Raw genomic sequence first — 288,358 nt, forward strand, 5'->3', positions numbered from 1 at the left:
TGCCCAGCCATGTAGTATATTGCCCAGTGACGTAGTATATTGCCCAGTGACGTAGTATATTACCCAGTGACGTAGTATATTGGCCAGCCATGTAGTATATTGCCCAGCTACGTAGTATATTGCCCAGTGACGTAGTATATTGCACAGCGACGTAGTATACAGCACAGAGCCACATAGTATATTGCCCAGCCACGTAGTATATTGCCCAGTCACATAGTATATTGCCCAGTGACATAGTATATTGCCCAGTCACGTAGTATATTGCCCAGTGATGCAGTATATTGCACAGTGACGTAGTATACAGCACAGAGCCACGTAGTATATTGCCCAGCCATGTAGTATATTGCCCAGTGACGTAGTATATTGCCCAGTGACGTAGTATATTACCCAGTGACGTAGTATATTGCCCAGCCACGTAGTATATTGCCCAGCTACATCGTATTATTTTGCCCAGCTACATAGTATACAGCACAGAGCCACGTAGTATATTGCACAGCGACGTAGTATATTGCACTGCGACGTAGTATATAGCACAGAGCCACGTAGTATATTGCACAGTGACGTAGTATATTGCCCAGTCACGTAGTATTTTGCCCAGTCATGTAGTTTATTGCCCAGCCACGTATGTCACAGGTTAAAAGATAAAAATACTCACCTTCGGATCCGAGGGCCCCTTGTAGTTGTAACACACTCACCTTCGGATCTGGCGCAGGCGATGAGCGCGCGGCTGCCGCCATCTTCCGTTCCCAGGATGCATTGTGAAATTACCCAGATGACTTAGCGGTCTCGCAATGAATCGCCGGGAACTGAAGATGGCGGCCGGCACGAGCAGCTCGGCGGACAACGGAGGGTGAGTATAGCAGGTTTTTTTTTTAACTATTATTTTTAACATTAGATTTTTTACTATTGATGCCGCATAGGCAGAATCAATAGTAAAGAGTTGAGGACACACAGTGTTAATAGCGGTGGTAACGGAGTGCGTTACCCGCGGCATAACGTGGTCTGTTACCGCCGGCATTAACCCTTTTTTAGCGGTTGCTGGAGGGGAGTATGTGGGCGCCGGGCAGTGACTGCGGGGAGTAAGGAACGGCCATTTTCTTTCAAACTGTGCCCGTCGCTGATTGGTCGTGGCTTTTTTTCCGCGACCAATCAGCGACTTGGATTTCCTTGACAGACAGAGGCCGCGATCAATGAATATCCGTGACAGACAGACAGAAGGACAGAAAGATGGAAGTGACTCTTAGACAATTATATAGTAGATATATGCAAGCTGATTTGCTGTAATTTATGTACTAGACCAATTCAAACTCTATGTTAAAACAAATTTTATTATTAATAATGTTAAAAAACACCCCCAAAAAATCTTGCGCAGTAAAATTCTAGACTATATGTTCTGGTACGTCTACTGCTAGTATACAGTGGCATGTAAAATATGGGCACCCCTGATGAAAATTACTGTTATTGTGAACAGTTAAGCAAGTTGAAGATGAAATGATCTCTAAAAGGTCTAAAGTTAAAGATGACACATTTCCTATGTGTTTTAGGCAAAATAAATATATATATACGTAGTCATTTTTTTACATATATAGAGAAAATGGGTACTAGATAGTGTAGACCTATCCACAATATGTATATGCAATTCTAGAGATCTAATAGACCCAGAAGTGATGTACATAAGTCAAATAGATATTCGATTATGCTGATACAGTCATGGAAATGAAGTATATACGGTATATATCCCAGGCAACCGCAAAAAGTTGTGAATCCCTAGACAAACACATCAGGCTGGTACTGACTAGCCGAGAAGGTTGGCACCCTAGATATATTAGATATGGCGCCCCTGTTGAACTGTAGCTCTCCCTGTTTCTCCCTGATAGTCCCTGTTCATACCTTGTGATGTAACATAGATCAAATTAGATACATGGTAATCATAGCATAAGTATACAACATGTATGTTAGTGCTTGGGAGCCCACCATGATATATATTAGAAAAAAGATGACTTATCACTCAATGCTTGTGCTTATTGTTAGTGCCTCAATGAGTTTCCCTATCTTGTAGGTTCATCAGAAGATTTGAGGTCTCAGCAGTGCAGAGATGGAAGTCACTGGCTCATAATATCCATCCCAACATAATGCTCACCGAGCTTTTTTCCCCCATACTTTTGGCATATTTTCTTGCACATACTGTATATCAAATCCATAGACCCCAGGCACCTGACAGAAGCCAAGGGAGTGTCTAGTTGCTCTTTTCTATAAGGCCACGTGCACATATTCAGTATTTGGTCAGTATTTTACCTCAGCATTTGTAAGCCAAAACCAGGAGTGGAACAGTCAGAGGAAAGTATAAGGCTATGTGCACACGTTGCGGATTTCCTGCGGATCCGCAGCGTTTTTTACCGTAAAAAAATGCTGCAGATCCACAAGTGATTTACAGTACAATGTAAATCAATGAAAAAAAAACGCATCAAATCCGCACCTGCGGTTTCTGCCAAGAGATGCAGAATCCGCACAAAAAATTCCAGAGGCTAATCCGCAATGTGTGCACATAGCCTAATAGAAACACGTCACCACTTCTGTATTTATCACCCACTTCTGGTTTTGACTTACAAATACTGAGGTAAAAAAAAAAAATTCAAATTATCAATATGTGCACGTGGCCTAAAGTGGAGACCACAAAAAATGTGTTTTTTAATACTGGGCCATTGGGTGACATACACATGGCTTTAAAGTGTCAGGCTGCCGTCACACTAGCAGTATTTGGTCAGTATTTTACATCAGTATTTGTAAGCCAAAACCAGGAGTGGAACAAATAGAGGAAAAGCAGAGACGTAGCTAGGGTTTCAACTTAGGGGGTGGCGAAACATCTGAGTGGGCCCCTAACCAGCTAACCCTGATTACAGCTACGGTTCTGCACTCTAATTGTGAATATAGTGGAACCTCAGAATATGACCGCGCTGTTATTGAAAATAAATCTATATACAAAAACGAACATTGATTTTACCGCCATATTGTGACGATATGCAACTTTTATGGTCGCAATACTCTGAGTGCCCCTATAACAATACAGTAATGCTTAAGTGCCCACTTTACATTTAATAATGTCCCCTAAGTTCCCTCATGTACTGCTCCATTATACACAGTATGGTGAGCTCAAAGCTTCCATATACACAGTATAAGGCCCCCACAGCTCCCCTATACACAGTATGATGATTCTATAACTCCCCGATACACCGTATGATGTTCTCCCTGCCCACCTTTACACAGTATAATGCTGACAGAGCTCCACTATAGAAAATATAACGCCCCCCATGAGCTCCCCTATATACAGTGTAATGGGCCAACAGCTCCCATAGGCTGTCACAGTTCCCTATACACAGTATGGTGGGTCCACAGCTCCTTATAAACAGTATGATGGGCCTGCAGCTTCCGTCAAACAGTATGATGTTCCTCACAGTTCTCCTGTACACAGTATGATGGGGCCACAGCTTCTTTATACACTGTATGATGGGCCCACAGCTTCTTTATACACAGTATGATAGGCCTGCAGCTCTCTTATACACAGTATGATGGGGCCACAGCTTCCTTATACACAGTATGATTGGGCCACAGCTTCTTTATACACAGTATGATGGTCCCACAGCTTCTTTATACACAGTATGATGGGCCTGCAGCTCCCTTATACACAGTATGATGGGGCCACAGCTTCCTTATATACAGTATGATGGGCCACAGCTTCTTTATACACAGTATGATGAGCCTGCAGCTCCCTTATACACAGTATGATGGGCCCGCAGCTCCCTTATACACAGTATGATGGGTCCGCAGCTCCCTTATACACAGTATGATGGGGGCCACAGCTTCCTTATACACAGTATGATGGTGGCCACTGCTTCCTTATACACAGTATGATGGGGGCCACAGCTTCCTTATACACAGTATGATGGGTGTTACGCCGCCTTTTCATACTTACCTGTCCGCCTGGCGCGCTCCCGATGCTCCTTCCTCGTCTCTGTCTTCCTGCTTTTTCCGGCGCTCTTCCCTCCTGTGCTTCGCGCATGCGCAGACGCGCTTCTCGCGGCGCTGGGGCTTCTGGGAGGTCGTGACCCGGCGGCTCCGCCTCCAATATGGCGGCGCCCGTCGGGTACTTCTTCCCAGTGCCTGCCCTGCTTAGACGCCTTTGCGTCTATTGCGTTTGCTGGTTAACCGCCAGCATCCCCTTGGGTTCCTTGGCTCTGATCCGTGTTATCTCCGCAGTGTCCCTTGCTTCCTCTGTTGGCGTGTCCTGCCAGTCCTGTGTTCCTGCCGTATCCAGCCAGTCCTGTGTTCCTGCCATATCCTGCCAGTCCCGTGTTCCTGCCGTATCCAGCCAGTCCCGTGTTCCTGCCGTATCCTGCCAGTCCTGTGTTCCTGCCGTGTCCTGCCAGTTCCGTGTTCCTGCCGCATCTTGCCTGCCCCGTGCTTGTTGTGCCAGTCCTGCATTCCTGCCGTGACCAGCCAGCTCTGCGTTCCTGTCATATCTTGCCAGTCCTGTGTTCCTGCTGTTCCCAGCCAGTCCAAAGGCTCCGTTGTCTCCATCTCTCGAGTGCCAGCATCTTACCGGTTAGTACCTCGTCTTTGCTGCCTCCGCCATTTTAATCACTTCTCTAGTCCTGTCTCCCCGCTGCCTGTCGTGCTCTCTGTGCTCTAACTTCAGTCGTCCCTTTGGCGGCTTCACCCTCCTTGGGCCTGTCCCTAACTCTCCCTGTACAGGGGGTGGCACCACCTGGTCCACTCGTCCTCGGGGGCTTTGAAGCCGTGACCCAGAGGGTCCACTTCCTTAGACCTAATAGTACGCAAAGGCCATGGATCCCGCTGGAGCTTCTTTTTCTGCGGGAGAACCAATCTCGCATGATGTCTTTCATGAAGTCTATGGACTCCCGTCTCTCTGCCCTCCAGATCTCTGACCCGGGGAATGCCTCTCAGCTGGCTGGTTTACAACAAGAACTGGCACAGCAGCGCGACGCTCAGTCCCAAATTCTGGGGTATATGGCTTCAGTAGATAGTCGTCTGCTTTCTCTCCAGTCTGCTACGTCCGTTTCTTCTCCTGCTCTTGCTCCTCATCCCACTCCCCATTTGGCCAAACCTCCTCGCTATAATGGAGATCCCAAACAATGTCGGGGATTTCTCAATCAGTGCCGTCTTCATTTTGAGCTCCTTCCCATGCAGTATCCTATGGATCGGGCCAAGGTGGCTTTCATTGTTTCCCATTTAGAGGGAGATGCTTTAGCATGGGTTAATCCTCTTTGGGAGCAGGATGATCCAGTGGTTCTTCAGCTCACTACATTCTTGGAGACCTTTCATCAGGTTTTTGATGAACCGGGTCGCTTGGCCTCAACTACTGAGGCTTTGTTTAATTTAATGCAGGGCTCTTTAACGGTGGGGCAATACGCTATTCAGTTTCGGACTTTGTCTTCAGACTTGGGCTGGAATAATGAGGCATTAGTAGGGGCATTTTGGCGGGGACTTTCTAGCCGTATTAAAGATGAATTGGCAGGCCGTGATACTCCCAACTAATTTGGAGGTATTAATTGCCTTGGCTACCCGCATTGACCTCCGCTTTCAGGAGCGAGCTCGGGAGAAAAGATTCCCTCGCTCTTCCATGCCCTCTCGTAGACCTCCCAGTCCATGGCCCAGAGCCTCTGCTTCGGTTTCTGCTCCTGAACCAATGCAAGTGGATCGCATTAAACTCTCTGAACAACGTCGGAAGGAGAGACGCGCCCAGGGTCTCTGTTTTTACTGTGGGAGCTCCTCTCATCTTCTCTGAGCCTGCTCCGTAAAACTCCTCCACCTAGGTCAGGTAAGAGAGGCCTCCCTAGGTGCATATGAAACCTCTCTACCCCTCACTTTGCCTGTTTTGTTGCATGCTCATGATAAGCGCATTTCTCTTGAGGCCTATGTGGACTCCGGTGCTGCTGGAAATTTTATTAGATTAGAGGAGGTTATTAAGTTTTCTGTCCCCGTTAAGTTTTTAGAGAATCCTCTTTTCCTAGCTTCCGTAGACGGAAGACCTCTGCAAGAGACTGTCACTCAAGTCACTCAGGTAGTTGAGCTTCAAGTAGGGGCTCTTCATAGGGAGCGAATCTCGTTTTTTGTTTTAGCCAACATCTCTCATCCCATTCTTCTCGGTCTTCCGTGGCTACGGGTCCACAAACCTTTTTTAGATTGGCATAGGGGCAATATTCTTTGCTGGGGGGATTCTTGTCAGACTCGTTGTCTGTTGCCAGTGCGTCCTGTAGGTGTTCCCTGTCCCATTCCCATTCCCTCCATGTTGCCCTCAGTTTATGCCTCCTTTGCGGATGTTTTTGACAAAAAGGAGGCAGATACTCTTCCACATCGTCCCTACGATTGTCCCATAGATCTTGTACCTGGTACCACTCCTCCTAGAGGAAGAATTTATCCTCTCTTGCCGGCAGAGACTCAAGCTATGTCGGAGTATATTCAAGAGAACCTTTCCAAAGGTTTAATTCGCAAATATTCATCTCCAGCAGGGGCGGGTTTCTTTTTTGTGAAAAAGAAGGATGGTACCCTTCTTCCGTGTATAGACTACAGAGGGTTAAATGACATCACTGTGAAGAATAAATACCCTTTGCCTCTTATTTCTGAACTCTTTGACCGCCTGAGGGGTGCACGAATTTTTACCAAGCTGGACCTTTGAGGAGCCTACAATTTGATCCGTATCCGTGCGCTGGACGAGTGGAAAACCGCATTCAACACTTGGGACGGTCACTACGAGTATTTGGTAATGCCTTTTGGACTTTGCAATGCTCCTGCGGTATTCCAAGAGTTCGTCAACGATATCTTTCTTGATTGCCTCTATACCAGTGTCGTGGTCTACTTGGATGACATCCTCATCTTCTCCCCAGATTTATCCACTCATCGGCGTGATGTTCGTCAAGTTCTACTATGGCTAAGACAGAATCATCTCTTCGCGAAGATAGAGAAATGTGTCTTCGAACAGTCCTCGGTACCCTTCCTGGGTTATATTGTCTCATTTTTTCTTTTTCCATTGGTCCTATTTACCTCCTAGCAGGCGCGCATGTCTGCTGTTTCTGCATTCTTGATGCATCCCTGCGGGCCTCCTTAGTGTCAGGCGGGCGTTATGACGTCATGGGGATTTCACCTCGCCCGTCCTGTCATGTGTGCGGCCTGCGGCGATGTGTCTTGTGGGATGCGGTGTTTAGCACACATGCGCCACATAGATGCCTGGATATCCGGATCATAGGGGCAGCTGCTTGGTAGGCTGTTGCCTAGATATGGTACTTAGCACTGGCGTGCATATGCGCATGCGCAGCGGGCATTTTTAGATCATAACAATATATATGACGTATATATGCGCATGCTCGGTGGCCATCTTTGGACCAGTGATAGTCACTAGGTTTTAGTGCGCAAGCGCCGGTCAACGTTAATGAATAACATCTTACAGCTGACTCAGGGATATAAAAACATGCAGGAATGACACACACACACAGCCCCCGGAAGAAGCCCACGCGAAACACGCGTTGGGGCTGCTGTGGAGCGCACACTGACAGACATTACAATGGGTGAGTTGTAGCATCAAGTTAAGGGTTCCATTCAATACTTCTTCCTCACCTCCATAGAGGACTTGCGTTTAGCTTAGTACATTTGCATATGGGGGTTAGGATATGTTCACAAGTGCCCAGTCCTATTTGTGAGGATTGTACTATTTGTAAGGGGCATTGTTGAATGTGGATGACATTCTCGTTTGGTATGCTCATCTACCTTGTCTGTTATTTCAGCTGTGCTGCTCTTTCCCCTCATGATTTGTTGTTTTTACCTTTCACGTCTGTTATACATATTCTGTTGATTGTGGATGTATTCATAAAAATAAATATTTATATCTGACTAATTTTGGTAGGACATTTACTCCTGTCTCTGGTCGTGTGTAGAATTTATAGCAATTTGGAGTGTCCTGAGATACTTTATTTGTAGTCTATCTATGTGGCATTTTGCCTTTTGGATATATTTCGGTAGATTTCAGTGGGTTTTTTTATCTATCAGATGGTCTGAAGATGGATCCTGAGAAAGTGTCGGCCATTCTAAATTTGCCACGTCCTTCAGGAGAGAGGGCTATTCAGCGATTCCTAGGCTTCGCCAACTACTATAGACGGTTTATCCCTCATTTTTCTTCTTTGACCAAACCAATTTCTGCTCTGATCCGCAAGGGGGCAAACTCTAATCTCTGGTCTTCTGAGGCCGAAGCTGCTTTCCAAACTCTAAAGCAAGAGTTTGCTTCTGCATCAGTACTCCATCGACCTGATTCCAACAAACCGTTTATCCTTGAAGTTGATGCATCCTCTATTGGAGCTGGAGCGGTCTTACTTCAGAGGTCTAACTCGGGTCGTTTAGTCACCTGTGGGTTTTTCTCCAAAGCTTTCTCTCCTCCGGAGCGAAACTATTTCATAGGTGACAAAGAATTACTGGCCATAAAATTGGCTCTAGAGGAGTGTCGGTACCTCCTGGAAGGGGCTGTACATCCTTTTGTTATTTTTACGGATCACAAGAATCTGTCCTATGTCCAGTCCGCCCAGAGGCTTAATCCCCGACAAGCCAGATGGTCTTTGTTTTTTGTACTTTTCGACTTTGAGTTGCATTTCCGACCCGGGAATAAGTACATTAAAGCTGACGCTCTGTCTAGGTCTTTTCAATCTCAGGATGAAGAGGAGAGACCAGCTCATATTCTTGATCCTGCTAAGACTGTCTCGTTGGCTCCTCTGAAGGTGATCACTACACCCCCGGGAAAGACCTTCGTATCCAATCGTGACAAACTGAAAGTTTTACGTTGGGGTCATTCTTCCCGATTCGCTGGTCATGTTGGGGGCAAGAAGACTCTCACCCTGATTTCTCGCCATTACTGGTGGCCTTCCCTTCGGCAAGATGTCCTGGATTTTGTTGCCTCTTGTTCTTCATGTGCTAGAAAAAAGTTCCTCGACAGCTTCCTTCTGGACCTCTGCATCCACTTCCTGTGCCCTCGGTTCCCTGGACTCACATTGCAATGGATTTCATCACCGATTTGCCGAAATCTTCTAATTGTACTGTAATTTTGGTGGTGGTAGATAGATTTTCCAAAATGGCTTACTTCATCTCTCTACCTGGTTTACCTTCTGCTCCTTAGTTAGAAACAGGTCTTTCTTCATCAAATTTTTTGGCTTCATGGATTCCCTCAGCATATCGTGTCCGACAGTGCAGTTCAGTTTACTTCCCGTTTCTGGAGAGCTCTTTGTGGACTTATGAAGGTATCGCTAAATTTTTCTTCTGCATACCATCCCCAGTCTAACGGACAAGTGGAGCGGGTGAATCAAATTCTTACATCTTATCTTCGCCATTTTACTAATGCTCATCATGATGACTGGGTGTCTCTTCTTCCGTGGGCTGAATTCGCTTATAGTAACCATACTAGCGAATCTCCGTCTAAGTCTCCTTTTTTCATTGTTTTTGGGCAACATCCCGGCATTCCTCTGCCTGTTTCCCCCACCTCAGGTGTACCGGCGGCGGATTCCTTGTCTGTGGAATTCTCCAAAATTTGGCAGGAGGCTAAGGAGGCGCTTCAGAGAGCAAGTTGCAGAATGAAAAAGTATGCAGACAAAAAAGCGTCTAGATGTTCCTCCGTATCGTCCAGGTGACAAAGTCTGGTTATCCTCTCGTTACATCAGACTCAAGATTCCCTCTCAAAAATTTGGCCCACGTCACATTGGTCCCTTTGAGGTTTCTAGCCAAATTAATGATGTAGCTTATAAATTGAAGTTGCCCTCCTCGTTACGTATTCCTAACTCTTTTCATGTTTCACTTCTCAAACCCGCAATTTTTAATCATTCTGCTCCGTCGCATTCTCATTTTCCTATTTCTTCCGATGCTGCTTTTGAGGTTAAGAATATTCTTGCTAGGAAATTTGTTAAGGGTAAGGCTTAAGGCCCCTTCACATTTAGCGACGCTGCAGCGATACCGACAACGATCCGGATCGCTGCAGCGTCGCTGTTTGGTCGCTGGAGAGCTGTCACACAGACAGCTCTCCAGCGACCAACGATGCTGGTAACCAGGGTAAACATCGGGTAACTAAGCGCAGGGCCGCGCTTAGTAACCCGATGTTTACCCTGGTTACCATGCTAAAAGTAAAAAAAAACAAACACTACATACTTACCTACAGCCGTCTGTCCTCCAGCGCTGCGCTCTGCTTCTCTGCTCTCCTCCTGTACTGTCTGGGAGCCGGAAAGCAGAGCGGTGACGTCACCGCTCTGCTTTCCGGCTCACAGACAGTACAGGAGGAGAGCAGAGCACAGCGCTGGAGGACAGACAGCGGTAGGTAAGTATGTAGTGTTTGTTTTTTTTACTTTTAGCATGGTAACCAGGGTAAACATCGGGTTACTAAGCGCGGCCCTGCGCTTAGTTACCCGATGTTTACCCTGGTTACCAGTGAAGACATCGCTGGATCGGTGTCACACACGCCGATCCAGCGATGTCAGCAGGAGTCCAGCGACGAAATAAAGTTCTGGACTTTATTCAGCGACCAACGATCTCCCAGCAGGGGCCTGATCGTTGGTCGCTGTCACACATAACGATTTCATTAACGATATCGTTGCTACGTCACAAATAGCAACGATATCGTTAACGATATCGTTATGTGTGAAGGTACCTTTACAATTTAATCGATTGGAAGGGCTTTGGTCCCGAGGAGAGATCCTGGGAACCCCTGTAGAACATCAATGCTCCTGTGATCTTGAAAAGATTCCTTTCCAGTTTTAAAGAGTACTGTTACACCGCCTTTTCATACTTACCTGTCCGGCCGGTGCGCTCCCGATGCTCCTTCCTCGTCTCTGTCTTCCTGCTTTTCCGGCGCTCGTCCCTCCTGTGTTTCGCGCATGCGCAGACGCGCTCCTTGCGGCACTGGGGCTTCTGGGAGGTCGTGACCCGGTGGCTCCGCCTCCAATATGGCGGCGCCCGTCGGGTACTTCTTCCCAGTGCCTGCCTGGCTTAGACACCTTTGCGTCTATTGCGTTTGCTGGTTAACCGCCAACATCCCCTTAGGTTCCTTGGCTCTGATCCGTGTTATCTCCGCAGTGTCCCTTGCTTCCTCTGTTGCTGTGTCCTGCTAGTCCTGTGTTCCTGTCGTGTCCTGCCAGTCCTATGTTCCTGCCGTATCCTGCCAGTCCAATGTTGCCGCCGTATCCAGCCAGTCCCGTGTTCCTGCCGTATCCTGCCAGTCCTGTGTTCCTGCCGTGTCCTGCCAGTTCCGTGTTCCTGCTGTATCCTGCCAGTCCTGTGTTCCTGCTGTTCCCAGCCAGTCCAAAGGCTCCGTTGTCTCCATCTCTCGAGTGCCAGCATCTTACCGGTTAGTACCTCGTCTTTGCTGCCTCCGCCATTTTAGTCACTTCTCTAGTCCTGTCTCCCCGCTGCCTGTCGTGCTCTCTGTGCTCTAACTTCAGTCATCCCTTTGGCTCCGGCAGTTGCGGCTTCACCCTCCTTGGGCTTGTCCCTAACTCTCCCTGTACAGGGGGTGGCATCACCTGGTCCACTCATCCTCGGGGGTTCTGAAGCCGTGACCCAGAGGGTCCACTTCCTTAGACCTAATAATGGGGCCACAGCTTCCTTATACACAGTATGATGGGGCCACAGCTTCCTTATACACAGTATGATGGGGGCCACAGCTTACTTATACACAGTATGATGGAGCCACAGCATCCATATACACAGTATGATGGGGGCCACAGCTTCCTTATACACAGTATGATGGGGGCACAGCTTCCTTATACAGTATGATGGGGCCATAGCTCCCTTATACACAGTATGATGGGGGCCACAGCTTCCTTATACACAGTATGATGGGCCCGCAGCTCCCCTATACACAGTATGATGAGCCCGCAGCTCCCTTATACACAGTATGATGAGGCCACAGTTTCCTTATACACAGTATGATGGGCCTGCACCTCCCTTATACACAGTATGATGGGCCCGCAGCTCCCTTATACACAGTATGATGGGCCCGGAGCTCTATACACAGTATGATGGGCCCGCAGCTCCCTGTCATGATTTGGCAGTCTGCAGTCACATAAAGTGACTGCAGACATTTATTCCAAGCCTGTATCAACTTTATAGTAATAAATTGCTTATTATTAAGTTATTAAAGCACCACTCTAGCAGGGTTTTTTTTCCACCGCTGGAGTGGTGTTTTAAGTGCAAGTCCCCGGTCATTTGCTCATCCTCCGGCGTATTCACTATTTTGTGGCACTGCTGCAGTGCTGCGGCTCAAACTTGTGAGCACAGCTTCTGACTGGCCAGAAGTTAGAAGCTATGTCACAAGCGCTCAATGTAAGACTATGAGGCTATGTGCACACGTTGCGGATTTTTCCGCACCGTTTTTGCAAAATCTACAGGTAAAACGTGCTGCATTTTACCTGTGGATTTACCACAGATTTCCTGCGTTTTTTGTGAGGATTTCGCCTGCATTTTTACACCTGTGTGTTCCTATACAGGAGCAGGTGTAAAACGCTGCAGAATCCGCACAAAGAATTGACATGCTGCGGAAAATTAAACTCAGTGTTTCCGCGCGGTATTTTCCGCAGCATCTGCACTGCGGATTTTTTGTTTTCCATAGGTTTACATGGTACTGTACACCGCATGGAAAACTGCTGCGGATCCGCAGCTAAATCCGCAACATGTGCACATACCCTGAGAGTGAGAAAGAGGCCAGAACGAGGCTCCCATAGACTCACATTGATTAGTGACCTCTGTGCTGCTCCATAAAACACTGGAGCCGCGGACAGGTCACTAACTGCAGGAGACAGAGCCGAGCAGAGACAAACAGATGAAAACGCCAGAAGGTGAGTATCAGACAGAGGGCAGGGGACTTTGATTTTCAGCACCGCTCCAGCAGTGAAATAAAAAAAATGCCGGAGTGGTGCTGTAAATGTGATGCAGCTCTTGGTTACTATATGGGGGCTTCGTATACTAAGGCCGCCGTCACACATGCGAGTTTTACGGACGTAAGAGCGCAGAATCTACGTCCGTAAAACTCGCAAAAAATACGGCACAATTATTCTCTATGCCCCTGCTCCTATTTGCCGTATTTTACTGATCAGTATTATACGGCTTTCTACGGCCGTACAAAATCGCAGCATGCTGCGTTTGTCACCGTACTGCGCAAGAAATACGCCAATGAAAGTCTATGGAAGCGTGAAAAAAAACGGATTACACACGGACAAGCAGTGTGACTTGCGAGAAATACGCAGCGCTGTTAGAGAGAAAAGCCGGTAATTCAGTGCGGTGTACAGTAAAATCACACTGACAGCTTGCAGTAGAATAGGTAGAATAAATGTGTACACATAGAATAGGTATATATATATATATATATGTCAGTGAGACACATATATGTATATATATTAATATTTATTCCAGCGCTAGACAGCTTGAAAGCCGGTAATTCAATTACCGGCTTTTTCCTTCTCCTTCCTAAAACCCGACATGATTTGAGACATGGTTTACATACAGTAAACCATGTCTTCTCTCCATTTTTTTTGCAGATTCCACACTACTAATGTCAGTAGTGTGTATCTGCAAAATTTGGCCGTTCTAGCTCTTAAAATAAAGGGTTAAATGGCGGAAAAAATTGGCGTGGGCTCCCGCGCAATTTTCTCCGCCAGAGTAGTAAAGCCAGTGACTGAGGGCAGATATTAATAGCCTGGAGAGGGTCCACGGTTATTGGCCCCCCCCTGGCTAAAAATATCTGCCCCCAGCCACCCCAGAAAAGGCACATCTGGAAGATGCGCCTATTCTGGCACTTGGCCACTCTCTTCCCATTCCCGTGTAGCGGTGGGATATGGGGTAATGAAGGGTTAATGCCACCTTGCTATTGTAAGGTGACATTAAGCCTAATTAATAATGGAGAGGCGTCAATTATGACACCTATCCATTATTAATCCAATACTAGTAAAGGGTTAAATAAAACACAAACACATTTTTTAAAATTATTTTAATGAAAAAAAAACAATGGTTGTTGCAGTATTTTATTCAACGCCCAATCCAGTCACTGAAGACCCTCGTTCTGTGAGTAAAAAAACATAATAAACCAACAATATACTTACCCTCCGCAGATCTGTAACGTCCAACGATGTAAATCCTTCTGAAGGGGTTAAAACATTTTGCAGCAAGGAGCTGTGCTAATGCACGCTGCTCCTCGCTGCAAAACCCCAGGGAATGAGGCTAAAAATAGATCAATGATCTATATTTAGCTACATTTGCGGTGAGGCGCCCTCTGCTGGCTGTTCATAGATCGTGGGAAATTACCTAGAAAGCTCCCTGGCTGCAAAATGTTTTAACCCCTTCAGAAGGATTTACATCGTTGGACGTTACAGATCTGCGGAGGGTAAGTATATTGTTGGTTTATTATGTTTTTTTACTCACAGAACGAGGGTCTTCAGTGACTGGATTGGGCGTTGAATAAAATACTGCAACAACCATTGTTTTTATTTCATTAAAATAATTTTAAAAAATGTGTTCGTGTTTTATTTAACCCTTTACTAGTATTGGATTAATAATGGATAGGTGTCATAATTGACGCCTCTCCATTATTAATTAGGCTTAATGTCACCTTACAATAGCAAGGTGGCATTAACCCTTCATTACCCCATATCCCACCGCTACACGGGAATGGGAAGAGAGTGGCCAAGTGCCAGAATAGGCGCATCTTCCAGATGTGCCTTTTCTGGGGTGGCTGGGGGCAGAAATTTTTAGCCGGGGGGGGGGCAATAACCGTGGACCCTCTCCAGGCTATTAATATCTGCCCTCAGTCACTGGCTTTACTACTCTGGCGGAGAAAATTGCGCGGGAGCTCACGCCAATTTTTTCCGCCATTTAACCCTTTATTTTAAGAGCTAGAACGGCCAAATTTTGCAGATACACACTACTGACATTAGTAGTGTGGAATCTGCAAAAAAAATGGAGAGAAGACATGGTTTACTGTATGTAAACCATGTCTCAAATCATGTCGGGTTTTAGGAAGGAGAAGGAAAAAGCCGGTAATTGAATTACCGGCTTTCAAGCTGTCTAGCGCTGGAATAAATATTAATATATATACATATATGTGTCTCACTGACATATATATATATATATACCTATTCTATGTGTACACATTTATTCTACCTATTCTACTGTAAGCTGTCAGTGTGATTTTACTGTACACCGCACTGAATTACCGGCTTTTCTCTCTAATATATGTGTCTACTGACACATATATATATATATATATATATAGACAGTATATATATATATTTTCTTTTCTTTTTGGGACACATGGATCACTTCTATAGCGGTATGTTGGTTTTGCTAGCCTGCGAGAAAACCACGCAGTACGGATGCCATACGGATTACATACGGAGGATGCCATGCGCAAAAAACGCTGACACACCCTGCCTACGGAGGAGCTACGGACCACTTTTTTCGGGACTTTTCAGCGTATTACGGCCGTAATATACGGACCGTATTGTTTTACGCTGTGTGTGACGCCGGCCTAATACTCATAAAAGACCCAGGTGGTACGTATCAAAAGTCCCCTACCCTCCCATCTCGCACATATAATATCTTAACGAAACGTTATAATATTCGGCCCCCAGTGCGCTGTCCCCCCTCCCCCACTTCAGCCCCAATGCCCCAATCAACTCACATCCACCCCTCAGTGCCCTGTCCCACCTCACCCACCTTCAGCCCCCACAACACCCCCATGGTCTCACATTCACCCCCCAGTGCCCTGTCTCCCCTCCTCCACAATACCCCCATGGCCTCACATTTACCCCCCCAGTGCCCTGTCTCCCCTCCCCCACATCAGTACCCAACACCCTCATGGTCTCACATCCACCCCCTCAGTACCGTCCCCCTTCACCCACTTTCAGTGCCCACAATACCCCAGTGGTCTCACATTCACATCACAGTGACATACCTGAATTTAATAAACCTAAAATGTTCCATCCCCACTTACTGATGAAATTTGCAGGCAGGACCAGGAAATGTCAGTGAAATGCAAGATGTGGGCACTAGGACCCAGCATGCCTGAGCAAATCCCAGAGAGTGAAGAAAACTGCAGCCAGGGAAAAGCTTCATGATCAGGTCAGACAGGCAAAACCATTCACTGCAGGAGGGAGGCTGCAGCCGGCCACTGTGCTAGCAGCGTGCAGAGTCTCCGTCAGACGGGAGCAGACATTATACTGCTCAGCTCCTATGCTGTGTTCTGCCTCGTCACAGAAGTGGCCCTGGCTCCCGGTGGGCCCCTTCATGTGACAGGGCCCGGGGCGATGGCTACCTCTGCCCCCCCAGTAGCTACATTACTGAGGAAAATAGAATTATTCTTACCGTTAATTCGGTTTCTAGGAACCTTCCACGACGGCATACGGAGGTTGCCTCTTTGCCCTAATGGGGAACAGGAAATACGGAGATCCAGTTGGCAATAGTACTTTTTGCTACTTTCTTCCCTTTAGTTTGTCCTGAGGGATGGACAAATAGATTTTGATCAAGTCTGTAAGAGCCGGTTTGCTCTAGGTAAAATAATACAATGCGTCTGACGTCCAGCGTATGAAATCTTTCTTCTTTTGGGTTTGTTGGATTTTGGCAAAAAGAAGGTAGAACAATTTCCTGGGAGCGGTGGAATTCTGATACAACTTTTGGAAGAAAAGAAGGGTCGAGGCGCAGTATTAGGCTGGTTTCATACTTGCGTTTTCATCTGCAGCGTTTTTACTGCAAAAAAACGCATGCGTTTTCCCCCTATCTTTAACATTAAAAACGCATGCGTTTTTTTGTATACGCGTTTGGTCGCGTTTATGAACGCATGCGTTTTTTTTCTGCATGTGTTCATTTGCAGAAATGCAACATGTAGTAATTTTTGCTGCGTTTTTTTGCCGCAAAAAAAGCATGCGTTTTTTCGCGGCAAAAAAACTTATTAATGTCTATGTAAACGCATGCGTTTTTAAGCACATGCGTTTGTTTGCGTTAAAAACGCATGCGTTTTTATTTAAAAAAAAACAGAAAACACACTGATATGCCACCCCCCACCATAAAGGTGATAAAGGGATCCTAACCCTAACCCTAAAGGGATCCTAACCCTAACCCTAAAGTGATCCTAACCCTATCCCTAACCCTACCCCTAAAGGGATCCTAACCCTAACCCTACCCCTAAAGGGATCCTAACCCTACCCCTAATCCCTTTAGGGTTAGGGTTAGGATCCCTTTAGGCTTAAAGTTAGGGGTAGGGGTAGGATCCCTTTAGGGTTAGGGTTATGATCCCTACCCCTAACCCTAACTATTACTGTTTATAGTGGGTTTTTTACTTTATTTTGATGATTGGCAGCTGTCACACATTTCTCAGCATGCGTTTAAAAAACGCAAACGTATGAAAAAACGCATGTAAACGCGTCAAAAAGCCACGTTTTTTTCACCACATGCAAAAACGCATGCGTCAAAAAAACGCAGCGTTTGCACGCGTTTACATGCGTTTTTTCACCATGCGGTTTTTTTTTAAAACGCATGCGTTTTGAAACGCAAGTGTGAAACCAGCCTTATAGAGTCATCTCTAATGGACAAATATGGTTCTCTCATTGAGAGGGCCTGTAGCTCTCCCACCCTCCTTGCTGAGGTAATGGCCACTAGAAAAATTGTTTTATAGATAAGATTGTACTGAGAACAGGAGGATAATGGTTCAAAGGGTGGACCTGTAAGCCCTTGTAATACCAGATTAAGGTTCCATAATGGTACTGTAATCCATTTTTTAGGGTTCATCCTAGAAGCTGATATCATGAACCTCTTAATCCAGCGATGATTTGCCAGATCTTGGTCAAATACTGAACTGAGGGCAGAAACTTGGACTTTTAGGGTGCTAGGCCTGAGGCCTATTTCTAAGCCTTTTTGCAGAAAGTCTAGAATTTGTGATAAATTCGGATTGAAGGGATCTGGTATTTCAGGAAGACAAAATGATGAGAATTTCTTCCAGACTTTATTGTATATAGCATTGGTTACTGGTTTCCTTGATTTTTGAAGTGTGGAAACCACTGGTTCTGATAGTCCTTTGGCTCTCAACACCTGGGCCTCAGTAGCCATGCCGCCAGATTCCATTTGTGAGCATCTAGGAGATGGATTGGTCCTTGTGAAAGAAGGTCTTCTTCCATTGGAAACTGGATCGGGCCATCCACCTGTAAATCCATTATCAGGTTGTACCAGCTCCTTTTTGGCCACAACGGGGCTACCAATATAGTTGGTGTCTGTTCTTTCCGAACTTTCTGCAAGACTTTTGCCAATATTGGAATTGGTGGAGACGCATAGGCCAGCTGAAAATTCCATTTCTGGACCAGTGCATCCACTCCTATGGAGCCGTCCCTGGGGTTTAGGGAGAAGAATGCTTCGACTTTCGCGTTTTGGAGGGATGCAAAGAGGTCGATTTCTGGAAGACCCCATTTGTTCACAAGCATCTCGAAATTTCGGTTGCTCAAACACCATTCCCACGGATGTATGTCCTGGCGACTCAGATAGTCTGCTTGAGTGTTAGATGAGCCTTTCAGGTGAACTGCTGTCAGGGATAGTAGATGTCTTTCTGCCCAGGAACATAATTGGCTAGATATGTTCTTTAGGTTGTTGTTCTTTGAACTGCCCTGATGTCTGATGTGAGCCACCGCAGTCATATTGTCCAAATATACTCGAACGTGATGTCCCTTGATAAGATGACCCCCTACTAGCAGAGCTTCCTCTACGGCCTTTAGTTCTCTGTAGTTGGATGACTTCCTGCTTGTTGCCTGGTCCCAGAGACCTTGGAAAGGGGTGTGATTTATCATGGCCCCCCAGCCTCTTTTGCTGGCATCTGTTGTAACTGTAGTCAATGGGACTTGTGTCCAATTGACTCCTTTTTGTAAGTTTTTTGGGGTTACCCACCATGCCAGGGAGGCCTTGATACGACCCGGTGTGTACAACCTCTTGTTCAAAGAACTGGGATGACCGTTCCAATTCTGCAGGATATGTGCCTGAAGAATTCTGGAATGGGCTTGGGCCAATGGTACCGATTGGATGCAGGCTGTCATGGATCCTAGAAGTGACATGCCTTCTCTGATTGTAGGGGATCTGGTATCTCTGAACTTCTTGACCTTCGATAGTAGAGTTAGACGATGGTCCAATGGAAGGACATTTGTCTTGCAGAGTCCAGAAGAACTCCCAGGAATTTCCTGGATTTGGAGGGTCGTAGGTGTGATTTTTCCAGATTCGGGACCCATCCAAGAGAAGTCAGGATATTGAGAGTCTTTGACACATGAGACTCCAAGATTTGTTTGGTGGGAGCCACTATCAAAAGGTCATCTAAATAAGGAACTATACAGACGCCTTGCCTCCGGATAAAGGAGATTACTTCCCCCATTATTTTGGAAAATACTCTTGGTGCAGAGGAGATCCCAAACGGAAGGACGTTGAACTGATAGTGCTCTATCAGACGTCCCCTCTGTACTGCAAATTTGAGATACTGTCGATGTCTCGGGTGAATTGGGATGTGAAAGTATGCATCTTTCAGATCGATAGTAGCCATGAAGGAGTGAGGGCTTATCAAGGGAATGGCATTTTTTACTGATTCCATCTTGAATCTTTGGTATTTCACATGCCGGTTGAGGCCTTTCAGATTTATAATAATACGGGACTCGCCCGAAGGTTTGGGTACCAGAAAAAGACGGGAGTAATGCCCCCGATCTCTCTCTGATTCTGGAACCTGAGATATCACATTTGACATCTTTAGGGCCCTGAGACCCGCCTCCAAAATAGATTGGTCTTTTAAGGAGGGAAGGGAGGTAATCTTTAGACCCCGTGGGGGGGAGGAAATGAATTCTATTAGAAGACCCTCTTTGATGATGTTGAGGACCCGGGGGCAATTGGTGATGTTTTGCCACTGAAGTACAAAATTTGAGAGTCTCCCCCCCCACCGGGTCGAAGTCACCGCTTCTCCTGCTGAGACTGTTGCTGCTGTTGTTGAGGGATAAGGATATTTCTCCCCCCTCCCTTCGGGTAACTCCATTTTTCAGACTTGCCTTTTCCTCTCTGAGCGGTTTGGGGCTGAAAGGGACGAAAAAACTTCTTTTTGGGAGTTTTTTGTTCTGGGAGGGCATTCTTCTTATCGGTTGCCTTTTCCAACATGTCATCTAGGGAAGGCCCGAAGACATAATTACCCTTAAACGGTATGGCGCACAATTTGGCCTTGGAGGTGATATCACCAGACCACATTTTTAGCCAAAGCGCCCTTCTAGCTGAATTAGTCTGCACTAATGATCTAGCAGCAACTCTGAGAGTTTCCATAGAGGCATCCGCCAAGAAACCAGTAGCTCTAAGAAGACTGGGTAGAGAGTCTAACAATGCAGCTCTAGAAGTGCCCTGGGATATGTGGAATTCCAGTTCTCCCAACCAGCGGAAAAGTGCTCTAGCCACACAAGTTGATGCAATATTGGCTTTGAGGGCTACTGTGGAAGTCTCCCACGATTTTTTCAACAGACTTTCTATTTTTCTGTCCATTGGATCTTTTAATTGTGAAGAGTCTTCGAACGGAAGAGCCGTTCTCTTAGCCACTTGTGAATCGACTTTGGGGACATCCCATTTGGCCGTATCCCCTTCTAAGGGGAATCTATGCTTCATCTCGGATGGGATACTGAGACGTTTTTCAGGTAGTTCCCACTCTTGATCAATCATATCAGATATATTAGAGTGGACCGGGAATCCCACCCGTTTACCCTTAGTTATACCATCAAACATCTGGTCCTGTATGGCAGGGGTGTCAAACTGCATTCCTCGAGGGCCACAAACCATGCATGTTTTCAAGATTTCCTTAGCATTGCACAAGGTGCTGGAATCATTATGTGAGTAGGTGATTAAATTATCACCTGTGCAACACAAGGAAATCCTGAAAACATGACCTGTTTGCAGCCCTTGAGGAATGCAGTTTGACACCTCTGCTGTATGGACTGTGATTCTGACTCCTCCTCCTCCAGCCCCATAGTACTGCGTACGGCAGATACTAAATCCTCAATCCATTCTGAAGAAAAAAGGTATTTTCTAGCTTCAGAGGTTATAGGGGACGTAGGTTCTTCCCGTCAACCCGAGGATGAGGCATAGGAGAGGTCTGATTCAGATTCAGAATCCTCATCCTGAATTTTTCTTTTCTTAGCTGAGAAAGTGGCGGTGGGGGTGGAGGGGTAAAGGCCGCTAGGGAAGATTGCACCTCTTGTTTGACTAGGGAGCGGATTTCTTCCAATAGAGAAGGTTGCTCTGCTCTGACGATCTTGTCAGTACAGGATCTGCAGAGTTTTTTCTCCCATAATGGGGGCAGCTTAATGTTACAGATGGCACATTTCTTTTTAGTAGTAGTTTTAGGGGTGGAATTTTCTCCCTGCAACGAGAGGGGAGAGAGAGTCAGAACTAATAATATCCCCCTAAATCACTAGCTAAGGACCCCTGTCCCTGCAGCACTTACTGTGGCAGGGGCAGCGCTGGGCTCTGCAGGCGCAGGGCAGGTACTGCTCTCCATGACAGGACAGTCTTACCTGCGACGTTTTCCGGCAGGTTTTATGCTATGCAGCATGTCCCTGCCCCCAGCGGTTAACAGAATCCTCCTCCCCTCCATGGTCCTGGGTGGAGGAACGGTGTTCTGCACGAGGCGTCGCCGGCGGAAGTGCCCCAAGGGAGCGCAGAAAAGACCGGAAGTGACGCGTGTGATCACTTCCGGGTCGCCTTGCAGCGTGCAGAGGAGAGGAGACCGGAGAGCTCAGGGAGGACTCCGGTCTGGATCACTGGCCTGCTTTGCCCTCACGGGGGCGCAGGAAGGCCGGGAAATGGTCCCGAGGACACCGCAGCACGGCGCGATGGGAGCAGCATAAGGGGGGAGGTAAGATACGACCCCATGCTGCCCGGTTTCTAATAGACAGAGCCTTAGTAGGTGCAGTAGTTAACGGCCACCACAGCACAGTGAAAAAACCTCTCTCTGTCCCATGGGGAACAGGAAAGACACTGGTGAGGGGGGAGGTGGGAGGAACTTTTAACCTCTCCATATTTCCTGTTCCCCATTAGGGCAAAGAGGCAACCTCCGTATGCAGTCGTGGAAGGTGACTAGAGAAAAGTATGATAGAAACATATGCACCACTTCTGCATTTATCACCCACTCCTGGTTTTGGCTTACAAATACTGAGGTAAAATACTGACCAAATACTGATAGTGTGACGGCAGCCTCATGGTTTGGGGAAATTATCCAAAGACTAAGCCACAATCACACATTCATTAGTTGGTCAGTATTTTACCTCAGTATTTGTAAGCCAAAATCAGGAGTGGTTGAAAAATTCAGAAGTGGTGACGTGTTTCTATTTTACTGACCTGCGATGGGGGTTGACAACCATCCAGAAATTCCAGGATAATCTGTTAAAAAATGGCAGTTTTTTCCCCAGTCCATAAAAAAATTGATGCGTGTTTTTTTCTTTTGCAGCTGAAGAGACTGGTGCAGATTTTTATGACTATTTATCATCTCTTTACCGTTTACAGTGAATGCAGCTGATGTCGTCATTTAGGATTTATGGGCTATAGACATGTATCACTTACAATTAGTCACGAGCGAATATACTCATTGCTCGAGATTTCCCGAGCACGCTCGGGTGTCCTCCGAGTATTTTTTAGTGCTCGGAGATTTAGTTTTCATCGCCGCAGCTGAATGATTTACATCTGTTAGCCAGCATAAGTACATGTGGGGGTTGCCTGGTTGCTAGGGAAGCCCCACATGTGCTTATGCTGGCTAACAGATGTAAATCATTCAGCTGCGGCGATGAGGACACCCGAGCGTGCTCGGGAAATCTCGAGTAAGGGTATGTGTCCATGTTCAGGATTGCATCAGGATTTGGTCAGTATTTTACTCAGGTAAAATCCTGACCAAATCTGCACCTGAGGTCACTGGCAGGTCACCTGCGTTGTCCTTGCGTTGTTTCAGCATTGTAAGGACATGCTGCTTTCTTAAAAGACGCGCCGCATGTCCGGTTCCGCGGGTATGCCGCATGCGTCTTTTAATGCATAGTGGAGACAGGATTTCCTGAAATCCCCTCCACTATGCTGTAACATCTGGACGCTGCGTGTTTGACGCTGCGGCTCTACGCAGCGTCAAGCACGCAGCGTTTCCTGAACGTGGAAACATTCCCTAACGAGTCTATTCGCTCATCACTACTTACAATCTTAAAGGGAACCTGTCGCTAGCAAAACTGCTTTTAACCTGCAGATATGGGGTGAATCTGCAGTTTAATAGCGTTCTGAACCTGCCCAGCTCCCGCACTTAGAGTCCTGCTGCCGAGAGGAAACTTTATTCCTCCCAGCAGTGTTCGGATTCAATCACGGGTGGTGCCGATGCAAGTTAAATCACCACTCTGTAAATAGAGAGCGGTGGCTGTAACTGCATCTGCATCAGCACTGAGAGGTTTCAGAATGCTCTTAACCTGCAGAGTGACCTATATCTGCAGGTCCATAGCATTTTTTCAAGTACCGTAATAATTTATTATGGTTTAACAATGTGTCTGTAAAAAAAATTAGCTTTTCGTCATTTTTTTTTTTTAGAGACTATCAAGAGAAAGTAAAAAGTCAAATTGGCAACGCTGTCAAAATTAAAATAAAAAAATGGAAACATATCCTATACTAGTCTGTTTTGTAGACAAAACTCACCCAGTATCATCTCTATGTCGACGACACCCTTATTGACACCTCTCCATCACCTCGCTGATCTTATTGACACCTCTCAATTACTAAGCCAGCTAAATTTCACCTTACAATAGGAAGGTGACATTAGCCCCTCATTACCCCACTTGCCACTGCTACAAGGTAAGTGGGAAGAAACGGGCAAAGCTCCAGAATTGGCGCAGCTGGGCAGCTGCGTGCTGCTGTTTTTAGGCTGGGGGGGGGGCATATCCATATTCCCTTACCAGCCTGAGAATAGGAGCCCGCACCTTTGAGTTTTGCCGGGTTGGTTTTAAAATATAGGGGGACTCCACGTCAGTTTTTGTTTCATCCCTTCTCCCCTGCTCGCCGGTCGAGCAGGGGAGAAGGGATGACACCCGGCTTCAGCACCACACGCAGGGGAACAGTTCTTAATGTAACGCTTCTTCCCCTGCGGCCGTCCATGTGGTACTGATGCGGCACACAGGCGGCACACGGTTGTCACACGTGTGCCGCATGTAGGACACACATGAACACGGATATCTCCAGTACCATGTTTACTGGTACCGGAAATATCAGGACTTGTGAAACCAGCCTAACAGCATGTCCTCCCTCTATCTGAAACTGAATCTCTCCAAAACTGAACTTCTTGTGTATCCTCCCTCTACTGAACAAACTCTACCTGACAATGAAATTACCTTGGAGGGTTCAACCATAACTCGCAAGCAGCAAGCCTGCTGCCTTGAGGTTATATTTCACACAGAATTTTCCATTATTCCCTATATCCAATCACTCACTCAGGATAAGTTCACATTAGCATTCGGGGGCTTTGCGGAGGGCTGCGTACTTCCTCCGTTAAGCTCCGCCTACTTCTACATGCACTTGCATCTTGCGTACCTATCTTTAACATTGGGTACGAAGGACATGCGGATGTATGCGGATGCATTGTTTTGACGCACCCACCAACCGCACGGGAACGCAACATAGTCAAACATGTTGTAGCATGGCCACTGTGTACTCACGAGTCTCATAGAGGGCATCGTGACTCGGTGACTTTGATGAGCGGTATAGTTACTGAAGTCGCTGTTCAGAGCTGCCGAATCTCTCAGGAGTCAGAAATTTTGATCATGTGAAGGTACAGATGAATGACCTCGGGGAGACCAAAACATCCAACACCGCGGAGAAACCATCACGTGTTTCTCAACGCAGTGATCGAGAACACTGCCCCCATCCCTTATGGGAAATATGCAAATGCATGTAAAGTAAGCTGCGGAGACACCATCACGTGTTTCTCAACGCAAGCCAGGCCTTTCCCCGGGAAGGAACAACCACGGGAAGGGCAGCATCCAATAAAGGAAAACATCCAATAAAGGAAAACCACCTATGCCAAGCATGGTATCCATCCACAGACAGCTGTTTCGGGGTTTTTGCCCCTCATCAGTGTGGAGTAGGAAACTGGCTATTAGGAGCAGTGCCTAGTAAAAGGCTGTGAAGGTACAGATGAATGACCTCGGGGAGACCAAAACATCCAACACCGCAGAGAAACTTTGATCAGTCGTGACGTCAGTATCTGGCGCCTGTGAATGGCATTATCGTTCCTGCTATTCACAATCGCCGGCATCAGATTCAATGAACCCTAGGCTGCCTCGGACTAAATTGGTGAATAAAGGAGAGTGTATTGTTAATTTTTCTCTCTTTTTATGTCTTTCAGGTATCTATTTGTGGACTACAGCAGATTAGGTGGACTACAGAGGACCTGCATGACTTTTCTTATTTTTTTAAATAAATTGGTGAACCAGGGAATGTGTTTGGGACTTTTTTCCTGTGTGTGTGTCTTATTACTTTTAAATAGTGAGTTAGTGATGGGGCGACTGATAGACACCTCTCCATTCCTAATGCAGGGCTTGATGCCAGATGTGAATTTTGACAAATCACAGCTGACATCAACTACCATTACCCCAATTGCCACCACTCCAGGACAATTGGGAAGAGCAATGCAAAGTGACAGAATTGGTGCATCTAATGTGATGTGCCACTTCTGGGGTGGCTGTGCGCTGGTATTTTTAGGCTGGGAAGGGCCCAATATCCATGGACCTTTCCAGGCAGATAATATCAGCCCGCAGCTGCCTGCTTTATCTTTGCTGGTTTTCAAAAATAGTGTATTTTTTTAAATTAATTATTTATTTAATATGTTAAATAAGGCTAAACACCCTTTAGTGGCACATGACAGGTACTAAAGGCTGCAAGTTTATTAAATTGTAGGGAGCTTGTGAAATTATATGTCTACAGGGTATCTAAATATCTATTCTATTCTGTATATAAGATTGCTTTATTACTTAGAAAACTAGCTTTAAATTACGGTACATAGAGAATTACATTATGTAAAAAGCAATGTTAAAAACACATTGCATACGGGTTGCATACACATCTCATATGGATGTCATACAGATGCTAGGTGAGAAAAATAGTTTTGTACTCGCATGACACTCGTCCAACTTTTCAAGATCAACATCGGAGCAATTTTTATATCCATCGTGTGACTCCAGCATACCTTGGCTACACATTTGCTAATATTAAAACTCTGTTTCACAGTTTTTTTCCACTAAACGCAATTTAATAATCCTTTGCGCTATATCAAACTATACTCTATAAATTATAAGTCAAAAGTCTAATGATGCTTGTCAGAACTGCTATTAAAGCAACATTGCCAGAGTGGCTATTTAAGCACTAAGAGAGTCAAGATTTATATTGCCCAAACATTGATGGTTTCTCTAAATTGCACAGTAAAAATTGGCATAGGACATGGGATTGTTATCAAATTGTTTATCTCAACTGGATAGCCATTTTTTTAAAAGCAATCAGCCCGGATCAGCTGATATTACCCTAGGAAGCATATTGGCTGCTGCAGGGCAAATCTGGAATTACATTATGGCCACTTAAATGAGTATATGACTATGTAATTAAAGGCAACATGTCACTGCCAGACACCACTGTCAGTGGCTTGTTTCCTCAGAGAAAAAATGGTTTGGACATTTGAAGAATGATAGATAGATTGCGGTGTGACAGTGGGGAGGCTCATCACACACATCAGAAGGTTAGCTGGCCCTGCCAAATTTAGCTGGCTTGGATGACTGTATTGTAATGGGTATGGTGATCTTACACATACTTTTGATCACATTGAAATTGCCGGGATCTTGTGTGTATGGCCAGTTTAAGAGGAACCTGTGATGTGCAAAAACGCTATCAACATGCAGATATGGGGATAATCTGCAGGTAAATATCGCTAAATGCCTGGCTGTTGGGAGGAAATCAATGTATATCCTCCCAGGAGCTGCTGTCTTACAGTCGTAGGGGCAGTGTAGTTACAGTCACTTTACTGTGAGCAGTGGCTGTAATCACTCCCCGCATTTTGAATGACAGCATCCTCTACAGATTCTCGCTGTAGAGCAAGCTGTCAATTAATGTGCAGGGAGTGATTACAGTCGCCGGTGACTGTAGCTGCTCCGTGCACGCCCCTCTGACTGAAAGCAAGTGACTCCTAGAAAGATATAACTTAATTTCCTTCTGGTAGCCTTGCTTTCAGTAAGACGTGCAGGCAGAAATGTAATGCTATTTAATTTGTTAATTGTTTCAGCATTTTTGTAGTGTTTTTCCCCCATACTAATGAATGGGAAAAAACACATAAAAATGTGTTTTTCGTGCAGCTTTGTTTCTGCCAAGAGACATTTCTTGATGCAGGAAAGTTTACAGCAAATACTAAAGGTGTGCACATACCCTAATATTGACTATTAGTAATGAGCGAACGTGCTCGGATAAGGCATTATCCAAATATGCTTGGGTGCTAACCGAGTGAGTTTGGCGTGCTTGAAAAATATATTCGAGTCCCCGCAGCTGCATGTATCGCGGCTGTTCTACAGCTGCAACACATGCAGGGATTGCCTGTTTGTTAGGCAATCCCTGCATATGGTGTGGCTGTCGAACAGCTGTGAGACATGCAGTACCAGGGAATCAACTATATTATTTGAGCATGCCGAAGTCAGTCGGTTAGCACCCGAGCATGTTCGGATAATGCCTTATCCGAGCACGTTCGCTCAGCACTATTAACTATTCCTAAAAATAATGTAGGTGAAAACCACCTTATATATTGTGACTCAGTAAATGGGGAACTTGGCATTAAAAAGGGTATTTACCTGTTGCCTTAGTGCTGATCTGCAGGTAAATAATGTTTTAAACATGTGCATTTGCCTAGATGATTAGCAGCAGTGAGAAAATGAATGAAGTTATATTCTCCCTGCAGCTGTTCGGTTCCAGTCAAATGGGAGGAGATGGTAGAAGCAGCAGTCCCTATACACACTGAAAGCACTGTAACTTATTATTTTCTCTCTGCAGTCAAACATCCCTGCGAATTAGTAATATGGCTGGAGGTAAACGCAAGTTGTTTATTTTGACGAGTTTCCTTTAATACTATCCTGGGGTGCAATGTTCTCTGTCCTCAATTTCAAATGAAAAATGATGTTGCAGTAATGCTGCCCACACTCACCCTATTCAGTCTCAATGGTGCAATTAACACATTAGAAAAAGATAACGCAAGCTTCAATGGATGAAGTTTCTTTATAACTTTTAAAGATTCTAGCATATGCATGTTGGCTATAATAACTGATAAGGTGTAAATTAAAAACTAGTTCCCCAGTGATAAAAAAAAAAATAGGATGGGGATTCGTGATTTTGAGTCACTTAGAATTCTTATCAGATGATTTATAACTCCAGAACACACATCTTCTACGTTTAAATTTAGACTATTTTTAATATATTAGTTTAGTCAAAAAAATAATTATGGAGTTTTTTTATTTAAAATAATATTTGTTAGATTTGGCATCAGCATGGCTCAGATTTGCTACAGTCTAACATTCATAGTGCTAATAACTTATACTCTATTGCCATCTAGAGGAAAAATACCTTAACACAATATCTACTTGCTGCAAGTCTGTATTAAGTTAGGCTACTTTCACACATCAGGTTTTCAGTGTCAGGCTAAATCCGGCTAATTTTAAAAAAAACAGATCAGGAGAATGTTGCCGCCGGATCATGTTTTTTTTTTTCATAGACTTGTATTAGTGCCGGATTGCACCGGATGACATTGCGTTTCATCCGATTTTCGCCGGATCCGGCAAATCTGCCGCTTCCGGTTTCTTGAAAAAAAACGTCCATAGCAACGTTTTTTGTCTGGGTAATTTCGCAATGCATCCTGGGAACGGAAGATGGCGGCCGCATCACACAGCTTCACTGGATCCCAGGGGTGAGTATATAACTATTTTTTATTTTAATTATTTTTTTTTTAACAGGGATATGGTGCACACACTGCTAAATACTGCATGGGCAGTGTTATATACCTACGTGGTTGGGCAATATACTACGTCGCTGGGCAATATACTACGTCGCTGGGCAATATACTACGTGACTGGGCAATATATAACGTGACTGGGCAATATACTACGTGGCTCTGTGATGAATACTACGTCGCTGGGCAATATACTACGTGACTGGGCAATATACTACATGGCTCTGTGCTGAATACTATGTCGCTGGGCAATATACTACATGACTGGGCAATATACTACGTGGCTGGGGAATATACTACGTAACTGGGGAATATACTACGTGGCTGGGCAATATACTACGTAACTGGGCAATATACTACGTGACTGGGCAATATACTACATGACTGGGCAATATACTATGTGACTGGGCAATATACTACGTGGCTGGGTAATATACTACGTGGCTGGGCAATATACTACGTGACTGGGCAATATACTACGTGACTGGGCAATATACTATGTGGTTGGGCAATATACTACATCACTGGGCAATATACTACGTCACTGGGCAATATACTACGTGACTGGGCAATATACTACATGACTGGGCAATATACTACGTAGCTGTGCAACATACTACGTGACTGGCCAATGTACTATGTGGCTGGGCAATATACTACGTGACTGGGCAATATACTACGTGACTGGGCAATATACTACGTGGCTGGGCAATATACTACGTGACTGGGCAATATACGTGACAGGGCAATATACTACGTGGCTGGGCAACATACTACATGGCTGGGCAATATAGTACGTGACTGGGCAATATAGTACGTGACTGGGCAATATACTACGTGACTGGGCAATATACTACATGACTGGGCAATATACTACGTGGCTGGGCAATATACTACGTGACTGGGCAATATACTACGTGACTGGGCAATATACTACGTGGCTGGGGAATATACTACGTGACTGGGCAATATACTACGTGGCTGGGCAATATACTACGTGACTGGGCAATATACTACGTGACTGGGCAATATACTATGTGGCTGTGCAATATACCACATGGCTGGGCAATATACTACGTGACTGGGCAATATACTACGTGGGCTGGGCAATATACTACGTGGGCTGTGCAATATACCACGTGACTGGGCAATATACTACGGGGGCTGTGCAATATACTACGTGACTGGGCAATATACTACATGACTGGGCAATATACTACGTGGCTGGGCAATATACTACGAGGTTGGGCAATATACTAAGTGACTGGGCAATATACTACGTGGCTGGGGAATATACTACGTGGACTGTGCAATATACTACGTGGACATGCATATTCTAGAATATACAATATACTACGTGTGCAGGGCAATATACTACGTGGCTGGGCAATATACTACATAACTGGGCAATATACTACGTGACTGGGCAATATACTACGTGACTGGGCAATATACTAAGTGACTGGGCAATATACTACGTGGCTGGGGAATATACTACGTGGCTGGGAAATATACTACGTGACTGGGCAATATACTACGTGACTGGGCAATATACTACGTGGCTGGGCAATATATTACATGGCTGGGCAATATACTACATCACTGGGCAATATACTACGTCACTGGGCAATATACTACGTGACTGGGCAATATACTACGTGACTGGGCAATATACTATGTAGCTGTGCAACATACTACGTGACTGGCCAATATACTACGTGGCTGGGCAATATACTACGTCGCTGGGCAATATACTACGTGACTGGGCAATATACTACGAGACTGGGCAATATACTACGTGGCTGGGCAATATACTACGTGACTGGGCAATATACTACGTGGCTGGGCAATATACTACGTGGCTGGGCAATATACTACGTGGCTGGGCAATATACTACGTGACTGGGCAATATACTACGAGACTGGGCAATATACTACGTGGCTGGGCAATATACTACGTGGCTGGGCAATATACTACGTCGCTGGGCAATATACTACGAGACTGGGCAATATACTACGAGACTGGGCAATATACTACGTGGCTGGGCAATATACTACGTGACTGGGCAATATACGTGACTGGGCAATATACTACGTGGCTGGGCAATATACTACGTGGCTGGGCAATATACTACGTGGCTGGGCAATATACTACGTGACTGGGCAATATACTACGTGACTGGGCAATATACTACATGGCTGGGCAATATACTACGTGACTGGGCAATATACTACGTGACTGGGCAATATACTACGTGGCTGGGGAATATACTACGTGACTGGGCAATATACTACGTGGCTGGGCAATATACTACGTGACTGGGCAATATACTACATGGCTGGGCAATATACTATGTGACTGGGCAATATACTACGTGACTGGGCAATATACTACGTGGCTGGGCAATATACTACGTGTCTGGGCAATATACTACATCACAGGGCAATATACTACGTGACTGGCCAATATACTACGTGGCTGGGCAATATACTAGGTCACTGGGCAATATACTACGTGACTGGGCAATATACTACGTCGCTGTGCAACATACTATGTGACTGGCCAATATACTACGTGGCTGGGCAATATACTACGTCGCTGGGCAATATACTATGTGACTGGGCAATATACTACGTGGCTGGGGAATATACTACGTGGCTGGGCAATATGCTACATGACTGGGCAATATACTACGTGGCTGGGCAATATACTACATCACTGGGCAATATATTACGTCACTGGGCAATATACTACGTGACTGGGCAATATACTACGTAGCTGTGCAACATACTACGTGACTGGCCAATATACTACGTGGCTGGGCAATATACAACGTGGCTGGGCAATATACTACGTGACTGGGCAATATACTACGTGACTGGGCAATATACTACGTGGCTGGGCAATATACGTGGCTGGGCAATATACAACGTGACTGGGCAATATACTACGTGGCTGGGCAATATACTACGTGGCTGGGTAATATACTACGTGGCTGGGCAATATACTATGTGACTGGGCAATATACTATGTGACTGGGCAATATACTACGTGACTGGGCAACATACTACATGGCTGGCCAATATACGACGTGACTGGGCAATATACTACATGACTGGGCAATATACTACGTGGCTGGGTAATATACTACATGACTGGGCAATATACTACGTGGCTGGGCAATATACTACGTGACTGGGCAATATACTACATGACTGGGCAATATACTACGTGGCTGTGCAATATACGGGGCTGGGCAATATACTACATGACTGGGCAATATACTACGTGGCTGGGCAATATACTACGAGGTTGGGCAATATACTACGTGGGCTGGGCAATATACTACGTGGGCTGGGCAATATACTACGTGACTGGGCAATATACTACGTGGGCTGTGCAATATACTACATGACTGGGCAATATACTACATGACTGGGCAATATACTACGTGGCTGGGCAATATACTACGAGGTTGGGCAATATACTATGTTGGCAGGGCAATATACTACGTGGACTGTGCAATATACTACGTGGACTGTTGTGAATTCTGTGATCAAGCTCCCTCCTGTGGTCACGAGTGGTACTGCGGCTTCTGAGTTTCCTTCCTCAGGTGATGAGGCTAAGTCGTTAGGTGCTGCTCTATTTAACTCCACCTAGTGCTTTGATCCTTTACTTGAATAAAGTCATTGGTATCCAGCAGGAAGGAACGTGTGGTTTTAACTAGTGGTGTTAGGATTTTTTCCAGGGTCATCGATAGTGGTGATAAGACCGAATCGGTCAGAGATACGATTGGTCGGCCTGGTGGTTAAACTAGTCTTTTATGTATTTTAGGTAAAACATAAAATATAGGAGTGATGGGGTCCCTTTTAATGAGGAAGTCCCTCATCTTACTATCGATAGTACCAGCTTGGAAATGGAAATCTATGACTGGCGCAATTTTTTGGACTAGTTGATGCAAGGGGTTATGTGGTATAACCTTGTATACCGTGGTGTTCCCCAACTGTCTGAAGACTTCTTCCAGATAGTCAGATCTGTCCATAACCACCGTCGCCCCACCCTTATCAGCTGGTTTAATAATTAAAGACTTATCCGACGATAGTTGCTCCAGTGAAAGTCTCTCTGGTTGTGAGAGATTAGTGTGGAACTGGAATTTCCCCCGGTCCATATCCCGAGTCAGTATGTGAATGTCTCTCTCAACAAGGGAAACAAAAGTTTCCACCGGTGGGTTGGACCGTGGTGGCATGTAGGTGCTATGGGTCCGTAGCCCCAGATTGTGGAGTTCAAGCAGAGTCTTGTCCTGTCTTGATGAATTCAGAGCAGGGGGTTGCTCTGAGAAATGGACACGTAGTCTGAGGTTACGATAGAACCTCTGTAGATCCATGTTGAGTTCAAAGGAGTTGAACTTGTACATAGGGCAGAACGATAGGCCCTTTTGAAGTACCGACAGTTGATGTGTGTCCAAGTTTTTCGAGGAGATGTTGACTACCAGTGGTAGGTCCTTACCTGTGAGCGAGTTGCCATCTGGTTTCTGGGTTCCACGGCGACATTGGCCCCCCCGCCTCGTTTTCCCTTTTGGCGGCCGCGGCTGTTCCCTAAAAAAGAAGAATGGGAGGTGGAAGAGTTTGAGGTTCCGGGCCTGCCATCGATGGACCCAGAAGAGCTTAGAGAGCTGTGTCGCCTGGTGGAATGCCGAGTATCCCGCCACTGGTAGACTCGGTTCTGTAGATAGTCCTCGGTGTCTCGCAAAAACTTTGATCTTTTTCTCTTTTCTAATTCTGCTCTGTGTGTCCGTAATGATTCTTGGTTCTTCGTTTTGAGTTCCTGGAACTCCTCCAGGGGCATAGTGCTGGTCAGTTGACTTTCGATGGCGTTTATTTGTGCATTTACCGTTTCCAGGTTCTTTTGGAGATAAGAGAGGGTCAAGGTCATCAAATCTGCTGAACATTTGTTTAGAATGTGCTCAAACTTTGTACAGTACTCTTTGTCCTCCCTGAAGAAGGTGGGTTGTAAAGGGACTCGTAGGCCCCGTGGGATCCTCTGGACTCGAAGATACTCAGCTATAGTGATGATGTGAAGTTCTAGGTTAACTGCTCTTCTGGACTCACGTTCCAAGTCGCGATTCTTGAGCTCTTTAGTAGGAATTTGAAGGAAATCGCTGGGTGCGGTTACTTTGGAAAGAATTTCCGCTGCTTCTGCTGCATTGAAGGAGAAGGTCTCATTCGACATCATCCGAGGTGCTCGTGTAAGGATAAGGTAGGTAGCACTAGAACACACGGCACTCAGGGCTTCTTGGCGGTGCTCAAGTTGGGTATCCAACCCGTCAAGTATAAATAACAAAATACTTGGCACTCAGGAGATTGTGTTGCAAGATAAGAGATTAGTTTATTCAGTGCATCCAGTTCCAACTGTCCAACTTAAACGTTTTCGGTCTTTAACAACAGACCTTCATCAGAAGTAGTATTTTTTGGAACACTGTAATACATGTATACAAAACACAGGAGAATACTTTTAGAGGATACATATGATGCACAAAGTAACTACAGATGTAATACATTTTGCTTGAAGAAAAACAACTAAATACATCACTGGTTGTATAGATAATCACAGCAGTGGCGGTCTAAAAGATCCGGACTGGTGTTCCGTGAGTCACTTTCAGGAGATGCAATAGACTGTGAATGTGTATAGGAAACAAGTGAAAGTAACAAGTCCATCTCGGGTGACTGAGCGAGTAGGTAGCATGATGACCACCCCCAAAGGATACAGAGAGTGCGGTGACCCCCCAAGGCACGGGGTCACTAGGCTGAGGTGCAAGGTAAGGTGCCTAGAAATATAAAAAACACGTACATATGAGTACACACACTAATGCCAATGTATAAGTCTCGTCTAGCGATACTGAGCAGCAAGGTACATAAGGTTAATAAACCAATCCTCATGTGTGACCACCTAGAGCCCAGGTCCGGTAGTACCGGGGATATCTATCTTAATATACGTAGTGCCAAAAAGTGTGTGCCCCGAGTAGTATGAGTCCACATGCCCCAATGTAATACCTGGAAGACGAAAAACAATATACGGAGGCAATCAGCGGGGCCAGCGTCAAATAGGTACCGGGACCAGAAAGCGCCTAGAACAAAATAGTAGGAAGGAGGACTATGACATGTAGTCTAATATGAGCGTACTAGTGTGAAGCAGGGACGCACTCCTATTACCGCCATTACCTAAGAGCCTGGAGAATAAGAGACAGCGCTGTACGGGGCGAAATACTCGCAAGGGCAGTAGCGCTGTGGACGAAAAGGAACAAGGCATAAATGACAGGGCCCAGGAGGGGGCGGGAGAGCTGAGCGCTGCTACAGGTGGATAAGACTAATACCTGGGAGCTCAGAGGACATCGGCGCTGATCCGCAACGGTCGCAGGGTGCCCGGGACTGATGGCAGGCAGCGGCACTTCCGGGTTTTAAGTGCGCGCTGCCCGATGGTCACCTGACCCACCGCGCTAGTATTTAAAAACCTGATCATCTGTATATAACCTGTGTGAACAGGGTTCAGAGAGGAAAAATCCATGTGTGCATACAGGGTAGAACAGCTTTTGTTCTAGTATTGGTCTTGCTTCCTCCTGGATCGTTCCTGTGGCCTGTCTGCTCAGCATAAGCTAAGTTCTGCTTGTGTTACTTTTGTTGCTATATTTTCTGTCCAGTTTGCTTTTTTGGTTTTGCTTGCTTGCTGGAAGCTCTGAGACGCAGAGGGAGCACCTCTGTACCGTTAGTCGGTGCGGAGGGTCTTTTTGCCCCTCTGCGTGGTTGTTTGTAGGTTTTTGTGTTGACCGCAAAGCTATCTTTCCTATCCTCGGTCTATTCAGTAAGTCGGGCCTCACTTTGCTAAATCTATTTCATCTCTGTGTTTGTATTTTCATCTTACTCACAGTCATTATATGTGGGGGGCTGCCTTTTCCTTTGGGGAATTTCTCTGAGGCAAGGTAGCCTTATTTTTCTATCTTCAGGCTAGCTAGTTTCTCAGGCTGTGCCGAGTTGCATAGGGAGCGTTAGGCGCAATCCACGGCTACCTCTAGTGTGGTTTGATAGGTTTAGGGATTGCGGTCAGCAGAGTTCCCACGTCTCAGAGCTCGTCCTATGTTTTGTGGTTTTTCTCAGGTCACTTGTGTGCTCTGAACTTCAAGGTCCATTTTGGTTCTGAATGACCTATTCATAACAGTGGACATGCATATTATAGAATAACCGATGCGTTAGCATCGGGCCACCAACTAGTGTCCTATAATTAGAGAAAATACAAATACTATCATGTCCATGTACAAATTTCTATCTAAGCAATATGCATACTTATCCACCAAGGATGTCGGCAGAAAGAGAGATATAACTGATCCTTACATACAGTATACAGTATATATACAAAACCAATATACATCCACACCCACATACAAGCCACGACTCCACCCTTGCTCCGGTATCCTTTGTAGGAGAGTGTCCAATCATCTTCTGAAAAATATTTAGAATTGAGAGTCCTCAGTGGTAGATACCTTTTAATGGCTAACTGAAAAGATGGTAACAAATTGCAAGCTTTCGAGACTACACAGGTCTCTTCATCAGGCAAAGACTAAAACAAATTCTGAAGAATCACATATTTATGCACAACATAGCATAGAAAAAAAAGGGGGAAAAACCATGGATAACACAGGTGACATGAAGCAGAATTACCATGAGTGATAAACAGTTATGTCCATAAATATTGGGCCGGTTCTTAGATAAGGATTGTTTTATTGGGGTCTGGTTCTGTTGTGATGACCCCTCATAGTCTGAGGGGCAAGTTCCTTAGTTGATGAAAAAAGACATAAATCCGTGCGACACATTCATTCCTGCAGTGAGAGTGTCAGAAAAACCAGAAAAAATTTAAAACCTGTCCATTTATAATGACCACGGAAAAGATAAAGATCCCCAATTCACATCAGGACTACAAGATCCCAGGTACTTTCAGCTGCGTCACTTCTAATGTGGTGTACCTAATTATTTGCACTAAATGTCCAACTGGGGGTCTGTATGTGGGGGAGACAGGGCAAAAGCTTAGAGCAAGAATAAATTCTCACCGCCACACAATAAGAGAAAAAAGAATGGATCTACCTGTGGCAATACATTTTTGTCTCCCACATCATAACATTATGGACATGAAATTACTTGTGTTAAAAGGTAGCTTCAAATCTCAGAGAGATAGAAGAGTCTGGTAATATAAACTGATGACGACCTTTGACACTCTCACTGCAGGAATGAACGTGTCGCACAGATTTATGTCTTTTTACATCAACTAAGGAACTTGCCCCTCAGACTATGAGGGGTCATCACAACAGAACCAGACCCCAATAAAACAATCCTTATCTAAGAACTGGCCCAATATTTATGGACATAACTGTTTATCACTCATGGTAATTCTGCTTCATGTCACCTGTCTTATCCATGGTTTTTCCCCCTTTTTTTTTCTATGCTATGTTGTGCATAAATATGTGATTCTTCAGAATTTGTTTTAGTCTTTGCCTGATGAAGAGACCTGTGTAGTCTCGAAAGCTTGCAATTTGTTACCATCTTTTCAGTTAGCCATTAAAAGGTATCAACCACTGAGGACTCTCAATTCTAAATATTTTTCTATCTACTGGCTAACACGGTACCAAGATATATTTCTTTCCTGTATCAATCATCTTCTGGTAATATGAGAAATTATGATTGTAGTGGTCATCATCTTCCCTTACATGGCATCCTTGAATTCAGGATTAAAGGTACCGTCACACTAAGCGACGCTGCAGCGATACCGACAACGATGTCGATCGCTGCAGCGTCGCTGTTTGGTCGCTGGAGAGCTGTCACACAGACAGCTCTCCAGCGACCAATGATCCCGAAGTCCCCGGGTAACCAGGGTAAACATCGGGTTACTAAGCGCAGGGCCGCGCTTAGTAACCCGATGTTTACCCTGGTTACCATTGGAAATGTTAAAAAAAAACACTACATACTTACATTCCCGGTGTCTGGTCATGTCCCTCGCCTTCAGCTTCCCGCACTGACTGAGCGCCGGCCGTAAAGTACAGCGGTGACGTCACCGCTGTGCTGTGCTTTACGGCTGGCCGGCGCTCACCAGTCAGTGCGGGAAGCTGACGGCGGGGGACATGACCAGACACCGGGAATGTAAGTATGTAGTGTTTTTTTTTTTACATTTACAACGGTAACCAGGGTAAACATCGGGTTACTAAGCGCGGCCCTGCGCTTAGTAACCCGATGTTTACCCTGGTTACCCGAGGACTTCGGGATCGTTGGTCGCTGGAGAGCTGTCTGTGTGACAGCTCTCCAGCGACCAAACAGCGACGCTGCAGCGATCGACATCGTTGTCGGTATCGCTGCAGCGTCGCTAAGTGTGAAGGTACCTTAGATGTCCATCTGAAGAACAATGGCTTCTAATTGGCTTGTAACAATGGCTTGTAATTCACCTCCACATGGAATGTGAGTCAAAGATAAAATGTTTAATTCAGGAGCAATAGCTTATACTCCCAACACTAGAGGTGTTATGTATCCTCCAAGAGATTGGAGACACAATGTCCGTCTACAAAGTAGATTCTCTTTATTCTATTAAAAAAAAAAAACTTCACAAACCAGGACATAATTGCCTTACTGTGCAATCACATCTTATGGTCAGTCTGTTTGATGCAGGTTTTAGCTGTTATGAAGAGTTCAAGGAATGTTCATTGCCCTTATAATATATAAACTGTCTGTGTTAGTTCGAACAATGCCCTTAACTCCTTAAGCCCCATGGGTGGTTTGCACGTTAATGACCGGGCAAATTTTTACATTTTTACAATTCTAGCCACTGTCCCTTTATGAGGTTATAACTCTGGAACGCTTCAACGGATCCTGATGATTTTGACACTGTTTTCTCAAGACGTATTGTACTTCATGATAGTGGTAAAATTTATTTGATACTACCTGCGTTTATTTGTGAAAAAAATGGAAATTCGGCGAAAATTTTGCAATTTTCCAACTTTGAATTTTTATGCCCTTAAATCACAGAGATATGTCTCACAAAACTGTACTTAATAAGTAACATTTGCCACATGTCTACTTTACATCAGCACAATTTTGGAACCAACATTTTTTTTGTTAGGGAGTTATAAGGGTTAAGAGTTGACCAGCAATTTCTCATTTTTACAACACCACATCACATTTGAAGTCACTTTGAGGGGTCTATATGATAGAAAATAACCAAGTGTGACACCATTCTAAAAACTGCACCCCTCAAGGTGCTCAAAACCACATTCAAGAAGTTTATTAACCCTTCAGGTGTTTCACAGGAATTTTTGGAATGTTTAAAAAAAATGAACATTTAACTTTTTTTTCACAAAAAATTTACTTCAGCTCCAATGTTTTATTTTACCAAGGGTAACAGGAGAAATTGCACCCCTAAAGTTGTTGAACAATTTGTCCTGAGTACGCCGATACCCCATATGTGGGGGTAAACCACTGTTTGGAGAGCCCCTGATGTGCCTAAACATTGAAACCCCCCACAATTGACACCATTTTGGAAAGTAGACCTCCTAAGGAACTTATCTAGATGTGTGGTGAGTAGGGTTGAGCGAAACGGATCGTTCATTTTCATAAGTCGCCGACTTTTGGCAAAGTCGGGTTTCATGAAACCCGACCCAATCCCTGTGTGGGGTCGACCATGCGGTACGCGACTTTCACGCCAAAGTCGCGTTTCAATGACGCGAAAAGCGCCATTTCTCAGCCAATGAAGGTGGACGCAGAGTGTCGGCAGCGTGATGACACAGGTCTCAGTCCCCACCATCTTAGAGAAGGGCATTGCAGTGATTGGCTTGCTGTCTGCGGCGTCACAAGGGCTATAAAGGGGCGTTCCCGCCGACCGCCATCTTACTGCTGCTGATCTGAGCATAGGAAAAGGTTGCTGCCGCTTCGTCAGAAGCAGGAATAGCGTTAGGCAGGCTACATTAACCCCAAAACCGCTTGTGCTGTAGCGATTTCCACTGTCCAACACCACCTTTTGTTTGCAGGGACAGTGGAAGCAACATTTTTTTTCCCTCAGCGCTGTAGCTCATTGGGCTGCCCTAGAAGTCTCCCTGATAGCTGCATTGCTGTGTGTACGCCGCTGTGCAAACCAACTGCTTTTTTCAAAGCACAAATCCTGTTGTTCCTTCCTTTCTGCACAGCTATCTTGTTTGTTTGTCCACACTGTTGATTTAATTTGTGCAGCAGTCCACTCCTTGTTATTGCTGCCTGCCATACCTTGCTGAGATTACTGCAGGGAGATAGTAATTGTAGGACAGTCCCCCTTTTTTTTTTTTTTTTTTTCGTTACATCTCTTCAAGCCACTTTCTGCTACAGAAAATATACTCTAATACAGTGGCCCACATTTATTCACTAGTCTCCCTGAATAAAAAAAAGGGTGCAGATTAAAATTGGCAAATCTGCATCAGTGGCAGTCTTGTGTGTGGCATCTGTGTCTCATTTTCTGGCACAATAAAAACATACAGTCTAACAGTGGGCCTGATTTCTTGCCAATTCTCCCAGAAATAAAAAAAAAATAGTGGGAGATTAAGATTGGCATTTCTGCTTGAGTGCCAGTCCTGTGTGTGCCATCTCTCTCAAATTTTGGTGCACAGAAAGCCTAGTGTCTAATACTGTTTTTTTTTTGTTTTTTTTAAATTCTCCCTGAAAAAAAAAATAGTGGGAGATTAATATTGGCATTTGTGCTTGAGTGCCAGTCGTGTGTGCCATCTCTCTCAAATTGTGGGGCACAGAAAGCCTAGTGTCTATAATACTGTTTTTTTTTGTTTGTTTTTTAATTCTCCCTTAAAAAAAAAATAGTGGGAGATTAATATTGGCATTTGTGCTTGAGTGCCAGTCGTGTGTGCCATCTCTCTCAAATTTGGGGGCACAGAAAGCCTAGTGTCTAATACTGTTTTTTTTTTTTTTTAAATTCTCCCTGAAAAAAAATAAATAGTGGGAGATTAATATTGGCATTTGTGCTTGAGTGCCAGTCGTGTGTGCCATCTCTCTCAAATTTTGGGGCACAGAAAGCCTAGTGTCTAATACTGTTTTATTTTTATAAATTCTCCCTGAAAAAAAATAAATAGTGGGAGATTAATATTGGCATTTGTGCTTGAGTGCCAGTCGTGTGTGCCATCTCTCTCAAATTGTGGGGCACAGAAAGCCTAGTATCTATAATACTGTTTTTTTTTTTTTTTTTTTTATTCTCCCTTAAAAAAAAATAGTGGGAGATGAATATTGGCATTTGTGCTTGAGTGCCAGTCGTGTGTGCCATCTCTCTCAAATTGTGGGGCACAGAAAGACTAGTGTCTATAATACTGTTTTTTTTTTGTTTTTTAATTCTCCCTTAAAAAAAAAATAGTGGGAGATTAATATTGGCATTTGTGCTTGAGTGCCAGTCGTGTGTGCCATCTCTCTCAAATTGTGGGGCACAGAAAGCCTAGTGTCTATAATACTGTTTTTTTTTTTTTTGTTTTTTAATTCTCCCTTAAAAAAAAATAGTGGGAGATGAATATTGGCATTTGTGCTTGAGTGCCAGTCGTGTGTGCCATCTCTCTCAAATTGTGGGGCACAGAAAGCCTAGTGTCTATAATACTTTTTTTTTTTCTTTTTTAATTCTCCCTTAAAAAAAATAGTGGGAGATTAATATTGGCATTTGTGCTTGAGTGCCAGTCGTGTGTGCCATCTCTCTCAAATTTTGGGGCACAGAAAGCCTAGTGTCTAATACTGTTTTTTTTTTGTTTTTTTTTAAATTCTCCCTGAAAAAAAAAAAATAGTGGGAGATTAATAATGGCATTTGTGCTTGAGTGCCAGTCGTGTGTGCCATCTCTCTCAAATTGTGGGGCACAGAAAGCCTAGTGTCTATAATACTGTTTTATTTTTTTTTTTTTTAATTCTCCCTTAAAAAAAATAGTGGGAGATTAATATTGGCATTTGTGCTTGAGTGCCAGTCGTGTGTGCCATCTCTCTCAAATTGTGGGGCACAGAAAGCCTAGTGTCTATAATACTGTTTTTTTGTTTTGTTTTTTAATTCTCCCTTAAAAAAAATAGTGGGAGATTAATATTGGCATTTGTGCTTGAGTGCCACTCGTGTGTGTGCCATCTCTCTCAAATTGTGGGGCACAGAAAGCCTAGTGTCTATAATACTGTTTTTTTTTTGTTTGTTTTTTAATTGTCCCTTAAAAAAAAATAGTGGGAGATTAATATTGGCATTTGTGCTTGAGTGCAAGTCGTGTGTGCCATCTCTCTCAAATTTTGGGGCACAGAAAGCCTAGTGTCTAATACTGTTTTTTTTTTTTTTTTTTAAATTCTCCCTGAAAAAAAATAAATAGTGGGAGATTAATATTGGCATTTGTGCTTGAGTGCCAGTCGTGTGTGCCATCTCTCTCAAATTGTGGGGCACAGAAAGCCTAGTGTCTATAACATTGTTTTATTTTTATTTTTTTAATTCTCCCTGAAAAAAAAAAATTAGTGGGAGATTAATATTGGCATTTGTGCTTGAGTGACAGTCCTGCGTGTGTGGCATCTCTCTCATTTTGTGCCACAGAAAACCTAGTGTGTAACATTGTGCCTGATTTTCCTTGCAGTCTCACCCACCTATAAAGGGATATCTAAATCCTACAGAAGTTAGAGTTCACCTTGTAAGTTGTTTTACAGTAACAAATATCGTTACTTTGGTTACGTTTTGCAAACAATGAGGAAGTCTGGTGGAAGAGGTCGTGGCCGTGGGCAGTCATTGCCAGCTGGTAATGATGGTAGTGGTGGTGGAGCATCAGGTGGTCGTGGGAAAAGCAATATAGCACCTAAGTCTTGAGTTGTGGAGCCAGGTTCGTCGTCTGGCTGCACAAGGCCTCGAACGCTCCCTTTTCTGGGAGTAGGAAAACCGCTTTTAAAGCCGGAGCAGCAAGAGCAAGTTTTGGCTTTCCTTGCTGACTCAGCCTCTAGCTCTTTTGCCTCCTCTTCTGAAACTGGTAAATGTAAAAGCAGCACGTCGTTAGTGGATGTTCACGGTCAGGGACAAGTCGCTTCCTTGTCCTCTTCAGCAAAAACAACAACAGAAAAGGATGTGTCAGGCGACACAACGGGTTACTCCATGGAGCTCTTTACACATACCGTTCCTGGGTTAGAAAGTGAAACAGTTAACAGGCTATGCCCATTACAAGTTGAATCGGACATGGAGTGCACAGATGCACAGCCACAGCCAGATTGCTATGCTGTTCCTTTGACTCAGACCACAACATTGCCCTCGCAGTGTACTGATCCAGAATCAGACCCTGATGAGACTATGGTGCCCCGTCACGAACGCTATACCACCGGCTTACACGGTGACACACGAGATAGAAGAGGAGGTCATAGATGACCCAAGTTGTTGACCCCGATTGGCAGCCATTGGGGGAACAGGGTGCAGGCGGCAGTAGTTCTGAAGCGGAGGAGGAGGGGCCGCAGCAGGCATCAACATCACAACAGGTTCCATCTGCCGGGCCCGTATCTGGCCCAAAACGCATGGCAAAGCCAAAACCAGTTGGAGGACAGCATGGCCATCCGGTTAAAGAAGCTCAGTCTGCAATGCCTGAAAAGGTATCCGATGGTGGAAAGAGTGCAGTCTGGCATTTTTTTAAACAACATCCAAATGATCAGCGCAAAGTCATCTGTCAAAAATGTTCAACTACCTTAAGCAGAGGTCAGAATCTGAAAAGTCTAAATACAAGTTGCATGCATAGACATTTAACCACCATGCATTTGCAAGCCTGGACTAACTACCGAATGTCCCTTAAGGTTGTAGCACCCTCGGCCAATGAAGCTAGTCAGCAACGCTACATCCCTTCCATCACTGTAAGGCCACCATTTCCGGCAACACCTGCATTATCTGTCCAGGTTTCGTTGCCAGGCCAAAGCAGTCAGGGTCAGGGAATCACCAGTTTCGTAGTAGGAAATACTGCATGTAGGGCACCGGCAAGAATACCGTCTCCAACCGTCTCTCAGTCTGCCATGTCCACCGGCACCCCCGCTAGTTCCACGATCTCCAGCTCTCCAGTCCAGCTCACCCTACATGAGACTCTCGATAGAAAAAGGAAGTACTCATCCTCGCATCCGCGTACACAGGGTTTGAACGCCCACATTGCTAGACTAATCTCGTTAGAGATGATGCCCTACCGGTTAGTTGAAAGCGAAGCTTTCAAAGCCCTGATGGACTACGCTGTACCACGCTACGAGCTACCCAGTCGACACTTCTTTTCGAGAAAAGCCATCCCAGCCCTCCACCAGCATGTTAAAGAGCACATCGTCCATGCACTCAGGCAATCTGTGAGTACAAAGGTGCACCTGACAACAGATGCATGGACCAGTAGGCATGGCCAGGGACGTTACATGTTCATCACGGCACACTGGGTGAATGTGGTGGATGCAGGGTCCACAGGGGACAGCAATATTGGGACAGTTCTGCCTAACCCACGGTCTACGAAACAGTTGGCTGTAGCCGTTCGCCCCCCCCTACCTCCTCCTCCTCGTCCTCCTGCAGAAGCGAGAGCTCGTCCACAGACCGCAGTCGCACAACCACTCCATCCGCAGCTGCCACTGTTGCACACCAGGTGTCCCATTATGGGGCAGCTACTGGCAAGCGTCAGTAGGCTGTATTGGCAATGAAGTGTTTGGGCGACAACAGACACACCGCGGAAGTTCTGTCCGAGTTCTTGCAGAAAGAAACGCAGTCATGGCTGGGCACTGTACATCTTGAGGCAGGCAAGGTAGTGAGTGATAACGGAAGGAATTTCATGGCTGCCATAGCCCTTTCCCAACTGAAACACATTCCTTGCCTGGCTCACACCTTAAACCTGGTGGTGCAGTGCTTCCTGAAAAGTTATCCGGGGTTATCCGACCTGCTCCTCAAAGTGCGCAGACTTTGCTCGCATATCCGCCGTTCGCCCGTACACTCCAGCCATATGCAGAACTATCAGCGGTCTTTGAACCTTCCCCAGCATCGCCTAATCATCGACGTTGCAACAAGGTGGAACTCAACACTGCACATGCTTCAGAGACTGTGCGAACAGAGGCGTGCTGTTATGTATTTGTGGGAGGATACACATACACGGGCAGGCAGTTGGATGGCAGACATGGAGTTGTCAGGTGTGCAGTGGTTGAAGGTACAAGACATGTGTCAAGTCCTTCAGTGTTTTGAGGAATGCACACGGCTGGTTAGTGCAGACAACGCCATAAAAAGCATGAGCATCCCCCTAGTGCGTCTGCTGATGCAAAGTTTGACGCACATAAAGGAGCAGGCATCTGCAGCAGAGGAAGAGGAAAGCCTTGATGACAGTCAGTCATTCTCTGGTCAGGGCAGTATACAGGACGAGGTAGTGGGTGTGAACAGGAGGAGGAGGACGAGGAGGATGATGGGGATGAGTATTTTTTTAATGAGGAAGCTTCTCCGGGGCCAATGGAAATTGGTGGCGTGGCAAGGCCGGGTTCTGGTTTTTTGAGGGACACAAGTGACGTAGATTTGCCTGTAACTGCCCCTCAACCCAGCACAACCGCAGATTTGACAACTGGAACTTTGGCCCACATGGCGGATTATGCCTTACGTATCCTCAAAAGGGACCCACGCATTATTAAAATGATGACCTATGACGATTACTGGTTGGCCTGCCTCCTTGATCCTCGCTATAAAGGCAAATTGCAAAATATTATGCCACATGAGAACCTGGAACAAATATTATTAACCAAACAATCAACTCTTGTTGACCGTTTGATTCAGGCATTCCCAGCACACAGCGCCGGTGATGGTTCTCACACGAGCTGCAGGGGGCAGCAGACCAGAGGTGTTAGAGGTGCACAAATCAGAAGTGGCGTTGGACAGAGGGGTTTTCTGACCAGGTTGTGGAGTGATTTTGCTATGACCGCAGACAGGACAGGTACTGCAGCATCAATTCAAAGTGACAGGAGACAACATTTGTCCAGTATGGTTACTAACTATTTTTCATCCCTTATCGATGTTCTCCCTCAACCGTCATTCCCATTTGATTACTGGGCATCCAAATTAGACACCTGGCCAGAATTGGCAGAATATGCATTGCAGGAGCTTGCTTGCCCAGCAGCTAGTGTGCTATCAGAAAGAGTATTCAGTGCTGCTGCTTCAATATTAACCGAAAAAAGGACTCGTCTGGCTACCCAAAATGTTGATGATCTAACCTTCATTAAAATGGACCACTCCTGGATTTTGAATTATTTTGCCCCACCTTGCCCGGCTGACACCTAGCTTTCCTATGAAAAGGTCTTGCTTGTGGACTGGTCTGACTGAGTTTTCCAATCTCGTAATTTGCAGCAGCTGTTTGTCCAGCATACGACATGTTTACACCTCCCTAAATGGGCAAACTCCCCCCACGGGGCCGTGGTCTCGCCACTTGGCGCAAGCACCTGTGAGAGTGCCGTTTGTCTGAAGAGGTGGGTGTGCACGCTATTGGTCGATGGCACTGCCACTGGGTCCCTCATAGTACAATAAAGTGTCTCTGGCGGTGGTGGCGCGCAACCAACGTCAGACACACCGTTGTAACATAAGGGGCCCTGGGCCTGTACCGCCGGCTACAAGACAGTTCCCCCCCCCCCAGCTCAAACAGTGCTCTACGATTTGCAAAATTATCTCTCACAGCTCCACCAATGTTTAGTCTATGCGCTGACATCCTTCAATGCCTGGCACTGACAATACCAATGTGTTGACATGTATGATGCTACTTAAAATAGTCAGGGGCAGTGTCCTATATTTACACCAGTAAATACTTAGCGCCAAATTACTAGGTCTGAAACTCAGCAGAGGAGCCCACCTCTGTACCTAAGTATGCCACGCTTTTGTTTTTTGGTTTTGTTGTATTGCGAGACATTAACATCTATTTATTTTTTGGGAGTACTAACTGTCAGACACTCCTTACAATCGGCCTCCGCTGACAACACCAATGCTGCCTGTGTACCCCTGCAAGATAATTCCAAGTGCCTACAGCCTACTTTTCTTATGTTAGGCCTACTAAGCCTGTCTGCGGTCCCTCCTTCCAATAGTCCTCCACTGACCAGACTGTTATGATCTGGTAATTCAGTACCACAATGGACATAGAAGTCAGAGCACATACAGTGACCTGACAATAACCCAAAAACATAGAACGAGCTCTGAGACGTGGGAACTCTGCTGACCGCAATCCCTAATCCTCTCCAACCACACTAGAGGCAGCCGTGGATTGCGCCTAACGCTCCCTATGCAACTCGGCACAGCCTGAGAAACTAGCTAGCCTGAAGATAGAAAATAAGCCTACCTTGCCTCAGAGAAATACCCCAAAGGAAAAGGCAGCCCCCACATATAATGACTGTGAGTTAAGATGAAAGACAAACGTAGAGATGAAATAGATTTAGCAAAGTGAGGCCCGACTTTCTGAACAGAGCGAGGATAGGAAAGGTAACTTTGCGGTCAACACAAAACCCTACAAACAACCACGCAAAGGGGGCAAAAAGACCCTCCGTACCGAACTAACGGCACGGAGGTACACCCTCTGCGTCCCAGAGCTTCCAGCAAGCAAGAAAAAAACAAATAAGCAAGCTGGACAGAAAAATCAGCAAACAAATAGCAAAAGCGGAACTTAGCTATGCAGAGCAGCAGGCCACAGGAACGATCCAGGAGGAAACAGGTCCAATACTAGAACATTGACTGGAGGCCAGGATCAAAGCACTAGGTGGAGTTAAATAGAGCAGCACCTAACGACTTCACCACATCACCAGAGGAAGGAAACTCAGAAGCCGCAGTACCACTCTCCTCCACCAACGGAAGCTCACAGAGAGAATCAGCCGATGTACCACTTGTGACCACAGGAGGGAGCTCTGCCACAGAATTCACAACAGTACCCCCCCTTGAGGAGGGGTCACCGAACCCTCACCAGAGCCCCCAGGATGACCAGGATGAGCCATATGAAAGGCACGAACAAGATCGGGAGCATGGACATCAGAGGCAAAGACCCAGGAATTATCTTCCTGAGCATAACCCTTCCACTTAACCAGATACTGGAGTTTCCGTCTTGAAACACGAGAATCCAAAATCTTCTCCACAAAATACTCCAACTCCCCCTCCACCAAAACCGGGGCAGGAGGATCAACAGATGGAACCATAGGTGCCACGTATCTCCGCAACAATGACCTATGGAATACGTTATGAATAGAAAAAGAATCTGGAAGGGTCAGACGAAAAGACACAGGATTAAGAACCTCAGAAATCCTATACGGACCAATGAAACGAGGTTTAAACTTAGGAGAGGAAACCTTCATAGGAATATGACGAGAAGATAACCAAACCAAATCCCCAACACGAAGTCGGGGACCCACACAGCGTCTGCGATTAGCGAAACGTTCAGCCTTCTCCTGGGACAAGGTCAAATTGTCCACTACATGAGTCCAAATCTGCTGCAACCTGTCCACCACAGTATCCACACCAGGACAGTCCGAAGACTCAACCTGCCCTGAAGAGAAACGAGGATGGAACCCAGAGTTGCAGAAAAACGGTGAAACCAAGGTAGCCGAGCTGGCCAGATTATTAAGGGCGAACTCAGCCAAAGGCAAAAAGGACACCCAGTCATCCTGATCAGCAGAAACAAAGCATCTCAGATATGTTTCCAAGGTCTGATTGGTTCGTTCGGTCTGGCCATTAGTCTGAAGATGGAAAGCCGAGGAAAAAGACAAGTCAATGCCCATCCTAGCACAAAAGGCTCGCCAAAACCTCGAAACAAACTGGGAACCTCTGTCAGAAACGATATTCTCTGGAATGCCATGTAAACGAACCACATGCTGGAAGAACAACGGCACACAATCAGAGGAGGAAGGCAATTTAGACAAGGGTACCAAATGGACCATCTTAGAGAAGCGATCACAAACCACCCAAATGACTGACATCTTTTGAGAGACGGGAAGATCTGAAATAAAATCCATAGAGATATGTGTCCAAGGCCTCTTCGGGACCGGCAAGGGCAAAAGCAACCCACTGGCACGAGAACAGCAGGGCTTAGCCCGAGCACAAATCCCACAGGACTGCACAAAAGAACGCACATCCCGCGACAGAGATGGCCACCAAAAGGATCTAGCCACTAACTCTCTGGTACCAAAGATTCCAGGATGACCAGCCAACACCGAACAATGAACCTCAGAGATAACTTTATTCGTCCACCTATCAGGGACAAACAGTTTCTCCGCTGGGCAACGATCAGGTTTATTAGCCTGAAATTTTTGCAGCACCCGCCGCAAATCAGGGGAGATGGCAGACACAATTACTCCCTCTTTGAGAATACCCGCTGGCTCAGATAAACCCGGAGAGTCGGGCACAAAACTCATAGACAGAGCATCCGCCTTCACATTTTTAGAGCCCGGAAGGTACGAAATCACAAAGTCAAAACGGGCAAAAAACAGCGACCAACGAGCCTGTCTGGGATTCAACTGCTTGGCAGACTCGAGATAAGTCAAATTCTTATGATCAGTCAAGACCACCACGCGATGCTTAGCTCCTTCAAGCCAATGACGCCACTCCTCGAATGCCCACTTCATGGCCAGCAACTCTCGATTGCCAACATCATAATTTCGCTCAGCAGGCGAAAACTTGCTGGAAAAGAAGTCGCATGGTTTCATCACCGAGCAATCAGAACTTCTCTGCGACAAAACAGCCCCTGCTCCAATCTCAGAAGCATCAACCTCGACCTGGAATGGAAGCGAAACATCTGGTTGACACAACACAGGGGCAGAAGAAAAACGACGCTTCAGCTCTTGAAAAGCTTCCACAGCAGCAGAAGACCAATTGACCACATCAGCACCCTTGTTGGTCAAATCGGTCAATGGTTTAGCAATACTAGAAAAATTGCAGATGAAGCGACGATAAAAATTAGCAAAGCCCAGGAACTTTTGCAGACTTTTCAGAGATGTCGGCTGAGTCCAATCATGGATGGCTTGGACCTTAACAGGGTCCATCTCGATAGTAGAAGGGGAAAAGATGAACCCCAAAAATGAAACCTTCTGAACACCAAAGAGACACTTTGATCCCTTCACAAACAAAGAATTAGCACGCAGGACCTGAAACACCGTTCTGACCTGCTTCACATGAGACTCCCAATCATCCGAGAAGATCAAAATGTCATCCAAGTACACAATCAGGAATTTATCCAGGTACTCTCGGAAGATGTCATGCATAAAGGACTGAAACACTGATGGAGCATTGGCAAGTCCGAATGGCATTACTAGATACTCAAAATGGCCCTCGGGCGTATTAAATGCAGTTTTCCATTCATCGCCTCGCTTAATACGCACAAGATTATACGCACCACGAAGATCTATCTTGGTGAACCAACTAGCCCCCTTAATCCGAGCAAACAAATCAGATAACAATGGCAAGGGGTACTGAAATTTAACAGTGATCTTATTTAGAAGGCGGTAATCTATACAAGGTCTCAGCGAACCATCCTTCTTGGCCACAAAAAAGAACCCTGCTCCTAATGGCGACGATGACGGGCGAATATGCCCCTTCTCCAAGGACTCCTTCACGTAACTCCGCATAGCGGCGTGCTCAGGCACAGATAAATTAAACAGTCGACCCTTTGGGAATTTACTACCAGGAATCAAATCGATAGCACAATCACAATCCCTATGCGGAGGTAGGGTATCGGACTTGGGCTCATCAAATACATCCCGGTAATCAGACAAGAACTCTGGAACCTCAGAAGGGGTGGATGACGAAATAGACAGAAATGGGACATCACCATGTACCCCCTGACAACCCCAGCTGGACACAGACATGGATTTCCAATCTAATACTGGATTATGGACTTGTAGCCATGGCAACCCCAACACGACCACATCATGCAGATTATGCAACACCAGAAAGCGAATAACCTCCTGATGTGCAGGAGCCATGCACATGGTCAGCTGGGTCCAATACTGAGGCTTATTCTTGGCCAAAGGCGTAGCATCAATTCCTCTCAATGGAATAGGACACTGCAAGGGCTCCAAAAAAAACCCACAACGCCTAGCATACTCCAAGTCCATCAAATTCAGGGCAGCGCCTGAATCCACAAATGCTATGACAGAATAAGATGACAAAGAGCAGATCAAGGTAACGGACAAAAGAAATTTTGACTGTACCGTACCAATGGTGGCAGACCTAGCGAACCGCTTAGTGCGCTTAGGACAATCAGAGATAGCATGAGTGGAATCACCACAGTAGAAACACAGCCCATTCAGACGTCTGTGTTCTTGCCGTTCAACTCTGGTCAAAGTCCTATCGCACTGCAAAGGCTCAGGTTTATGCTCAGATAATACTGCCAAATGGTGCACAGATTTACGCTCACGCAAGCGTCGACCGATCTGAATGGCCAAAGACATAGACTCATTCAGACCAGCAGGCATGGGAAATCCCACCATGACATCCTTAAGGGCTTCAGAGAGACCCTTTCTGAAAATAGCTGCGAGCGCACCTTCATTCCATTGAGTGAGTATGGACCACTTTCTAAATTTCTGACAATATACCTCTATCTCATCCTGACCCTGACACAGAGCCAGCAAATTTTTCTCTGCCTGATCCACTGAACTAGGTTCATCGTACAGCAATCCGAGCGCCAGGAAAAACGCATCAATATTACTTAATGCAGGATCTCCTGACGCAAGAGAAAATGCCCAGTCCTGAGGGTCGCCACGTAAAAAAGAAATAATGATCCTAACTTGTTGAACTGGGTCACCAGAGGAGCGAGGTTTCAAAGCCAGAAATAGTTTACAATTATTTTTGAAACTCAGAAATTTAGTTCTATCTCCAAAAAACAAATCAGGAATAGGAATTCTTGGTTCTAACATAGAATTCTGAACCACTAAGTCTTGAATATTTTGTACTCTTGCCGTGAGCTGATCCACACATGAAGACAGACCTTTAATGTCCATCGCTACACCTGTGTCCTGAACCACCCAAATGTCTAGGGGAAAAAAAAGGCAAAACACAGTGCAGAGAAAAAAAAATGGTCTCAGAACTTCTTTTTTCCCTCTATTGAGAATCATTAGTACTTTGGGCCTCCAGTACTGTTATGATCTGGTAATTCAGTACCACAATGGACATAGAAGTCAGATCACATACAGTGACCTGACAATAACCCAAAAACATAGAACGAGCTCTGAGACGTGGGAACTCTGCTGACCGCAATCCCTAATCCTCTCCAACCACACTAGAGGCAGCCGTGGATTGCGCCTAACGCTCCCTATGCAACTCGGCACAGCCTGAGAAACTAGCTAGCCTGAAGATAGAAAATAAGCCTACCTTGCCTCAGAGAAATACCCCAAAGGAAAAGGCAGCCCCCACATATAATGACTGTGAGTTAAGATGAAAAGACAAACGTAGAGATGAAATAGATTTAGCAAAGTGAGGCCCGACTTTCTGAACAGAGCGAGGATAGGAAAGGTAACTTTGCGGTCAACACAAAACCCTACAAACAACCACGCAAAGGGGGCAAAAAGACCCTCCATACCGAACTAACGGCACGGAGGTACACCCTCTGCGTCCCAGAGCTTCCAGCAAGCAAGAAAAAAACAAATAAGCAAGCTGGACAAAAAAACAGCAAACAAATAGCAAAAGCGGAACTTAGCTATGCAGAGCAGCAGGCCACAGGAACGATCCAGGAGGAAACAGGTCCAATACTAGAACATTGACTGGAGGCCAGGATCAAAGCACTAGGTGGAGTTAAATAGAGCAGCACCTAACGACTTCACCACTCACCTGAGGAAGGAAACTCAGAAGCCGCAGTACCACTCTCCTCCACCAACGGAAACTCACAGAGAGAATCAGCCGAAGTACCACTTGTGACCACAGGAGGGAGCTCTGCCACAGAATTCACAACACCAGACCAATGCTGGCCGTGTACCCCTGGAACCTATTTTAAATTGCATAGAGCATCCTTTTTTTAATTGTAGGTGTACTAAGTCTGTCTGCGGTCCATAATTGAAATTGTCCTCCACTGACCAGACCAATGCTGGCCGTGTACCCCTGGAACCTAGTTGAAAGTGCATAGAGCCTACTTTTTTTCTTTATTTTATATTTATAAAGGCCAGATGAACTACGCTGTACCACGGTACGAGCTACCCAGTCCACACTTCTTTTGCGAGAAAAGCCATCCCAGCCCTCCACCAGCATGTAAAAGTCCGCATTGTCCATGCACTCAGGCAATCTAAGAGTAGAAAGGTGCACCTGACAACAGACGCATGGACCAGTAGGCATGTCCACGGAAGGTTACGTATCCATTACAGCGCACTGGGTTAATGTGGTGGATGCATAGGGGACAGCCTACTAAGTCTGTCTGCAGTCCCTAATTCAAATTGTCCTCCGCTGACCACACAAATGCTGCCTGTGTACCCCTGTAACCTTTTTTAAACTGCATTGAGCCAAATTTTTTGTTTAAGGCATACTACCTGTGTCTGCCTGCGCCACTCAATACAGCTGTCCTCCTCTGAAAAAAGCTGAGCGTCAATTATCTGGTTTTCAGCCTATAGGAATTTGAAAACGGCATTGGGGCTACTACTTGGGTAGGGCCTACTAACGGCGTCTGCCGCTCCAAGGTGTTCTCCTGGTTGCATTTCCTGAGCTTCAATTTTCAGGCTCTCGTTGAAGAGTTTTTTAATTTAAAAACTGCAGTGGGCCTACTTGTTTGGTTGGGTTCTAGAAATGGTGTCTGCCGCTCCAAGGTGTTCTCCAGGTTGCCTTTCCTTAGCTTCAATTTTGAGGCTCTCGTTAAATTTTGTAATATAACAATGCATTTGGCCTACTTGTTTTGTTGGCCCTACTAACGGTGTCTGCCGATCCTTGCTGTTCTCCACTGAACAAACCAGTGCCGCCTGTTTACTTCTGTTTCCAATTTTGAACTGCATTTAGCCTACTTACTGATTTGGGCCTACTCACTGTGTCAGCCTCTCATTACAGTTGTCCTCCACTGAACAAAGTAATGCCCCCTGGTTAGTCCTGTTACCAATTTTGAACTGCATTTAGCCCACTTTATTCTTTGGGCCTTGTAAGATTACGCTACCTGAGTGTGTTGGGGAACACTCGCTTGGCAGCAGAATAAACACTTCAGGCACGATATCTCACACATATCAGTCTTATTTGGTTTATTGCACATCATAAACCAGATAACGTAGAGTCCATTGTGTTACACAGTTCATAGAACATCACAAGCACCAACAGTCTGTATAGTACCTGATGGGAGCTCCTGCTCCACCTGCTGACTCCTTGTCAGTCCACTCCTCCGGGTAAGCTGCCTCACAGGGATCACCAACTTGCCTGGCCGGCACACATTAGTCAGTCCAGACCCACCGAAGGACTGTAGCTTCCCCACACAGTAGCTGTCACTGGCTCTGCAGATCCCGGTCCTCACCTCGTGCTATTCAGGCATCCGGTCCTACTCCCAGGACCTCCCAACACCCAGGTTACATAGGATCACACAGGTGGCCAGTCCGGGTACTATTCAGGACGTCCATCCCCAGCTGGGACCGTCCAATACCCAGGCCACCAGTAGCAAAGTCCCACCATGTACTATTCAGGATTCCTCCTCCCAGGAAATCCAACACATACTTTAGGACCTTCCGACCACACATGTGACCCACACCCTGGTCACATTATATACCCTGAAACCACACCCCTGGGTGGGAGTGTGGATGTGTGGCTAGTTTGTCCCGCCCATCTCACACAACTAGCCTAGTAAGTCACCCTTGTCTATTATACAACACTACACCAACTGTTGAGGGACTACAGGTCCCAGAATAACCACATTACATCAGACTTACCACGCAGACTCCCTCTGCGACACATACCGTCCACCAATCACATGACCAGTCGTTGTTTCAATACAATTATGTCTCCAAGTGCATCTTGAAGTGCAGATACAGCGCCCCCTGGATGTAACATTAGTCACTGCACCACAGGCCTATATCTGTGTTTCCTCCTCATCCTGCCCATTTCCCAGCCAGTGATAGATGAGTCTGCTGGTACATTGCCCCAGACCACTACATTCCCCTTGCATGCTACACAGCCAGAATCTGACCCTGCTGAAATTCAGGTTCCCCTTCCCACATACTATAGCACCTTACAAGGGGACAAAGAGGAAGGTGAAGATGAAAGTGCAAGTTCCATCATCAGGTGGGGGGGGCATACTCGTTGGCGACGTCACTGGCACAGGGCCCCTCATAGTACGCAAAAGTGTCGCTGCCGGTGGGAGGCGCCCCCGCCGTGCAAACACACCGCCGTACTTTGAGGGGCCCTGTGCCAATGCCAACGAGTGGGCCCTCCCTGCTTGCTCAGGATCACAGCACTTGCAAAGTTTAAATACTTACCTCACCCTGCTCCACTGCCGTGATGTGGTCCAGATTTCCTGGGCCCAAAAAATACTTGAACCAGCCCTACCCCCAACAACTTTAGCCAAATGACCCCCAATTTCCAATGCCTAACTATTATTGTAAGGGAAATTAAGATTGACAAGCTTCATTAAGAAGAATGGATATTTTTGCCATTAAAATGGGCACTCTAGGTGTTTTCCTGGCCCCCACTCACTGCCGACTATGCTGCCCCATTGACTTGCATTGGGTTTCGTGTTTCGGTCGATCCCGACTTTACGACATAATCAGCCGATTTCACTCAACCCGACTTTTGAGATAGTCGGGTTTTGCGAAACCCGACTCGACTCTAAAAAAGTCAAGGTCGCTCAACCTTAGTGGTGAGCACTTTGACCCACCAAGTGCCTCACAGAAGTTTGTAATGCAGAGCCATAAAAAAAAACATTTTTCACAAAAATGATCTTTTCAACCCCAATTTTTTATTTTCCCAAGGGTACCAGAAGAAATTGGACATCAAAAGTTGTTGTGCAATTTGTCCTGAGTACGCCGATACTCCATATGTGGGGGTAAACCACTGTTTGGGCGCATGGCAGAGCTCGGAAGGGAAGGAGCGCCATTTGACTTTTCAATGCAAAACTAACTGGAATTGAGATGGGACGCCATGTCGTGTTTGGAGAGCCCCTGATGTGCCTAATCTTTGAAACCCCCCAGAAGTGACACCATTTTGGAAAGTAGATCCCCTAAGGAACTTATCTAGATGTGTTGTGAGAGCAAGTGTTTCACTACAGTTTATAACGAAGACGTGAAAATAACATAGTAACATAGTAACATAGTAACATAGTTAGTAAGGCCGAAAAAAGACATTTGTCCATCCAGTTCAGCCTATATTCCATCATAATAAATAAATACCCAGATCTACGTCCTTCTACAGAACCTAATAATTGTATGATACAATATTGTTCTGCTCCAGGAAAACATCCAGGCCTCTCTTGAACCCCTCGACTGAGTTCGCCATCACCACCTCCTCAGGCAAGCAATTCCAGATTCTCACTGCCCTAACAGTAAAGAATCCTCTTCTATGTTGGTGGAAAAACCTTCTCTCCTCCAGACGCAAAGAATGCCCCCTTGTGCCCGTCACCTTCCTTGGTATAAACAGATCCTCAGCGAGATATTTGTATTGTCCCCTTATATACTTATACATGGTTATTAGATCGCCCCTCAGTCGTCTTTTTTCTAGACTAAATAATCCTAATTTCGCTAATCTATCTGGGTATTGTAGTTCTCCCATCCCCTTTATTAATTTTGTTGCCCTCCTTTGTACTCTCTCTAGTTCCATTATATCCTTCCTGAGCACCGGTGCCCAAAACTGGACACAGTACTCCATGTGCGGTCTAACTAGGGATTTGTACAGAGGCAGTATAATGCTCTCATCATGTGTATCCAGACCTCTTTTAATGCACCCCATGATCCTGTTTGCCTTGGCAGCTGCTGCCTGGCACTGGCTGCTCCAGGTAAGTTTATCATTAACTAGGATCCCCAAGTCCTTCTCCCTGTCAGATTTACCCAGTGGTTTCCCGTTCAGTGTGTAATGGTGATATTGATTCCCTCTTCCCATGTGTATAACCTTACATTTATCATTGTTAAACCTCATCTGCCACCTTTCAAAAAAATTCTTTTTTTTCACAAAAATTATTTTTTAGCCCCCAGTTTTGTATTTTCCCAAAGGTAACAGGAGAAATTGGACCACAAAAGTTGTATAATTAGTCCTGAGTACGCCGATACCCAATATAGGGGGGGAAACACTGTTTGGGCGCATGGCAGTGCTCGGAAGGGAAGGAGCGCTGTTTGGAATGCAGACTTAAATGGAATGGTCTGCAAGCGTCACATTGCGTTTGCAGAGCCCATAATGTACCTAAACAATAGAAACACCCCACAAGTGACCCCATATTGGAAACTAGACCCCCCCAAGGAACTTATCTAGATGTGTTGTGAGAACTTTGAACCCCCAAGTTTTTCACTACAGTTTATAACGCAGAGCCATGAAAATAAAAAATCCTTTTTTCTCCCACGAAAATTATTTTTTAGCCCCCGGTTTTGTATTTTCCCAAGGGTAATAGGAGAAATTGGACCCCAAAAGTTGTTGTGCAATTTGTCACGAGTACGCTGATACTTCATATGTGGGGGGGAACCACCGTTTGGGTGCATGGCAGAGCTCAGAAGGGAAGGAGTGCCGTTTGGAATGCAGACTTAGATGGATTGGTCTGCAGGCGTCACATTGCATCTGCATAGCCCCTTATGTACCTAAACAGTAGAAACCCCCCACCAGTGACCCCATATTGGAAACTAGACCCCCCAAGGAACTTATCTAGATGTGTTGTGAGAACTTTGAACCTCCAAGTGTTTCACTACAGTTTATAACACAGAGCCGTGAAAATAAAAAATCATTTTTTTCCCACAAAAATGGTTTAGCCCCCCCAATTTTTTTTCCCAAGGGTAACAAGAGAAATTGGATCCCAAAAGTTGTTGTCCAATTTGTCCTGAGTACGCTGATCCCCCATATGTTGGGGTAAACCCCTGTTTGGGCGCACAGGAGAGCTTGGAAGGGAAGAAGCACTGTTTTACTTTTTAAACGCAGAATTGTCTGGAATTGAGATCGGACACCATGTCGCGTTTGGAGAGCCCCTGATGTGCCTAAAGAGTGGAAACCCCCAATTCTAACTGAAACCCTAACCCAAACACACCACTAACCCTAATCCCAACCCTAATCATAACCCTAACCCGAACATGCCCCTAACCCTAATCCCAACCACACCCCTAACCCCAACACACCTCTTACCCCAACACACCCCTAACCCTAATCCCAACCCTAACCACACCCCTAACTCCAGCACACCCCTAACCCTAATCCCAACCATAAGCCTAACCACACCCCTAACCTTGACAAACCCCTAACCCTAATCCCAATCGTAAATGTAATCCAAACCCTAACCCTAACTTTAGCCCCAACCCTAACCCTAACTTTAGCCCAACCCCTAACTTTAGCCCCAACCTTAACTGTAGCCCCAACCCTAACCCTAACTGTAGCCCCAACACTAACTGTAGCCCCAACCCTAACTGTAGTCCTAACCCTAACTTTAGCCCCAACCCTAACCCTAACTTTAGCCCCAACCCTAACTTTAGCCCCAACCCTAACCCTAATGCGAAAATGGAAATAAATAATTTTTTTATTTTATTATTTTTCCCTAACCAAGGGGGTGATGAAGAGGAGTTTGATTTACTATTTATAGCGGGTTTTTTAGCGGATTTTAATGATTGGCAGCTGTCACACACTAAAAGATACTTTTTATTACAAAAAAGGTTTTTGCATCTCCACATTTTGAGAGCTATAATTTTTCCATATTTTGGTCCACAGAGTCATGTGAGGTCTTTTTTTTTACGGGACGAGTTGACGTTTTTATAGGTAACATTTTCGGGCACGTGACATTTTTTGATCGCTTTTTATTTCGATTTTTGTGAGGCAGAATGACCAAAAACCAGCTATTCATGAATTTGTATCAGGTGTCGACTGTAAGAAAGTAAAGTTAGAATATGAATGTTGTGTATAGAGATGGCACAACCTGGGATGGGTTGTATATGCAGCCAATGGGAGTGATGTAGTGATGTCACCATCAAATAATATTGGGTGCAGGCTAAAGGACCTGTATGATGTCACCACCATTTGCTTCAAGGGGACGCTGGGACCCACAATGATGAAATGAACGGGGTCCAGACACTTGTGAAGAACAGGCAGACTGTCCTAAGCAGAGTCTGTATGTAAGAAATTGTGGCTGCTCAGTTTGATTTATTGATTTCACTAGAAATTCTGATTGCAACGAATCTCTCTAGCAGCAAGTTCTCACAGGTAGACTCTGCTAATGTAAAGTCTGTCTGCTTTTGGCAGATTTTAATAGGGACAGCCATAATGGAAACAAACTATTTTTATGTAGCTAATGAAGTCACATTTAGGGCTAGTACACACAGTCAGAATAAATAATCGGTCAAATTTGGATTTAAAAATCGGACTGTGTGTACTAGCCCTTATAAAGTAGTGTATAAGTGTACACATACTACAGTATGATTACTTACATATAGCTTTAAAATCAAAGGAAAGCGAATTAGAATGTTTTATGCCAAGTCAGAGAACAGGAAGCCTGTGCTAGTACTGTACCACACACACCAGATGCTCTTACGCTTCATGCCACTTTGACAATATGAAGTAAAAGCACAAACAACTTTGTAAAATATAAATGGGTGGTGGTGGCGACAGCTTTTAACTAGCAGAATAGCAAAAACAAGCCTCACACAGTGAAACCCCAGCGATGAAAATAGCCGGGACTGGGATCTGCCATGCTCAGGAATGCCCCTTGCGATGTTGTATCCCACTGTCACACGCAGCAATAGCCGCCGTCATAGCGGCGTATCGCTGAAACATTATGGATCAGATGCTCGTTCAGTGTGATGGGGACCTTAGTAATGATAGCAACCATTTAATTGCAGCTGTACCCCTGAAAAATAAAAATATTGCATTTCCATAGAAATATTTTGTGGACATTCTTGTGGTGCGAATCATCTTAGGTTGGTAAAAGCCAGAGCGACTGCATAGTGCAGCCCTTCACAAGCCACTTTGGCATGGTGTGGCCCCTCATCAGCCACTATGATGTTGGGGCCTTTCAGGAGCCAGTCTGTCATGAGAGGCCTCTCAGGGGCTATTTTAGTATGTGAAGTCCAAGACCCACTTTGTTGTACGGGCCCCTTCAGGAGCCAGTCTGGTTCCCAGGGCCCCTCAGAAACCACTTTGGTGCCAATGAACCTCAGGAGCAAGTCTGGCATGCAGGACCCTGCCCCTGCGTAGCCATTTTCGCCCCTTGGTAGCCATTTTGATGTACGGGGCCCCTTGTTAGCCACATTGGCCCCTTGGTAGCCATTTTGTCATGCAAGAATCCTTGGTATCCACTTTGGTGCACACAGCCCCTCGGTAGCCACTTTGGCACATTCGGCACCTCGGTAACCACTTTGGCCACTTGGTAGCCACTTTAGCACATTCGGCACCTCGGTAGCCACTTTTGCCACTTGGTAGCCACTTTGGCACATTCGGCACCTTGGTAGAACCTAGAGGGTTCAAGCACCATAACTAGACCTCTTATGGAACTTATCTAGATGTGTATTGAGCACCTTGAACCCACAGTTGCTTCACAGATGTTTATAACATACAGCCGTGGAAATAAAAAAATCAAATTTTTCCCAAACAAATCTTTTTTTTTAGCCCCATATTTTGCATTTTCATAAGAGTAACAGGAGAAATTGCTCCATACAATCTGTTGTGCAATTTCTTCTGAGTACACCGATAGCCCATAAGTGGGGGAATACTACAGTATGGACACATGGCAGACTTGGAATAGAAGGAGTGCCATTTGACTTTTTGAATGCAAAATTTGCTGGAATAATTAGTGGACGCCATGTCACGTTTGTAGAGCCCCTGATGTGCCTAGACAGTGGAAACCCTCCACAAATTACACCATTTTGGAAACTAGACCCCTTTGGGGTCTTATCTAGATATGTATTGAGCATTTTGAACCCCCAGGTGCTTCACAGAAGTTTATAACGTTAAGCTGTCAAAATAAAAAAGATCATATTTTTCCCACAAAAATCTTTTCTAGCTAGAAATTTTGTATTTTCACAAGGGCAAAAGAAAATGTACCCCAAAGTTTGTTGTGCAATTTCTCCTGAGTTCACCGATACCCCATATGTGATTGAAAACTATTTTTGAGGCACAGTGCAAAGCTCAGACTTGAAGCAGCGCTGTATTACAAAAAATAATAATTTACATTTTTACCACCAAGATACTGTGTTAGTCCCAAGTTTTACATTTTCACACTGGGAAATGAGTTAAAATGGCACCAGAATTTGTCCCACAATCTCTGCTGAATGTAGAAATACCCCATATGTGGCTGTACAGTACTACTTTGCCATATGGAGTGACTCGGGAGGGGCAGAGCACTATTTATTATAATTTATTTATATAGCACCATTAATTCCATGGTGCTGTACATGAGTACATTTATTTGCCTCCTGGAGCGCAGATTTTCCTAGACTAGTTTGTGGATTCCATATAAAGAACCCCTAAGTGCTAGAAAAGCAGAATCCCCCCTCAAGTGACCACATTTTAGAAATTATAACCCTTTGGGAATTATCTACAGATGTAGTGACGAGTTTGACTCTTTGTAGTGATGAAAGCCTGCCTAATTTACAGGTGTGTGTCTCCAGAAGCATGAGCTGGGCATAATGTACTGGTGACTAGGGTTGAGCGACTTTTACTTTTTTAGGGTCGAGTCGGGTTTTGCGAAACCCGACTATCTCAAAAGTCGAGTTGAGTGAAATTGGCCGATTATCGGGAAAAGTCGGGGTCGGGGATCGACCGAAACACGAAACCCAATGCAAGTCAATGGGGATGCATAGTCGGCAGTGAGTGGAGGCCAGGAAAACACCTACAGTGCCCATTTTAATGGCAAAAACATCCATTCTTGTTACTGAAGCTTGTTAATCTTAATTTACCTTATAATAATAGTTAGGCATTGGAAATTGGGGGTCATTTGGCTAAATATGTGGGGGGTATGGTTGGTTCAAGTATTTAGTGGGCCCAGGAAACGTGGACCACGTCATGGCAGTGGAGCAGGGAGAGGTAAGTATTTCAACTTTGCAAGTGCTTTGATCCTGAGCAAGCAGGGGGGGCCCACTCGTTCGCATTGGCACTGGCACAGGGCCCCTCAAAGTACGGCGGTGTGTTTGCACGGCGGGGGCGCCTCCCACTGGCAGCGACACTTTAGCGTACTATGAGGTGCCTTGTGCCAGTGACGTCGACAACGAGTATCCCCCCACCTGATGATGGAACCTGCACTTTCATCTGCACCTTCCTCTTTGTCCCTGTGTAAGGTGGTATAGTATGTGGGAAGGGGAACCTCACTTTCAGCAGGGTCAGAATCTGGCTGTGTTGCATGCAAGGGGAATGTAGCGGTCTGGGTCAATGTACCAGCAGAGTCATCTAGCACTGGCTGGGCAATGGGCGGGATGAGGAGGAAACACAGATATAGTCCCAAATACAAAAGTAGGCTAAAAGCAGTTCAGGCAGCATTGGTGTGGTCAGTGGAGGACTATTGGAAGGAGGGACCGCAGAGAGACTTAGTAGGCCTAACATAAAAAAAGTAGGCTCTATGCACTTTTAAATAGGTTCCAGGGGTACACAGGAAGCATTGGTGTGGTCAGTGGAGGACTATTGGAAGGAGGGACCACAGACAGACTTAGTAGGCCTAACATAAAAAAGTAGGCTCTATGCACTTTTAAATAGGTTCCAGGGGTACACAGGAAGCATTGGTGTGGTCAGTAGAGGACTATTGGAAGGAGGGACCGCAGACAGACTTAGTAGGCCTAACATAAAAAAGTAGGCTCTATGCACTTTTAAATAGGTTCCAGGGGTACACAGGAAGCATTGGTGTGGTCAGTGGAGGACTATTGGAAGGAGGGACCGCAGACAGACTTAGTAGGCCTAACATAAAAAAAGTAGGCTCTATGCACTTTTAAATAGGTTCCAGGGGTACACAGGCAGCATTGGTGTGGTCAGTGGAGGACTATTGGAAGGAGGGACCGCAGACAGACTTAGTAGGCCTAACATAAAAAAAAGTAGGCTCTATGCACTTTTAAATAGGTTCCAGGGGTACACAGGCAGCATTGGTGTGGTCAGTGGAGGACTATTGGAAGGAGGGACCGCAGACAGACTTAGTAGGCCTAACATAAAAAAGTAGGCTCTATGCACTTTTAAATAGGTTCCAGGGGTACGCAGGCAGCATTGGTGTGGTCAGCGGAGGACAATTGGAAGGAGTGTCTGACACAGTTAGTACTCCAAAATAATACATAGATGTTAATGTCTCGCAAAAAAACAAAACAAACAAAAAAAAGGGTGGCATACTTAGGTACAGGGGTGGGCTCCTCTGATGACTTTCAGACATTGTTATTTGGCGCAAAGTATTTACTGGTGTAAATGTAGGACAGGGCCACTGAATATTTTAAGTAGCATCAAACATGTCAACAAATTGGTATTGTCAGTGCCAGGCATTGAAGAATTTCACCGCATAGACTAAACAGCGGTGGAGCAGTGACAGATAATTTTGTAAGTGGTAGAGCACAGTTTGAGCTGGGGGGTGGGGGGCACTCTCTCGTGCCCGGCGGTACTGGCCCAAGGCCCCTCATGTTACAATGGTGTGTCTGACGTTGGGTGCACGCCACCAACGCCAGAGACACTTCATTGTACTATGAGGGACCCTGTCATGATCCCAATGGCAGGGGATAACAAAAGGACAAGCACACAAAAAACAGAACAAGCTCTAGGGTGATGGAAACTGAGCTGACCGCGATCCTGAATCTAATTCACAACACTAGCAGTAGCCGGGGAACGTGCCGATGATTCTAGACGTCTCGCGCCAGCCGAAGGACTAGCTTCCCCTATTAGAAGAAACAAAGACCTCTCTTGCCTCCAGAGAAACACCCCACAGAAATAGCAGCCCCCCACATGTAATGACGGTGAAATGAGAGGAAAGGACATACGTAGTAATGAAAACAGATTCAGCAAAATGAGGCCCGCTAAAACTAGATAGCAGAGGATACAAAAGTGAACTGCGCGGTCAGCGAAAAACCCTACAAAAAACCATCCTGAAATTACCTGAACTCATGTGCCAACTCATGGAACATGAGGAGTAATATCAGCCCACTAGAGCAACCAGCAACAAGGAATCACATAACTGCAAGCTGGACAAAAACAAAAATAAAGCAAAACGTGGAACAGGAAAATCAAAAACTTAGCTTGTCCTGATGATTACAGAAGCGGAAAGCAGAGGTAACAAGACACACTGATTACATTGATCGCCGGCGAGGAAATGACAAGAAAGCCAGGTTAAATAGGAAACTCCCATATCCTGATAGAACAGGTGGACACCAGAGACCGCAGAGAACACAAGTCACCCAGTACCATCTGCAACCACCAGAGGGAGCCCAAAAACAGTATCCACAACAGGACCCAGTGCCAGTGCTGTAGACCAAAAGTGTGCACACCCACCTCTTCAGACAAACGGCACTCTCACGGGTGCTTCCGCCAAGTGGCGAGACCACAACCACGTGGGGGGAGTCAGCCCATTTAGGGAGGTGTAAACATGTCGTATGCTGGACATACAGCAGCTGCAAATGGAGAAATTGGAACACTCAGTAAGACCAGTCCAAAAGCAAGACCTTTTTAAAGGAAAGCTAGGTGTCAGCCGGGAAAGGTGGGGCAAAATAATTAGAAATCCATGAGTGGTTCATTTTAATAAAGGTTAGATCATCAACATTTTGGGTAGCCAAACGAGTCCTTTTTTTGGTCAGTATTGAACCTGCAGCACTGAATACTCTTTCTGATAGCACACTAGCTGCTGGGCAAGCAAGCTCCTGCTATGCATATTCGGACAATTCAGGCCAGGTGTCTATTTTGGATGCCCAATAATCAAATAGGAATGACGGTTGAGGGAGAACATCGATAGGGGAGGAAAAATAGTTAGTAACCATACTGGACAAATGTTGTCTCCTGTCACTTTGAATTGATGCTGCAGTACCTGTCCTGTCTGGGGTCATTGCGAAATCACTCCACAACCTGGTCAGAAAACCCCTCTGTCCAACGCCACTTCTGATTTGTGCACCTCTAACACCTCTGCCCTGTTGCCTCCTGCAGCTCGTCTGAGAACAATCACCGGCGCTGTGTGCTGGGAATGCCTGAATCAAACGGTCAACAAGAGTTGCTTGTTTGGTTGCCAATACTTGTTCAAGGTTCTCATGTGCCATGATGTTTTGCAGTTTCCCCTTATAGCGTGGATCCAGGAGGCAGGCCAACCAGTAATCATCATCGGTCATCATTTTTATAATGCGGGGGTCCCTTTTTAGGATATGCAAGGCATAATCCGCCATGTGGGCCAATGTTCCAGTTGTCAATTCACTGCTTGGGCTGGGTTGAGGAGCACTTTCGGGCAAATCAACGTCACTTGCCTTCATCAAAAACCCTGTATCTGGCCTTGCAATGCCACCAGTTTCTATTGCCCCCTGAGAAGCTTCCTCATCCAAAAAATACTCATCCCCATCATCCTCCTCGTCCTCCTCCTCTTCGCCCGCCACCTCGTCCAGTAGACTTCCCTGACCAGACAATGGCTGACTGTCATCATGGCTTCCCTCGTCCTCGGCTGCAGACGCCTGCTCCTTTATGTGCGTCAAACTTTGCATCAGCAGACGCATTAGGGGGATGTTCATGCTTATTATGGCGTTGTCTGCACTAACCAGCCGTGTGCATTCCTCAAAACACTGAAGGACTTGACAGAGGTCTTGTAGCTTCGACCACTGCACACCTGACAACTCCATGTCTGCCATTCAACTGCCTGCCCGTGTATGTGTATCCTCCCACAAATACATAACAGCACGCCTCTGTTTGCGCAGTCTCTGAAGCATGTGCAGGGTGGAGTTCCACCTTGTTGCAACGTCGATGATTAGGCGATGCTGGGGAAGGTTCAAAGATCGCTGATGGTTCTGCATACGGCTGGAGTGTACGGGCGAACAGCGGATGTGCGAGCAAAGTCTGCGCACCTTCAGGAGCAGGTCGGGTAACCCCGGATAACTTTTCAGGAAGCACTGCACCACCAGGTTTAAGGTGTGAGCCAGGCAAGGAATGTGTTTCAGTTGGGAAAGGGCTATGGCAGCCATAAAATTCCTTCCGTTATCACTCACTACCTTGCCTGCCTCAAGATGTACACTGCCCAGCCATGACTGAGTTTCTTTCTGCAAGAACTCGGACAGAACTTCCGCGGTGTGTCTGTTGTCACCCAAACACTTCATTGCCAATACAGCCTGCTGACGCTTGCCACTAGCTGTTTCCTAATGGGACACCTCGTGTGCAACAGTGGCAGCTGCGGATGGAGTGGTCGTGCGACTGCAGACGAGCTGTCGCTTCTGCTGGAGGACGAGGAAGAGGGGGGCGAACGCCTACAGCCAACTGTTTCCTAGACCGTGGGCTAGGCAGAACTGACCCAATATTGCTGTCCCCTGTGGACCCTGCATCCACCACATTAACCCAGTGTGCCCTGATGGACACGTAACACCCCTGGCCATGCCTACTGGTCCATGCATCTGTGGTCAGGTGCACCTTTCTACTCACAGATTGCTTGAGTGCATGGACAATGCGGTGTTTTACATGCTGGTGGAGGACTGGGATGGCTTTTCTCGAAAAGTGTCAACTGGGTAGCTCGTAGCGTGGTACAGCGTAGTCCATCAGGGCTTTGAAAGCTAACCGTTAGGGCATCATCTCTAACGAGATTAGTCTAGCAATGTGGGCATGCAAACCCTGTGTACGCGGATGATAACTTCCTTTTCCTAACGAGAGTCTCTTGTAGGGTGAGCTGGACTGGAGAGCTGCATATGGTGGTACTAGTGGGGGTGCCGGTGGATATGGCAGACTGAGAGAGGGTTGGTGATGGTATTCTTGCTGTTGGCCTACATACAGTGTTTCCTACCAAGAACCTGGTGATTCCCTGACTGCTTTGGCCTTGCGACGAAACCTCCACATTTGCTGCAGGTGGTGTGGTAAACATTGGGCTTACAGTGAGGGAAGGGATGTAGCGTTGCTGACTAGTTTCATTGTGAGAGGGTGCAACAACGTTAAGGGATGTTTGGTATTTAGTCCAGGCTTGCAAGTGCATGGTGTTTAAATGTCTATGCATGCAACTTGTATTTAGACTTTTAACATTTTGACCTCTGCTGAAGGTCCTTGAGCATTTCTTACAGATGACTTTGCACTGATCATTTGGATGTTGGTTAAAAAAATGCCAGACTGCACTCTTCCTACTATTGGATACCTTTTCAGGCATTGCACACTGAGCTACTTTAACCGGATGTCCACGCTGTCCTACAACTGGTTTTGGTTTTGCCACACGTTTTTGGCCAGATACGGGTCTGCCAGATGAAACCTGTTGTGAAGTTGATACCTGCTGCGGCTCCTCCTCCTCCGCTTCAGAGCTACTGCCGACTGCACCCTGTTCCCCCAATGGCTGCCAATCGGGGTCAACAACTGGGTCATCTATGACCTCCTCTTCTATGTCCTGTGCACCTTCCTCTGTGTCACCGTGTAAGCCGGTGCTATAGTGTTCGTGACGGGGCTCCATAGTCTCATCTGGGTCAAATTCTGGATCAGTACACTGAGAGGGTAATGTTGTGATCTGAGTCAAAGGAACAGCATAAGAATCTGGCTGTGGCTGTACATCTGTGCACTCCATGTCCGATTCATCTTGTAATGGGCATGACCTGTTAACAATTTCCCTTTCTAACCCAGGAACGATATGAGTAAAGAGCTCCATGGAGTAACCCGTTGTGTCGCCTGACGCATCCTTCTCTGTTGTTCTGGTTGAAGAACGCAAGGAAGCGACTTGTCCCTGACCGGGAACATCCACTGACGACGCGCTGCTTTTACATTTTGCACTTTCCGAAGAGGAGGCAAAAGAGCTAGAGGCAGAGTCAGCAAGAAAGCCAAAACTTGTTCCTGCTACTCCGGCTTTAAAAGCGGGTTTCCTACTCCCAGAAAAGGGAGCGTTCGAGGCTTTGTGTAGCCAGACAATGACGGTGGCTGAACAACTCGAGACTTAGGTGCTATATTGCTTTTCCCACGACCACCTGATGCTCCACCACAACTACCATCGTTACCAGCTGGCAATGACCGCCCACGGCCACAACCTCTTCCACCAGACTTCCTCATCCTTGGAAATATGTAACCAAACTAACAAACGGTATTTGGTACTGTAAAACCAGTTACAAGGTGGACGCAAAATTGTTGTGAATTTAAATCTCCCTTTATAGGTGTGTGAGAGTGCAGGGAAAATCAGGCCCACTGTATTACAGTACACAGTTTCAGTGGCAGACAGTGGCTGACAGATATGCCACTAACAGGACTGACGCAGAGGCACAGATTTGCCAATATTAATCTCCCCTTCTTTTTTGGGGGGGATGGGAGACTAGTGAATCAATCTGGCCCACAGTTTTACAGTAGTGTTTCAGTGGCACAAAATGACAAACCGATACCACAGACTGGACTGGCACAGATTTGCCAATATTAATCTCCCCTTCTTTTTGGGGGGATGGGAGACTAGTGAATCAATCTGGCCCACAGTTTTACAGTAGTGTTTCGGTGGCGCAAAATGACAGACCGATACCACAGACTGGACTGGAACAGATGCACAGATTTGCCAATATTAATCTCCCCTTCTTTTTTTTTGGGGGGGGGGGGGAGGGATGGGAGACTAGTGAATCAATCTGGCCCACAGTTTTACAGTAGTGTTTCAGCGGCACAAAATGACAGACCGATAACACAGACTGGACTGGCACAGATTTGCCGATATTAATCTCCCCTTCTTTTTTGGGGGGGATGGGAGACTAGTGAATCAATCTGGCCCACAATTTTACAGTAGTGTTTCAGTGGCACAAAATGACAGACCGATACCACAGACTGGACTGGCACAGATGCACAGATTTGCCAATATTAATCTCCCCTTCTTTTTTTTGGGATGGGAGACTAGTGAATCAATCTGGCCCACAGTGTTACAGTAGTGTTTCAGTGGCACAAAATGACAGACCGATACCACAGACTGGACTGGCACAGATTTGCCAATATTAATCTCCCCTTCTTTTTTTGGGGGGATGGGAGACTAGTGAATCAATCTGGCCCACTGTTTTACAGTAGTGTTTCAGTGGCAAAAAATGACAGACCGATACCACAGACTGGACTGGCACAGATTTGCCAATATTAATCTCCCCTTCTTTTTTGGGGGGGATGGGAGACTAGTGAATCAATCTGGCCCACAGTTTTACAGTAGTGTTTCAGTGGCACAAAATGACAGACCGATACCACAGACTGGACTGGCACAGATTTGCCAATATTAATCTCCCCTTCTTTTTTGGGGGGATGGGAGACTAGTGAATCAATCTGGCCCACAGTTTTACAGTAGTGTTTCAGTGGCACAAAATGACAGACCGATACCACAGACTGGACTGGCACAGATTTGCCAATATTAAACTCCCCTTCTTTTTTTGGGGGGATGGGAGACTAGTGAATCAATCTGGCCCACAGTTTTACAGTAGTGTTTCAGTGGCACAAAATGACAGACCGATACCATAGACTGGACTGGCACAGATTTGCCAATATTAATCTCCCCTTCTTTTTGGGGGGATGGGAGACTAGTGAATCAATCTGGCCCACAGTTTTACAGTAGTGTTTCGGTGGCGCAAAATGACAGACCGATACCACAGACTGGACTGGAACAGATGCACAGATTTGCCAATATTAATCTCCCCTTCTTTTTTTTTGGGGGGGGGGAGGGATAGGAGACTAGTGAATCAATCTGGCCCACAGTTTTACAGTAGTGTTTCAGCGGCACAAAATGACAGACCGATAACACAGACTGGACTGGCACAGACTTGCCGATATTAATCTCCCTTTCTTTTTTGGGGGGGATGGGAGACTAGTGAATCAATCTGGCCCACAGTTTTACAGTGGTGTTTCAGTGGCACAAAATGACAGACCGATACCATAGACTGGACTGGCACAGATTTGCCAATATTAATCTCCCCTTCTTTTTTTGGGGGGATGGGAGACTAGTGAATCAATCTGGCCCACAGTTTTACAGTAGTGTTTCAGTGGCACAAAATGACAGACCGATACCACAGACTGGACTGGCACAGATTTGCAAATATTAATCTCCCCTTCTTTTTTGGAGGGGATGGGAGACTAGTGAATCAATCTGGCCCACAGTTTTACAGTAGTGTTTCAGTGGCACAAAATGACAGACCGATACCACAGACTGGACTGGCACAGATTTGCCAATATTAAACTCCCCTTCTTTTTTGGGGGGGATGGGAGACTAGTGAATCAATCTGGCCCACAGTTTTACAGTAGTGTTTCAGTGGCACAAAATGACAGACCGATACCATAGACTGGACTGGCACAGATTTGCCAATATTAATCTCCCCTTCTTCTTTTTGGGATGGGAGACTACTGAATCAATCTGGCCCACAGTTTTACAGTAGTGTTTCAGTGGCACAAAATGACAGACCGATACCACAGACTGGACTGGCACAGATGCACAGATTTGCCAATATTAATCTCCCCTTCTTTTTTTTGGGATGGGAGACTAGTGAATCAATCTGGCCCACAGTGTTACAGTAGTGTTTCAGTGGCACAAAATGACAGACCGATACCACAGACTGGACTGGCACAGATTTGCCAATATTAATCTCCCCTTATTTTTTTGGGGGGGATGGGAGACTAGTGAATCAATCTGGCCCACTGTTTTACAGTAGTGTTTCAGTGGCAAAAAATGACAGACCGATACCACAGACTGGACTGGCACAGATTTGCCAATATTAATCTCCCCTTCTTTTTTTGGGGGGATGGGAGACTAGTGAATCAATCTGGCCCACAGTTTTACAGTAGTGTTTCAGTGGCAGAAAATGACAGACCGATACCACAGACTGGACTGGCACAGATTTGCCAATATTAATCTCCCCTTCTTTTTGGGGGGGATGGGAGACTAGTGAATCAATCTGGCCCACAGTTTTACAGTAGTGTTTCAGTGGCACAAAATGACAGACCGATACCACAGACTGGACTGGCACAGATTTGCCAATATTAATCTCCCCTTTTTGTTTTTATATGGAAGACTAGTGAATAAATCTTGCCCACTATTTTACAGTATTGTTTCTGTGGCACAAAATGACTGGCAGATACAACAGACTGGACTGGCACAGATGCACTGATTGGCAATATAAATCTCCCTTTTTAGGTGTGGGACAGTGCAGAAAAATACAGGCCCACTGTTTCACACTACACAGTTTCAGGGGCAGAAAGGGCTTGAAGAATGAGATATATATATATATAAAAAAAAAAAGGGACTGTACTACAATTACTATCTCCCTACAGTAATCTCAGAAAAGTATGGCAGGCAGCAATAAAAAGGACTACTGCACACAAAAGTGTGGACAAACGAACAAGATAGCTGTGCAGAAAGGAAGGAACAACAGGATTTGTGCTTTGAAAAAAGCAGTTGGTTTGCACAGCGGCGTACAAACAGCAATGCAGCTATCAGGGAGCCTTATAAGGCAGCCTAATAAGCTACAGAGCTGATGCACTGAAATCTAGCCTCCACTGTCCCTGCAAGGAAAAGGTGGTGTTGGACGGTGTAAATCGCTACAGCACAAGCGGTTTGGGGGTTTATATTCCCTGCCTAACGCTATCCCTGCTTCTGACGAAGCGGCAGCAACCTCTCTCTATGCTCAGATCAGCAGCAGTAAGATGGCGGTCGGCGTGCACGCCCCTTTATAGCCCCTGTGACGCCGCAGAAAGCAAGCCAATCACTGCCATGCTTTTCTCTAAGATGGTGGGGACCGAGAACTATGTCATCACGCTGCCCACACTCTGCGTCCTCCTTCATTGGCTGAGGAATGGCGCTGAACGCGTCATATGAAACGCGACTTTGGCGCGAAGGTCGCGCACCGCATGGCCGACCCCACACAGGGATCAGGTCGGGTTTCATGAAACCCGACTTTGCCAAAAGTCGGCGACTTATGAAAATGACCGATCCGTTTCGCTCAACCCTACTGGTGACTGCAATGTACCGGTCACTACAACATACTGGTCACTACAATGACAGTTTGCAATTTTCACTCAGCAACATCCACTGCTGCCTGCCCCTGTAAACTGTGAGCCCTAAAGGGCAGGGTCCTCTGTCCCTCTGTACTTGTGTGTGCCGTGTTTTGCTCATGTTTATTGTACTAGAATTACCCCTTCTACGTGTGAAGCGCTATGGAATAAATGGCACAATAAAAATGTATATCATATAATGTATATAATGTATATCAGTCCTGGACAACCGCTTTTAATGATCAGGTAATGACTAATTGCAATCTTCAGACTATTTATTTCTCCTTATTATGCAAGAATTGATACAGCAAGCAGATATGCCAAAAGCAATAAAACTGTCCAGTTTACACTATCTTAAAGGGATTCTCCTGGATGTTTCTTCCACCACATCCTGGATCCATGGTGATAGAAGCTGTGGTTGAGGCGAGTGTAGCATCCGCATTCTGCTTCTATATCCTCCACTGCTGTGTTTTGTGAAAGAAAACGTCATCAAGGGGAAATAGAAACATTGAATTACACCAGCACCATCCCACAGCTTATATCTTCGTTTGAGGGTGGTGCAAGAAGCTGTGGGGTGGCGCTGGCAGGGCTGATGTCAACACCTGGCGCACCCGGGCAAGTGCCGGGGCCCTAGCGAGACGGGGAGGGGGGGGCCATTTTGACAAGTGTGACCAACTTTTTACTATTGTTGCTGCCTATGCAGCATCAATGGTAAAAAGATATGTTAAAAATAATAATAATAAAAAAAAAATCATGCTATTCTCACCTCCGGCGTCCCCCGCAGCCTTTACGCTTCTCGCGATGCTCCCGGCAGCTCCCATTCCCAGTAATGCCTTGCAAAATGACCCCAGATGACGTAGGATCACGCGAGACCACTACGTCATCACAGGTCATTGTCGCAAAGCATCACTAGGAATGGGAGCTGGCGGGAGCATCGCTAAGGCCTGGGCGGGATCCGGGGGCCGCCAGAAGGTGAGTATATAACTATTTTTTATTATAATTATTTTTTTAACAGGGATATGGTGCCCACACTGCTATATATTACGTGGCTGTGCTTTATACTACGTGGCTGCTATATACTACGTGGCTGTGCTGTATACTACGTAGGCTGTTATATGCTATGTGGGCTGCTATATGCTACGTGGCTGTGCTATATACTACGTGGCTGTTATATACTACGTGGCTGCTATATACTATGTGGCTGTGCTATATACTATGTGGCTGTTATATGCTACGTGGCTGTGCTATATGCTACATGGCTGTTACATACTACATGGACTGTGTTATATGCTACGTGGCTGTGCTATATACTACGTGGCTGTTATATACTACGTGACTGTGCTATACACTATGTGGGCTGTGTTATATACTACGTGGCTGTGCTATATACTAAGCGGCTGTGCTATATACTACGTGGCTGTGCTATATGCTACCCATTTTGCACTTTTACAAATGTTCTACGTTAACACTTTCTAATGTTTACTTTAAAAAGTTTTCCATTAAAAAATTGTTATATTCAATGTATGCAGTTTTTTCTTTGCAGCAAGTTTAGGTAACAATAAAATGCCTACTGGTAACTGAGGAAGATGGAGTAGGTCACAAAAATTTGCATATAGGGGGTTGACTTTTATAAAGCCCCTCTGCTGTATGGTATTGTAGAATTTACAATAGCCATCACTCATGTAAGAAGTGAAATCTGGCATTGTACTATACCTATATTTATCTGCTGTATCTGTGCATCATGAATCGTGGTGTTAAAGGGCGGGGGGGGCCCACTGAGACTCTTTCGCCCGGGACCCTCAAAAACCTGGAGCCGGCCCCGGGCGCTGGTGTCACTCAATGCTTTTATCTTGTCCCTTGATGATATCTTTCACAGAACCTACAGAAGTGGTGGAGAAAGAAAGAGCATGCGGGCGCTACACTCCCACAGCTTCCCACGATGCCGGATACATACTTCAGACTACATTTCCCAGAAACGATGCGGCCTGAATGGGTTCCGGTGATAAAATTGACAGCTGCTAACCATTTACCCATCCTGGTCACAGGGGTGGATTGGATGCAAGTTACTCTTTGCAGCAAAGATCTGGGCAGAAAGGGAGTGGTGCTGACTGCCAGAGATGCAGGTAACGGTCATGCTGTTGCTTTGGGAATGAACATCTTGAAGGAACTGGGGAGTCTTCTTATCAATGAGTTGAAAGACGTGTTCCTGAAACAGTGGAGCCCTCGTAGTCCTCAGAGGAGAGTGTTCCAGCAGTTGATCGGTGTAGCCCAAGCCCAAGAAAATTCTAGTGATGGGAAGACGCTGGGAAAAGTGATCGTTCCAGCTGCAGCCAGCCTTGTTCTGCCACCGGGCCAAACTGTGCTCACCCTGCCTGTCCGAGCTTGCACCCCCTTGGAAGAAGCAGAGTTTCAGATAGAGCCAGCTTTGACGGAGCAGCGCTGGGTGGCTCAGATGGCGAAGTTTTGATATACACTGTGTGCAGAATTATTAGGCAAGTTGTATTTTAGAGGATTATTTTTATTATTGATTAACAACTAAGTTCTCAATCAGCCCAAAAGACTCATAAATATCAAAGCTTAATATTTTTGAAATTTGGAGTGGTTTTTATTTTAGATTTGGTTATCTGAGGAGGATATCTGTTTGTGCAGGTAACTATTACTGTGCAGAATTATCAGGCATCTTAATAAAAACCAAATATATTCCCATCTCACTTGTTTATTTTCACCAGGTAACCGAATATAACTGCAAAAAATTTAGAAATAAACATTTCTGACATGCAAAAACAAAGCCCCCAAAATTAGTGACCAACATAGCCACCTTTCTTTATGATGACACTCAACAGCCTTCCATCCATAGATTCTGTCAGTTGCTTGATCTGTTTACGACCAACATTGCGTGCAGCAGCCACCACAGCCTCCCAGACACTGTTCCAAGAGGTGGACTGTTTTCCCTCCCTGTAGATCTCACATTTTATGAGGGACCACAGGTTCTCTATGAAGTTCAGATCAGGGGTCTTCTTTGAGACCTTTACTGGCCAGCCACGCTGTGGAGTAGTTGGATGCATGTGATGGAGCATTGTCCTGCATGAAAATCATGTTTTTCTTTAACAATACCGACTTCTTCCTGTACCACTGCTTGAAGAAGTAGTCTTCCAGAAACTGGCAGTAGGGGTCTGGGAGTTGGGCTTCACTCCATCCTCAACCCGAAAAGGTCCCACAAGTTCATCTTTGAAGATACCAGCCCATACCAGTACCCCACCTCCACATTGCTAGCGTCTGAGTCAGAGTGGAGCTCTCTGCCCTTTACTGATCCAGCCTCTGGCCCATCCATCTGGCCCCATCAAGAGTCACTCTCATTTTATCAGTCCATAAAACCTTTGAAAAGTCGGTCTTAAGATATTTCTTGGCCCAGTCTTGACGTTATATCTTGTGTTTCTTGTTCAAAGGTGATCGTTTTTCAGCATTCCTTACCTTGGCCATGTCCCTGAGTATTGCACACCTTGTGCTTTTTGTTACTCAAGTAATGTTGCAGCTCTGAAATATGGCAAAACTGGTGGCAAATGGCATCTTCACGCTTGATTTTCCTCAATTCATGGGCATTTATTTTGCGTCTTTTTTGCCCAACACGCTTCTAGCAACCCTGTTGGCTATTTGCCATGAAACACTTGATTGTTCGGTGATCACGCTTCAAAAATTTGGCAATTTCAAGACTGCTGCATCCCTCTGCAAGACATCTCACAATTTTGGACTTTTCAGAGCCCATCAAATCTCTCTTCTGACCCATTTTGCCAAAGGAAAGGAAGTTGCCTAATAATTAAGCACACCTTATATAGGGTTTTGATGTCATTAGACAAAACCCCTCCTCATTACAGAGATGCACATCACCTGATTTACTTAATCGGTGGTTGGCTCTCAAGCCTGAAAAGCTTGGAGTAGGACAACATGTATAAAAAGTATCCTATGATCAAAATACAACTTGCCTAATAATTCTGCACACAGTGTAGAATCGCCTACAAGAGGGGGGCTGAGAACACTCACGCAGATGCCTTGTCCAGAGTAACACATGAGAGACCTGGACCCAACCGGGATGAAGAACTGGAGGCTGAACAAGTCCCTGAGTTCCGTAATTCCGCCAGGACGCTGGCGGCTACACAGGAACAGATTCAGACAGCATCCGGAGAAGGCATTCTGGGACGACCCCGTGATGAGTGGGTTACAATAAAACAGGAAGATGGGGAACTCGCTCAGATGAGACAGTGGGTAACCCTAAAACAACTACCCAGTGAGAAAAAGACACCCTGTCCCCGGGGACCCTGGAGATCCTTAGACAGTGGGAAAGGCTCCGCCTCAAAGATGGACTGTTATACCGGAAGATTCAGTTGCAATGGGAACTGGGTGTTAACTCACAAGTAGTGATTCCCAAGACGCTGCTTCATAAGGTGGCCACGGAGGCACATGAAAGAGGAGCTCATTTCGGTCAAGAGAAGACATTTCAGTGGCTACAGAAGCTAGTCTACCATCCTCAACTTAAACCTGTGGAAGAAGCATGTCGGCAATGCAGAATCTGTGAGTTAGCTAAACCTCCTGAAGATCGAGCTCCCACGCAGACCATCGTGACTTTTGCCTTCCTGGAAGCATTATTGATTATAATTATCTAACGATAGGTCTGGCCTCCCTTGTATATGAACTCTGCCTGGTGATGACTGACCACTTCACCAAATTCGCTGTTTGACTCCGACTCGGGATCAAACTGCTGAATCAGCGGCACAAGATATTTGCAGGAATTTCATCTCTGATCAAAGCGTCTGTTTCCATGGGCGAATAATGGAAGAATTGCAATGCATTTATCAGCTTGGAAAGTCCCGGACGACGCCCTATCATCTACAAGGAAATGGAGCCTGTGAACGGTTCAACCTATTAGGATTCAGATTTGAAATCCGAGAGTGGACCCTCTGGGTCGTGGCTCTAGAGCCCCCGCGGGTGAGCGGACCAGATGGAACGAGCCCCTATACAGGGAGCGTTAGGAGCAGGCCCAAGGGGTATGAGACACAACTGCTAGAGCCAAAGGGGAGACTACAAGGAGGAGAGGAAAAGAGACTGAGGACTGAAAGAAACAGAGAGATGCAGGGAGAACTGGGAGACGATACTTGATGCCAGACAGGTACGGTAGAGACACGGGGGTGGCACCGTAGAGACACAGGGCAGGCTCAGCAGAGACACAAGACTGGTGTGGGAGAGACACCAGGCAAGCACGACAGAGACATAGGATTGGTATGGCTTGAGACACAGGGCTAGTGCGGCAGAGGCACTAGGCTGGCTAAGGCAGAGGCACAGGGTAGGCACGGCAGAGAGACAGGACTGGAAAGGCAGGGACACTAGGCAGGCATGGCAGAGACTCTGGGCTGGCACGGCAGAGACACAGGGCAGGCACGGCAGAGACACTATTCAGGCACAGCAGAGACACAGGCAGGCTCGGCAGAGACTCTGGGCAGACACGGCAGAGATACAGGGCTAGAAGAGCAGAAACAAAAGGGGGCCTGAGGATAAAGAAGGCGCTGGCACGAAACATAACGTATTCCCTAAGAAGCACAGGTGTTTTACCTAGGAAGATGCTGGGAAGAAATAGCCGATGGATGCCGCCATGTTGGGGAGGAGCCACCAAGTAAGTTGCAACCTCCCAAAGAACCCAGCGGTGGAGGAGACGCGACCGCGCATGCGCGAGGGAAAAACGACTCTTAAGCACCGGAATAGCGCAGGCCCACGCTCGTGCTTCACAAAGCACAAAGACTGTGACCAGTATCTTGCCGTGTGCCTGCTGGCTCCTGCGGCGCAAGGTGCCATACGCTCTAGGCCCGTAACGCGCGTGCACCGCTTAGGAGGGACCGGGTGACTCACCGACAACTGTACTCTTACCTCCGACATACATCTGTCGAGCCACGTTAGGCTCCGTTAGTGTTGTGGACTGTGCTGCACCCCGCGCAGCAAACCCTGGACCAAGGAACTCGTTAAAGAAGCTGAGGACATGCCGCTGCTGTCGGAATTCAACTCAAATACACCTACATGACGACACTGGATCCACCCCACGCTGACCGTGTTGGCGCCACCGTACCAACTGTGGACTCTTCAGTCAGGAAGCCTTCAGACTGATAAGTTAACTCTTGAGAACTGTTGTTATCTCTATTACATTCTTAACTCCATCCCATATACCAACTGTTAAACCCTAGTTTTATCCTACCTCCTCCCTGTGTGTATACTCCTGTTCAAGTAAAACACGGTAACTCTTGCTCTGTCTCCTGTCCGTTACTGCATCCCACAACCTGCTCACACTAACAATCCAAAATTCACAATTACAGACCTTTAAACATGCACTATTCAGGACCCAATAACAGAACTTTTTGCAAACCCTTCTCACTGCAGAAAAGCTTCAGGGGAAAACCCTCTTTCTACACTCCCCAAACCCTTTCTAAACATTACAAAGGACTCAACTTTATACACTCAGCAAATTCCCTTACAGGCATCCCCCAGAATTAGTCCCCCCAAATCCCACCAAAGGTATCAACTAGCATTGCACATCCCCAAAACCCAAGACGCATACATTCCCCCAGCATCGCCTCCTTCTCAAATCCCAGTACACGCATCTCTCCAGCATCTCACCCCTTAAATCTCACCACAAGGGAGCCCCCAGCATCACACCACAAAATCTCAAGGGGTGCCCCAGTATAGCACACATCCCAAATCTCACACCTCTTGGGGGCCCCCAGCATCACACACACTCCCAAATCTCACACCACAGGGCTCCTTCCAGCATTACACACCCCTAAAATCTCACATCACAGGGGTACCCCCAGCATTGCACACATCCCCAAATCTCACACCACAGAGGTGCCCCCAGCATGCACACTAAAATCTTATCACAGGCATCCCCCCAGCACATCCCCGAAAATCTTACCACAGAGGTACCCCCAGCATTGCATACACCACAAATCCTACAACAGGCATCCCTATACATTGCAGACACACACAAATTCCCCCACAGGAATCCCTCCCCAGCATTGTACACCCCCCTCCAAATCTGTCCACAGGCATTACTAAGTATTGTACATCTCCTAAATCCCACAACAGGCATCTCCCAGCATTGTACACTACTCCTCCCCCAAATCGCCCCACAGATCTTACTAAGCATTGTAAATAATAGATAAACGTGTGCACAACCTAAAGTGGTGCATGGGTAGGTTCCCAAACCATTAGACCAAGCAATAACAAAACCCAGCACTTACTAAGCATTGTACATGCCTCAGATTCCACCACAGGCATCCACCAGCAATACAGACCTCTTTGCACCCCCAAATACATAAACAAGCATTACTAAGCATAGTACATCCCCCATCACAGGTATCACCCAGCATTATAGAGCCCTCAGATCCCACTATCGATTGCCCCTTTTCACCTGAAGCTTCTCCTTGAAGCAGTAAACTAGAGAGCTCACAGTGGAGTATCTCAGTCACGTCTCTCCAATGTTTCTCAGTTAGATGAATAGCGTGCTTGTTATGGATCTGCAACCCTGGACTAAGGTAGAAGGGGGAAAACTGACCCTGCACTATGACTAGGCTGAAACCCTACGATGGAGTGAGTAACCCATTCCTTGCGAATAGACCCACCGAAGATCCTAGGATAATCTCAAGCGAAGACCTATAGATAAGGGGAAGGGGTTCCCTAAAAGAACTAAGGACTGGGTACAAAAACGGGTCACCTCCTACTTGAAAGCAAAGAGAAGGCTGCAGAAACCAATAGAAAACAGAAACTAAGGCTAGCTGAACCAGAGGTACCAGCACTGCTCAAATAACACACACAGAATACAAAGCAAAGCACCAAGCTAGAGCTCAAGCAGATAAACACTGTTCTCCAGCAAGGACTGGAAGACAGGTGCTGGTTAATAAAGAGTGAAACAAACACCTGACCCAAGCAAACCCAGCACCAGAGGAAAAAGACCAGCAGCCAGAACTCCACAAGAAAATAGCGGATAGTAAAAAACTAAACAAATTCTAACAGTGCTGCCCTCTGGACCGGAAGTGACGTCACACCTACAAGGAGCCCTTACAGTCTAGCATCTTATGTTTGTACTGCACATGGCAGCTTCTTTAGCGCATGCACGGTATAAACTGAGGGAACATTTTTAAAACTAATGGACAGTGCTTTTTTCTGCCAGACACTACAACCCCTGGCAAAAATTATGGAATCACCGGCCTTGGAGGATGTTCATTCAGTTGTTTAATTTTGTAGAAAAAAAGCAGATCACAGACATGGCACAAAACTAAATTCATTTCAAATGGCAACTTTCTGCCTTAAAGAAACACTAAAAGAAATCAAGAACAAAAAATGTGGTAGTCAGTAAAGGTAATTTTTTTTAACCAAGATAGGGAAAAATGTATGAAGTCATTCAATAGTGAGGAAAAAATTATGGAATCACCCTGTAAATTTTCATACCCAAAAATAACACTTGCATTAAACTAGATCTGCTCGTTAGTCTGCATCTAAAAAGGAGTGATCACACCTTGGAGAGCTGTTGCACCAAGTGGACTGACATGAATCGTGAGTCCAACACAAGCATCACACTTTCATGCGTCTTGGCATGCTTTTCACCAGTCTTTCACACTGCTTCTGGTGCAAAAACTTAAGCAGCTCTTCTTTGTTTGATGGCTTATGACTATCCATCATCCTCTTGATTACATTCCAGAGGTTTTCAATGGGGTTCAGGTCTGGAAATTGGGCTGCCCATGACAGGGTTTTGATGAGGTGGTCTCTTAATTTTTGCCAGAGCTGTATATGGGGGACGAGGATGGGACATATAAGGGGGACCAGGATGGGAGACATATGGGACCAGGATGGAACTCATATGGGAACCAGGATGGAGCATATATGAGGACCAAGATGGAAGACATACAGGTGATTCTCACAAAATTAGAATATCATCTGTCACGATCTGGTAATTCAGTACCACAATGGACATAGGAGTCAGATCACATACAGTGACCTGACAATAACCCAAAAACATAGAACGAGCTCTGAGACGTGGAAACTCTGCTGACCGCAATCCCTAATCCTCTCCAACCACACTAGAGGCAGCCGTGGATTGCGCCTAACGCTCCCTATGCAACTCGGCACAGCCTGAGAAACTAGCTAGCCTGAAGATAGAAAATAAGCCTACCTTGCCTCAGAGAAATACCCCAAAGGAAAGGGCAGCCCCCACATATAATGACTGTGAGTTAAGATGAAAAGACAAACGTAGAGATGAAATAGATTTAGCAAAGTGAGGCCCGACTTTCTGAACAGAGCGAGGATAGGAAAGGTAACTTTGCGGTCAACACAAAACCCTACAAACAACCACGCAAAGGGGGCAAAAAGACCCTCCGTACCGAACTAACGGCACGGAGGTACACCCTCTGCGTCCCAGAGCTTCCAGCAAGCACGAGAAAACAAATAAGCAAGCTGGACAGAAAAAAACAGCAAACAAAAAGCAAAAGCGGAACTTAGCTATGCAGAGAAGCAGGCCACAGGAACGATCCAGGAGGAAACAGGTCCAATACTAGAACATTGACTGGAGGCCAGGATCAAAGCACTAGGTGGAGTTAAATAGAGCAGCACCTAACGACTTCACCACATTACCTGAGGAAGGAAACTCAGAAGCCGCAGTACCACTTTCCTCCACCAACGGAAGCTCACAGAGAGAATCAGCCGAAGTACCACTTGTGACCACAGGAGGGAGCTCTGCCACAGAATTCACAACAGTACCCCCCCCCTTGAGGAGGGGTCACCGAACCCTCACCAGAGCCCCCAGGACGACCAGGATGAGCCATATGAAAGGCACGAACAAGATCGGGAGCATGGACATCAGAGGCAAAGACCCAGGAATTATCTTCCTGAGCATAACCCTTCCACTTAACCAGATACTGGAGTTTCCGTCTTGAAACACGAGAATCCAAAATCTTCTCCACAATATACTCCAACTCCCCCTCCACCAAAACCGGGGCAGGAGGATCAACAGATGGAACCATAGGTGCCACGTATCTCCGCAACAATGACCTATGGAATACGTTATGTATGGAAAAAGAATCTGGAAGGGTCAGACGAAAAGACACAGGATTAAGAACCTCAGAAATCCTATACAGACCAATGAAACGAGGTTTAAACTTAGGAGAGGAAACCTTCATAGGAATATGACGAGAAGATAACCAAACCAAATCCCCAACACGAAGTCGGGGACCCACACAGCGTCTGCGATTAGCGAAACGTTGAGCCTTCTCCTGGGACAAGGTCAAATTGTCCACTACATGAGTCCAAATCTGCTGCAACCTGTCCACCACAGTATCCACACCAGGACAGTCCGAAGACTCAACCTGCCCTGAAGAGAAACGAGGATGGAACCCAGAGTTGCAGAAAAATGGCGAAACCAAGGTAGCCGAGCTGGCCCGATTATTAAGGGCGAACTCAGCCAAAGGCAAAAAGGACACCCAGTCATCCTGATCAGCAGAAACAAAGCATCTCAGATATGTTTCCAAGGTCTGATTGGTTCGTTCGGTCTGGCCATTAGTCTGAGGATGGAAAGCCGAGGAAAAAGACAAGTCAATGCCCATCCTACCACAAAAGGCTCGCCAAAACCTCGAAACAAACTGGGAACCTCTGTCAGAAACGATATTCTCTGGAATGCCATGTAAACGAACCACATGCTGGAAGAACAATGGCACCAAATCAGAGGAGGAAGGTAATTTAGACAAGGGTACCAAATGGACCATCTTAGAGAAGCGATCACAGACCACCCAAATGACTGACATCTTTTGAGAGACGGGAAGATCTGAAATAAAATCCATAGAGATATGTGTCCAAGGCCTCTTCGGGACCGGCAAGGGCAAAAGCAACCCACTGGCACGAGAACAGCAGGGCTTAGCCCGAGCACAAATCCCACAGGACTGCACAAAAGTACGCACATCCCGCGACAGAGATGGCCACCAAAAGGATCTAGCCACTAACTCTCTGGTACCAAAGATTCCAGGATGACCAGCCAACACCGAACAATGAACCTCAGAGATAACTTTATTCGTCCACCTATCAGGGGCAAACAGTTTCTCCGCTGGGCAACGATCAGGTTTATTAGCCTGAAATTTTTGCAGCACCCGCCGCAAATCAGGGGAGATGGCAGACACAATTACTCCCTCTTTGAGGATACCCGCCGGCTCAGATAAACCCGGAGAGTCGGGCACAAAACTCCTAGACAGAGCATCCGCCTTCACATTTTTAGAGCCCGGAAGGTAAGAAATCACAAAGTCAAAACGGGCAAAAAACAGCGACCAACGAGCCTGTCTAGGATTCAACCGCTTGGCAGACTCGAGATAAGTCAAGTTCTTATGATCAGTCAAGACCACCACACGATGCTTAGCTCCTTCAAGCCAATGACGCCACTCCTCGAATGCCCACTTCATGGCCAGCAACTCTCGATAACCCACATCATAATTTCGCTCAGCAGGCGAAAACTTCCTGGAAAAGAAGGCGCATGGTTTCATCACCGAGCAATCAGAACTTTTCTGCGACAAAACAGCCCCTGCTCCAATCTCAGAAGCATCAACCTCGACCTGGAACGGAAGCGAAACATCTGGTTGACACAACACAGGGGCAGAAGAAAAACGACGCTTCAACTCTTGAAAAGCTTCCACAGCAGCAGAAGACCAATTGACCACATCAGCACCCTTCTTGGTTAAATATGTCAATGGTTTAGCAATACTAGAAAAATTGCAGATGAAGCGACGATAAAAATTAGCAAAGCCCAGAAACTTTTGCAGACTTTTCAGAGATGTCGGCTGAGTCCAATCATGGATGGCTTGGACCTTAACAGGGTCCATCTCGATAGTAGAAGGGGAAAAGATGAACCCCAAAAATGAAACCTTCTGAACACCAAAGAGACACTTTGATCCCTTCACAAACAAAGAATTAGCACGCAGGAACTGGAACACAGTTCTGACCTGCTTCACATGAGACTCCCAATCATCCGAAAAGATCAAAATGTCATCCAAGTACACAATCAGGAATTTATCCAGGTACTCTCGGAAGATGTCATGCATAAAGGACTGAAACACTGATGGAGCATTGGCAAGTCCGAATGGCATTACTAGATACTCAAAATGGCCCTCGGGCGTATTAAATGCAGTTTTCCATTCATCGCCTCGCTTAATACGCACAAGATTATACGCACCACGAAGATCTATCTTGGTGAACCAACTAGCCCCCTTAATCCGAGCAAACAAATCAGATAACAACGGCAAGGGGTACTGAAATTTAACCGTGATCTTATTTAGAAGGCGGTAATCTATACAAGGTCTCAGTGAACCATCCTTCTTGGCTACAAAAAAGAACCCTGCTCCTAATGGCGACGATGACGGGCGAATATGCCCCTTCTCCAAGGACTCCTTCACATAACTCCGCATAGCGGCGTGCTCAGGCACAGATAAATTAAACAGTCGACCTTTTGGGAATTTACTACCAGGAATCAAATCGATAGCACAATCACAATCCCTATGCGGAGGTAGGGTATCGGACTTGGGCTCATCAAATACATCCCGGTAATCAGACAAGAACTCTGGAACCTCAGAAGGGGTGGATGACGAAATAGTCAGAAATGGGACATCACCATGTACCCCCTGACAACCCCAGCTGGACACAGACATGGATTTCCAATCTAATACTGGATTATGGACTTGTAGCCATGGCAACCCCAACACGACCACATCATGCAGATTATGCAACACCAGAAAGCGAATAACCTCCTGATGTGCAGGAGCCATGCACATGGTCAGCTGGGTCCAGTACTGAGGCTTATTCTTGGCCAAAGGCGTAGCATCAATTCCTCTCAATGGAATAGGACACTGCAAGGGCTCCAAGAAAAATCCACAACGCCTAGCATACTCCAAGTCCATCAAATTCAGGGCAGCGCCTGAATCCACAAATGCCATGACAGAATACAATGACAAGGAGCAGATCAAGGTAACGGACAGAAGAAATTTTGACTGTACCGTACCAATGGTGGCAGACCTAGCGAACCGCTTAGTGCGCTTAGGACAATCAGAGATAGCATGAGTGGAATCACCACAGTAGAAACACAGCCCATTCAGACGTCTGTGTTCTTGCCGTTCAACTCTGGTCAAAGTCCTATCGCACTGCATAGGCTCAGGTTTAAGCTCAGGTAATACCGCCAAATGGTGCACAGATTTACGCTCACGCAAGCGTCGACCGATCTGAATGGCCAAAGACATCCACCATGACATCCTTAAGGGCTTCAGAGAGACCTTTTCTGAAAATAGCTGCGAGCGCACCTTCATTCCATTGAGTGAGTGCGGACCACTATCTAAATTTCTGACAATATACCTCTATCTCATCCTGACCCTGACACAGAGCCAGCAAATTTTTCTCTGCCTGATCCACTGAATTAGGCTCATCGTACAGCAATCCGAGCGCCAGGAAAAACGCATCAACATTACTCAATGTAGGATCTCCTGGCGCAAGGGAAAATGCCCAGTCTTGAGGGTCGCCACGCAAAAAAGAAATAATAATTCTCACTTGTTGAACTGGGTCACCAGAGGAGCGAGGTTTCAAGGCCAGAAACAGTTTGCAATTATTTTTGAAATTCACAAACTTGGCTCTATCACCATAAAACAAATCAGGAATAGGAATTCTTGGTTCTAACATAGGCTTCTGAACCACCAAATCTTGAATCTTTTGTACATTTATAACGAGATTATCCATTGAAGAGCACAGACCCTGAATGTCCATGTCCACACCTGTGTCCTGAACCACCCAAATGTCTAGGGGAAAAAAAAGGCAAAACACAGTGCAGAGAAAAAAAAATGGTCTCAGAACTTCTTTTTTCCCTCTATTGAGAATTATTAGTACTTTTGGCCTCCAGTACTGTCACGATCTGGTAATTCAGTACCACAATGGACATAGGAGTCAGATCACATACAGTGACCTGACAATAACCCAAAAACAAAGAACGAGCTCTGAGACGTGGAAACTCTGCTGACCGCAATCCCTAATCCTCTCCAACCACACTAGAGGCAGCCGTGGATTGCGCCTAACGCTCCCTATGCAACTCGGCACAGCCTGAGAAGCTAGCTAGCCTGAAGATAGAAAATAAGCCTACCTTGCCTCAGAGAAATACCCCAAAGGAAAAGGCAGCCCCCACATATAATGACTGTGAGTTAAGATGAAAAGACAAACGTAGAGATGAAATAGATTTAGCAAAGTGAGGCCCGACTTTCTGAACAGAGCGAGGATAGGAAAGGTAACTTTGCGGTCAACACAAAACCCTACAAACAACCACGCAAAGGGGGCAAAAAGACCCTCCGTACCGAACTAACGGCACGGAGGTACACCCTCTGCGTCCCAGAGCTTCCAGCAAGCACGAGAAAACAAATAAGCAAGCTGGACAGAAAAAAACAGCAAACAAAAAGCAAAAGCGGAACTTAGCTATGCAGAGCAGCAGGCCACAGGAACGATCCAGGAGGAAACAGGTCCAATACTAGAACATTGACTGGAGGCCAGGATCAAAGCACTAGGTGGAGTTAAATAGAGCAGCACCTAACGACTTCACCACATTACCTGAGGAAGGAAACTCAGAAGCCGCAGTACCACTTTCCTCCACCAACGGAAGCTCACAGAGAGAATCAGCCGAAGTACCACTTGTGACCACAGGAGGGAGCTCTGCCACAGAATTCACAACAGTACCCCCCCCTTGAGGAGGGGTCACCGAACCCTCACCAGAGCCCCCAGGACGACCAGGATGAGCCATATGAAAGGCACGAACAAGATCGGGAGCATGGACATCAGAGGCAAAGACCCAGGAATTATCTTCCTGAGCATAACCCTTCCACTTAACCAGATACTGGAGTTTCTGCCACAGAATTCACAACAATCATCAAAAAGTTAATTTATTTCAGTTCTTCAATACAAAAAGTGAAACTCATATTATATAGAGTCATTATAGAGTCATTATCTCCGTAAATCAGAATAATTACCAAAAACACCGTCAAAGGCTTTCCAAGCGTTTGAAAATGTCCCTTTGTCTGTTTCAGTAGGCTCCACAATCATGGGGAAGATTGCTGACTTGACAGATGTCCAGAAGGCAGTCACTGGCACGCTCCACAATGAGGGTAAGCCACAAAAGGTCATTGCTAAAGAAGCTGCCTGTTCACAGAGTGCTGTATCCAAGCATATTAATGAAAAGTTTGATAGAAAAAGGTGCAGAAGCAACCAGGATAACCCCAGCCTTGAAAGGATTGTTAAGAAAAGACCATTCAAAAATTTGGGGGAGATTCACAAGGAGTGGACTTCTGATGGAGTCATTGCCACCATACACAGACGTATCCAGGACATGGGCTACAAATATCGCTACAAATGTCGGATTCCTCGTGTCAAGCCACTCATGACCAATATATATATATATATATATATATTTTCCGGCCTCGCTCAATGCACTTGTAGCATGCGATGTGAGGATTTACAATTCTGCAATGACACAGTGACTGCAGCCTTGTAGTTTTACATCAGATGGCACCTTCAACCCCCGAATCCTGTTTTCACCTTTATGACCAGGCCGAATTATGAAATTACAATTATGACCAGTGTTACTTTATATGGTAATAAATCTGGAACTATTCAGTGGATCCCACAGATTCTGAGGGTTTTATCGTGACATATTGTACTTTATGATAGTGGTAAAATTTGTTCGATATGACTCGCGTTTGTGAAAAAATTGGAAATTTGGCGAAAATTTTGTAATATTCAAACTTTTAGTTTATATGCCCTTAAATCAGAGTATTATGCCTATAGTTAAAAAAATATTTCTCACATATACTTTACATCAGCACAATTTTTGAACCCAAAAAAAATTAGGAAGTTATAAGGTTAAAAGTTAACCATCAATTTCTCATTTTTCCAACAAAATTTACAAAACCATTTTTTTAGGGACTACATCACATTTGAAGCGACTTTGAGGGTCCTACATGATAGCAACTACCTTAAAGTGACACCATTCTAAAAACTGCTCCCCTCAAGGTGCCCAAAACCACAGTTTGTTAACTCTACAGGTGCTTCACATGAAGTAATGGACTGTGAAAGGAAAAAAAATTACTTTTATTCACAATTTTAATTTTGGACCCAATTTTTTTCTATTTGCACAAGGGTAACAGGTGAAAATATACCCCAAAATTTGTAGTGCAATTTCTCCTGAGCATGCCGATACCCCATATGGGGGAAAACTACTGTTTAGACGCACAGCAGTGCTTGGAAGGGAAAGAGCACAGTTTGACTTTTTGAACACAAAATTGGATGGAATAGAGATTGGACGTAATGTCGGCTTTGGAGAGCCATTGATGTGACTAAACAGTGGAAGTCACCAGAAGGGAGAAAATGCATCACACAATTTGTTGTGCAATTTCACTTGAGTACGCTGATACCAATATGTGAAAGAAAACTTCTGTTCACGTACATGGCAGGGCTCGGAAGGGAAGGAGCGCCACTTGACTGTTTGAATGCAAAATTTGTTGAAATCATTAGCGGATGCCATGTTGTGTTTCATTCAGATGGAACTCCCGGTTGAAGATTCCCTATAATTAGTGATGAGCAAGCATGCTCAGGTGTTATCCAAGTATCTTGGGCATGCTTGGATATGTTCAAATCTCTGAGGCTCCATGTATTGCGACTGTATGGGTGTCTGCCCACAATCAGTAATTGCTGTGGGTTTGACGCTGTGTATTTATGCAGCGTAAAACCTGCAGCGGCCTGGTGTAGCAGCACAGTGGATGACATTTCTAGAAATACCATTTCTACTATGTGTCCATAGAGGCCTTCTAATCACCCTCGGAGACTGACATGTGACATCTTTCGATACCACAGCATGTCAACTTATCTTGTGGAGATGCTAGTCTCCTCAATAAAAATGTCACCAATAGAATGTATGGGATGTGGTAAATCCGCATGGTTCCGTAAACCCATGCAGATTGACTAGCATTCAATAGAAAGCAGAGCTTTGAAAGCAGCGAATATATGCTGCTCCAAAAGCGCTGCTAGTTCCGGATCATGGGCACCCGGCCTTAGACAGCCACAAGACATGCTGAGATTGCCTAACAAACAGGCAGTCCCCGCATGTGTTGCGGCTGTCTAACAACCTCAAAACATGCAGCATGGACTCTAAGATATTATCAGAGCACACCCAAGATACTCGGAAAACACGTTATCTGAGCACGTTCGTTCATTACTATCTAAAGTGAGGCAGATGAAGTCAATATGGATGCTGTTTGACCTGTGATCCCACAACATCTGTCTTTTTAGGCGTGCACTTCTGAAAAGAAGGACCCCGCTGAACAGAGGCCAGACAGAGTCCAGGGTAACTCTGTTGCCTCATTATAGGGAATGGATCCCTCAGGGGGTTTCATCTGAATCATGTCACTCAGAGATTTAGATGGACATCCAAAGTAAGTGCTCAGCATTGAGCGCCGGATGAATATGATCCCAAATGATATGTAAAATGTTTCTCCTCAGGTCTGTCACCTATCGGAAATATAGGAGGCTTCCTCGTTACCGGTAGTACAAATGCTCTGGAAAAGCAAAATGGCTCCTCGCCCCCCAAAAGAAATTCAGCATATTCTAGGCTCCCAAGTCCAAATGCCCCATCCCCTCCATTCTAAGCTCCAATGTCTTCAGAAGCACGAGGTGGGCACTACAATGTACTGGGCACTAGAATAGCAGTTTCCAAAATGTGGTCACTTGAGTACTGTACAGCCAAATATGGGGTACAATAAGGAGAAATTTTGGTGCCATTTTTACCAATTTCCCAATGTGAAAATGGAAAATCTGGGGCAAAACAAAATTTTGGTGGCAAAAATGTAATTATTAATTCTTTACTGCCCAATGGTATAAATTTCTGTGACACACCCGTGGTCTCAATATGATCACTGTACCCATAGATGAATTGAGAGGTGAAGTTTGTAAAATGGGGTCACGTATGAGGGGTTCTGTTGTTCTGGCACCAGCAAACAATAACAGTAAAATCTGCACTGTAATATTGTGCTCCTTCTTTACTGAGCTTTGCAGTGTGCCTGAAAAGAATTTCCTGATTACATGTAGGATATTGGAATAATCAGGAGAAATTTTTTACAACACGTCAGGGCTCAGAAGGGAAGTTGCACTATTCGATTTTTTGAGAATAATTTGATTGGAATAGATTATGGGCACCAGGTTGTATTTGCAAAACAGCAGAATTCCTCCACAAGTGACACTATTTTGGAAAGTACACTCCCTCAAGCAATTCCTAGACAGGTGTAATTACCATCTTGAACCTACAGGTGCTTCACAATTTTATAAAATGGAGTCATGGAAATTAATTTATTTTGCACTGGAGAACCCATGAAATGTCAAAGCGGCAGAACCCGGACCCACTAGTGACCACATTTTGGAATCTACACCTCTTTAGGAATTTCTCTAGCAGTGTAGACAGCATTTTAAACCCACAGATTTGCACATTGGTCTTTGGAAATGAAAAATTTCTTTAAAAAAAAATTGTTGTTTTAGCTCCTTTTTAAATGTTCAAAAGTGCTAACAGGAAAGAAAGAACCACATAATTTGTTATGCAATTTATTTTGGAGTATACAAGTATCCCCCCACACCCAATTGTGTGCTTGCAAATTACTTTTCAGGCACAGTGCAAAGTGCAGAAGGGAGGGTGCACCATGTTGATATGCAGATTTTGCTGCAATGGTTTGTACATTCCATGTCACAATGCAGAGCCTCTAAAAGGAACCAGAACAGTGGAACCCCCCACCCCCACAACTGAGCTCATTTTACAAACTACCCTCCTCAATTAATTCATCTAGGGATGCAGTGAAAATACTGACAAGTGTTGCACAGAATTTTTGTATCATTGGGTGGTGAAGAAAAAAAAATAACAAAATGTTGCTTGGGCTGGGCTTGGGAGGGAAGATGCACCACTTGACTTTTGTACCGCAGATTTTCCTAGAACAGTTTGCAGAAGCCCCAAGTGCCAGACCAACAGATTTCTCTTCAAGTGACACCACTTTGGGAATTAATCTACAGGTGTAATTTCCAGAGGAGTGTAGTAACGATTGACACCAGGGGCATTTTCCAAAAACAAGTACACAGTTGATGTTGCAGAGTGATAACTGCAAATATGCCAGCTTAATGCCCAATACATTATAGTGCCCAGCTTGTGTTTCTGGATATACATAAAATGTGAATTAAACAAGTTCCTCTTACTATAGGAATGCCAACTTCAGTTTCAGCACACTGCTGTGCTCAAACGGGCTGGGGCATTTGGATTTGAAAGCTTAGATTTCACGGGATTGCTCTTTTGAAAGGGGTGGAGAGGGGGGCGGTTGGGGGTTAGAGAGCCATGTTTCTTTTTCAAAGCCTTTGTGCTACTGCGAAGGTGGACACCCTCAATATTCCCATTAATTAACATTATTCATACTGCTTTTCAATAATCAAAATGGAAAGCAATCAAAAATGTTGTAAAATAAATAAACAGGGCTCAGCGTTTTGCTAACCGTCGTCGGTGTGTTGGTTCCCGGCTTCGGGTTGGTGATCTGGTTTGGTTATCTTCCCGTCATGTTCCTATGAAGGTTTCTTCCCGTGGGCAGCACGGTGGCTCAGTCGATAGCACTACAGCCTTGCAGCGCTGGGGTCCTTGGTTCTAATCCCACCCAGGACAACATCTGCAAAGAGTTTGTATGTTCTCTCCGTGTTTGCGTGGGTTTCCTCCGGGCACTCCGGTTTCTTCCCACATTCCAAAGACATACTGATAGGAATTCTAGATTGTGAGCCCAATCGGGGACAGTGATGATAATGTGTGCAAACTGTAAAGTGCTGCGGAATATGTTAGCGCTATATAAAAATAAAGATTATTATTATTTATTATTATCTAGATCTCATATAATACCATCATATAGTTCTCACATAATAGCGCATTATAATACCGCCATATACTTCTCACTTAATACCTTTCCTAGATCCCTGGAAGGACACAAACAGGGCCCCCTGTTTAATCTCTGGTTCCATCACCTTTAAATACTGCAACAAACATCTCCTAACATCTAGGGTACGTACATTTTTCTTCCTTAGGATTGCTAGGTTTGGAAGAGAAAGATGGTAATATCTCCTGTGAAATTTTGTAACCACCTTAGTGAGATGTGCAGGGTCTAATCTCAAAACTACCCTATCCTCCAGAACCTGAGTGTAAGGGTACCGTCACACTAAAACGACGCTGCAGCGATACGACAACGATGTCGATCGCTGCAGCGTCGCTGTTTGGTCGCTGGAGAGCTGTCACACAGACAGCTCTCCAGCGACCAACGATCCTGAAGTCCCCGGTAACCAGGGTAAACATCGGGTTACTAAGCGCAAGGCCACGCTTAGTAACCCGATGTTTACCCTGGTTACCAGCGTAAACGTAAAAAAAACAAACACTACATACTTACATTCCTGTTGCGTCCCTCGGCACTGTGCTTCTCTGCACTGACAGTGAGCGCCGGCCAGCCGTAAAGCAGAGCGGTGACATCACCGCTGTACTTTACGGCTGGCCGGCGCTCACCAGTCAGTGCGGGAAGCTGAAGGCGAGGGACATGACCAGACACCGGGAATGTAAGTATGTAGTGTTTTTTTTTTTTTTTACATTTACACTGGTAACCAGTCCTAGCCGTCCTAGCGACCAAAGTGCCACTGTGTGACGGTACCCTAAGGATGGTCTGCTGATAAACCCTGGATGTCACTCACTCTGCAAGCTGATATAAAGGCCACTAGCAGAGATGTTTTTAGTGAGACTATCCTTTCCAAGGTAGAATGTAAAAAAGCTCAAAGGGGCTTTCTGACAATGCCATAAAAACTAAATTTAGATCCCATGGAGGGGTTTGGTGAACCTGGTGATCCACCTACTACCTGCCATGTCATAACTGTATAGTGCCCCTAGGGCTGAGACCTGCACCTTAACAGTGCTAACTGAAAGATCGAGCTCTAGTCCCCTCTGGAGGAACTCCAGGATAGATGTTAAAGGGACCACTCCGCCCAGCTCTGCACCCAAAAAGGATAAGAACTTTCTCCAGGTCCTCCCATAGATCTTTGTGGTTACCGGCTTTCTGAAGAGTAGAAACTAACTTCACCAAAACCCCTTTTTCTTCTAAGATCAACCTCTCAAATTCCAGGCTTCTAGATGCAGCCCGAACATCTGGGGGTGGAGAAAGGGTCTTTGGGACCGAAGATCCTGGTCCTCTGGGAGATCCCACGGAGAGACCGACATTTTTCAGCCAAATGAACTAAGGCCTTTTCAGTCAAAAGGGAGCTATTTGGATAACTCTTGCTTTGTCTTCTCTGATCTTTCGCAAGACTGAGGCATACCGGAGGACAGGCATAGAGAAGTCCGAAGGTCCATTTAATTCTGAAGCCGTCCACCATGTGACGGTTCTCTCCCGGGCTCAGAGAGCAGAATTTTCGGACCTTCCTGTTCTTCCTGAAGGCAAAGAGATCTACTTGAGGAAGACCCCACATGTTCACAACTTGATTGAAGACTGTCCTCTTCAGAGACCATTCTCCCTGACTTAGCTGTTTGCGGCTTAGGAAGTATGCCATGACATTTTCTGTTCCTTTGATATGCAGGGCCGATTATGAGAGGAGATGCTGTTCTGCTAGTATAAACACCCGTCTTGCAACCAACATTCGTGGATGAGAACGAGTACTTCCTTGGTGGTTTATATAGGCTACTGTAGTCCGGTTGTCAGAGAGCACCCTCACGTGGTGGCCCTGTAGAAAAGGCAGCAGCTTGTTTAATGCCCTTTCCACTGCGAGCAGCGCCCAGTTGTTTGAGGAGGCTAACTTTTCCTCTTGTGACCAGTTCCCCTGTACCAAATGGTCATCTAGGTGGGCTCCCCACCCCCTGGCACTGGCATCTGTCGGAACAACTCTGGATATATTGTTTACCCAGGGAACTCCCATGGGTGCGGAATTTATCCCTAGCCACCATTGGAGAGAATGGATCACTGCCCCAGGAAGGATCAGCCTGCCTTCCAACGTTCCCTGCAAGATAACTTCGCTCTCTAGGACACCACTATAGATCTCGTGTATGGAACTGTGCCCACATGCCTACTGGAATACAGTCGGTCAGAGAAACCAGCAAGGACATCGCTTTCCTGAGAGACATCTTCGGAATTGCTACTGTCGAAGAGATGAGGCTTCTGATATTCCCTTCTGTCTCCTCTGGGAGGTGGCATTCATGTCTCACTGAATCTATTACTAGGCCCAGGAAGACCTGTGATGTGGTAGTAGCCTGGATTTTTTTTTAAGATTTAAACACCACCCCAACTTTTCTTAGGTGTCGCTGACCACCCTGACCTGTTCCTGACACTGAAGAAACTAGTCCCCCACAATCTGGAAATAGTCTGGATATGGTACCACCAGTATGTCCTTTTCCAGGAGATGAGCAGTTACCTCTGAAATTATATTTGCAAATATCCAGGGAGCTAATGCTAGCCCAAAGGGGAAGAGCCCTGTATTGGAAGTGTCTGATTTTTGACTGTATCTGCACCGCTATTCTGAAGAACTTCCGTTACTGTATGTGAATTGGTACATGATAATATGCATCTTTGAGGTCCAGGACCGCCATATACCAGTCTGGGAAGAGAACCTTCACTACTGTATTCACTGACTCCATCTTGAACGAGATGACCAGGAATCTATTTAAAGCTTTCAGATTTATCATGGTTCACAAGGATGAGTCAGGTTTTTTATTTATTTTTTTCATCAGGGGAAGTAGAACCTCTTTTTATGTCCCTTGGGGGAACTTCTTCCAACACATGATTCTCCCAGAGTGCCATGACCTCATTTTCCAACACTAGTAGTTTATGCGGGGATGGTTGCACCAGAGTTTTGATGTATCTTTCCTGCGGAGAGGCCTGGAATCTTAGCTTTAGTCCTGACCCTATGATCTGAAGGACCCAAGCACTGGAAGAAATATTTTCCCAGGCCAGGAGGAAGAGAGAAAGTCTTCCTCCCACCCAGGAAGTTGAGTCATTGAGGGGGTTTCTTGGTCTGTCTGGAAGGTCTCCCGAAGAAGAAACCTCTGCCTCCCCTAGGTCGTCATTCTGACTTGTCCTGATCTTTCGGAAGTTTCTTGCGGGCGTAGCATCCCTTCCAAAAGACCACTGGAATAATGGAAAGGGAGCCTTTGGGAAACCCCTTTTTTGCATCTCTGGCTTTTTCGAGTATCTCATTGAGGGCAGGCCCGAACAGGAATTTCCCTTCACAGGGTAGAGAACATAGTCTAACCTTCCCCTGCATGTCCCCTGTTCAACATTTTAGCCAGACCACCCTACCACCTGCATTAAACAGTGCGGCTCATCTGGCTGCCAACTCAGCTCAGTCTGCGTAAGTGGCCGCTAGGAATGCTGCTGCTCCCATAATGGTTGGAATTGAGGCCAGGATGGTATGCCTTGGGACTTTCTGCTCCATGTGACTCTCCAAGTTATCTAGCTAAACTCTCAGGGATCTGGCTGTGCAAGTTGCCGCAATAGCTGGTCTTAGGGCACCTGTGGAGGATTCCCATGCGGTTTTAAGGAAGCTGTCAGTCTTCCTATCCAACGGGTCCTTTAGCGAGCCCAAATCTTCAAAAGACAGGGAGAATTTCAAGGAGATCTTGGATACTGCTACATCCAGCTTAGCATTATCCCTGGAAATAGTAGCCTCTTCTTCAAAGGGATATTTCCTCTTAAAGGAAGCCATGCAATGCCCTTTTCTATCTGGTCTTCCCAGTAAATGAGCAGGTGCAGAATCTCATTAAGAGGGAATAGGAAAGTTCTGAGTTTTCTCTGTTCCAGGTCCCCGAACATAAAGTCCAGAACCAGACTATAAAATATAGAAAATGCTTGTCGCGCTAATCCATATGAAAGTGACTCTGGAGTATAAAGTGACTGATACACATGCGTTGTAGCCAATTAGAATACACAGTTGGTGTACAAAATGAAACATCAAATAGGTTCTGTATTTGATCTACTTATTGGGGACTGGATGCCCAAAACTGTAAATATAAGGTTAATAACTGCAACATTTAATTGGGCATGCTGTATTTGAGTGAATAGCTATATTTAACCATCACTCATAGAAAGTGCAGTGTTCAGTGTAAATCTTCGCCATTGCGTATAAATATTATATAGCTTCATTAATTCCATGGTGCTGTACATGAGAAGGGGTTACATACAAATTACAGATATCACTTACAGTAGGCAAACTAACAATTACAGACTGATACAGGGAGGCGAGGACCCTGCCTTGCGGGCTTACATTCTACAGGATGGTGGGGAATGAGATAGTATGGTTGGTGAGGCAGTAGCTCCAGTAGTGGTGAGTAGGCAGTGGGGTCAGTGCAGGCTGTAAGCTTTCCTGAAGAGGTGGGTTTTCAGGTTCCGTCTGAAGGACCCGAATGTGGTTGATAGTCGGACGTGTTGGGGCAAAGAATTCCAGATGATGGGGGATATTCGGGAGAAGTCATGGAGGCGGTTGGGTAAGGAGCGAATAAGTGTGGAGGAGAGAAAGAGGTCTTGGGAGGACCGGAGATTGCGTGAGGCAGGATATTGTGAGATTAGTTCAGATATATCGAGACAGGTTATGGATGGCTTTGTAGGTCAGTATTTTTAACTGGATACGCTGAGGGAATGGGAGCCAGTGAAGAGATCTGCAGAGGGGGAGAAGCGGAGGAGAGAGATGAACTAGTTGGGCAGTAGCGTTAAGGATGGACTGGAGACGTGCAAGGGTGTTAGCAGGGAGGCCACAGAAAAGGATGTTGCAGTAGTCGAGGCGGGAGACGATGAGGGCATGCACAAGCATTTTAGTAGATTGACGGTTGAGGAAAGGACAGATTCTGGAGATATTATTGAGCTGGAGGCGACAGGAGGTGGAAAGAGCTTGGATGTGTGGTTCAAAGAAAAGGGCAGAGTCAAGGGTTACTCCGAAGCAGCGGAAAGCGTGATGCTTTTAATTGCGATAGATCGGTCAGGTAAGGAAGATCTATGAGATGGAGGAAAGATGAGGAGTTAAGATTTGTCCCCATTGAGTTTGAGGAAGCGAGAGGAGAAGGAGGATATGGCTGACAGACACTCCAGGATTCTGGACAGCAGAGAGGTGATGTCTGGGCCAGAGAAGTAGATCTGAGTGTCATCAGCATAAAGGTGGTACTGGAATCCACGGGACTTTACGAGTTGTCCCAGGCTACGTGTATATATTGTGAAGAGTAAGGGTCCTAGAACAGAGCCTTGGGGGACTCCAACAGAGAGAGGGTGGGATGAGGAGGTAGTGTGGGAGATGCTGAATGTGCGGTTGGAAAGGTATGAGGAGATTCAGGATAGGGACGAGGTCTTTGATGCCAAAGGAGGAGAGGATCTGTAGTAGGAGGCAGTGGTCAACTGTGTCGAAAGCAGAGGACAGGTCTAGAAGGAGGAGTATAGAGTATAGTCTGTTAGCTTTGGCTGTAAGTAGGTTGTTAGTAATTTTTGTCAGGGCAGTCTCAGTGGAATGATGGGGACGGAAACCAGATTGTAGATTGTCAAAGAGCAAGTTCGATGAGAGGTAGGAGGAAAGTTCAGCATGGACGTGCTACTCCAGGAGTTTGGAAGGGAATGGGAGCAGCGATATTGGGCAATAGCTGGACATAGCAGTTGGATCAAGGGTTGGCTTTTTAAGGATAGGCGTGATTGTGGCATGTTTGAAAGCAGAAGGGAAGGTGCCAGAAGATAGTGATAGGTTGAAGAGGTGGGTTAAGGATGGAATAAGTGTAGTGGTGAGGTTGGGGAGGAGGTGGGATGGGATGGGGTCAAGGGCACAGGTGGTAAGGTGCGATTTGAAGAGGAGACAATTAAGCCCCCCTTCAGTGATGTTGGATAGGGAGGTTATGGGGTTTGGGCATTGGTCTGGTATACAAAGGGGTTGTGGTGGTTGAAGACTTGCCTTGTATTGGTAGATCTTATTTTTAAAGTGTGTGGCAAAGTCCTCAGCAGAGATAAGGGAGGTTGGAGGGGGCAGAGGAGAGAGTTAAAAGTTTTGAATAACTGTGTAGGGTTGTAGGATAAGGAACATATGAGGGTGGTGAAGTAGGCCCGTTTAGAAGAGGTGAGAGCAGATTTGTTTTTTTCAGTAAATATATTTATTGAAATTTTAAACAGGAAAAACAATAAAACGAATCATTACAATGTCCAGAGCTATACATTACGCCTCTAAGAACACAGCACAAGTGTAGTTGAACAAGGACTCTGTCACATAAAGGGTACATGCTTCTCATCTTAAGAATCACCTTGGGACATGGATACAGGATACAGAACCTGTAAGAAAAGCAATTGTAGAGATAGGAGAAAAAGAAAGAAAGAGTAGAATAGAGAGAAAAAAAGGGGGGGGGGGAATGGGGAAGAAGGGGGGATTAAGGGAGACCCCGCAATGAACACGCCCACGTATTGAGAATTATGAGTATGTACGCAGCCCTGTGCTTTCCTTGAAGGATTGCCAGAGGAACCAGGTGCGTCCCTGGACATATGCAGCATCACCATCACCCGCCACCAGCGACTCTAGACGATGTAATCTATCCATTTCAGCTATCCATTCCTCCGTGGAGGGGACCTCAGTGGACCTCCAATGTCGGGGAATAACTGCCCTAGCAGCTATGAGGCAAAATCTCAGGATCCCCTTTTTAACGGAAGCTATCGAACTGGGTATCAGGGACAGTAGGGCCATTTGGGGGGAGGGCTCGTGGCGGACCCCAGTCATCAAATGAAAGGCATCAAAGACTGAGTTCCAGAAGGGTTGCAGGGGACCACCAAACATGAAGCATAGAGCCCGTGGCGGAGCCACATCTCCAGCAGGCGTCCGAGATCTCCGGGTTAATCCTGTGGAGAAGGACGGGACACCTATACCAGCGTGTCAGTAATTTATAATTCCTCTCCTGCGCCTGACTGGACATCGTCATCTTATGTGCAAGAGTGAAGATTTTTAGACTATCCGCCTCAGAAAAGGTGATCCCCAGGTCCCTCTCCCAAGCCTCCATAAATCCAAGCGTAGTAGGGAGAAGTGAATTCAAGACCAGGCCATAGAGCACCGAAACCACGTGGGAGGGACCCTCGGTAGGGAGCATCAGGGACTCAAATGGTGTCAGCGCCCCCATCGGCACACTGGAAAGAAAGCTCCGCAATTGCAGAAACTCCAGCCAGGACAGCGGTGTCGTAAGATCAGAACCTCGTAACCCCCGCATGCCGGAGAGCCCCGCAAGCTTATCCTTCACCTGACCCAGTCCCACCCCGTCAAGTCGTGACCAACACAGATACGTAGATCTATTTATTGCTGGGGGAAAGGCCGGATTGTCAAAAAGGGGACTCAGTCTGCTCAATCGGGAGGTCAGGCGTAATTTCACATAGGATCTATCCCAGAACCTCAAAACAATCTGTGTGAGTGGAGCAAAACTCGACACAGGTGGGCGTCCGGTCCCCCCCAGCCAAGGCAGCCAGTACAAAGAAGAGGGCGATAAAAGTTTCTCCAGGAGCACCCACTGTTTATGAGCATCACCGAACCTCCAGTCGACAATCCTAGAGAGCAAGACTGCCTGATAATAACTTTTAAAATCAGGAAGGCCTACCCCCCCTTTAGTCTTGGGTCTCACTAACACTGAGAATCGAGTCTGCGACTTCTTAGTTCCCCAAATAAAGCTATTGATAGCTGACTGCAGGCGCCTGAAAAAGCAATCCGGAACCTGCACTGGAGCAGTCTGAAGGTGAGAGCAGATTTGAAAGGGAGTGTTGCATGTTTGAATGCAGTGAAGTCTGCGAATGTGTTTTCTTCCAACGCCGCTCTGCAACCCTGGACACTTGCCGGAGCTTTTTAGTGGTGTTATTGTGCCAGGGGTGTCTATTGATACGTCACACTCTCCCATGAACTAGAGGGGCAACCGTGTCAATAGCTGATGCGAGAATGGCATTGTAGAAAGCAGAGGCACTGTCTGTGTCGTAGAGTGAGGATATGGATGCCAGTGGTAGGATAAAGTCAGAGAGTGTGTGGGTGTCTAGGTGTGCGAGATTTCTGCGGGGGTGGGCATGTTGCTGGACATGGGTGACTGGTGAGGAGGACAGGGATGAGAAAGTGAGCAGATGGTGGTCGGATGGAGGGAGAGGTGAGGTGGTGAAGTTAGATAGAGAGCAGAATAGAATAGTAAATAACGATAATGGGAATGAGAGACACACTGATGAGATGGTTAGAGCTGCTCGTAGGAGAAGGATGAGTTGCGAATGCAGCAGGTAGAAAGTTAGATGAAACCATGATGGCTTGTTTCTTACCCTTCTTATACTCCTCTCAGTGCAGACTGATAATGGGCCGTCGCTGTGATGAGCTCCGTTACGGTGGGAGATCTCAATGTCCGCGCAGAGCCAGGGGCCCCCCAGATGGTGGCATCCCTGGTCACTTTCATAAGGACAAACATTTTATATTAGTGTTTGGTTGGTTTAGGGATTTTTACACACAGAATCCCAAGTTTGTCTGCTGTTTTGCATACTTTACTGTTGAGGGTGCTAGTGTTATTTTTATTTTTATTTTTTATCATAAAGTCCTGAACCGACCTTTTGGATTTCTGGTATACCAGTCCCATTGTGGACCTTATGGATTTCATCAACTTATCGGTTCCTTCTAAGGAAAAACAACAATGACCCTCAGCGTTGCTGTCCGATGAGGTGGAAGTCTGACCAGATTCCCACAGGCCCTCTTCCTCCGACCATGTTGAATCCTTAGGTGATGAAGGGGACAGTCTAGATTTATTTCTTCCCTTGAAGCTCTTATCTCCCAAATGGGCCAGTGAACTAACCGATCTCTGTACCTCCATCTTAATCACAGCTCTAAGGCTGGAAGCAAAAAATCTTACTTACCAGTAACAGGATTTTACACAGCCCATGACAACACTATTTGAGAGAGGGTATCTGCCTACCAAGGAAAGGAAACCTACTGAATAAAAATGCAGTAAACCTCTCCCCCGCATCAGCTTGGGTTTCAGAGCATGAGAGGACCTCCACAGAGTAACATAACCGTCACCAAATACATTTTTCTTAACACCCTTAAAAGTGCACACCACAAGTGAAAGCGGGGAGGGAATAAAAGAGTGCTGTCATGGGCTCTGCAAAATCCCATTACCGGTAAGTAACTTAAGATTTTTTTCCCCTTCTCCCATGACAGCAACACCTGAGAGATTTAAATAGATCAAAGCACCCTAGGGAGGGATCACTGCTTGCAATACCTTCCTCCAAAGGAAAGGTCAACAGAGGACAGTTTAAGGCGATATGGTTTATAGGAGGAGGAAAGTGAAAACCACGTGGCCGCCTTACATATTCTCTGGATTGACACCTCTGTTCTTTCAGCCAAGGAGGTCGCCATGGCCCTGGTCGAATGGACCTTCAGGTTTTCAAGAACCGGACTACTTCTAGAGGTGTATGCTAAGCTAATGGTGCCCCTAATGCATCTAGCTATGGTCACCCTTGTAACACCAAGCCCCTTCCTGATGCCCTGGAATGACACAAATAAGGTCTCATTCTTCCTGCATTGTCATGTCTAAGTATTGCATCAAGGCCCTCCTAACGTCTATTGTTTGAAGTCCGCAATCCTCTGCGGTCTGCAGGTTTTCTACAGAAGGAGGGAAGAACTACCTCCCGACTTCAATGAAACTTTGATGCTACATTGGGGAGATAAGCCCGGATCTGGCCTCAAAACTATCATCCGATATCTGAATAAATGGATAACTAATGAATAAAGCATGTAAATCACTAACCCTGCAGGCTGATGTCAGTGCCACTAACATCACTATCTTTAGTGTTAGTACTTTAGCTCAGAGGTCCCCAACTCCAGTCCTCAAGGCCCACCAACAGGTCATGTTTTCAGGATTTCCTTTGCATTGCACAGGTGATGCAATTATTACCTGGGCAAGACTAAGGAAATCCTGAAAACATGACATGTTGGTGGGCCTTGAGGACTGGAGTTGGGGACCCCTGCTTTAGCTGGCACTTCATGTAGAGGCTATAAGGAAAATCTTGTTAACGCTTCAAGGACTAGATTTAAGTACCAAGGAGGCATCTTTGGAACTGGTATTGGTCTTTACCTATGACATGCTTTAATGAACATAACCACCCATTTATCTGCTGCTAGGTTATAGTTGTATAGAGCCACTAAGGCCGACACCTGTACTTTAAAGGTGCTGGTGGCTAGGCTTGTGCTGTTCAGTTTATTCAGATAGACTTTCATCCATACATGGACATTTATGTAATGGTAATATACTCAGTTCTATCATTTATTGTATGTGTTATACTTTGCTGCCATCTACTGGCCATTGCTGTATCACATTGTAATATTTGTTATGGTACTTTCCCACAACACCTTTCTGTCTTTAGCTCCTCCTATCTTTTTCCTTCTTTTCCTGTTTTGTACTCCGTGCCATCTTGGATCTCACATGTGCTGCAGAGCTGGAGAAAGGATTCTCTTGTTACCTCTAACCTGGAGCTTCTATCATCTCTATCTGGTGATTCTGTAACAGCTCTAACCTACAGTCCTCACTCTCACCAAGGTACTGTAAATAAAACCTGTTGAATGTATCACTGCATCATCCTTCCGGATCACCACGCACAGCTGATAAGGACTAGGAGCACAGTTAGTGAGTAACGCTGTCTGCCATTGTTTATATAGCGATTTGTGATCACATCCCTCAGATACATCATCCACATATATCGGTGGCAGAATAGCAACAAGAGACCTAAGTCTACAGTGTCTGTGTGCATATGCATTGTCTGCCAGCAAGTCTTAACCGTCCGCCATCTTAGCTAAAACATGTCCACAAAGGGCCCATCTGCAAGTGAAGCACATCAGGTTCCCGACACCATAGATGCTGCAGGAGCAGAGTCCACACTTACTGCAGAGCAGGACGTACGACCCAAACGTGTAACCAAGCCGACACAAAAGGCCAGAGAGAACTTTGAGACTACTAGAGACGAGTTCCATGATAACCTAGAACATTTATGGGGCAGAGTTGATCACTATTTAGCAGCTCTTCCACGCTATCACATTGACGCCGCAGGTTTAACCACCACATTGAAGAGTTTATCTGCTATGATCGCTACCAGAGACTGTCTGCAAAGTACATCACATTCCTGAGTAACTGTGACATGGAAGATGCCCCAGCAGAAGTAACTGAAAGGGAAACTCTTCTCCTAGAAAAGACCTCATTAGTACAAGATGCCCAGGATAAAGCAGAACTCCGCATCGCTCACCTCCAAGAGGTTAGGTCACATCGCACAACATCGACCAAAATCACAGCTCGGTCTTCCAGATCATCTCACTCCAGGAAGTCAACATTGTCCGACAAGCTACTGAAGATCCGTGCAGCTGCAGAGGAAGCTAGAGTAAAAAGTGCCTTTGCTAAAAGGGAGGCGGAAGTGGAAGCTCAAAGAAACGAGATGGAAGCTCAAAGGAAATTAAAAATACTCCAAGCAGAAAGGGAAGAAGCAACAGCCCTTGCTAAACTGAAAGTCCTTGAACAAGCATTGGAACAAGAAGACAATTCGGACTGTCTTATTCCAGAAGAAATGGAGGACTCTGCTGATCGCACTTCATGTGCTAAGACATTTAACATCTGCACCAGCACCACCTCCAGTTTCTAACACGGAAGCGCCCGCAAGTCAAGAAATGTCGCCACCTACTGCCGACAAGGTAACTTCCAGCACTAACTCACAATTTAGGCAACAGCCAGCAGAACCTATAGACAAAACCGCAGTATAACCCTTATGCCGCATCATTTCGTCCTGATTTGTCGCAGTCATATAAGCCAGAGAACTTACATTCCCTACGGATACCACAAGTTCATCCTGCAACAATGACCGGGAGATCGGACATGTCTGACTTCGCCAGATACATGATTCGCCGGGAGTTAATAAACATTAGTCTCTCAAAGTTTGATGATCGTGCTGAGAATTATAGAGCATGGAAATCCACCTTTCAAGCAGTGATCCAAGACCTTAATCTCACCGGCAAGGAACAACTGGATTTGCTTGTTAACTGGTTAGGCCCTGAATCAGCAGAGCACATAAAGACAATAAGGGCAATTCATGTGGACTATTCAGATGCAGGTCTTATTGCAGCCTGGGAGAGACTGGAACAAACCTACGGCAGCTCAGAAGCCATAGAATGTGCCTTATTTAAAAGACTGCAAACCTTCCCAAAGATAACTAACAAGGACAATAGAAAACTTCAAGATCTGAGCGACCTGCTAAAGGAAATAGAATTGGCAAAATTAGACCCACGTCTCTCAGGACTGAGCTACCTAGATACTGCTCATGGCGTAAATCCAATAGTGTCCAAGTTGCCACACGGCATGCAGGATAAATGGGCAGACCACGGCTCACGTTATAAAAGGCAGCATGATGTGTCCTTTTTCCCCTTTTCATATTTTTCCAGGTTCATCAGTGACCAAGCTCGGAAGAATGATCCCAGCATCGACTTCACTGAGCCAACTCCACCAGCAGCATCATCATCTACAAGGTATGATAACATTGCCAAACGTAGAGATTCAAGGAACACAGTATCTGTGAGAAAGACTGACGTTCCACTTACTACACCTGCCTTCACCAAGACAAATAATGTTGCTCCTAAAGTCATGGACAGTAACTGTATGTGCCCCATCTACAAAAGGCCTCACCCACTTAAAGAATGCCGTGGATTCAGAGCAAGGACTTTGCAGGAGCGTAAAGATACCCTCAAGGAGCTTGGGATATGTTATAAGTGTTACACCTCCTCAGACCACCTCGCTAAGGACTGTAAGGCCGCCATTAAGTGCGCTGAATGCAGCAGTGATAAACACGTCACAGCCATGCATCCCACGCCAGCTCCACACAACCTTCTGCAGCATCTAACCATGCTAAAAAAGCATGGCGGGGAGCCACAGGTCCCTGACCCAACTGCAACCGCTGTTTCCTCCTCATGTACTAAGGTATGTGTAGAAGGGACTGATCCTAAATGCTGTGCCAAGGTATGTCTGATTAAGGTCTATCCAGAAGGACAACCCGACAAGGCCTCCAAAATGTATGCCATAATAGATGAGCAAAGTAACCGATCTCTAGCAAGGCCCAAATTCTTTGAGATCTTCAACATAAAGGGACAAACAACTCCATACACCCTCAACACCTGCTCTGGTCGTATTGAGACTTCTGGCAGGAGAGACTCTGGGTACATAGTCTCTTCAATCAAGGGAAACGTGCATATACCCTTGCCAACCCTAATTGGATGTGACCAGATACCTGATAACGGAGGAGATTCCCACTCCGGAAGCCGCACTTCATCATCGCTACTTGAGGCACCTGACTAATGAAATTCCTCCTCTGGACATGAATGCTGATATTCTCATCCTACTCGGAAGGGACATTCTGAAGGTCCACAAGGTACGCCAACAATGCAACGGCCCAGATGATGCTCCATACGCCCAAAGATTCGACCTAGGCTGGGTAATCGTGGGCGATGTATGTCTGGATAGGAGTCACAAGGCATCCGAAGTAAACGCCTGTAAAACGTATGTGCTCCAAAATGGTGGCGCAACTCACTTTAAGCCATGCCTTCATCACTACGAAGTGAAAGAGGTTCTCTGATTGCATCCAGGAGCCTGACATCATTCCCACTCCCTACGGTGATGACTTAGGGAGAACAGTGTTTCACACAACAAAAGATGACAACAAAGTCGCCTTATCCATAGAAGACAAGGAGTTTCTTAAAATCGTGGACAGTGGATTCTTCAAAAATGAATCTGACCGCTGGGTTGCTCCCTTACCCTTCAAGGACCAGGCTTCCTAACAACAGAGAACAGGCCTTATCTAGATTCATCTCACTGCAGAGAACATTAAGGAACAAGCCTGAAATGAAGGAACATTTCATAGCTTTTATGGACAAGATATTTCACAATGATCACGCAGAGCCAGCTCCACCATTGCAAGCTGATGAAGAATGCTGGTATCTACCTTCCTTTGGAGTGTATCATCCAAGAAAGCCGAAACAAATCAGGGTGGTGTTCGATTCAAGCGCCAAACATGACGGCATATCTCTGAATGACGTTCTCCTCACTGGCCCGAACCTGACTAATAACCTGGTGGGAGTGCTCATGAGATTCAGAAAGGAACCGGTCGCCATTACCGCTGACATCGAACAAATGTTCCATTGTTTCATCGTGCAACAAGATCACAGAAATTATCTCCGTTTTCTATGGCACCGAGACAACGACACCAACAAGGAAATGATCGAATACCGCATGAAGGTGCACGTTTTCGGAAACAGTCCTTCTCCTGCAGTCGCTACATACGGCCTACGTAGGACCGCCTCCGATGGTGCTGCGGAGTTCGGGAAGGATGCCCAACAGTTCGTTGAAAAGGACTTCTACGTGGACGACGGTCTTAAATCCCTTCCTACAGTGGAGAAAGCCATAGATCTGCTCCAACTGACACAAGGACCAGAGTTCCTTCACAACCAATGCGAAGAGACTGCCGTTGAAGACAGCTTCAACCTTCAGGATCCAGATGTCGACCCAGAGATCTGTCCTGATGTCAGCACCTTCATCACCAAATTCAAGGAGAAGGTTGGCTTGGACTGTCAGCGTTTTGATCGCTTCTCAAGATGGATGAGGCTGGTTCGTGCCATTGCAAGGTTAGTACACGTTGTACAATGCTATCGCAATAAGGACAGTAACACTGATTGTCAGGGTTGGCATCTCTGCCATAAGCCTCTCTCTGCAGAAGACATTGCTCGGAGTGAACTCATTGTGATACGCAATGTGCAGCAGAATGTTTTTCACAAGGAACTGGAATGTATATGTAAAAAAACAAGACGTTCCTAAAAACAGCCTCATTGTCAACCTAAACCCAGTAATAGACGAGAGGTGTTTATTGAGAGTTGGTGGTCGCTTAAACAAAGCTAAATTGGATGAGGCAGAAAAGAATCCTCTAATTATTCCTGGTCATCATCATATCACGACTCTACTAATACGACATTACCATGAAAAAAATCAAACATCAAGGCAGACACTTCACTGAAGGAGCCTTAAGAGCTGCAGGCTTCTGGATTGTGGGAGCAAAGAGACCGGTTTCCCATTTAATTCATGTGTTCAGTGTCGTAAGACAAGAGGAAAACTGCAACAACAACAGATATATGATTTGCCTGCTGATAGGACAAGCACAGAGCCTCCATTTACCTATGTTGGCTTGGACGTTTTTGGCCCATGGGCAGTCGCTGCACGTCGGACCAGAGGCGGGCATGCGGAAAGTAAATGTTGGCAGTGTTGTTCACGTGCATGAGTGTACGAGCAATACACATAGAAGTGATAAGAGTCCATGGATTCCTCCAGTTTCATTAATGCCCCAAGACGATTCTTCTCCATCAGAGGACCAGTAAAACAACTAAGATCTGATTGTGGAACAAACTTTGTAGGTGCCTGTCGAGAACTACAGCTGAATTCAACACCAGTCCAGAACTTCTTGACAACCAATGGCTGTTCCTGGGTCTTCAATCCTCCTCATGCTTCCCATATGGGCGGATCATGGAAAAGAATGATAGGCATTACTTGTCAGATACTGGAATCTATGCTGATGGATTCAAATCTTTCAAGACTCGCTCAAGAGACCTTGACCACTTTCTTAGCAGAAGTCTCTGCTACAGTAAACTCAAGACCTCTTGTACCCATATCTACGGATCCAGAATCTCCTACAATTCTCACTCCGGCAACTCTCCTCACCCAGAAACTTGGAACTGTTCCTAACCCGCCTGAAGACTCTGTGTCCGGTAACAAATATCAGAGACGGTGGAAATATGTGCAACATCTGGCTAATTGTTTCTGGAATAGATGGAAGAGGGAGTACCTGACACTTCTCCAAAAACGAAGAAAATGGCAACAAGTAAAGCCAAATTTACAAGTAGGAGATATTATCCTCATGAAAGACCAGAAGGAGGAAAGAAGCACATGGTCTATGGGACTTATATCTAAAACCTTTCCAAGTGACGATGGCAAGGTACGCAGGGTAGAAGTGACAGTTACTAAGCAAGGTGACCCCAAATCTTTCATTAGGCCTATATCAGAGATTATTTTACTCATACTGGTTGAGGATTGATTATCCATCCAATCAGTAGGAACTCTTTCAAGGAACTTCAACCTTTGGATTACAAATGGGTTGGAGACAGTTTGGCCTAGTGCGGCTTCTCCAATTCGAAGATGGGTTATCCGTTGGATTACTTCAGGAACTCGTTATATACATTTGTCTATCTTGATATACAATAAGTTATTGTTGCATTGCATGCGTTGTTTTTATCTTACAGGTTGAGGTATCCCTCCATGCACTTCTGGTGAACACTCCCAATTCGAGACTTATGGTATAGTGAAATCCAAGGATTTCAGACGGGGAGTGTGCTGTTCAGTTTATTCAGATAGACTTTCAGCCATACATGGACATTTATGTAATGGTAATATACTCAGTTCTATCATTTATTGTATTTGTTATACTTTGCTGCCATCTACTGGCCATTGCTGTATCACATTGTAATATTTGTTATGGTACTTTCCCACAACACCTTTCTGTCTTTAGCTCCTCCTATCTTTTTCCTTCTTTTCCTGTTTTGTACTCCGTACCATCTTGGATCTCACATGTGCTGCAGATCTGGAGAAAAGATTCTCTTGTTACCTCTAACCTGGAGCTTCTATCATCTCGATCTGGTGATTCTGTAACAGCTCTAACCTACAGTCCTCACTCTCACCAAGGTACTATAAATAAAACCTGTTGAATGTATCACTGCATCATCCTTCCGGATCACCACGCACAGCTGATAAGGACTAGGAGCACAGTTAGTGAGTAACGCTGTCCGCCATTGTTTATATAGCGATTCGTGATCACATCCCTCAGATACATCATCCACATATATAGGTGGCAGAATAAGGCTCATCTTCATACCCCTTTGAAGAAACTCTAATCTGGCCCTAATTGGGACCCTACTCCCAACCGACTGCCCTGAAAAAGCTAAAAATATAGCCCATATCCTGCCGTAAATCCTAGTTGTTACAGGCTTCCTACTCTACATCGGGGTAGCGACTAAAGCCAGGGAGATCCTTCCTGTGTTAATAGTGCCCTCTCAAAATCCAGGCCATCAAATGTAGACCTGACCTGAGGATGTGACACTGGGCTTTGCCTGAGGAAACCCAGAATGTCTGGGAGAATCCAGGGACCGGTTACAGACATCCTCCTCATCCCTGAGAACCATGGCCTTTTGGGCCAAAATGGAGCAATGAGGATGACCTCCTCCAGGACTGCCGAGATCAACAGGGGAAATGCCTAAGCCAGTTGGAAACCACACGGAATCTGTAGTGTGTTCACCACGTATGGCTTTTCTCTTGGGTTTAGAGAGCAGAAGATCTTAGACTTGTTTGCCAACAGGAAGACAATCTGTGGCTGCCCCCAACTCTCCAGTCTGCAGAAAAATTGCCGGATCTAGTTTCTGTTTTAGGGTTGTCCGGCTGAGAAAATCTGCTTCTTCGTTCTCCTTCCCCTTTATGTGCAGAGCAGATAGCTGTAGATGTTCCTCCATTAACTGGAGAATTGCTTGAGATAGCTGCATTAGGGTCTGGGATCTTGTGCCCCCCTGGTGGTTGATATAGGCAACTGAAGTTCATTTGCCGGACATTATGCAAACATGGTTTCATTCTAAATGAGGAAGAAACTATTACTGATAGTAGCTCCTTGTAGTTTGAGGAATGGCCCACTGCTCTCTCTGACCAGACCCCCTGGACTATGTGATCCCCGAGATATGCGCCCCATCCTTCTGCGCTTGCATCCATCACGATGATGTCTGATATCCGGTCGGACCGTGGAATTCCCCGTGACAGATTCCCTGGATCCAGCCACCAGGTCATGGAATCTACTGCCTCCTGGGAGAGCATAATCTTCCCCTCTAAACGACCTGCAAGCTTCCTTCCTCCCTTGAAGACATCCTGATGTAAGGCCCTGAAATGAATCTGGGCCCACTGGACTGCTGGAATGCATGACGTCATTGATCCTAGTAAGGACATAGCTTTCCTTAGGGACATGACCGGACCGGACTGGGTCAATGCTACTGATACCAGGGCTACAATTCTGTCTGTCTTCTCCTCTGGCAAGAGAAAACCTGCCACTGAGAGTCCAAAATAAGTCCTTAGAAGGATTGAACGTTCAGGGGCTGCAGCCTTGACTTCTCAATATTTATCATCCAACCCAGCCTTAACATACTGGTCTGGATGTGCCCTAGATGAGAACTGCAGTCTTCTGTTCTGCCGATCACTGAAAAAAAAAATCATCCAGGTATGGCACTATCAACACGTTCCTTTCTCGCAAATGTACAGTCATCTCCAGAATTTTCTTGGTGAAAACTCTTGGTGCCATGGATAGACCAAAGGGCAGAGCCCTGCATTAGAAGTGTCTGAGTTGTCTGCGTATATACACTGCTACCAGATGGATGGGGACAAGGTAGTATGCGTCCTTCAAGTCTAAGACACTCATGTAGCAGCGTTGTAACAAGATCTTTATTGCCAAGTTTGACTCCATCTTGCTCTGTCTGTAGACCAGGAGCTTGAGACCTTTTCGGTTGACAATTGTCCTGAATGAGTGGACGGGCTTCCTCATCAAAAAACGGGTGGATAAAACCCCGCCCCTGCTGCTGAACAGGCACCTCCACCAGCACCTTCTTTTGTAGCAAAAACTAATACTTCCACCTCTAGGCCTTGTTGCACCTTACAAGATCTGGGTGACGAGAGCTTGAAGCGGTGCTTGGGAGTGGATCTTAAGATCAAGACTGAGACTAGAGTTAGTATTGACCGAGATTTCCTCCCAGGCAAGTGGGAAGTAGGACAACCTTCCTCCTACCCGGGAGAGCTCATCACTTAGAGGATTTTAAGCTCTTTGCCGAGGAACCCCCAGACATGAAGCCCGTGCTCCTCGATTTCTTGTCCTTCCAATCGCCCTGTTCCTGCTATATCTAATCCTACAAAAAGGAGCTCTTGAATTGAGGACGGGACACATTGGGAAACCCCATTTTTCTTAGCCGCTGCCTTATCTAGTATGTTGACCAGAGCCTGACCGAAAAGATATTTCCTTTTCACATGGGATAGAACATAGTCTGGTCTTGGACTGGGCATGTCCTTGACAGCTTTTGAGCCATAAGGCTCTGCGGGCAGCAATGGATAGATTTGCCGATCTGGCTGCTAACCTGACAGAATCTGAAGAGGCGTCAGCCAGGAAGGCAGCTGCTCCCTGCATCAGCGGAAGGTCCGCCAGGATCTTTTCTCTCGGGGTGTTGTCTCTAAGCTGGTCCTCAAGCTGCTACAGCCACACCAACATCGACCTGGCCATGTAGATTGCCGCTATTGCCGGCTTTAATGATCCAGCCGATGATTCCCAAGTATGTAAGTAAACGTCTGCTTTCTTATCCAAGCGGTCCTTGAGAGCCCTTTGGTCCTCAAAGGGCAGAGTTGATCTTTTAACTGACAGACCGCTACATCGTACCTTGGAGTCTTCTCCCATATGCCCGCCTCCTCTTCATCAAATGGATATCTCTCCTCTTTGAAGATGGTAGTGGGCCTTTCCTTTCCGGCCTCTTCCACTTTCTACTAATGAGCATCTTGATCTTTTCATTAACTGAAAAGGAATGCCTCTTCCTCTGTTCCAGGCCACTGAACATAATGTCCAGGACCGTTCTAGTAGTCTTTGGATCAGCTATGCACATAGTGGAACCGATTGCCCTAACCAGCCTGTCTGTGTCCTTAGCTGGGAAGAAGGGTCTACCCCGCCCCCTGTGTCCTCATCAGAGGAATCTGTCAGGTCTGAATCCTCTCCTTTAAACGCTACTGATCGCACAGACTAAGGACAGCAGTTCTGGTTATCCCTCCTCTCTGTCTCTTCACGTGTTTTAAGGACTCCTGCACCTCCAATCTAATGATGGCTTTCAGGTCCATAACAAACCCAGGGGGTTTCCTCCGAGACAGTATCTTGGATACAACCTGGGCAGAGTCTCTTATAAGTGCAAGGTAGATCCCCCTTGCACAGGGCACACTCCCTATTGTTCTGTTTCGAGCCACATTTCAGGGGCCTTTCCTAGTAAATGATTACACAGAGAAAGGTGACCCGTTTTAATACGGTGCACCTTCACGTAGATCACTCACCATTCAGCTGATCATTCTACGGTACGAGGCGGAGGCTGAGCTAGTCCAGGAGAATGTCTCCCCCTGGAGGTGGGCTCGTGACCTGCCTTTCCTTTCAGGCTGGTCCTGCTGCTTGTACGACTGCCACTGCTGTGTCCTTGCCGATGCCGCTGGCAACTCTGCAATGGCTCCTGTGTCGACTGCAGTGATGATGCTGCCTGCTGATGCGGTGATGTCAGCTGCTGCCGCTGTGGTGGCTGCTGCAGTTCATGCATGGTCTGAACTGCTGCAGGAATTCCACCATCTTCCTGGGCACATCCCCTTATATACCGGATGGCCCAGGTCACCCTCCATCTTCCGGTATTCAAATCCGACACACTGTGTGCAGAGATCCCCAGTAGCACTGCGCAGTCCCGGATGTCCGCTGCAGTTCCCGGCACGCCTCGTCATCATAACGCACCAGATATCCATCCTGCATCCCGCGTGTGCAGACCCAGCGGCCACGCTTTCTGGTGCACACTTCACCAGGACACGCCGGCTCCATCCAGCACTCCTGGGGCACTCCTGCAACCCTCAGCAAGCGCAGACCCAGGACCTCGTGTCGGCCAGAGACATTAATCTAAGAGGTCTCTGCCTGCGTGGCGCTGCACCAACCTCCCAGTCTGTGTTACCCTGGGTGTCCAGGACGAGGGATGCCGTCCGCGGGTGAGACAAGTTGAGTACTGCTTCCTTCTGCAAGTTCTCACAAGGACAGGAAACCAAGACTGATGTGGAAGAGAGGTACCACCTTTTTATGCAGTAGGTTTCCTGTCCTTGGTGGGCGTATACCCTCTCTCAGGTGGTGCTGTCATTGGAGAATGGAAAATTAGTGGATTCCTCTGAAATAGTTTGCTCTATGCATGCCTGACAAAGCTTTTTTGCCCATGTTCTTGGCAACATCTGTCCACAGAGGGAGCACTCCGCATGGTTTGACTTTGAAATACTCTTCCTAGGGACCTCCTATCTCCTGCCCCAGATACAAAATAAAGGCAGAGAGAGAGAGATATGGAGGAAAACACAAAAAAAAAAAAAAAAAAGAGAGAAAGAAAAGAGCCATTAACCTGCTGAACTTTCTCGCAGATCACTCACCACTCAGAATCTTTATACAAGTACCAGATCAGGAGGCCGTATGACATCCGAAAGAACTTCCCTGGAGAATGCAGACGACTATATCCTAGTAGAGCTGTGACTGCTGCTGGCTCCTGCTGTACCCTGCACGCGGCCCGAGTGACCCCTACTGCCTCGTTGTGGCTGCTGGGGTGCCTGTTTCCTATGAAGACAGGATGGGCGTCTCTTAGCCACTTTCTTCAGCTGCTCTTGCTGCTGTAGTGGTGGCCGTGCCGGCTGCTCAAGCGGTTGCGGACCCTTCATTTTCCCCACAAACTGCATGCTGGCAGTCCTTTTACATATCCACATGGGATCCGCCGACCAGCAGAGCAACTTCTGGTACAGTCTCCGAAAGCTGTCAGCAAGTGCGTCATCCGGACATGACTTCCGGTTCACGCCTCTGCGCGCAACAGTCTGCTGTAGTCCCGTGGACATGCTGCGTCCATGGCGCCTCCGAGAAGCCTCCCACCAAGGTGAGGTTACTGCACACCCCTGCTCCAGCACTTGCGGTCAGGCTCCCTTCTCTCCGGCGCTATGCCCTAGGAAGCGTAGCTGACAGGTACCAGTAATCAGCTGCTGGTGCCCCGCTCACGCTTGCTCATGGAGGACACCCTAGTGGGGCCATTGTGGTGCTTCCAGCAAACTCAGGCGACGGCCGCAGCAAAACCTGTGCCTGTCAAACATCGGCTGCCCCAGGGCCAGGAATCCTCTTCCACCGCCGATTTACTGAGAGTTAACAAACGGAAGCGCAGAGGAGCCTCACTTTTTATCTTAGAGATATCCTGTCCTCGAAGGGTGGATCCCCTCTCACGGTGCAATCATGGGTGGCTGAAAAACAGGTAGTTTGTGTAATTTTTAATGTTACCAGAAGTCTCCATTATCAAGCACAAGCTGTTGAAAAGTTTGTTGAAACTTCATTGCAGATATTTTTTTTAGTTGTGCAGGTTTTCTACATCAATGTAATATTTTTTCTTTTAGTGTTTTGAAAGAAGTCACATAATTCAGGCATTAATGCTTCCCTTTCAGTGCTTTATTTTTAATCAACCCCGCTCACAACAGGCCTAAGAAAAAATATGCATTTTACAATACCTTTCCAGTGGATTTATATTACTTAGACATTTAAAAATCCATTTGTCAAGAAATAAAAAAGAGCACACAAATGTATTTCATTTTTGTAACTTTTTACATCTGTACAGCAGAGTAGCAAATAATTCAATCACAGCAACATCAAACTATATGGCAAATCTAAACACCACACATCAGCGCACAGAAGACCCATTCCAAAGGCATCACAGAGTTCCTGTGCTACCGTTTGGGGGACAGATGACAAGTGTGGAAATTGCAAACCTCCCTTTCATTTTTCAGTGTTCAGATACAAAAATATTGAAGTGATCAGTTCTTATATCAATATATTTACAAAGATTTGCACAACAAAATAAATTACAGTCAGGCTTGGCAGGCAGAGTGCGCCGCGTTACGTACAAAAACAATAATCATTTAATGTCACGCATAATTATTCTGACATTCCTCCAGTTAGACCACTTCTTATATATTTGCATATTCTATATTTCATGTAAATATGCCATTTGACTCTTAGGCTTCATCCCGAAGTGCTCATCCAAAGGGAACACAGATGTCCAAAAACAGTAGTTTGGTAAAGATAGTTGCTGGTTGCATTTTTGTGGGCAGAACAATAAGATGGATATAGCTACAAATATATGGCTTTTAAAAATCAGTCTTTTGCATGATTTCTATACATAAACCAGAAAAAAAACAAAAACAAAACTAAACTGCATACCAAGCCTGTAGTGGTGCAAGATGGTATTAAGGAGTAAACCATTTTACAAGTGCTAATAGCTATCTATCCACTGTGCAAATCCTCTTTCCACAAGAGTCCTGTTGATAGACATCACCTATGGGATTTGTAAAAACAAAAGAAAAAAAAGTTAACAAAAAAAAACTTAATACTTAAAAGGATTGTAAAAAGTTTGGAAGTCCTCCCCCATTTAAGATAATTTCCCAACCACTGGGGTCAGACCATGGGACTCCCACCAATATTGAGAATTGTGGATCCCTCTGTGAATGGAGCAGTGGTGCCATCTCCAGCAGACCCATAAAAAATGAATAGAACAAAAATGCACAGTCAACCACAGCTCCATTCACGCAGTGCTCCTCAGGTTGGTGGGGATACCAGCTATCAGGAAGTTTTCTATCCTAATGTTGAGGATAACTTTCAAATTTGGTACAACCCCATTCACATGAGATACCTACGCTGCACAAATCTATACAGAAAGATATAAGGTAACAATATAATATAAGAACTTTTATAATGTAAGCCTTGATTTTTCAACATGACTAGTAAAAACTTTGATGGCAGAGTAATGTGTCAAAATTTTGCAGGCAGAATGTTACACAACATTCGAGTATGTTCGATACATGGTTTTGTGTGAAAAAATATTTAGTATTCTTTACATGGTGTGAATAAGGTATAAATTAATATTCTCATTATAAATCCTCAATGACTGACCACCTTCACTGCATGTTGAATAATAAATGGGGTCATTAAGATGCTCCCTTAGATCTTCCCATTATTAATATTATCTCTCAACTGCGCCATAGTGAGTAACCAAGTTTATGAGGATATTGCTTCTGTCAGATCCCCTCCATTCACAATGACAGCGCATACCCAAAGTATAATGCATAATGTCAGACAAAAAGGTAAAGAGAAATTTATTTTTCAGGGAGGAAGACAGGAACTCTAGCTCTGCCTATTGGAGGTTTCAATCCTAAAATGCACATGATCAAAAAAAAAAAAATAAGTCAAACCAGAAACTATTTTTCTACTTGAATTTCAGGATGTTTGCCCCTCATCAATGCTAAACAATAATTTGGATTTTGCTATATATCAGCCATATGAGATTTGCATATTCAAAAATCCCACAGGAACATTACTTGGCCTATAAGTATCCATAAATTGGCTTGGAACTCTGCACAAATGATCCCTCAGATCTCCTTTTGCTCTAGTACTTGGTTTAGTAATCTTTTTAATACAAAACTACTATACTAATAAACCATGTCAGAAGCCACTGCAGTTATTGTAAAATCTCACCTCATCCGCCATCATACTCCATAACTGTACAAGCGGAAGTCCTGTTGCACCATCGTAATTTGTAACCTTTATATAAAAATAAAGACAATAATGATAATATGTACAGGAAGATTAAATATTCAAGGACAAAAGCTTTTAAACATTCAAGCATAGACTTTTGGAACGTCACAATACAAATTCTGTACTTCGGCACAATAGCAGTCATACCCATCACCTATGCACAAACATAGCTCAATTACCAATATCATAGTAAGTTTGCCTTAAGTGTCACATCTGTAGGACACATGTATGCATCTTGGAGCAAATCTAAGTGATAGCTAAAAGGTCAAATTCATCAATAAAGTCGATGTTCATGCCGGTCTTGATAAGGGAGTGTACTGGGGCCAGATGCTCCTAATTCACGAAGAGGTGCATGCCTGGAGAGTCTAATGAATGGCGTGTGCCAAGTCAGAAATCTCACTCCAGTAAGGTACTAGAGTAAGAGGTCTGGTGTAGGGAACACTTAGATGAGTTCTGGCATCTTGCCCCCACGTCTTCCTAACCCAGATGAGCCCATGTCAGCAGAGCTGGGAGAAAATGGTGAGTCAAATGAGACAAAGTGGGGAAAGAGTTTCAATATTTGGGCATTCAAGTTTCAACAAATGTTATATCCTTTATACCTCTGAATTTGGATCGGCTATACATGAAATCCAAGCAAAAATTAACACCTGGTGTAAATTACCATTATCTTTAGTGGGTCCCACAAATTTGGTTAAAATGATTCTCGCGGCCCAGCTGTTATATGTCATCTTTAATGCCCCAGGGTGGATTCCTCTGAAACACTTTTACAAACTTCAAGCTATGTTCAGAGAATTTGGAAAAAAGGCACAGCTCGGTTTAAATATGACATTACAGAGGGGGAATGAGGAGGGAGGTTTGGCTGCCCCTAACCTATGGCAGTATTTTCTATCCTCAATATTGCAACAGCTTAAACTGCTTCAGGGCTCTACAGCTTCCATTGTCCAGGAGAATACCGGGGAACCCAATTATCTCCTTCTTGAAAGCAAGTTATTTGGGGGATACTAAGACGAAACTCTATACTCTAGTCCTTATGATTAAAACATAGGGAAAAAACTAAGCAACTCCTTAATATTGATGGGTTTACGCCAGTTACACCTGTGTGGCAAAACCCAAAGTTGCCGGAAATTTTCAGGTTAGAGAGCTTTAACCCCTGGCGACAAGCAGGGATCCTATTTATAGATCAACTTCAGTTGGATGGAGTTTTCAGCAGAAAGATGAATTCCAGCTACCACATAAGTACTTTTTTCAGTACCTTCAATTGAGACACACATGGCATAAACAGGAGTCCCTTAAGGTACCGTCACATTTAGCGACGCTGCAGCGATCTAGACAACGATCCCGATCGCTGCAGCGTCGCTGTGTGGTCGCTGGAGAGCTGTCACACAGACAGCTCTCCAGCGACCAACTATGCGAAGTCCCCTGGTAACCAGGGTAAACATCGGGTAAAAAGGTAAAAAAAAAAAATCAAAACACTACATACTTACATTCCGGTGTCTGTCCCCCGGCGCTGTGCTTCTCTGCACTGTGAGCGCCGGCCGGAAAGCAGAGCACAGCGGTGACGTCACCGCTGTGCTTTCCGGCCAGACGGCGCTCACAGTCAGTACAGAGAAGCACAGCGCCGGGGGACAGACACCGGAATGTAAGTATGTAGTGTTTGATTTTTTTTACCTTTACGCTGGTAACCAGGGTAAACATCGGGTTACTAAGCGCGGCCCTGCGCTTAGTAACCCGATGTTTACCCTGGTTACCAGTGAATACATCGCTGAATCGGCGTCACACACGCCGATTCAGCGATGTCTGCGGGAGTCCAGCGACGAAATAAAGTTCTGGACTTTCAGCTCCGACCAACGATGGCACAGCAGGATCCTGATCGCTGCTGCCTGTCAAACTCAACGATATCGCTAGCCAGGACGCTGCAACGTCACGGATCGCTAGCGATATTGTTCAGTGTGACGGTACCTTTACTCCGCTTATAACCCATAATCATTTTTTGTTTTTTTATTGGGAACCAGAATTGTGTCACTGGTGTAATTTCTAGATTTTATCTACTACTCCCAGGTTATAGATAAGCAACCGATGAAGCTCAAAGAGAAAAGGGAGTAGGATGCTAGGGTATTTTAACCCCTTTCTGACCTAGGATGGGATAGTACATCCGAGGTCAGAAGCCCCTCTTTGATGCGGGCTCCGGCGGTGAGCCCGCATCAAAGCCGGGACATGTCAGCTGTTTTGAACAGCTGACATGTGCCTGTAATAGGCGCGGGCAGAATCGCGATCTGCCCGCACCTATTAACTAGTTAAATGCCGCTGTCAAACGCAGACAGCGGCATTTAACGACCGCTTCCGGCCGGGCGGCCGGAAATGACGTCATCGCCGACACCCGTCACATGATCGGAGGTCGGCGATGCTTCTCCATTGTAACCATAGAGGTTCTTGAGACCTCTATGGTTACTGATCGCCGGTAGCTGTGAGCGCCACCCTGTGGTCGGCGCTCACAGCACACCTGATTTTCTGCTACATAGCAGCGAACAGCAGATCGCTGCTATGTAGCAGAGGTGATCGTGCTGTGCCTGCTTCTAGCCTTCCATGGAGGCTATTGAAGCATGGCAAAAGTGAAAAAAAAAGTGAAAAAATGTGAAAAAAATAAAAAAAAATATAAAAGTTTAAATCACCCCCCTTTTGCCCCAATCAAAATAAATCAATAAAAAATAAAAAAAAAAATCAAATCTACACATATTTGGTATCACCGCGCTCAGAATCACCCGATCTATCAATTAAAAAAAAGCATTAACCTGATCGCTAAACGGCGTAGCGAGAAAAAAATTTGAAATGCCAGAATTTTGTTTTTTTGGTCACTGCGACATTGCATTAAAATGCAATAACGGGCGATCAAAAGAACGTATCTGCACCAAAATGCTATCATTAAAAACATCATCTCGGCACGCAAAAAATAAGCCCTTAACCGACCCCAGATCATGAAAAATGGAGACGATACGAGTATCGGAAAATGGCGCAAATTTTTTATTTTTTTTTTAGCAAAGTTTGGAAATTTTTTCCCACCACTTAGGTAAAAAAATAACCTAGTCATGTTAGGTGTCTATGAACTCGTACTGACATGGAGAATCATAATGTCAGGTCAGTTTTAGCATTTAGTGAACCTAGCAAAAAAGCCAAACAAAAAACAAGTGTGGGACTGCACTTTTTTTTTGCAATTTCACCGCACTTGGAATTTTTTTCCCGTTTTCTAGTACACGACATGCTAAAACCAATGATGTCATTCAAAAGTACAACTCGTCCCGCAAAGAATAAGCCCTCACATGGCCAAATTGACGGAAAAATTAAAAAAGTTATGGCTCTCGGAAGGAGGGGAGTGAAAAACGAACACGGAAAAACGAAAAATCGCAAGGTCATGAAGGGGTTAAAATGAGCAGAGGATGACAGATTATCCTCGATTCCTCAATTGTCCACTAGTGAGTGACAAAGACTGTCACAGAAGTGCCTGCTGCATCGGGTATACAGGACTCCCTAATTCCTGCATAAAAGTGGGGTAAGAGGATGACTTGTGTCCGAGATGTTGTTCGGGCAATGCCGATTTGCTACATATGTTTTAGTCATGTGGTTTCGGGAATTTCTGGATCCAAGTCATAGACCACATAAACATGGTGTTTAGGGTTGTGATTCCTATGCATCCTCTGGTTTGTGTCTTAGGTTTTGTGGATGAGGTTGCTGAAGGTGCAAATATAAAATTGACACTTAAAAGAACCTTACATCAGGCCAGGAAAATTAAAGCAGCACACTGGTCGGACAGGGCGCCACCTACGTTTAGGGAATTTATGGGAAAAAATTAATCTACTGCTAAGTCTGGAACAAGGAGTATATCAAGAGAGGAGAGCCTTGCATTAATTCTGTAAAATATGGGAGGACTGGAAAATTTACCAAGGCATGGATTGTGTGTTCTTATTTGGGGGTGCTGGGTAATATTACTGGTGTCGAGTAAGATATGTCCGATTAAGGTCCTTGGAGTGATGCATATAATATCTGTTTCCATAATGTCCTTATTGTTTTAGATGAAAACTAAAGAACTTGGAGACTTGGGACTTATCTTTCATAATGTTTATTTGCACATGAGTGTACAGATTGCCGTATTCAGCTTAACCCCTTCAAGACGCAGCCCTTTTTTGTTTTTGCGTTTTAGTTTTTTGCTCCCCTCCGTCACAGAGCCATAACTTTTTTATTATTCCGTCAATATGGCCATGTTATGGCTTATTTATTGCAGGACGAGTTGTACTTTTGATCAACACCATTGGTTTTACCATGTCATACTAGAAAACAGGAAAAAAATTCCAAGTGTGGTGAAATTGCAAAAAAAGTGCAATCCCACACTTGTTTTTTGTTTGGCTTTTTTGCTAGGTTCACTAAATGCTAAAAATGACCTGCCATTGTGATTCTCCAGGTCATTATGAGTTCATAGACACAAAACATGTCTAGGTTATTTTTTGAAAAAAAATTCTAAACTTTGTTAAAAAAAAAAAAAAAAAAATTGCACAATTTTCCGATACACATAGCGTTTCCATTTTTTCGTGATCTGGGGTTGGGTGAGGGCTTATTTTTTTGCATGCCGAGCTGACTTTATTAATACCACTTTTGTGCAGATATATTCTTTTGGCTGAGTGCTGTCTTTTATTGTATGTTGAAAAATTAAATAAAAATGTATCCGATTTAAAATGAAAAAGGTACCAGGCTAAATGTAAGGTACAATACCTTTCCAGTCGATTTTAACTACAGACATTTAAAAATCCATTTTTCAGGAACTAGGAACTACGAAAAGAGCACACCTATGCATTTCATTTTTGTAACATTTTACATCTGTACAGTAAAGCAGCAAAAATCTCAATCACAGCAACATTAAACTATATGCAAGTCTAAACACCACACAAACAGAAATCCCATTAATATACATAAATGATTTTATGTGCTACTGTTTTAGTGGACAGATAAGTAGTACGGGAATTCCTAAGCTCCCTTTTATTTTGCAGCGCTTAGATAAAAACTGATCACTTCAATATTTTTGTAGGTCAATATATTTATACACAGGCCAGGCGGGCACAGTGCAAAAATATTAGATAGTTTGCTTGATTAACTAACAGACTTAACAGTAATAGAGGAATAAGTATGTATTCAACTAATTGTCAGGATTTAATTTTGGGAAGAAAACGCACAAAGCAATTGATGGGCAAAAAAAGCATCCGATGACATGTACTACTTTATATTTAGATTTCCAGTTCTAATACTGTAAAAATGGCAGCAGTAAATAAAACCAAAGCCTATTGAAAACAAACCAGGCTAAAAAAAGAAAAATATCAATGGAAGAGGATCACCATTTTTTAACCATTACCTGTGCAAGTAATGCTGTGCCTCTTGTCATTTCATTTGCAACGGTATCTGCTTCTGATGAAAAGTGATCTTCATCTACAGGAACACATACAAAAAAAGTCAGTCATAACAGTAATAGACCACCAAAATCATCCAAGGAATAGTCGTAGGTTATCAACATATTTACAAATTGCCTAAGGCAAATAATTCCTAACTAAAGATTCCAAAATATCAAATACAACTTAATAAATATATAATATGGAAAATGTGCATTAACTCCACAACTACCTAACTAATCAAGTGCTGTTCCTTCTATTAGATTAGTTTCAGTCCTGTAAGTCAGACAGTGCTGCATGTGACTGCAGACTCCCTGGGGAGGCAACATGTTTTTTGTTTTAATGAGCAATAACGTGCTAGTCTAATACACAATAAGCGATAATATGTGGTCCACGGCAACATGCAGCAGTGTCTAACTTAGAGGATCTCACACTGAAATTAATCTAATACAGGGGTGTGGAACGTCCAGCCCGCAGGCCGTATACGGCCCTCGATATCTGATGCGGCTCGCAGCCACTTTGCCCATTTGTGGCCGGGGACCATTTAATCCTGCAGAGGTGCGCAAGGATAGCCGCTCTGTGGCCCGACGCACCCCCCATTGCTCATTCAACTTATCGGCATCATAGACGCCGATACACTTGAAAGCAGTGATGGAGAAGACCGTGTCAGACGCTCCCTCTCCCATCACTCCCCCTCTGACTCAGCAAGAGAAAAAAAAACAAAACAATTGTTATGGACTAAAATGCATGTTTTTACAGAGTTTATTTGAAGTATTGCAAATTTTAATGCAGACTAATTTCTCTATTGTAGTCAATGATTAACATCTGCAACTATTCAGCAAAAATCTGAACAAGTTTCCTAAGTTATAATAAAATTCTAAGATAATCAAGTATTCAGCAAAAAGTGTACCTGCAAGCGGGATCACATTGTCTAGAAGAACCTCTGCACCTTGGAAGGGTAACGTAACAAAATCAGACCTGAATTTTTAAACAAAAATATGTTAAATATACAAGAAATAGTACAGCCATACATGAAAACAAGGAGGTGGTTTTATAAAAAGAAAGGAAAGTTATAAAAAAAAAATCAAATGATAATAGGTTTTCGGATAACATTTAGAGAAACAAAAAGTAACGTATAAGGTTAGTGAAGATTAAAGTTGATCAGTAAAGCAATCCTAGGTAAAAGTTAAATTTTTTGACAGAAAATATCACAAAAAATAAAAAATGCAGTGCAATTTGGCAGAAGCACGTGGCTAGCACTCCCATGTCCCTCCTCTCAGTAACTAGGGGTTTCTGACCCATGTTAGGCCATTAAGAATGCAGCAGCATTTGGTGCAGTTTGCTACTGTTACTAGAAGTAAAAATCCATATGGTAATGTCCTGTATGTTTAAGATCACGAGAACAAGGGCCCCGCGCACATCAGACATGCATCACCTATTCTGTGGATATGTAATCAATGTCTCTTGTGGAACAAATCCTAGAATTTAGTATGTGCAATGCAGGTTCCAACTTATTACTGGTATCTTGCAAAAAAAAAAAAAAGCGAGGTAGGTGGGAGATCATTTACAGTGTAGCATACGACATTTCATCTTTTTACCACATTAATCATGTTAACCAGAAACTGAGTGCACAGAACTGCAAGGTCATTAAGAAGTTTGCCATTTTCAAATATACTGAACCACCATTGGCGGTACTGACCTGATCTGCCGCAGTGTTTCAGTCTTGACCCTTTCATAACCACCGTAGTCAACATACCGTATCTCTACTTCTTCAGAGTCTTTGTAATAGGCCACCACCTGTGCCCTCCACCAAGCATCATCTCCAGATGGTGCTGCACAAATAACGCCAACTGAAAGAAAAAACAGCAACACCATAACAATGTCCTTAAAGGGGTATACTCCTGTTATGAAACTGGTATAGTTAGAAAGCATGAAAATGTTTGCTAATTATTTGCTTTTTCTGTTAAGAGCGCTGTCATCTTACAAAGTTTACAGTCACTAGTTGTCATTGACACCGATCACCTAAGCGTCAAAACAGTAAAGAAAGGCAAATTGATGTTCACTTGAAATCCTGCTATTTCTGAGCACAAAGCTCTAGCTAGTATTGAGATGGGGCATATAATCTGCCCCCCTCTATCACCCAACCTACCATAGTATATCCTGGAGAAGAGAATCCCATTAGATGTTCTTAAAGGAAATTAAAACCTGCATTATAATCTCATTTGTCAACTTTTTATCATAAACGAAAGGTACACTAGGCTATCAGAAAAGCTAACTCACCTTCCACTGGTGTGGGCAATGTTGGGACACCAGGCTGTGAGTAACAGAGAAACATCTGCTGATCCAGGCCACGAAGTGCATGAAATGTTGGATGTGTATGCTGCTGAACAAACATATGTCCTGCATTCACCACGTTTACTACAATTACTTCAACCGTCACACCATCTGGCAGCATAAGCTAAGGGGGGAGGGAAAAAAAAAAAAAAACGTGTTCAGTTTCCATTTATAAAGGAATTTATAAATTAAGGCAGTATTACGGTTGAATTAAAGGGATTGTCCAAGAACAGAAAAGCATAAATAACCAAAAGGAAAATGTCCTTATATAAAAATTCCTAAATACATTTGTCTAGCTTAATGGTCTACATTTCATTGAATGTTTTGTCCAGAGAGGTAATCACTATAGAATAAAACGGCGGCTGTCCTGTTACACGGAGAGAATCCTGTCCTGGAATATTAGGAAAGGTGACCGAGCACGTGCAGTAGGAAGCTTCACCCCTCCCTTCATATGTGGGAAGATGTGCTCCCCTAATACTGGAGATGCCAGGAGTGTTGATGTAAGAAGAGGCTGCTGGAATATAGGAGTGCCCTGTCCTCCCGCGCATGAATAATCTCCAGATGGCAGCAGTGGTGTATCCTACTGCACATGCTCAGTCACCTCTCCTAACATTCCAGGACAGCAGCCATTTTTATTCTATAGTGATTACCTCTCAAGGGAAAAATAATTGTGATTTACTAATTAAATTTCACAAAGTATTTATATTTGTTTTACTTTGTTATGTTAATATGTAACAGTCTAAAAAGGAATAAAAAATGTGATTTTCATTTTTTGCCATCTGGTACATATTCATTTCTTGATGACACTCTAGGAGTCTACTTCACCCTTTGAAAAATTCTTTAAAAGGGTATACTTTCTCCAATGTGGGTCACGTCTAAGAAATTTACTCTTTCATATCAGGGGTTTTGCAATCTGAAAACAGCATACCGTAAAATGGCGCTCCCATCGTCCGAGCCGCTCCGTGTGCCCAAACAGTAGTGTACACCCACACACAGTAAACTGCCATAGTCGGCAAAGGGGGTACATCAATGAATGAAAAATTGACTCAAATCTACATAATTTTGTAAAAGATTTTTCATTTTCACAGGTGAAAAAAAAAAAAAAAAAAAAAAACACATTTACCACACCCATTTATGAATTCCCTGAGGGTTGTAGTTTCCAAAATGAGAATTTGTAAGGGGTTTCCACTGTACTAACATCTCAGGGATGCCGCAAATACAATATGGAAAAGGAAAACAAAATCTGAGCTAAAAAAAGTCTTATAATGCCAGTGTCAGTCTTACAAATCATATACATGTCCCTCATCCTAGTATCTATATAACCCCCATCCTGGCACATGGCCCCACTGTGCTGCTGGCACACTGCCCCCTTGTGCTGGCACATAGCCCCCACCCCATCCTGGATATGCCCCTCCTGCTGGCATGCACGTGGCTTCCCCGATCACTACATGCCCCCCTGCTGGCACACACATGATAAAATAAACAGTTAACTCACCTTCTGATGATGGCTTTATGCTCCCAGCTCCTTGGTTGCACTTCCTGTTTCCCGGGCATCGGATCATGTGACCTGGGCACACAGTGATGACATCACTGTGCTGTGCCGATCACATGATTGGATGTCGGCACAGACACAGGAAGAGAGACAGGGAAACTGGGAGCACGGAGCCATCATCAGAAGGTGAGTTAACTGTTTATGTTATGTGCGTGCCAGCAGGGGGTCATATAGTAACCGGAGGGGAGGAGGGGGGGGGGAAGGGGGAAGGTGTGGGCCGGCAGGGGGCATATAGAGAGAAGGGGGTTGGGGGATAAGATCCATGATGGGAGGAGGGGAGTGCAGGCACATGCAATATGCGCCACTCCCGTTAACCAACTCAGTGCGACTTCAGCACCGAGGTGATTGACAGCAGGTGCAGTGAATATTACATGAGGCTAATGAGCGGGAGCACATGACCTCCTGCTGTCTCTGCAGCACAGCACACAGATTCAGATTATAAGACGCACCTCCCACTTTCCCTCAAAATTTGGGGGAACAGAAGTGCATCTTAAAATCTGAAAAATACGGTAAGCGATTTCTGTGTTGCTTCTAATATATCCCTTACAGGGAAATAGGCTGCAAGCTGAAAGCAAGGATCTCCAACGTGGTATATTCCGAAATACTGCCTGTACCACGTGCCACGCCAGAGAGGCAACGGGAGATTAGGGAGGTTAATAAGTGGCTCAAGAATTGGTGTAGGAAGGAGGGGTTTGGGTTCCTTCAGAACTGGGCTGACTTCTCAGTTGGCTACAGGCTCTACGCTAGGGACGGGCTGCACCTCAATGGGGAAGGTGCAGCTGTGCTGGGGGAGAAAATGGCTAGAAGGTTGGAGTAGTGTTTAAACCAGGGATTGGGGGGGGGGGGGGGGAGGGTATTCATTTTAAAGGAGGGGAAGATAGTACAGATAGAGACCTGGGCACAAATAAGGAAGTTGTGGGTGGCGGTGGCATGGGGGGTGGGGTTAGAACAGTTAATAATTTAAGAAAGAATAGAGGTACAGAGACAAACATCAAGTGCATGTATACTAATGCTAGAAGCCTCGCCAACAAAATGGACGAATTAGAATTAATGTTGTTGGAGCATAATTATGACATGGTGGGGATATCTGAAACATGGCTGGATGAGAGCCATGACTGGGCTGTTAACTTGCAGGGCTATAGCCTTTTCAGAAATGACCGTACAGATAAGCGAGGGGGAGGGGTGTGTCTGTATGTAAAATCGTCCTTAAAACCCATCCTGCGTGATAATATAGGTGAATTTAATGAAAATGTAGAGTCCCTGTGGGTGGAAATAAGGGGAGGGGGAAAAAATAATAAATTACTGATAGGGGTTTGTTATAAATGTCCAAAAATAATGGAAGCAATGGAGAATATCCTCGTAAAGCAAATAGATGAAGCTGCGACTCAAGAAGAAGTCATTATTATGGGGGACTTCAACTACCCTGAAATAGATTGGGGAACAGAAACCTGCAGTTCCAGCAAAGGTAATCGGTTTTTGACAACTATGAGAGACAATTACCTTTTACAACTGGTTCAGGACCCAACAAGGGGGGCACTGCTAGACCTAATATTAACCAACAGGCCAGACCGCATATCAAATATAAGGGTTGGGGGTCACTTGGGGAATAGTGATCACAAAATAATAAGTTTTCATGTATCCTTTAATAAGATGTGTAGTAGAGGGGTTACAAGGACACTAAACTTCAGGAGGGCAAATTTCCAACGGATTAGAGAGGATCTTGGTGCAATTAACTGGGACGATATCCTGAGACACAAAAATACACAAAGAAAATGGGAGACATTTATTAGCATCCTGGATAGGACCTGTGCACAGTATATAACGTATGGGAATAAACATACCAGAAATAGGAGGAAACCAATATGGCTAAATAGAGCTGTAAGGGGCGCAATAAGTGACAAAAAGAAAGCATTTAGAGAATTAAAGGAAGTAGGTAGTGATGAGGCATTAAATACAGAAAATTAAATAGTCTGTAAAAAGCAAATCAAGGCAGCAAAGATTGAGACAGAGACTCATTGCCAGAGAGAGTAAAAATAATCCCAAAATATTCTTTAACTACGTAAATAGTATGAAACTAAAAAATGATAGTGTTGGCCCCCTTAAAAATAAATAGTCTGGGTGAAATGGTGGATGAGGATGAGGAAAAAGCAAATATGCCAAATTACTTTTTTTCATCAGTATTTACAAAAGAAAATCCCATGGCAGACAATATGATCAGGGATAACAAAAATTCCCCATTAAATGTCACCTGCTTAACCCACCAGGAAGTATGGCGGCGTCTAAAAATCACTAAAATTGACAAATCTCCGGGCCCGGATGGGATACACCCCCGAGTACTGCAGGAATTAAGTACAGTCATTGATAGACCATTATTTTTAATCTTTAAAGACTCCATAATAACAGGGTCTGTACCACAGGACTGGCGTATAGCAAATGTGGTGCCAATATTCAAAAAGGGGACAAAAACTGAACTCGGTAATTATAGGCCAGTAAGCTTAACCTCTACTGTGGGTAAAATCCTGGAGGGCATTCTAAGGGATGCTATGCTGGAGTATCTGAAGAGGAATAACCTCATGACCCAGTATCAGCACGGGTTTACTAGGGACCGTTCATGTCAGACTAATTTGATCAGTTTCTATGAAGAGGTAAGTTCCGGACTGGACCAAGGGAACCCAGTAGATGTAGTGTATATGGACTTTTCAAAAGCTTTTGATACGGTGCCACACAAAAGGTTGATACATAAAATGAGAATAATGGGGATAGGGGAAAATATGTGTAAGTGGGTTAAGAGCTGGCTCAGGGATAGGAAACAAAGGGTGGTTATTAATGGAGCACACTCGGACTGGGTCGCGGTTAGCAGTAGGGTACCACAGGGGTCAGTATTGGGCCCTCTTTTTAACATATTTATTAATGACCTTGTAGGGGGCATTCAGAGTAGAATTTCAATATTTGCAGATGACACTAAACTCTGCAGGGTAATCAATACAGGGGAGGACAATTTTATATTACAGGATGATTTATGTAAACTAGAAGCTTGGGCTGATAAATGGCAAATGAGCTTTAATGGGGATAAATGTAAGGTCATGCACTTGGGTAGAAGTAGTAAGATTTATAACTATGTGCTTAATTCTAAAACTCTGGGCAAAACAGTCAATGAAAAAGACCTGGGTGTATGGGTGGATGACAAACTCATTCAGTGGCCAGTGTCAGGCAGCTGCTACTAAGGCAAATGGGATGCATTAAAAGAGGCATAGATACTCATGAGGAGAACATAATTTTACCTCTATACAAGTCACTAGTTCGACCACACTTAGAATACTGTGCACAGTTCTGGTCTCCGGTGTATAAGAAAGACATAGCTGAACTAGAGCGGGTGCAGAGAAGAGAGACCAAGGTTATTAGGGGACTGGGGGGTCTGCAATACCAAGATAGGTTATTACACTTGGGGCTATTCAGTTTGGAAAAACAAAGACTAAGGGGTGATCTTATTTTAATGTATAAATATATGAGGGGACAGTACAAAGACCTTTCTGATGATCTTTTTAATCATAGACCTGAGACAGGAACAAGGGGGCATCCTCTATGTCTGGAGGAAAGAAGGTTTAAGCATAAGAGACGCGGATTCTTTACTGTAAGAGCAGTGAGACTATGGAACTCTCTGCCGTATGATTTTGTAATGAGCGATTCGTTACTTAAATTTAAGAGGGGACTGGAAGCCTTTCTGGAAAAGTATAATGTTACAGGATATATACACTACATTCCTTGATAGGGCATTGATCCAGGGAACTAGTCTGATTGCCGTATGTGGAGTCGGGAAGAAATTTTTTTTCCCCAAGGTGGAGCTTACTCTTTGCCACATGGGTTTTTTTTTTTGCCTTCCTCTGGATCAACATGTTAGGGCATGTTAGGTTAGGCTATGGGTTGAACTAGATGGACTTATAGTCTTCCTTCAACCTTAACTATGTAACTATGTAAATCAACCCCTAAACACCCCGGAGCTTTTTTCATTTTTTTTGTTTTCATTTTTGGCCCCCCATCCTTCCCAGAGCCATAACTTTTTTACCTTTCCGTCAATATGGCCATGTGAGGGCTTATTTTTTGCAGGACGAGTTGTGCTTTTGAAAGACATCATTGGTTTTACCATGCTGTGTACTGCAAAATAGGAGAAAAAATTCCAAGTGCAATGAAATTGCGAAAAAAGTGCAATCCCCCCGATCATGCGACGGGATCACCGGAAGCGCATGTTAAATGCCGCTGTCAGAGTTTGACAGCGGCATTTAACTAGTTAGTAGGAGCAGGTGGATCGTGACTCCCCCTATTGCGGGCACATGTCAGCTGTTCAAAACAGCTGACATGTCCTGGCTTTGATGCGGGTGCACCGCCGGAGCCCACATCAAAGCGGGTAATACTGCCATCGGACATACTATTCCGTCCGATGGCAGTAAGGGGTTTAAAAAAAAAAAAATCTGAAAGCTTTTTGAAAATATGAGAGCTGGCTATTAAAACTTATGAGTCTAATGTTCACAAAAAAAAATTATTAATACAGAAAAAGAAAAAAAATGATGGCAACATATAAAGGGACATTTGAGGAATGCTAATTATTGACCATTTTGGGTGGTTTGACCCCCTTGCAATCTTTTCCACCTCAGCAAATCTGTTTTTACAATTCCATTGTTCCCCTCCTTTATTTTCAAGAGCTATAACTTTGTTCCGCGGACAAAGCTGTATGACTGCTTTTTTTTTTTTTTACAAAACCCCTAATGTTTATATTCCTCCGTCGATTAAGCATTGTAAAGGTTTACTTTGTGTGGCGATCTGACTTATGAATTTGCTTCAGTGTTACTTTATTTGGGTACAAATACCTTATAAAAGTAAAGTATCATAATTGCTCTGGCCTGGAGAATTATACCATCAAGTGATTTTTACACACAAAAAAAAAAACACCCTTAATATACCAAGGTTAGTTTTGTCTCAATATTTCAACAATTTTGTTTTGCTTGTTTTTTTAATGGCAAAATAAAATATAAAGTGGTCTCATGGAAAAAGGATGAATAAATGCAAAATGTTAAATTAAAATTGGTAACAGAGGCAAGGGGATAAAAAGTTATGATACACCTATTTTCTGTTTTGGGGCACACTTTTATATGTTAAAAAAAAAAAAAAAACGTTGACGCAAACTTGCATGAAGGCGCCCATGTGTAAACTTGCATTGATGGCATTGGGCCCACTTTTAGAAAGCGCAAGTATGTGATTTTAAAAAATTTTTGTATTTCTTTTACTTAGATTTTATTTGCACATGTCACAACTCTGATCATCATCATGGCTACCAAATAAAATGTATAAAACACCCCCCACCCCTCCAAAAAAATGGCATTGAAAAGCCCTAATGTTAGCACAATCAGTTTATATAGATACTTTTTATAGAGAGTCTTGTAAATTGTAGGGTACACGCTGAAATGCAGCTTACCCATGAAGTCAAGGGAAGGGAGTGTAATGCCAAATTAGGGGGAGGTGCATAGATATTAGTCAGGTTAAGTTCTTTAAACTTCTTTCCTATTAGACTCAACGCTCTGTCAACCTGCTGCTGAGACCCTGTAAGAAGAAGAAAAAAAACAACATTAAAAAGACAGCACATTATAAGAATATGAAGAATATCTATAAATATACACGCTTACCCTCTATATGGCAAATCTGAAAGTCTTGTGTGTAAGGCAGTGTAGAAATATAAATCTTGGCACCAGATGACTCTTTCAAGTAGCTTACATATCTGCCTTGTTTGCCAATTAGGCGGCCAACTAAATGCTTTAACCAGAAAGGAGGGGAAAAAAAAAGGATCAAAATCCATTAAATATAAGACATTCCCAAGTATTAACCATAAAAATGACACACATGACTACTTGAGGTGGGTATTTAAGTGTCTGGGCCAAGTGTGTTAAAATTGCAATAAAGTTGCAATTCCACAATTGTTTTGAGTTTTTGTTTTGTTTTTTTATTTACCATGTTCACTATATGCATATGCAAAAGAGAAACCAGAGTCAATGCTACTAAATAAAAAGGTATAGTTTATTGAAAAAGTGACATTGATAGCTTGTGCCATGTATACAGAAAATCTCAATTTATTAACGCCAGTCACAGGCTGACTTTCACAGGAGGATTGTAATGACAGGCATGAAGGGGATCATCAGCAGCCTGCGATCTTGTCATGGGGGCACCGATGGCAGCACGGAACGATGTGCCCCCCTGCTGGCATGTGTTAAATGCTGCCATGAGTTGACAGAGATTGACAGTGGGATTTAACTGGAACTTCACCCGCGACTAATAAGGCACATGATGGCTAATTAAATCAGTGATGTGCAGGGAAAAATGCGGGCTCACATGCCTCCTCACAAAGTCAGGAACACAACTTTTGATGTCATGTACGTCAGTCGTTAAGGGGCTAAACTGGCCTTAACTTGCATATATACAGGTGCTTCTCACAAAATTAGAATAGCAAAAAGTTAGTTCTTCAATACAAAAAGGTGAAACTCATTATATAGAGTCATTACAAACAGTGATCTATTTCAAGTGTTTATTTCTGTTAATGTTGATGATTATGGCTTACAGCCAATAAAAACCCAAACAACATTAACTCTGTAAATTAGAATAATTACCAAAAAACACCTGCAAAGGCTTCCTCAGCTCCACAATCATGGGGAAAACTGCTGACTTGATAGATATCCAGAAGACAGTCATTGCCACACTCCACAAGGAGGGTAAACCACAAAAGGTCATTAACCCCTTTACCCCCAAGGGTGGTTTGCACGTCAATGACCAGGCCAATTTTTACAATTCTGACCACTGTCCCTTTATGAGGTTATAACTCCGAAACGCTTCAACGGATCCTGGTGATTCTGACATTGTTTTCTCGTGACATATTGTACTTCATGATAGTGGTAAAATTTCTTTGATAGTACCTGCGTTTATTTGTGAAAAAAACGGAAATTTGGCGAAAATTTTGAAAATTTCGCAATTTTCAAACTTTGAATTTTTATGCAATTAAATCACAGAGATATGTCACACAAAATACTTAATAAGTAACATTTCCCACATGTGTCCTTTACATCAGCATAATTTTGGAACCAATTTTTTTTTTTGTTAGGGAGTTATAAGGGTTAAAAGTTGACCAGCAATTTCTCATTTTTACAACACCATTTTTTTTTAGGGACCACGTCTCATTTGAAGTCATTTTGAGGGGTCTATATGATAGAAAATGCCCAAGTGTGACACCATTCTAAAAACTGCACCCCTCAAGGTGCTCAAAACCACATTCAAGAAGTTTATTAACCCTTCAGGTGTTTAATAAGAATTTTTGGAATGTTTAAATAAAAATGAACATTTAACTTTTTTACACAAAAAATTTACTTCAGCTCCAATTTGTTTTATTTTACCAAGGGTTACAGGAGAAAATGGACCCAAAAAGTTGTTGTCCAATTTGTCCTGAGTACGCTGATACCCCATATGTGGCAGTAAACCACTGTTTGGGCGCATGGGAGAGCTCGGAAGGGAAGGAGCGCCGTTTGACTTTTCAATGCAAAATTGACAGAAATTGAGATGGGACGCCATGTTGCGTTTGGAGAGCCACTGATGTGCCTAAACATTGAAACCCCCCACAAGTGACACCATTTTGGAAAGTAGACCCCCTAAGGAACTTATCTAGAGGTGTGGTGAGCACTTTGACCCACCAAGTGCTTCACAGAAGTTTATAATGCAGAACCGTAAAAATAAAAAATCATATTTTTTCACAAAAATTATATTTTTGCCCCCAATTTTTCATTTTTCCAAGGGTAAGAGAAGAAATTGGACCTCAAAAGTTGTTGTCCAATTTGTCCCGAGTACGCTGATACCCCATATGTGGCAGTAAACCACTGTTTGGGCGCATGGGAGAGCTCGGAAGGGAAGGAGCGCCGTTTGACTTTTCAATGCAAAATTGACAGGAATTGAGATCGGACGCCATGTTGCGTTTGGAGAGCCACTGATGTGCCTAAACATTGAAACCCCCCACAAGTGACACCATTTTGGAAAGTAGACCCCCTAAGGAACTTATCTAGAGGTGTGGTGAGCACTTTGACCCACCAAGTGCTTCACAGAAGTTTATAATGCAGAGCCATAAAAATAAAACAAAATTTTTTTCCCACAAAAATTATTTTTTAGCCCCCAGTTTTGTATTTTCCCTAGGGTAACAGGAGAAATTGGACCCCAAAAGTTGTTGTCCAATTTGTCCTGAGTACGCTGATACCCCATATGTGGGGGGGAACCACCGTTTGGGCGCATGGGAGGGTTCGGAAGGGAAGGAGCGCCATTTGGAATGCAGACTTAGATGGAATGGTCTGCAGGCGTCACATTGCGTTTGCAGAGCCCCTAATGTACCTAAACAGTAGAAACCCCCCACAAGTGACACCATTTTGGAAAGTAGACCCCCTAAGGAACTCATCTTGATGTGTTGTGAGAGCTTTGAACCCCCAAGTATTTCACTACAGTTTATAACGCAGAGCCATGCAAATAAAAAATATTTTTTTTTCCACAAAAATTATATTTTAGCCCCCAGTTTTGTATTTTTCCAAGGTTAGCAGGAGAAATTGGACCCTCAATGTTGTTGTCCAATTTGTCCTGAGTACGCTGATACCCGATATGTGGGGGGGAACCACCGTTTGGGCGCATGGGAGGGCTCGGAAGGGAAGGAGCATCATTTGGAATGCAGACTTAGATGGATTGGTCTGCAGGCGTCACATTGCGTTTGCAGAGCCCCTAATGTACCTAAACAGTAGAAACCCCCCACAAGTGACCCCATATTGGAAACTAGACCCCTCAATGAACTTATCTAGATGTGTTGTGAGAACTTTGAACCCCCAAGTGTTTCACTACAGTTTATAACGCAGAGCCGTGAAAATAAAAAATCTTTTTGTTTTCCCACAAAAATTATTTTTTAGCCCCCAGTTTTGTATTTTCCCAAGGGTAACAGGAGAAATTGGTCCACAAAAGTTGTTGTCCAATTTGTCCTGAGTACGCTGATACCCCATATGTTGGGGTAAACCCCTGTTTGGGCACACAGGAGAGCTCGGAAGGGAAGGAGCACTGTTTTACTTTTTCAACGCAGAATTGGCTGGAATTGAGATCGGACGCCATGTCGTGTTTGGAGAGCCCCTGATGTGCCGAAACAGTGGAAACCCCCCAATTATAACTGAAACCCTAATCTAAACACACCCCTAACCCTAATTCCAACGGTAACCCTAACCACACCTCTAACCCTGACACACCCCTAACCCTAATCCCAACCCTATTCCCAACTGTAAATGTAATCTAAACCCTAACCCTAACTTTAGCCCCAACCCTAACCCTAACCCTAGCCCTAGCCCTAGCCCTAACCCTAGCCCTAACCCTAGCCCTAACCCTAGCCCTAATGGGAAAATGGAAATAAATGCATTTTTTTTTATTTTTCCCTAACTAAGGGGGTGATGAAGGGGGGTTTGATTTACTTTAATAGCGAGTTTTTTAGCGGATTTTTATGATTGGCAGCCGTCACACACTGAAAGACCCTTTTTATTGCAAAAAATATTTTTTGCAATACCACATTTTGAGAGCTATAATTTTTCCATATTTTGGTCCACAGAGTCATGTGAGGTCTTGTTTTTTGCGGGACGAGTTGACGTTTTTATTGAAAACATTTTTGGGCACGTGACATTTTTTGATCGCTTTTTATTCCGATTTTTGTGAGGAAGAATGACCAAAAGCCAGCTATTCATGAATTTCTATTGGGGGAGGCGTTTATACCGTTCCGCGTTTGGTAAAATTGATAAATCAGTTTTATTCTTCGGGTCAGTACGATTACAGCGATACCTCATTTATATCATTTTTTTATGGTTTGGCGCTTTTATACGATAAAAACTATTTTACAGAAAAAATAATTATTTTTGCATCGCTTTATTCTCAGGACTATAACTTTTTTATTTTTTTGCTGATGATGCTGTATGGCGGCTCTTTTTTTGCGGGACTATATGACGCTTTCAGCGGTACCATGGTTATTTATATCTGTCCTTTTGATCGCATGTTATTCCACTTTTTGTTCGGCGGTGTTTTTTGCCTCTTTTTTTTTTCTTTTGGTGTTTACTGAAGGGGTTAACTAGTGGGACAGTTTTATAGGTCGGGTCGTTACGGACGCGGCGATACTAAATATGTGTACTTTTATTGGTTTTTTTTTTTATTTAGATGAAGAAATGTATTTATGGGAATAATATTTTTTTTTTCTTTTCATTATTTTGGAATATTTTTTTTTATTTTTTTTACACATTTGGAAATTTTTTTTTTTAACTTTTTTACTTTGTCCCAGGGGGGGGGACATCACAGATCAGTGATCTGACAGTTTGCACAGCACTCTGTCAGATCACTGATCTGACATGCAGCGCTGCAGGCTTCACAGTGCCTGCTCTGAGCAGGCTCTGTGAAGCCACCTCCCTCCCTGCAGGACCCGGATCCGCGGCCATCTTGGATCCGGGGCTGGAGGGAGCAGGGAGGGAGGTGAGACCCTCGCAGCAACGCGATCACATCGCGTTGCTCCGGGGGTCTCAGGGAAGCCCGCAGGGAGCCCCTCCTGCGCGGTGCTTCCCTGCACCGCCGGCACATCGCGATCATCTTTGATCGCGGTGTGCCAGGGGTTAATGTGCCGGGGGCGGTCCGTGACCGCTCCTGGCACATAGTGCCGGATGTCAGCTGCGATAAGCAGCTGACACCCGGCCGCGATCGGCCGCGCTCCCCCCGTGAGCGCGGCCGATCGGCTATGACGTACTATCCCGTCCAGGGTCAGATAAGCCCAGGGCACCTCGACGGGATAGTACGTCTAAGGTCACAGAGGGGTTAATAAAGAAGCTGGCTGTTCAGAGTGCTGTATCCAAGCATATTAATGGAAAGTTTAGTGGAAGGAAAAAAATGTGGTAGAAAAAGGTGCACAAGCAACTCGGATAGGAATGTTAAGAAAAATATGGGGGGATTTCACAGAGTGGACTGCTGGAGTCATTGCTTCAAGAGTCACCACACACAGATGTATCCAGAACATGGGCTACAAGTGTTGTATCAAGCCACTCATGACCAAAAGACAATTCCAGAAGCGTCTTACCTGGGCCAAGGAGAATATGAACTGGACTGTTGCTCAGTGGTCCAAGGTGTTGTTTCCAGATGAAAGTCAATTTTGCATTTCATTTGGAAATCAAGGTCCCAGAGTCTGGAGGAATAGTGGAGAGGCCACAATCCAAGCTGCTAGAGGTCTAGTGTGAAGTTTCCACAGTCAGTGATTGTTTGGGGAGCCATGTCATCTGCCGCGTAGGTCCATTGTGTTTTATCAAGACCAAAGTCAGCGCAGCCATCTACCAGGAAATTTTAGAGCACTTCATGATTCCGTCTGCCGACAAGCTTTTTGGAGCTAGAAATGTCATTCTCCAGTAGGACTTGGCACCTGTCCACACTACCAAAAGTGCCAATACCCTGTTTAAAAACAGCATCACTGTGCTTGATTGGCCAGCAAGCTCTACTGACCTTAACCCATAAAGAACTTATGGGGAATTATCAAGAGGAAGATGAGAGACATCAGACCCAACAATGCAGACGAACTAAAGGCTGCTATCAAAGCAACCTGGACTTCCATAACACCTCAGCAATACCACACACCATTAATGCAGTAATTGATGCAAAAGGAGCCCCGACCAAGTATTGAGTACATTTATTGAACATACATTTCAGTAGGCCAACATTTCGGATTTTAAAATCATTTTTCAAGCTGGTGTTATAAAGTATTCTAATTTACTGAGATAATGACTTTTGGGTTTTCATTGGCTGTAAGCCATAATCACCAACATTAACAAATAAACAATTGAAATAGATCACTCTACAGTGTAATGACTGTATATATGAGTTTCACTTTTTGTATTGAAGAACTGAAAAACTTTTTGATGATATTCTTATTTTGTGAGAAGCACCTGTAAATGACGGACACTGGCTACAAGGAAAGGTGTTATAAATCTAACAAAATTGGTAGACTTATTCTTACTTGAAATATGTATACACAAGACTTAAATTATACAAGCATGACAGGCCAACACATGGTTGTATACAATGCACTCCTTGAAAGTTTACAGGCAAACCACTTACTTTTGGCACTTCAACCTCCCAAATGACAAGCTCAGCCTTTTTTACATCTACTTTCTGCTTTACATTCTGGACTTGTTCAGACTTTCCCAGAGCACAACCGCTGTCCACAGAGTCCATGCTATTCACATCTGAACCTGAAAAATTCAGTCAGCTCTTAAAAGTGCTTATCTACACAGTACATCATTGCGAGTGACTGTATAACACTGGTCTACAACTCCAACAGCTGTGATCATGCCATGAATGTGACTGGTTAATACTGGATTACTTGCAGTAATAAGCCCAGAATTATGCAAGATAGATTATACAATATATTGAAATACTTAAATTTTTCGTACAAAAAAAGGATGCTTGTTTAATTATTTTTTGTTGTTGTTTGTTTTAACACACAATTATAGGGCAGTAGACCGCAAATTATTATTGGGAGTAAAAGGTCATGGAGCGTCACATTGTAGAATTCCATTACAGTAACCTCCTCGAATATATTACTAATCGTATGAGCACTAGAGTCAATAGAGAATAAATGCTAATCCTAAAAAGCCAAGCCCAACATAGGTTTGCAAACTAATGTTCTCAAAATTACTTTTTTCTAATCCAAAAGCTAACACGGTAAAACGTAAACCTCTTACCTCCCGAGTTATCAACTTCTGCATCGCCAGTCCATAGGCCTTCATTTTTCAAATCAAGAGAACTTGCCTTCACATCCCCATTACTATATGGTACACGGTTCTCCACCGTTCTTAGCTTTTTCATTTTTTCACTGGCCAAATTGAAAGTTTCCTGCGATAACTCAATGCTTGATGAACTTAATGAGTCATAGGAGCCAACGCAAACACTTGACAGTGCAGTGCTTTGCAACTGTTCCTCTATGCTGATACCATCTTCTGATGTACATACGCTAACACTGGAATCCTCCATAGTTGCGTGACACTCATCTTGGAATTCTGCATTTCTATGAACTACACTTACATTTGGTATCGCATAGGTCTCTTGTGTGGACATATTTGAAACCAACGGTTCTTCATATGTTTTTTCAGGAAACAAATCGTTATTCACAACTGAAATGCTTGAGAGGTTTTCCACCAAGGATTCTTCTGTCTGTGTAGATTCACAAGTAGAGTCCATGTCACAGACAGAATCAATTTCCTGATCAACACGTTCAGTGATCCTAGTGTTTTGCTCTTGGGACAGTTTTATTTTTGAGGACTCCTGAATTGAGTCCTCTTCCTCATCTACTGCAGTGCTTCTGATGCTTTCCACTTGAGACTGTTCTGTTTGTGCCGATTCACAGGTAGAATCCATTTCTGCACAACTTTCACTGTAGTCAGCAAAATTTCTCTGCAGTGCAATCTGCTGACATTGAGCATCTTTTGGTAGCATTTCTCCATTTGTCTCATCAAGTACTTGACAGCTACCATCTGATACCTCACCTGCTGTGCCTGCCAAAATTTCCTGTTTAGCTGCCACAATCACTTTGGATATGATGTTTATGGCCAGCTGCTCAACTATTGTGGCCTCATAGTTTCCCAAAAAAGTTTTTGCATTCCCATCTTCAAACTGTTCGCTTTTTTCCAAGCACTGAGAAAAGGCATCCAATATATCTGCACAATTTCCCTCTCTCATTACTTCAGTGCATGCAGATTTGATATTTGATAGCTGATCGGCTGATACAGATTCTGCAGTTTTGGAGATTACAGGTTCAAGCAAAAGTTCTGAACCCTTTAGTGCAAAGGAAGGAGACAACTGATCTTGCATCAGTGATGTAGACTCTGCCCCCAATGCAGACTTACTATAACATTTTGTAAACTGAGTACTACTGCCCCCAGTGTCTTGCATAGACATGCCTGTCTCATTATTACCTGACTGAGGACACTGTACTAGAACAGACATTTTCACCACGGTTTCTATTTCACCAATACAAGGCTGTTCATCCTCTATACAAGGCACCATGTGCCGTCGTTCTGACTGGATACTCTGGATAACTTCTGAGGAATTACTTTGGATATAATCTGTAGAGGTGGTGCACACTTTATCAGCATCCACTAAACACAGCTCAATATCACATTCGACAGAAGGCTGTTGTAAGGAGTGAAAAGCAGCAATTTGGATGTCAGAATCACCACATACAACATCCCTTGCTTTGGTGTCCGACAGCATATTAGTCAAAGTGGCAACCTCCCCTACTGGAGGCACAAAGCATGCGCCCTGTGGAGCATTTGCCTCTCTGTCCAACTGCACAAGCTGCACACTTGAGCAGCTTTGCATTTCTACTGTGGGGCCAAGCTTTGTCAGTGTAGTGTCTGCTTGAATGTCCGTGGGAGCAGTAAGCTGCTGTTTTCTATGGTTGTCATCTTTCTTCCTTGAAAAGAACCACCACCAGCCAAGAAGTGCCAGCACTCCAGGAATGGTGTAGGGCAGAATCACACGGAAGCGCAGCGCCATTTTAAACAAGGCTCCTGTATAGACTCTGTAAAAGAAAAAAAAAAAAAAAAGGTAAATTAACTACTGAGACTGCTGATAGAGTGGGGCATAAGATAATAAAGTTACACCCACACTTTCCTATTGCTAGTGTATTTAAACACCACATACAAATGTTAGCAAAATCTCATATCCATTGATAAAATATTGCAAAAAAAATACACATCTTATCTATTCACACACTTCCATTAAAAACAAAGACCTAGATGCACATTTACAAAGAGAAAAAAAACAAACAAAAAAAACTATTAAAACCCAATCTGCCCATTGCTTCAGGACAAAATCCATTTACGGTAGCTTGCTTTTGTTAAAAGAAGCCTACTGCGATTCCCATTCCAAGGGTAAATTGCGAACCTGCTCGCGTACTGGAAAATGCAGCACATTAGAATGACTTAATACATTGACCTACTCCCTGGTGAACTGGAAGTATAAAAGTTCACCAAGTTTTAATTAACAGAACGGATAGTCTTTCCGAAATATTGAAAACTAAAGGTGCAAAAAAATTACATACTATAAACCTGCTTCTGCAATTGTCACACTTTGAACAATGGTAACCATTCTTATGTTTTAGTATAGAGCAGACCTGGGGAAACTACAGACCAAGGGCCACATCTGACCACCCTCCTCACATCCCATTGATTTATACAGCATCTACACCTTCACAAAGCGTATACCGGTGAATGAAAGGCCACGTTCTCACAATCAGCTTTTGATGTAGGAACGATGGAGCCTCAGTGCGGAGTAAAGGGGAGGGAGACTGATTTTTGGCCCTTGCAGAGAGAATTTGAAGAGCCATCATTAGGTATTTGGGGACTGTGGGGAACAAAGTGTTGTGGGCTGGAGGGGAATAATATTTTGGGGGTCGTACTGTGGGAGTCTTGTATGGGGTGGACCAACATACTGAATGGGGTTGATCGTTTGGGGGTGACTGAGATAATGTGTTTTGGCTGTAGGGGGATCATACTTTTGGGAGTGTTACAATTCTGTGTTGGTGGCAGTGAGGGGGAAACCTCTTGTTTCAGGACAATTATCCTGGTGGAAACACTTTGAAGGTCACTCAGTATTTTGTGGGCTGCTGGAGACAATACTGTGGGAGTAAGTGTTTGAGGGCTGTGGGGCATCAAATTGTACTTGGGGGAACCATAGAGACCATCAATGTGCTGAGACTTTGGGAGATTGTAAAGTGAGGGTCATCACTTTGTATCCAAACCAGCTGATAAGCTGGGGGAACATGGGTACCTGGCCCATCCAGATACAAGGAGGATATCAGGCAACTGAGATCGAGAGACATACATCATTATCATACAATCCTCAAATTAACTTTGCCAAAACTTTTTTTCAGATTTTAGACAAGGTGTTTTCCCAGGGTATTATTCCTTTAAAAAAAAAAAAAAAAAAAAAAGGTATGTGAAGAGCTACTCGTGAAATACCTGGTAGTTCTTATGTTCGGTTCATAGGGGCCCCGCGAACCCACCGGGAAGTCCAATTGTCTCTGGCATTGAAGGGTTATGCGACCCGGTACACAAATGTATAGATTACTTGCATCCCATGTTCGAAACCCTGCCATGTCAGACACTGCGGATGTCCTGAAGAAACTGTATGGTCTTTCCTTGGAACCTGAAATGCTGTTAGTCTCAGTTCACATAGAATCCCTCTATACCTGTATTCAATATTCTCATGTTTTGGGGGCAGTTTAATTTTATTTCAATATGAGTAATTTGTATAGGCCATTATACACTTTAGTTTTGGAACGCTTACAATTCGTATTGACTCATTTTACCTTCAATGACAGGTATTTCTTATAGCAAAGCAGCACTGCGATGTGCGCAGTCATATGCAAACCTGTTCCTCAGGTATTGGGAGAGGAAGTCTTCTGGGATGGAGCACACACAGGTTCCCAGATACATGGCTGCCCTCCATACATCATGAGTTCATTATCTGGCAGTGCTCTGCCAATGAATTGCGGGACTGTCTTAGTTAACGCCTTAATGATCTGAGCTTTTTTTTGTTTTTGTTTTGTGTTTTCATTTTTCGCCCCCCTCCTTCCCAGAGCCATAACTTTTATTTTTCCGTCAATATGGCCATGTGAGGGCTTATTTTTTGCAGGATGAGTTGCACTTTTGAATGACACCATTGGTTTTACCATATCGTGTACTAGAAAATGGGAAAAAAAATTCCAAGTGCGGTGAAATTGCAAAAAAGTGCAATCCCACACTTGTTTTTTATTTGGCCTTTTTGCTACGTTCACTAAATGCTAAAACTGACCTGCCAATATGATTCTCCAAGTTCACAGACACCAAACATGTCTAGGTTCTTTTTTTTATCTAAGTGGTAAAAAAAAGTCCAAACTGCTTTAAAAAAATGCAAAAAAAAAAACAAACTGCACTTTTCAGATACCTGTAGCGTCTTCATTTTTCGTGATCTCGTGTGAGAGCTTATTTTTTGTGTGCCAAGATGACGTTTTTAAATGATACCATTTCGGTGCAGAGTCGTTCTTTTGACCGCCATTATTGCATTTCAATGCAATGTCGCGGCGACCAACATAATTCTGGTGTTTTTAATTTTTTTCTCGCTGTTAAACTATCAGGTTAATTCTTTTTTTATTGATAGATTGGTATCACCACGTTCAGAATCGCCCAAATACGTGTTGGCTTTTTTTTATTATGGTTTTATTTTGAATGGGGCGAAAGGGGGTGATTTGAGCTTTTATTTTTTTTCATATTTTTAAAAACATTTTTTTTTTTCACTTTTGCCATGCTTCAATAGCCTCCATGGGAGACTAGAAGATGACATAACCTGATCGGCTCTGCTACATAGGGGCAATGCTCAGACCAATATTTCTAATGATACCTGTGACCTGCTGGGGTAAGTGACTGAGTCAGCGACTTTGTGCTCCGTCGCAACTCTTAACCGTAATGGATGTCTTGAGAACATAGATTCTGCTAACAACGTAGCGGATTCTGCTAACAACGTAGCAGATTCTGCTAACAACGTAGCAGATTCTGCTAACAACGTAGCAGATTCTGCTAACAACGTAGCAGATTCTGCTAACAACGTAGCAGATTCTGCTAACAACGTAGCAGATAAGGCAGCCCATGACCAGATAGGCTTTTTTGGCATTTGCCAGAATTGCCAGTCCGGCCCTGACTCCACAGCACTGCTCATGTACATAAAATGCAGCCTAATAATATCAGACTGCAGCTGTCTTGATTCGTTTTTGCTGGTTATTGAATACTAGATGGTGGCCCGATTCTAACGCATCGGGTATTCTTGAATATATATGTCCACGTAGTATATTGCCCAGCCACGTAGTATATTGCCCAGCCACGTAGTATACAGCACAGAGCCACGTAGTATATTGCCCAGTCACGTAGTATATAACACTGCCCACGCAGTATATAACAGTGGCCACGCAGTATATAACAATGGCCACGCAGTATATAACAGTGGCCACGCAGTATATAACAGTGGCCACGCAGTATATAGCACAGCCCACATAGTATATAACATATAACACTGCCTATGTAGTATACAGCACAGAGCCACGCGGTATATAACACAGCCCACGTAGTATACAGCAGTGTGGGCACCATATCCCTGTTAGAAAAATAATTCAAATAAAAAATAGTTATATACTCACCCCTGGGATCCAGCGATAGGCGCGCGGCTGCCGCCATCTTCCGTTCCCGGCGATGCATTGCAAAATTACCCAATGCATCGCCGGGAACGGAAGATGGCGGCAGGCGCGAGCGGCTCAGCGGACAACGGAGGGTGAGTATAGCAGGTTTTGTTTTTTTATTATTTTTAACATTACATTTTTTTTTACTATTGATGCCGCATAGGCAGCATCAATAGTAAAAGGTTGGGGACACACAGGGTTAATAGCGGCGGTAACGGAGTGCGTTACCCACAGGATAACGCGGTCCGTTACCGCCGGCATTAACCCTGTTTGAGCGGTGAGTGGAGGGGAGTATGCGGGCGCCGGCCACTGACTGCGGGTAGTAAGGAGCGGCCATTTTCTTCCGGACTGTGCCCGTCGCTGATTGGTCGTGGCTGTTTTGCCACGACCAATCAGCGACTTGGATTTCCATGACAGACAGAGGCCGCGACCAATGAATATCCGTGACAGACAGAAAGACAGACAGTAGTGACCCTTAGACAATCATATAGTAGATAGAGTCAAGCCCACAATTTCTTGGGGGGAGGGGGGTCCCCCCCATTTTAATAACCAATAAAGGCTACACAGAGCTGTGAGCAATTAAACTGTGAAGATCCATGGAAAGTGGTCCCTTCACAGAACACCACCAACCGCGAGCCTGCTTAAAAAAATACCGTATATACTGGAGTATAACCGGAGAATTTCAGCTTTTTTTTTTAAGGCTAAAAGTGCCCCTCTCAGCTTATACTCAAGTCATTGCCCCAGGGGGACGGCGGGGGGAGGCTGACATCATACTCACCTGCTCCTGGCACTGTCCCTGCACTTCCCTGCTTCTCCGATGGTCTCTGGCGCCTGCAGCTCTTCCCGTGTTCAGTGGTCACATGGTACCGCTCATTAAAGTAATCAATATGGACTCGCCTCCACTCCCATAGGCAGAGCGCATATTCATTACTTTAATGAGCGATACCATGTGACCGCTGAACACCGGAACAAGCTGCCAGCGCGCACCGGAGACGAGGGACATACAGAGAGACCGTGCCAAGAGGGGGTGAGTATGATGGGGAGGGTGAGCCACGCGATATTCACCTGTCCCCTTTCCACCGCCGTGTTTTCAGGGTCCTCTGGGTGTGATGTTCAGGTCAGAACGCGCGATGACGTTAGTGCACGCCCTCTGCCTGAACAGTCACTGCAGAGACCCGAAAGACACAGCAGTGTGCGGCGGTGGAATGGGGACAGGTGAATAGCGTAAGTGTCGGTGTCCTGAGCCACCGGGGACTCCGGCTCCTGACCCCCATAGCGCTCCGGTGTCCCCGCCTGCTAAGGCCCTAGCACTCGGCACCCAAGAATGAGAGGGTGAGTACACAGTGTTCCAAATTATTATGCAGATTGGATTTAAGTATCAAAGATTTAATTGTTTTGTTTTACAAATAAACTCATGGATGGTATTGTGTCTCAAGGCTCAATGGATCAATGAAATCAATCTTAAACACTTGTGGTAATTAGTTTTCCAGGCGATTCTAATTAAAGGGAACCAGTCACCCCAAAAATGGCGGGTGAGGTAAGCCCACCGGCATCAGGGGCTTATCTACAGCATTCTGTAATGCTGTAGATAAGCCCCTGATGTTACCTGAAAGAGGAGAAAAAGACGTTATATCATGCTCACCCAGGGGCGGTCCCGCTGCTGGTCCAGTCGGATGGGCGTGTCTGGTCCACTGCGGCGCCTCCCATCTTCATTACAAGACGTCCTCTTCTGATCTTCAGCCACGGCTCCGGCGCAGGCGTACTTTGCTCTGCCCTGTTGAGGGCAGAGGATAGTACTGCAGTGCGCAGGCGCCGGAAAGGTCAGAGGCCCGGCGTCTGCGCACTGCAGTACTTTGTCTGCCCTCAACAGGGCAGAGCAAAGTACGCCTGCGCCGGAGCTGAAGATCAGAAGAGGAAGTCTTGTAATGAAGATGGGAGGCGCCGCAGCGGACCGGAGACACCCGTTTGACCTGACCAGCAGCGGGACCGCCCCTGGGTGAGTATAATATAACGTCTTTTTCTCCTCTTTCAGGTAACATCGGGGGCTTATCTACAGCATTACAGAATGTTGCAGATAAGCCCCTGATGCCGGTGGGCTTACCTCACCCGCGAATTTCGGGGTGACAGGTTCCCTTTAAAGGAAAACTACTTAAAATGATGTTCCACGTTATTAAGCAGGCCACAGTTTTCAAGTAACATGGCAAAGAAAAAGGATCTCACTGCTGTAGAAAAGCATCAAATAGTGCAATGCCTTGGTCAAGGGATGAAAATATTAGATATTTCCTGAAAACTTAAACGCGATCAACGTACGGTTAAGAGATTTGTGGCCGAATCTGATCACAGATCTGTTTGTGCTGATAAAGGCAGAATGAGGAAGGTTTCTGCCAGGCAAGTTCATCAGATTAAGAGTGCAGCTGCTAAAAAGCTATTATAAAATCAGCAAACAGATATTTGAAGCTGCTGGTGCCTCTGGAGTCCCTCGAACCTCAAGGTGTAGGATCCTTCAAAGGCTTGCTTTGGTTCGTAACCTTCTATTCGGCCACCCCTAAACAATGTTCACAAGCAGAAATGGTTGCAGTGGGCCCAGACATACATGAAGACTAATTTTCAAATAGTCTTGTTTACTGAGGAGTGTCGAGCAACCCTGGATGGTCCAGATGGATGTAGTAGTGGATGGTTGGTGGATGGCCACCAGGTCCTAACAAGGCTGCGACGTCAGCAAGGAAGTGGAGGAGTCATGTTTTGGGCCGGAATTATGGGGAAACAGCTGGTAGGCCCTTTAAGGTTACTGAAAGTGTGAAAATGACCTCTGCAAAGTATATACGGGTCCTTCTCAAAAAATTAGCATATAGTGTTAAATTTCATTATTTACCATAATGTAATGATTACAATTAAACTTTCATATATTATAGATTCATTATCCACCAACTGAAATTTGTCAGGTCTTTTATTGTTTTAATACTGATGATTTTGGCATACAACTCCTGATAACCCAAAAAACCTGTCTCAATAAATTAGCATATCAAGAAAAGGTTCTCTAAACGACCTATTACCCTAATCTTCTGAATCAACTAATTAACTCTAAACACATGCAAAAGATACCTGAGGCTTTTATAAACTCCCTGCCTGGTTCATTACTCAAAACCCCCATCATGGGTAAGACTAGCGACCTGACAGATGTCAAGAAGGCCATCATTGACACCCTCAAGCAAGAGGGTAAGACCCAGAAAGAAATTTCTCAAATAGGCTGTTCCCAGAGTGCTGTATCAAGGCATCTCAATGGTAAGTCTGTTGGAAGGAAACAATGTGGCAGAAAACGCTGTACAACGAGAAGAGGAGACCGGACCCTAAGGAAGATTGTGGAGAAGGACCGATTCCAGACCTTGGGGAACCTGAGGAAGCAGGCGTGTGCAGGAAATGGGCTACAGGTGCCGCATTCCCCAGGTAAAGCCACTTTTGAACCATAAACAGCGGCAGAGGCGCCTGACCTGGGCTACAGAGAAGCAGCACTGGACTGTTGCTAAGTGGTCCCAAGTACTTTTTTCTGATGAAAGCAAATTTTGCATGTCATTCGGAAATCAAGGTGCCAGAGTCTGGAGGAAGACTGGGGAGAAGGAAATGCCAAAATGCCTGAAGTCCAGTGTCAAGTACCCACAGTCAGTGATGGTGTGGGGTGCCATGTCAGCTGCTGGTGTTGGTCCACTGTGTTTCATCAAGGGCAGGGTCAATGCAGCTAGCTATCAGGAGATTTTGGAGCACTTCATGCTTCCATCGGCTGAAATGCTTTATGGAGATGAAGATTTCATTTTTCAGCACGACCTGGCACCTGCTCACAGTGCCAAAACCACTGGTAAATGGTTTACTGACCATGGTATTACTGTGCTCAATTGGCCTGCCAACTCTCCTGACCTGAACCCCATAGAGAATCTGTGGGATATTGTGAAGAGAAAGTTGAGAGACGCAAGACCCAACACTCTGGATGAGCTTAAGGCCGCTATTGAAGCATCCTGGGCCTCCATAACATCTCAGCAGTGTCACAGGCTGATTGCCTCCATGCCACGCCGCATTGAAGCAGTCATTTCTGCCAAAGGATTCCCGACCAAGTATTGAGTGCATAACTGAACATTATTATTTGTTGGTTTTTTTGTTTGTTATTAAAAAACACTTATTTGATTGGATGGGTGAAATATGCTAATTTATTGAGACAGGTTTTTTGGGTTATCAGGAGTTGTATGCCAAAATCATCAGTATTAAAACAATAAAAGACCTGACAAATTTCAGTTGGTGGATAATGAATCTATAATATATGAAAGTTTAATTGTAATCATTACATTATGGTAAATAATGAAATTTAACACTATATGCTAATTTTTTGAGAAGGACCTGTAGAGTTTCTGACTGACAACTTTCTTCCATGGTATAAAAAGCAGAAATGTGCCTTCAGGAGCAAAATCATCTTCATGCATGACAATGCACCATCTCATGCTGCAAAGAATATCTCTGAGTCATTGGCGGCTATGGGCATAAAAGGAGAAACTCTTGGTGTGGCCACCATCTTCCCCTGACCTCAACCCTATAGAGAACCTTTGGAGTATCATCAAGCAAAAGATCTATGAGGGTGGTAGGCAGTTTACATCAAAACAGCAGCTATGGGAGGCTATTCTAACTTCATGCAAACAAATACAAGCAGAAACTCTCCAAAAACTCACAAGTTCAATAGATGCAAGAATTGTGAAGGTGATATCAAAGAAGGGGTCCTATGTTAACATGTAACTTGACCTGTTAGGATGTTTTGGAATTAAATAGCTTTTTTGTTCAGTGAATGTGACCTCCTAATGCTGCAAATTCAACAAATGATCATTTTCCGTTCTTTAAAATAGATCAAATGTTTAGAAATTCTACTGTGCCTAATAATTTGGAACAGTGCATTTTGAGTTTTTATTCATTTTGGAGATTATACTTTTATCATTGGGAGGTTTCTTCAATAAAATTTGATGTATACTCTAACGGGTGATAACTTATTAGACTGACTCATTTGCACCGACCATTTAGGAAAATCCAAGAAAAATATAATTTGCATAATAATTTGGAACATGGTGTATGTCGGTTTTTTTGTTTGCTTGTTTTTAAATCGCAACAGCATACGGGGCATAATATTCTATGGAGCATTTTATGGGGTCATCAACCTTTGTGCAGCATTATATGGGGCATAATATTCTATGGAGCATCTTATGGGGCCACCAACCTTTGTGCAGCATTATATGGGGCATAATATTCTATGGAGCATCTTATGGGGCCATCAACCTTTGTGCAGCATTATATGGGGAATAATATTTTATGGAGCATCTTATGGGGCCACCAATAACCTTTTATGCAGCATACTATGGGGCAGAATATTCTATGGAGAATCTTAAGGTGCCATCTAATCTTTTATGCATTTTATGGGGCTCCTGATTCAATATGGATATTCAAAAACACTTAAAGGGAACCTGTCACCTGGCAATCTTGCCTTGCGCAGGCGTGTACTACGGAGGACATAGAATGAACTTCAATCCAATATTGCGGCCAGCATGCAGCCAGCGTGTAAGGAAAGGGTGAATCAAACACCCGAAAACTCTGCCGATATGACCGAAAACCGGTCCCGCCAAATTCAGGTGACAGGTTCCCTTTAAACTACTGATGTCTCAATTAATTTTACTTTTATTGGTATCTATTTTTATTTTTGAAATTTACCAGTAGCTGCTGCATTTCCCACCCTAGGCTTATACTCGAGTCAATAAGTTTTCCCAGTTTCTTCTGGCAAAATTAGGGGTCTCTGCTTATACGGTAAATAGAAGATAAAAAAAATATATAAGGGGGACCCCCACACCATTTTCTTATTAACTAAATACATGTACAGCAAGATACACACACTGCACTAATTTTGTCTCAATGACATCTTTATTCTATGTATACAGCTATTCTTTTCTTTACGGTTTATACAAGGAATTTACAATACTTCTTCGTTGATGAATTGTCGGATTTCCTATGTGATGGGTCTGTAAAAATTGGCAGTGTGTGCCATGCGATTTTTTCCTCACACACTGACTTCGTTCTGCAGCTACTATTCCATGACGTGACCAGGTTAAACTTAAAAAAGGTCCAGTATTTTATCATAATAATGATCATAGTAGTCTTATTTCCAGTATAGGCTGTTCTATATGCGTTGGTCTTTAGCATTCAAAGTTATTTTCTAGATTAATCTATGTAATTTTTCATTTTTACTGCCCTAAATTCCTTAAGTAATGTTGTTTCCAAAATAGTGTCTTTTCTGCCATTGTTTCTTCAGGAGATTTGCAAATGCGACATGGTGCCTGAGAGCTATTCCAGTAAAATGTAACATCTGCACTCCAAAAGCCAAATAGCGCTCATTGATGTCTTGCTGAGTGCTCAATGGGTATAGGGTATTTTTGTTCTTTGGAAAGTCCCTTAACCCCTCTCTGACCTTACGCGTACTATCCCGTCGAGGTGCCCTGGGCCTATCTGACCCTTCACGGGGGAAGCGCGGCCGGGAGTCAGCTGCCTATCGCAGCTGACATCTGGCACTATGTGCCAGGAGCGGTCACGGACCGCCCCTGGCACATTAACCCCCGGCACACCGCGATCAAACATGACCGCGGTGTGCCGGTGGTATAGGGAAGCGTCGCGCAGGGAGGGGGTTCCCTGCGAGCTTCCCTGAGACCCCTGGAACAACACGATGTGATCGCGTTGCTGCGAGAGTCTCCTTACCTCCCTCCCTGTAGCAGGCCCGGATCCAAAATGGCCGCAGCATCCGGGTCCTGCAGGGAGGGAAGTGGCTTACCAAGTGCCTGCTCAGAGCAGGCGCTTGGTAAGCCTGCAGTGCTCTAAGTCAGATCACTGATCTGACAGTGCTGTGCAAACTGTCAGATCAGTGATCTGTGATATCCCCCCTGGGACAAAGTAAAAAAAAAAAAAAAAAATTCCACGTGTAAAAAAAAAAAAAAAAAACAATTCCTAAATAATGAAAAAAATTATGCATATATTATTCCCATAAATACATTTCTTTATCTAAATTAAAAAAAAACAATAAACACATATTTAGTATCGCCGCGTCCGTAACGACCCAACCTATAAAACTGTCCCACTAATTAACCCCTTCAGTAAACACCGTAACGAAGAGAAAAAAAAACGAGGCAAAAACCGCTTTATTATCATACCGCCGAACAAAAAGTGGAATAACACGCGATCAAAAAGACAGATATAAATAACCATGGTACCGCTGAAAACGTCATCTTGTCCCGCAAAAAACGAGCCGCCATACAACATCATCAGCGAAAAAATAAAGTTATAGTCCTCAGAATAAAGCGATGCAAAAATAATTATTTTCTCTATAACAGTTTTTATCGTATAAAAGCGACAAAACATAAAAAAATATTATAAATGAGGTATCGCTGTAATCGTACTGACCTGAAGAATAAAACTGCTTTATCAATTTTACCAAAAGCGGAACGGTATAAACGCCTCCCCCAAAAGAAGTTCATGAATAGCTGGTTTTCGGTCATTCTGCCTCACAAAAATCGGAATAAAAAGCGATCTAAAAAGGTTACGTGCCCAAAAATGTTACCAATAAAAACGTCAACTCGTCCCGCAAAAAACAAGACCTCACATGACTCTGGACCCAAATATGGAAAAATTATAGCTCTCAAAATGTGGTAACGCAAAAAATATTTTTTGCAATCAAAAGCGTCTTTCAGTGTGTGACGGCTGCCAATCATAAAAATCCGCTAAATAACTCGCTATAAAAGTAAATCAAACCCCCCTTCATCACCCCCTTAGATAGGGAAAAATAAAAAAACTAAAAAAAATGTATTTATTTCCATTTTCCCGCTAGGGTTGGGGCTAGGGCTAGGGCTGGGGCTAAAGTTAGGGTTTGGATTACATTTACGGTTGGGAATAGGGTTGGGATTATGGTTAGGGGTGTGTCTGGGTTAGAGGTGTGGTTAGGGTTACCGTTAGGATTAGGGGTGTGTTTGCATTATGGTTTCAGTAATAATTGGGGGGTTTCCACTGTTTAGGCACATCAGGGGCTTTCCAAACGCAACATGGCGTCCGATCTCAATTCCAACCAATTCTGCGTTGAAAATGTAAAACAGTGCTCCTTCCCTTCCGAGCTCTCCCGTGTGCCCAAACAGGGGTTTACCCCAACATATGGGGTATCAGCATACTCAGGACAAATTGGACAACAATTTTTGGGGTCCAATTTCTCCTGTTACCCTTGGAAAAATACAAAACTGGGGGCTAAAAAAATAATTTTTGTGGGAAAAAAAAAAAAGATTTTCTATTTTCACGGCTCTGCGTTATAAACTGTAGTGAAACACTTGGGGTTTCAAAGTTCTCACAACACATCTAGATATGTTCCTTGAGGGGTCTAGTTTCCAATTTGTGGGGGGTTTCTACTGTTTAGGTACATTAGGGGCTCTGCAAACGCAATGTGACGCCTGCAGACCAATCCATCTTAGTCTGCATTCCAAATGATGCTCCTTCTCTTCCGAGCTCTGCCATGCGCTCAAACGGTGGTTCCTCCCCACGTCTGGTATCAGCATACTCAGGACAAATTGGACAACAACATTAAGGGTCCAATTTCTCCGGTTACCCTTGGAAAAATACAAAACTGGGGGCTAAAAAATAATTTTTGTGGGAAAAAATTTGTTTTATTTTTATGGCTCTGCATTATAAACTTCTGTGAAGCCCTTGGTGGATCAAAGTGCTCACCACACCTCTAGATAAGTTCCTTAGGGGGTCTACTTTCCAAAATGGTATCACTTGTGGGGGATTTAAATGTTTATGCACATCAGTGGCTCTCCAAACGCAACACGGCATCCCATCTCAATTCCTGTCAATTTTTGCATTGAAAGGTCAAACGGCGCTCCTTCCCTTCCGAGCTCTCCCATGCGCCCAAACAGTGGTTTACCGCCACATAAGGGGTATCAGCGTACTCAGGACAAATTGTACAACTTTTGGGGTCCATTTTCTCCTGTTACCCTTGGTAAAATAAAACAAATTGGAGCTGAAGTAAATTTTTTGTGAAAAAAAGTTAAATGTTCATTTTTATTTAAACATTCCAAAAATTCCTGTGAAACACCTGAAGGGTTAATAAACTTCTTGAATGTGGTTTTGAGCACCTTGAGGGGTGCAGTTTTTAGAATGGTGTCACACTTGGGTATTTTCTATCATACAGACCCCTCAAAATGACTTCAAATGAGATGTGGTCCCTAAAAAAAAAAATGGTGTTGTAAAAATGAGAAATTGCTTGTCAACTTTTAACCCTTATAACTCCCTAACAAAAAAAAAAATTTGGTTCCAAAATTGTGCTGATGTAAAGTAGACATGTGAGAAATGTTACTTATTAAGTATTTTGTGTGACATATCTCTGTGATTTAATTGCATAAAAATTCAAAGTAGGAAAATTGCGAAATTTTCAAAATTTTCGCTAAATTTCCCTTTTTTTCACAAATAAATGCAGGTAATATCAAAGAAATTTTACCACTATCATGAAGTACAATATGTCATGAGAAAATGTCAGAATCACCAGGATCCGTTGAAGCGTTCCAGAGTTAACACCTCATAAAGGGACAGTGGTCAGAATTGTAAAAATTGGCCTGGTCATTGACGTGTTATGGCTGGCAATCAGGCAACACAGCGTGCAGTAATCAGCGCACATACAGAGATCTGGCAATAACCAAAAACAATAGGACGAGCTCTGAGACGTGGAATCTCTGTAGACTGCAGTACCTGATCTATCCTCACACAACTATAAGCAGCAGTGGATTGCGCCTATCACTACCTATGCAACTCGGCACTGCCTGAGGAGCTGACTAGCCTGAAGATAGAAATACAAGCCTGACTTACCTCAGAGAAATACCCCAAAGGAATAGGCAGCCCCCCACATATAATGACTGTTAGCAAGATGAAAAGACAAACGTAGGAATGAAATAGATTCAGCAAAGTGAGGCCCGATATTCTAGACAGAGCGAGGATAGCAAAGAGAACTATGCAGTCTACAAAAAACCCTAAAACGAAAACCACGCAAAGGGGCAAAAAGACCCACCGTGCCGAACTAACAGCACGGCGGTGCACCCCTTTGCTTCTCAGAGCTTCCAGCAAAAGTTAATAGCAAGCTGGACAGAAAAATCAGAAAACAAACTGGAAGCACTTATCTAGCAGAGCAGCAGGCCCAAGGAAAGATGCAGTAGCTCAGATCCAACACTGGAACATTGACAAGGAGCAAGGAAGACAGACTCAGGTGGAGCTAAATAGCAAGGCAGCCAACGAGCTCACCAAAACACCTGAGGGAGGAAGCCCAGAGACTGCAATACCACTTGTGACCACAGAAGTGAACTCAGCCACAGAATTCACAACAGTACCCCCCCCTTGAGGAGGGGTCACCGAACCCTCACCAGAACCCCCAGGCCGACCAGGATGAGCCACATGAAAGGCACGAACAAGATCTGGGGCATGGACATCAGAGGCAAAAACCCAGGAATTATCTTCCTGAGCATAACCCTTCCATTTGACCAGATACTGGAGTTTCCGTCTAGAGACACGAGAATCCAAAATCTTCTCCACAATATACTCCAATTCCCCCTCCACCAAAACAGGGGCAGGAGGCTCCACAGATGGAACCATAGGTGCCACGTATCTCCTCAACAACGACCTATGGAATACATTATGTATGGAAAAGGAGTCTGGGAGGATCAGACGAAAAGACACCGGATTGAGAATCTCAGAAATCCTATACGGACCAATAAAACGAGGTTTAAATTTAGGAGAGGAAACCTTCATAGGAATATGACGAGAAGATAACCAAACCAGATCCCCAACACAAAGTCGGGGTCCCACACAGCGTCTGCGATTAGCGAAAAGCTGAGCCTTCTCCTGGGACAAGGTCAAATTGTCCACTACCTGAGTCCAGATCTGCTGCAACCTGTCCACCACAGAATCCACACCAGGACAGTCCGAAGACTCAACCTGTCCTGAAGAGAAAGGAGGATGGAACCCAGAATTGCAGAAAAATGGAGAGACCAAGGTAGCCGAGCTGGCCCGATTATTAAGGGCGAACTCAGCCAACGGCAAAAATGACACCCAATCATCCTGGTCAGCGGAAACAAAACATCTCAGATATGTTTCCAAGGTCTGATTGGTTCGTTCGGTCTGGCCATTAGTCTGAGGATGGAAGGCCGAGGAGAAAGATAGGTCAATGCCCATCCTACCACAAAAGGCTCGCCAGAACCTCGAGACAAACTGGGAACCTCTGTCAGAAACAATATTCTCAGGAATGCCATGTAAACGAACCACATGCTGGAAGAACAAAGGCACCAAATCAGAGGAAAAAGGCAATTTAACCAAGGGCACCAGATGGACCATTTTAGAAAAGCGATCACAGACCACCCAAATGACCGACATTTTTTGAGAAACGGGAAGGTCAGAAATGAAATCCATCGAAATATGTGTCCAAGGCCTCTTCGGGACCGGCAAGGGCAAAAGCAACCCACTGGCACGTGAACAGCAGGGCTTAGCCCTAGCACAAATTCCACAGGACTGCACAAAAGCACGCACATCCCGTGACAGAGATGGCCACCAGAAGGATCTAGCAACCAACTCCCTGGTACCAAAGATTCCTGGATGACCGGCCAGCACCGAACAATGAAGTTCAGAGATAACTTTACTAGTCCACCTATCAGGGACGAACAGTTTCTCGGCCGGACAACGATCAGGTTTATTAGCCTGAAATTTCTGCAACACTCTCCGCAAATCAGGGGAGATGGCAGACACAATGACTCCTTCCTTGAGGATACTCGCCGGCTCAGATAACCCCGGAGAGTCGGGCACAAAACTCCTAGACAGAGCATCCGCCTTCACATTTTTAGAGCCCGGAAGGTATGAAATCACAAAATCAAAACGAGCAAAAAATAACGACCAACGGGCCTGTCTAGGATTCAAGCGCTTGGCAGACTCAAGATAAGTAAGGTTCTTATGATCAGTCAAAACCACCACGCGATGCTTAGCACCCTCAAGCCAATGACGCCACTCCTCGAATGCCCACTTCATGGCCAGCAACTCTCGGTTGCCCACATCATAATTACGCTCAGCAGCAGAAAATTTCCTGGAAAAGAAAGCACATGGTTTGAACACTGAGCAACCAGAACCTCTCTGTGACAAAACCGCCCCTGCACCAATCTCAGAAGCATCAACCTCGACCTGGAACGGAAGAGAAACATCAGGTTGACACAACACAGGAGCACAGCAAAAACGACGCTTCAACTCCTGAAAAGCTTCCACGGCAGCAGAAGACCAATTAACCAAATCAGCACCCTTCTTGGTCAAATCGGTCAATGGTCTGGCAATGCTAGAAAAATTACAGATGAAGCGACGATAAAAATTAGCAAAGCCCAGGAATTTCTGCAGACTTTTTAGAGATGTCGGCTGAGTCCAATCCTGGATGGCCTGAACCTTAACCGGATCCATCTCGATAGTAGAAGGGGAAAAGATGAACCCCAAAAATGAAACTTTCTGCACACCGAAGAGACACTTTGATCCCTTCACGAACAAGGAATTAGCACGCAGTACCTGGAAAACCATTCTGACTTGCTTCACATGAGACTCCCAATCATCTGAGAAGATCAAAATGTCATCCAAGTAAACAATCAAGAATTTATCCAGATACTCACGGAAAATGTCATGCATAAAAGACTGAAAAACAGATGGAGCATTGGCAAGTCCGAACGGCATCACCAGATACTCAAAATGACCCTCGGGCGTATTAAATGCCGTTTTCCATTCATCTCCCTGCCTGATTCTCACCAGATTATACGCACCACGAAGATCAATCTTAGTAAACCAACTAGCCCCCTTAATCCGAGCAAACAAGTCAGAAATCAATGGCAAGGGATACTGAAACTTAACAGTGATCTTATTAAGAAGGCGGTAATCAATACACGGTCTTAGCGAACCATCCTTCTTGGCTACAAAAAAGAACCCTGCTCCCAATGGTGACGACGATGGGCGAATATGTCCCTTCTCCAGGGACTCCTTCACATAACTGCGCATAGCGGTGTGTTCAGGTACGGACAAATTAAATAAACGACCCTTAGGGAATTTACTACCAGGAATCAAATCGATAGCACAATCACAATTCCTATGCGGAGGTAGGGCATCAGACTTGGACTCTTCAAATACATCCTGAAAGTCCGACAAGAACTCTGGGATGTCAGAAGGAATGGATGACGAAATAGACAAAAATGGAACATCACCATGTACTCCCTGACAACCCCAGCTGGTTACCGACATAGAGTTCCAATCCAATACTGGATTATGGGTTTGTAGCCATGGCAACCCCAACACGACCACATCATGCAAATTATGCAGTACCAGAAAGCGAATAACTTCCTGATGTGCAGGAGCCATGCACATGGTCAGCTGGGCCCAGTACTGAGGCTTATTCTTGGCCAAAGGTGTAGCATCAATTCCTCTCAATGGAATAGGACACCGCAAAGGCTCCAAGAAAAATCCACAACGTTTAGCATAATCCAAATCCATCAGATTCAGGGCAGCGCCTGAATCCACAAACGCCATGACAGAATACGATGACAAAGAGCACATTAAGGTAATGGACAAAAGGAATTTGGACTGTACAGTACCAATAACGGCAGAGCTATCGAACCGCCTAGTGCGTTTAGGACAATTAGAAATAGCATGAGTAGAATCACCACAATAGAAACACAGCCTGTTCAGACGTCTGTGTTCTTGCCGTTCTACTTTAGTCATAGTCCTGTCGCACTGCATAGGCTCAGGTTTACTCTCAGACAATACCGCCAGATGGTGCACAGATTTACGCTCGCGCAAGCGACGACCGATCTGAATGGCCAAGGACATAGACTCATTCAAACCAGCAGGCATAGGAAATCCCACCATTACATCCTTAAGAGCTTCAGAGAGACCCTTTCTGAACAAAGCCGCTAGTGCAGATTCATTCCACAGAGTGAGTACTGACCACTTCCTAAATTTCTGACAATATACTTCTACATCATCCTGACCCTGGCATAAAGCCAGCAGATTTTTCTCAGCCTGATCCACTGAATTAGGCTCATCGTAAAGCAATGCCAGCGCCTGGAAAAATGCATCAACATTACTCAATGCAGAATCTCCTGGTGCAAGAGAAAACGCCCAGTCCTGTGGGTCGCCGCGCAAAAAAGAAATAATCAAAACCTGTTGAATAGGATTACCAGAAGAATGAGGTTTCAAGGCCAAAAATAGCTTACAATTATTTCTGAAGCTCAGGAACTTAGTTCTGTCACCAAAAAACAAATCAGGAATCGGAATTCTTGGTTCTAGCATCGATTTCTGATCAATAGTATCTTGAATCTTTTGTACATTTACAACGAGATTATCCATTGAGGAGCACAGAGCCTGAATATCCATGTCCACAGCTGTGTCCTGAAGCACTCTAATGTCTAGGGGAAAAAAAAGACTGAAGACAGAGCTAAGAAAAAAAAAATGATGTCAGGATTTCTTTTTTCCCTCTATTGGGAATCATTGGTGGGCTCCTTGTACTGTTATGGCTGGCAATCAGGCAACACAGCGTGCAGTAATCAGCGCACATACAGAGATCTGGCAATAACCAAAAACAATAGGACGAGCTCTGAGACGTGGAATCTCTGTAGACTGCAGTACCTGATCTATCCTCACACAACTATAAGCAGCAGTGGATTGCGCCTATCACTACCTATGCAACTCGGCACTGCCTGAGGAGCTGACTAGCCTGAAGATAGAAATACAAGCCTGACTTACCTCAGAGAAATACCCCAAAGGAATAGGCAGCCCCCCACATATAATGACTGTTAGCAAGATGAAAAGACAAACGTAGGAATGAAATAGTTTCAGCAAAGTGAGGCCCGATATTCTAGACAGAGCGAGGATAGCAAAGAGAACTATGCAGTCTACAAAAAACCCTAAAACGAAAACCACGCAAAGGGGCAAAAAGACCCACCGTGCCGAACTAACAGCACGGCGGTGCACCCCTTTGCTTCTCAGAGCTTCCAGCAAAAGATAATAGCAAGCTGGACAGAAAAAACAGAAAACAAACTAGAAGCACTTATCTAGCAGAGCAGCAGGCCCAAGGAAAGATGCAGTAGCTCAGATCCAACACTGGAACATTGACAAGGAGCAAGGAAGACAGACTCAGGTGGAGCTAAATAGCAAGGCAGCCAACGAGCTCACCAAAACACCTGAGGGAGGAAGCCCAGAGACTGCAATACCACTTGTGACCACAGAAGTGAACTCAGCCACAGAATTCACAACATTGACGTGCAAACCACCCTTGGGGGTAAAGGGGTTAAAAAAGTTACTGAAAACTTTAAAAATAAAGCTTATAAATGTCTAACGTCACAAAGTAAACTTTACTACAAAAAAAGAAAAAAAAAAATATATAGCAACAGTATAAGCCTTTTTTAAGCCACACAAAATACACTGCTCAAAAAATAAAGGGAACACTGATTTCACAGAAGTTTGATTTATATTCTGCTGTTCAAACTGTCCACTTAGGAAGCAACACTGACAATCAATTTCACATGCTGTTGTGCAAATGGAATAGACCACAGATGGAAATTATTGGCAATTATCAAGACACTCAAAGGAGTGGTTCTGCAGGTGGGGACCAAAGACCACATCTCCGTACCAATGCTTTCTGGCTGATGTTTTGGTCACTTTTGAATGTTGGTTGTGCTTTCACACTCATGGTAGCACAAGACGGACTCTACAACCCACACAAGCGGCTCAGGTAGTGCAGCTCATCCAGGATGGCACATCAATGCGAGCTGTGGCAAGAAGGTTTGCTGTGTGTCAGCGTAATGTCCAGAGGCGCTATCAAGAAACAGGCCAGTACACCAGGAGACGTGGAGGGGGCCGTAGGAGGGCAACAACCCAGCAGCAGGACCACTACATGTGCATGTGTCTACACAAACGATTAGAAACCGACTCCATGAAGATGGTCTGAGAGCCCGACATCCACAAATGGGGGTTGTGCTCACAGCCCAACAACAAGCAGGACGATTGGCTTTTGCCACAGAACACGGGGATTTGCACATTCGCCACCGGCGCCCTGTGCTCTACACAGATGAAAGCAAGTTCACACTAAGCACATGTGACAGACGTGACAGTCTGAATACGCCATGGAGAGCGATCTGCTGCCTGCAACATCCTTCAGCATGACCGGTTTGGCAGTGGGTCAGTAATGGTGTGGGGTGGCATTTCTTTGGAGGACCGCACAGCCCTCCATGTGCTCGCCAGAGGTAGCCTGACTGCCATTAAGTACCGAGATGAGATCCTCAGACCCCTTGTGAGACCATATGTGACCTCCCATAGGGGTGGAGCCGCATATTCATCACTGTAATGTGCAGCACCACGTGACCGCTCATACAGGACAAGCAGCGACGCTGAGAGGAAGCATCGAGGGAGCTGGGTAAGTATTTTAATGCCAGTAGGCGGGCGCACAGGGGGAGGGAGGCGGGAGCTGACCGGGAACTTTATTTTAAACACACAAAAAAAAAAAAACACTGATTTTTCATTCCTTCTCTCCAGCGAACGCTGCTGGGAAGAAGGAATGAATTCTGGATTCAGCACCCAAAGCAGGGGGCAGCGCTTACTGTAGCGCTGTCTCCTGCACGGTGCGTGTGGTACCCAGTCGGCACACGGCTGCCGCACTTGTGCCACGTGAGCACACGGACACGGATAACTCCGGTACCAGAATTATCTGGACGCGTGGGACAGGCCTAATGCAGGACAATGCCAGACCTCATGTGGCTGGAGTGTGTCAGCAGTTCCTGCAAGATGAAGGCATTGAAGCTATGGACTGGCCCGCCCGTTCCCACACCTGAATCCCATTGAACACATCTGGGACATCAAGTCTTGCCCCATCCACCAACGTCACACCACAGACTGTCCAGGAGTTGGCGGATGCTTTAGTCCAGGTCTGGGAGGAGATCTCTCAGGAGACCATCCACCGCCTCATTAGGCACATGCCCAGGCGTTATAGGAAGATCATACAGGCGCACGTGGAGGCCACACACTACTGAGCATGATTTCCTTGTCTTGAGGCATTTCCACTGAAATTGGATCAGCATGTAACTTCATTTTCCACTTTGATTTTGAGTATCATTCCAAATCCAGACATCCATGGGATATTCATTTTGATTTACATTGATCATTTTTAGGTTTTATTGTTCTCAACACATTCTACTATGCAATGAATAAAGATTTGCAACTGAAATATTTCTTTCAGTGATATCTAGGATGTGGGATTTTAGTGTCCCCTTTATTTTCTTTGAGCAGTGTAGTTGGAACTCAAACCAGTGAATTTTCTTTACTTGCTCCTTTGATAGCAGGCATATGAGTAAATGTCATGAACATAGTAACTTACCGATTGCAATTTTCAGGGGTACTCTGGTCTGCAGGACCACATGAATGCATTAGTGGCCTGCTGAATCACAGTGGTTGCTGTGTGGAGCGGAAGTAACTTTTTGAATTTTCTCAATACAGGAGAGGAGAGCCTTGTTCTGAGTCTCAGACATAAGTTGAGAGGGTAACCACAGCTCCACACAGTGACCCTACAAATGCTGTCTCGTAGTGCTGGTTTGGAATGCTGCAGAAACCAGGAAGAGACAGCGACCGATGCATAGGTTACTAGTTGCATGATATTTAGGCTAAGGGCACACATTGCAGAATTGCCGCGGAAATGCCCGCAGCAAATCCGCAACTCCTGCCGCGGGTATTTCGCATTCAGAATTGGCATGCGTATTCCCGCTAAACACTAGCGTTTTGCAAGCGATCTATAGCATCGCTTGAGAAACTGATTGACAGGTTGGTCACACTTGTCAAACAGAGTGACAACTGTGACCAACTTTTTACTATTGATGCTGCCTATGCAGCATCAATAGTAAAAAGATATGTTACAAATAAAAAAAATCGTGATATTCTCACCTTCCAACGTCCACCACAGCATTCCCGATGCTCGCAATGCTCCCGTTTCCAGTAATGCCTTGCGAGAATGACCTGTGATGACGTAGCGAGACCGAGGTGAGAATATCACGATTTTTTATTTTAATTCTTTTTTTTTTTTTCTTCTTACAATTATATGGTTCCCAGGGCCTGGAGGAGAGTCTCCTCTCCTCCACCCTGGGTACCAACCACATATGATCCGCTTACTTCCCGCATGGTGGGCATAGCCCCATGTGGAAAGTATGCGCATAAATGCATTCCTATGTGTGCGGAATCCCCGCGATTCTGCACAAAGAATGAACATGCTGTGTTTTTTTCCGGAATGCGATTCCCCCGTGGAAAAAATGCAACATGTGCACAAAAATTGCCGATTGCATTCTAATAGGATGCTTAATCTATGCGGGGTTTTTTCGCGGTTTTCTCGTTTTTATAGCGAAACACCGAGTTAAAAAAACGTGAAAAGTCCTTAACGTGTGCATACAGCCTTTAAAAAAATGCATTTTTCAATTTTTGAAAATGTAAGGATTAGTAATATATCAACCTAAATTTACAATTATAAAAGTACAATATGTCACAAAGAAGAAAAAAAAAAAATCTTATAACCACTGAGATATGTAAAGGCATTACAAAGTTATTGCAACGTAAAGGGACATGTCATTCATAAAATGGGGTTGCATCTTAACATCCCAAACAGACTTAACCCCTTTACCCCCAAGGGTGGTTTGCATGTTATGGACCGGGCCAATTTTTACAATTCTGACCACTGTCCCTTTATGAGGTTATAACTCTGGAACGCTTCAACGGATCCCGGTGATTCTGACATTGTTTTCTCGTGACATATTGTACTTCATGATAGTGGTAAAATTTCTTTGATATTACCTGCGTTTATTTGTGAAAAAAACGGAAATTTGGCGAAAATTTTGAAAATTTCGCAATTTTCCAACTTTGAATTTTTATGCAATTACCGTAAATCACAGAGATATGTCACACAAAATACTTAATAAGTAACATTTCCCACATGTCTACTTTACATCAGCACAATTTTGGAACCAAAATTTTTTTTTGTTAGGGAGTTATAAGGGTTAAAAGTTGACCACCAATTTCTCATTTTTACAGCACCATTTTATTTTAGGGACCACATCTCATTTGAAGTCATTTTGAGGGGTCTATATGATGGAAAATACCCAAGTGTGACACCATTCTAAAAACTGCACCCCTCAAGGTTCTCAAAACCACATTCAAGAAGTTTATTAACCCTTCAGGTGCTTCACAGGAATTTTTGGAATGTTTAAATAAAAATGAACATTTAACTTTTTTACACAAAAAATTTACTTCAGCTCCAATTTGTTTTATTTTACCAAGGGTTACAGGAGAAAATGGACCCCAAACGTTGTTGTACAATTTGTCCTGAGTACGCTGATACCCCATATGTGGGGGTTAACCACAGTTTGGGCGCATGGCAGAGCTCGGAAGGGAAGGAGCGCCATTTGACACTTCAATGCAAAATTGACTGGAATTGAGATGGGACGCCATGTTGCGTTTGGAGAGCCACTGATGTGCCTAAACATTGAAACCCCCCACAAGTGACACCATTTTGGAAAGTAGACCCCCTAAGGAACTTATCTAGAGGTGTGGTGAGCACTTTGACCCACCAAGTGCTTCACAGAAGTTTATAATGCAGAACCGTAAAAATAAAAAATCATTTTTTTTCACAAAAATTATCTTTTCGCCCCCAATTTTTTATTTTCCCAATGGTAAGAGAAGAAATTGGACCACAAAAGTTGTGGCACAATTTGTCCTGAGTACTCGGATACCCCATATGTGGGGGTAAACCATTGTTTGGGCGCATGGGAGAGCTCGGAAGGGAAGGAGCGCCGTTTGACCTTTCAATGCAAAATTGACCGGAATTGAGATGGGACGCAATGTTGCGTTTGGAGAGCCACTGATGTGCCTAAACATTGAAACCCCCCACAAGTGACACCATTTTGAAAAGTAGACCCCCTAAGGAACTTATCTAGATGTGTGGTGAGCACTTTGACCCAATAAGAGCTTCACAGAAGTTTATAATGCAGAGCCGTAAAAATAAAACAAAAATTTTTTCCCACAAAAACAATTTTTTAGCCCCCAGTTTTGTATTTTCTCGAGGGTAAAAGGAGAAATTGGACCCCAAAAGTTGTTGTCCAATTTGTCCTGAGTGCGTTGATACCCCATATGTGGGGGGGGAACCAGCGTTTGGGCGCATGGGAGGGCTCGGAAGGGAAGGAGCGCCATTTGGAATGCAGACTTAGATGGAATGGTCTGCAGGCGTCACATTGCGTTTGCAGAGCCCCTAATATACCTAAACAGTAGAAACCCCCACAAGTGACCCCATATTGGAAACTAGACCCCCCCACGAACTTATCTAGATGTGTTGTGAGAACTTTGAGCCCCCAAGTGTTTCACTACAGTTTATAATGCAGAGCCGTGAAAATAAAAAATCTCTTTTCCCACAAAAATTTTTTAGCCCCCAGTTTGGTATTTTCCCAAGGGTAACAGGAGAAATTGGACCCCAAAAGTTGTTGCCCAATTTGTCCTGAGTACGCTGATACCCCATATGTTGGGGTAAACTCCTGTTTGGGCACACGGGAGAGCTCGGAAGGGAAGGAGCACTGTTTTACTTTTTCAATGCAGAATTGGATGGAATTGAGATCGGTCGCCATGTCGCGTTTGGAGATCCCCCTGATGTGCCTAAACAGTGGAAACCCCCCAATTATAACTGAAACCCTAATCCAAACACACCCCTAACCCTAATCCCAACCGCAAATGTAATCCAAACCCTAGCCCTAACTTTAGCCCCAACCCTAACTGTAGCCTTAACCCTAACCCTAGCCCCAACCCTAACCCTAGTCCCAACCCTAGCCCTAACCCTAGCCCTAACCCTAGCCCTAACCCTAGCCCTAACCCTAGCCCTAACCCTAGCCCTAACCCTAGCCCTAACCCTAGCCCTAACCCTAGCCCTAACCCTAGCCCTAACCCTAGCCCTAATGGGAAAATGGAAATACATTTTTTTCATTTACTTTTATAGCGGGTTTTTTAGCGGATTTTTATGATTGGCAGCCGTCACACACTGAAAGACACTTTATTGCAAAAAAATATTTTTTGCGTTACCACATTTTGAGAGCTATAATTTTTCCATATTTGAGTCCACAGAGTCATGTGAGGTCTTGTTTTTTGCGGGACGAGTTGACGTTTTTATTGGTAACATTTTCGGGCACGTGACATTTTTTGATCGCTTTTTATTCCGATTTTTGTGAGGCAGAATGACCAAAAACCAGCTATTCATGAATTTCTTTTGGGGGAGGCGTTTATACCGTTCCGCGTTTGGTAAAATTGATAAAGCAGTTTTATTCTTCGGTTCAGTACGATTACAGCGACACCTCATTTATATCATTTTTTTATGTTTTGGCGCTTTTATACGATAAAAACTATTTTATAGAAAAAATAATTATTTTTGCATCGCTTTATTCTCAGGACTATAACTTTTTTATTTTTTTGCTGATGTTGCTGTTTGGCGGCTCATTTTTTGCGGGACAAGATGACGCTTTCAGCGGTACCATGGTTATTTATATCCGTCTTTTTGATCGCGTGTTATTCCACTTTTTGTTTGGCGGTATGATAATAAAGCGTTGTTTTTTGCCTCTTTTTTCTTTTTCTTACGGTGTTTACTGAAGGGGTTAACTAGTGGGCCAGTTTTATAGGTCGGGTCGTTACGGACGCGGCGATACTAAATATGTGTACTTTTATTGTTTTGTTTTTTTTTATTTAGATAAAGAAATGTATTTATGGGAATAATATTTTTTTTTTTTTTTTTTTTTTTTTTTTTTTTTTTTTTTACACACTTGGAAATTTTTTTTTTAACTTTTTTACTTTGTCCCAGGGGGTAGGACAATACAGATCGGTGATCTGCCAGTTTGCACAGCACTCTGACAGATCACCTATCTGTCTGAGAGCAGTGCAGCGTTACCAAGTGCCTGCTCTGAGCAGGCACTTGGTAAGGCACCTCCCTCCTTGCAGGACCCGGATCCGCGGCCATCTTGGATCCGGGACTTACTGCAGGGAGGGAGGTAGGAGACCCCCGGAGCAACGCGATCACATCGCGTTGCTGCGGGGGTCTCAGGGAAGCCCACAGGGAGCCCCCTCCCTGCACGATGCTTCTCTGCACCGCCGGCACATCGCGATCATCTTTGATCGCGGTGTGCCGGGGGTTAATGTGCCCGGGGGCGGTCCGTGACCGCTCCTGGCACATAGTGCCGGATGTCAGCTGCGATAAGCAGCTGACACCCGGCCGCGATCGGCGGCGCTCCCCCCGTGAGCGCGGCCGATCGCGCTGGATGTAATATTCCGTCCTTGGGAATTAAGGCCCACCCCACATGGACGGAATATTACGTCCAATGGCAGAAAGGGGTTAATCATTAAATTGTTTTGTCAACCAGCTGACAGGACAAAAATCAAAAACATAAAAAGAATCTGTTAGCAGCATCTCACACCCTAAACGATTTATATGTGCATATAGCTCTTTCAAAGACAAGATCAGCAATACCAGTACATGGCCAGTCCATTCCAGTTACTGAGTAAAGTACTGGCCATGTAAACGTACTGCTACACTTGTCTTTGAAAAACCTACATGTACATAGTTTTAGACAGGGTGAGGGTTTCTGCTGATAGGACAGGGAAAGAAAAAGCAGAAAGCAATTCCACAATGAAAGCCAAAGCAATTTCACCAGTTTTTGGGGAAACACGCAAATCTGTATATCTGGGGACATGCTGGCATGAAGTTACGCCCTGTGTACAAGGTTAAGAAAAAAACTGTCTGAAATATGTCTAGTAATCGCTACTATTTTTACGTAGGTCGATAAAGAAGTCACACAGATGAACTATTTTTACACCGCTAGTACTGTCTGAACAGACGTCTTGCCTTTACAAACACTACGAAGCTTCCTTTTGGCTATATGACATACACAGACGGATCATCTATTTATAAAGCAGATGGGACTTCTGTATTTCTTCTCAATCTAGGGCTTGCCCCTGCTGTCCTGCCTACAAGTAGTGGATGTCAGGCTAGAAGCTCCCCGGCTACAGTAAACAGTCCTAACACACATACCCTTATAGGGTTTGCAAACAGCTCCAGGATCATGTGTTCAACTGCAAGCTAAACAAGATATCAAAAGCGAGGTAGAAAATCTTTAGTAAAGCACTGCAGAATTATTATACTCAATATACATATTGTATAAAAAAATTTAATATATATATATATATATATATATATATATATATATATATATATATATATATATACATACATACATAATATATACATACATAATATATATATACATACACACATATATAAATATATACACACACATATACACATTCACACAAATCAGACATTTCTGTATATTATATAGAAGCAGCATACATACACAAAAGGGAGGTCAGATTTAAAAGGGTTGTTCGATATGGAGGGGAAAATTAAAAATTACAACATGGATGTGCTTAAAATAAAAAATGGTGGCACTCCCTTTTCAGCAAGCCTGCGGATGCAGCAAGGCCACGACGTAAAGCCTGCTCTGTTTGGTAGTCACAGGACTGCTGCAACAGTGCTGCGGCAACATCAGGTCTGTGAAGCAGCTGTCACTTCTAGCGCCATTGCAGACCTCAGGACTGGCCTGTGCTAGACCAGTGGAGGCACTGGAGGGAGAGTATACAGTTCTATTTTTATTTAAGTACCTCCATGCCTTAAATTTTATTCATCTTTTTTGTTATAATTTTAATTATTTACCCCTTCACGACGCTTGACAAGTGTGACCAACTTTTTACTATTGATGCTGCCTATACAGCATCAATAGTAAAAGATAGAATGTTAAAAATAATTTTAAAAAATTGAAAATGTGGTTATTCTCACCTTCCGACAGCCCCCGATCTCCTCAGCGGTGCTCCCGGTATGTTCCGTTCCCAGGGATGCTTTGACCGAAGGACCTTTGTGACGTCACCCCAGGTGATTCACACAATGCATCCCTGGGAGCGTAAGCCGCCGCGTGCACCGCTGAGAGCAGGGAGGACCCCGGGGGCCATCAGAAGGTAAGTATAACCATATTTTTTTTTTTTTTTTTTTTAACACAGGATTATTGTACCTAGGGCCTGGAGGAGAGTCTCGTCTCCTGCAAACCCTGGGTACCATCTGCACATAAAGCGCTCACTTTACGCAGGGTGGGCATAGCCACATGCGTAAAGTGAGTGTTTCAATGCAATCCTATGAACATGCTGTGGATTTTACCGCTATGCGATTGCGCAGCGGGAAAATCCGCAGCATGGGCACAGCTACTGCGGAATCCCATAGGATTGCATGGAATGCGTTTTTAAGTGTTTTCGCTGTGGAAAAAAAACCACGTAGTGGGCACACAGCCTAAGGACGGGTTCACATTGCGTTAAACAGCAGCCCATTCAACACATACGTGAACGGGCTGCTGACGCAAGTGCCGACATTCTCCATCGCGCTAGCGCAGATAGAGCATCTGCTAGCTCCATCTGCGCTAGCAGTGACTGGCCCGGAAACGCTGCAGCCCGCATCTCAGGGTCCGTCACTCAATGACGGCACATCGCTAGCGCACGCCCATTGTGTGCGTGCACTAGCGATGCGTCCGACATTGGACTCAATGGCTGTGTTAACGGACTACGTTACACCGCGGTGTAACTTAGTCCGTCTAACGGACGCCACTAACGTAATGTGAACCCAGCCTTAGGCTACTTTCACACTTGCGTTTTCAGGTTCCGTCACAATCCGTCGATTTTTGAGAATGCATTTTCCCATAGACTTGTATTAGCGACGGATGGCCATCTGTTTCATCCGTTGTGCACTGGATCCGTCGGAAAATAACGGTCTGTCGTGCGGAGAAAACGTTAATATAGGGATTTTTGTGTACTCACCGTAAAATCCTTTTCTCCGAGCCATTCATTGAGGGACACAGACCGTGGGGTGTATGCTGCTGCCAATAGGAGGCTGACACTAAGTGATACAAAAAAAGTTAGCTCCTCCCCTGCAGTATACACCCTCCTGCTGGCTCTCAGCTAACCAGTTCGGTGCAAAAGCAGTAGGAGATCAATAACAATATATGAGCGTATAGCATGTCATATTCTAAAAAACAAGCATAAGCTAATAACAGGGTGGGAGCTGTGTCCCCCAATGAATGGCTCGGAGAAAAGGATTTTACGGTGAGTACACAAAAATCCCTATTTCTCCTTCGCCTCATTGGGGGACACAGACCGTGGGACGTCCCAAAGCAGTCCCTGGGTGGGGACAACAATAGATCAGGCCCTGTGTAACCGCTACTTACAAGTGCGCCACCGCGGCCTGCAGAGTCCGCCTGCCCAGACTCACATCTGTGGAAGTGTGGGAATTATAGTGCTTCAAGAATGCATGCGGACTGGACGAATCCGCAAGCTTGCAGGCATGCCTTGCTGACGCCTGGTGCCTAGAACCCTTGATAGACAGGGAGATACGCTGACATCTAGCACGGAAGGACTCCTGGATGGTGAAAAGAATTCACCATGTTATCATGGTCGATGAAACGGCTAAACCCTTCCTGAAAATGTCAGGAAGCCTTCCTCTACCGTCAGGAAGCCCAAATAAAATGTCCAACCTTCAGAAGGACGCTGTCCTCAAGACGTACCTACTCAGAGCACTCAATTCGTCCAGAATATGGGGAATCTTATTCCATTTTGTGGACTGGAGCCAAAAGAGATGAGGGAAGAACTATGCCCTCATAACAGTGGTAATACAGTACCACCTTGGTAACAAGGGATGGAGATGGCCTGAGGACAACCTTGCCTAGAAGGTAATAAGGGAAAAAAGTCTGAAAGAGCAGAGAAGCTAGCTCCGAAGACTCGTCAGAGTGAGAATATCGCAGAGGAGAACGGGACGACTTTCCCTGATAGTAAAGTCTGCCCGGATGAAAAAGGAGCCTACTGTAAGGCTCCTAGGAATAATAAGGTCCCAATGATCTAACGGTATGCGATAGGGAAGAACTACGTGTGAAAACTCCCTGTGAGAAAGTCCCTACTTGCAGTTGAGCTGCGATAAGGCGAGAAGATACTAGCTCCGCAAACAAAAAACGGACGTGGTCAGTGCGGATCTCTGAGGATCACTGGGGCCCCTTTCTGCTTCCGAAAGGCTTTCGGAAGCAGTGGAAGGGGAGTTATGGAAACTGGTACCACGGCAGAACCAGAGCATGGAGAGCGATGGCTCTTGGATCTCGAGGCCGAACCACGAACTCGAGTACATTGGCCTACAGTCTGGATGTCATCCCACCTACAACTGGAGAGCTCCAGTAAGGACAGATCTGATGGAAGGCTTCGGGGTGAAGTTCCCACTGACTTGAGGCGGAACCCTGACGGCTGAATTTGTTTGCCGTTCAGAGTTCTACTTCTGGGATATACAGGTCCTTCTCAAAAAATTAGCATATAGTGTTAAATTTCATTATTTACCATAATGTAATGATTACAATTAAACTTTCATATATTATAGATTCATTATCCACCAACTGAAATTTGTCAGGTCTTTTATTGTTTTAATACTGATGATTTTGGCATACAACTCCTGATAACCCAAAAAACCTGTCTCAATAAATTAGCATATCAAGAAAAGGTTCTCTAAACGACCTATTACCCTAATCTTCTGAATCAACTAATTAACTCTAAACACATGCAAAAGATACCTGAGGCTTTTATAAACTCCCTGCCTGGTTCATTACTCAAAACCCCCATCATGGGTAAGACTAGCGACCTGACAGATGTCAAGAAGGCCATCATTGACACCCTCAAGCAAGAGGGTAAGACCCAGAAAGAAATTTCTCAAATAGGCTGTTCCCAGAGTGCTGTATCAAGGCATCTCAATGGTAAGTCTGTTGGAAGGAAACAATGTGGCAGAAAACGCTGTACAACGAGAAGAGGAGACCGGACCCTGAGGAAGATTGTGGAGAAGGACCGATTCCAGACCTTGGGGAACCTGAGGAAGCAGGCGTGTGCAGGAAATGGGCTACAGGTGCCGCATTCCCCAGGTAAAGCCACTTTTGAACCATAAACAGCGGCAGAGGCGCCTGACCTGGGCTACAGAGAAGCAGCACTGGACTGTTGCTAAGTGGTCCCAAGTACTTTTTTCTGATGAAAGCAAATTTTGCATGTCATTCGGAAATCAAGGTGCCAGAGTCTGGAGGAAGACTGGGGAGAAGGAAATGCCAAAATGCCTGAAGTCCAGTGTCAAGTACCCACAGTCAGTGATGGTGTGGGGTGCCATGTCAGCTGCTGGTGTTGGTCCACTGTGTTTCATCAAGGGCAGGGTCAATGCAGCTAGCTATCAGGAGATTTTGGAGCACTTCATGCTTCCATCGGCTGAAATGCTTTATGGAGATGAAGATTTCATTTTTCAGCACGACCTGGCACCTGCTCACAGTGCCAAAACCACTGGTAAATGGTTTACTGACCATGGTATTACTGTGCTCAATTGGCCTGCCAACTCTCCTGACCTGAACCCCATAGAGAATCTGTGGGATATTGTGAAGAGAAAGTTGAGAGACGCAAGACCCAACACTCTGGATGAGCTTAAGGCCGCTATTGAAGCATCCTGGGCCTCCATAACATCTCAGCAGTGTCACAGGCTGATTGCCTCCATGCCACGCCGCATTGAAGCAGTCATTTCTGCCAAAGGATTCCCGACCAAGTATTGAGTGCATAACTGAACATTATTATTTGTTGGTTTTTTTGTTTGTTATTAAAAAACACTTATTTGATTGGATGGGTGAAATATGCTAATTTATTGAGACAGGTTTTTTGGGTTATCAGGAGTTGTATGCCAAAATCATCAGTATTAAAACAATAAAAGACCTGACAAATTTCAGTTGGTGGATAATGAATCTATAATATATGAAAGTTTAATTGTAATCATTACATTATGGTAAATAATGAAATTTAACACTATATGCTAATTTTTTGAGAAGGACCTGTATACTGCCGAGATCACCGAATAATAGACTTCAGCCCATCTGAGAAAGTGAGGTACCTCGGTCATGGCGCCTGACCGTGGGTACCTGCTAGATAACTGACGTAAGGCACCGCCGTGGCATTCAAAAGAATTCGGATAGGGTGACCCGCCAGAAGGCAGTGGACCTGCTGTAAGACTACCGTTCGGATCTCCATAACAATGATGGGGAGAAGAAGACTGGCATTGGTAGTTACTAATAACCATTGAACCGGGAGAAAGGCCCTGGATGAAGAAGGAGCTCAGAGACTATTGTCTGAAAGTCTGTTTGACTTGCTGAAAACGAGCGGAGTGAAGGAAACCGCTTCCATTGTCGTCACCATTTTCCCTCAGAACTCTCTTAGCAAATCGAATGAAATGAGGGGGTGAGTAATCAAGTCCTCAGAACTCTCCTTGCGCGAGCTCCCTGTTGAAGGGCCATGACCTTGTCTCGAGGAAGAATTACCATCCTTCTAGAAGTGTGCAGGATCATCCTCAAAAAGGATATCTGCTGGGCTGGAAATGAGGAGAACTTGTCTAAGTGTAGCTGCCAGCCCAGGAGAGAAGGTATCGCAAGAGATATAGACGACTCAGCGTAGTCCTGGAAGGGCGACTAGACAGACCAAACAGGGCAGGACGAGCACGCCTCTGGAGTGCAAGAGAAACATGACATCCGCCATGACCCGTGCGAACACTCTGGGTGCGGAAGCAAGGCCGAAGGACAAGGTTGTGACTTGAAAATGCTGTTGACGAATGGAAAGGCGAAGGAATTTTTTCAGAGGGTAAGCAACCCAAATGTCGATGGATGCCAGAAACTGCACCTTTTTCTGTTGAAGTAATGGCTGAGCGGAGGAACTCCATCCAAAGAAGGAGGACCATGTCAAAGGTTGTTAGAAGCTTGAGGTCCAGGGTCGATCTTACTTTTCGTTCCCCTGTTTGGAACCAAGATCCCTTAGATCTAGACTGTGCTGGACAATCCTTATACAATCCTTTGTCAGTCTCCCGCTCAAAGGATTTGATTGGCCAGTTGTTGCTGGTGTGAATCAAGGTAGTTAAGGTCTCCAGCCAGGAGACCATTGCTCTAGCAATCCATGCGGCCGCTAGGGAGGATAGAGCGCTGGACCCGAAGCCGCAAGACGGAACGAACCAGATTTGCTATCTGACAGTCCGTGGTATTTTTAATTGATGACCCATCAGGTAGGGATACTGGTAGGTATACCACAGGAGATTCTACCCGGTTAATCTGCCCCATGGCAGAATGTGCGGCTGCATCCCGCAGGTCATAGACTCTTGCCATCTCCTCTTTTCATGGTGCAAAGATAAAAAATAGGAACCCTCGATCCATCAACCTCTTAACAGGGAAGTGGAGAGGAATTGTCCGCCTTCTTGCATCATCCGCTAAATAGTGGTGATGCAGAGGGGGGAGCTCGTACGCCAAAAAGGGTGCCTCTATATGTCCACAGAGTTCAGGTCTCCGGGTGGACAGGACAGGTTGTCTGGCGTTAGGCCTGGATGCAGAAGAGGAAACATGGAGGCGACACTCTGTGTGCTCGTCTGTTTATGGTGTGGGGAGATCGGTGCCCTTTAAAGGACCCGTCACCCTTAAAAAACAGACCAGGCATGGCATCCCACGTAGAGGCTTCTGTCCAGTGAATCGCTTATCCGAATTGAATGGCAAATGCTCTCGAGGGAGTTTAGTCTCTGAAGCTCTGGCAAGCTCAGGCAATATCCAATCCATATTCAGAGCCTTGTTGTCATCAAATCATTGGTGAGGGAGAAGGAAACGAAAAACTTCCGTTTTCTAGATGCCTGTATGTTTCTAGACACCTGCACGTTTCTAGAATACTTGCGGCCCCTGCTAGCCGACGGCTCCCATGTAGGATAGGGACCATGTATGTTGGTCCTGCGAGCACTCCAAACACAGAGGGTACACAGAGGGATTCAATCTCTTGGTCAGAGAACCATGGATTGGTCAGTGAAGAAGTCCACTGAGGGGAACTAGAGGATAAAGCTGGGGTCGGCGGCGGAGGGCTCCTCGGACTGATCAAGGGCCTTTAAGACCAGGGAATACTGGTCATGCGCCTTTAAGACCGGGGAATACTGGTCATGCGCCTTTAAGACCGGGGAATACTGGTCATGCACCTTTAAGACCAGGGAATACTGGTCATGCGCCTTTAAGACAGGGGAATACCGGTCATGCGCCTTTAAGACCAGAGAATACCGGTCATGCGCCTTTAAGACCAGAGAATACCGGTCATGCGCCTTTAAGACCAGAGAATACCGGTCATGCGCCTTTAAGACCAGAGAATACCGGTCATGCGCCTTTAAGACCAGAGAATACTGGTCATGCGCCTTTAAGACCAGGGAATACCGGTCATGCGCCTTTAAGACCAGAGAATACTGGTCATGCGCCTTTAAGACCAGAGAATACTGGTCATGCGCCTTTAAGACCAGAGAATACTGGTCATGTGCCTTTAAGACCAGGTACTTCCTTACCCGGGTACTGATGTAGAGTCGATGTGCCCCTTTAATGCAAAAATACTGTCACCCCAGTGTGAGCTGGCCGGGTGGACCAAGATGGCCACCGGGAGCTGCAGAGTTGATAAAATCTCGCAGAGAGCGAGAAGCGCCAATTTGGTGGGCGGAGCCACAGACAATGTTGAATAGGCCTAAGCCGGGGCCTAAATTTCTGTAGCCGGCGGACGTCACCAGTGGGTCGTTCCAGGCAAGACTTCCAGGATGCGGCCTACAAATCGGCCGAAGCCGGGGACTAAATTTTTGCAGCCATCCAGAGCGTTACCTCAGAGAGGTGGGCCACAGGGAAGTGGCTGAGGCTGCCTGTCAGCATGTGAATATCCCTCTGAAGATGGATCCACTCACCATTGGTGCGCGTCCCGGCATGGAGCCGCCGCGGATGTGGGTTTCAGCGCTGTTCTGTGCAGCATGGACGGTGCAGGGATAAGCCTCAATCCATCATCCGTTTGTTAGGGAGGTGGAGAGGAACCGTCCGCCTCCTTGTGCCATCCGCTTTCACAGTGGTGGGACAGTGGGGGCTGCTCGGACGCCAAAGAGAGGGCCTCTGTACAGCCACGGAGTTCAGTCCGGGTGGACAGGGCCAGTTGTCCGGCATTAGGCCTGGCTCCAGGAGAGGATACATGGAGGCGACACTCCATGTGGTCGCCTGCTGCTGGTGTGGGGAGATCGGGACCATGAAAGGAACCGTCACCCCTGAAGTGAGCTCAGGCATGGCTTCCCACGTCGCAGGAGAGGGTACGGGGAGGTATACTCGCCGTGCTCGCCTGTTGATGGTTCGGGGGAGATCGGAACCTTGAAAGGAACCATCGCCCCCTTCACTCCGTTAATTAAAAAATAAATAAAATAAAAACGTTGGGGTCTGAAACAGACCCATGTGCCTCCTACAGACACTAAGCAAGAACGGGTTAGCTGAGAGCCAGCAAGAGGGTGTATACTGCAGGGGAGGAGATCACTTTTTTTGTATCACTTAGGGCCCCTTTCCACTTGTGAGAAAAACGGACGAGTGCAATCCGATGAAAAATCGGATTGCACTCGGACCAATGTTTTTCAATAGGTGACATTCCATTTGCGATTTTTTTCCCAGCCGAAATCGGACTGAGAAAAATCTGTGTCGGCTGAGAAAAAAAATCGCAGCATGCTGCGTATTGCTGAGATTCTCGGACGAGACTCGCCAAAGCAAGTCAATGGGTGCGAGAGAAAAAACGCATGGAATACGGACCATCCGTATTCCATCCGTTTTTTACGGATACCTTACCATTCTGTGGCACAGAACACTGTAAATAGTCCTGTAAATGACTGTATAAAAATAGTTGCAGAGAAAAAAAACGGATTGCATACGGATGTAAAAACGGATGCGATTTAAAAAAAAAAAAAAATCGCATTACACTTGCATGACACTCGCATGACAATCGCACACGTTACATCTGTTTTTTCGGTCCGTAAATCGGACCGCTTTTTTCTCACACAAGTGGAAAGGGGCCCTTAGTGTCAGCCTCCTATTGGCGGCAGCATACACCCCACGGTCTGTGTCCCCCAATGAGGCGAAGGAGAAAGGAACGTTTTTCTGCACGTCGGGGGGGGGGGGGGGGAAAAAAAAACGGTCAGCGACGCATCCTGCGCTACCCGTCATCGGCTATAATGGAAGCCTATGGGCGCAGGATCCTTAGCTGAACGTCAAACACTGGAATCCAGCGACAGATCCTGTTTTTCCCCTCCGAGCATGCCTGGAAAAGTCTCTCTCCCTGGAATTTGTGTACGACGCATCCGTCGTTACACTGGATGCGTCACACACGTTTTTCCCTATTTTTGTGACGTCCGTCGATAGGTCATTTTGCGGCACAATGACAGACAGCAGAAAATGCAAGTGTGAAAGAAGCCTAATTCTTATATGTTGATAGATCCAGTGTTTCTGAATGCAGCGATACGAAATGTGTATTTAGCATTTTGTTTCATTTTGAATGGAGCAAAAAAAAAAAAAAAAAAAATTATATATATATATATATATATATATATATATATATATATATATATATATATATATATATATATATTTTATCAATTTATAGTTTTCAAAACTTTTTTTTTTTTGTTACTTGCTTCAATAGTCTTCTTGGGAGACTTGAAGCTGTGATCAGCCCTGCTATGTGTAGCGGAATTAATCGTCTGCCATTACCCCGGGAATGGGGTGACACTCATACCAGATCAGCAATGACAACCACAAGGTCCTGCAGACCCCAGGTTGTCATTCCAACCCAACAGCATCATGCGGTCATGTGACACAGGAGCCCATGGCTCTTAGGGCACGTGTCAGCTGATTTAATCAGCTGTCATGTGGCAGAAAACAAGCAGGCTCATAGGCTGTGAAGGGGGTTAATTTTTTTTTTCTAGATCTGTAAACCCCCTTAGGCTTAGTTCACACTTGCGTTGTGCAGTCCGTTCAATACATCCGTTAAACGGACTGCACTAGCGCAAGTGCCGACGTTTGCACTGCGCTAGCACAGATGGAGCATCTGCTAGCTCTATCTGCGCTAGCAGTGACGGACCCGGAAACGCTGCAGCCTGTGTCTCGGGTCCGTCACTCAATGACGGCACATCGCTAGCGCACGCCCATTGTGGGCGTGCGCTAGCGATGCGTCCGCCATTGAAAGTAATGGCGGCATTAACAGACTACGTTACAGTGTGTGTGTGTGTGTGTGTGTGTGTGTGTGTGTGTGTGTGTGTGTGTGTGTGTGTGTGTGTGTGTGTGTGTGTGTGTGTGTGTAGATCATGCTTCAAATAACTACGCTTTGTTTCTGAAACATCCTGGCATTTGGCTTTGACATACTTCAGTGTGGATTACATGCGTATTTGATGCATTTACGTTGCAGAGATGCACAGAAACTGCATGTGCGTTGTTTATCTGGGGACTTTCCACATCTAACGCATATCCGCAAGAGAAATTAACATGCCGCGGATTTAAAAAATGCACTACTGGCAAGTTTACACATCATAAATAAGCACAGTGGGCATGAGGTTTCTATAAATCCCATCTACTTTGCTGGAATTGCAAGACGCTATGTTTTTGACACAAGGAAAACTAGATAGAAGATCATATAGGGAAAGTAGCCTTTGGCCATGTACAAACGTTGCGTTTTTTGCTGAGTTTTTTATGCTTATTTATGCAAATTAAAAGTGGCTTTTTACAGTACCCGCAAAACTTGTTTTTCAGAAATCTCATGCACACACATTGGGTGTTTTCATGACTGAACTGGAAAACTACTGCTTTTTGAAAACTGCAGCATATCACTTATTTCAGCTGGTTTTCAGCCATAAGTGCAAAAAGTCAGGAGGGGTCTTCATGTGGTGCTCTGCTTAGGTATTCATAACTAGATGGTGGCCCGATTCTAACGCATCGGGTATTCTAGAATATGCATGTCCACGTAGTGTACAGCACAGAGCCACGTAGTGTACAGCACAGAGCCACGTAGTGTACAGCACAGAGCCACGTAGTGTACAGCACAGAGCCACGTAGTGTACAGCACAGAGCCACGTAGTGTACAGCACAGAGCCACGTAGTGTACAGCACAGAGCCACGTAGTGTACAGCAAGGGTGTCAAACTGCATTCCTCGAGGGCTGTAAACAGTTCATGTTTTCAGGATTTCCTTGTACTGCACAGGTGATAATTTAATCACCTACACACATAATGATTGCAGCACCTTGTGCAATGCTAAGGAAATCTTGAAAACACGCATGGTTTGCGGCCCTCGAGGAATGCAGTTTGTCACCCCTGGTATACAGCACAGACACGTAGTATACTGGCCAGTCACGTAGTATATTGGCCAGTCACGTAGTATATTGGCCAGCCACGTAGTATATTGCCCAGCCACGTATGTAACAGGTTAAAAAAGACTTAAAATAAAGAAACATATACTCACCTTCCGAGGGCCCCTTGTAGTCCTGTCGCCTGTGTGCGGTGCATGCGGCAGCTTCCGGTCCCAGGGCTGGTATGAGCGCAGGACCTGTGATGACGTCACGGTCACATGACCGTGACGTCATGGCACATCCTTCTCGCATAGCCTCCTTGATACCGGAACCTGCCGCTTGCACTGCAGATAACAGGGCGCGACGTCGGAGCGTGAGAATAACGTGTTTTTTTTAATTATTATTTGTAACATTAGATATTTTTACTATTGATGCTGCATATGCAGCATCATTAGTAAAAAGTTGGTCACACAGGGCTAATAGCTGCGTTAATGGAGTGCGTTACACTGCGGCATAACGCGGTCCATTAACGCTGTGTGAGGGCTGACTGGAGGGGATTATGGAGCGGGCACTGACTGCGGGGAGGAAGGAGCGACCATTTTGCCGGAGGACTGTGCCAGTCACTGATTGGTCGTGGCAATGGTCGTGGGCGTTTTGCCACGACCAATCAGCAACTTGGATTTCCCATGACAGACAGAGGCCGCGACCAATGAATATCCGTGACAGACAGAAGGACAGACAATGACGGAAGTGACCCTTATACAATTATATAGTAGATGCAGACTGCTGACAGGTCACTGATCCTTCACTGACCTGCCCCCTAGTTTACATAATGAATACCTGTACATACTGGGGAAAAAAAACCTTCTGCAGGCGGGTGTCAGCCGTGGCACCTGCGCTGAAGCATAATTGCATGTATACTGCATTTATAATTAAAGTGGTGGAGGTTATCCTGATATTAAAAAGTTATTGCACAGGCAGCGCCATCTTGCTAAAGAAAAAGAAAAAAATCTTCCTCCAAGTAGGCACAACTGGCACAATAGCTATTGGATCACCTTCAAATACACCAAACAGCTGCTGCTGCGCAGGCACCATTTTCAAAGGTGTTTTTTTTTATTTTTTATTTTATAACCTCAACCGTAATAATTATATGCACATTACACATGTGATTATGTTGCAGCGCAGGGGCAACGGCTGACACCTGCCTGCAGGTTGGGATGGATGGATAGATTCCTTATGTAAACTAGGGGGCAGGTCAGTGAGGGATCAGTGACCTGTCAGCAGTCTGCATTATGAATATCTAATCAGAGCACCACATGAAGACCATCCACAGGCCGCCCCGGGGTACGAGCATATCATTAACTCGAAACTGAAAATAAAGCTTAAACAACCTCTAATACATCACATCACCCAAAGTATCATTGTAATCAGTATAACGGCACCGACCGGACATTGTCTGTAGGTTACTGTGCAAAGCCCTACTGACAGGTTGCCTTTAACCCCTTCGGCCGGTTTCACATTAGCGTTGCGGAGGCCTGCGGACTTCCTCCGTGAAGCCCCGCCCTCAGCCACACCGCCGCCGCTAGCTCCGCCTATTTCTGCATACGGCCGGCATACCTATCTTTAACATTAGGTACGCAGGTCGTTCCACTGTATGCGTCGATTTGACGATGCGGAGAAAACAAAATGCTACAAGCTGCGTTCTACGCTGGTCGCCGCATCGTCAAAGCGGCACGACGCATACAGTGGAACGACCTGCGTACCTAATGTTAAAGATAGGTACGCAGGCCGCATGCCGGCCGCATGCAGAAGTAGGCAGAGCTAGCGGCTGAGGGCGGGGCTTCACGGAAGAAGTCCGCAGCCCTCCACAGCTCCTCAAAACGCTAATGTGAAATTAGCCTTAGTCAACAAGCAAATTTTGACCTTAATGACCAGGCCAATTTTTACAATTCTGACCACTGTTGCTTTATGAGGTTATAGCTCTGGAACGCTTCAATGGTTTCCACTGATTTAGGCGAAGTTCACATTTGCGTATGTGTCCGCAGCATATCGTCTGCATGCGCAAACGCATGCAAAAGCATGCATACGCCTGGGCATCTTGCGCATGATGCAAACCAAAACGCTGCATGTGCATGCGTTGCGTTTTTTATGAGCATGGTGGGGGAGGTGACATTTTCAGGACATGCGCAGTCTAAAGTACGCATGCGTATCGAACGCATGCATACGCATGTCCTTGCATACCAATACGTTCCCATAGACAGTAATGTGTTTTTGGGATGCAATCATTTGACGCCTCAAAAATGCAACATGTTGCGTTCACTGGACCCCACGAAACAACAAGTTTACGCATCCGCAAGCGAATGCATGCAGAAACAGGTCACTGCGAACATAATGTTAAAGATATGTACACATGACACATACGGATCGTATCGATGTGAACCCGGCCTTAGATTGTTTTTTGTGACATTCTACTTCATGTTAGTGGTAACATTTCTTCGATATGACTTGCATTTATTTATGAAACAAAAAATACAGAAATTTAGCAGGTATAAGGGTTAAATGTTGACCAGCGACCTCATTTTTCCAACAAAATTTTAAACAAACTTTATTTATTTCTTTTTTTTTAAGAGACCACCTCACATTTGAAGTGACTATGGAGAAGTCAATATGACAGAAAATACACACAAAAGTGACATTCTAAAAACTGCACCACACAAGGTGCGCAAAACCACATTCAAGGAGTTTATTTACCCTTCAGGTGCTTCACAAGAACTAAACCAATGTTGAAGGGAGAAAAAAACTGCATTTAACTATTTTCACACAAAAAAAAAAAAAAAAAAAATTTACTTTAGACCCACACTTTTTTCACAAGGGTATCAGGAGAAAATGTTTGTTGTGCAATTTCTACTGTATACACAGATACCCCGTATGTGGGGGATAGCCACTGTTTGGGCGCATGGCAGGGCTCAGAAGGGTGGGAGCACCATTTGACCGCTAAATTGGCTGGAATCGATGATGGGTGCCATGTCGTGTTTGGAGACCCCCTGATGTGCCTAAACAGCCATAACCCCAAAACCTAACCCCAACACGCCACAACCGTAACCCCCAATCCGAGCCCAAACCCTAACCCCAGCAATTTTTAAAAAATTTTATCGAAGGGGGGTTGGATTTACTATTTTTTTTTATATTAATCACTTTGATGGGGTCTATCACAGTGATCAAAATAAACCAATAGGAAAAATCTATTGTTGCTGGGTACCGGCTGGCAGTTCTCAAGGTGCACATTGCGCCCGCCATTTTCTTGCAGGAAGAGGACGCGGAGGGCCGGGGGAAAGAGTGGGGGGTCCAGGATGGTTCGAGGACCCCATTTCTCTCTCCTCTGGTATGCTAGATCTTATCAGAGGAGAGAGAAATGAATGGAAAAATCAGACTTTTTTTTGTGATTGCCGTTATTTGGTGACGGGACGGCAAAAGTCAACCAGAGTCATGTTCTCCGGGGTCTCAGTTACCCCCTGGTAGCCAAAATCCCAGAAACTTTCTGACGCTGGGGGGCACTATACACTTCTCAGCACTATTAAAAAGCAGCGCTAAGGAATAAGTGCCCTTAACTGCCGCCGTTAAAAGGCTTATCGGCGGTCATTAAGGGGTTAAAGACAAAATCTAAGAAAAAACAAAATGAGCATATACCATAAAGCGCACATAAGTAAATAGTAAAAGTAAATAACAGGGTAATAACTCAACTCAATTTTGATCAAAAAAGCATAAAAGCCATCCCACCAGGACAAGATGTACCCATCAGGAAGGTCCTAACCCATGTCTAGTTTTAAAACTTTACTTGTGTCAAAAGACCTCAATACAAATTGAAAAATTTATAAGTGCTATATGTAGTATAAATGCTGAGCAGGACAGGGTTCTGTCAGAGCCATCCATTGGGAAGCTATACAGAAAATATAAAGATGAAATATACATATGAAGGTTAGGACCATCCTTGTCATGGTGGGATGGCTTTTATGGGTTTTTTTTCAACAAAATAGTGTTAATTAAGCAACCCATCTTATTTACATATACTAATACTAGCTGTTGGGCATATGCCCTTTTTGCTGTGAAACAGCCACAGTGTGAATATGTTCTTACACTTTGCACATTTACCAGCTTATAGTCCACCCCATTTCTTTTGTTTTGAGGATTCATTATTAAGCCAAAGCAAGCAGAAGATCAAAAACATAGAAGAAAAAAATAAACCTGTTCATTATAGTGTTCCACTCCTGGCTTTGGCTTATCAGTGTACAATAGTCTTCATTTGGCAAGACAACCACCCAATGGCCATTAGGGAACAAGAACTAATGTATGGATGAAACTCCATAAACCATGATGGCCAGGACCCTATACTATCATGAGAAAGAATGTCCCCTTCACCTCCATTCACACTCCCAGCAGACATGTGGTGCATTTTTTCCATTGAAGTTAAAATTGCTTAATGTTTCACTGCTCCCATAACCTACAATATAAATACCCCACACAAGCACAGCCAACTCTCCACCTTCTCTAATACTGGAATTCCAAACAGGAATCAAAAGTCTACTTATTTATGGAGCTAGAGACACAAACAAGGCACAGTAAAACCAAAAAATACTCTGCTACAGAAAATATCAGTAAACAGCAAGTGCTAGTAAAAGCCGCTTAATAGATTTTTTGCACACAAAAAAAAAAAGTGTTAACCAAATACCCTGTGTTTTTCCATCTTTTTACTAGCACTTGTTGTTTACTGATTCTCTGCAACAGAGTATTTTTTGGTTTATTACTGTGCCTTTTTTGTGTCTCAGTTTCTTGGTGGTGTGTTCCTACAGGCTTGTTCACCATGTGAATGGCTAATGTGTTTGTTTTATTTATGGAGATACCAGAGATTGTGAGAAAGCACCAACATTACCGAAGAATAATAATAATCTTTATTTTTATATAGCGCTAACATATTCCGCAGCGCTTTACAGTTTGCACACATTATCATCACTGTCCCCGATTGGGCTCACAATCTAGAATTCCTATCAGTAGGTCTTTGGAATGTGGGAGGAAACCGGAGTGCCCGGAGGAAACCCACGCAAACACGGAGAGAACATACAAACTCTTTGCAGATGTTGTCCTGGGTGGGATTAGAACCCAGGACCCCAGCGCTGCAAGGCTGTAGTGCTAAGCACTGCACCACCGTGCTGCCCAGAAGAAGCAGTCCTCTGACTTTATGGCCAAAATGAACATTTGTTTATGTGCTGCATTTATACCAACTTATTCCAAGCTCAATTTGCGTTTTGTTTTGTTTTAATATATGGAGAAACCAGCGATTGTGACAACACACCAACACTACTTACAGAGCAGTCCTCTATGATATGGAAAACATGTGAGCAGTCAATAAACAAGTGTGTCTATGACCAAGTACGGTATATGGAGGCCAGAGGTTGTGTCCCCTAGGTCTAAAGAGGACAAGGATCTCTAATGATATTGGAGACAAAGTTCGATCCTAATTCAACCATCTGATCCTTTTATTCTACCACGAATGTCTTCTATCTCTTCATAGAAAACACATGAATGCTTAGCAGAGTTTTGACATGTATAAGGGAGTCAGGAAATGTAAATGTTCAGCAGGCCACTATCCAAGTTGTATGAGCACTTTTAGACCCTAGTTGTACTTTTGCTATGCCAGAGTAGGAGGGTGAGCATCAATGCAGATATTAACCCCCAAGGGTGGTTTGCATGTTAATGTCTGGGCCAATTTTTACAATTCTGACCACTGTCCCTTTATGAGGTTATAACTCTGGAACGCTTGCATGGATCCCAGTAATTCTGACATTGTTTTCTCGTGACATATTGTACTTCATGTTAGTGGTAACATTTCCTTGACATAACTTGCGTTTGTGAAAAAAAAAAAATGGAAATTTGGGAAAAATTTAGCAATTTTCCAACTTTGAATTTTCATGCCCTTAAATCAGAGATATATGTCACACAAAATACTTAATACCTAACATTTCCCACATGTCTACTTTACATCAGCACAATTTTGGAACCATAAATTCTTTTTGTTAGGGAGATTTAAGGGTTAAAAGTAGACCAGCAATTTCTCATTTTTACAACACCATTTTTTTTTAGGGACCACATCACATTTGAAGTCATTTTGAGGGGTCTATATGATAGAAAATAACCAAGTGTGACACCATTCTAAACATTGCACCCCTCAAGGTGCTCAAAACCACATTCAAGAAGTTTATTAACCCTTCAGGTGTGTCACAGGAATTTGGAATGTAAAAAAATAAATAAATAAAAAAAACGAACATTTAACATTTTTCACAAAAAATGTACTTCAGATCCAATTTGTTTTATTTTACCAAGGGTAACAGGAGAAATTGGACCCCAAAAGTTGTTGTACAATTTGTTCTGAGTACGCAGATACCCCATATGTGGGGGGAACCACTGTTTGGGCGCACGGCTGAGCTCGGAAGGGAGGAGCGCCGTTTGACTTTCCAATTCAAAATTGACTGGAACTGAGATAGGACGCCATGTCGCGCTTGGAGAGCCCCTAATGTGCCTAAACAGTGGAAACCCCGCACAAGTGACACCATTTTGGAAATTAGACCCCCTAAGGAACTTATCTAGATGTGTGGTGAGCTCTTTGACCCACCAAATGCTTCACAGACGTTTATAATGTAGAGCCGTAAAACCGGTTTTTACGTACCGGTAATAGGATTTTACAGAGTCCACGACAGCACCCACAACGAGAGAGGGGATCCGCCCACCTTCCGGACAGGAACCTAAAGGTTAAAAAGGGGCGGTCCCCCTCGCCCTCCAGTTTGTGTTCCAGAGTACAAGGGATACCGCCAATGAATCAGTACATGATAATATTATCTTAAACAATACTAAATACCACCACCTCTAAAGAGTGATCTTTAACCCCTTTACCCCCAAGGGTGGTTTGCACGTTAATGACCGGGCCAATTTTTACAATTCTGACCACTGTCCCTTTATGAGGTTATAACTCTGGAACGCTTCAATGGATCCTGGTGATTCTGACATTGTTTTCTCGTGACATATTGTACTTCATGACAATGGTAAAAATTATTTGATAGTACCTGCGTTTATTTGTGAAAAAAACGGAAATTTGGCGAAAATTATGAAAATTTCGCAATTTTCCAACTTTGAATTTTTATGCAATTAAATCACAGAGATATGTCACACAAAATACTTAATAAGTAACATTTCCCACATGTCTACTTTACATCAGCACAATTTTGGAACCAAAATTTTTTTTTGTTAGGGAGTTATAAGGGTTAAAAGTTGACCAGCAATTTCTCATTTCTACAACACCATTTTATTTTAGGGACCACATCTCATTTGAAGTCATTTTGAGGGGTCTATATGATAGAAAATACCCAAGTGTGACACCATTCTAAAAACTACACCCCTCAAGGTGCTCAAAACCATATTCAAGAAGTTTATTAACCCTTCTGGTGCTTCACAGGAATTTTTTGAATGTTTAAATAAAAATGAACATTTAACTTTTTTTCACAAAAAATGTAATTCAGCTCCAATTTGTTTTATTTTACCAAGGGTAACAGGAGAAAATGGACCCCAAACATTGTTGTACAATTTGTCCTGAGTATGCCAATACCCCACATGTGGGGGTAAACCACTGTTTGGGCGCATGGCAGAGCTCGGAAGCGAAGGAGTGCCATTTGACTTTTCAATGCAAAATTGACTGGAATTGAGATGGGACGCCATGTTTCGTTTGGAGAGCCCCTGATGTGGCTAAACATTGAAACCCCCCACAAGTGACACCATTTTGGAAAGTAGACCCCCTAAGGAACTTATCTAGAGGTGTGGTGAGCACTTTGACCCAACAAGTGCTTCACAGAAGTTTATAATGTAGAACCGTAAAAATAAAAAATCATATTTTTTCACAAAAATTATCTTTTCGCCCCCAATTTTTTATTTTCCCAAGGGTAAGAGAAGAAATTGGACCCCAAAAGTTGTTGTACAATTTGTCCTGAGTACGCTGATAGCCCATATGTGGGGGTAAACCACTGTTTGGGCGGATGGGAGAGCTCGGAAGGGAAGGAGCGCCGTTTGACTTTTCAATGCAAAATTGACAGGAATTGAGATGGGACGTCATGTTGCGTTTGAAGAGCCACTGATGTGCCTAAACATTGAAACCCCCCACAAGTGACACCATTTTGGAAAGTAGACCCCCTAAGGAACTTATCTAGAGGTGTGGTGAGCACTTTGACCCACCAAGTGCTTCACAGAAGTTTATAATGTAGAACCGTAAAAATAAAAAATCATATTTTTTCACAAAAATTATCTTTTTGCCCCCAATTTTTTATTTTCCCAAGGGTAAGAGAAGAAATTGGACCCCAAAAGTTGTTGTACAATTTGTCCTGAGTACGCGGATACCCCATATGTGGGGGTAAACCACTGTTTGGGTGGATGGGAGAGCTCGGAAGGGAAGGAGCGCCGTTTGACTTTTCAAAGCAAAATTGACAGGAATTGAGATGGGACGCCATGTTGCGTTTGAAGAGCCACTGATGTGCCTAAACATTGAAACCCCCCACAAGTGACACCATTTTGGAAAGTAGACCCCCTAAGGAACTTATCTAGAGGTGTGGTGAGCACTTTGACCCACCAAGTGCTTCACAGAAGTTTATAATGCAGAGCCGTAAAAATAAAACAAAATTTTTTTCCCACAAAAATTATTTTTTTAGCCCCCAGTTTTGTATTTTCCTGAGGGTAACAGGAGAAATTGGACCCCAAAATTTGTTGCCCAATTTGTCCTGAGTGCGATGATACACCATATGTGGGGGGAACCACTGTTTGGGCACATGGGAGGGCTCAGAAGGGAAGGAGTGCCATTTGAATGCAGACTTAGATGGAATGGTCTGCAGGTGTCACATTGCGTTTGCAGAGCCCCTAATGTACCTAAACAGTAGAAACCCCCCACAAGTGACACCATTTTGGAAAGTAGACCCCCTTAGGAACTTATCTAGATGTGTGCTGAGCGCTTTGACCCACCAAGGGCTTCACAGAAGTTTATAATGGAGAGCCGTAAAAATAAAACAAAAATTTTTTCCCACAAAAATTATTTTTTAGCCCCCAGTTTTGTATTTTCCCGAGGGTAAAAGGAGAAATTCGACCCCACAATTTGTTGTCCAATTTGTCCTGAGTGCGCTGATACCCCATATGTGGGGGGGAACCACTGTTTGGGCGCATGGGAGGGCTCGGAAGGGAAGGAGCTCCATTTGGAATGAGGACTTAGATGGAATGGTCTGCAGGTGTCACATTGCATTTGCAGAGCCCCTAATGTACCTAAACAGTAGAAACCTCCCACAAGTGACACCATTTTGGAAACTAGACCCCCTAAGGAACTCATCTAGATGTGTTGTGATAGCTTTGAACCCCCAAGTGTTTCACTACAGTTTGTAACGCAGAGCCGTGAAAATTAAAAAAAAAAATCTTTCCCCCCAAAATTATTTTTTAGCCCCCAGTTTTGTATTTTCCCAAGGGTAAGAGGAGAAATTCGACCCCAAAAGTTGTTGTCCAATTTGTCCTGAGTACGCTGATACCCCATATGTTGGGGTAAACCCCTGTTTGGGCACACGGGAGAGCTCGGAAGGGAAGAAGCACTGTTTTACTTTTTCAACGCAGAATTGGCTGGAATTGAGATCGGACGCCATGTCGCGTTTGGAGAGCCCCTGATGTGCCTAAACAGTGGAAACCCCCCAATTATAACTGAAACCCTAATCCAAACACATCCCTAACCCTAATCCCAACAGTAACCCTAACCACACCTCTAACCCTGACACACCCCTAACCCTAATCCCAACCCTATTCCCAACCGTAAATGTAATCTAAACCCTAACTGTAACTTTAGCCCCAACCCAAACTGTAGCCCTAGCCCTAACCCTAATCCTAACCCTAGCCCTAACCCTAGCCCTAACCCTAGCCCTAACCCTAACCCTAGCCCTAGCCCTAACCCTAGCCCTAACCCTAGCCCTAACCCTAGCCCTAACCCTAACCCTAAGCCCTAATGGGAAAATGGAAATAAATACATTTTTTTAATTTTTCCCTAACTAAGGGGGTGATGAAGGGGGGTTTGATTTACTTTTATGGCGGGTTTTTTAGCGGATTTTTATGATTGGCAGCCGTCACACACTGAAAGACGCTTTTTATTGCAAAAATATTTTTTGCGTTACCACATTTTGAGAGCTATAATTTTTCTATATTCTGGTCCACAGAGTCATGTGAGGTCTTGGTTTTTGCGGGACGAGTTGATGTTTTTATTGGTAACATTTTCGGGCACGTGACATTTTTTGATCGCTTTTTATTCCGATATTTGTGAGGCAGAATGACCAAAAACCAGCTATTCATGAATTTCTTTTGGGGGAGGCGTTTATACCGTTCCGCGTTTGGTAAAATTGATGAAGCAGTTTTATTCTTCGGGTCAGTACGATTACAGCGATACCTCATTTATATCATTTTTTTATGTTTTGGCGCTTTTATACGATAAAAACTATTTTATAGAAAAAATAATTATTTTTGCATCGCTTTATTCTCAGGACTATAACTTTTTTATTTTTTTGCTGATGATGCTGTATGGCGGCTCATTTTTTGCGGGACAAGATGACGTTTTCAGCGGTACCATGGTTAGTTATATCTGTCTTTTTGATCGCGTGTTATTCCACTTTTTGTTCGGCGGTATGATAATAAAGCGTTGTTTTTTGCCTCGTTTTTTTTTTTTTTTCTTACGGTGTTTACTGAAGGGGTTAACTAGTGGGCCAGTTTTATAGGTCGGGCCGTTACGGACGCGGCGATACTAAATATGTGTACTTTTATTGTTTTTTTTTTTTTATTTAGATAAAGAAATGTATTTATGGGAATAATATTTTTATTTTTTATTCATTATTTTGGAATATTTTTTTTTATTTTTTTTTACACATTTGAAATTTTTTTTTTTTACTTTTTTACTTTGTCCCAGGGGGGGACATCACAGATCAGTGATCTGACAGTTTGCACAGCACTCTGTCAGATCACTGATCTGATAGAAGTGCAGGCTGCTTCACAGTGCCTGCTCTAAGCAGGCTCTGTGAAGCCACCTCCCTCCCTGCAGGACCCGGATCCGCGGCCATCTTGGATCCGGGGCTGGAGGGAGCAGGGAGGGAGGTGAGACCCTCGCAGCAACGCGATCACATCGCGTTGCTGCGGGGGGCTCAGGGAAGCCCGCAGGGAGCCCCCTCCCTGCGCGGTGCTTCCCTGTACCGCCGGCACATCGCGATCATCTTTGATCGCGGTGTGCCGGGGGTTAATGTGCCGGGGGCGGTCCGTGACCGCTCCTGGCACATAGTGCCGGATGTCAGCTGCGATAAACAGCTGACACCCGGCCGCGATCGGCGGCGCTTCCCCCGTGAGCGCTGCCGATCGCATATGACGTACTATTGCGTCCTTGGGAAGTAAAGCCCACCCCACATGGACGCAATAGTACGTCTAATGGCAGAAAGGGGTTAAGGCACACCTTCCAACAGAGTGCAGGAATAAGTAACTAAATACGGGGGGGAATGTATGGGTGCTGTCGTGGACTCTGTAAAATCCTATTACCGGTACGTAAAAACCGGTTTTCCTATCGCCACGACAGCACCCACAACGAGAGACTTTCAAAGATTATCTATTTGGGAGGGACCACAGCACTAAGTACTGAACGGCCAAACTGTAAGCTGGAATTGGCAGATAGATCAAGGCGATAGTGCTTATAAAAGGTGGAAGGTGATGACCAAGTTGCCGCCTTACATATCATTTCAATGGGGACATCTGCCTTCTCCGCCCAGGATGATGCCATAGCCCGAGTGGAGTGCGCCCTGATGCCTTCTGGTGGTGTTACTCCCCTGGCAGAGTAGGCAAGACATATCGCTTCTCTAATCCATCTAGCGATAGAGTTCTTCGTGACCCCAGAACCTTTTTTCTGATTCTGGAAAGAAACAAACAGAGCCCTACTCTGTCTCCAGCTTTGTGTCCTGTCCAGGTATTCTAATATCGCCCTCTTTACATCTAGAGTATGATATTTTTTCTCCTCTTCTGAACCTGGATTTTCATAGAAAGATGGTAAATAAATCTCCTGACTTCTATGAAATTTAGTTGCTACTTTTGGCAAATATGCAGGATCGGGTTTTAGGACAATCTTATCCTGGAGAATTATTAGATAGGGAGGATCTACTGATAACGCATGTATATCACTGACCCTCCTGGCAGATGTTAAGGCTAAGAGTAGAGCTGTTTTTAAGGTTAAATTTTTTATAGAAATAGAGTCTAATGGCTCGAACGGAGGTTCAGTCAATGCCTCAAGTACCAAATTTAAATCCCAAGGGGGTATTCTTACAATATGGATTGGGTTTGAACGCTGACATGCCTTAATAAACCTAGCAACCCATCTATTACCAGCTATATCACTGTTATACAGAGCCCCCAAGGCTGAAACGTGAACTCTCAGAGTGTTGACTGCTAAACCCAATTCCCAGCCTTTCTGAAGGAATTCTAGAATAGCTGAAATCGGAGCCTTATCTCCTAATGGTTGCTGATGAAACATAAGGAATTTTTTCCAAATTTTTGTATAGATCTTTGTAGTAATCTCCTTTCTGCTTTTCAATAAGGTAGTAATTAAAGCATTGGAGAACCCCCTCTCCTTCAGAAGCTCCCTCTCAAGTTCCAAGCCGTTAAGTGAAGAGTCTCCAAATTTGGATGACGAAACGGACCTTGAGAAAGGAGCTCCGGAACCACTGGCAACACCCAGGGATCCGTCACTGACATCGTTCTGAGGAGAGAGAACCAAGGCCTCCTGGGCCAGAAGGGGGCGATTAGGATCACTCTGGCTCCTTCTTCCCGAATCTTCCTGAGAACTATCGGAATCAGGCACATAGGAGGAAAGGCATAAGCCAGCTGGAAGTCCCAACGGACACGAAGGGAATCCACTATGAATGGTTGGTCTGCCATGTGTAAGGATGCGAACCTCCTGACCTTCCTGTTCTTTCTCGTAGCAAATAGGTCTATTATCGGCAAACCCCACAGATCGACTATTTGATCGAATACCTGTTGGTCTAGGGACCACTCTCCCTGACGAAGGGAATGGCGACTGAGATAGTCCGCCTCTATATTGAGTTCTCCTTTTATATGAACTGCCGACAGGGATTGTAAGTGATTCTCGGCCAGAGACAATATCTGTGCTGTAGTGGTCATTAGGGATCGAGATCTTGTCCCCCCCCTGATGATTGATATAGGCTACCACAGTCATATTGTCTGTTTGTATCTGTACATGTGCATTCCTCAGGGATGGTAGTAAGCAAAGAAGAGCCTGTTTGACTGCCACAAGCTCTCTTAGATTTGAGGAATACTGGGATTCTTGAATCGACCATTGCCCTTGGGTCAGAATGTCCTCCATATGGGCTCCCCAACCAAACGGACTGGCATCTGTTGTAATTACATTGTTCGGAGTGATGGTCCAGAGAACCCCTTTTGACAGATGTGCCAGATCGAGCCACCATCTTAGATCGTGAAGAGTGGCGGGTGATAGATCGAATTTTCTGCTCAGAGCACCATGAAGATCTTTCTCCGCTTGAAGAACCTCGTATTGAAGCATTCGAGTGTGAACCTGAGCCCATCTCACTGCCGATATACACGCAGTTAAAGATCCTAGTAGAGACATTGCGTCTCTTAAACTTAAGTTTGGAATTTTCCTTACAGCCCTGATTCTTTGGATAATCTTCTGCTTCTTCTCTTCTGATAGGAAGGATGACTGGTCTTCTGAGTCTAGCAGAACTCCTAGAAAGATCTGACGTCTTGTGGGTTCTAGTTTTGATTTTTCCCAGTTGACTATCCACCCGAGTTCCTGTAGGGATGATATTATGGCATTTACCCTACATGTACACTGAGCAATTGAATTTCCGATTATCAAAAAATCATCTAGATAGGGCACTACAAGGGTTTCCTTATCCCTAATATGGGCCATTACTTCCGAGATAACTTTAGTAAAAATTCTAGGTGCCATGGATAGGCCAAAGGGCATTGCCAAATATTGGAAATGTTTAATCTGATGGTTTACCCATACTGCCATCCTGAGGATTTGCTGGTGATTTCTGTGAACTGGAAGATGGTAGTACGCATCTTTTAGATCCAAGACCGACATGTAGCACCTAGGAAACAAAAGCTTAGTTGTTGACTTAATGGATTCCATCTTAAAAGCGTGGTACTGAAGATATCTATTCAATTTACGTAAATTTATGATAGTCCTAAAGGACCCATCAGGTTTAGAGATTAAGAATAGCAGAGAATAAAAGCCCGTCTTCTCCTGATGTTTTGGGACTTCTTCAATAACCCGCTTTGTAAGCAATTGTTGGATCTCATAATGTGCTTTAAAAGCCGGTAATGGAATTGCCGGCTTTTAAGCTATCTCCTTCTCAAACCCGACATGATATGAAACATGGTTTACATACAGTAAACCATCTCATAACCATTTTTTTTGCATATTCCACACTACTAATGTTAGTAGTGTGTATGGGCAAAATTTGGGCGCTCTAGCTATTAAAGGGTTAAATCGCAGAAAAAATTGGCGTGGGCTACCACACAATTTTCTACACCAGAATGGTAAAGCCAGTGACTGAGGGCAGATATTAATAGCCTGGAGAGGGTCCATGATTATTGGCCCCCCCTCCCCTGGCTAAAAACAAATGCCCCCAGCCACCCCAGAAAAGGCACATCTGGAAGATGGGCCTATTCTGGCACTTAGCCACTCTCTTCCCATTCCCGTGTAGCGGTGGGATATGGGGTAATGAAGGGTTAATGTCACCTTGCTATTGTAAGGTGACATTAAGCCAGATTAATAATGGAGAGGCGTCAATTATGACACCTATCCATTATTAATCCAATAGTATGAAATGGTTAAAAAAACACACATTATTACAAAGTATTTTAATGAAATAAATACACAGGTTGTTGTAATATTTTATTATACTGGTAATCCCAGTATAGGCCCTTGTCACCTGTAACAAATGTTAAAAAAAAACAAAAAAAAAAAAAACAATATTCCATACCTTCCGATGAACAGTCTCGTGCCACGCTGTAAATCCATCTGAAAGGGTTAACTAATTTTACAAGCAGAAGCTCTGCTAATGCAGCCGCCCCTGTCTGTAAAAACCCAGGGAATGAATGGAATGTAGGTGAATGACCTGTAGTTACGTCGAGTTGCGGTGATGCGCCCTCTGCTGGATGTCCTCATATGAACACGAGCCTGGGAAAATATTCTAAAAAGTTCACAGGGAAATGTCTACTATGTGTAGACATTTATCTTAGCTATCCTATTCTAACCTGTCAGTGTGATTTTACTGTACACGGCACTGAATTGCCGGCTTTTCGCTAGAACACCGCTGCGTATTTCTTGCAAGTCATACTGTTGGTCCGTGTGTAATCTGTATTTTTCCTCACCCCCATAGACTTTCATTGGCGTATTTTTTGCGCAATACGGTGACAGACGCAGCATGCTGCGATTATCTACGGCCGTAGAAGACCGTATAAGGCTACGTTCACATTAGCGTTGCGCCGCTGTTGCGTCGGCGACGCAGCGGCGACGCGCCCCTATGTTTAACATAGGGGACGCGTGCGTTTTTTGGGTGGCGTTTTTCGCCACGTGCGTCGTTTCCGTCAAAAACGACGCACGCGTCGCAAAACGCGCGCGTTTTTGCGCGCGTTTTTACATGCGTCGCGCGTTGCGTCGCCGACGCAGGGCGGCGCAACGCTAATGTGAACGTAGCCTAATACGGATCAGTAAAATACGGCAGTTAGGAGCTGGGCCATAGAGAATCATTGTACCATATGCAATCCGTATTATTTGCACCTCTCATACGTCCGTAAAACTCGCTAGTGTGAGGCCGGCCTTATGATTATTGGGCCTCGTTTACCAAAATGGACAAAAACAAAACAAGAAAAAAAAAAACACTTTTTAACCACAGAAACCAAAGCGCAGCTTTCATTTCTCAAATTGCTCTTATAAAATGAAAGCTGCACAGTGATTGTTTACAATAAGCAGCACAATTTTTAATGACCGAAAACTAGTAAACTCGTTAATACATCTCCCTCGCCTACTATTGTCTGCGGAGGAGAACCTTATGAAGGCTTACAAAGCAACATACACAGACCCAAAAATCAAACATTTAATTCCCTTTTACTAGGACTAGGATCAACGTCTTTAATTTTTTTGAGGGGGGGGGGATGGTCATCTTTCATAATGAAAGCAGATTTTTTATTAGGGGTCATGGACACATTCTTTGTGCACATTGTGCGCATATCAAAACATATGAAAGGGCACAAGACACATTAGGCAAGAGTGACTGAAGTCAGCTCTACATCAGCTCACCATTTTGACAGCTTTGTGAGACTTCCTGCTTGAAAGCTGAAAATTAGCAAATAGGTGCAGTCTATATGACCCACCACAAAATTACTGTCAAAATGATTTGACTGATTAGCGAGGAGAGACAATATAGAATAAAACAACTTTTAATCTATAGTCTAAAAACTTGATAAATCACAAACAAACCAAAGGGATAAAGTTGCAAGTGCTGAATAAAGTTCTCACATTATGTACCAGGCTTCATGACAACAGATGTTTGCTTAAACTAGCCAGACTTGAGATGAGGGTTGCCTGTCAATGCAGGAACTTTTGATTTTCCCACATATATATTTTTTGCTCCCCTAAATAGGAGAGGAAAGGCATAGGGAGCTTTGACATTATCTGGTGGGTACATATCAGTAGCCTTACTTGGGGACTGTCCAAGGGCAGGAGCGACACAGGGGCAACACAAGGGATATTAGAAACTCCCCACCCCCTCATTTTTCAGTTAACAGTTATCCTCTGGGCTCCTGCATACCTGCGACCCGCAGAGAACTACTACAGAAGTGGTGAGACCAATCCATTTATTATTGAGCACTGGTAACTTTATTCAGCACTTGCACTTTATTATTTTGGTTTGTTTGTCATGATTTATCCAGTTTTTTAGACTATCAACGTTATATGTTTTATTCTAGGTTGTCTCTCCTCGCTAATTAGTCTGCTTGAAAGCTGGGACAAAAGCGTCTAGGGGAATACACGGTGTAGCATGTAAAAGACATGGGAAATGCATGCTGCTATATAACTTCCTGTTGTATGCTTTTAGTGTATGTGGAAATACAAGTTGTATTCCCTTATATTACAGAGCAGCATTAGGAGGCTAAACGCAGCAACAGAAAACCCGCTACTGCTTTTTCCTTAGGTTTCTTTCACACTTGCGTCATGTGACGTACGTCGCAATCCGTCGTTTTGGCAAAAAAACGGATCCTGCAAATGTGCCCGCAGGATGCAATTTTTTTCCCATAGACTTGTATTGCCGACGGATCGCAACATATGGCCATACGTCGTGTCCGTCGTGCACTGGATCCATCGTGGTTCAATGTAACGTTTTTTCGTACGTCGCGTCCGCCATTTTCTACCGCGCATGTGCGGCCGGAAATCCGCCCCCTCCCCACTTTAGAATGAGCAACGGATGCGTCGAAAAACTGCATCCACTGCCCACGTCGTGCATAGTTTTCACAACGTACGTCGCGTCGACGCAAGTGTGAAAGTAGCATTAGTGTGGCAGCTGAGAGCGCTGTATGTAGTGAGAGACTTAGGCTACTTTCACACATCAGGTTTTTTGTGTCAGGCCAAATCCGGCTAATGTTGTAAAAAACGGATCCGACTTTTTGCAAAAAACTGATGCGCTGGATCCGTTTTCCTTAATGCGCATGTATTTTGAGATCGAGCGCGAGATCGAGATCGAGCGCGAGATCGAGATCGAGCGCGAGACCGAGAGAGAGAGAGCAAGACCGAGAGAGAGAGCGCAAGATCGAGAGAGAGAGCGCAAGATCGAGAGAGAGAGCGCAAGATCGAGAGAGAGAGCGCAAGATCGAGAGAGAGAGAGCAAGATCGAGAGAGAGAGCGCAAGATCGAGAGAGAGAGCGCAAGATCGAGAGAGAGAGCGCAAGATCGAGAGAGAGAGCGCAAGATCGAGAGAGAGAGAGCAAGATCGAGAGAGAGAGAGCAAGATCGAGAGAGAGAGAGCAAGATCGAGAGAGAGAGAGCAAGATCGAGAGAGAGAGAGCAAGATCGAGAGAGAGAGAGCAAGATCGAGAGAGAGAGAGCAAGATCGAGAGAGAGAGAGCAAGATCGAGAGAGAGAGAGCAAGATCGAGAGAGAGAGAGCAAGATCGAGAGAGAGAGAGCAAGATCGAGAGAGAGAGAGCAAGATCGAGAGAGAGAGAGCAAGATCGAGAGAGAGAGAGCAAGATCGAGAGAGAGAGAGCAAGATCGAGAGAGAGAGAGCAAGATCGAGAGAGAGAGAGCAAGATCGAGAGAGAGAGAGCAAGATCGAGAGAGAGAGAGCAAGATCGAGAGAGAGAGAGCAAGATCGAGAGAGAGAGAGCAAGATCGAGAGAGAGAGAGCAAGATCGAGAGAGAGAGAGCAAGATCGAGAGAGAGAGAGCAAGATCGAGAGAGAGAGAGCAAGATCGAGAGAGAGAGAGCAAGATCGAGAGAGAGAGAGCAAGATCGAGAGAGAGAGAGCAAGATCGAGAGAGAGAGAGCAAGATCGAGAGAGAGAGAGCAAGATCGAGAGAGAGAGAGCAAGATCGAGAGAGAGAGAGCAAGATCGAGAGAGAGAGAGCAAGATCGAGAGAGAGAGAGCAAGATCGAGAGAGAGAGAGCAAGATCGAGAGAGAGAGAGCAAGATCGAGAGAGAGAGAGCAAGATCGAGAGAGAGAGAGCAAGATCGAGAGAGAGAGAGCAAGATCGAGAGAGAGAGAGCAAGATCGAGAGAGAGAGAGCAAGATCGAGAGAGAGAGAGCAAGATCGAGAGAGAGAGAGCAAGATCGAGAGAGAGAGAGCAAGATCGAGAGAGAGAGAGCAAGATCGAGAGAGAGAGAGCAAGATCGAGAGAGAGAGAGCAAGATCGAGAGAGAGAGAGCAAGATCGAGAGAGAGAGAGCAAGATCGAGAGAGAGAGAGCAAGATCGAGAGAGAGAGAGCAAGATCGAGAGAGAGAGAGCAAGATCGAGAGAGAGAGAGCAAGATCGAGAGAGAGAGAGCAAGATCGAGAGAGAGAGAGCAAGATCGAGAGAGAGCAAGATCGAGAGAGAGAGAGAGAGCAAGATCGAGAGAGAGAGAGAGAGCAAGATCGAGAGAGAGAGAGAGAGCAAGATCGAGAGAGAGAGAGAGAGCAAGATCGAGAGAAAGAGAGCAAGATCGAGAGAGAGAGAGCAAGATCGAGAGAGAGAGAGCAAGATCGAGAGAGAGAGAGCAAGATCGAGAGAGAGAGAGCAAGATCGAGAGAGAGAGAGCAAGATCGAGAGAGAGAGAAAGAGCAAGATCGAGAGAGAGAGAAAGAGCAAGATCGAGAGAGAGAGAAAGAGCAAGATCGAGAGAGAGAGAAAGAGCAAGATCGAGAGAGAGAGAAAGAGCAAGATCGAGAGAGAGAGAAAGAGCAAGATCGAGAGAGAGAAAGAGCAAGATCGAGAGAGAGAAAGAGCAAGATCGAGAGAGAGAGAGCAAGATCGAGAGAGAGAAAGAGCAAGATCGAGAGAGAGAGAGCAAGATCGAGAGAGAGAGAGCAAGATCGAGAGAGAGAGAGCAAGATCGAGAGAGAGAGAGCAAGATCGAGAGAGAGAGAGCAAGATCGAGAGAGAGAGAGCAAGATCGAGAGAGAGCAAGATCGAGAGAGAGAGAGCAAGATCGAGAGAGAGCAAGATCGAGAGAGAGAGAGAGCAAGATCGAGAGAGAGAGAGAGAGCAAGATCGAGAGAGAGAGAGAGAGCAAGATCGAGAGAGAGAGAGAGAGCAAGATCGAGAGAGAGAGAGAGAGCAAGATCGAGAGAGAGAGAGCAAGATCGAGAGAGAGAGAGCAAGATCGAGAGAGAGAGAGCAAGATCGAGAGAGAGAGAGCAAGATCGAGAGAGAGAGAGCAAGATCGAGAGAGAGAGCAAGATCGAGAGAGAGAGCAAGATCGAGAGAGAGAGCAAGATCGAGAGAGAGAGAGAGAGAGCAAGATCGAGAGAGAGAGAGAGCAAGATCGAGAGAGAGAGAGAGAGAGAGAGAGAGATTGAGAGAGAGCAAGATCGAGAGAGAGAGCGCAAGATCGAGAGAGACCCCAGAACGGAAAATCTCAGATTTGCATTTGTTTTGTCCGTCCGCCGGAAAAGACTAAAAACTGATGAAACGTGTGGCCATCAGGCATAATCCGGCGCTAATACAACTCTGGAAAAAAAACGGATCCGGCGTGAAAAAAAAAAAAAAAAGCGGATCCGTTTTTTTCAAAAATTGCCGGATTGTGCCTGAAACAAAAATCCTGATGTGTGAAAGCAGCCTTAGGTTAAACCATTAGGAACTATGACAAGTCCTCCACTTGCAGATTAAATGGGTTGTTCAGGATTGTCGATTTCGTAGCTTCTTCACAGGATACCGTATATACTCGAGTATAAGCCGACCCGAGTATAAGCCGACCCCCCTAATTTTGCCACCAAAAAACTGGGAAAACTTATTGACTCGAGTATAAGCCTAGGGTGGAAATGCAGCATTTACCGGTGAATTTCAAAAATAAAAATAGATCATTACTTCCCCATAGCTGTGCCATATAGTGCTCTGCACCGTTCATATTGCCCCATATCTGTGCCCCATATAGTGCTCTGCACCGTTCATATTGCCCCATATCTGTGCCCCATATAGTGCTCTGCACCGTTCATTTTTGTCCCATAGCTGTGCCCCATACAGTGCTCTGCACCATTCATATTTCTCCATAGACGCTCCACATAAATCTGTGCCGCTGCTGCTGCAATAAAAAAAAAAAAAAAAAGCCATACTCACCTCTCTTGCTTGCAGCTCCCAGCGTCCGGTCCCAACGTCTCTCCGCACTGACTGATCAGGCAGAGGGCGGCACGCACACTATATGCGTCATCGCGCCCTCTGACCTGCACAGTCAAAGCGCAGATAGACGCCGGGAAGATGGAGCGGCGCCTGGAACGTGGACGGGTGAATATGACATACTTACCTAGTCCCAGCGATCCTGGCGCTCCCCGCCTGTCCCACGGTCTTCTGTGCTGCAGCCTCTTCCTCTATCAGCGGTCACCGGCACCGCTGATTAGAGAAATGAATATGCGGCTCGACCCCTATGGGAGGTGGAGCCGCCTATTCATTTCTCTAATGAGCGGTCCCACGTGACCGCTGAAGAGTGGAAGAAGCTGCAGCACAGAAGACATTGTGACAGGCAGGGGGAGCGTCAGGATCGCTGGGACTAGGTAAGTATGCCTCAGCGCCCTCTCCCCCTCACCCGCCGACCCTGCCGCTACCGTGACTCGAGTATAAGCCGAGAGGGGCACTTTCAGCCCAAAAATTTGGGCTGAAAATCTCGGCTTATACTCGAGTATATATGTAAGTTATCAATTGGAAATTAATGTGTCCAACAATCAACCAGCTAAAAACTGCTCCTGCAGCCAAAACTAAGTTAACTACAGGGTCGAACACAGCACTCCATACATTGATAAGTGGCCATTACTTTCATGCTCCGGTCTCCAGTGCCGGGCACTGAGGTAAGAGACTCACGCGAGTTTCTCGCATTGCACTTGCAAGTGTGACCCCAGCCTAACATTCAGATACTGAATACAATCCCTAGCAAAAATTATGGAATCACCGACCTTGGAGGATGTTCATTCAGTTGTTTCATTTTGTAGAAGAAGGAAGAAAAAAAAAAAAAAAAAAAAAAAGCAGATCAGACATGGCACAAAACTAAAGTCATTTCAAATGGCAACTTTCTGGCTTTAAGGGCTTGTTTTCACTTGCGAGGAACACGTCCGTGTCTCGCATGTGGAAACGAAGCTCTGGCGCCAGCACTCCAGAGCAGAGCGTGCGGCCGCATAGGAACACATGGAGCCGCACGCTCCGCTCCGGAGTGCCGGCACCAGAGCTTCGTTTCCACATGCGAGACACGGACGTGTTCCTCGCAAGTGAAAACAAGCCCTAAGAACCACTAAAAGAAATCAAGAACAAAAAATGTGGTAGTCAGTAATTTTTTTAACCAAGGATAGGGGAAAAATTTTGGAGTCACTCAATTCTGAGGAAAAAGTTATGGAATCATGAAAAACAAAACAAAAAAACAAAAACACTCCAACACATCACTGGTATTTTGTTGCACCACCTATGGCTTTTATAACAGCTTGCAGTCTCTGAGGCATGGACTTAATGATTGCCAAACAGTACTCTTCATCAATCTGGCTCCAACTTTCTCTGATTGCTGTTGCCAGATCAGCTTTGCAGGTTGGAGCCTTGTCATGGACCATTTCCTTCAACTTCCACCTAGGATTTTCAATTGGATTGAGAACCGGAATATTTTCAGGCCATGACATTGACCTTATGTGTCTTTTTCAAGGAATGTTTTCACAATTTTCGCTCTATGGCAGGATGCATCATCATCTTGAAAAATGATATCATCCCCAAACTTCCTTTCAATTAATGGGATAAGTAAAGTGTTCAAAATAGCAACATAAACTTGTGCATTTATTGAACATGTAATGACAGCCATCTCCTCAGTGCCTTTACCCGACATGCAGCCCCATATCATCAATGACTGGAAATTTGCATGTTCTCTTCAGGCAGTCATCTTTATAAATCTCATTGGAACGGCACCAAACAAAAGTTCCAGCATCATCGCCTTGCCCAATGCAGATTCGGGATTCATCACTGAATATGACTTTCATCCAGTCATCCACAGCCCACGATTGCTTTTCCTTAGCCCATTGTAACCTTGTTTTTTCTGTTTTGGTGTTAATGATGGCTTTCGTTTAGCTTTTGTGTAAGTAAATCCCATTTCCTTTAGGCGGTTTCTTACAGTTCGGTCACATACGTTGACTCCAGTGTCCACCCATTCGTTCCTCATTTGCTTTGCTGTGCATTTCCTGTTTTAGAGACCTATTGCTTTAAGTTTCCGGTCTGGACGCTTTGATGTCTTCCTTGGTCTACCAGTATGTTTGCCTTTAACAACCTTCCCATGTTGTTTGCATTTTGTCCAGATTTTAGACACAGCTGTGAACAACCAACATCTTTTGCAACATTGCATGATGATTTACCGTTTGAGTTTGATAATCCTCTCCTTTGTTTCAATTGACATCTCTCCTGTTGGACCCATGACTCATGTCAGTCCACTTGGTGCAACAGCTCCCCAAGGTGTGATCACTCCTTTTTAGATGCAGACTAGCGAGCAGATCTAGTTTGATGTAAGTGTTATTTTTGGGTATGAAAATTTACAGGGTGATTCCATAATTTTTCCCTCAGAATTGAGCGATTCTATAATTTTTCTCCTATGCTTGGTTAAAAAAAAAAGGATTACTGACTACCACATTTTTTGTTCTCGATTTCTTTGAGGCCATGTTCACACTTTGCGGTTTTTACCGCGGAACCGCGGTGATTTTGCTGCTGCGGGTCCGCTGCAGTTTCCATTGCGTTTACAGTAACGTAAACCCTATGGAAACCGCTACGGGGAAAAACGTGCGGGAACGCAGCGGTTTACAACCCGCAGCATGTCACTTTGTGCAGAATCGCAGCGATTCTGCACCCATAGGAATGCATTGATCCGCTTACTTCCCGCATGGGGCTGTGCCCACCATGCGGGAAGTAAGCGGATAATGTGCGGGTGGTACCCGGGGTGGAGGAGAGGAGACTCTCCTCCAGGCCCCGGGAACCATATTTGTGTAAAAAAAATAAAATAATTAAAATAAAAAATCATGATCTACTCACCCTCTGACGTCCCGATCTCCTCAGCGCTGCACGCGGCCGTCCGGTCTCAGGTTTGCTATGCGACCAGGACCTGCGGTGACGTCGCGGTCACATGACCGTGACGTCACGAAGGTACTTCTCGCACAGCATCTTTGGAACCGGACCGCCGCCTGCAGCGCCGAGGAGATTGGGACGTCAGAGGGTGAGTATGTCATGATTTTTATTATTTTTAACATTACTATTGATGCTGCATATGCGGCATCAATAGTAGGAGTAAATCCCGCAGTGGAACCCACAACACAAACCGCGATAAATCTGCAGGGATAACCGCAGCGGGTTTGCCCTGCAGATTTATCAAATCCGCTGCGGGAAAACCCGCTGGAGAACCTGCAGCCCCCTTCCTAGGTGTGAACATAGCCTTAGCGTTTCTTAAACCCAGAAAGTTGCCATTTCAAATGACTTTAGTTTTGTGCCATCTCTGATCTGTTTTTTTCTACAAAATTAAACAACTGAATGAACATCCTCCATGGCCGGTGATTCCATAATTTTTGCCAGGGGTTGTAGAAACTGCCCCATCACAGCACATACTAGAGAAGAGAAACTCAGACTTTGTGATCACTGAAGTGAAATGTAATTCAACGCTTCTGAAATGCTGGTGGAAATAATCTGGTTAACTAATGATAGGAGCTTGAGATAAACCTACAATTTCATCTAGTGTCACTATGTTTTCCTCAGATGTCCTCTTTAGCAAGTCAGCTGTAGGGACCAGCCGACCATCTGATGTGCAAAGATAGATTTACAATATCTCCCCCAAACAGATGTCACGGAGAGAAGGATTGGGCAGTTTGCATTTGAGGCTATGTGCACACGTTGCAGATTCTGTGCGGATCCGCAGCGTTTTTTGGGGTGCAGAAACGCAACTGATTTACAGTACAGTGTAAATCAATGAGAAAAAAAAAACGCTGTGCACAATTTGCGGAAAATCCGCTGCGGAAACGCTGCGGTTTAAAATAAGTAGCATGTCACTTTTTTGTGAATCTGCAGCGTTTTTGTACCTATTCCAATATAGAAAACCGCAGGGGTAAAAAAAACGCAGCAATCCGCAAGAAAACCGCAGCAAAAACGCACAAAAAACGATGCGGAACCGCACAACAAACGCAACAAATCCGCAGGTGCGTTTTCTGCCAAGAGAGGCAGAATCCGCACCAGAATTACCTAAGCCTAATCCGCAACGTGTGCACATAGCCTAAAAGGACTGTCAGAAAAGAATGACTGCTCAAACCAAGAACAGGCGCTTGTTGCATTATGGTGTGGTCAAACTTTTACAGTACCTACACCTTCCCATCTGTATTTCACTTATCTCCACCCTTCTCTGGCTCTATAAAGCCAGAGGTGTCAGAAGAGGGGGTGGAGATTGAGGGAAAACTGGTGGGAAGGTGTATTTAAATGATTGACTGTACTTCCAGAGACCCTTTATACACTTATCCTTTCGCTCACAAGAGAGACAGTCTTCAGTTCTGCCAAGATTTAACATGCATAGAAGAATCAAGAAAAGTGCCTTCGTCCAAACATTATAGGATATGTATTCGGCACCCTTAGTAAAAGAAAGATTACTTCTTAATATGGATAAAAGACAGACAAGAGAAATAACCTACGCTTACAAAGCGGAGAGCCAGGATACCTGCATTTTTTTTTGCCAATGCCCGTTTAAATGTAAAAAAAACAAAAAACAAAACAAAGTGTGGTACAGACATCTGCTTCAGGTGGTTGAGCCGTGGGAGAGGAATAATAAAAGAAAAAAAAAATGATATATTGCCATTAGATTTAGATCATAATCTGAAACAAAGCAAAAAGCTATAAGTCTTATTACAAATACTCAACCTTTAGTCTTAGCTATTATGTAATTCTTAACTTGTGCTCCTCTCTTTGCGCTTCAATATCTGATCTCTCAGGCCACTCCATAATTCATGCTTCCTATACCAAGGCTGAACAGCAGATCTACTTAAATGTGCACCAAAGGTTTCACTCTTGTGATAAGAACATTAACACTGGCAGGCTTTTGCAAATAAACCTAGGCTATGCCAGATGCCTGCTAATAAACCTGCTAACCTCCTGACTAACAGAACAGCAAGCAAAACAAATTTACATCTGCAGTCATAAGCGTAAAACTATAAAAGTAGCAAAAATACAATGCAGCCACTAAAACAATACCGTTCCTATTGTCTCACTAATGGACTGAAAAACTTACAGAACAGCAAAATTTTCACTACTAGCTGACATGTGCCCGCAATAGCGGCAGGTGAAATCGTGATTCACCCGCCGCTATTAACTAGTTAAAAGCCGCTGTCAAATGCTGACAGCGGCATTTAACTACCGCTTCCAGCCAGAAATGAGCGCATCGCTGACCCCCGTCACATGATCGGGGGTCAGCGATGCATCGGCATGACAACCCGAGGTCTCTGAGACCTCTATGGTTGTTGATGCCGGATTGCTATGAGCGCCACCTCTGACGATCGTTCCTATGTAGCAGAGCCAATCGAGTTGTGCCAGCTTCTAGCCTCCCATGGAAGCTAATGAAGCATGGCAAAAGTAAAAAAAAAAAAAAAAAAAGTTTTAAAAAATATATATAAAAAAAGTTTAAATCACCTGCCTTTCGCCACATTCAAAATAAAAAAAAAAAAAAAAAAATCAAACCTACACATTTGGTATCGCCGCGTTCAGAATCGCCCGATCAATAAGAGAAATAGATTAACCTGATCGCTAAACTGTGTAGGAAGAAAAAAAAATTTGAAACGCCAGAATTACGTTTTTTTTGGTCGCCATGACACATCATTAAAACGTAATAACGGGCAATCAAAAGAACGTATCTGCACCAAAATGGTATCATTAAAAACATCAGCTCGGCACGCAAAAAAATAAGCCCTCACCTGGCCCCAGATCAAGTAAAAATGAAGACGCTATGGGTATCGGAAAATTGCGCAATTTTGAACTTGTAATGACATGGAGAATTAAAATGGCAGGTCAGTTTTAGCATTTAGTGAACCTAGCAAAAAAGCCAAACAAAAAACAAGTGTGGGATTGCACTTTTTTTTTTGCAATTTCATCGCACTTGGAATTTTTTTCCTGGTTCTTAGTACACGACATGCTAAAACCAATGATGTTGTACAAAAGTACAACTTGTCCCGCAAAAAATAAGCCCTCACATGCCCATATTGACAGAAAAATAATAATAAAAAAATAAATAAATAAATAAATAAAAAAAAAAAAAAGAGTTATGGCTCTGGGAATAAGGGGATCGAAAAACGAAAACGAAAACCAAAGAGCAAGGTCTTGAAGGGGTTAAGCTCGGCTTGGATTCATGCTGACCGCAGTTTGAAAAGCACGAATTAGGTGCCATGTTCCCTTTAACTAATGTTGATCTGCGTGGGCTCAAGTCCTGTGACCATATTCACTCACTCAAACCAAGATGCAGAAACACTTAAATCACACAGAACGGAGCATTGGTTCAATAGAAACTGTACAAATTTCTCAAAGAGGTTAAGCTTAAGGCTATGTGCACACGTACAGGTTTTCGCGCTTTTTTCGTGTTTTTTCGCGCTAAAAACGCTATAAAAACTCATTAAAAACGCATACATTATGCATTCTATCATTTAGAATGCATTCTGCATGTTTTGTGCACATGGATGCGTTTTTTTCCGCGAAAAAAACGCATTGCGGTAAAAAAAATGAGCATGTTCATTATTTTTGCAGATTTTCTGCGTTTTTCCCGCAATTCTATGCATTTGGGAAAAAACGCACCAAAAACGCATCAAAATCGCGGTAAAACCGCGGTAAAAACGCATGCGGATTTCTGGCAGAAATGTCCAGTTTTTGTCAGGAATATTTCTGCAAGAAATCCTGACGTGTGCACATACCCTCAAAGGGAAACCATCAGAAAACAAAAAATGGTTTAATTCAGATTTTTGTGTTACATGAATTTTTAAAGAGGCATCATTTCTCCTTGCGGAGATCGACATGCTAAGCATGTCGATATGAGGAGACTTAAAGCCGCAATGCTCCTCTAATAATGCTAATTATGCAAATTGTCTTTTCAGAGAGGAAGAGAGTTAAGGTACCTTCACACTGAACGATATCGCTAGCGATCCGTGACGTTGCAGCGTCCTGGCTAGCGATATCGTGCAGTTTGACAGGCAGCAACGATCAGGATCCTGCTGTGATGTCGTTGGTCGCTGCAGAAAGTCCAGAACTTTGTTTCGTCGCTGGACTCCCTGCAGACATCGCTGAATCGGCGTGTGTGACGCCGATTCAGCGTTGTCTTCACTGGTAACCAGGGTAAACATCGGGTTACTAAGCGCAGGGCCGCGGTTAGTAACCCGATGTTTACCCTGGTTTCCAGCGTAAAAGTAAAAAAAAAACAACACTACATACTTACCCCAGCACTGTCCCCAGCACTGTGCTTTCCTGCACTGGCTGTGAGCGCCGGCCAGCCGGAAAGCACAGCGGTGACGTCACCGCTGTGCTTTCCGGCCGCTGTGCTTACACAGCGCAGAGAAGCAGAACGCCGGGGGACAGACAGCGGAAGGTAAGTATGTAGTGTTTGTTTTTTTTAACTTTTACGCTGGTAACCAGGGTAGACATCGGGTTACTAAGCGCGGCCCTGCGCTTAGTAACCCGATGTTTACCCTGGTCACCGGCATCGTTGGTCGCTGGAGAGCTGTCTGTGTGACAGCTCTCCAGCGACCAAACAGCGACACTGCAGCGATCCACATCGTTGTCGGTATCGCTGCAGCGTCGCTCAGTGTGAAGGTACCTTTAGAACTCTAGCGCCACCTATTGGAGGTAGCAATTCTACAAGTCAATGTTGACCCTTTAACGAGCCTTGTCACATGACTTAGGATAATAGCCAAACCAGAATCTCAATTTGCAGACACTGTGTTTCGGGGTACTGCCCCTCGTCAGTGCAAAGCGGAGATCTGGTTTGGGTATGTGAGAGGCTTCAGACTTATCCAAGAAGTATCGCTTCTCCATGCGGAGGGTCAGCAATGACTTGTAGGATTGCTACCTTCCAATAGGTGGCACTAGAGTTCTAGCCCTCTTCCTCTCTGAAAAGACAATTTGTATAATTAGCATATTACCCAGAGGAGCATTGCGGCTTTAAATCACCTCATCTCGACATGCTTAGCATGTCGATCTCTGCAAGGAGAAATACTTCTTGGATAACAGTCTGACACCTCTCACACAGCAAAACCAGATCTCCACTTTGCACTGACGAGGGGCAGTACCCCGAAACAGTGTCTGCAAATTGAGATTCTGGTTTGGCTATTATCCTAAGTCATGTGACAAGGCTCGTTAAAGGGTCAACATTGACTTGAAGGATTGCTACCTTCCAATAGGTGGCACCAGAGTTCTAGCTCTCTTCCTCTCTAAAGAAACAATTTGCATGAATTTTTAAAAACAATGCTTTTTCTTTTAGATTTTTTTCACATTACTATCTTATTTAACCCCTTCATGACCCAGCCTATTTTGACCTTAAAGACCTTGCCGTTTTTTGCAATTCTGACCAGTGTCCCTTTATGAGGTAATAACTCAGGAACGCTTCAACGGATCCTAGCGGTTCTGAGATTGTTTTTTCGTGACATATTGGGCTTCATGTTAGTGGTAAATTTAGGTCAATAAATTCTGCGTTTATTTGTGATAAAAACGGAAATTTGGCGAAAATTTTGAAAATTTCACATTTTGAATTTTTATTCTGTTAAACCAGAGAGATATGTGACACAAAATAGTTAATAAATAACATTTCCCACATGTTTACTTTACATCAGCACAATTTTGGAAACAAAATTTTTTTTTGTTAGGAAGTTATAAGGGTTAAAATTTGACCAGCGATTTGTCATTTTTACAACGAAATTTACAAAACCATTTTTTTTAGGGACCACCTCACATTTGAAGTCAGTTTGAGGGGTCTATATGGCTGAAAATACCCAAAAGTGACACAATTCTAAAAACTGCACCCCTCAAGGTACTCAAAACCACATTCAAGAAGTTTATTAACCCTTCAGGTGCTTCACAGCAGCAGAAGCAACATGGAAGGAAAAAATGAACATTTAACTTTTTAGTCACAAAAATTATCTTTTAGCAACAATTTTGTTATTTTCCCAATCGTAAAAGGAGAAACTGAACCACGAAAGTTGTTGTACAATTTGTCCTGAGTACGCTGATACCTCATATGTGGGGGTAAACCACTGTTTGGGCGCACGGCAGGGCTTGGAAGGGAAGGAGCACCATTTGATTTTTTTAATCAAAAATTGGCTCCACTCTTTAGCGGACACCATGTCACGTTTGGAGAGCCCCTGTGTGCCTAAAAATTGGAGCTCCCCCACAAGTGACCCCATTTTGGAAACTAGACGCCCCAAGGAACTTATCTAGATGCATAGTGAGCACTTTGAACCCCCAGGTGCTTCACAAATTGATCCGTAAAAATGAAAAAGTACTTTTTTTTCACAAAAAAATTCTTTTAGCCTCAATTTTTTCATTTTCACATGGGCAACAGGATAAAATGGATCCTAAAATGTGTTGGGCAATTTCTCCTGAGTACACCAATACCTCACATGTGGGGGTAAACCACTGTTTGGGCACATGGTAAGGCTCGGAAGGGAAGGAGCGCCATTTGACTTTTTGAATGAAAAATTATTTCCATCGTTAGCGGACACCATGTCGCGTTTGGATAGCTCCTGTGTGCCTAAACATTGGCGCTCCCCCACAAGTGACCCCATTTTGGAAACTAGACGCCCCAAGGAACTTATTTAGATGCCTAGTGAGCACTTTAAACCCTCAGGTGCTTCACAAATTGATCTGTAAAAATGAAAAAGTACTTTTTTTTCACAAAAAAATTTTCGCCTCAATTTTTTCATTTTCACATGGGCAGTAGGATAAAATGGATCATAAAATTTGTTGGGCAATTTCTCCCGAGTACGTCGATACCTCATATGTGGGGGTAAACCACTGTTTGGGCACTCGGCAGGGCTCGGAAGGGAAGGCGCGCCATTTGACTTTTTGAATGGAAAATTAGCTCCAATTGTTAGCGGACACCATGTCGCGTTTGGAGAGCCCCTGTGTGCCTAAACATTGGAGCTCCCCCACAAGTGACCCCATTTTGGAAACTAGACGCCCCAAGGAACTTATCTAGATGCATATTGAGCACTTTAAACCCCCAGGTGCTTCACAGAAGTTTATAACGCAGAGCCATGAAAATAAAAAATAAATTTTTCTTTCCTCAAAAATGATTTTTTAGCCTGGAATTTCCTATTTTGCCAAGGATAATAGGAGAAATTGGACCCCAAATATTGTTGTCCAGTTTGTCCTGAGTACGCTGATACCCCATATGTGGGAGTAAACCACTGTTTGGGCGCACGGCAGGGCTCGGAAGGGAAGGCACGCCATTTGGCTTTTTAAATGGAAAATTAGCTCCAATCATTAGCGGACACCATGTCACGTTTGGAGAGCCCCTGTGTGCCTAAACATTGGAGATCCCCCAGAAATGACACCATTTTGGAAACTAGACCCCCAAAGGAACTAATCTAGATGTGTGGTGAGGACTTTGAACCCCCAAGTGCTTCACAGAAGTTTATAACGCAGAGCCATGAAAATAAAAAAAAAAATTATTTTCTCAAAAATGAACTTTTAGCCTGCAATTTTTTATTTTCCCAAGGGTAACAGGAGAAATTTGACCCCAAAAGTTGTTGTCCAGTTTCTCCTGAGTACGCTGATACCCCATATGTGGGGGTAAATCACTGTTTGGGCACATGCCGGGGCTCGGAAGTGAAGTAGTGACGTTTTGAAATGCAGACTTTGATGGAATGCTCTGTGGGCGTCACGTTGCGTTTGCAGAGCCCCTGATGTGGCTTAACAGTAGAAACCCCCCACAAGTGACCCCATTTTGGAAACTAGACCCCCAAAGGAATTTATCTAGATGTGTGGTGAGCACTTTGAACCCCCAAGTGCTTCATAGAAGTTTATAAGGCAGAGCCGTGAAAATAATAAATACGTTTTCTTTCCTCAAAAATAATTATTTAGCCCAGAATTTTTTATTTTCCCAAGGGTTACAGGAGAAATTGGACCCCAAAAGTTGTTGTCCAGTTTCTCCTGAGTACGCTGATACCCCATGAGTGGGGGTAAACCACTGTTTGGGCACACGTCGGGGCTCAGAAGGGAAGTAGTGACTTTTGAAATGCAGACTTTGATGGAATGGTCTGCGGGTGTCACGTTGCGTTTGCAGAGCCCCTGGTGTGCCTAAACAGTAGAAACCCCCACAAGTGACCCCATTTTAGAAACTAGACCCCCCAAGGAACTTATCTAGATATGTGGTGAGCACTTTGAACCCCCAAGTGCTTCACAGACGTTTACAACGCAGAGCCGTGAAAATAAAAAATCATTTTTCTTTCCTCAAAAATTATGTTTTAGCAAGCATTTTTTTAGATTCACAAGGGTAACAGGAGAAATTGGACCCCAGTAATTGTTGCGCAGTTTGTCCTGAGTATGCTGGTACCCCATATGTGGGGGTAAACCACTGTTTGTGCACACGTCAGGGCTCGGAAGTGAGGGAGCACCATTTGACTTTTTGAATACGAGATTGGCTGGAATCAATGGTGGCGCCATGTTGCGTTTGGAGACCCCTGATGTGCCTAAACAGAGGTAACCCCTCAATTCTAACTCCAACACTAACCCAAACACACACCTAACCCTAATCCCAACTGTAGCCATAACCCTAATCACAACCCTAACCACAACCCTAATTCCAACCCTAACCCTAAGGCTATGTGCCCACGTTGCGGATTCGTGTGAGATATTTCCGCACCATTTTTGAAAAATCCGCGGGTAAAAGGCACTGCGTTTTACCTGCGGATTTTCCGCGGATTTCCAGTGTTTTTTTTGCGGATTTCACCTGCGGATTCCTATTGAGGAACAGGTGTAAAACGCTGCGGAATCCGCACAAAGAATTGACATGCTGCGGAAAATACAACGCAGCGTTTCCGCGCGGTATTTTCCGCACCATGGGCACAGCGGATTTGGTTTTTCATATGTTTACATGGTACTGTAAACCTGATGGAACACTGCTGCGAATCCGCAGCGGCCAATCCGCAGCCAAATCCGCACAGTGTGCACATAGCCTAATTCTAAAGGTATGTGCACACGCTGCGGAAACCGCTGCGGATCCGCAGCAGTTTCCCATGAGTTTACAGTTCAATGTAAACCTACGGGAAACAAAAATCGCTGTACACATGCTGCGGAAAAACTGCACGGAAACGCAGCGGTTTACATTCCGCAGCATGTCACTTCTTTGTGCGGATTCCGCAGCGGTTTTACAACTGCTCCAATAGAAATCGCAGTTGTAAAACCGCAGTGAAATGCGCAGAAAAAAACGCGGTAAATCCGCCATAAATCCGCAGCGGTTTAGCACTGCGGATTTATCAAATCCGCAGAGGACCAGAATACGTGTGCACATACCGAAACCCTAACCCTACCCCTAGCCCTAACCCTATTCTAACATTAGTGGAAAAAAAAAAATTTCTTTATTTTTTTTATTGTCCCTACCTATGGGGGTGACAAAGGGGGGGGGGGGGTCGTTTATTATTTTTTTTATTTTGATCACTGAGATATAATCTCAGTGATCAAAATGCACTTTGGAACGAATCTGCCGGCTGGCAGATTCGGCGGGCGCACTGCGCATGCGCCCGCCATTTTGGAAGATGGCGGCGCCCAGGGAGAAGACGGACGGTGCCCCGGCTGGATCGGTAAGTATGATGGGGTAGGGGGGGGGGGGAGCACGGGGGGGGGGAATCGGAGCACGGGGGGGGGGGGGGGGAAATCGCAGCGCGGGAGGGGTGGAACGGAGCACGGGGGGCGTGGAACGGAGCACGGGGGGGCTGGAATGGAGCACGGGGGGGTGGAACGGAGCACCGGGGGGTGTGGATCGGAGTGCAGGGGGGGGTGATTGGAGCACGGGGGGAGCGGACAAGAGCACGGGGGGAGCGGAGCACTGGACGGAGGGGAGCCGGAGCAGTGTACCGGCCAGATCGGGGGGCTGGGGGGGGGGGCGATCGGTGGGGTGGGGTGGGGGCACATTAGTATTTCCAGCCATGGCCGATGATATTTCAGCATCGGCCATGGCTGGATTGTAATATTTCACCAGTTATAATAGGTGAAATATTACAAATCGCTCTGATTGGCTGTTGAAAGTGAAACTGCCAATCAGAGCGATCGTAGCCACGAGGGGGTGAAGCCACCCCCCCTGGGCTAAACTACCACTCCCCCTGTCCCTGCAGATCGGGTGAAATGGGAGTTAACCCTTTCACCCGGCCTGCAGGGACGCGATCTTTCCATGACGCCACATAGGCGTCATGGGTCGGATTGGCACCGACTTTCATGACGCCTACGTGGCGTCATGGGTCGGGAAGGGGTTAAACAAAATTAGTAATTTTGCAATTTTCAAAGTGACCAATGGGATTTCCTGCAGTTTCATGAGTTTTCAGCAGGCTCCTTATCCGCAGATGTAGGATCCAATGACAATAGTGTTGTCACTGGAGTTGATAGACTTACTTTTTTAGGATCGAGTCGGGTTTCGCGAAACCCGACTTTTTCAAAAGTCGGGTTGGGTGAAATCGGCCGATTATTGCGAAAAGTCAGGGGTTGGCCGAAACACGAAATCCAATGCAAGACAATGGGGAATCAAAGTCGGCAGTGAGTGGAGGACAGGAAAACACCTACAGTGCCCATTTTAATGCCAATAACATCAATTCGTATTTCTTAAGCTTGTCAATCTTAATTTACTTCATAATAGTAGTTAGGCATTGAAAACAGGGGGTCATTTGGCTAAAGTTGTGGGGGGGGGAGGGGTAGGGCTGGCTCAAGATTTTCGTGGGCCCAGGAAACACAGAATACATCACGGCGGTGGAGCAGGGAGAGGTAAGTATTTCAACTTTTCAAGTGCTGTGATCCTGAGCAAGCAGGGGGGCCCACTAGTTGGCACTGGCACAGGGCCCCTCATAGTACGGCGGCGTGTTTGACGGCGGGTGGCGCCTCCCACTGCCAGACACTTTTGCGTACTATGAGGGGCCCTGTGCCAGTGCCAACGAGTATGCCCCCCCCCCCCCCCCACCTGATGAAGGAACCTGCACTTTCATCTGCACCTTCCTCTTTGTCCCCGTATAAGGTGGTATGGTATGCGGGAAGAGGAACCTGACTTTCAGCAGGGTCAGATTCTGGCTGTGTAGAGTGCCAGGGGAATGTAGTGGTCTGGGTCAATGTACCAGCAGACTCATCTAGCAGTGGCTGGGCAATGGGCAGGATGAGGAGGAAACACAGATATAGGCCCAAATAATAAAGTAGGCTAAATGCAGTTCAAAATTGGTAACAGGCGGCATAGCTTTGTTCAGCGGAGGACAACTGTAAGGAGTGGCTGACACAGTTAGTAGGCCCAAATAAGTAAGTAGGCTAAATCCAGTTCAAAATTGGTAACAGGCGGCATAGCTTTGTTCAGCGGAGGACAACTGTAAGGAGTGGCTGACACAGTTAGTAGGCCCAAATAAGTAAGTGGGATAAATGCAGTTCAAAATTGCTAACAGGAGTACACAGGCGGCATTGCTTTGTTCAGTGGAGGACAACTGTAATAAGTGGCTCAGACAGACTTGGGCTACGTTCACATTTGCGTTCTGCCGGGCTGCGTCGGGCGCAGCCGCGGCGACGCATGCGTCATGCGCCCCTATATTTAACATGGGGGCGCATGGACATGCGTTGCATTGCGTTTTGTGACGCATGCGGTTTTTTGGCGCACGCGTCAGAGCGCAGAGGACGCAGCAAGTTGCATTTTTTTGCGTCCATAATCATGCCAAAAAAAGGACGCATGCGTCACAAAACAATGCGTTTTGCTTGCGTTTTGGTTTGCGTTGTGCGTTGCGTCGCCGACGCAGCACCGCACAACGCAAATGTAAACGTAGCCTTAGTAGGCCTAAAATAAAGTAGGTTAAATGCAGTTCACAATTGGCAATAGGAGTACACAGGCGGCATAGCTTTGTTCAGCGGAGGACAACTGTTATGAGAGGCTCACACAGTCACTAGGCCCTAGTAAGTATGTGGGCTAAATGCAGTTCAAAATTGGTAATAGGAGTACACAGGCGGCATTGCTTTGTTCAGTGGAGGACAACTGTAATAAGTGGCTGACACTATTAGTAGGCCAAAATAATAAAGTGGGCTAAATGTCAGCCAAAAAAAAAATGTTCATAAATAAACTGGTGGCATAGCTAGGTACAGGGGTGGGCTCCTCTGCTGAGTAGCAGACAGTGGTAGTTGGCGCTAAAGTATTAACTGGTCTAAATGGAGGCCAGGGCCCCTGTATATTTTTACCATCATCTATCATTTCAACAAATTTGTATTGGCAGTGCCATTGAAGGATTTAACAGCACAGACTACACCGTGATGGAGCAGGGAGAGGTAAGTTTTGCAAGTGGTAGAGCACTGTTCGAGCTTGGGGGGGAGGGGGGAGGCGGACACTCGCTCGTGGGTGGTGGTACTGGCACAGGGCCCCTCATATTACGACGGTGTGTCTGACGTTGGTTGTGCACCACCACCATCAGAGACACTTCATTGTACTATGAGGGACCCTGTGCCAGTGCCGTCGCCCAAGAGTGGGCGCACCCACCTGTCCAGGCAAACGGCACTCGTACGGGTGCTTGCGCCAAGTGGTGACCACGGCCCTGTGGGGGGAATCAGCTCATTTAGGGAGGTATAAAAATGGCCTATGGTGGACATTCAGCAGCTGGAATTGGAGAAGTCAGTAAGAGGAGGCCAAGAGCAAGACATTTTTCAGGCAAGCTACGTGTCAGCAGGGGAAGGTGGGGCAAAATAATTTGAAATCCATGATTGGTTCATTTTAATGAAGATTAGATCATCAACATTTCAGGTAACCAGACGTGTCCTTTTTTTCGGTCAGTATTGAACCAGCAGTACTGAAGACTTTCTGATAGCACACTAGCAGCTGGGCAAGCGAGCTCCTGTAATGCATATTCTGCCAATTCTGGCCAGGTGTCTCTTTTAGATGCCCAGTAACCAAAGGGGAATGACCTGTGAGTGAGAACATCAATAAGGGAGGAAAAATAGTTGGTAACCATACTGGACAAATGCTGTCGCCTGTCACTTTGAATTGATGCAGCAGTACCTGTCGTGTCTGTGGTCATTGCGAAATCACTCCACAACCTGGTCATAAAACCCCTCTGTCCACCGCCACTTCAGGTTTGTGCACCTCTAACACCTCTGCCATGTTGCCCCCTACAGCTCATGTGAGAACCATCACCGCCTCTGTGTGCTGGGAATGCCTGAACCAAACGGTCTACAAGAGTTACTTGTTTGGTAGCCAATATTTGCTCCAGGTTCTCATGTGGCATGATATTTTGTAATTTTTCTTTGTATCGTGGATCCAGGCCAACCAGTAGTCGTCATCGGTCATCATTTTGAAAATGCGGGGGTCCCTTAATAGGATACGCAAGGCATACTCTGCCATGTGGGCCAATGTTCCAGGTGTCAATTCACTGCTTGTGCTGGGTTGAGGAGCACTTTCTTGCAAATCAACTTCACTTGTGGCCCGCAAAAACCCTGTACCTGACCTTGCAACGCCACCAGTTTCTGTTGCCCCGAGAAGCATCCTCCTCCCATAAATATTCATCCCCATCATCCTCTTCTTCGTCCGCCACCTCGTCCAGGAGAGTTCCCTGACCAGACAATGGCTGACCGTCATCAAGGCTTCCCTCCTCCTCGGCTGCAGACGCCTGCTCCTTGATGTGCGTCAAACTTTGCTGCATACAAACACATTCAGCCAATTTGTATTAGTATGTTTAGCCCGGCATTTTTTATTGGGCAATCAGTTTTTATTAATGTGGCACACACAATACTTTGCACGGTCTCACGGTGTTACTGGTTGCATTGCTGTTTAACTATTTCCGCGTTTGCGCAGGCTCCTGTGTGCTTCTCCTGGGGTAATTATGTTTTGAGGTTTCTTTCCTTTTATAGCTATATAGCATCCGCCAACTATAGGTTTGCAATAAGTGGTAGCTTTTACTTGGCACATTATACCGCTGCGTAGGTGTTGTCCTCGGTATTATATGTTTAGCCATATCTATTCCACTGACCTCCTGGTGTGTTTAAAGGATATGTACACACATAGCATTTTGCATTGTGGCTTTTAGATCTCCTCATACATTCTTTCCACTATCATTATGCTGTGTTATGGCAACTTACCACTTGGTGGTCGGCCGAAAGATTGATGTCTTTAGATGCATAGGAGATGCTCACATGTGACCTGTTTATTTGATCGGAGGTACTTTCTAACGATATAATTGGTCTGTATATATGTGCTTGAGATTTTTTTAATCATTTTTGATACCAATAAAATTGATTATCTTTGAACTTTACATTCGTGATGCCTTTCTAATTATGGCTGGCCTTCTGTGCTTATGATACCTTGAATGTGTTCTTTCTAATTGGACTAAGATGTTTACTGGTCCATGCATCTGTTGTGAGGTGCACCTTTCTACTGACTGATTGCCTCAGTGCATGGACAATGCGGTCTTTGACATGCTGGTGGAGGGCAGGGATGGCTTTTCTCGCAAAGAAGTGTCGACTGGGTAGGTCATAGCGTGGTACTGCGTAGGCCATCAGGGCTTTGAAAGCTTAGCTTTCAACCAACCGGTAGGGCATCATCTCCAACCATATTAGTCTAGCAATGTGGGCGTTCAAACCCTGTGTACGCGGATGACAGGAGGAGTAGTTTCTTTTCCTAGCGAGAGTCTCTTGTAGAGTGAGCTGGACTGGAGAGCTGCATATGGTGGAACTAGCGCTGGGGGTGGTGGACATGGCAGATTCAGAGAGGGTTGGTGATGGTATTCTTGATGTTGGCCTACCTACAGTGTTTCCTACCAAGAACCTTGTGATTCCCTGACTGCTTTGGCCTTGCGACGATACCTCCACATTTGCTGCTGGTGGTGTCCTAACCGGTGGGCTTACTGTGAGGGAAACAATGTAGCATTGCTGACTACCTTCATTCTGAGCAGGTGCACCAACGGTACTGGACGTTCGGTAGTTAGTCCAGGCTTGCAAGTGCATGCTGGTTAAATGTCTACGCATGCACGTTGTATATAAACTTTGGAGATTCTTCCCTCTGCTAAAGGTCTTTGAGCACTTCTTACAGATAACTTTGCACTGATCATTCGGATCTTGGTTAAAAAATGCCCACACTGCACTCTTCCTACTATGGAATACCTTTTCAGGCATTGCACGCTGTGCTACTTTCACCGGATGGCCACTGTGTCCTAAAACTGTTTTTGGATTTGACAAACATTTTTGGCCAGATACGGGCCTGCCAGATGAAAGCTGTTGCGATGTAGATGGCTGCTGCGGATCATCCTCCTCCGCTTCTGAGCTACTGGCAGCGGCACCCTCTTCCCCCAATGGCTGCCAATCTGGGTCAACAACTGGGTCATCTATCACCTCCTCTTCAATGTCATATGCACCTTCCTCTATGTCACCTTGTAAGGTGCTATAGCGTTCGTGACGGGGCACCATAGTCTCATCAGGGTCAGATTCTGGCTCAGTATACTGCAAGGGCAATATAGAGATCTAGCTGTGGCTGTGCACTCCATGTCCGATTCATCTTGTAATGGGCTTTTAACAATTTCCCTCTCTAACCCAGGCACGGTATGTGTAAAGAGCTCCATGGAGTAAACAGTTTTGCCTGACGCATCCTTCACTTTTGGTTTGGGTGAAGGACACAAGGAAGCGACTTGTTCCTGACCGGGAGCATCCACTGACAACTCGCTGCTTTTAGATTTCGAACCTTCTGAAGAGGAGGCGAAAGAGCTAGAGGCTGAGTCAGCAAGGAAAGCCAAAACTTGTTCCTGCTGCTCCAGCTTTAAAAGCAGTTTTCCTACTCGCAGATGAGGGAGCCTTCGAGGCCTTGTATAGCCAGACGATGACGCTGGCTCAACACCTCCAGCCTTTGGTGCTATTTTGCTTTTCCCCACCACCACCAGATGCTCCACCACCACCAACACCACCATCAGTATCAGCTGGCAACGCCCGCCCACGGCCTCTTCCACCAGACTTCCTCATTTTTGGAAAAATCTAACCAAAATAACCATTATATTTTACTGTGAAACAAGGTAGAAGGTGTACATGAACTTGTGGAGAATTTAAATCTCCCTTTTTTTTTTGGGGGGGGGGGGGGGGGGTCGGGGGGAGAGGAGACTACCACAAAACTCAGGCGTAGTGTATTACACTACACAATGTAAGTGGCAGGATGTGGCTGGAAGATGTACGACAAACTAACGGAGCTGTGACGTAGATCTACTTAGTGCCAATTTCAATCTCCCTTTTTTTTTTGGGGGGGGGGGGGAAGGGGGTTGAGACTGCATCAAAACTCAGGCCCAGTGTATTACACTACACAATGTACGTGGCATGGCAGATATATTAAAAAATACAAGGACTGTAGTACAATTTCAATCTCCCTACAATGATCTCAGGACAAGTATGGCAGCAATAAAAAGGATTGCTGCTCACAGAAGTGTGGACAAAGAAACAAGAGAACTGTGCAGAAAGGAGCAACAGGATGTTTGCTTTTAAAAAAAAAGCAGTTGGTTTGCACAGCGGCGTACAAACAGCAATGCAGCTATCAGGGAGCCTTATAGGGCAGCCTAATAAGCTACAGAGCTGATGCACAAAAATATAAACTCCACTGTCCCTGCAAAGAAAAAGTGGTGTTGGACAGTGGAAATCGCTACAGCACAAGCAGTTTCGGGGTTAATCTTCCCTCCCTAACTATATACCTTCTTCTGATGAAGCTGCAGCAACCTCTCCCTATGCTAAGATCGGCAGAAGTAAGATGGCGGTCGGTGTGCAGACGTGGTGATGCGTTTCTAATATACTTTTTCTCTGATTGTGGCTTACAAATACTGATGTAAAATACTGACCAAATACTCAGTGTGCACGTGGTCTAAGGGAACCTGTCCAGACCACAATTGTAGCCAGTCATGTTTTACATAGTGTTTCATAGTAAACATGCTTTGACAAGCCAGCTGGGGACTGCCTTGGCCGACTAGTCCTTTGTGTTCTCCAGCGGGCCTCTCCTCGCCCTTGTTAGCCAAGACAGAACTGTGCAATGCATAAGTGAACACAGCCTAAAATCACTACATGCATGAGCACTTCACCTACAGCAATAAAGGTTTATGCACACTAACCAGCCAGCTTATGCTATAGTCACTGGAAAACAAATTATACTCCATAACTCTAATCCTTGGCCATGAGACAGTCTAATGGATAATGCTGCAATTTTTGCCATTTTTCCCCCACACAGATCATTCAAATTGGGTATTCTACTATTACTGAGCCCAAAAGTATCCGTTGTTCATATGGAGAGTAAAAATAGCGCAAACAAGTCCGAAATAGTGATCAGATCCATTTGTCAGGACCTTGTAACAATCTAATATAAAATGATAAAGTGCATGCTGATAAATCCCTCTGCACAGACTATTATTTATATCTTTTAGAAACATAACCACGTGTGACTACAGTAGCAGGGTCTCAAACTGTTTCTACTAGGCCCTGCCACACAGGCCAAGGTGATGCCTGGGCCCCGCCAAAAAATTAAAAGTAACCCATGTTTAAATTAGAAATAAAAAGTTAATTGTTAATAAACCATGTTATGGCAGCTAGAATAAGAATTGTGCAAACTATAGGCCGTTCTCACTGACAATTAGGGGGCTCCTCAGTATAAGCCGTGGTGCTGTCAGTGGGCACAGATTGTAAAGGGCCCCTCATCAAAAGTCACCCAAAACCAGCTGTAATTATAAGTTATAGTGGAACCTGTAGATGGCACACTGCCCTCCAATGCACTGCCATGTTAGCGGCACCTGTAGATGGCCACGGAGGATGGCACACTGCCCTCCAATGCACTGCCATGCTAGTGGCACCTGTAGATGGCCACAGAGGATGGCACACTGCCCTCCAATGCACTGCCATGCTAGTGGCATCTGTAGATGGCCACGGAGGATGGCACACTGCCCTCCAATGCACTGCCATGCTAGTGGCACCTGTAGATGGCCACGGAGGATGGCACACTGCCCTCCAATGCACTGCCATGCTAGTGGCACCTGTAGATGGCCACGGAGGATGGCACACTGCCCTCCAATGCACTGCCATGCTAGTGGCACCTGTAGATGGCCACGGAGGATGGCACACTGCACTCCAATGTCACATACTGTACTACATAGTGTGCAGGTGGCACAGCAGGCCGGTGACCTTTGAGCCCGCCATTAGTGCCAGTGTGGGTGACCTTGATGAGGTACCTCTGGTCACACTGCAGACCACACTAACCCTGCAGGCATTGGAGCTGGTGAGAGCAGCTGAGCCATTGTGTGCCCCTCCATTAGGCCAGGCCATCCCCCACAGCTGGTTAGTGTGGCAGGTCACCATGAGGGGCTCACGTTCTGCCCGCAGCCACGTGCCTGAGGTCACCCCGCTGCCTCCATATACACGGAGGACTATACCAGGCTATGTATAGGAATAGCTCCGGTCTATTTATAGCCACCAGGCCCAGACTCCGTGCCCGCTGTCTGCCACCCACGGCCCGGCAGTGCCAGCCCTGCACGTGTAGTGCGCCCACCGCCGGGAAATCACAGCGCCCCGCTCCTCAGCCAGACACCACCCCTTCCCCGCACGCCTGCCTCTCCTGTGTACTGCACACACGTGGGCGCCCAGAAGGACACTCTGAGGAGAGGGGCAGCCGGGCCGCACAGGACGTCACCGAGGCGACTATCGCCCTGTACCCACGCAGCAGAGGCAGCACAAGCCGGACAACTCACCGGCTACACCGGGAAACCTCGGAGATTACACTCCACAGCCATGGAGGCGGAAACTGCAGCAAATCAGCGGGCCGCACTGCCCCGGGCAGGAAGGAGAGCGCCCTCTCCCCGCACCAACACCTGCACACAGCGGCCTCGAACTCACCTAGCAGAGTGCTCGCTTACTGCGCCGAACACCGTCTAAGGGGCGTGAAACCCGGAGGAGGAGCATGTGTGCTTCTTTCCACGTCTCGACCAATCAGCTTCCAGGGGCCAGGCTGCGTCACTAAGAACGGAAGTAAAAGCACAACACACCGCACAGTGCTCAGAGCGCTCGCACGTTAGTGAGTCTGACACTGAGAGCGGCCGGACTCGAACTTGAACGTGTTACGTCAGGGAGGATTCTCGTGACGTCGCTTCCTTTTCCTATCTGGGATGGAGCATTCTATAAGGTGTCACTGTACAGTGTGACCATAGAGTGTGACTGGAGGTATCGCGATAGGGACGTCCCCGTTATGAAGTGCACTCGGGTGGCTTAAGGGTATCCAGGGCCCTGGGCTGTTCAGACACTGTGGCCCCCGGTCATCATATACCCGAACCAGATTATTCCAGAGAAATAGTTGCTGTGTGAAACTATAACCTGTCAAGCATCTATTGCTCTAGTCAATTTACCCTTCAGTTAGGAAGAAAAAAAAAACACCACAATACCATCACCATAAGGCCATGTGCACACGTTGCAGATTAGGCTTAGGAATTTCTGGTGCGGATTCTGCCTCTCCTGGCAGAAAACGCACCTGCGGATTTGTCGCGTTTTTTGTGCGGTTCCGCAGCGTTTTTTTGTGCGTTTTTGCTGCGGTTTTCTTGCGGATTTGCTGCGGTTTTTACCCCTGCGGTTTTCTATAATGGAATGGGTACAAAAACGCTGCAGATTCACAAAAAACAAGTGACATGCTACTTTTAAACCGCAGCATTTCTGCGGCGGATTTTCTGCAGTGTGCACAGCATTTTTTTTTCTCATTGATTTACATTGTACTGTAAATCAATTGCGGATCTGCAGCGTTTCTGCACTTCATAAAACGCTGCGGAGCCGCAGAGAATCTGTGTGCACATACCCTAAGTGCCAGTATTCACAGGAGATCTGTACTTAGTATGCAGTGTCTGTGTAGAGGTAATCCAGTGATCACCGGTGACATTATACACAGGACCTCTGTATATAGTATACAGTTAATTAATCAGATAAGTAACCACTTGTATGCAAAATTTTATGTCAAGCACCAATAAATATATAAATCCTCCCAAATAAAAAGTGCAAAAAAGACACCGTAAAAACTTATTTTAATGAAAGTAATATAAAGTATAAAAAAAGTAATATAATCACAAAATATAGCTGATACATACAGTTAGGTCCATATATATTTGGACAGAGACATCATTTTTCTAATTTTGGTTACAGACATTACCACAATGAATTTTAAACAAAACAATTCCGGTGCAGTTGAAGTTCAGACTTTCAGCTTTCATTTGAGGGTATCCACATTAAAATTGGATGAAGGGTTTAGGAGTTTCAGCTCCTTAACATGTGTCACCCTGTTTTTAAAGGGACCAAAAGTAATTGGACAGATTCAATAATTTTAAATAAAATGTTCATTTTTAGAACTTGGTTGAAAACCCTTTTTTGGCAATGACTGCCTGAAGTCTTCAACTCATGGACATCACCAGACGCTGTGTTTCCTCCTTTTTGATGCTCTGCCAGGGCTTCCCTGCGGTGGTTTTCAGTTGCTGTTTGTTTGTGGGCCTTTCTGTCTGAAGTTTAGTCTTTAACAAGTGAAATGCATGCACAATTGGGTTGAGATCAGGTGACTGACCTGGCCATTCAAGAATATTCCACTTCTTTGCTTTAAAGGGAACCTGTCACCTGAATTTGGCGGGACTGGTTTTGGGTCATATGGGCGGAGTTTTCGGGTGTTTGATTCACCCTTTCCTTACCCGCTGGCTGCAATATTGGATTGAAGTTCATTCTCTGTCCTCCATAGTACACACCTGTGCAAGGTAAGATTGCTTTGCGCAGGCGTGTACTATGGAGGACAGAGAATGAACTTCAATCCAATATTGCAGCCAGCATGCAGCCAGTGGGTAAGGAAAGGGTGAATCAAACACCTGAAAACTCCGCCCATATGACCCAAAACCAGTCCCGCCAAATTCAGGTGACAGAGTCCCTTTAATAAACTCCTGGGTTGCTTTGTCTTTATGTTTTGGGTCATTGTCCATCTGTTGACCAATCAGTTTGGCTGGATCTGAGCACACAGTATGTCTCTGAATACCTCAGAATTCATTCGGCTGCTTCTGTTCTGTGTCACATCATCAATAATCACTAGTGACCCAGTGCCACTGGCAGCCATGCATGCCCAAGTCATCACACTGCCTCCGTCGTGTTTTACAGATGATGTGGTATGCTTTGGATTATGAGCTGGACCACGCCTTTGCCATACTTTTCCCTTTCCATCATTCTGGTAGAGGTTGATCTTGGTTTCATCTGTCCAAAGAATGTTCTTCCAGAACTGTGCTGGCTTTTTAGATGTTTTTTAGGAAAGTCCAGTCTAGCCTTTTTATTCTTGATGCTTATGAGTGGCTGCACCGTGCAGTGAACCCTCTGTATTTACTTTCATGCAGTCTTCTCTTTATGGTAGATTTGGATATTGATACGCCGACCTCCTGGAGAGTGTTGTTCACTTGGTTGGCTGTTGTGAACGGGTTTCTCTTCACCATGGAGATTAACCCCTTAGTGACAGAGCCAATTTGGTACTTAATGACCGAGCCAATTTTTACAATTCTGACCACTGTCACTTTATGAGGTTATAACTCTGGAACGCTTCAACGGATCCCGGTGATTCTGAGATTGTTTTTTCGTGACATATTGTACTTCATGTCAGTGGTAAAATTTTTTTGATATTACTTGCTTTTATTTATTAAAAAAACGGAAATATGGCGAAAATTTTGAAAATTTCGCAATTTTCAACATTTGAATTTTTATTCCCTTACATCAAAGAGATATGTCACACAAAATGGTCAATAAATAACATTTCCCATATGTCTACTTTACATCAGCACAATTTTGGGAAAAAAAAAAAAATTATTATGGAGTTATAAGGGTTAAAATTTGACCAGCAATTTCTTATTTTTACAGCAAAATTTACAAAACCATTTTTTTTAGGGACCACCTCACATTTGAAGTCAGTTTGAGGGGTCTATGTAGCAGAAAATGCCCAAAATTGACACCATTCTAAAAACTGCACCCCTCAAGGTACACAAAACCACATTCAAGAAGTTTATTAACCCTTCAGTTGCTGCACAGGAACTGAAGCAATGTGGAAGGAAAAAATGAACATTTTACTTTTTTTCACAAATATTTTACTTCAGAACCAATTTTTTTTATTTTCACATGTGTAAAAAAAGAAAATGAACCACATAATTTGTTGTGCAATTTGTCCGGAGAATGCCGATACCCCATATGTGGGGAGGGACCACTGTTTGGGTGCACAGTAGAGCTCAGGAGGGAAGGAGCGCCATTTGGCTTTTTCAACATAGAATTCCCTGGAATTGAGATCGGACACCATGTCGCGTTTGGAGAGCCGCTGATGTGCCTAAACAGTGGAAACCCCCCACAAGTGACACCATTTTGGAAACTAGACCCCCTAAGGAACTTATCTAGGTGTGTGGTCAACACTTTGAACCCCCAAGTGCTTCACACAAGTTTATAACGTAGAGCCGAAAAAATTAAAAATCATTTTTTTTTCACAAAAATGATCTTTTCACCCCCAATTTTTTATTTTCCCAAGGGTAGCAAGACAAAATGGACCCCAAAAGTTGTTGTGCAATTTGTCCTGAGTATGTCGATACCCCGTATGTGGGGGTAAACCTCTGTTTGGGTGCACAGTAGAGCTCAGAAGGGAAGGAGCGCCATTTGACTTTTTCAACATAGAATTCTCTGGAATTGAGATCGGACACCATGTCGCGTTTGGAGAGCCCCTGATGTGCCTAAACAGTGGAAACCCCCCACAAGTGACACCATTTTGGAAACTAGACCCCCTAAGGAACTTATCTAGGTGTGTGGTCAACACTTTGAACCCCCAAGTGCTTCACACAAGTTTATAACGTAGAGCCGAAAAAATTAAAAATCATTTTTTTTTCACAAAAATGATCTTTTCCCTCCCAATTTTTTATTTTCCCAAGGGTAGCAAGACAAAATGGACCCCAAAAATTGTTGTGCAATTTGTCCTGAGTATGTCGATACCCCGTATGTGGGGGTAAACCTCTGTTTTGGTGCACAGTAGAGCTCAGAAGGGAAGGAGCGCCATTTGACTTTTTCAACATAGAATTCTCTGGAATTGAGATCGGACACCATGTCGCGTTTGGAGAGCCCCTGATGTGCCTAAACAGTGGAAACCCCCCACAAGTGACACCATTTTGGAAACTAGACCCCCTAAGGAACTTATCTAGGTGTGTGGTCAACACTTTGAACCCCCAAGTGCTTCACACAAGTTTATAACGTAGAGCCGAAAAAATTAAAAATCATTTTTTTTTCACAAAAATGATCTTTTCACCCCCAATTTTTTATTTTCCCAAGGGTAGCAAGACAAAATGGACCCCAAAAGTTGTTGTGCAATTTGTCCTGAGTATGTCGATACCCCGTATGTGGGGGTAAACCTGTTTGGGTGCACAGTAGAGCTCAGAAGGGAAGGAGCGCCATTTGACTTTTTCAACATAGAATTCTCTGGAATTGAGATCGGACACCATGTCGCGTTTGGAGAGCCCCTGATGTGCCTAAACAGTGGAAACCCCCCACAAGTGACACCATTTTGGAAACTAGACCCCCTAAGGAACTTATCTAGGTGTGTGGTCAACACTTTGAACCCCCAAGTGCTTCACACAAGTTTATAACGTAGAGCCGAAAAAATTAAAAATCATTTTTTTTTCACAAAAATGATCTTTTCACCCCCAATTTTTTATTTTCCCAAGGGTAGCAAGACAAAATGGACCCCAAAAGTTGTTGTGCAATTTGTCCTGAGTATGTCGATACCCCGTATGTGGGGGTAAACCTCTGTTTGAGCGCACTGCGGAGCTTGGAAGGGAAGGTGCGCCGTTTGACTTTTTAATCTCTTAATTGTGAGAGCGGACGCCATTTTGGGTTTGTAGATGTGCCTAACAGCAGAAACCCCCCACAACTGACCCCGTTTTGGAAACTACACCCCTCAAAGATTTTAATCAGGGGTATATTGAGCAATTTGAACCCACATGTATGACACAGAGTTTGATAACATTAGGTCGTCATATGTAAAAAATTAATTTTTTTCCACGAGAATCTTGTTTTAGACCTGAATGTCTCACTTTTTCAGAAATAACATCAAAAAGTGGACCCCACAATTCGTTACCCACTTTATTATGAGTGCAGCGATATCCCATATGTAGTAAAAAAGTTCTGTTTGGACAAATGGCAGGGCTTGGACAGAAAGGGGCACAATGTGACAAATTTGGCTTTATTTGAAATTGAAGATCCAAGACCCATTCAAAGCTTCTAGAGACATTGAGCAAAAAAGAAAATCCTTCCAGGAATTATTACTCACAGAGGGAGGCATGCTCCTAAAACACAATGGCTGACTATAAAATTGGTCTTGCTAACAAAACAGTTGTCCCGCATTTGCGTATATTGTAGCAGGAAGAATAAACTGTACTGGAATGAAGGGCAAAATGTGTAGGAAAATGCAGCCAACTATGTGGCAAAGCGGAGTTTGTTCCAAAGATGAAAGAACACCATCAGGGCTAGAATGGCAGACACTTTCAGAGACTGGTCGTACAACGTCCTTTTAGCTCCATCAATCCCTATATGAGAGACGAATGTGCCAATAGACGTGGTACACCATAGCAAGCTCCCACCCGCCAAGGTCAGAACCGCTATATGCACAAAACAACCAGTTCTCTATAGAAAGTATTGTCTGGTACCAGAGGTTCGGCAAGAACCATAAAGTAAAGCACATAGTGTATAAGTACGGAACTTCCTCATTTTTTAGAAATCCTACAATAAAATGATCATGCCCGTATCATCAACATAAATATAAGTAATCTAAATGGAAGCCAAAGTTTTGTGTAGCAAGACAGTTATAAAAACAGTCAAAGTTAGATAAATGGTCAAAAATGTTTGTGAGTAATCAAGTCCTAGAATTCATTTTCAGATAATCTCACTTTTCATGATCATTTCTGGGGTCCACATTCTAACGCTTATTGACATAGGTACGTGGACGAGAATTTGTTGGAATAGTAGTTTGGTATGGGATTGATCGAGTCGTAGAATTTTCAGATGACCTGACTTTGCAAGAACATTTGTGGGGTCCACACTCTAGAGCGTACAGACGTGGGTACGTGGATGAGAATTTGTTGGGATAGTAGTTTGGTATGGGATTGATCGAGTCGTAGAATTTTCAGATGACCTGACTTTGCAAGAACATTTGTGGGGTCCACACTCTAGAGCGTACAGATGTGGGTACGTGGACGAGAATTTGTTGGGATAGTAGTTTGGTATGGGATTGATCAAGTTCTGGAATTGTGAAATGGGGTAAAATGGGATCTACTAATTAAAATATTATTTATCAATTGTTCCAAATTGTACTACTGGGGCCACTAAGCAAAAAATAAAAATTATTGAAAAAAAGCAAACTAATAATTGTAGGTGGTGTGGTAGGTCTCAAAACAGGGGGAGATACAAAGGCCTGGTTGGGATGGGCATGTGGGGCAATAGAATCGGGAATAACTCCGCCTGCCATGCTTTCTGCAAACTCGGCACCTTTTTTGAGGATACCTTTGGGTGGGAGTGACAGGGACAGGGTGAGGAAAATGGCGTTCTGACAGTCTCCGGGAATCCTCAGAGTCGAAGGCTTCCCCCGGTGCCATCGACTCAAATATGAGGCTCTCTACTACTTTCTCCTGAAAGTGCAGGAAAGTTAGCGGTCCTTGAGATTTTTTATATAGGACAAAGCTGTTGTAGGTGGCAGTCTGAATTAGATAGATTCCCACCTTTTTATACCACGCCCTGGTCTTCCTCTTGACCAGGTATGGTTGCAGAACCTGGTCTGACAGGTCTACGCCACCCATATGGTTGTTATAATCTGTGACGCAGACAGGTTTTTCTTTGTCCCTGGTGGCACCCCTCTCTCTGACCGTCACAGTGGTGTCCGTATGCAGTGTGGAAAGCATATAGACGTCCTTCCTGTCTTTCCACTTCACTGCAAGTAGTTGGTCGCTTGCAAGTGAAAATGACGCCCCCCTCTCCAAACGTCTGGACACCAACTGTGACGGAAACCCCACTCTGTTTTTCCTCACTGTCCCACAGGCCCCTGTACTTGCAGCATGGAGGGATTTGTATAGGGGGATACTTGTGTAATAATTATCTGTGTACACGTGGTACCCTTGATTGAGAAAGGGCGTCATTAGCTCCCAGACAATTTTGCCTGGGATACCAATTGTCTGGGGGCAGTTTGGGGGGTTTATTTGGCGGTCCCTACCTTCGTAAATTAGGAAGGTGGACGTGTACCCTGATGAGCTCTCGCAAGCTTTATATAATTTTACGCCGTATTTGGCTCTCTTGGAGGGAATAAATTGGCGGAATGAAAGACGGCCCTTGTAGCTCATCAAGGACTCGTCGACTGCCATATTTTGCTCTGGGGTATAGGAATTTAGAAAGGAAGTTTTTAGGAGGGAAATTAGGGGTCTTAATTTATTTAGCCGATCGTAGTTGGGGTCAGTTCTTGGGAGAGCTTGGGAATTGTCACTGAAGTGGAGGAATCTCATCAGGGCTTCGTAACGGGCTCGGGACATGATGGCTGCAAATACAGGGGTGCAGTGGACAGCTTTTGTTGCCCAGTAAGAGCGGAGAGTGGGTTTTTTTACTATACCCATATTCAGGGTGAGGCCTAAGAATTTTTTAATTTCGGGGACATTTGTGGGGATCCAGGAACGGGAAAGAAAGGCAGTGGGTTTTTGGGAAATATATTGCCGGGCATATAGGTTAGTTTGGTGGACGATTAATTGCAGGACTTCGGGGCTAATGAAAATTTCAAAAAAATCAATGGGGGTAAAATTGGCGACATCTACTTTTATTCCGGGGACTGCAGAAAAAGGGGGAATTTGAGGGGAAAATGAGGTGTCATTATACCACAGCGGGGGGGGGACTGCGGTACTTGGTCCTGCCTCTGAAGCTTCAGCAGTGACGACCGACTCCGCTACCACCGGGCTGGGGGATCCCGTGGAGGAAGAGTCATCATCACTGTCTGAAAACTGCTCAGCTTCAGGGGCAGAATCTGTTTCGCTGCCGGAGCTGCCGGAGCAAAGCAGGCTGTAAGCTTGCTCCGCGCTAAAAGTTCTGCGGGCCATTTAATCTAATTCCTCCCCTAACCCTAACCCTACCCCTAACCCTACCCCTAACCCTAAAAAAAAATTTAAAAAAAAAATTATAATTTTTTTTTCCTTTTTTTTTATAATCCTCTGCTGATGATGCAGGGATTACGGAGAACGGGGGTGGGTAAATGGGATGCTGGCGGAGGCAGATATTATGTTTTGTGAATAACTGACAGGGCAGCACTTGAACTGTAGTCTCTCTGTCTTCTCTCCTAGAACAACTACAAGGAGAGAAGAGAGAGGTACAGCCCAAGTGCTGCCATATTTATTAAATATTAGGGGTTTTGATCACTGTAATTGGACATGTTACAGTAATCAAAACCCAGCAGCCAATGAGAAAATTCTCATAGGTTGCTGGGTCTCTGCTGGCAGATCATGGCAGGCGCACTGCGCATGCGCCCGCCATTTTCTTCCAGCAGAGAAGAAGAAGGGGGGCCAGGAGCAGTGGGCTGGGGACCGGGGACCATGGGCTGTGGACCGGGGACAGGGGGACATCAGGAGGAGGTATGGTGGGGGGCTCTATTTCTCTCCCCTCTGATGTGCGATCACATCAGAGGGGAGAGAAATCCAAAGCATTTTTTTTTTTTTTTTTACAAACTATTTGCAGCGATCGCAATCCCGGGGGTCTGTAAAGACCCCCGGGATTGCGATCGCTCCAGGGGGTCTGTAAAAACAGACCCCAATACACCGGGGGAAGCTAGGCTTTGGCGGGCGCATCTGCACATGCGCCCGCCATTTTGGAGCCCGGACAGCTAGGAGGAGGGTCGGGGACCGGGGGGGCACCTTCTCCGGTACATAAGGTACCGTGGGGGGCTCGGGGGACCCTATTTCTCTCCCCTCTAATGTCCGATCACATTAGAGGGGAGAGAAACACAATACTAATGCGGTTAATTACCGGCGATCGCAAAAGCGGGGTCGGTGAAAACCGACCCGAATCATGTTCTCTGGGGTCTCGGCTACCCCCGGCAGCCGAGACCCCGGAGAAAATCGGCCTCTGGGGGGCGCTATGTACTTTTTCCACAGCGCCGTTAATTAACGGCGCTGTGGCTTAAGTACCCTTAGCGGCCGCCGTTAAAAGGCGTATCGGCGGTCGCTAAGGGGTTAGTCTGCGATCATCCACCACTGTTGTCTTCCATGGGCGCCAAGGTCTTTTTGCATTGATGAGATCACCAGTGCTTTCTTTCTTTCTCAGAATGTACCAAACTGTACATTTTGCCACTCCTAATATTGTAGCAATTTTTTTGATGTTTTTTTTTCTTCTGTTTTTACAGCTAAAGGATGGCTTGTTTCACCTGCATGGAGAGCTCCTTTGACCGCATTTTTACTTCACAGCAAACCCTTCCAAATGCAAGCACCACACCTCAAATCAACTCCAGGCCTTTTATCTGCTTAATTGAGAATGATATAATGAAGGAATTGCCCACATCTGTCCATGAAATAGCCTTGGAGTCAATTGTCCAATTACTTTTGGTCCCTCTAAAAACAGGGTGGCACATGTTAAGGAGCTAAAACTCCTAAACCCTTCATCCAATTTTAATGTGGATACCCTCAAATGAAAGCTGAAAGTCTGAACTTCAACTGCATCTGAATTGTTTTGTTTAAAATTCATTGTGGTAATGTCTATAACCAAAATTAGAAAAATGTTGTCTCTGTCCAAATATTTATGGACCTAACTGTATGGGCACAATATAGTAGTATAAAAAGATGCCTACCAAAATATTGCAAAATAATATATAAACCTCCACACTAATATGATATATCCTAGCACCGTTCCAAAAAAGCACAACATTTGTGTAAAAAATGATATATGAAAACCACTCAAAAGTGCATAGTGCAAGAAATATATATTGCAAAAAAAAATGTGCAAAACAATTGCAAAAATGTGCAATGAATAATACAGCAAAAAAAAAAAAAATCAGAAAAGCACCACAAAAAGAAATTTGCAAAACTGTAATCAGTACATAGCAAAAAGTGCAATAGTGCTATAAAAAGTGCAATAACATTAGCAGGCCAAGATTGCACAATATAAATAAATAGTTACAATTGCACTTGAGCCCATAAACATAGTAATGCAGTGGATACTATAATAAAGTGCTTCAATAGGACAAAAAAGTGCAGGAAGTGCCGGTAACTAGTATACCGCTGACACATTAACCATAACAGAGTGGATACAGTAAATAGAATCAATAACATTGGAGGCTCCTCATACCTACATGTGCTCAAACCCTATGCGCGTTTCGACGCTCGCCTTCTTCCAATGATATTCAGGATCTTCACTCTGAAAATTATTATCATTATTATTATACTAGTTACCGACACTTCCTGCACTTTTTTGTCCTATTGAAGCACTTTATTATAGTGGCGGGGGGCCTGATAAAAGGTCATCGAGGGCCGTAAATGGCCCTGGGACCTGAGGTTCCCCACCCCCTGGTATAGGTGTGACTGGAGGTATTGTGATAGGGACATCCCCAGCATGGAGTGTACTATATTCTGTTAGTATAGTATATGACTGAATGTATCCCGATAGGGACATTCTTGGCATGGAGCATACTATATTGTGTTAGTATATGGCATGACTGGAGGGAGGTATCCCGATAGGGACATTCTTGGCATGGAGCATACTATATTGTGTTAGTATATGGCATGACTGGAGGGAGGTATCGCGATAGGGACATCCCCAGCTGATCACTACCTGTCACACATCAGTCTTGGTGAGGCTGCAACTGTGTCCTTCCTTGTGTCTGTAGTGTGCCACACACCGCCATGTTAGGATACAGGAAGAAATGTGACACCACAGTATTTGTCTCAGCACAGGCAGCCTTGGTGTGAGCTGCATGTCTGTCTCCAGGGCTCACCAGCACTCATTAACCCTCTAGCAGAGGCGTAGCTAGAGCTTTTGCCGCCCGGGGCTGGTCCCGAGCTTGGCGCCCCCCCCCCCCCCCAGCAGGAATAAGACCTCAGATGTAGAACTTTAATTGTTTCGCCGGTGAATGTTACCATCACATGATCGGGACTGCAAAAATAACCAAGTTCTGCTTACCTGACCGCGCTCCTGCTCTCTCCACGCAGCTGAAACGTGCACTCGCCGGCGACTGACAATGATGTCAGACGCCGGCGACATGCACACTGGGACTGACGTCAGCTGCCAGCCTCAGATTGGCTGGCGGCTGTTAACTATTGACGTGCGGGCGCGGGCCCACACGTCAATAGCGTTAAACAGCTGCAGCGCCGGCCGCAGCCCGGTGACCCACCCCCAGGGCCGGCTCCAGGTTTTTGAGGGCCCCGGGCAAAAGAGTCTCAGTGGGTCCCCCCCCCCCCTTTAACACATACCACGATTCATGATGCCCAGATACGGCAGAGAAATCTAGGTATAGTCCAATGCCAGATTTCACTTCTTATATGAGTGACAGCTATTGCAAATTCTGCAGTGTATATATACAGGACAGGAGGAGTGGTACTGTGCAGTGTATATATACAGGACAGGAGGAGTGGTACTGTGCAGTGTATATATACAGGACAGGAGGAGTGGTACTGTGCAGTGTATATATACAGGACAGGAGGAGTGGTACTGTGCAGTGTATATATACAGGACAGGAGGAGTGGTACTGTGCAGTGTATATATACAGGACAGGAGGGGCGGTACTGTGCAGTGTATATATACAGGACAGGAGGAGTGGTACTGTGCAGTGTATATATACAGGAGGAGTGGTACTGTGCAGTGTATATATACAGGAGGAGTGGTACTGTGTGGTGTATATATACAGGACAGTGGTACTGTGCGGTGTATATATACAGGAGGAGTGGTACTGTGCAGTGTATATATACAGGAGGAGTGGTACTGTGCGGTGTATATATACAGGAGGAGTGGTACTGTGCGGTGTATATATACAGGACAGTGGTACTGTGCGGTGTATATATACAGGAGGAGTGGTACTGTGCAGTGTATATATACAGGAGGAGTGGTACTGTGCGGTGTATATATACAGGAGGAGTGGTACTGTGCGGTGTATATATACAGGACAGTGGTACTGTGCAGTGTATATATACAGGAGGAGTGGTACTGTGCATTGTATATATACAGGGCAGTGGTACGGTGCAGTGTATATATTCAAGGGAGTGATGGTACTGTGCAGTGTATATATACAGGGGCAGTGGTACTGTGCATTGTATATATACAGGGCAGTGGTACGGTGCAGTGTATATATACAGGGGAGTGGTACTGTGCAGTGTATATATACAGGGGCAGTGGTACTGTGCATTGTATATATACAGGGGAGTGGTACTGTGCAGTGTATATATACAGGGGCAGTGGTACTGTGCATTGTATATATACAGGGCAGTGGTACTGTGCATTGTATATATACAGGGGCAGTGGTACTGTGCATTGTATATATACAGGGGCAGTGGTACTGTGCGGTGTATATATACAGGGCAGTGGTACGGTGCAGTGTATATATACAGGGGCAGTGGTACTGTGCATTGTATATATACAGGGCAGTGGTACGGTGCATTGTATATATACAGGGCAGTGGTACGGTGCAGTGTATATATACAGGGGCAGTGGTACTGTGCATTGTATATATACAGGGCAGTGGTACGGTGCAGTGTATATATACAGGGCAGTGGTACGGTGCAGTGTATATATACAGGGGCAGTGGTACTGTGCATTGTATATATACAGGGGCAGTGGTACTGTGCATTGTATATATACAGGGCAGTGGTACTGTGCATTGTATATATACAGGGCAGTGGTCCTGTGCAGTGTATATATACAGGGCAGTGGTACGGTGCAGTGTATATATACAGGGCAGTGGTACGGTGCAGTGTATATATACAGGGGCAGTGGTACTGTGCGGTGTATATATACAGGGCAGTGGTACGGTGCAGTGTATATATACAGGGGCAGTGGTACTGTGCATTGTATATATACAGGGCAGTGGTACGGTGCATTGTATATATACAGGGCAGTGGTACGGTGCAGTGTATATATACAGGGGCAGTGGTACTGTGCATTGTATATATACAGGGCAGTGGTACGGTGCAGTGTATATATACAGGGCAGTGGTACGGTGCAGTGTATATATACAGGGGCAGTGGTACTGTGCATTGTATATATACAGGGGCAGTGGTACTGTGCATTGTATATATACAGGGCAGTGGTACTGTGCATTGTATATATACAGGGCAGTGGTCCTGTGCAGTGTATATATACAGGGCAGTGGTACGGTGCAGTGTATATATACAGGGCAGTGGTACGGTGCAGTGTATATATACAGGGGCAGTGGTACTGTGCATTGTATATATACAGGGCAGTGGTACGGTGCAGTGTATATATACAGGGCAGTGGTACGGTGCAGTGTATATATACAGGGCAGTGGTACGGTGCAGTGTATATATACAGGGCAGTGGTACGGTGCAGTGTATATATACAGGGGCAGTGGTACTGTGCATTGTATATATACAGGGCAGTGGTACGGTGCAGTGTATATATACAGGGCAGTGGTACGGTGCAGTGTATATATACAGGGGCAGTGGTACTGTGCATTGTATATATACAGGGCAGTGGTACTGTGCAGTGTATATATACAGGGGAGTGATGGTACTGTGCAGTGTATATATTTCAGCAGCCGCCCAGCCCAGGCCCCCAGCACTTGTCCTGTATATATATTATATATACTGTCATGCAGGCTGTATAGATACAGTATATACATATACAGGACAGGTGCTGGGGACCTGGGCGGCTGCTGAAGTATATAATATACAGTATATCAGCTGTGGCCGCCCCAGGTCACCCAGACTGTCAGAATACAGGGATACATCGCACTCACTCAGGGCGGCAAGGCTTGCCAAGGAGCTCCTCCAGAATCTGCCTGTCCTGATGTAAGTTCAGCAGTCAGCGAGGGGCGGGCGGAGGAGCAGAGCAGGAGAACTCTCCGCCCACAAAACAATGTCACGCTGGCTGCCTTGTTAACCCCGATGTGCCTGCACTGCCTGGCCCTGCACTGACTGAAGAGATGCTTGTGCCAGCAGGGCTAGATGCCCGCCCCCCGCATTGTGCCGCCCGGGGCGGCCCGCCCCCCCCGCACCCCCCTTCCTACGCCACTGCCCTCTAGGGACCACAGGTCTGTCCTGGCCGACAAAATGCATTGTGTGTTCGTTGTTTTTCTTTTCTGGATTCATAGAGGCAAAACTTTTTTTTTATATTTCCTTTGATCTATGACTGCTTACTTTTCTAAAGGATAAGATGCATTTTCTCATCCCTTAGTCTGCGTGCACACGTTGCGGATTTTAAGTTTTTTTCACTATAAAAACCGCATACATATGCATCCCATCATTTAGAATGCATTCCGCAATTTTTGTGCACATGATGCATTTTTTTCTGCAAAAAAAACGCATCGCGGTAAAAAACGCAGCATGTTCATTAATTTTGCGGATTTTTTATGGATTTCCCACTGTATTATTGCATTGGGAAATCTCCAGAAAAAAGCGCAAAAAATCAGTGCTAAAAACGCAAAATAAAACGCATGCGGATTTCTTGCAGAAAATGTCCGGTTTTGCTCAGGAAATTTCTGCAAGAAATCCTGACGTGTGCACATAGCCTTAACCCCTTTCTGACCTCGGACGGGATAGTACGTCCGAGGTCAGAACCCCCGCTTTGATGCGGGCTCCAGCGGTGAGCCCGCATCAAAGCCGGGACATGTCAGCTGTTTTGAACAGCTGACGTGCCCGCAATAGCGACGGGTGGAATCGCGATTCACCCGCCGCTATTAACTAGTTAAATGCCGCTGTCAAACGCTGACAGCCGCATTTAACTGGCGCTTCCAGCCATCGGGCCGGAAATGAACGCATCGCTGACCCCCATCACATGATCGGGGGTCAGCGATGCGTCAGGGTAGTAACCATAGAGGTCCTTGAGACCTCTATGGTTACTGATTCCAGCCTGCTGTGAGCGCCACCTTGTGGTCGGCGCTCATAGCAAGCCTACAATTCAGCTACATAGCAGCGATCTGATGATCGCTGCTATGTCGCTGAGCCGATTGAGTTGTACCAGCTTAGAGGCTATTGAAGCATGGCAAAAGTTAAAAAAAAGTTTAAAAAAATGTGAAAAAAATATACAAGTTTAAATCACCCCCCTTTCGCCCCATGCAAAATAAAACAATAAAAAAAGTCAAACCTACACATATTTAGTATCGCCGAGTTCAGAATTGCCCTATCTATCAATAAAAAAAGGATTAACCTGATCGTTGAATGGCGTAGCGAAAAAAAAATCGAAACTCCAGAATTAAGTTTTTTTGGTCGCCGCGTCATTGCATTAAAAGAACGTATCTGCAGAAAAGTGATATCATTAAAAACGTCAGCTCGGCATGCAAAAAATAAGCCTTCACCCGACCCCAGATCACGAAAAATGGAGATGCTACAAGTATCGGAAAATGGCGTAATTTTTTTCTGTTTTTTTTTTAGCAAAGTTTGGAATTTTTTTTCACCATTTAGATCAAATAGAACCTAGGCGTGTTTGGTGTCTATGAACTCGTAATGACCTGGAAAATCAAAATGGCAGGTCAGTTTTAGCTTTTAGTGAACCTAGCAAAAAGCCAAACAAAAAACAAGTGTGGCATTGCACTTTTTTAGCAATTTCACCGCACTTGGATTTTTTTTCCCGTTTTCCAGTACACGACATAGTAAAACCAATCATGTCGTTCAAAAGTAAAACTCGTCCCGCAAAAAATAAGCCTTCACATGGCCATATTGACGGAAAAATAAAAAATGTATGGCTCTAGAAAAGAGGGGAGCAAAAAACGAACACGGAAAAACGGAAAATCCCAAGGTCATGAAGGGGTTAATCTGCTAAAGTGTTAGTGCATGCCCTCATCATCTCCCACCTGGACTACTGCAATCGCCTTCTCTGGTAGAGACAGACAGAAAAGGACCCTTGATTGGGCACTGTGCAATTTAATGCCTCATCATAATGCAGAATTCCACCTGCTTTGTAGGTGTAAATTGGTCCCATTATCCCCCTTACCTCTTGAGCAGCTGTAGATGTTACGCCAATGATATGTCCACCCCTGATGGCCTCCCAATTAACACTCTTCTACCTCTCCAGATTATCCTTATTCACCTCGCTACTTCTCCACCTCTCCATTTTGCAGATCTATTCATTGCCTTCCAAATCCACAATGAATCCAAATTAAACAACTAACATTGATCTACAAAGCCATCCATAATATGTTTCCGCCATATACAGTATATATAATATGTACCGTATATACTCGAGTATAAGCCGAGATTTTCAGCCCAAATTTTTGGGCTGAAAGTGCCCCTCTCGGCTTATACTCGAGTCACGGTAGCGGTGGGGTCAGCAGGTGAGGGGGTGAGGGCGCTGAGGTATACTTACCTAGTCCCAGCGATCCTCGCGCTGTCCCTGCCTTCCTCCCCGTCTTCTGTGCTGCAGCTTCTTCCCCTCTTCAGCGGTCACGTGGGACCGCTCATTACAGAAATGAATAGGCGGCTCCACCTCCCATAGGGGTGGAGCCGCCTATTCATTTCTCTAATCAGCGGTGCCGGTGACCGCTGACAGGAAGAGGCTGCAGCACAGAAGACGGGGAGGAAGGCAGGGATAGCGCGAGGATCGCTGGGACTAGGTGAGTATGTTATATTCACCTGTCCACGTTCCAGCCGCCGGGCGCCGCTCCATCTTCCCGGCGTCTGCGCTCTGACTGTTCAGGCAGAGGGCGCGATGACGCATATAGTGTGCGCGGCGCCCTCTGCCTGATCAGTCAGAGCAGAGACGCCGGGAAGATGGAGGCGCCGGGACCGGACGCTGGGAGCTGCAATCAAGAGAGGTGAGTATGTGGTTTTTTTTTTTTTTATTGCAGCAGCAGCAGCGGCCATGGCACAGATATATGTGCAGCATCTATGGGGCAGTATGAACGGCACACAGCACTATATGGGGCATCTGTGCAGCATCTATGGGGCAGTATGAACGGCACACAGCACTATATGGGGCATCTGTGCAGCATCTATGGGGCAGTATGAACGGCACACAGCACTATATGGGGCATCTGTGCAGCATCTATGGGGCAGTATGAACGGCTCACAGCACTATATGGGGCATCTGTGCAGCATCTATGGGGCAGTATGAACGGCACACAGCACTATATGGGGCATCTGTGCAGCATCTATGGGGCAGTATGAACGGCACACAGCACTATATGGGACATCTGTGCAGCATCTATGGGGCAGTATGAACGGCACACAGCACTATATGGGGCATCTGTGCAGCATCTATGGGGCAATATGAACGGTGCAGAGCACTGTATGGGGCATCTGTGCAGCATCTATGGGGCAGTATGAACGGCACACAGCACTATATGGGGCATCTGTGCAGCATCTATGGGGCAATATGAACGGCACACAGCACTATATGGGGCATCTGTGCAGCATCTATGGGGCAATATGAACGGTGCAGAGCACTATATGGCACAGCTATGGGGAAATAATGATCTATTTTTATTTTTGAAATTCACCGGTAAATGCTGCATTTCCACCCTAGGCTTATACTTGAGTCAATAAGTTTTCCCAGTTTTTTGTGGCAAAATTAGGGGGGTCGGCTTATACTCGGGTCGGCTTATACTCGAGTATATACGGTATATAGGAATGTACTATAACCTGGAAGTTCCTCTTGTGCTCTGTAAGCCAACTGGTGCGGAGAGAGGAGTCGCCCTTTTTATCTTGAAGGTTGCCTGTCCTTGAAGGGTGAATCCCCTCTCTGGTGGTGTCATCATGTGTACCAAAAAAACACATTACCAGTAAGTAATATACGTGTTTCTGGGAAACACCCATGGAGTCAAAATCATCACTACACCTATAGATAAATTCCTAAAAGGGTATAATTACCAAAATGAGGTCACTTAAGGGAGAATTCTGCTTTTCTTTAGCACTTAGGGGCTCTGTATATGGAGTCTGCAAACTATTCTAGGAAAATCTGAGCTCCAGGAGGCAAATAGCACTCCGTTCCTCCCGAGTCTCGCCGTGTTGTGGCTAAGCAGTACTGTACAGCCATATATAGGGTATTTCTACATTCAGCAGAATTTGTGGGACAATTTTTGATGCAATTTTTACCAATTATTAGTATGAAAATGAAAAATATGGGGCTAACACACAATCTTGGTGGTAAAAATGTAAATTATTTTTTACTTCAGTGCCCAAAGGTCTAAAATTCACCTGTGGTGTCAATGTGATAACTGTACCCCTAGATGAATTCATTGAGAGTTGTGGTTTGTAAAATGGGGTCACTTATTGGTTATGCTGTTCTGGCACCTTAGGGGCTCTGTCAGTGTCACATCGCACCCTCAAACCAGTGCAGCAAAATCTGGAATGTAATATGATGCTCCTTCCCTTCTGAGCTTTGCACTGTGCCTCAAAAGTAGTTTTCGATCTCATAAAGGGTATCGGTGTATTTAGGAGAAATTGCATAACAAATTTTGGGGTCTGTTTTCTCCTTTGATAAAATACAAAATTTGTAGCTAAAAACCATTTTTGTGGGAAAAATGTGATTTATTATTATTTTTTTAATTTTCAGGGCTTAACAGTAAAACTTCTGTGAAGCATCTGGGGTTTCAAGGTGCTCTCTACACATCTAGATAAGTTCCCTGAGGGCTCTAATTTCCAAAACGAAGTCCACTATTTAGGCACACCAGGGGCTCTCAAAATGCAACATGGCGTCCGCTAATTATTTCAGCAAATTTTACATTCAAAAAGCCAATTGGCGCTCCTTCCCTTCCGAGCCCGGCCGTGTGCCCTAATAGTAGTTTTCGCCCACAGATGGGGTGTTGGCGTACTCGGGAGAAATTGCACAACAAATTGAATGGTGCAATTTATCATGTCACCCTTGTGAAAATGCAAAATGTGGGGTTACAAAACATTTGAGGGAAAAATTAGATTTTTTTTATTTAAACAATTTTTGTCAGATTTTAACATATACAAATTCACTCAAAACTGTACATATAAGATATGTACACACTCTTAGTTTCCACTTTTCATCATGTTGTAAATTCCATATTTGAAATACAGAGTAAATAATAAAGCAACTTCCCCAGCACCGTCCCTAGACATGCAGAGAGTGATCTGATATATTTTTTATTTCTTTTTGTGCATATTCCTATCCTTCCCCCTTTTTTCTTCTACCTGCTTAACCCCTTAACTGTTATCATACATTTAAGAGATATCTATTGTGAGATAGCGCTTACTGCATGTGTTGGGGCACTCTCGCTTAGCAACGGGATTCAGTCACACAGGCACGTTTTTTCTCACAAAACAGTCCATTCGGTTTATTATATCACAAACCGGGTCATGCACAGTCTATTACACTTCATGGAACACAATAGGCACCATCCGGTGACATTAAGTTGCAGCTTTAACTTAGATTTTTCATATACGGCTTTAACTCACAGACACTAAACATGCTGGACCTCTCACTTTATCCAGTTGCCATGGGTGACCGTACACCAAACAGTTCATCAATGTCCATGGAGCACAACAAGCACCAACAGTCTGTTCCACTGGCAGATACTTCTCTGCCGTTATGATAGCCCCCTTCCCGGGTGTTACCTTTCTGGAGCTCCTGCTCCACACGCTGACCTCCTGTCAGTCCTCTCTCCCCCAGGGCAACTGCCGAACTGGGATCACCAACTTGCCTGGCAGGCATACATCATTCAGTCCAGATCCTCAGACGGGCTGTAGCTCCCCCAATGCAGTGCCATTGCAGACTCTGCCTCCACTCCTTCCCCTGTGCTCTTCAGGAATCCTACTCCCAGGACTTCCAACACAGGTTACTCAGTGCGCTATTGAGGACGTCCGTCCCCACCTGGGACCGTCCAACACACAAGTCTCTAAGTGCGCTGTTCAGGCATCCGATCCTACTCCCCGGATCTCCCAACATACCAGTCTTCAGATCCACGGCCTCACAGGGCGCTATTCAAGGATCCAGTCCACACACAGGACTCCCAACACACAAGCCGTCCAGGATCTCACACTCTCCATTACAGAGAACATTCAGGTACATACACAGGAACCATGTGACCCACACCCTGGTCACATTATACAATCAATATCAACCAAACCAAAAGACATTTTAAGACACAATATAGTGTCATGGTATATACAACTGGACCGAAAAACGGACATTCTGCTAAATCTATAACCTACAAGAGACATAGAGTACAAAGTCCAAATATGTAAAAAAAAAATAATTTTATTACACAAGATAATTATAACAATAACTCACATTGCAAGAAAAAAAGGCGATGGACAAGTGACGCACAGTGTCAACAAAGTCCTTTCCATACTATAAAGTGTCAGGCATGGGATAAACAATGTACAAATAACACTTTCCTAATAATAATATAGCATGTAACAACCAAATTGTAAATATTGGTCACCTGCCTAGGGTCAGGAGACCAAAATAGTTAGTACAGAAAAAGAGATGTCCCCATAAGAAGGAAGTATCCACATAATCAGAAAATTACACCATAAATATGCAATGAAATTAGGGACAATCCCACAGATGTTTGTGCAATAGATCACACCATAGTAGGTATATATACACAAAAGGACATCTCACCCATGATAGCCTGTGTGTGGTAGTGCAATGGAAACCAGCCCCGACGCGCGTTTCGCATGGGCTTCTTTGGGGGCTGGGACTCCTTGTGTGCTATGTCGATAATATATAGAGGCACATTCATTAGCCAGGTTACCTGCAGGTGTATCGCTCTGGAGCAGGTGGGGAATCGGCGCATGCGCAATGAAGGCCACAGCTGATGATGATTCTGCTTCCGGCATTTGCAGTGATGCTGCAGGTCGGGGAAATGCCCACGTGATGTCAATTTCCGCGAGAGTCACTAATCGAGCGCCGTCAGCAGCACCAACAGACATCTGAACACAGCGCGCATGCGTCCGACCTAAACTCCATTATGGATGGAATAAAACAACCTCGTATCCCAGCAACAAAGGTAAATGGACAAATGGGTATTACCACACCACATATTCAAACATTACAATATTAATATATATATATATATGATAAAGTGTATAAGTGAAACAAAGTGACAGTATAAATTCAGAGACAATAGTATAAATGGTGATAAATGTCACCTATTACATAGTATAATACAAATTTCAAAAGCGAATCAAAGACATTAGTACGAAAGGCAAACATAGTGGGTTGATGTTGATCCAATGGTGAAGAATAAAATCCATGTTATGGATAAAGTGTTTATCCGAAGGTGAACAAAAAGTCCATATTGAATAATGGTCCGTTTCTTATATAATAATACAGAAGTACGATCCAATATTTCCATAAGCTGTTAGATGAATTCTCCAAGGGAATAAGGATTAAAAACTAAAATCACAATAAAAGCAAAAAGACACAATTAAAATAAGGTCCAACTCAGACAAATACTTTACAAAAAAGCTCAACTGCTCATTTAATCCTGCTGGTGTCATAGTGCCAAGTAGGGTGATCCAACGGCACTCTAACTGCGCCAGGTTTTTCTTCAGGTCTCCTCCTCAATTTCCAACCTAATCCTGTCTATCCCCCTCACTTTGAATTCCGCAGGGTTACAATGGTGACATAATTTGAAATGGCGTGGGATTGTTTTTAATGTTGTAATATCAGATACATCCCTTGCTGCCATAATATCTGTAACGTGCTCACGGACTCGTACACGTAACTCCCGCGACGTGAGGCTTATATACACCAGATCACAAGTACATGACGCATAGTACACAACATGGTCTGTACTACAAGAGATATACTGTGTGATCCTGTATTCCCTATTGCGGGCTGATGAAAAAAAGTTCAGAGCTCTTGTCATATTATTACATGCCAGGCAATCGCCGCAAGGAAAGAAACCCCATCTTTGTTTGCCTGCTCCAAAAAAGTTTCTAGTTTTACTGGCATAGTGACTATGAACAAACATATCACGGAGGTTCTTACTCCTCCTAGATGTCATGAGAGGGGTTTGAGATAAGAACTTAGAATAGGTTCTGTCATCAGCACCGACCAATGTCGATTCAGAATTTTACACATTGACTCCCACTGATGGTCATAAGTGGAGATAAAGCATATTATGGAATATTCCCTTTTATTATTTTTTGAGCCAAAAGATCAACCCCGTCTGCTACTCTTTACTCGCTGATAACCCTTTTTAATAGATCTTTTGCTGTATCCCCTATCCAAAAATCTTTTGCCAAGGTCAATGGCCTCCTGTTCGAACTCCATATCAGATGAGCAGATCCTCCTAGCACGGAGGAACTGCCCGATTGGTATTGCTTTAATGGTAGAGGCAGAGTGGGCAGAAGAGGCATGTAAATAAGGCATTAGTAGACGTCCCTTTGCAGTAAGGGTTTGTCTCTACATATACATCATCCTGTACATTTAAATAAATGTCCAGGTATTAAATCTCTTTTTGGCGGAATGTATATGTGAGTCTGATGTTGGACGCATTGCGGTTCAGTGCAGACATAAACATATGCAGTACTTGACCAGAACCTTGCCAAATAAATAGAATGTCATCAATGTAGCGGTACCAGCCAATAATATGGGGGGCGGAATGTGCGCCCTCCTGGAAGATGTCTCGTTCCCAGTATCCCATAAAGAGATTTGCATAAGAGGGCGCACATGCCGCTCCCATGGCGGTACCACGACGCTGTAAGAAAAAACGATCTTTAAATGTAAAAAAATTATGAGTCAGCACGATCCGCAGCAAGTCCAGCACCAGATCACAGACCTCAATTTGAATATTATGCGACCGCAAGTAAAATTTTGTAGCCTCAAGGCCTATGTCATGATCAATAGACGTGTACAGCGACTCTACGTCGGCAGTCACCAAATACATGTCTGCTTTGAGATGCAGACCATCTAGACGCCTCAGGACGTCCGTAGTGTCCCTGACATAGGAGGGCAGCGTCTCCACCTGCAATTTAAGATAGTAATCAATGTACATACAGATGGAATCGCATAGCCCTACCATTCAATCGGACACCCAGGAGGATTGGAGGCATCTTTATGGACCTTCGGAAGAAAGTAAAGGGTGGGGACCACAGGAGATTCAACAGTCAGACCCTTAAAGATTTTTTTGTTAATGACCCCATCATTCAAGGATCTCTCCAAGATACCTCTAAGCTCCTCTGAAAAAGCAGTCAGGGTTATGAGATAAAGATGTATAGGTATCACAATTCCGCAGTTGTCTAAAAGCTTCTTTTTCATAACTCTCCACCGTCCAGATAATTACATTCCCCCCCTTGTCCGCCAGCTTAATTACTATATCATCCAATGATTTGATTTCATTCAAAGCCTTCCTCTGTAGGGGGGTCAGATTATCCTTCTTCCCCTTATTAGTAATAGTCTGGAAGTCCTCTGAGACCAATTTGGTAAATATCTCTACCTGGGGGCACAGTGACAAGGGGGGAAAGTGGTACAGCGTGGAAAATGCACGGTGGAGGAATACCTGTAGAAGCTGTTTCTGATTCATTGGACAACTCTTCAAGATTTCTGATCACCTCTTGTTCAGTCGGGCTCCATATAGGATCCACAGTATCAGATTTGTGATGAAGTTTTTTTAGGACCAACTTGCGGGAAAACAAATGAAGATCTTTTAAGGCTGTAAAATAATCAAAATTGTTAGTGGGTGAAAAAGAATGACCTAAACTTAAAACTTCATATTGTGATGGGGAAATTGTATGCGATGATAAATTAATTACCTCTAAGGTGTTTTTACGGGGTTTTTTCTCCTTAGTGGGAGATGATGTAATTTTTCATTTATTGGTATTACGGGTCCATCTTTGCCACTGTTCTTTATTATTCTCCCTCCTATCCGTCATGGTTTTAGTTTTTTCAAAATTTGTAGACTTATCATCAGTAGAAGATATGGAGGAGAAGGAAACTGATCTTGCTCTAGAGGATGGGTTAGGTGTTCCACGTCTCTGTCTCCACAATATATCCTATTACTTTGTAAGTCTGAACAATCTCTTGGATATTTTTTACTCTTAATGGATATAATCTCAGTCTCCCATTTTTTAATCTCTAAATCGAGACCCTGGTCTCTAAATGTGACCCTGGTCACATTATGTAGTTGTATCCACTTCCATAAATGGGAGGTGTGTGGCTAGTTCGACCAGCCCAGCTTTCATAACTAGCCATGTAAGCCTTCCTTCACAACTATACAGTCACTTGTGGGACTACAGGTCCCAGAACAACATTACTTCAGGCTTACAGCGCAGACTCCCTCTGCGACACATATCGGCCATTTACAATCCTGCTGGTCACAATCTCATCACCATTATAACCACAAATACGCTTCCATGCATATCTTAAAGAGCACACACAGTGCCCCCTAGCTGCAACAGGGGTCACTGCATCACATACCCCCCCTCTGTTCAAACTTCTGGGGTTGAACACCTGTCATACACCCGGGGTCTCGAGACAGGTCACACACGTTACCTTGCCCCACCAGTCGAGAGAACCGTCTGTCGGTTTTGAGCATCATACATCATCACACCTTTGTTAGGTTTCACCTGCCCCCAGAGGTCAACATGTAGGCCTTGAGCTTTGGCCCTTAAGTCATAGTCTGTTTGTATCACCAGACCTTTAGTCACCACACTTTCCAAGTGAACCCCTTCACGTGATCTTTCTTTCCATGGCGGCCACCCACAGTTGTTGCGGTCATGAGTCCATTGTCCAGTCGAGCCTAGTGACTGATCTGAGTCTGACCCTTCATTACTACGTCCGCTACTGTCCATGTCCCTTAGTTTTGTACTGGGAGTAGAACTGCCACTTTCAGATATTCAACCTCCTTGTCTCTCTGAACGTCTTTGGTGGTCAGCCATTCCATTATTTGGAGGGTCCCTTTTGTTCCCTTTTCTTTGGGTTGAAGGCGGCCGCCACCTTTTATGCTGTTTATTAACCTGCCGTAGGTTCAGTCTTAGCGGCTCTATTTCTTTCAGGTACTGTTATGAATAGGTAATTCAGAACCACAATGGACCTTGAAGTTCAGAGCACACAAAGTGACCTGACAATAACCAAAAAACATAGGACGAGCTCTGAGACGTGGGAACTCTGCTGACCGCAATCCCTAATCCTATCAAACCACACTAGAGGTAGCCGTGGATTGCGCCTAACGCTCTCTATGCAACTCGGCACAGCCTGAGAAACTAGCTAGGCCTGAAGATAGAAAAATAAGCCTACCTTGCCTCAGAGAAATTCCCCAAAGGAAAAGGCAGCCCCCCACATATAATGACTGTGAGTTAAGATGAAAATACAAACACAGAGATGAAATAGATTTAGCAAAGTGAGGCCCGACTTACTGAATAGACCGAGGATAGGAAAGATAGCTTTGCGGTCAACACAAAACCCTACAAATAACCACGCAGAGGGGAAAAAAGACCCTCCGCACCGACTAACGGTACGGAGGTGCTCCCTCTGCGTCTCAGAGCTTCCAGCAAGTAAGAAAAACCAATCTAGCAAGCTGGACAGAAAATATAGCAAACAAACGTAACACAAGCAGATCTTAGCTTATGCTGAGCAGACAGGCCACAGGAACGATCCAGGAGGAAGCAAGACCAATACTAGAACATTGACTGGAGGCCAGGATCAAAGCACTAGGTGGAGTTAAATAGAGCAGCACCTAACGACTTAACCTCATCACCTGAGGAAGGAAACTCAGAAGCCGCAGTACCACTCACATCCACCAACGGAAGCCCATAGACAGAATCAGCCGAAGTACCACTTGTGACCACAGGAGGGAGCTCGACCACAGAATTCACAACAAGGTACACCACGCGATACCCCAGGAGCTTCCAGATATTCCCAAGACTCTCCATGTACCCGACAACAAGGAATGGAACCATCCCATCTTCACCCACGACCTGGACCTCGTCATCAGCCGGAATCCTCAGTCTCTTCACACCGGATCTATTCACCATCTCCTGCATCACTTTCCCAAATCTTCCGATGACCTTCCCCACCAGATTTCTGGGTACTTGCACTATGTCTTCCACCAAGCCCAGCCGACTTTGAGCGTTCCTTGCATGCTCCAGACGTCGAGCGGCTTCCTCATTCAACAGGATTATCCGTTTCGTGTGGAGGCATAGTAGGTGCATATCCCTCGGGACAGCCACCCGCTTCACTGTGATTTCCTTAGTCGACAGTATCACTAACTGTTTTGTCTCTGGTGCCCAGTGCACACTATACGCTTCCCTTTTTAAAGGCCTCATGCACACCCTCACTGGTACATGCATCCCGCCCATCCTCGGGTATCTATCATGCACTTGAAGAATGAGGTCTAACTTTCTTCACGGACAGACGGCTTCCGTTTTGCCTCAGACATTTCCATCAAGACCTCTGCCACGACCGGGTGATTGTCTTGTTCTACTTTTAGTGCCAACTTTTCCTCTACTTTATCTTCTGCATGAACCTTGCCAAGATGGGCATTGGCAGCTCCGCCTCATTACCACTCTGGCACTGCCGCTGTAAGTCTGCGACCACCATCTTCTCTGGCGGAAGACCTCTTAATGCGTCTCTGAGCACTTCCACATCTTCCCTTAAGGCCTTACACACACTTTGCCATGTGGACAGGTGACCTCTGAGCTCAGATAGTTCCTTCTCCAGCTCTTCCACCCTGTGCTCAGCCGCTTGTCTCAGGACCCTATCTCGTTCGACGTGGTCTTTCACTGTCTCTTTAATCAGATCTATTTCGTGATCCTGTTCTCTTTTGGCTAACACATGGCGTACCGTCACTTCTTTAAATATATTTTCAGATGGGCCAACTTGCTCACTCACACTCTGCCGCTTCAGAGTTTTACCTATTCATCAACAGGTTCAGCTTTCTCTTGGGTATGTGAGTACCCCAGCTCCTCCGCATCAATCTTCTCAGAGGACATAATTTTTACAGCCCCATTGCCTCTTTTTCGTCTCCAGTGACGGGAGGACGACTTACCACTTGTACCTGAGTCAGCTTTACTGCACTCTTTTCCGCTTTCGTCACCGTCTGAATGGGAGTCACCACTACCCGATCGGTCGCCCTGGAACCAGTGGTCCCCATTTCTAATGGTGTCGGACCCCATTCCCGGAGCTTCCCCATCTTCCACTGTCACTTCTGCTAAGTCCCAGAGTTGGTCAGACCCATACTTCTGTCTGGTCATACGTTCTGGTACGGCTACCACCATCACCCTGACTTCACCTTGTGGAGCACTGTCGTTCCACTGTGTCAGTGCTTCTGTCAGCAAACCATTATACTCAGCCCTAGCAGTTGCTACTGGCAATGAGACGTCACAGTCACCCCCGGAGTCTGTGTCACCTTCAAGTCACTCTCTAACCGGGTGTCAGCTCCACTCGTTTTATCTACCACACCACTGTCAGTCATATTGTGACACACGTCAGGTGACATTATGTCTGTAAGTTAGGCAGACGCACCTTTCCCACTGGTCAACCCAACGTCTGACCCGTCAGTTTTTTAAGGTATTAATGCTTTTAAGTATGCAATCCCATCAGCCGAGAGCCCTCCATTCTCCTGATGTACAGAAGCTCCCTTCTCCCACAAGTCTGAGAACAGCCCAGAGTCCCGGCCTATTATCACCGGACAGGTTAAGTTTGACCAAAAAGGGGGTAAAACCACACACACAAAAATAATTCACAGATGGTAAATGTATTAATAATTCAATAAATCCGAACGGAAAAATAAAAGAAATAAGTTGTGAAGTGTGGTTTAATAGACAGTGGAGCCCACTAAATTACAGAGTGAAAAACCAAAACCCAGAGAAAGGAGCTCAAGGAAAGAGAAAGATACAGACAAGGAATTCATATAAATGTATCTTTATTTAAGTAGCAGCAAGTCAAATTACAAAAAATGATAATAATGTTAAAAAAAAATATACCAAAAAATATTAAAAGAAGTGCAACACGAGACAACCAATTGAGGTACAATAAATAATTATATAGAAAAACCTGATGTTTTATATATATGCCATATGTTCGGAATAAAAAATAATAAAAAGATCTCAGGACGTGCAGAATGGAAAGTGAAACAAGGATTACTTGTTTGGATGCTATATATTCATTAGAGGAACAATTTATAAAAAGCTGTATAACGCAATACCTAAAAATAAATAATGTGCATAAGTGCCACAGCAAAAAAAAACTGAAAAGGAGGGAAAGGTCTATGTTGGTAAGGCACAGAAATCCCACAATGTGCTCTAAAAAATAGATTAAAAAATATATAGCAATGTGGTTAATACGTGTGACGATTGTCACAAAAAAAACGCTGTATAAAAATAGTGCCTACAAAGTAGATAAAGTGCAATGGTGCCACAAATAAAAAAAGGGGGGGGAGGAAGGGGAATACCGATGTGACCGTAACAAAGCTATCCCAGACTTAGCGCAAATCTTAGGATGGTAATATTATTATAATAGTCCGAACATATAGAGTACCTTGGAGGGTAGGTGTCTGCGTGCACAGGCGTCCCGACGTGCGCTTCGGTAAAGATTCCTTCGTCAGGGGGAATTAAGGATAGTGATTAACGCCAGCTATTTATAGGGGAACTGCACCTGATGATCAAACGCGGCCCGGGCACGCCCGGCGCAAGTGCCGTCAGGATGTCCAGGATTATATCCGCTTACGTCTGGTAAATTTGCCCCTCCTATCTCTTTCGATAACATAAGCGTATTCAATTTTATACAGAGTCTTTAACTTCTCCAAATATATTTGTTTTCCCCACATCTTTGTGTTTTAGGAGAACAGGGAGGGTCTAAAGTTGTTACATGATCTTTTAAATACTTATAATTTGTAAAAGGTTAATCCTACTTAACATACTCAAGGGAAAATTTTGCCCTCTATTTAGTTCCTGCTAGAAATGATTGGGGGAAAATTTAAATTGTGAATTGCCTCCGGCCTGCTACCAAGCTTCTATATATATAATTGTCTAAGGGGTACTTCCGTCTGTATGTCTGTCTGTAATGGAAATCCCGCGTAGCCGATTGGTCTCGTCAGCTGCCTGTCCAGCGACGGGCACAGTCAGGCCGAGAATTAGTCCCTCCCTAGTTCCGTCCAGTCAGTGCCCGGCGCCCGCTGCATACTCCCGTCCAGTCACCGCTCACACAGGGTTAATGCCAGCGTTAACTGGCCGCGTTATGCCGAGGGTAACGCACTCCATTAATGCTGCTATTAACCCTGTGTGTCCCCAACTTTTTACTATTGATGCTGCCTACGCAGCATCAATAGTAAAAAGATCTAATGTTAAAAATAATTAAAAAGAAACAAAAAACCTGCTATTCTCACCATCGGTCGTCCGACGATGTGCTCGCGCCTGCCGCCAGCTTCCGTTCCCAGAGATGCATTGCGAAATTACCCAGAAGACTTAGCAGTCTCGCTAAGACGTGGCCGCTATATACTGCGTGGACTGTGTTATATACTATGTGGGCTGTGTTATTTACTGCGTGGCCTGTATTAATGCATCGGGTATTCTACAATATGTATGTATGTATATAGCAGCCACATAGTATATAGCACAGGCCACGTAGTACTTCTATATTCCACGTGGCCTGTGCTATATACTATGTGGCTGCTATATACATACATACATACATATTCTAGAATACCCAATGCGTTAGAATCGGGCCACCATCTAGTCAACTATATAATTGTCTAAGGGTCACTTGCAGTCTTGCTTTCTAGGAAATTTCCCACGATCTATGAACATCCAGCAGAGGGCGCCTCACCGCAAATGAAGCTAAATATAGCTCATTGATCTATATTTAGACTCATTCCCCGGGGTTTTGCAGCGAGGAGTAGCATTGCATTAGCAAAGCTCCTTGCTGCAAAATGTTTTAACCCCTTCAGAAGGATTTACATCGTTGGACGTTACAGATCTGCGGAGGGTAAGTATATTGTTGGTTTATTATGTTTTTTCTTTCACAGAACGAGGGTCTTCAGTGACTGGATTGGGCGTAGAATAAAATACTCCAACAACCATTGTTTTTATTTCATTAAAATAATTTTAAATAATGTGTTTGTGTTTTATTTAACCCTTTCATTCAATTGGATTAATAATGGATAGGTGTCATAATTGACGCCTCTCCATTATTAATTAGGCTTAATGTCACCTTACAATAGCAAGGTGGCATTAACCCTTCATTACCCCATATCCCACCGCTACACGGGAATGGGAAGAGAGTGGCCAAGTGCCAGAATAGGTGCATCTTCCAGATGTGCCTTTTCTTGGGTGGCTGGGGCAGATATTTTTAGCCAGGGGGGGGCCAATAACCGTGGACCCTCTCCAGGCTATTAATATCTGCCCTCAGTCACTGGCTTTACTACTCTGGCGGAGAAAATTGTGCGGGAGCCCACGCCAATTTTTTCCGCCATTTAACCCTTTATTTTAAGAGCTAGAACGGCCAAATTTTGCAGATACACACTACTGACAGTAGTGTGGAATCTGCAAAAAAAATGGAGAGAAGACATGGTTTACTGTATGTAAACCATGTCTCAAATCATGTCGGGTTTTAGGAAGGAGAAAGAAAAAGCCGGTAATTGAATTACCGGCTTTCAAGCTGTATAGCGCTGGAATAAATATTAATATATATACATATATGTGTCTCACTGACATATATATATATATATACCTATTCTATGTGTACACATTTATTCTACCTATTCTACTGTAAGCTGTCAGTGTGATTTTACTGTACACCGCACTGAATTACCGGCTTTTCTCTCTAACAGCGCTGCGTATTTCTCGCAAGTCACACTGCTTGTCCGTGTGTGATCCGTATTTTTGGGGCTTCCATAGACTTTCATTGGCGTATTTCTTGCGCAGTACGGTGACAAACGCAGCATGCTGCGATTTTGTACGGCCGTAGAAAGCCGTATAATACTGATCAGTAAAATACGGCAGATAGGAGCAGGGGCATAGAGAATAATTGTGCCGTATTTTTTGCGAGTTTTACGGACGTAGTTTCTGCGCTCTTACGTCCGTAAAACTCGCAAGTGTGAAGCCGGCCTTAAAGGTCTCTATAAGATCTAATATCTCTTTTAAATTCCTTTCTACATCCACATATAGAGTATAATATCATCGGCAAAGTATGAGTCCCTGATCGTTGTGTTACATGTTGCTATCCTTTCAAAAACGTTATGATGTTCTATGTACCGCGCCAAAGGTTCCAAAGGTAGGTTAAATATAAGCAGTGACAGAGGGCACCCCTGCCATGTTTCCTTTTCATGTGGAGAATTTGCCGAGAGATGCCCAGGAGTTTGAAGTCTTGCGGAGGGGTTAGTATATATTACTTTTATTACATTTTTAAAATTACCAGACCGACTTTGTCCAATACCTGTCTAACCCAATTCCATTTCATCTTATCAAATGCTTTCTCTGCACCCAATGCAGGGTGGATTTGATTTAAATCTAACTGATTTAAATCACGATTTAAATCACTAGTCAGTAAGGCTTGATTTAAATCAGTGATTTAAATCAAAGTTTCTACCTAACTGAATTTGACTCCGCAGAGGTCCCAGCCTCTTCTTCACGGCAAAAATGTTACAACATGAACAGAGTTGAGAAAAAGACCTTAATCCTATTGTTCTACAAACCTATGAATACGGAATCAACCCCTTCAGTGCCAAGTCCAAGAAGTTAGACAATATGTTTCTGATTGTTTGGAGTGGAATAGATCTGCACAACACAAGAAGAATGTGAATCTAAGTGTGAGGAGGAGGAAGGGCAAGCAGACAAGAAAATGAAAGTGAAACTTTGAGCACAATACTGCAGCATAGCCACAGACAGACATCTTCATCACTGTACACACAAACAGATCCAGACTTGTCTGTGGCCATGCTGCAGTATTGTGCTCAAAGTTTCACTTTCATTTTCTTGTCTGCTTGCCCTTCCTCCTCCTCACACTTAGATTCACATTCTTCTTGTGTTGTGCAGATCTATTCCACTCCAAACAATCAGAAACATATTGTCTAACTTCTTGGACTTGGCACTGAAGGGGTTGATTCTGTATTCATAGGTTTGTAGAACAATAGGATTAAGGTCTTTTTCTCAACTCTGTTCATGTTGTAACATTTTTGCCGTGAAGAAGAGGCTGGGACCTCTGCGGAGTCAAATTCAGTTAGGTAGAAACTTTGATTTAAATCACTGATTTAAATCAAGCCTTACTGACTAGTGATTTAAATCGTGATTTAAATCGTGATTTAAATCAGTTAGATTTAAATCAAATCCACCCTGGCTGCACCCATCCTGCGTCCCCATCCTGCATCCCCATCCTGTCATGTGCTGCACCCATCCTGCGCCCCCATCCTGTCATGTGCTGCACCCATCCTGCGCCCCCATCCTGTCATGTGCTGCACCCATCCTGCGTCCCCATCCTGTCATGTGCTGCACCCATCCTGCGTCCCCATCCTGTCATGTGCTGCACCCATCCTGCGCCCCCATCCTGTCATGTGCTGCACCCATCCTGCGTCCCCATCTTGGTATGTGCTGCACCCATCCTGCGTCCCCATCCTGCGTCCCCATCCTGTCATGTGCTGCACCCATCCTGCGTCCCCATCCTGTCATGTGCTGCACCCATCCTGCGCCCCCATCCTGCCATGTGCTGCACCCATCTTGCGTCCCCATCCTGTCATGTGCTGCACCCATCCTGCGTCCCCATCCTTTCATGTGCTGCACCCATCCTGCGTCCCCATCGTGGTATGTGCTGCACCCATCCTGCGTCCCCATCCTGTCATGTGCTGCACCCATCCTGCGTCCCCATCCTGGTATGTGCTGTACCCATCCTGCGTCCCCATCCTGGTATGTGCTGCACCCATCCTGCGTCCCCATCCTGGTATGTGCTGCACCCATCCTGCGTCCCCATCCTGGTATGTGCTGCACCCATCCTGCGTCCCCATCCTGTCTTGTGCTGCACCCATCCGGGGACCTGAGCAGGCGGGGACACCGGCGCGCTGTGGGGGTCAGGTGCCGGTATCGCCGCCAGCTCAGGCCCCCCAGCACTTACTATACTCACCTGTCTGTCCCGTTCCAGCGTTGCCCGTCGCCATCTTCCCGGTCTCCTGGCTGTGACTGTTCAGTCAGAGGGCGGCGCCGGCGCGCATTAAGCGCGTCATCGTGCCCTCTGAACTGAAGGTCACAGGCCGAAGACCGAGAAGATGGCGGCGCTCAGCGGTGGAACGGAGGACAGGTGAATATGGCCGATACTCACCCTCCTGGCGGTCCCTGCTTCTCTGTTGGAGATTGCGGTGTGCGTTCAGTGTGAACGCATACCGCGATCTCCCGGGAGCGTCACTCTGTGAGGCCCAGACTGCGCCGGCGCTTGCGCCTGCGCAGTCTATAAAGGCTTCGGACAGAGTGACGCTCCCAGCGTTATAGATTCAGAAAAGAAAGTGAGTAGGCACCACTATAAATAATCAACCATATCTAAGGGGGTGCAACTAATGCGCCAAAACATAGAATGCATAAAAGAAGAAAAGTAGCGCAAATAAATTGCACACACAGCCCATATAAAGTGAACAAGGCTTTATTAAGACAATAAAGTGCTTAAAGTCATAAAAACATTTAAAAAGCATGTAAAGACATACCCAAAAAGAAAGCACCCCTTATACATGAGGGTGTGCATAAACCAGACTCAAAGGGAATAAATGTCCCCTAGAAGGAATTCCAGTGAGTGTTAGTAGAGCGCCCCCAGACACAGGGCCACGAGTTCTCGGTACCGGGCCTCTCTGCTTCGGTTCTGAGGCTGTCACGGTGGCTTGACCCGGTCCGTGACCCTGCTAAGGGGCGTCCAATAAAAGGGGATAGGAGTCTGTCAAGGTTTCGTGACGCCACCTGTGGTACTCGGTCAGGGTGACCGACGCTGCTGTGGGGTCCGGTGGGGTGATGGAATGGCAGCTAGATGGTATACCTTCCCACAGGTGAAGTATGTCCCCAGGGCTTCCCAGTAAGGTGGATGGTAATGATGTGAGGTGCAGGCAATAACAAGGACACAAGGTTGCAGTCTCTTTACCTCTTTACTGAAGACTTCAGGATCCTCAATCCAGAGCACGATTAACAGGGCTTTCTGAGACCGGCCGGTCCGATGGGCACATCCAGAGTTCCCTTTGCAGGTAGAAATCAGTGCCTACCACTAGCGCCTGTGTTTTGTAGTGCTACCCTGCTGAGCATTCGGAATAGTCCTCACAACTTCTGTTCTCGTTCGTTCTTTCTAATTTTCTCTCTCTTGTTCCAGATGTTACTAGTTTCTCGTCCCCCAGGTATGTTATGGCTAGGACGCACCCGTATGACGGGAAGGCTCGGAGCTCTTCCGGGACCCTAGAGATGCCCCTCTCCATGTGTTGCCCCCTATGTCTTCGTAAGAAATTTAAGGTAGACAGCCAACCTATAATTAACTGTCCTGCGGAGTTCGAAGTAAGGCCTAGAGTCAGTTACTTCTGCGGTGTTCCGGTCACCGGCTACGCGCCTCAGTAGGATGTTGCCTCGGTCTCATGGCACGACTCCTACTGGCTCTCCTTTGTGCTTGATCTCGTTTCTCACTGTTCCACAATGTCCTTCCCTTCGTGTCTCTTCCTTAGGATACCGCCGCAAGGTAGTGCAGGCGCGGTTCCGTAACGTTCTGCTCTGTTCGCTAGGTACCTGCCAGGTTCCCACGCCCGACAGGGACCCCCCTGTGTCTTCTCCCTGCAACACCCCCTGCCACGGGATGTTGCCTGAATCCAACCCAGTCAGCTTCTAACTAACTTCCTATCCAACCCCTAGTTTTACCAGTGTGAGGAGTGGCCCAATAAATAAAGCCTTTTTCTCCCCCTAGTGGCCGGAGTGTGAAGTGTAATGTGTGCTGGTGATACCTAGTCAGTAGAATTCCTTCAGTGCCTTCAGACGTACCATCACTCCCCTTAGTGGCAGAATGTCATACTGCAACGACCAGATCTCTGGGGCGCTGCATTAGCCGTCCAGAAATAGGTGTACAGATAAGAACACTACTAAGGGCTCAAATGTAAAAAATCCTCAAACATGGATAATGATTATTCCATATATAATAATAAACAGTATAACCACAAAGTAGTATATTTTGTCAGAAATAACTAAACAGAAAATAATAAATAATATATTATAATATAAGAATAAACCAAAGTAAATAAGTATTCTAGAGCACAAATGGATATCCCACATCGAGCCCATGGTAGGTGCTGGTAGACAGTAATTAAATACAAAATCAAATACACAGATAATAATAATACTTGCCACTCACTGGAATCCAATAGTCCGCTTACTCCCAACACGTTTTGCTACACCAGGTAGCTTCATCAGGGGAAGTAATAAGAATTATAAGAATATTCCTCCCACCATTCCTGCAATATCCATTAAATTGCTGGTGTCCAAGGAGAAACATTGGAAATCTCCATATGTGATCTATTTCCTTAGGATATTGTTTATTCTTTAGAAAATTTAAAGATAGTCTGAGACCATTTCCTCAATTCTCGCCTCTCTACTCACCAACAAATAGTCAATTCTGGACCAAGCTGGGTGAGAGAAGTGTGTGAATTTTCGCTCATTAAGCAATTCCACTCTCCAAGTATCTAACAAATCTACATCTTCTATTAACTCCCCCAACAAAGTTGTTTTCCCACTAAAGTTTTCTTGTATCCCTTTCATTTTCAGTCTATCTTCTACAAAATGTGGATAGTTGAAATCACTCTCTTTACTGTCCTCATACACGTTAGCACGGTGTGTAATGAGACATATAGCTAACCCCCCATCTTCTTTAAAGGGCCACTGTCACCCCCCTGCAGCCGTTATAAACTAAAAGAGCCACCTTGTGCAGCAGTAATGCTGCATTCTAACAAGGTGGCTCTTTTAGTTTTGTGTTCAGGTATTACTAAAATAAAGCAGTTTGAAACTTTGCAGAAATACCTCTCTTTGTCCACGGAGGCGGGTCTGTAGCCTCCTCTGTGAAGCGCCCAACTGCCGTCACTCATCTCTTCTGGGGCGATGGTCGCCGCCCCCTCCGCGCTGTTTTCTTTTCAAATCCGGCACCGGCGCTGTGTAAATATTTGTGGGGCAGGCGCAGTAAGCTCTGGTGGTCTGACGTCCCAGCCAGGCTTGCAGACTGTGCCTGTGCTGGCAGTGCGGCCACCCACCTCGGTAATCCCTGCCCCGCACTGTGTTATGCATTATGCACAGTGCGGGGCTGGGATTCCTGGGCATGCGCACTGCATGTGTCAGCCACTCACCCAGGTCCCCCCGCTGACACACGCAGTGCGCATGCCCAGGAATCCCAGCCCCGCACTGTGCATAGTGCATAACACAGTGCGGGGCAAGGATTACCGAGGTGGGTGGCCGCACTGCCAGCACAGGCGCAGTCTACAAGCCTGGCTGGGACGTCAGACCGCCAGAGGGCGGCGACCATCGCCCCAGAAGAGATGAGTGACGGCAGTTGGGCGCTTCACAGAGGAGGCTTCAGACCCGCCTCCGTGGACAAAGACAGGTATTTCTGCAAAGTTTCAAACTGCTTTATTTTAGTAATACCTGAACACAAAACTAAAAGAGCCACCTTGTTAGAATGCGGCATTACTGCTGCACAAGGTGGCTCTTTTAGTTTATAACGGCTGCAGGTGGGTGACAGTGGCCCTTTAAGGAAAGAGGCTGTAAAGTTGTAACCTTCTTTTATTGATTGTAGATGTGACAGGAAAGGGTGAAACCATAAGATGCAATAACAGGAGAATATATAACTGTACACTGCATAAAGTACAATTACTGCAATTCACAGTAACATGAGGTAATATACAAGCTGGTGATTACCTATTAATACAGCAAACACAAGGCTATAACATATATTGACTTACCAATTATGCTTAGACAGGCTGTTTACTACCGTGTTTCCCCGAAAGTAGGACCCCCCCGAAAGTAAGACAGGGTGGGGGTTTCGGGGGGGTCCTCCAATGTAAGGCCTCCCCCGAATGTAAGGCAGGGTTGGGGGGGCCGCTGTGAAATGTAAGGCCCTTACCTTTGGGCCGCCGCTGTCCCCCATTGGGTCCCCAGGCTCCAGAGGTGTCCTCAGGTGCAGCTGGGCGGGTCTAGCGCTCATGGGGTTAATTCGCCGTGTTAACCCCGCAATCCGCCCAGCTCAACAGCTCATTGGCCGCCCCTGCTCCCCACGTCACCGCCGGCCCCCGGCTCGAGCGCTGATTGGCCAATCAGCTCGAGTGCTGATTGGCCCAGCAGCTCGGGCTGTAATTGGCCGCCCCAGCCCCACGTCACCGCTGTTTCCCTGCTGATTGGCACAGCGTTCCCTGCAGCACAGGCCTTCCGCACCCACAGCCGCACCGCAGAGGAAAACGTCCAGCATTTAAAAACCAAGTAGGGAAACATGTACTGTATAGGGTATGGGGCTGTGTGCAGTGGGATACGGCACTGTTATGGGGTATGGGGCTGTGTGCAGTGGGATACGGCACTGTTATGGTATGCAGGCAGAGGGTATACGGCAATTACCATACAGTACCGTACCGTAGTGTGTTACTGTTACCGTACTTTGATTTGTTGTCTGCTTTCCAGTTGAACGGTGTAACGTTAAGTACTGTACTGTAAAAGAGATACTGAATGATAAACAATGCTGATACGGTACCGTATATTTTTACCCCTAGACATGAGCGCTTCCGGGAGCGGTAAAAGAAAGAGCTACTCCGTGGAGTATAAAAAAGGAATAGTGGAAGAGTCTTGGGGCAAAAATATGGCAGAATTCTGCAAGGAAAAAATGTTGAGTGAACGATTGGTGCGTAAATGGCGAGCAGATTACGGTCACCTCAGTGAGCAAGTGGAGAGCGGCATGGCTAAAAAGCGCAAGGTTGGATGTGGTCGGCAACCAATGTATACCGAGCTGGAAAGCCTGGTCTGTGAGTGGGTTGCTGACAGGAGAGCGAAGACATTGGTGGTGACCAGGGCTCAGATTCAGGAATATGCCCTTGCTGTGGCACTCCAGTTTGAAATTTCCCCAGAGGAATTCAAGGCATCACAGCACTGGGTGGATAACTTTCTTGAGCGCAATGACCTGTCGTTGAGAAGATCCACGACCCTCTTTAGGCTGGAAGATGCGGAGATTGTTAAGCGTGCATTTGCATACAAGAAGTTTGTGGATGACACTGACTTCTCAAAGTACGGTCTCTCCAACATGATTGCCTTGGATGAAACTGCCGTGTTCATGGGCCAAGCAGCTCAAACCACCATTGACCAACGAGGTGCCTCCTCTGTGTACGTTCCCTCCACCGCTTATGAAAGTGCACGTGTCACCTGCATTTTGGCGATTCATTTGGATGGCAGTAAAGTCCCACCTTTACTCATTGCGAAGGGCAAGAAGGACAAGATTGAGAGGGTGTCTGGCATTTATGTGCTGGAAACTGAAAAAGCCTGGGCCACACAAGCGGTTATAAGGAAGTGGCTTGATTTAATGCTGCCGCTTGTTATGCGCGGGAACAAAAGAGGGATGCTGATCTGGGATGCAGCCAGCACTGTTGTGGATTCTGTTTTTGGGCTCCCTCTGGTGGTTACAGATGGTACTGGGTGACTTGTGTTCTCTGCGGTCTCTGGTGTCCACCTGTTCTATCAGGATATGGGAGTTTCCTATTTAACCTGGCTTTCTTGTCATTTCCTCGCCGGCTATCAATGTAATCAGTGTGTCTTGTTACCTCTGCTTCCCGCTTCTGTAATCTTCAGGACAAGCTAAGTTTTTGATTTTCCTGTTCCACGTTTTGCTTAATTTTTGTCTTAGTCCAGCTTGCAGATATGTGATTCCTTTTTGCTGGTTGCTCTAGTGGGCTGATATTACTCCTCATGTTCCATGAGTTGGCACATGAGTTCAAGTAATTTCAGGATGGTTTTTTGTAGGGTTTTTCGCTGACCGCGCAGTTCACTTTTGTATCCTCTGCTATCTAGCTTTAGCGGGCCTCATTTTGCTGAATCTGTTTTCATAACTACGTATGTGCTTTCCTCTCATTTCACCGTCATTACATGTGGGGGGCTGCTATTTCTGTGGGGTGTTTCTCTGGAGGCAAGAGAGGTCTGTGTTTCTTCTAATAGGGGAAGTTAGTCCTTCGGCTGGCGCGAGACGTCTAGGAATCATCGTAGGCACGTTCCCCGGCTACAGCTAGTTGTGTGTTTAGGTTCAGGATCGCGGTCAGCTCAGTTTCCATCACCCTAGAGCTTGTTTTGTTTTTTGTGCTTGTCCTTTTGTGATCCCCTGCCATTGGGATCATGAGAGTATAGCCGGCCAAAAAGTGGTAATCGTATTGGCTGAAGTAGGAGGAAAAGTAGTCTGAGGAAGTTTTTTTTTTTTTTTCCCCTCAGAGTTTGCTGCCTAGCCTTAATTGCAGCCTGGCTGCGTCTTACCTCCTCTTAATCCTTGAATGGCTCTGACCTCAGCTGTTTATCATGGACGTCCAGAGTTTGGCTTCCAGCCTGAATAATCTTGCTGCTAAGGTTCAAAATATACAAGATTTTGTTGTATATGCTCCTATGTCTGAACCTAGAATTCCTATCCCAGAGTTTTTTTCTGGAGATAGATCTAGTTTTCTGAATTTTAGGAACAATTGCAAGTTGTTTCTTTCTTTGAAATCTCGCTCCTCTGGAGACCCTGCTCAGCAAGTCAAGATTGTTATATCTTTCCTGTGGGGTGACCCTCAGAATTGGGCATTTGCATTGGCACCAGGGGATCCTGCGTTGCTCAATGTGGATGCGTTTTTCTGGCATTAAGTTTGCTCTATGAGGAACCTAACCTAGAGATTCAGGCTGAAAAAGCTTTATTGGCTCTCTCTCAGGGGCAAGATGAAGCAGAAATATATTGTCAGAAATTTCGGAAATGGTCGGTGCTTACTCAGTGGAATGAGTGCGCCCTGGCTGCAAGATTCAGAGATGGCCTTTCTGAGGCCATTAAAGATGTTATGGTGGGGTTCCCTGCGCCTACAGGTCTGAATGAGTCTATGACTATGGCTATTCAGATTGATCGGCGTTTACGGGAGCGCAAACCTGTGCACCATTTGGCGGTGTCTTCTGAACAGGCACCTGAGACAATGCAATGTGATAGAATTCAGTCCAGAAGTGAACGGCAAAACTATAGGCGGAAAAATGGGTTGTGTTTTTATTGTGGTGATTCAGCTCATGTTATATCAGCATGCTCTAAACGCACAAAAAAGGTTGATAAGTCTGTTGCCATTAGTACTTTACAGTCTAAGTTCATTCTGTCTGTGACTCTGATTTGTTCATTATCAGCCATTTCCGTCGATGCCTATGTGGATTCAGGCGCTGCCCTGAGTCTTATGGATTGGTCATTTGCCAACCGCTGTGGGTTTAGTCTGGAGCCTCTGGAAGTCCCTTTTCCTTTGAAAGGAATTGACTCTACACCTTTGGCTATGAATAAACCTCAGTACTGGACACAAGTGACCATGCGTATGACTCCCGTTCATCAGGAGGTGATTCGCTTCCTGGTACTGTATAATTTACATGATGTCTTAGTGCTTGGTCTGCCATGGTTACAAACTCATAACCCAGTCTTGGACTGGAAAACGATGTCTGTGTTAAGCTGGGGATGTCAGGGGGTTCATGATGATGCACCTCCGATTTCTATCGCTTCATCTACTCCTTCTGAGGTTCCTGTATTTTTGTCTGACTATCGGGATGTTTTTGAGGAGCCTAAGCTCAATTCGCTTCTCACAGGGATTGCGATTGTGCTATAGATTTGATTCCTGGCAGTAAATTTCCTAAAGGTCGTTTGTTCAATCTGTCAGTGCCAGAGCATACTGCTATGCGGGATTATGTTAAGGAGTCCTTGGAAAAGGGACATATCCGTCCATCTTCGTCCCCTTTGGGAGCAGGTTTTTTATTCGTGGCCAAAAAAGATGGTTCCTTGAGGCCTTGTATAGATTACCGTCTTTTGAATAAGATTACAGTCAAATATCAGTATCCTTTGCCATTGTTGACTGATTTGTTCGCTCGCATTAAGGGGGCTAAATGGTTCACTAAGATTGATCTTCGGGGTGCGTATAATCTTGTGCGGATAAAGCAGGGTGATGAGTGGAAAACCGCATTTAATACGTCTGAGTACCATTTTGAGTATTTGGTGATGCCTTTTGGACTTTCTAATGCTCCTTCTGTCTTCCAGTCCTTTATGCACGATATTTTCCGTGAATATCTGGATAAATTTATGATTGTGTATTTGGATGATGTTTTGGTTTTTTCTGATGACTGGGAGTCCCATGTTCAGCAGGTCAGGAAGGTGTTTCAGGTCCTGCGGGCCAATTCTTTGTTTGTAAAAGGTTCAAAGTGTCTCTTTGGAGTCCAGAAGATTTCTTTTTTGGGGTATATTTTTTCCCCTTCTACTATTGAGATGGATCCCGTCAAGGTTCAGGCTATTTGTGACTGGACGCAGCCTGCATCTCTTAAGAGTCTACAGAAGTTCTTGGGCTTTGCTAATTTTTATAGTCGTTTCATAACTAATTTTTCTAGTGTTGTTAAGCCTTTGACGGATTTGACTAAGAAGGGTGCTGATGTTGCTGATTGGTCTCCTGCGGCTGTGGAGGCCTTTCAGGAACTTAAGCGCCGGTTTTCTTCTGCTCCTGTGTTGCGTCAGCCAGATGTTTCGCTTCCTTTTCAGGTTGAGGTTGATGCTTCCGAGATTGGAGCGGGGGCGGTTTTGTCACAGAGAAGCTCCGATTGCTCAGTGATGAAGCCATGTGCGTTCTTTTCTAGAAAGTTTTCGCCCACTGAGCGGAATTATGATGTTGGTAATCGGGAGCTTTTGGCCATGAAGTGGGCATTTGAGGAGTGGCGTCATTGGCTTGAGGGTGCTAGACATCGTGTGGTGGTCTTGACTGATCACAAAAATCTGATTTACCTTGAGTCTGCCAAGCGTCTGAATCCTAGACAGGCTCGTTGGTCACTGTTTTTCTCCCGTTTCGATTTTGTGGTTTCATACCTGCCAGGTTCAAAGAATGTGAAGGCGGATGCTCTTTCTAGGAGTTTTGTGCCTGACTCCCCTGGAAATTCGGAGCCCACTGGTATCCTTAGGGATGGGGTGATTTTGTCGGCTGTCTTCCCAGACTTGCGACGTGCTTTGCAGGAGTTTCAGGCGGATAAACCTGATCGTTGTCCGCCTGAAAGACTGTTTGTTCCGGATAATTGGACCAGTAGAGTCATCTCCGAGGTCCATTCTTCTGCGTTGGCAGGTCATCCTGGAATATTTGGTACTAGAGACTTGGTGGCCAGGTCTTTTTGGTGGCCTTCCTTGTCGAGGGATGTGCGTTCTTTTGTGCAGTCTTGTGAAGTTTGCGCTCGGGCTAAGCCTTGCTGTTCTCGGGCCAGTGGATTGTTGTCACCTTTGCCTATCCCGAAGAGGCCTTGGACACACATTTCCATGGACTTTATTTCGGATCTCCCTGTCTCTCAAAAAATGTCCGTCATCTGGGTTGTGTGTGACCGCTTTTCTAAGATGGTTCATCTGGTACCCTTGCCTAAGTTACCTTCCTCCTCTGAGTTGGTCCCTCTGTTTTTTCAGAACGTGGTTCGTTTGCATGGGATTCCGGAGAACATCGTTTCTGACAGGGGATCCCAGTTTGTGTCTAGATTTTGGCGGACGTTCTGTGCTAAGATGGGCATTGATTTGTCCTTTTCGTCTGCATTCCATCCTCAGACGAATGGCCAGACGGAACGAACTAATCAGACCTTGGAAACTTATTTAAGGTGTTTTGTTTCTGCTGATCAAGATGACTGGGTTACCTTTTTGCCGCTTGCCGAATTTGCCCTTAATAATCGGGCTAGTTCTGCTACCTTGGTTTCTCCTTTCTTTTGTAATTCGGGGTTTCATCCTCGTTTTTCCTCTGGTCAGGTGGAGTCTTCTGATTGTCCTGGAGTGGACATGGTGGTGGATAGGTTGCATCAGATTTGGAGTCATGTGGTGGACAATTTGAAGTTGTCCCAGGAGAGGGCTCAGCAGTTTGCTAATCGCCGTCGCCGCGTGGGTCCTCGACTTCGTGTTGGGGACTTGGTGTGGTTGTCTTCTCGTTTTGTTCCTATGAAGGTCTCTTCTCCTAAGTTTAAGCCTCGGTTCATCGGTCCCTATAGGATCTTGGAAATTCTTAACCCTGTGTCGTTTCGTTTGGATCTCCCGGCATCGTTTGCTATTCATAATGTGTTCCATCGGTCGTTGTTGCGGAAGTATGAGGTACCTGTTGTTCCTTCGCTTGAGCCTCCTGCTCCGGTGCTGGTGGAGGGAGAATTGGAGTATGTTGTGGAGAAGATCTTGGATTCTCGTGTTTCCAGACGGAAACTCCAATATTTGGTCAAGTGGAAGGGTTATGGTCAGGAGGATAATTCTTGGGTGGTTGCCTCTGATGTTCATGCTGCTGATTTGGTCCGTGCATTTCATAGGGCTCATCCTGGTCGCCCTGGTGGTTCTCGTGAGGGTTCGGTGACCCCTCCTCAAGGGGGGGGTACTGTTGTGGATTCTGTTTTTGGGCTCCCTCTGGTGGTTACAGATGGTACTGGGTGACTTGTGTTCTCTGCGGTCTCTGGTGTCCACCTGTTCTATCAGGATATGGGAGTTTCCTATTTAACCTGGCTTTCTTGTCATTTCCTCGCCGGCTATCAATGTAATCACTGTGTCTTGTTACCTCTGCTTCCCGCTTCTGTAATCTTCAGGACAAGCTAAGTTTTTGATTTTCCTGTTCCACGTTTTGCTTAATTTTTGTCTTAGTCCAGCTTGCAGATATGTGATTCCTTTTTGCTGGTTGCTCTAGTGGGCTGATATTACTCCTCATGTTCCATGAGTTGGCACATGAGTTCAAGTAATTTCAGGATGTTTTTTTGTAGGGTTTTTCGCTGACCGCACAGTTCACTTTTGTATCCTCTGCTATCTAGCTTTAGCGGGCCTCATTTTGCTGAATCTGTTTTCATAACTACGTATGTGCTTTCCTCTCATTTCACCGTCATTACATGTGGGGGGCTGCTATTTCTGTGGGGTGTTTCTCTGGAGGCAAGAGAGGTCTGTGTTTCTTCTAATAGGGGAAGTTAGTCCTTCGGCTGGCGTGAGACGTCTAGGAATCATCGTAGGCACGTTCCCCGGCTACAGCTAGTTGTGTGTTTAGGTTCAGGATCGCGGTCAGCTCAGTTTCCATCACCCTAGAGCTTGTTTTGTTTTTTGTGCTTGTCCTTTTGTGATCCCCTGCCATTGGGATCATGACACAGCACACACCGCGCCAAGGACATGAAGAACTTCCTTCATGAGCGAAGAATCGACCAGATCATGATTCCGGCAGGGATGACGGCTTATCTCCAGACTCTGGATATCGCCATTAACAAGCCCTTCAAGGACAATCTCCGTGCAGAAATCAATGATTACATTGAAAACCGTATGGAGAGGAACGTCCGTGGGAACTTTGTTAAGCCAAAACTGCCTGAGATTGTTAACTGGGTGAAGAACTCATGGGGAAAGATAACTGACACCTGCGTTGCTAATGCACTGCGAGCTGGCTACCTGGACAAGACCTGCTCATTTCAGGACAGTGCCGTTGCAACACATGACAGGTATGGGCCAATGATCCAGGCGGAAATGGAGCCCCAAGAAAATCCAGAGGAACCTCAGAGTGTTGATGTTTATGATGATGTTCCTGAAGATGATGACCTGGTTGTGATGAAATAAATCTTGTTTTATCTTCCAGTATAACTCATTCAAACTGTTTGTTGTTGTTAGTTCGTTGTTTTACATGTTATACATGGAAATACCGTCATACGGTAATACGGTAGTAACAAGATATTCTTGATACGCTACATTTGTTTTATTCTACTGTTTGGTGATGACCGACTCTTCAGCATGTTAATAAATGTTAATTTATTGGTTAAAAAGAAATTGTCATTTTTTTTTTCGGCTAATGTAAGACCTCCCCCGAAAATAAGACAGGGTGGGACTTTTTGGGGTAAAATTAATGTAAGACAGGGTCTTACTTTCGGGGAAACACGGTAGGAGCATGACAGAAGAACGAGTGGTGTGGTTTCCCCTCAGGAGTATACAGGAACAATGGCTGCTGTACCCTTCACAGTGTCATAATAAGGCCATGTTCACACAGTGCGTTTTTTACCGCGGAACCGCGGCGGTTTTGCCGCTGCGGTTCCGCGGCTGTTTTCCATGCAGGGTACAGTACACTGTACCCTATGGAAAACAGGACACACTGTGCACATGGTCCGGAAATTGTAAAAAAAAAGACGCGCTGAATAGCTCCCGGAAAAAAGAAGGAGCATGTCAATTCTTTTTCCGGAGCCGCAGCGGTTCTGCACCCATAGACCTCCATTGTGAGGTCCAAACCGCAGTAAAACCCGCAGATCAAAAATATATCTGCGGGTTTTACTGCGGTTTGATGTGCAGAACCGCTGCAGCAGGAAGTGCGGGGAGCGGGCGGAAGTGCGTGGGCGGAGTGTGGCTGCCCCCCCCGTGCTCCGATCCCGCCCCCCCGTGCTCCGATGCCCCCCCCCAGTGCTCCGATGCCCCCCCCCAGTGCTCTGATGCCCCCCCCGTGCCCTAATCTCCCCCCCTTATACTCACCCGGCGTCCCGGTGTCCGTCCGGCCGTCTTCTCCCTGGGCGCCGCCATCTTGCAAAATGGCGGGCGCATGCGCAGTGCGCCCGCCGAATCTGCCGGCCGGCAGATATGGCGGGCGCATGCGCAGTGCGCCCGCCGAATCTGCCGGCCGGCAGATTCGTTCCAAAGTGCATTTTGATCACTGAGATATAACCTATCTCAGTGATCAAAATAAAAAAATAGTAAATGACACCCCCCCCCCTTTGTCACCCCCATAGGTAGGGACAATAAAAAAAATAAAGAATTTTTTTTTTTTTTTTTTTTCACTAAGGTTAGAATAGGGGTAGGGGTAGGGTTAGGGGTAGGGTTAGGGTTAGGGGTAGGGTTAGGGTTAGGGGTAGGGTTAGGGTATTTTCAGCCATTTTAACCCTAAAAAAATTCCTAGAAAACACACAGACTCTGGCTAGAAAACTGCATCAAAAAAACGCATCAAAAAACGCATCAAAAAACGCATCAAAAACGGACCAAAAAAGGACCAAAAAAAGGACCTGCGTTTTCTGCCAAGAGCTGCAGTTTTTTAAAAAACAGTCAGGAAAAAAAAAGGATGGAAATCCTGAACGTGTGAACATACCCTAAGGCTGCTTTCACACATCAGGTTTTTGGTTTCAGGCACAATCTGGATCTGTTTTTTTCTGATGCCTGATCCGTTTTTTCCCCATAGAGTTGTATTACTGCCGGATTGTGCCTGAAGGACATGCATTTCATCCGTTTTGTGCCTGATCTGTTCTCGTTCACTCTCTCTCTCCTCAAAAACAATGCGCAGTACATGGAGCCGGATCCAGCTAAAAGAAAAAACGGATCCGGTGCATCAGTTTGCATCCGTTTTTTCACTATTTACACCAGATCAGTTTTTCAGCAAATTTGCCGGATTGTGCCTGAAACCAAAAACCTGATGTGTGAAAGCAGCCTTAGACCACAATGCAACATGAACAATCCCACAATGCCCTAGGAACTTCCCATAATACATTGCAAACTAAACAAAAATGTATACATCAAACAGCCAGCAGATGGTGCTGTTACCTTAAAATACAAAAATATAGGAAGGATTAACCCCTTAGCGACCGCCGATACGCCTTTTAACGGCGGCCGCTAAGGGTACTTAAACCACAGCGCCGTTAATTAACGGCGCTGTGGAAAAAGTGTATAGCGCCCCCCACAGGCCGATTTTCTCCGGGGTCTCGGCTGCCGAGGGTAGCCGAGACCCCAGAGAACATGATTCGGGGGGTTTTTAACCCTCCCCGCATTTGCGATCGCCGGTAATTAACCGTTTACCGGCGATCGCAAAAAAAAAAAAAAAAAAGCGATCTCTTTTTAATTTCTCTGTCCTCCGATGTGATCGCACATCGGAGGACAGAGAAAAGGGGTCCCAGGTGGCCCCCCAATACTCACCTAGCTCCCCCGATGCTCCTCGTGTCTCCCGGTGGGCGCCGCCATCTTCAAAATGGCGGGCGCATGCGCAGTGCGCCCGCCGGCCGGCACCGGGAGAATCTTTGGGGTCTCGGCTGCCTGGGGTAGCCGAGACCCCAAAGAGCATGATCGGGGGTCGGTTTTAGCGACCCCTGTTTTGCGATCGCCGGTAATTAACTGTTTACCGGCGACCGCAAAAAAAAAAAAAAAGTAAAGTGTAATTCTCTGTCCTCTGATGTGATCGCACATCAGAGGACAGAGAAATAGGGGGATTCGGGGACCCTAGCATACTCACCTAGGTCCCTGGATCCTCTTGCTGCTCCTCCTGGCCGCCGGCAGAAGAACATGGCGGACGCATGCCCAGTGCGCCCGCCATCTGTCTCCATCTGCCGGCCGGCAGGAGAACAGCGGTTAGGGCTAAAATTAGGGTTAGGGGTAGGGTAGGGGTAGGGTTAGGGTTAGGGCTAGGGTTAGGTTAGGGGTAGGGTTAGGGTTAGGGTTAGGGGTAGGGTTAGGGTTAGGGTAGGGGTAGGGTTACGGCTAGGGTTAGGTTAGGGGTAGGGTTAGGTTAGGGTTAGGGCTAGGGTTAGGTTAGGGGTAGGCTTAGGGGTAGGGTTAGGGGTAGGGCTAGGGTTAGGTTAGGGGTAGGGTTACGGCTAGGGTTAGGTTAGGGGTAGGGTTACGGCTAGGGTTAGGGGTAGGGTTACGGCTAGGGTTAGGTTAGGGGTAGGGTTAGGTTAGGGGTAGGGTTGGGGCTAAATTTAGGGTTAGGGTTGGGGCTAAATTTAGGGTTAGGGTTGGGGCTAAATTTAGGGTTAGGGTTGGGGCTAAATTTAGGGTTAGGCTTCTTTCACACTTACGTCGGTACGGGGCTGTCGCAATGCGTCGGCCCGACATACCGACGCACGTTGTGAAAATTGTGCACAACGTGGGCAGCAGCTGTAGTTTTTCAACGCATCCGCTGCCCAATCTATGTCCTGGGGAGGAGGGGGCGGAGTTACGGCCACGCATGCGCGGTCAGAAATGGCGGATGCGACGTACAAAAAAACGTTTCATTGAACTTTTTTTGTGCCGACGCTCCGCCAAAACACAACTGATCCAGTGCACGACGGACGCGACGTGTGGCCGTCCGTCACGATCCGTCGGCAATACTATGGGCAAAAAACGCATCCTGCGGGCACATTTGCAGGATCCGTTTCTTGTCCAAAACGACGGATTGCGACGGAATGCCAAACAACGCAAGTGTGAAAGTAGCCTTAGGGCTAGGGTTAGGGTTGGGGCTAAAGTTAGGGCTAGGGTTGGGGCTAAAGTTAGGGTTAGAGCTGGGATTAGGTTTAGGGTTTGGATTAGGGTTGGTATTAGGGTTAGGGTTGGCATTAGGGTTACGCTTGGGATTAGGGTTAGGTTTGGGATTAGGATTAAGGTTAGGGTTGTGATTAGGGGTGTATTGGGATTAGGGTTAGGTTTGAGGTTAGGGTTGAGATTAGGATTAGGGGTGTGTTGGATTTAGGGTTTTGATTAGGGTTATGGTTAGGGTTGACATTAGGGTTGTTTTGGGGTAAGGGTTGTGATTATGGTTAGGGTTAGTGATTAGGATTATGGATCAGGTTGGGATTAGGGTTAGGGGTTGGAGCTAGAATTGGGGGGTTTCCACTGTTTAGGTACATCAGGGGGTCTCCAAACACAACAGCCAATTTTGCGCTCAAAAAGTCAAATGGTGCTCCCTCCCTTCTGAGCTCTGCCGTGCGCCCAAACAGTGGGTTACCCCCACATATGGGGCATCAGCGTACTCGGGATAAATTGGACAACAACTGCTGGGATCCAATTTCTCTTGTTACCCTTGTGAAAATAAAAACTTGGGGGCTACAAAATCTTTTTTGTGAAAAAAAAAAATATTTTTTATTTTCACGACTCTGCATTCTAAACTTCTGTGAAGCACTTGGGCATTCAAAGTTCTCACCACACATCTAGATAAGTTCCTTGGGGGGTCTAGTTTCCAAAATGGGGTCACTTGTGGGGGGTTACTACAGTTTAGGTATATCAGGGGCTCTGCAATCGCAACATAATGCCCACAGACCATTCTATCAAAGTCTGCATTCCAAAAAGGCGCTCCTTCCCTTCCGAGCTCTGCCGTGCGCCCAAACAGTGGTTTACCCCCACATATGGCACATCAGCGTACTCGGGATAAATTGGACAACAACTATTGCAGTCCAATTTCTCCTGTTACCCTTGTGAAAATAAAAACTTGGGGGCTACAAAATCTTTTTTGTGAAAAAAAAAATATTTTTTATTTTCACGACTCTGCATTCTAAACTTCTGTGAAGCACTTGGGCATTCAAAGTTCTCACCACACATCTAGATAAGTTCCTTGGGGGGTCTAGTTTCCAAAATGGGGTCACTTGTGGAGGGTTTCTACTGGTTAGGTACATCAGGGGCTCTGCAAATGCAACATAATACCCGCAGACCATTCTATCAAAGTCTGCATTCCAAAACGGCGCTCCTTCCTTCCGAGCTCTGCCGTGCGCCCAAACAGTGGTTTACCCCCACATATGGGGTACCAGCATACTCAAGACAAATTGGACAACAACTTTTGGGGTCCAATTTCTCTTGTTACCCTTGTAAAAATAAAAACTTGGGGGCTACAATATCTTTTTTGTGGAAAAAAAAAATATTTTTTATTTTCACGGCTCTGCATTATAAACTTCTGTGAAGCACTTGGGCATTCAAGGTTCTCACCACACATCTAGATAAGTTCCATGGGGGGTCTAGTTTCCAAAATGGGGTCACTTGTGGGGGATTTCTACTGTTTAGGCACATCAGGGGCTCTCCAAACGCGACATGGCGTCCGATCTCAATTCCAGCCAATTCTACATTGAAAAAGTAAAACGGCACTCCTTCTCTTCCAAGCTCTGCGGTGCGCCCTAACAGTGGTTTACCCCCACATATTGGGTATCAGCGTACTCAGGAGAAATTGCACAACAACTTTTGTGGTCTAATTTCTCCTGTTACCCTTGTGAAAATAAAAATTTGTGGGCAAAAATATCATTTTTGTAGAAAAAATGCGATTTTTTTTTTTCACGGCTCTTCTTTATAAACTTCTGTGAAGCACATGGGGGTTCAAAGTGCTCGCCACACATCTAGATAAGTTCCTTAAGGGGTCTAGTTTCCAAAATGGTGTCACTTGTGGGGGGTTTCCACTGTTTAGGCACATCAGGGGCTCTCCAAACGCGACATGGCGTCCAATCTCAATTCCAGCCAATTCTACATTGAAAAAGTAAAACGGCGCTCCTTCACTTCCAAGCTCTGCGGTGCGCCCAAACAGTGGTTTACCCTCACATATGGGGTATTGGCGTATTCAGGAGAAATTGCATAACAAAATTTATGTTTACATTTCTGTTTTTACACTTGTGAAAATAAAAAAAATGGTTCTGAATTAAGATGTTTGCAAAAAAAAGTTAAATGTTCATTTTTTCTTCCACATTGTTTCAGTTCCTGTGAAGCACGTAAAGGGTTAATAAACTTCTTGAATGTGGTTTTGAGAACCTTGAGGGGTGTAGTTTTTAGAATGGTGTCACACTTCATTATTTTCTATCATATAGACCCCTCAAAATGACTTCAAATGTGATGTGGTCCCTAAAAAAAAATGGTGTTGTAAAAATGAGAAATTGCTGGTCAACTTTTAACCCTTATAACTCCCTAACAAAAAAAAATTTTGTTTCCAAAATTGTGCTGATGTAAAGTAGACATGTGGGAAATGTTATTTATTAACTATTTTTCGTGACATATTTCTCTGATTTAAGGGCATAAAAATACAAAGTTTGAAAATTGCAAAATTTTAAAAATTTTCGCCATATTTCCGTTTTTTTCATAAATAATCGCAAGTAATATCGAAGAAATGTTACCACTAACATGAAGTACAATATGTCACGAAAAAACAATCTCAGAATCAGCGGGATCCGTTGAAGCGTTCCAGAGTTATAACCTCATAAAGTGACAGTGGTCAGAATTGCAAAAATTGGCTCGGTCATTAAGTACCAAATTGGCTCTGTCACTAAGGGGTTAATATAAACAGAAAATACAGTGTCTGTAATACGAGGCTGAAGTTGGTTTCTTATTCGTTCAGTTTCTTATTTGGAGCTGAAGTTGGTTTCTTATTTGGCAATATTTCTTTTCTGCTTTTTATAGGTTTAACAACAAAAAATAGTCATCACAATAATAAAACACAATGCAGTGAGGTGCCTTGATGTGAATACACTTAAAAACAGCTACAAAAACAGTAAAACTGGCACAAAAAGTGTCAAGGTGGGCACCAAAGAGCATTGCAGAAAGGGTTAAATAACTTTGGGCCACTGATCTCACACTGCAGCCATATAGAACAGGGAGCCCTACATCAAAACCAGTTGTCTCCAGCCTGGCCCAAATGGGTATTGGGCATCAGAACTGGCATCTAAGTGGGCAGACAGTCAATTTTGGCCATTTGAATATGTAACTGGTGTTTTTAAGGGGTTAAATGACTTTGGGCCACTGATCAGACATTTAAAATACACAGATAGTAATGCCCTGCATCAAACCCAGGTCCCTCCAGCCTGGTCCAAATGGGTTCTGGGCACCAGAATTGGCATCAAAGTGGGCAAACAGCCATTTTCACATATTTGAATAAGTAACTGATGTTTTTAAGGGGTTAAATGCCTTTAGGCCACTGATACCACAGTGCGTACATATAGAACAGGGAGCCCCACATCACATCACAACCACATCTGTTTTTATTAAAAACAGGTCTCTTTAGCCTGGCCCTAAAGGGTTTTGGGCATCAGAACTGGCATCAAAGTGGGCAAACAGCCAATTTTCACAGATTTGAATAAGTAACTGATGTTTTTAAGGGGTTAAATAACTTTGGGCCACTGATCCGACACTTAAAATACACAGATAGTGATGCCCTGCATCAAACAAAGGTCCGTGCAGCCTGGTCCTAATGGATTCTAGGCACCAGAATTGGCATCAAAGTGGGCAAACAACCATTTTTCACATATTTGTATAAGTAACTGATGTTTTTAAGGGGTTAAATGCCTTTGGGTCACTGATACCACAGTGCATACATATAGAACAGGGAGCCCCACATCAAAACCAGGTCTCTTCAGCCTGGCCTAAATGGGTTCTGTGCACCAGAATTGTCATCAAATTGGGCAAACAGCCCATTTTCACAGATTTGAGTAAGTAACTGATGTTTTTAATGGGTTAAATTACTTTGAGCCACTGCTCTGACTCTTAAAGGGAAGGTGCCATCCCCCAAAAAAAAATTTCCAGCAATTGAAAAAATGTAAAGAATTAATGTTCACATTTTCTTAAAAAACATTATAATTTGTTTATAATTTAGTAAAATATGAAAAATAATTTGAAAAGGTTTGGCATTTCCACTTTTAAACACTAGGGGGAGCAGCTAATGAAATTTGACAAAAACCTAGTGTACAACTAGCTCACATTATACAGCACTGCAGTAATTATGGGCGGAGGTTGCTGACGTGTGTGTGTGTGTGTGTGTGTGTGTGTGTGTGTGTGTGTGTGTGTGTGTGTGTGTGTGTGTGTGTGTGTGTGTGTGTGTGTTGTCTCCTCTCCTCCCCTTCTGGGTGATTGCTAAGGGATAAGAGAGGATGATATTCAGGAACCCAGTGAGCAGCCATTTTGTTGGTGATTGCAAAGTTATACTGACAAGTAGACAGTCACCGAGGATGGCAGGCAGCAAGGATTCTGGGAAATATATGGTGAAGGGAGCAGGGTGACAGCAGCGCAGAGTATTTCAGGAGAGCAGTGTGCTGGTCTATGGGGGGCACCATGTTTTGTGCGCGGAGCAGCCAGGGATTGTACATAGAGCGCTGTCTTTTATACACATGGATGGACCGTCTGCTTGTCTGCGCCACAAAAATCCAGGAAATTGATTGATGGCCTGGTCTGATCCAGACTTTGCATACAGACCCCATTCCCCTCCTCAGATCCTGTCTTCTCCATCCTGTCCTGGCAATGTGTGAAAACGAGGCAACAGGCGCAGTCCGGGGTGACGCTGGGGGGAAATGTAGCCATATAGTAATGATAAAAATGAGACGCCTCTCTTCAGCTGCCTCACCAGCCTTCCCCTGACTGCACCTAACTGGAGGTCATGCTGCCCCCCCTATTACGATAGACCTGTGTGCAGGTGCTCAGCTAGAACCACCTTAGAATGGGTCCCCTTTTTGAAGATAATTCTGCCATAGTGTTCTCACATAATACCGCCATAGTGTTCTCACAATGCCACCATATAGATCACACATAATGCCGCCATATAGATCACACAGTGCCACCATATAGGTCACACATAATACTGCCAGTGTTCTCACATAATACCGCCATATAGATCACACATAATGCCGCCTCATACATCTCACATAATACCGCCATATAGATCACACATAATACCACCACATGTCTCAGATAATACCGCCACATACGTCTCACATAATACCGCCACATAGAACACACACAATACCACCATATAATTTTCACATAATACCGCCACATATCACACGTAATCCCACAATCTAGTTCTCATATACCTTCGTATAGCTTTTACATCATTCCACAATACTGTTAAAAATAATACCGCCATATAGATCACATATACTACAGCCATAGATCACACATAATGCCATAATACAGCATGACCGCAGCTGCTCCTGTTATTGCACGCACTGAGCTGTGTGTGCAATGGGGAAAGACATGTAGGGGGGAGAGGACTGCATAGGAGAGGATTAGATACACAGCTCAGCAGACAGTATCACACAGGATAGGATTAGATACACGGCTCAGCAGACAGTATCACACAGGATAGGATTAGATACACGGATCAGGAGACAGTATCACACAGGAGAGTACTAGATACACGGCTCAGCAGTCAGTATCACATAGGAGAGGATTAGATACACGGCTCAGAAGACAGTATCACACAGGATAGGATTAGATACACGGCTCAGCAGACAGTATCACACAGGATAGGATTAGATACACGGCTCAGCAGAAGGTTCGCACAGGATAGGATTAGATACACGGCTCAGCAGTCAGTATCACACAGGATAGGATTAGATACACAGCTCAGCAGACAGTATCACACAGAATAGGATTAGATACACAGCTCAGCAGACAGTATCACACAGGATAGGATTAGATACACAGCTCAGCAGACAGTATCACACAGGATAGGATTAGATACACAGCTCAGCAGACACTATCATACAGGAGAGGATTAGATACACGGCTCAGCAGAAGGTTCGCACAGGATAGGATTAGATACACGGCTCAGCAGTCAGTATCACACAGGATAGGATTAGATACACGGCTCAGCAGACAGTATCACACAGAATAGGATTAGATACACAGCTCAGCAGACAGTATCACACAGGATAGGATTAGATACACGGCTCAGCAGTCAGTATCACACAGGATAGGATTAGATACACAGCTCAGCAGACAGTATCACACAGGATAGGATTAGATACACAGCTCACCAGACAGTATCACACAGGATAGGATTAGATACACGGCTCAGCAGACAGTATCACACAGAATAGGATTAGATACACAGCTCAGCAGACAGTATCACACAGGATAGGATTAGATACACGGCTCAGCAGACAGTATCACACAGGATAGGATTAGATACACGGCTCAGCAGTCAGTATCACACAGGACAGGATTAGATACACAGCTCAGCAGACAGTATCACACAGGATAGGATTAGATACACAGCTCACCAGACAGTATCACACAGGATAGGATTAGATACACGGCTCAGCAGACAGTATCACACAGAATAGGATTAGATACACAGCTCAGCAGACAGTATCACACAGGATAGGATTAGATACACGGCTCAGCAGACAGTATCACACAGAATAGGATTAGATACACGGCTCAGCAGAAGGTTCGCACAGAATTAGATACACAGGGCGGCAGTCAGTATCACACAGGATAGGATTAGATACACGGCTCAGCAGACACTATCACACAGGAGAGAATTAGATACACGGCCGGCAGACAGTATCACACAGGATAGGATTAGATATACAGCTCAGCAGTCAGTATCCCACAGGATAGGATTAGATACACGGCTCAGCAGTCAGTATCACACAGGAGAGAATTAGATACACGGCCGGCAGACAGTATCACACAGCAGAGGATTACATACTCGGTTCAGCAGTCAGTATCACACAGTATAGTAATAGATACACCACGGTCTGTTGTCCTTGATCAGTGGCTGCAGTGAGAGCCAGAGCCGGAGCAGCAGAGACTCTCCACCTCCCCCGTGTTACCTCTGCAGCTTGTGATAAGAGGACATCAGACTGCAGCACTTCTGCCTCTCTAGGGATTCTAGAGGTTACAGGCAGCAGAGAAGGGAACGGCCGCTGACAGTGTGAGGGGAGACAGATGGAGCTGCCCCTCCAACAGCGCAGCTCTCAGTCACAGTGGAGCTCACAGGTACACTCCACTGTGGGCTGAAGAAAGATGGCGCTGATCTCCTGCCTCTGCTGTGATGTGGAGACAGCCCAGGGGGCGTGGCCAGATCACAGCAGGGAGCAGCACAATGATAGGTATGGGGTCGGACGCCGACTGCTGACTCCTATGCCCAGGGCTGCCGTATTTGCTGAGTGTAAGTGTCGTGCAGCTACACGACACTCCTGCAAAGCAAAATGGCGGCACCCAGTGGCTGCAAAAATAATCTATATATATAATTGTCTAAGGGTTTTTCCGTCTGTCTGTCTGTCCTGGAAATCCCGCGTCTCTGATTGGTCGAGGCCGCCAGGCCTCAACCAATCAGCGACGGGCACAGCGACGATGATGTCATAAAGGACGTAGACAGCCCGCGTCTCTGATTTGTCGAGGCCGCTAGGCCTCGACCAATCAGCAACGGGCACAGCGACAATGATGTCATAAAGGACGTTGAAATCCCACGTTTCTGATTCAGCGACGGGCACAGTATCGACGTAGATGTCATAATGGTTGCCATGGCAACGATGATGTCATAAAGGTTGCCTCGACCAATCAGCGACGGGTTTATATAAACAATCATTTTTAATACAAAAACAAAATTGCAGCACCTTCCCCTTAAAATACACAGATATTGATGCCCTGCATCAAACTCAGGTCCCTCCAGCCTGCCCATAATGGGTTCTGGGCACCAGAATTGGCATCAAAGTGGGCAAACACCCATTTTTCACATATTTGAATAAGTAACTGATGTTTTTAAGGGGTTAAATGCCTTTGGGTCACTGATCTGACACTTAAAATACACAGATAGAGATGCTCTGCATCAAACTCAGGTTCCTCCAGCCTGGCCTAAATGGTTTCTGGGCACAAGAATTGGCATCAAAGTGGTCAAACAGCCCATTTTCACATATTTGAATAAGCAACTGGTGTTTTTAAGGGGTTAAATGCCTTTGGGCCACTGATACCACAGTGCATACATATTGAACAGGGAGCCCCACATCAAAACCAGGTCTCTTCAGCCTGGCCCAAATGGGTTCTGGGCACCAGAATTGGCATCCAAGTGGGCAAACAGACCATTTTCACATATTTGAATAAGTAACTAGTGTTTTTAAGGGGTTAAATGCCTTTTGGCCACTGATCTGCCACTTAAAATACATATAGTGATGCCCTGCATCAAACCCAGGTCCCTGCAGCCTGGCCCAAATGGGTTCTGGGCACCAGAATTGGCATCAAAGTGGGCAAACCACCCATTTTCACATATTTGAATAAGTAATTGCTGTTTTTAAGGGGTTAAACGACTTTGGGCCACTGATACCACAGTGCATACATATAGAACAGGGAGCCCCACATCAAAACCACATCTCTTCAGCCTGGCCCAAATGGGTTTTGGGCATCAGACCTGGCGTCAAAGTGGGCAAACAGCCCATTTTCACATATTTGAATACGTAACTGGTGTTTTTAAGGGGTTAAATACCTTTGAGCCACTGATCTGAGACTTAAAATACACAGATAGTGATGCCCTGCATAAAAAAACAAGGTCCCTCCAGCCTGGCCCAAATGGGTTCTGGGCACCAGAATTGGCATCAAAGTGGGCAAATAGTGGGTTGATTTTGGGAATGCCTTGGTTACAGTATCATAACCCTGTTATTAACTGGGTAAGGCTACTTTCACACATCTGTCTTCCGTCGTCAGTGATAATCCGGTGGCGGGACGGATTGCCGGATCCTGCGAAATTAGCGAAAAAACTGATGCAACGGATCAGTTTTTCTGCCGGATCAGACTAGGTGTTCTTGTCAATTGGATCAGGTAAGTTTCTGGGAGAGAGAGAGAAGAAAAAAAAAACACAATGGAAAATGAAAATTCTAGGCATGTGCAGTTTAAAAAAACGGAATCCGGCGCCATAGGCTTCCATTGCAGGAAAAGCCAGATGGCGCCGGATCAGGCGCTGTCCGTTTTTTTGCCAGATACAAAAAACCTTTCTCTGTCCGTTTTATCCAGCCACCGGTTCCGCAGTTGTTGCCGGAAAACGGATGAAACGTAAGGCAATCCGGCGCTAATTCAAGTCTATGGGGAAAAAAAACGATCTGGTGGCATCATTCGCCGGATTCGTTTTTTTCAAAATTTGCTGGATTGCGTCTGACGGCGAAAAACGGATGTGTGAAAGTAGCCTTACTGGGGAAATTGTTCAATGGGGTTCTGTGTTAACCAATGTTGTAAATCTGTGTCCTTATCTAAGTCCTTGAAGTCTGTATCTGTGTTGTCTGTCGGTCTGGAAGGTATTCCGGAGTACCTGAAGGACTTTGAAGACGTGTTCTCTGAAAGCGTGGCTGAGGTTCTACCGCCACATCCATCTTATGATTGTGCCATCAATTTAATTCCTGGGGCTAAATTACCCAAGACGCATTTGTTTAATCTGTCTGGTCCTGAGCGGCTGGCCATGAAGGAGTATATTGCCGAGAGTCTTCGTAAGGGGCATATCCGCCCTACTATTTCTCCTGTGGCAGCTGGCTTTTTCTTTGTAAAGAAAAAAGATGGTGGTTTGCGTCCTTGCCTCAACTTTCGGGAACTCAACAAAATCACTGTGAGAAACGCGTACCCACTTCCTCTCATTCCTGACTTGTGTAACCAATTGTCTGGGGCCAAATGGTTTTCTAAGTTGGATTTGCGGGGAGCCTATAATTGGATAAAGGTTCGAGAGGGAGACGAGTGGAAGATGGTGTTTCTCAAGTGAGAAGTTCTTTTTGAGAATCTGTTTATGCCCTTTGGGCTAACAAACACCCAGGCCATTTTTTCAAAATTTTATTAATGTTGTGCTTGCTGATCTGATCAGCTGCTTTGTGGTTATTTACCTTAACGACATATTGGTTTACTCCCCTGACAGTAAAACCCATTTACACTATTTGCGTACTGTCCTTCAGAGACTCAGGGAAAACCAACTTTTTGCAAAATGTTAATTTTTTGTACAGGAGTTATCATTTTTGGGTTTGATTGTTTCTAATAAGGGGTTTTGCATGGATCCCAAGAAGGTGCAGGCTATTAGTGATTGTGTTCAACCCCGTGACTTGAAGGGTTTGCAACTAGTGATGAGAGAGTATAATAGTTGCTCGGGTTTTCCTGGGTGGTCTCAGAGTATTTGTGACTGCTCGGAGATTTAATTTTCCATGCTGCAGCTGCATGATTTGCGGCTACTAGACAGCTTGATTACATGTCGGGATTCCCTAGCAACCAGCCAACCCCCACATGTACTCAGGCTGGCTAGCAGCCTTAAATCATGCAGCTGCGTCAGCAAAAACTAAATCTCCGAGCAATCACAAGTACTCGGAGACCACCCGATCAACGAGTTTACTCAGTCATCACTATTTGCAACGCTTTTTTGGGGATTGCAAACTACTATCGAAAGTTCATCAAGGGTTTTTTGCAGGTAGTTAAGGGTGCGGATGTAAAGAACTGGTCATCATCCACCATAGAATCTTTTTTGGCGTTGAAAGAGTGCTTTGTGACCACCCTGGTATTGGTTCAACTGAATCCGTCTGAAACCTTTGTGGTGGAGGTTGACACTTCCGAGTTGGGGGCAGTGTTGTCTCAGGGACCCGCCATTCTGACTAACCTCAAACCGTGTGCTTTCTTTTGCAAAAAGTTCTTTTCAGCAGACAGAAATTATGATGTGGCCAACAGAACTTCTTGCAGTCAAGTTGGCTTTTGAAGAATGGAGGCATTTTTGGAGGGGGCGGTTCATCCTATTACTGTGGTCACTGATCATAAAAACCTAGCTTACATCGAGTCTGCCAAAAGATTGACCGCCAGGCAGGCCCGGTGTTCGCTTTTTTTTTTTTATCGGCTTCAATTTACCATTACTTTTCGCCCGGGATCAAAAAATGTTAAGGCTGATGCATTATCCCGTAGCTTTGATCCAGTCTCCCCTCCCAAACCTCTATCCTCCATTCTTCAACCTGGGGTGGTTGTGGCTGATATCTCATCTGAATCGGAGAGAGAGATTTTTGAGGACCAGTCTCTTGCTCCCACTTCCAAGCCAGTTGGGAGATTGTTTGCCCTTGAGCAATTTTGTCTTAGGCTTCTTCGAAAGTTCTATAAGTCCGTGTTAAGTGCCCATCCGGGGATTTTGGCCACCCGGGGGGCTGTGACAAGGGTTTTTTAGTGGCCCTCGCTGGTTACTGATGTAAAAAAAATTGTGTCTGCGTGTGGGGTTTGTGCCCATTCTAAGAGCTCTCATAGCCTGATAGACCATGGACTTATCTGTCCATGAATTTTATCACCAATCTCCCTTCTTCCAGGGGTAACACCATTGTGTGGGCGGTGGGGGACAGATTTTCGAAAAAAGCCCATTTTGTACCCTTATCTGCGTTTCCTTCAGCAAAAACCTTGTCCATGCTGTTTGTGCACCATGTGGTCCGTCTGCATGGTGTGTCGATGAATGTGGTGTTTGACAGAGGTGTGCAGTTTGTGGCCAACTTCTGGAGGGCATTTTGTAAAAAATTGGGCATTGCATTGTCCTTTTCTTCTGCCTATCACCCTGAGAGTAATGGGCAGACCGAACTCACTAATCAGTCCCTGGAGCAAATTGCGTGGTGTTTGGCCTCTACCAGACAGGATGATTGAGATGATGTTTTGCCTTTGGCTGAGTTTGCTTTCAACAGTCGGGTGAGTCAATCCACTGGTATGTCCCCCTTCCTTGTTAACTATGGGTTTAATCCACATTTTGGGGAGTTTTCACACTCTAGTTGTCCTGGGGCTGAGGGTACTGTTTAGTGTTTGAAGGTCCTGTGGTGCTGAGGTTTGTCGTAACATCTCCAAGGTTCAGGGGAGGTACAAGTTTTTTGCTGACAAGAAAAGGGTGTTGGGTCCTATGTTCCAGGTTGGAGAGAAGGTGTGGTTGTCCACTCGTAATATAAGGCTCAAAGTTCCCTCTGCCAAGTTGGGTCTGAAATTCATTGGTCCATGAGATTGTGGAGATTATTAACCCGGTGGCCTGTAGGTTGTGTCTCCCCGGTTTGTTAAAAATTTCCAATGTGTTCCACAAGTCCCTGTTGAAACCCTTGGGAACTGTTGAGGAGAGTTCTTTATCCACTATTCCCCCGGTATTGGTGGAGGGTCACATGGAGTACGAGGTGGGATGCATCGTAGATTCCCGGATGGTGCGCCGTACTTTGAAGTATTTATTACACTAGAAGAGGTATGGTCCGGAGGATCGGTCATGGGTCCCAGCCCATTATGTACATGCTAACCATCTTATCTGCGCATTTTATGTCAGGCATCCTGAGGAGGCTGGGGGTCCAGTGGCCCCTGTTGAGAGGGGGGTACTGTCATGGTTTGTTCGGGATTAGTGTTGAGCATTCCGATACTGCAAATATCGGGTATTGGCCGATGTTCGCTGTATCGGAATTCCGATACTGAGTTCTGATATTTTTGTGATATCGGATACTGGAATCTGGAGTTTCCATAGTGCAATGATGCACTATAATGGAGTGTGGGTGGTGCGTGGGCGGAGACTGTGTGTGTGTGTGCAGGTGGGGTCTGTGCGTGACAGTGGGGGGGGGGTCTGTGCGTGCCTGCCGGGGCTCTGTGCGTGCCTGCCGGGGCTCTGTGCGTGCCTGCCGGGGCTCTGTGCGTGCCTGCCGGGGCTCTGTGCGTGCCTGCCGGGGCTCTGTGCGGGCCTGCCGGGGCTCTGTGCGGGCCTGCCGGGGCTCTGTGCGGGCCTGCCAGGACTCTGTGGGGCCTGCCGGGGCTCTGTGCGGGCTGCCGGGGGTCTGTGCAGGCATCGGCCGATGGGACTACAAGTCCCATCGGACGATGCCTGCAACAGTGATTGACACATTAGCCAATGATGGGACAGTAGTAGTCCCATCATCCGGCTAATGTGTTGAATGTAAAAAAAAAAAAACTACATACATAGAAAATACTTAGTGGGGAGCATGTCAGTCAATATCAACATATTAATGATCTAAATACCAATAGTATACGACTGACTAGGACCATCACGGACAAACTGTATATTCATGAAGAACGCAAATCTCAAAAGAAAACGCAGTCATAAGTCCCAATATATAGAAATGTACAAACTTTATTCAATTATAACAGGTGCACAGTAAAAAGTGGGAAAACCACCCGTGCCATCAACAGCACGCACAAATGGACAGGAGATGATGCACACTAACCCATGTAATGGATATCATAACCACATCAATACACAGCATGTATACAAATCAAAATAGACACAACAGCGATCAAATAGCAGTATCAGAGAATATACATACCGGTAATACAAGGTGAGTACACGTGCGCATCAAGGACCCGTCCCCCTCAACGCGCGTTTCGGCAAATGCCTTTCTCAAGGGGTGACTGGTGTACAGACTGACTTAAAATATATACTCACAGGACCGGAAATGAAACAATGCCCATGACTCATGGCGGCTGTCCCGCTTGGCCGCATGACCCGGAAACACAGGGGCCCCATGTGATCACAGGGCAGCGGCACCGCGGTATCACAGGCCGGAGGTGACGTGTATGCTGTTGGAATGAAGACGCCGAGCCGCCATCTTGGTGTAGAAAGAGGAGGACATGCGCAGATGTAGCTGTGTGGTCATAGACCACAAGTTCTAATTGCGCATGCGCAGACAACAAACCGCGGCCATACTATTGGAGACCATAAGATGCCGCTGTAAGACACTCATTGCGGCCATCTTGGTAAAGATAAAACTACGTCTAACAACTAGAAAAAAAAACCCCCATTAAAAGATATATACTTTATTAAATAACCAAAAAGTAGAAAACATGGGTATAAAACCCACAAAAAAGTCCCTATCAAATATATACAGTCCTAAGAAAAGAGGACAAAAATCCCCCACAAATAACCTGAACGCACACTGGTAGAATAAAGATAGACTGAATAATGCAATCTGTGATATATCTAAAGCATCTGTAAGGGTGACTGATATAGGTGCAGCATATCCCTTACGGCTACACAGATAAACATAAATACCTATACGCTGATCCTGCCTAGATGCGGAGGTTGGCACCCTAAGAAATATCGAGAAAGGCGCCCCCGCTCGTGCGATGACTCTCCCTGATCTCCTATCAACTCCCTATAAGGGATAGGAATAGAAACAGAAGGCCAGGTGGCTGTAATTAACTTGTATAGATATGTGATCCCCCACATACAACTCCCCCCCTCCAATGTGATGTGAGGTAAAGGGATAGAATCTATACATACATAAAGCACACGTACCATGTAAACCGAACTTACCAGTGCTAGTTACACATAAAACATAGCATATGCTACAATACCGGATATACATACACGTATCAGGACTGATGGAAATAATACATATAAACCAAATATATACAAAGGAGCCGCGCTACCACATACATCCAGATATATACAACACCTAGATATTTTTAAACAGTGTGAACTCCACAATTGATGTATAACACAGCAATGAAACAGATTTTAGATATACTCATCTGCTGCACTCAGAAGTTCACAACTGAGGATTAGTTCCGATGTAGTGGTCAGACAAATGATAACCGCGCAGATGACATCTCCACACCACCTCTCGACGCGTTTCCCCCAAGCCAAATTGGGTTCATCAGGAGAGACCAGATATATGCATGGCAGAGATAAAAAGATAGGGCTGCATATCACTGGCACAGACCCAGCAGCAACATATAGCGGCCATCAACAGTATGATGGCAGTACAATTATGGCAGACAAAAATTACCCGCACAATAAGGGGGGCAATACCCACTAGTGACAAAAAAAATAAAATAAAATAATGAAAATAAAAAATAAGGAAAAATAGATTATAATATCAAGTAGGAGGACAGTCGCCCATACAAATAGCGTGTCCCTTATAGATCATATATATATATATATATATATCTATATATATATATATATATCCCCATATATAAATAAATATAAATGCAGGGAACACGCACATGCGTGCCACACACCAAACATATAATCCAATATATATAAATACACGTAGATGAAAAATTACAAATGATATAGTTAAATATATATGGCATGTATGACACACATGCGTACACCCTACACATAACCACAATCTTTTCCGGAACACAACACTCCGTACATGTAAAGGCAATTTTTAATCTCCATAACTGTATGTGTCACACCATAGGATGCCGATCATATCCTCTTCAAAGGCACTGGATAGTAGTCCATAAAAGATTTCCGCTTCACCATTCAACCACAAAGGTCACCAACTGTCATGTATTATGGTCCGTAATACTGAAAGGAAAATAAAATCCATTAAAATCAGAATAAAACACACACACATGCGGAAGATGTGCACTAGGAGGGGAGAAACAGCAAGCAGCGGACTACAGAAATGGGGCAAAGGATAAATTTTCATTAAGTCCATCTGGGTGAACAGTTTGGAGACGCCATATCCATTGGGTCTCTAATTTCGCTAGTCTTTTGGATAATTGTCCCCCCCTAATATTAATTTTCAGGGCTTCAATGCCCCTCACCCTCAATAATGTTGCATTACATCTGTGATGTTCCCAGAAGTGTCTTGGTATGGTTTTCAATGTAGACCCATCTGTGTGGCCAGAGGCCACCTGTATCCCCAACACATGCTCTCTAATGCGGACTTTAAGTTGGCGGGTAGTAAGGCCAACGTATATCAGTCCACAAGGGCACGTAGCATAGTAGACAACATACCTTGTTGTACAGGTAATATGCTGTCTAATCAGAAAAGATTTAGTGCCCTTAGAGTTGAGGAAAGAATTACTCCTTACCACACGGATGGGTCTACATTGAAAACCATACCAAGACACTTCTGTCTTTTATGGACTACTATCCAGTGCCTTTGAAGAGGATATGATCGGCATCCTATTGTGTGACACATGCAGTTATGGAGATGAAAAATTGCCTTTACATGTACGGAGTGTTGTGTTCCGGAAAAGATTGTGGTTATGTGTAGGGTGTACGCATGTGTGTCATACATGCCATATATATTTAACTATATCATTTGTAATTTTTCATCTACGTGTATTTATATATATTGGATTATATGTTTGGTGTGTGGCACGCATGTGCGTGTTCCCTGCATTTATATTTATTTATATATGGGGAGAGAGAGATATACCGGTATATATGATCTATAAGGGACACACTATTTGTATGGGCGACTGTCCTCCTACTTGATATATTATAAGTTATTTTTCCTTATTTTTTATTTTCATTATTTTTTTTTTTTTTGTCACTAGTGGGTATTGCCCCCCTTACTGTGCGGGTAATTTTGTCTGCCATAATTGTACTGCCATCATACTGTTGGTGGCCGCTATATGTTGATGCTGGGTCTGTGCCAGTGATATGCACATTTATTTCCGCATAGTTTTATCTTTACCAAGATGGCCGCAATGAGTGTCTTACAGCGGCATCTTATGGTCTCCAATAGTATGGCCGCGGTTTGTTGTCCACACATGGGCAATTAGAACTTGTGGTCTATGACCACACAGCTACATCTGCGCATGTCCTCCTCTTTCTACACCAAGATGGCGGCTTGGCGTCTTCATTCCCACAGCATACACGTCACCTCCAGCCTGTGATACCGCGGTGCCGCTGCCCTGTGATCACATGGGGCCCCTGTTTCCGGGTCATGCGGCCGAGCGGGACAGCTGCCGTGAGTCATGGGCATTGTTTCATTTCCGGTCCTGTGAGTATATATTTTAAGTCAGTCTGTATATCAGTCACCCCTTGAGAAAGGCATTTGCCGAAATGCGCGTTGGGGGGGACGGGTCCTTGATGCGCACGTGTACTCACCTTGTATTACCGGTATGTATATACTCTGATACTGCTATTTGATCGCTGTTATGTGTCTATTTTGATTTGTATACATGCTGTGTATTGATGTGGCTATGATATCCATTACATGGGTTAGTGTGCATCATCTCCTGTCCATTTGTGCGTGCTGTTGATGGCATGGGTGGTTTTCCCACTTTTTACTGTGCACCTGTTATAATTGAATAAAGTTTGTACATTTCTATATATTGGGACTTATGACTGCGTTTTCTTTTGAGATTTGCATACTACATACATGCATACTACATGCATACTACATGCATGCTACATGCATACTACATGCATGCTACATGCATGCTGCATACTACATACATACTACATTCATACATACTGCATACATACTACATACAATGCATTCATACATTACATACATACATACAGTACATATAACAGATTACATACTCACCGTTACTTGTCACTTTGTTCCCCGAAGCCAGTGTCATCTGTAAAAAAGATTAAAATAACAAACAACCAATATACTCCCTGTCCGCAGAAATCCACGAGTGTCCCAAGACGATCTCCCGTGGAAAACGGCAGCATCAGCTGATGGGACCGCTCTCCAGGGGCTCCAGGAACACAATGACAGGAGGAAGGTAACCTTCCGCACTATATTCCTCCGCCGCTGTAAAAAAAAGTCTCTAGTCTCACTTTTGGCATTGCTGTGTGAGAAATTTTCCCACGCAGCAATTGCCATAAAGTGAGATGTTTTCCTAAGGTAACCTCTCAGTGATGCACTGCAGGAGCCATTGTCTGTCACTGAGGGTCCTGTCGGTCGTAGTCCAATTAATAACGAATGTCCCACGATGATCTCCCCTATAGAACAGTGACATTGGGTGAGGGCTTATTTACATTCTGAAATTTGTGTCCCATTGACTTGCATTGGTATCGGGTATCG

The 288,358-nt window shown here is 45.0% G+C and overlaps 1 protein-coding gene across 4 annotated transcripts; it reads right to left on the reverse strand.

The window, feature by feature from the left end:
• Positions 1-114,699: 114,699 nt before the first annotated feature.
• AKAP1 (A-kinase anchoring protein 1) lies at positions 114,700-232,804 on the reverse strand. Of its 4 annotated transcripts, none has more exons than XM_069757790.1 (11): positions 232,734-232,804; positions 138,973-140,810; positions 138,347-138,480; positions 131,848-131,974; positions 131,640-131,764; positions 124,567-124,744; positions 123,986-124,136; positions 123,197-123,264; positions 122,253-122,326; positions 116,801-116,866; positions 114,700-115,604 (listed from the first exon to the last, which is right to left on the reverse strand). In XM_069757790.1, the coding sequence occupies exons 1-11, from the start codon at positions 232,742-232,744 to the stop codon at positions 115,542-115,544; spliced, it is 2,835 nt and encodes a 944-aa protein (XP_069613891.1). In that variant the 5' UTR covers positions 232,745-232,804; the 3' UTR covers positions 114,700-115,541. The 4 variants fall into 4 exon arrangements, with proteins under 4 accessions (XP_069613891.1, XP_069613893.1, XP_069613892.1 ...); XM_069757792.1 differs by lacking the exon at positions 232,734-232,804 and adding an exon at positions 221,763-221,990; XM_069757791.1 differs by lacking the exon at positions 232,734-232,804 and adding an exon at positions 221,618-221,815.
• Between the last annotated feature and the right edge of the window lie 55,554 nt (positions 232,805-288,358).

The sequence above is a fragment of the Ranitomeya imitator genome, chromosome 3, assembly GCF_032444005.1.
Source record: "Ranitomeya imitator isolate aRanImi1 chromosome 3, aRanImi1.pri, whole genome shotgun sequence".
In the NCBI taxonomy this organism is placed as follows: domain Eukaryota; kingdom Metazoa; phylum Chordata; class Amphibia; order Anura; family Dendrobatidae; genus Ranitomeya; species Ranitomeya imitator.

Excerpts from the sequence above, each read along its gene's own strand:
- AKAP1 (XM_069757788.1), bottom strand. The coding sequence starts at position 216,501 with ATGACGGTCAGCCATTGTCTGGTCAGGGAACTCTCCTGGACGAGGTGG. Across the intron at positions 124,745-131,639 it reads CCCTTCCCTTGACTTCATGG|CTTATGCTGCCAGATGGTGT; the intron begins GTAAGCTGCATT and ends CTCCCCCCTTAG. Across the intron at positions 115,605-116,800 it reads GGAGTATGATGGCGGATGAG|GTGATGTCTATCAACAGGAC; the intron begins GTGAGATTTTAC and ends CAAATCCCATAG.